General features: G+C 37.9%; 1 protein-coding gene across 2 annotated transcripts; it reads right to left on the bottom strand.

Annotated features, from left to right (window-relative positions):
- Positions 1–76,251: 76,251 nt before the first annotated feature.
- Positions 76,252–261,586, bottom strand: PARP8 (poly(ADP-ribose) polymerase family member 8). 2 transcript variants are annotated; one of them, XM_019930053.3, is made up of 27 exons: positions 261,019–261,586; positions 260,831–260,932; positions 259,825–259,879; positions 159,193–159,230; positions 152,427–152,516; positions 151,788–151,858; positions 150,221–150,298; positions 148,617–148,711; positions 139,280–139,340; positions 138,752–138,842; positions 126,426–126,492; positions 121,474–121,599; positions 120,397–120,961; positions 118,717–118,767; positions 118,516–118,611; positions 107,345–107,437; positions 100,823–100,948; positions 99,272–99,337; positions 96,407–96,474; positions 94,575–94,623; positions 93,343–93,455; positions 93,033–93,105; positions 91,350–91,419; positions 88,699–88,772; positions 87,499–87,568; positions 86,546–86,630; positions 76,252–76,628 (listed from the first exon to the last, which is right to left on the bottom strand). In XM_019930053.3, exons 1-27 carry the CDS (start codon positions 261,119–261,121, stop codon positions 76,526–76,528), a joined length of 2,679 nt encoding a protein of 892 aa, XP_019785612.1. In that variant the 5' UTR covers positions 261,122–261,586; the 3' UTR covers positions 76,252–76,525. The 2 variants fall into 2 exon arrangements, with proteins under 2 accessions (XP_019785612.1, XP_019785613.1); XM_019930054.3 differs by lacking the exon at positions 100,823–100,948.
- Positions 261,587–288,358: the final 26,772 nt, after the last annotated feature.

The following is a 288,358-nucleotide window of genomic DNA, read 5'->3' as shown; positions in this document are numbered from 1 at the left end:
TGCCCAGGATCATCTGGTCAAATTTGGAGAACTCCAGGATGAATAGAAAAAAATATGACTCTGATACCTAACATCTACCTTCTTAGAAATTTAGTGTTGGAAATGGGAAGAGAGTACAAGGTTTAACAGGAAGAGAGTAAAACAGGTATAGTATTTTAACGTACCTCCAAATTTGGGTTCTCTTATCAGTAATTAAATCTCACTTTTATATCTACATCCAATCCAACATTAAACTTTAGTCATAAGGCTGAAGCTGAAGCTGGGACCAAGGAAGATAGGATCTAGAGGGATGAAGAAGGAGCCTATACTTTCTATCTTGGGAGATAACAGAGAGAAGGAAGACATGCAGGTGCTGATATCCCTTTTCTAGGTTTAAGCCCAGAAGTAATTTGATGGGGAGCGGGAGGGATCCAGAGTGCCAGTAACATCCAACAGAAGGCTGAGTCATTGGGATGCTTCACAGGGAACTAATGAAACCGAGAGAAAGACCAGTCAATGCCTGGACCTGAGCTGAGATGCCAGCAGGGCAAGCAGCGTAGAGAAAGTCATCACCATGGAGATGAGAGAAAAGTACAAGGATATCACATAGATCTCTGGATGATTTCCTCCCTGATGCAGTGAGGACACAGTTAATTTCACACACCCTTCATATATCTGATGCCATCTTGGAGAGCTGCAGGGGAAGGGGGATGGAAATCTGGAAGACTGATTATTTTTATCTAAGAAGGCCAAGCATTACCTAAAGGGATTGTTCAAGTTGCAATGAACTAAAGTTACCAGGTTAGTTCTTGGGGTTCCTTTTTTAGTTCATGAGGAAGACCAGAACTATTTTAGAATGAAAAGAAATCTATTTTCTCTCTACATCTGAGAGGTGTGGAAAAACTTACAACATTAAACTTTATGGACTGTTAACTATGTGCCAGGCATCCATAAAAGATAGATGTAATTATCATCCTCATTTAACACACAAGGATACTAGGACCTGGGAAAATAAAGTCCCTAGCCCAGAGTTACATAATCAGTAAGTGGAAGAGGCAGGATTTTAGTACAGGCTATTTTAATGTCAGAGCTCATACTCAATAGCTATCATGCTATATTGTCTTCCTTGAAGTATACCATGGGGTACCCAGAGCTATTCTTAAGCCATGCCATGTATTATTATTGAGTGATCTGTGAAGTAGAGGCTCTTGAAGAGATAATGCCTAAGTGTCCTCTATGTTGAGTTAGGTCACTGCCTCTAAGTTGTATGGATTCTACCTTTTGAAGAATATTAATGATTAAGAATACTTGCCCTGAGTAAATTAATTCTAGGGCACAAATAAATATAATAGAAATCAAGAGAGTGACTTTGTAGCAATTGTTGAAAACTTTTTTTCTCCCTAACTCTAGGTTGATTTAAAATAACTTGGAAAGGCTTTCTTTGAGAGAATGTAACCATCAAAGCCACTTCAAGGGACTTCCCTGGTGGTGCAGTGGTTAAGAATCCACCTGCCATGCAGGGGACATGGGTTCAAACCCTGGTCCGGGAAGATCCCACATGTCGCAGAGCAACTAAGCCCGTGTGCCACCCAACTACTGAGCCTGCACTGTAGAGCCTGCGAGCCACAACTACTGAGCCCACGTGCCACAACTACTGAAGCCCACACGCCTAGAGCCCATGCTCCGCAACAAGAGAAGCCACCGCAATGAGAAGCCGGCGCGCCACAACGAAGAGTAGCCCCCACTCGCTGCAGCTAGAGAAAGCCTGCGTGCAGCAACGAAGACCCAACACAGCCAAAAATTAATTAATTAATTAATTATTTTAAAAAGCCACTTCAAGAGCTCCAGAAGGACCTTTTTGTAATCACCTTCAGATATGACTGAGAGTGATTCACAATTACCTAACTGGTTAAGGATTTAGCTAAGAATTGCCAAGAAAAGAACAAGGGATGCTGGAGACTCTGCACAGGCTGGCAGTAAAGAGTGGCTACTGGTCACAAGCCAAGAACAGTAAACATTACAGGTTTAAACAGTTCCCCCTCCTAAGAGCTGCAGAAAGACGGCAGGAGTCAGGGTCACTGAATCTCACTGCTGAGAGAAGCTGATTCTGAGAGCAGACTACTAATTTGAGAAATCACTAAAAGCAGGGCAGCCACTGCCACGGAGAGTTGTCGAGAGGCTCCTCTGGAAACAGTGGGAGGAAAAACTGCTGAGAGTACATAAGAGGAAGATACCACTTATGGGAGGAATCGAGGGAGCACCTGAGAGAGAGTGGAGACTCCCAGAAGTGGGCCTCTCCGTCCTCTCAACCAAAGCTTCTTGGAGAGAGACTAGCAATGGGACAGAGGGAGGGGCGAAAAGCAACTCCATTATTTGCTTGTTAATCATAAAGTACGTACACGATGTGATGTTAAAGTATTGCTCACTCGGAAGACAGAGTAATCATTTACTTATAAGGTTACCGAATTGAGCTGGAGATCCAGAAATTCTGGGCGTAGTTTGAACCATCCATAGAAAGAACAGCTAAAATCCAACCATCTAACACTGTGAGAGAAATGCAACCTGGAAAAGAGGATTATAGACAATTGCATTTTAAGAAAGACTGCACAGTTACAACAGTTTGTATCTGACAATCAATATACCCACAGAACTCTGTAAGGAGATCAGTGCAAGTAACACATTTTATAGGCAGGGAAATGACAGCACAGAGCACAGTGGGAGCCATATTGTGAATCAGGCCTTGAGTCGGTTACAGAGCTAAGAATAGACCCCGGTGTTGTTTAGCAGTGGAAGACCATCTCTGACAACATCCTAAAGGCTATTAGGATTTTCCCAGCTTCAGATAAATTTATCATCAGAGAAGTATCTTGCACTTCTGAGGAACTGTAATTTAGTACGGTGACTAGAATTTGATTATGTCCCATTGGTTTCCCAGATTAAGAAAAGAATGAAGATGTTTGAAATCAGTCTTGAGATTACAATTCCAACATTGTGTGAATTGCTGTGGAGAGGAAGTTCAGGAAGCAGCCCAGCTAAAGAGATTTTTATTAAAATAAAAAGAAAAGATATAAATATTTTCTTTCAAAATATTTGACCTTTCAAAAGTTATACACATTACTACACAAATTTGCACTGTATTTTTTCCAATATTTTCCTAAATTTAGAAAACATTTTTAAGGGGCCAGGTGAAGTACAATCTCATTATAAAATAATTTAGAAATGTATTTTGCCATGACAAAACTTGGAAGAATCTTACAGCTGAAAGGAACCTTAGAATTTATCTCACCCAACAACCTATCTCATATATGAATCCCCTCTGTCTCCCCCCAAGGTCATGCGTGAACTACATGTCTCTAAACCCAGCGGACATTACAGAGTCTTGACTTCTCAGATGCATGCAACATTGTTGACTTCTTGCCACTTCTTAAAATACTCTTTTCTCTTGATTTCTGGTAAATAATAGGTTTCCCCTTTGTCTCTGATGGCTTCTCTTCAGATTTCTTAGCAAGTTTATACTCTTTTGCCCAGTCACAAAATAGTGAAACTTCTCAAGACTTGGTCCTCTTCTCACTCCATAGACTGTATAATTCATTCCCACTGCTGTGATTACAATCTATATGATTTGATTCACAAACATTATCTTTGGTCTGTATTACTCCTCTCAGTTCCAGATGAGTATAAACAAATCCCTGCTTTATATCTCTTCTTTACTCCTTTAAAGGCACCTCAAAGCCAAGGTGTCTGCATCCAAACTCATGATCTTCTCTCCCCCCCACACCCTCACACTTCATCTAACAGTCCCTCTATCTGAGTTGCAAGCACCTCAGTCACCCTGAAGTTCTCCCACACTGACACCAGAGCCTCTTGGTTGGCTTCTCAAGTACTTTTCAGTTCTATCCCCTTCTGTCCATCTCCACTGCCACCAGCTTAATCCAAGTAGGCAACACCTCTCTCTTTGATTATTTTATTATTTAAAATATTGTATCCACACCCCACAGCCACTCTTGCTCCAGTCCAATAAATTCTCTACCTCATCATTCCCAGAGTGATCTTTTCAAAACCCAAATCTGATCATAGTACTCCCTTTAAAAAAAAATTTTTTTTTAAGTCTGTCCCAGTGTTCTAGGGATAAAAAACAAAAACAAACACCAGATAATGCTTAACATAGCCTGCAAGATCATACCAAGTCTCACCACTGATTGCCCGCTTCACACCGCACTCCCCCTCATTCTCCCTGCTCCTGTATTGGATTCTTTCAGTTTCTTGAATAGGCCATACTTGCTTCTACTTCTGTTGCTTTGCCTCTATTTCCTCTATACCCAATTAGCACTTTCTTAGCCTTGCATCTCAACTCAACTGTCACCTCCTTCCCTTGACATTCCAGACTTAGATGGCCCTTGTGTCATGTGCTCATCTGGTCCCACCTCTTTCTACTACTGCAAAGAGGTAATTAGAACATCTATTCAATTCGGGTCTGTCTCCTCCATTAGCTTAGATGTTCCATGAGGGCAGATATTTCATCTGGATTTATTCACCATTTTATTCCAGTGTCCACACAGCATCTGATGCACAGGTTAGAGGCAGGCGATAAATATTTGTTGAGCACATAAAGGAATTCCTTCCTGTTCTTGAATATTCCCAGTGAGAGAGAAATCACAGCCTCCTGAGTCAGTTCATCTTTTTTCTTTTATCCTTCGGGACAGTTTTGATGGAAAATTCTTTCCTATATTTAGGCTCAATCTATCAGTTCATTCTTTCCTCTGTGAACGTATAAAATTATTCTATTCCTTTCTCCATATGATAGTTTTCAAATATATGCTTTCAAAATCATGATGTTAAATCCTTCCTTTCTCACTCTTATTTTTTCCTCCACATTTGCCATCTTCTTTATGCTCTGTAACATATGATAACTTTAGTCTTCTATTAAGATAAATAAATAGGTAATTTCATTAAACACCTAATAATTGGCTTATTTTTATCAGAGGCAAAGTTATTGGCTGGATTTCTAAACACTGTCACTATCGAGAGTGTTCCCTAAAAATTTAAGGATGATTTTGAAGCTAATTGCCATATTAGTATGAATATTTTCTATTTGAATTTTATTCAAAATAACTTAGAAGCATAGATTAAAATATAGCCCTTGAAAACACCCATTCAATTGATCATGTCAAGATTTATTTAAATTAAAAATATTCCACTTTTTATTCTCTGGCAATGAAATGAGAGCATTACTGAAAGGCCAAGTGTCTTGGCAAAATTCAGTGCACATATTTTGGTTTATTTGTATTTTATATTATGAAAATGGAGGATTTTGGTTCATTGCCATAAAGACTGATTTTGGTGCTTAGTATGAGATCAGCGTATCAATCCTCAGTGAATGCTTTTTGGAGGGAGGAATGCACAATACAAAGATAGGATGGCTTTTTACTGTTGGAAGAGTTGGTGTATCTGAGGAGTTGCTCTGAGAAGCTAAGGACCATCTTCTTATTTGTGAGTTTCATTTGTAAATAATATTTAGAAAATTGTTGTGAAATAGTCATGACTTAATTCATATGCAAACTGATCCTCTGTTATCAATTCCAGAGAATTTCATTTCTCAAGTTTTAAAAAAAATGGCATTGAAGACATATTCAAATTCTGCCTTTAATTCTCCTTTGCACCAAAAATTATCCTAACCTCTATAGGTTTACTCCCTTACATTATGAATTTATGCTCAACATAGATTAGAATTTGGCCAGATCCAGAAATTATATATTTAGGATTAAAATGTTCAAATGGACTTTTATGGGATCAATACTTTTCAGTTCTAAAACAACACAAAAAAATCATATACTTAGAAAAAATTAAAGACCCCAAAATTTAGTTTTGCTGACTCCACTTCCTTCCTCAAGTGACTCTCAAATTTAAGCTCCTTCCTTATCCCTACTTTCCACATATAAAAGTTCATGCTAGAAAAGAATTATTAGAAAGAAATATTAGTAAAGAAAGAAATACTATTTTTGTGTGTTTACTGGTTTGATTTAATTTGGAGTAAGAGTGTTCGCCATTTGTGAAATGTGTGGTATTCATGAACAGAGAAGGTTGTGTGTTTGACGGTGGGTCTGCAAGAAAGATTTCCAAGGAGGTGCTGACTTGAAATAATACAACATATCCTGATTATGTGCTGAACATTGACTTCTTAACAACAACAAAAAACACTTTATTTATCTTAACTTTAAATTTATACTATTTTTGAAAATATAATTGCCATATTATCTTTTATTTTTTCCATAAACTTTAGAAAACATAACCATTAATATTCTCATGTATCTTTTTTTTCTTAAATCTTATTTAACACACTTAAATTGCTAAGAACATAAGGAGACTAGATTTAGAATGAACAAGGATTACTGCTGAGGACAGTCAAAGCTACATCTGCCATGTTCACTGATGTCTGTTTTTAAAAAAAACCCCAATCCCTTTTATACTTCAGCTTGAACTGTGGTTATCATGGTCCTAATCATAGTGCTTATAATCAAGCCTTTTTTTCTCTAATTTTCTCTTTCCTTCAGGAAAGCACCCTCACTTCAAGTCGAGTTCATTCCACAATCTCAGATTTCAGATGCCTTGGCTGGAGGACGTGTCATGTTGTGTTGGAGCTGAGAAGAGGCGGTGCTCGCCAATCAGCACTTTCTGTGAGCTAATCCTCACCCCAGTTAGCTGATTTGGTCCTCTGGATTGTGACCACTGCAATGGTCAATCACACAGCTGCTCTATTCAGCCTCATCATCTCCCTATTCTTATAGATTATTCCATCATGGCCACCAAGACAAAAAGAGAGAAAGGGCATCGAAAATCATCAAAATCATGTGTCCTGAAAGAAATACTCAACGTGACTGGAATTTTTTATCTAATTGACAGGACGTAGAAGATGCTTTCTACCAAATACTTGGCAGTCAAATGCATATGATTATAAGAAATCCGAAGTTAAATGTTGCTGTTGTGGTGGTGGTGATTTGCTGTTTGCTTTGGTTTTCATTCATAATAACTCCCAACCTCGTCTTTTTATTGTGAGGCCATTTCTCTAGCCCTCAATAAATCCAGTATTTATTTCAACCTCATGCTAAGAAAGCAATGACTTCAGGAACAATCAGTGTTGCCCTACTTATAATGTGCCCAACACATTTTTTCACTCTGAGGCTGATATTGATTTAATCATTCTGTGAAAAATTATTTATCACCTGCCAATTGATTTCTGCAGTAATAGGAATCATCTGGCATTTTGCTGTCTTAACAAATTGCAAAGAAATATAATGAGGAATCGCTTATTATAAATATCTTCATTATATTTATGAAATATTTGTGAAACACTTTAATGTTTGTGACAATGTCAGGAGTAATTACTGCAAACATCTTACTGAACTGAGCTCATGACGATCAATTTTTATTACATAATATGTGAAAGAGTATTTTCTGTGAAAGAATGGCAAAGTCTTTTGAAATAAGTTTCTATAAAGAGTTTACTTTTTATCTCCTTATCTTGATGAAAAGAAATTTCAGTGCTAGGTAGAAGTATTTGCTAAATCTTTCTCCTTAGTGATAAAATGATTCCTACAAAGATGGTTTTCAAACAAAAACAAAATTTCATTTTCTACCTCTTAACTTCTCAGCAGTGCATTTCATCATAAATGCAAATGATGATAAGATGTGGAAATCCCTCTCCTATAAAGAATATTTAAATAAAATGAGTGTCAATTAAGATTGTAATTTATTCACAACGAGTCTTATTTGGTCTTTTCTTTACATCACTTTCTCCTGGAAGTCCAACTCCATATTCCAAAGGATTTGCTATGAGCACGAGATTTATAGACATACTGAATCTGCAAATCGAATGTTTCTTTTCTTTTCTTTCTTTTCTTTCAACAGATTTAAAAGTGACATTCTCTTAAGTGCATGTTACTTGAGGGGGTGAATGGCACATAATTCCGGCTATGAAATTCTTAGGGATGTAAAGAAGGTAGAAAACTACATTTGATCACATTTCCAATGACAACCCTCTGCCTTAGTAGAAAAGAACACATCGGATCTTCCTTGAGGATAAGTTTCCAAAGTTAATAAAATGGAGCAATCCAAAGGTCAGTGAGCCCCTGTGGGGATGACATAGTTCACACTGGGAGAATATGTCTGTGGAATGAGTTAACTGTCGTTTCTAATTGTTGCGTTTTTATACAAGGTGGACCATCCTGGGTGTTTCCTAAAATGGTGAAATTTGCTGACTTCTTTTTCAGTGTTTTCTCACTACGAATGATAACTCTGCTGTGGAATAGGCAGTGCTGTGTTCATTTACAGCATTTCCTATGCCTGGGAGATACTTCCTCCTCCTCTTTGTAGTAAGGTAGACAGCGAGACTGAGTTCTGACCAACGGGATGTGCACAGTGGTGGCGCACGCCGTGTCCTTTGGCACAGATCACGGATGCCGCTTCTGAGAAGGCAAAACAAGGTGGAAGCAACCTGGATCCTTCTGCTACCACATGGACAAAAGGTGTCTCGAGAGTCACCTGATCTACCTTGGCAATCTTGTGAGTGAGAAATAAACCTTGTTGTGTAAAACCATTGAGTTTTCCAGCTATATCATTTACTCCAGTAAATGGAGTAATGGACAGTATTATTTAGACTGTCCTTTTAAAAGTCATATTTGGTTTCCATGTTTCTATAGTTGCTTTCTCCTAGTCAGTAAAGTGCTATTTTAGCAGGGAAAAATAGAAGAAGAAAGAATATCTTTTTGTCCAAACATTTTGAACAGTTATAATTCTATCAAAAGAAAAGATTATAAAGTGATTTATTCTAACAGGTACATGCACCAAATAACTTAGCTTCTTAAAATAGTTCACAATGAAATCATTTAGATAATAGGCATTGTGTGAGTTCACTATTGTACTGAGAATCCTTTTGTGCTTCTCTCTATGACACCTAGGTTCTTACAAACAAATTTCAGGCAGCAGGTTACAGTTTTTGAGTTGTTTTCTCCATAGCTCCATCCATTTCAGCTGCATCCACAAATTCCCAAGTCTGTTTATTTTGTCATTAGGGACTGTAAGAAATATTGACTCTGAAAGTGTGGCAGTTTGGAAAGAGCATGGCTTTTGGCATCAAACCTTGGCTTAAATATCATTCTGTCATTTACTAGCCGTATAAGTTTCATGGAGTAAACCTAGAGTTTCAATTTCTTTGTATGTTAATAAGGGGGAAAAATACTATCCCATAAGGATTGTTAGATTTGTTTATAGATACTACTTATAAAGCCACTAGCACACTGCCTGCTAGATAATAGAAATTCAACATACAAGAATCCATTTGAGAATTATTCTCTAAAGATACATAATTAATGTCAAAAATGCACAGATTTGGGCTTCCCTGGTGGCGCAGTGGTTGAGAGTCCGCCTGCCGACGCAGGGGACACAGGTTCGTGCCCCGGTCTGCGAAGATCCCACATGCTGCGGAGCGGCTGGGCCCGTGAGCCATGGCCGCTGAGCCTGCGCGTCCGAAGCCTGTGCTCCGCAACGGGAGAGGCCACAACAGTGAGAGGCCCGCGTACCGCAAAAAAAAAAAAAAAAAAAAAAAAAAGCACAGATTTTAAGATTGTGATAATCTATACATCCATGAAACCATCACCCAAAACAAGATTTAGAGCATTTCTATCACACCAGGATGTTCCTTCAAGCCCCTTTCCAGTCATTCACATCCTCCCCCCTCCCCCCACCGCCATTTAAGCAACCACTTTCTGACTTCTGTCATCATACACTTGCCTGATTTTGGACTTCATATAAGTTGAATCACAGAGTATATACTCTTCTGTGCCTGGAATCCTTTGCTTAATTTAATGCTTTTTGAGATTTAGTCATGCCGTTTCATGTAGTAGTTAGTGTTTTTCATTGCTGTATAGTGTTCCATTGCACAACTATACCACAGTTTTTTTTATCCCCTCATGTGTAATGGACATTTGAGTTTTCATGGACTTACGTTTTCATTTCTCTTTAGTGAATACCTAGAAGTAAAACTGCTGGGTCATAGGGTAGACGTATATTTAACTTTAAAATAAATTACCAAACAGCTCTCTAAAATGGTTGGACCATTTTATACTCCTACTCGCAATGTATGAGAGTTTCAGATACCCTACAGCTTTGCCAATATTTAGTGTTATCAATCTTTTTTTTTTTTTTTTTTTTTTAATTTGAAGTGGACCTCTCACTGTTGTGGCCTCTCCCATTGTGGAGCACAGGCTCCGGACGCGCAGGCTCAGCGGCCATGGCTCACGGGCCCAGCCGCTCCGCGGCATGTGGGATCCTCCCGGACCGGGGCACGAACCCGTGTCCGCTGCATCGGCAGGCAGACTCTCAACCACTGCGCCACCAGGGAAGCCCTATCAATCTTTTTGATTGTATCCATTCCAATGTGTATGAAATGGTATCTCATTGTAGTTTTACTTTGAATTTCCTTGATAACTGATAATAGTAAACACCTTCTTGTATGTTTATTGGCCTTTTGTATATTTTACTTTATGAAGTATTTATATTGCTTTCTTTTTCCTGGGTTGTTCATACTTTTGTTGTTGACTTTATATATTCCAGATGCAAGTCCTTTGTCATATATATACTTCAAATATTTCCCCCAATCTGTGGTTTGTATGTTTTCTTCATAAGATTTTTGATGAGAGCATTTAGGTTCGATGAAATCAAACTTATCTTTTTTTTCTTCTATAGTTATTGATTTTAGTGTTCTGTTCAAGAAATCCCTATCTACCCAAATTTTTCCTCTACGTGTTATGTATTATGGCGCTGGGATTTACATTTATGTCTGTGATCCACCTTCACTTAACTTTTGGGTATGGATTAAGAGATCAAGTTTTATTTTTTTTCCACACAAATAAGGATGATAATGATTTAATGCTGGGTTTACAAGCTTAGGTCTCTTTTTTTGTGTGTTTTGACCCTAGATACAGCAAGGAACATAACATTGTCTTCAGAGTCCCTAAGGTAATGTTAAAAAATTTCAATAGTTTTTTGAACAAAGTTTAATTGTATTAGTAAAATCTCTTCTCAGAAATGTTATAAAATAACCATATTTAAGAAAAATTGTCAAGTTAGTGATGATTTCCATGGAATTTGCATTAACTCCCTCTTCATCCCCCAATTTGGTTTTCTATCCCCAACCTTTAAAGTCTTCCTCTCAAACTCTTGCCCTGTGTGGTCATCTATGTGGATTAGGTCTCCACAGGCAGGTCCTTATTCCAGACATTTCACACAGTGTATCCACTTCTCTCCTGGCTCTTCTCTGTCGTAGATGAAAGCAAACTGATCTGGTAACTAATAGAAACAAATGTGTTGATGTTTATTACCCCATTTAGCTAATTTATCTCTAGCTAAACAAACCCTATCTTCTGGACATGATGTCAACTCAAAATGGGAATTTAATGGTAGAAATTTCAGACGCTGTGTAAGTTGATGGGAAGATAAGTTTGGGGTCAGTCAGCTCTGTGATAGTTCTGAAACCCCTCTTTTTGGGGGGTACCCATTGTTTGACTTTGCTTCAGTCTGGTCCTGGTGTTCTAATATAGAATGAACTTTACTTTCATCTGTACATTCACCACGAAAGGCACTTATTCTTGATTTGATCAGAATGATACTAGTTTGATTACATATTACATTATTTACAGTCATTTTTTGAAAGGCCACAGTCTTACAAAATGAAATTGCTGTTACTTTGGCTCAGTCTTTAAAGTTAAAAGTGAATTCAAGGACTGTTAATTATCTCCTGATTGCTTATAATGTGGTGAATGTGAATACATAAAGAGTCAATCTGGATAATTTTGTACCTGTGCCAGAAAAGAAATTTCCAAGGTTAGTGAACTTCAGAAAGTCAGTGTGATGGGAGTACTTTCTCTAAAATGTTCACATTTATTGTCTATACAATGTTGGCTCACCTCGTTATTCATGACCCTACATAAATTTGGTGCTGCTAAAAGTCACTAAAATCAGCAATTCAATCCAAATGTTAATACTTCAATACTTAATACACCCCTTGTTAAATTTCTAATTTATCTTTCATTTTAGTTCACAAGCAATTTTATAATTTGGTGACATTTTTGCAGAGAACATTTTCTTCATAAGCCTAAAGTTCTCAAATTCTTTCTTTTCATGCACATTTTCTATTGCATTTTTATTGCCCAGAAGACTAATCAGGCAGCCATTTCTTATCAACAGCTTCTTTTCCTGTTATGGAAGAGTTGAATGACTACATCCATTTGTTTCACTGTTTCTGAGGGAAGACACTCTCCCTTGAGCATTGCCCCCTGTGGCATTCTGAGGACACTTTTTATAAATCAAAAGCTGCCACTAATTCCCTGTCCAAACCTTCCTGGAGCTGTGTTTGCACCCAGGGAAAAACAGGGACAAGAACAGCAGCTTCAATATCTTCAGTAATTTGGATAAAACCCATTCTAACTTTAAAGTAGCCGCGTTCCTCTTTGACAATTCTCACATGTTTGCTTTGCCTCATATTCTGATTTTATTCTGCCTATAGATCTACTCTACCACTTTGGGAATCCAACTGCTCTTGAATATTACCACGTTCTTGCTACCAAGCAGGAAAATGACATGATAAATTGTTCCATATTATAATTAGCTTTGGGTATTATTATTCTTCAAATAAAGATGTTTACATATTTTAAACTCCCTTCCAATTTAAAGGTGATCCATTGGAGAGGAGATTTCTAAACTCAGAGTCTCATGGCAAGCTTTTAGTCACGGGGAACTCTATGGGAAAGGTATGTATCGATGAGGTGGAGTGGGATGGAGATTTTTTTTCAAGCAAGCCTAAAATCACACTCCATCTATACAAAGCTAGCCACACTTAACGTAAACCACTTGTAAGTGAACCTAGCTAGAATCTCACTTTACTACTATCACATTAATGAATAATGTCACTGATCATGTTAATACTACTGATGATAATGATGATGATGATGACGATGATAGAAGCTTATATATATTAATCACTTACTTTGTGTCAAGCACTGTTCTGAGTGCTTTCGAAATACTCTTTTGTTTTTAATCTTCACAACAGCTCTCTGAATCAGATAATATAACTATCCCCTTTTTTACAAATAAAGAAATTGAGGCACAGGGTAGTTAAGTAAGTTGTCTAAGGTCACACAGTTAATGATGAAAATATTTTGCTCTTCTTGTCCACTTTCTACAGGCACTAATGTTAGTGCTTTCCATGTCTTTTGCATCATGCCTTTTGTTCTCACAAACCTGATCAGAAAGCACTGGAGACTTAGGGAGATTAAATCGTTTGTCCAACATCACCTTGTAAGTAGAAAAGACTGAAAGCAGACACCAGCTCTGTTTGGTACCTAAATTTATCCTACTAATTACTATGCTGTTTCACAATAATGTACAAAATTATTGCAGATGATTTTGCTGATATAAGAACAGGAAATGGCAGTTTCATCTTGAGCTCACAGAGGAATATGTTATGGGGCTGGTGTATGAATCACAGTCTTTCCATTTCTCAACACAAATAAGCTTTGTGGATCCCACTGCAATATGTTCCTGAAAATGTCAGTTGCCCCACTGAGCAGTTTGCTTTGGGATAAGATAGCAATAGTACAACAAAGGAAGAGCCAGAGAGGAGGACTGGAGTCCAGGAAAATGGCGCCTCCATGGCCACAGCTCTCTCCAGCTGCCTGACCTTTGAACTTTCCCCAGCCTAACAAAAAGACAAAGATACTTTCTGACAAGACAGAATGAAATTCAGCTAAGGTTATGGTCAAGAACTTAGCCATGTGAGGCCAATATAAACAGGCTCTCTTGAAGAATTGGACAGTAGGGAAATTTATCCATCAAAGCTGGAGCCTGTTATCTGATCCAGTGTGTTATTTTTCAAAAATACTTTTCTTTCACTAAGCATTGATCCATGTAAGATGCAGAAGATAAGGCAAAATGTCAATAAGCTAAACACTAAAACATATATACAGGTATATGGGACTGGTAGATAGCCACAAATACTTTCTCTGGTTTTTCCATTTATCATTTAACACAACATTTTCTCTTATAATTATATCTATTTTTTTCTATTTTCTTCAAATCACAAGCCTCTGACTTTGTAACAAAAGTCACAATATATATTATCTTTCCTCCATGTTTTAGGGTATAATTATTCCCAGATATTCTACTTAAGCCTGTTAAAAATCATGCTTAGCTTACTCATTTTTCATTGTTCATGTATTCTAATTTTGACACATTTTGCATTTTCTTACTTGAGATGATCATTATAGCAAAGAACTCTGTCAGGTTTTTGTTTCCTTTGCTTGTTTGAGGTAGGGGCAAATTACTTTTATTCCTTTGAGCAATCTTACCAGAAATTATGGCATCTTTTTAAAAAGTTCTTATTTTGAGAGTCACATAGTTACTCTTTATGTTAGCATCTGTTCATACAAGCCATGCACCATGGAACACTTATTTGATGGTTCTATTGGTTGAATCTCTTTATCTTGAAATATATAAACCATGCAGCAAAAGTTCTTATGTGTGAAAAACTGAAGTGTTAGGAAATTACAAACACAGCAGCTACATATTTTTTTTCATCTTCATAATTTTCCCATGTGTTATTTTCTTTGTAGCTTAATGGAAGGAAGGCATATAACAGTGAGGAAGGGCTCAGATCTGACAGAATCATTATTCTAACACCTTTAAGCTGCTGACTCCCCATCTGTAGAATTCTGGCTATGATACCTATGTTGCAGAAAGGCTACTTTAGAGATTTGGGATAATGTAGGTAAAGTGTCACATAGTCAATGCTTAATAGTAGTAATACTACGGATACTTCGTTTTGCATACTCATCCATAGCTGCCCCATTGCTACATTTAAAAAAAATTTTTTTCAGAATGGAACCCAAACTCTAGGCAAGACTTTTAAAGTTATATTTTCTTACAGGTGTCCCCCACTTATCCACAGAGGATATGCTCCAGGACCCCAAGGGGATGACTGAAACCACAGATGGTATTGAATCCTATATACACTATGAATTTTCCTTTGTATACATACCTATGATAAAGTTTAATTTATAAATTAGGCACAGTAAGAGAATATCCAAATTGCCACTATCGCTACTCTTGCTTTTTGGGATCCTCAGTCTGATAACTAAGATGGCTGCTAAGTGACTAATATGACTAACAGCGGAATATGCTGGGCAAAGAGGTGGTTCTCACATCCTGGGCAGGACAGAGCAGGATGGCTCGAGATATCATCACCCTACTCAGAACAGCATGCAATTTAAAAGTTACGAATTTTTTATTTCTAGAATTTTCCATTTAATATTTTTGGACCATGGTTGACCATGGGCAACTGAACCCACAGAAAGCAAAACCATGGAGAAAGGGACAACTACTGTTTTGGGGAATAGACAGTGTATTCATTTCCTAAGGCTACCGTAACAAAACACCACAAACTGGGTGGCTTAAAACAACAGAAACTTACTGTCTCACAGTTCTAGAGGCCGGAAGTCTGAAATCAAGGTGTCAGCAGAGCCATGATTCCTCTGAAAGCTGGTGGGTGCCTGTAACACTTGGTGCCCCTTGGCTTGTAACTGCAATACTTCAGTCTTCGCCTGTGTTGTCAAATGGCTTTCTCCCCTTCGGTGTCTATGTTTCTGAGTCTCTTCTCCTCCTCTAAGGACACCATTTATAGAGGGTTAAGGGCCCAATCTACTCCATTAAGACTTCATCTTAAATAATTACCTCTGCAACAGCCTTATTTCCAAATAAGGTCACATTTTGAGATACTGGGAGTTATGATTTCACCGTATTTTGGGGGGAAATACAGTTCAACCCATAATAGATAATAATAAACCTATTATATAAAATATTTAAGTTTTATGATACCTATCTCTTACTTTAAGAATAATATACATATCCCTTCGTCCAATTCCTTCTGGAAAAACTTTCCTCCCATAAAGGGCATTTTTTCCCTAAAGTTTTAATTCCAATTTAAAGCAAAATCACATTATGACTTTGCAGTCTGTTGCCACTTCTCTTCTAATACAAAAGCCTCTTGCTAGTTGATTTTCTTATAAGTTGTGTAGAATCACTTGACCCTTTTCTGAGCACTATCAATTCATTATTACAATCAGTGCTTTTTCTTTTTTTTTTTTTTTTTTTTTTTTTTTTGCTGTACGCGGGCCTCTCACTGTCGTGGCCTCTCCTGCTGCAGAGCACAGGCTCCGGCCTCGCAGGCTCAGCGGCCATGGCTCACGGGCCCAGCCACTCCGCGGCATGTGGGATCCTCCCGGACCAGGGCACGAACCCGTGTCCCCTGCATCGGCAGGCGGATTCTCAACCACTGTGCCACCAGGGAAGCCCCAGTGCTTTTTCTTTCAGCTCATAACACACCTGGAAAAATCATGCTCACTGGCCAGGTGAGCCTCTTAGGTATGAAGTCTCTTCAGTAATTGTCTTCCCTTTTCTACAGCCCACTCAAACTGTGACCTCTTTGAGGTGCTAGTTTCTTTAAGTAACAGTTATAATATGAATTATATGAGATGCTGTAATCAAAATAATGTAATAAGAAGTTCAAAAACATACTTTTCAAATATTATTTATAGTCATTTTTCTAGTTATATTTTATATCTTTATTTCCATCTCCAGCTACCATCTTATTTCTCCTTCCCTTTAAAACAAAACTCCTTGGGGAGTTGTCTATACTCAGTGTCTGCAACTTCTCATGCCCTCCACTCTTTTGAGCCCACTCTAGGTTTATCCCCATTAAATGACCTTATCCCACCTCATGGCATTAAATATCATCTATATGCTAATGATGCTCAACTACTTCATGAGCCTGACTCTTTCACTACATAGTCTAACATCTTCACTCAAATGTCCAAAGACATCTCAAATTTAACACATACGAAACTGAATTACTAAACTCACCACCACTCCTAGGCGTGGGACTGGGGGAGGGGAATCTTTCCCTGCTTTGGTTAGATTTCCCCTACTTTAGTTCAATGAAAACTGTTACTCCAACACAATTAACCCAAAACCTTGGGGTCATTCTTGACGCCTATATTTCTTACACACTCCATATATACATGGTCACACTATCTTGTTGACTCCAACTGCAAAAAAAGCTGGGCTGTTTACCACTTCCCCAGCATCATATCTGACATATATCAGTCGCTGGGACAGCCTCTCAACTAGTCTCCCTACACTTTCCCTTGCCATACTGCAGTATATTTTAAAGACAACAAAGTGATCCTATCGAGACACAAGTCATGTCATCTTGCTGCTCAAAAAATTCCAGTGACTTTCCATGTCTTTTAGTGTAAAAGCCCAAATTCTTACAATGACCTATAAGGCCATGCAAAATCAATTGCAAAGGTAATTGATGCCTCATTGCCCCTCTGATCTCTTTTATTCACTCCATCTTTTTCTCTCCACAACAGTCATATTGATCTCCTTGCTATTCCTGGAACACTTCAGAAACAACCCTACCTCAGGGCCTTTGCATTTTCTATTGCTTTTGCTTAGGATTCTACTTGTCAAGATATCAGCTATTTCCCAGATATAGCGGTCTGCTTTCTTCAGGTGCTTACTACAATATCATGATCTCAGTTCATTTTACCCTGACACCCTATCTAAAAATTCACACACACTCCCCAACATTTCATACCCCCAATTCTGCTTTATTATACTTCCTCTTAGCAATTATTACTGTGTGGCATGCTATATATTTTATTTATCTTACATATTTCTGCTTTATCAGCTAAAATGAGGACAAGGAATGTTTTCTTTTTAGTCCATTACCGTTTCCCAGCTCCAAAAATAATGTCTTGGACACAGTAGTGTTAAAAAATTATTTTGAATGGTCTGTTTTATTCACCAACATATCCTCAGAATTTAGAATAGAGCCTGACACATAGTAGATGCCAAATAAATATTTTTGAATGAATAAATGAATATCCTAAAATACCCATTGCATTGTCTTGCACTTGGTAATAATTTGATAAATGTTTCTTGAGTTATTAAAGGTTTTCCAAAATAAAATTTTGATTTTATTTAATTAAATAATTATTTCCTTAAAAAGTTGTCTGAATATTTAAAAAAAATTATTCTAGGTGGTTTTACTCTCTATTATTTTGATTTGTCTCCAAAATTAGAATGATGGTATTTCTCTTTTCTAAGCAATCAATACCTTCAGAATTTAACTATCAAGAAAATTATTATAAAGTGAAGTAAGTCAGGCAGAGAAAGACAAATATCATATGATATCACTTATATGTGGAATCTAATTTAAAAAATGATACAAGTGAATTCATTTACACAAAAGAAACCAACTCACAGATCTCTAAATCAAACTTATGGTTACCAAAGGGGAAACGTGGGGGAAGTGATAAACTGGGAGACTGGATTAACATATACATACTACTATATACAGAATAGATGACTAATAAGGACCTACTGTATAGCACAGGGAACTATACTCAATATTCGGTAATAACCTATATGGCAAGAGACTCTGAAAAGGAATGGATATATATATATACATATGCATAACTGATTCACTTGGCTGTACACCTGAAACTAACACAAAAATGTAAGTCAGCTATACTCCAATAAAATTTTTTTTTAAAAAAAGGATTATAAAAGCTAGAAGCTGTATTAAAATCACTTAGACATAGCAATGTTGTTATGTGAAATTAAAAGAAAAAAGGCTTCTTTTGCTGAAAAAAATCGGTGGTTCTAGGGCCATCATCTAAAATAAAATAAATGAGATTTCTACCAGAAGACTGTCTTGAAATAAGTAATATCTTAAGTTCTTCAGCAATATTCACTTCACCATCTCTAGACTTTTATTCAGTACGGTGGTACTTCAGACACAAATTTATAGGAGCTGATTTAAAGACATACAATGGCAAAAACTAAGATTAAATTAATAAAATAAGTAATCATGTGTTTTCTTCCTTAACTAAAAATTCTATTTATACAGAGCAGTGAGTGCCTCAGGACATTCATATTCCATTTTATTGTATTTTTTATTATAGGAATCATGAAAAGTAAAATAAGCATTGATTGGATTTGTCATACTGTATACAAAACACGAATGCACAATTATCACACTGCTGAAATGCCTATTCTGGAAACATACTGCTCTAAACATTTCCCAAAACAAATCCACTCACTCTACTAAAATAAGTTTATTTGCAGATGATATATAGATAAGATACACATAATCTATGATAAATAGATGCTACTGAATGTCTACCTTGAGAATTTAGTGCCATGACTGATTTTTATTTAATCCCAGTGTTCTATTGATCTCATTTTACAAATCTTTTCCACAGGAAAAGAAGGGAAAAAAACAAAAGCGTTCTATAGTCTAGTCAGAGAGGTATCTCTTTTAGTGTGTTTTATATGCAAAACAGCAAACAGCCACAACCTAGAAAAGGGGAAAATGCATTCTAAAACCCAAAGTGAAGAATGTGCAAAAGAAGCCAGATGAGTTTCTCAAGGCACAGACATTTTTTCAATTACGAAGTTAATACCAGGTCATCGTTTAAAAACCAAAAAGAACAATACAGAATTATACATAGAAAAAATTAAAAATTTCCTTCTCAACCCCTGTCGCCATCCCCATGTCTGCCACTCAACTTCTTTCTCCAGAGCTAACTACTATATACAGTTTCTGTATACCCTTCTAGAACCTTTTTTATATATTATATATAAAAATATATACACCCTTCTAGAACCTTCTAGAACCTTTTCTATGTATTTATATATAACATCCTAGAATCTTCTAGAACTTTTTCTATATATATTTTTTAATAGATGATTTTATGCTATCTCACATGAAAGCTACTCCCAAACAATTCTTAAGCCAAATAAAGAAAATGTTTTGGCAGACTTCAGAAACCAAGTCAGTCAAATAATTAAGCAACTTGTATATTATATCCATCATTTTTCAAAAGAAAGCAGCAGTAACTTATGAGCAATGCTACCTGACAGGATTAAATTATCAAAAATAACTTTTTTTTTTCCTACATGAACAAAATTTATCAAAATCTACACGCTGAAGAATTACATAGAATAAGTTATGCCACAGGAATCCATTCTAAGTGCTCATTACTTCAATAATCACAGAGGACATGGCTTGGCAACGCACCTTAAAACACATCAGGAACTCCCATTGCCCTGACAGTTTGAGGACATCAAGAGTTAAAAAAGACCTACTTTTGTCACTTGCCAAGTGAAATATCCACATAGTGTTCTTAGATACATGTATGATGGAATAAACAAAAGAATTTTAAGGTAATTTGTACAGATTTTCAAAATCAGATTGGTTTTACAGATTGATAATTTGACAGTGGGTAAGAGGATATCAGTGATCATCCACAATTGTTAATTTTATCCAACAGTGATAGCCCCAGTCTTCTATCTCCTCTAATATGTTATCTGCACCATGCATGCTATTCTTTTTTAATTTAAAAAAATGGCACTTTCTGGTAGAGGTGGGGCTTCTCATTTCAAGGTCACATGCAGAACCTCCTCTCACTAATTACGTTCTAACATCGGAGACCATGTACAAATGAATTCTACTTTCCTTGGACAATACCCCGATCACCTTGTTTGGAGCCTACTTTTCAGGGTAGCCACGAGAAGGTTTTCCTTGCACAATCATTGTTCAGTGCATCCTCGAATGGTCACTGAACCACCTACAAGCTGATGTGACTCCCACTGGGCTTCCTAGCATTGGCAAAGATGGTGCTTTACGCGGTAGCTCTTAGGCAGTCTCCCAGAGCTGACTGGGGACCTTTGGATCTCTTCATATATTCTTCCTCTATGATATAAAGTTCAGACTTTTGGCACTCAAAATATCCAGGTTCATTTATTTGAAAGCTATAGGTTCTGTCGTCCTTGTCAGTAGTTTACTTTGAGACTCACAGTGAGCAATTACTCAGTAGTTTTGCAATGTCAACAATGCCCCGAGGGCAGGGCATATAACAAAGCCTTGACTGTTTCCTGAATAGTCATAGGAAGTTCAGGAGGAAAATAGAAGCTTGGGAAAGTAAAGACTGGAACAAAAATGTAGGACGGCTAAAGCTGACTTCATAATATTCGCTAATCAACGAACAATGACTGCCACAACTTTCTTATAAATGTTGTGTGGCATGGATACAGCCTTATTTTAAGGATGGCGATGATGGAATTTTGGCTCACTCTTATGTGTATCAGAAAAACAAAAAACAAAACAAACAAGCAAACATAAAACCCAACAACCTTGTAGAGACCTCTTTGAACAAGAATTTAATTTTAAGAGAAAGATTTAATAATACTATAGGAAATAGGAATTCTCCTCCAGTTTCTCCTCCTATTAGTATTCCACAAACCTTCCAGTGCTTTTATTTGTTCATCCATTAGAGCTTGAGCTCCTGGTGAGTAACAGTACTCTTTTAGAGCCTGAATAATTATCACAGATGCTTAGACAGTATTCAGAAGACAGGGGCTGCTATTAAAGGTACTGCCTCATTAATTGATTAACCCAGGTCATAGAACAACTATAACAACAAATACTGAGCTCTGAATGAGCTCCTGTGTTTGCTTACTTATTGCACAAACTTCCTCTGGACTTCTTTGTAATTAAAATTTAAGCCAGGATCCTAAAGAAAAAGAATAGCTCTAAAGTCTTGGAAGACTACCTAGGCTGTTAAATAAAAAAAATAAAATAATAAAAATAAAATAAAAATAAATAAATAAAATAAATAAATAAATAAATAAATAAAATAAAAATAAAATAAAAAAAAATAAAATAAAAAAAATAAAATCTTTCTCATTTTCCATAGGACAAATAGTCACACTAAGTAATAAAAGCACAGTAGTAATAAATGACAGTGGTTCACTCCTTCACTGGATATTTCCTGTGGTATTTAAATCTTTCCTATTTTTAAACAAACAAGCAAAACAAATTTTAAAAATCTCATTGACCTCCTTTCTCCTGAAGCTAGAGTCCTTTCTTCATCCTCTTTTTCACAAACTTTCCAAAATGCTGTCTATATTACCATATTTCTATTTCCTCACCACCCTTATTATCTCACCCAAACAGTTCTTTGTAAGACCTTCAGAACACAGCAGACATCTTCAGAGCTCATACTTTTTTGGCTTCTTAGTATTTATTTATACTGTGAACCGTTCCCTTCTTTTCAGAATACTCTTTTCTTGGCCTCCTTGCCACACTTTTTTCTTTCAGTATCTCTGGCTACTAAAAGTCTTCTTTGCAATATTATCCTGCAGAACTAAGCATTGAAGAATCTGATATCTTAGGTTGTTTCGTACATGCCCATGGCTTCAATTACCTTCTACAGGTCAATGAGTCTGTCTCTGTGTAGACCCACATTTTTAGCTTCAAATCAGTACATGCAACTCTCTACCTGATACCTCCATGTGGTTGTCTAAGGCTTTTCTTAACTCAAATTTGTTCACTTTTGGCCTCCACTGCTAATACTCAACTGTGTACTGCCCACTTCTCTCTCCAGGAATATGGCATTGCATTCCTAACTGGTTTCCACATTCACTGTTGCCCTCTCCAAGCCCAGCCTCCAAATTGCAGGTTGAATAATCTTTCCAAAAAAGCAAATCTGATCACATCTTCACCTCTTCACCCTACAACACATTAAAAACCCTTCCTGAGGTCTCAGCGCTCTTAACAAAAAGACCAAACATTTACAGGGCCTGGTTACCTCTCCAGGCTCATCTCAATTCATTCCCTTTCTGAATAGCTTACACTCTAGCCAATCATATTCTTTCAGTTCCTTGAATCCTCCCCCTTTCCTTCCACCCCCAGGCATTTGGGCAGGATGCAACCTCTGTCAGCAATCTTCTTTCCTATTACCCCCGTAGCAGACTCTGATTTCTTCATATGCTACTTCCTCACGGAAGCATTTCCTGACCTCTGCTATGTAACAAATTATGATAAACACAGAGCCTTAAAATAACCCAAACATTATCTCACTGTTCCCATGGGTCAGGAGTCTGGGTTCAGGTTAGCTGGGTCCTTTTTATAGAGTTTCTCTAGACTGAAATTAAAGTGTTGATATGTACAGCCTCACCTAAGGCTCAAGATCCTATTCCAAGATCATTCATGTTATTGGCAGAATTAATTTCCTTGTTGTTATAAGGCTGAGGTGCTCATTTTCTTGCTGGTTATCATCAGTAAGTGAATGGGTAAACATATCATGGTATATCTATACAGCTGAATGCAATTCAGCCACAAAAGCAGTGAGCTATTAGTACACACAATAATATGAGTGAAACTCAAGCTATCTATTCTGAGAGAAAAAAGCCAGACAAATAAAGAATACATACTATAGGATTTTATTTATATAAACATCTAGAAAATGTAGTCCATCATGGCAGAAAGCAGATTGGTGGTTGTTTGGGGATGGAGCTGATGGAAGTGGGAAGGAGAGTTACAGATGGGCAAGAGGAAATGTTTGGGAGTGATGATGGGTTCATGATGAAATTGTAAGCTTTAAATATGTGGTGTGTATTATGTGTCAATTATTCCTCCATAAGGTTATAAAAAAGAGTCATCATCATCATCACCACCACCATAGGATGTCTTTATGCCTTAAATCACTTTGCTTTCTCTCATTTGATCTTGGTCAGGAACCTAGGTCTTCTTTGAGTATCTTTTGAGACATGATCTTGGGGGTACTCAAGGCTACCAGATGACCAACCATTATATGAATTCCCAATTAGAACACTGGCAAGTATGGAGCCTGAGGACAATTTGAAGAAAGGAAGAACATGTTTTTAAACATGTCTGGCAAATTTTCATCCTTACCAAAGAGACCTTTTCATACCTGTAAGTCAAGAGGCACCTTGTGTAAACATAGAGAGTATGCTACAAATCTTTGCTAAAGGTAGCAGTGAAATCAAACTCAATTTCTAAAATGTATTTTATAGTGACCAATAAATCAATTCTAGCTAAGCTAAGAGCTTTCTAAGCATATACCCAATAACTTAATTTTAATTGATATAAAAGTTATGTGTTTTCTGAAACCACTGAGAAGAGCAGAACTAGAAATGTTAAAATGTTACCACAATACTGAACTTGAACTTAAGTTTATTTAGCTCAAGTGGTTCAAGTTCCTGCCCCTGACCTTGCTCCCCTTGTTACAGGTAAAACAATGCCCATGGTTTGTGGACATATCAGTGGAGTGCCAATTGGATGATATCTTGGTAGAGAAAAATTAGTATCATTCCCCAAGGTGCGTGGAATAATTCCCTAATAACTACAACTGATTAAATTCTAGTTAGAGCCATACTGGGCTTCCAATAACCACAATTAGTAGAGTGCAGTTTCACCTCCCAAATCTGAAGAAAAATACCTGTATTGAAGAAAATTCTAGTTATTGTCAACTACATAAATGAAAGTACTTGAATACCGCAGCATGTACACAATTAGCTAATAAATTTCAACTCAATAATTATCTGAAATTAGGAAAGCATAAAAGAAAGGAACGTGCTGCATACCAACTCTATGTTTTCCCCTAAAAGCATTGCTCTCCAGTGGTGACAGTCACAACATGTTTGGGAAAATGTTATTGGACCTTGTGGAGTTAACGATGTAGTGTGGCTTTCAGCTAGAAGGAGAGCTTTAGAGCAGAGTCATAAGAATATAGTGGTAATTGTGCTCAACACCAGGGAAAAGATGTAAAACAGCGAGATGTTGAGAATAATACGTTTAATGGAAAGAAACATAAAACAAACTTCACAATGGTGCCCTTTTAATGTGCTCAAGATAGCTGTTAATTTTGACAAGGTAAGTAGACTGTTTATAGCATATTCAGAAGTAGAAGGTAAATGTTAAGAAGGGCTATTTGGGGATAATAGAAAGTATGATACTAAATCTTAAAGCAGTAGCTGCTTAAAATCTTGCCATTTTCCAAATTTAGTCTATGACCTAAAAAATTTTAACAGCCCAAAGCCTGTGAGCAGCCTTAAGCGGATCGAAGAATCAGCCACGCGTTTGGAATTTATAATGAGGATAATGAATTCTGCACAAATTGAAGATATCAAAAGGTGGAAACAAAGAATTATTAAAGTATGGAATGAATGGAATCATTAACGTCATAGAAGTTTAGAGCTAGGAAGACTTTACAGGTAATATCATACAATTCCCTTTTCATACAAGTAGAGAAAACATGGCCCAAGAGATTACATGACATGCTCAAAAGCACATAGCAGAAAACCTTTACAATCATGACTTTCTACAAGTGATTTAAATGCCTGGAACTCAGGAGATCATTAGTAAATATTTGCTGACTTAATATATACATAAGTGCTTTAGCCTTGTATTAAATATCTGATTATGCATAGCCAAATAGCAAGTAATGCCAGTCTGCATATTAAGATTTCTTGAAAACATAGTACTCTTTAATTATTAATTTCATAACACGGTATTTGTAACCGTTATGGTCAAGATTAGGGTCTCTGAGTCTGAGAGCAGCCACCTACCAGCTCTGAGATCACCAAGAGTTATACGCCCTGAGGATACTGTGTTCTTTGGATTCAAACTCCACTGTAGTCTCCTTATGAAGTGTGCTGGACCATGCCCAAGTCCCGAGTATCCCTCATCCCTGTGGCCTGTCCTGTGCCCTCTATTGTCAGTCTTCATCTTGATTTCCACCAGTGAAATGCAGGAAGCCAAGAGCAGTATTCATAAAACAGGGACTACAATCGGACAATGAAAATATAAGGAGAAAAAAGTGGAAAGGCTTCAGAGTGCACAGGATTGATAACTATTTGTGAGTAAATTGATGTCTGGTTTTTCTAAAAAGGGCTAGAGCCAGAAAAACACTGATATTCTACCTTCAAGTTCTTAATGCACAGTTGTTATGGCCTAGAAAACATGGTGTGTTAATTTGCTAGGCTTGTTGTAACAAAGTACCGTAAGCTGGGTGACTTAAAAAACAGAAATTTGTCTCACGGTTCTGGAGGCTGGAAGTCTAAATTCAAGGTGTTGGTTTCTTCTGAGATTTGTGAAGGAAAGATTTGTTTCAGGCCTTTCTCTTCGGCTTTAGATGGCCATTTTCTCCTTTCATCTCTTCTCATCATTTCCCTTTGTGTCTGTGACCAAATTTCCCCTTTTTATTTAAGGACACCAGTCATTTGCATTAGGGCCCACACTAATGACCTCATTTTAATTTCATTACATCTGCAAAGACCCTGTGTCAAAATAAGGTCACATCTGAAGTACTGGGCATTTGGACTCCAACATACCATTTTGGAGGACATGATTCAATCCATAATACATGGGTTACGTAAAAAGAAAGATTTAACTTTTACTTTTTTCACTTGAAAGTGAAATTGTCAGGTGGCCATAACATCATTACTTTTGGAACTAGGTATTACATTTAGTTAACAGTTTGCCTCATGAAAATTTGCTCATCTCTAACTTGTCATTGACTTTGGCAAGAAAGTCTTGTGTTAATTTTCTGCTTGTTTCACAAGATCTTGGATTTACATAAAGCCTAAGAAGCCTCTTCTATTGTTAACATTTTCATTTATGCGTAAATGACACTTAATTTTTGTAATGGTGAGAATCTTGCTCAGCAAAAAAAAAAAAGTGATCTCCAACATTTTAAAGACTGACTAGAAATTGGAGAAAATTAAATAAATGTAGCACATTTATTTGCTAAAATATTTATGAAGAATTATAAACAAGGTACCACAGTGACTAAGAGATGCCTTTGGAGGCTGATGGATTCAGAGTAAAAAGTCTGTCATTTGCTAATTTATGACCTTGAACAATTATCCTACCTCACTGGGCTTCAGTTTATTGCTCAGTACATTTGTATTATTATGTATTATTATGATAATACTAACCTTATATGCATACTGTGAGAATTAAATTAGAAAATGTGTATAAAATGCTCATAATAAATACCTAGCTCATAATAAGCCCTCTGTCTATGATAGCTCTTGTTATTAAATAAAGGATGAGAGTTGGAAAATTAAATTACTATGTAAATATGAGCCCAATATTATGATATTAATAAAGAACTATAACATTCAAAACTTATGATGATACTCAAAAAGAAAACAACAATTTGGAACTCTCATTTCACATTTCCTTCTGAATTAGAATAATTTGTTCAAGAAACACATACATCCTTTTTACCTAGATTATCAACTTGAAGCCAGTCACTTGTATTCACTCTTGAAGTAAAATTTCTCAACCTGTATTCTCTTATTTTTATTGGTAATTTTCTATCACAAAAATAGTAATTATAAAATCATATGTTCAAAAAAAAAAAAAGCAACGAAGAGTAGCCCACACTCACTGCAACTAGAGAAAGGCTGCATGCAGCAACGAAGACCCAACGCAGACGAAAAGAATCATATGTTTCTAGAGGTTGATATTAGAGATAATTTTGTTCAGCCCTTTCAATTTGCTGATGAGAACACTGATATCCAGAAAGGTTAAGGGGCTTTCTTAATATTACATATTTAGTTCATAACGAACCAAGGCTTTTTGATTCCAGTCCAGTAGTCATTGAAGGCAGTAACCCTTCAAAATAATACTAACATGTATTATATTGAACCACATAGTGTTGAACTTCCAAATTTTTTTTACTTAGTTCTACCAAGAAAGAATATTTCATTGAATTTACCAATTGACAATTAAGTACAGCACTAGCACCTGATACCGTTTAATGTGTCCCCATATGGCAAGAGTTTATAAATCCCTACCTTTTGGGTACATAAACAGGTATAACTAATCCTAACCAATTGAAATCTAAAATAAAACCATACTAACCTTGATTTATTTAAAAAGTAAAGACACTTCTAAACTGACAGTATAACGAAATGAAATTAAATTGGTGGTGCAGCCTTTGGCTAAATTCACCTGATGGATCAACATGACAAACTCACTAAAAGGTAAGAGACACTGATTTTTAAGATAATCGGATCTGTGCACATTAACTCCTCTTGCAGACAGAAAACCCACAATGCTTTGCATTATTTGTTTGTTTCTTCACTGATCAAGAGATTAAAAGAAACTGATGTAATTTCTATTGACAAGATTTCTAATCACGCTCACATCTCTGCTCTCCCAAGGGTTTTGAGAATAACAGCTAGAAGAACTAGATGAAAATTTAAGTAGTGGTGCCAATTTGGGGAAGAATTTGTCTGTCTTCTTTGGGGAGAAGGGAGTAGGAGAGAATAGTCTGGTTCTTGTCAAAGACATGCTCCTAAGGATGGGTAAATTGTTAGCATTCCAGGTACTTTTCCCAGGGCTAGAGGAATTGCAGAGGGCACATTTTAACAGAGGGAGAGGTCAGTGGACACTAATAGTAGGAGGAGGCAGGAGAGAATCAGAGACAGGACTTCAATGGAGAGACCATGTAAGTATGTGCCAAAGGCCCACTGGGGTCATGTCACAGCACTAACTATGGGCCTACAGTTGTGGACTGGATACACAGGCAAACCTGTTAGGGGAAACAAACAAACACAGTCTCTACGTTGGACTGAGGAAACTTGTATTTGTAACATCACCAACCTACATTGTTTGTTTTTTTTTCTTGTGTTTAGAGTTTGCCATTGGCCACATTTTATTTATAGATGTGTTCACAGTGAGTGGGTAGACTCAGCCTAGTTTACAAAGCAATAGAAATAGAAGCTGGTTCTAGTTGTATGCATTTCATCTTTAAAAGTAAATATAGCCAGATGCATATTGGTCTTTAAAGTTAAGATCTTCCTAAATAACCTTCTCATTACTTTGGTCTGGTTGCCTGGAAGGCCTGCTGGAACTGCACTTCTGAGACACTATTCCATGTTTCTTAGATCTATTTTTGTCTCATTTTGGTTTATTTCCTTATTTTGTTGGAGAAACTCTTCCAATAGCTATGCGTGGGAAAGGATCTTAAAATTTATTTCTTTAAATTTATACCTGACTGATAACTTAGTTGATTTTAGAATTTTAGGTTGCAATTCATTTCCTTTCAAAATTTTGATTCCTTTGCCCCATTGTATTCTAGCTTCCAGTGTTGCTGCTGAAAAGTCTATTAACATTTTGATTCTTTATCCTTTCTATGGGGAATATTTTTATTTTCTTTCAAAGCTTTTAATATTTTTTTTATTCCCATTATCTGAAATGTCACCATAACATGAGTTGGTGTGGGTCTTTTCTCACTTACGATGCTGGGCTCATTCAAGTTGGAAACTCACGCCTTTCAAATAAGAAATAATGATATTATTATCATCATCATTATTAACTTTTCCTTATTCTCTTTTATTTTGGAACTCCTATTATTTGAGAGTTGAATATCTCATATTGATCCATCTCGTATTGATCAAATTTTCATTTATTTGGACTCTTCTATTTTCAATGTTTTTGGTTTTACTTTTTCAAAATATATCTTCAATATTATATTCCAAAATTATATTCAATTTGTTTACATGAGGAATCATTTTTATTTTTCAAAAGTTCTTTTTTACTCTTATTTGCTACTTTTTAATAGTCTTCTATCATTCCATAGATATAATACTTTCTTTTGTCTCCAAGGAAACTGATCAGAGTTCCGATGTTTCTTTATATTCCCAGCATTACCTCTGTTTCCTTCAAATTCTTTTTCCTCTCTGTGGTTGTTTTCATCTCTGTCTCTCAAGGAGGGACCTTCCTAAAATTAATAAAATACTAATTCAGAATCTCTTGTGCTTTGGCAAAACTTTGCAATTGGTAGACTTCAGCACAGAGGGACTGGGTAGAAATCTGGCCATTTCATCAGGGGATTGTTTCCAAATGCCAGTAGCATCCGATCTTTTTTTTCCTTTGAGAGTATTTGTTTTCTCCAGAGAAGAATCTTCCAGTCCTCTGGCTGGAATATGTGCCTGGTTCACAGTATTCTTCAAACTGAAGAGTGCAACGTTGCTGAAGAGTTTCATTTCAGTTTGTAGAATTTCAATTAATTCTCCTCTTTCCAGGATAGTGTCTCTTCCTTCCCTTCAGTGTCCCAGGTGTCCCCTGGTGCTGAGCCCCTCTAGTTCGATTTTTCTGCAGAATCCCAAATACCCTGCTGGGGTGGGGGAAGGATCACCTGGCTCTACAGCGTGGGACCCGCACGGAGCTCCAAGCAAACTGCCCAACAAGGTCCCTGTGTTCTGCCACCTGCCTGGCTCTACCTTCAGCCAAATGTGATGATACATCCTGAGCCTCTTCTGAGCCTGCGATGGGGATTGGCTTGCTTCTCTCTGTTAACTCCTTGCACAGTATGTTTTCCTTCACTACTTACATGGGTTTAACACACCTGATAATGTTTTATATAGGAGGTGGGCCTTTAGCAAGACAGGAGCCTAAGTTCAACACCTGAAATAATGGAATGAGGAGAAAAAGAGCATTGCCTGCAGGGAAATATCTTGACTAGAGTCACGGAGCTGAAATGAACTGGGGTTATATGTATGCGTTGGGCGTGTAGGGGGCAGATGCAATGGGAAAACCAAAATGATGAAAAAGGAAGAGTTCCTTTGAGGAACAGGGATTCAGTGGGAGCCACTGGGGGCCTTGAAGGGGGCCTTGAAGGCTGAGCTGCAAGATTTGAAATAAATACAAAAGGCAGGAGGGAGCCATTGACGACTGATTTGGAGTGAATGTTTCATGTGATTGGATAGGGAGGCTAGAGGGAAGCGCATTTTCTATAAACCATTTGAGAGCCAAAGTACAACTGGGAAATCCCAAATGAACTGGATATGAAAGGTGAAAGAATGCTATTGGGGGATGCTGTCAGGAACCCCACTTCTAATTGCTACAGCGTAGGCATCACCCTGTTATTGTAAGGTTTCTTTAAAATGAAGAGTAAGATTGAAGGATCCCAGGTTTGGCTTTATGATTCTGGAATATCTGCATGGAAAGTAAAGTGTTATTCAAATATATCTGGGAACAAGCATCTAGGGAAGATTTGAAAGATGAACAAAACATTACACACTTATGATAATAGTAGGTTTATAAATACTTAAGCCAAAGTCCACGAGAAGAGAGAATACTTCATAGCTTTAGAAGAGAAACCTTTATAACCTAAAGGTCATCTTTCCATATGCAAAAAGAGTTCCTAAATGCATCCCATGTGCCTGGCATAGAAGTGATGCTGAAATTACTTTATTAGAAAAGTAGGTTTGGATGGGCAAAGTTAATTCCTAAAATGCTACCTGGTGTAAGAGGATTGATTGCTAGTATAGTTTTAGACGTGTAGTTATTATTATAATGCTTATTTGATCATGAATAAAATGAACTTGAGAATAATTATAGACTTACACTGGTTTTACAACAACAAAACAGATTTGAGGTTAGGCATATTCAAGTACAAAAAAGGGTGAACAACTATAGAGAAGATTTTGCCTTGGGTTTTGTGCATTTGGAGACATTCAGGCAAAAGTCCTATTTCAGGTATAAACTTATGCTTCTTAAAATACATTTTTGCCCTAGCTAAAGAGAAGCTTTTCTCCTGAAATTACAATGGCCATTTTGACAGACACAGTGTAATCTCTAAGTTAGCATTTGGTAGGAATATTCAGAGCAACGTCATCCCCAGGGCAAATAACTGTCAGTTATTTATGGAGCTAAATTCAGGTGCTCAATTTTTTTCTCATCTGAAGGCAGCCACCTCAGCAATTCAGTGTCTCTTGCCACCACAGCAGGACCTTGATTAGTTCGATACTGAAAAAGAAAATGCCACCTACGGAATAATCAGTTCTATTTCTTTATCGGTGGCAAGAGGTTATCTGCTCCTCATCCGGCTTCATGTGGAGAAGAAAGCCATCTCACGGTCTGTTCCTCCTGCTGGACCCACGTCACGCTCTTCCCCCACCTCCAGAAAGAACCAGTGGACTGCAACATCTGCTGCCTCCAGCGGGTCCTCACTGACCTCAGCTGCAGAGCCACTCGGAGTTTTATAGATTGGAGGGCTGGGAGCAAGCTAAGGGGAAGGCAAGTTCTGGGCAGATGTGTTGGGTAGAGAAGTCAGGTATCAACATCCCCCCAACTTCTTCTCCCACCAAACCTTCCTTCGTTAAATTAAAGATGTATCGGGTCACTTTTTACATCAACTTCAAAACCTTTCTTCCTGGGATTAATCCTTAAAAAAAAAAAATCAATATAATCATTTCCGTTTTTAAAGCTTGTCATGAGTGTCATTTTTTTAGATTAAAATTCAAAATTATTATTTTGGACTAAAAGAGCCACACAATCCAACCACTAAACCCCCGGGGCAGCCTCATCCCCCATCACTCCCCACGTTGGTCAGTCTGCTCTGGCCAGACCCCTGAGCTCCTTCCCGCCCCGTTTCCACCTGGCTAATTCTGACTCACCTTTATATGTCAGCCTATGCCGCTTCCCAGGGAGGATGTTTTTATCGCCAAGTTCGATTCAATTCTGCTAATATGCCCTCTATACCCTCTGTATTTTTCCTCCATGGCATTTAACAAAATTGTTGTGATACAGTGAGTTGATATATAATTCTTTGTTTACTGTTTCTCTCTCCTACCTCATGTAAGCCCCGTAAGAGCAGGAACAACATCTTCTCTGTCACACTGTACCCCCAAAGCTCAGCACGGTGCTTCATATGTAATCAAAGCTCACTAAGTATTTGGTGAATGTAGAATGGCACCAAATCCTTACATAGCCTAGTAGGTCCCCCCAAATAGGATACTCTTAACATCCACACATCCTCTCCAAAGTAAGCACTGAACTCCCTAGACCTTATTTCTAATGGCTGGTATTCTCTGTCATTACAGGAGAGTGGAAAATTTAGACCGGACATTATTTAAATGGCATTCGTATTCTTCTTCCAACTTACAGAATATATATGAGAAATTAAAGCAGTGTTATTTTGTAATCGTTTCACTGAGAATTTGAGCCGATGCTTTTTGTGTTGTTTAATTGTTCTTTTGGCCAAAAAAATCCGGATGTGAGAACGTCCACATTTTTGGTAGATTTTTCTACTCAACGTATAATTATGAAGTGTGTCAGGTCAACTCAGCCAACTCTGTTTTCAAGCAGAATGACAGAAACTAATTCTAACTATATTCTGGTTGTTTATAACCATCTAACAAACCACCTAAAGCTTAGTGGCTTAAAACAACAAGTATTCATTTTGATAAAAAATTTGTTTGTGGACCACTCATCTCTGATCCTCAAAGCATAAGCTGGAGTGGCCTGACCAGGGTTGGAGTTTCCACCTCTGTGATGGCTCGTTTGCATGGAGGCAGTTGTGCTGGCTGTCATCTGGGAACTCTGCTGGGGCTCTCAGCCAGGGGTCTTCACTCCTCTCCTGTGGGCCTCTCCGTGGGACTGCTTGGGCTTCTTCAAATAGGGTGGCTCAATCTCAGATGTGAACGTAAGAGGCAGTGGAAACTGCCAGTCTCTTACAGCATCGGCCTGGAAAGTGACACAGGGTTACTTCTGCTGGATTCCATTGGTCGGTGATAAAGACTGAATGTTTGTGTCTCCCAAAACTCATGTTGAAACCTGATCCCCCGTGTGATGGTATTTGAAGGTGGGGCCCATTGGAGATGATTCGGTCATAAGGGCAGAGTCCTCATCAATGAGATTAATGTCCTTATAAAAGAGACTCCAGAGAGCTCCCTCACTCCTGCCGTGTGAGCACACAGAGAAAAAATGTCAGTCTATGAACCAGGATGTGGCCTTTACCAAACACCCAATCTGCTGTCACCTTGGTCTTGAACTCTGCAGCCTCCAGAGCTGTGAGAGATAAATCTCTGTTGTTTAAGACCTGTAAAACTTCTGTTATAGCAGCCCAAATAGACTAAGACATCAAGGCAGTTACAGCATCCCCTAGATACAAGGGGAGGGATGTGTCAAATAATTTGGTACATCCCTGGCCTTGTCCCTGAAAGGAAGCAGTTGAGTAATCCATACCCGTGTTGGTCTCCTAGGCATTGAAAGAAGAAGCAGAAGCCCAGCCATCACTTACTGCTGTCATTGCTTTTGCCTTATTTCCCACTCTCCTTGCTTAGGCTTTTGAAGAATCTTTTGAAGTAGTTGGGAAAAGAGTGTTGTCAACGATTTGGAAATAGATCGTGACTCTATTTAGTCCATCACTTCATCATCTCTAGGTCTGATTTTTTAAATTATCAATTAAGATAAAATTATTCTGTATTTTTACTCTGCCCAACCTTTTGTCCCAAGTAATACAGATTTCAGCTGGACTTTAAGAGTCCAAAACACTTCTTTAAATGGTAGGATTTACAAAGTTTGTAGCAGGACTGAAGTTCTGCCTTTAAAAGTCACCTAGGACAGTATTGCAGTGTCAGAAGCAGAGTACAAAGAATAAAAGTTATTGATGTTGAGAGAAAACAAGGTTACTGAGTCTCCATGAGGCCGTAAGGGAGGCTTCTTGGAGCAGGTGAGGTTTTGATTAAACCTTTCAAGATGGCAACATTTGAGACTTGTGGAAAGGTAAGAAGGGCAGAGGTTATTCTAAGCGGGGAAGACGTGTTGGGTTAAGGAATAAATTTAGCCTGAACAAAACGTTCCCGTGAGGAGAGGTAGGCAAACAAGCCTGGAGGAGATTGGGGTCAGACTCTTGACCTTGGATGGCAGCCTAGGACTTCGGGCATTGTGACTGCAGCCCCAACAGGAAAAAGAAGTGAGCGCCTGAGGCAGCAGAGGCAGAAACAATGGGAGTGGAGGCTGGAGAAGGGACCTGATGACTCTTGGCAGCAGAAGCTGCACCAGCGTGAGGTGGTCGGCCCTTCAGTGGAAGACAGACACAGACCGGCAATAGGAAGGGATCAGAAACCCAGGCTGATCTGTCAGGTCATTGGACAGCCTCATGGAAGTGCCTAAAGAAAGAGTGGAGAAAAAAGAGTGCAAAAGACTTTGGCGTACACAGCTGACGACCGCTGAGAGGCAGATGTTGAGTCTAAACAGTATCTATGACCTTGACCTTCAGACTACCTGTGTCAAGGAGTGGGAGCTATAGAAGGTTTTTGAGCAGGGACATGGCAAGCTAAGAATGGTCCTTTAAGATTCATCCTGTGGGTAAGCCAGTGAGTGACATATATATTCTGAACCAATGAGATCTGTCCTCACAAACTGCACTGTGACCACCACGTACCAGAGATGTTGAAAGTAGTTTTCTATCTGGGTACAGTGCAGGAGGTGTAGGGGTGTCTTCACAACAATCTGATGAAATGATTAGAATCAGTGCTATTCTTCCCTCTTGGCCAAGGGGGAAAATGTGAAATTGACAGTGTAAGTAGCTTGTCTAGAGTAATAATTCAAATTAGCGTCAGAGCAGGGAGTAAAACTCTTTAGTTCTCAATCTCTTTTCATTAAGCTGTGATTATAGTTAAGTGTAGTCTGGGGCCTGTCAGTTTAAGGGGTGTCTCACAGGCTGCTGGTGGAGCCAGATGATCCTTGGTCAGAGGGACCCACCTTTCAGTCCTTGTGTGTTGTGGATCCCACAGGTGCCCCTTTACTTGCAAAGACTGAAACTTTAAGACCAGAGATTGCACCTGCAGCCAAGTCCACACATCTGTCATGATGATAATTAAATATTTTATTTTAAAATACCTTTTGTGGAGAGTGGCCCCAGGAGCTCATAATTATAGCTGAAAAAAGATCTTATAGGCACATAATTTCTCACACATGGTAGCCCCTTCATTTTATAAAACATGAAGATCTGAGATCCGGAGAGGTCAAGTGACTCGTCTAAGAGTACACAGCCACTCACTGGTGGATCCAAGACTAGAATCTAGGTCTTCTATTTTAAGTTGTGGTTTCAATAATGAGCCTTTAAAAATTCAGATTATTCTGTGAGAAGGTTGGGAAAGTCAGAAAATGAATCCGGAATCATTCTTTATTGATATCTTAAATTTCCCTCAGTCTAATAGCATTCTATGTGGCTGCAAGTTCTAATACAAACAAAAAACATTATCATTTTCTGACTGATTGGCTCAAATCAGTCTCGTAGAAGAAGAGTTAGTTACATAGAGCAACAAATAGTAATAGATGGCCGGAAACAATCCACTGTCCCCTGACCTGACCTGACCTTCCTTGGGGTACTCTCAAAAGTCCTTGAGGTCAAATCATGGCATTTTATGTTTCTCTATGACCTTAATGCTGAGTTTATAGGAGGTACTCAATAAACACGAACTTATCCATTGAGGAGGAGAAAACCACCCTGAGTAACCCAGTGTTGGAAAACAGTTATATAGAGTAATCCAGCCCGGTCCAAAGGCTGGCTTCCCAAAGCTATGAGCTGCAAACTGACAACAGCGGCGGTAAATGCAGGAGGTTAACCATCTCTCCTGATGACCGTGTGGTTTGGTAAATAAACCTGTGAGTGGAACATGAGGATGCATTATGAGGATGCAAGACTTGGGAGTTTTCAGGAACTTCCAAATTTATTTTGAATCATTGTAAAAACCTGAGACAAAGCAGGGGTGGCGGCCCTCTAATCATTATCATGGGAGAGGGTCCAAACATAAAGTTCCTCTCCAAGTTTCCTTGAGAGACAGCATTCACGCACAGGTGAGTTTGAATGGAACCAGAAGAAGAACTTTTGTAACTTTAACATCTGTTAACAGACGTGTTTGAGGTGAGCTTTGAGTTGCTAGTGAGGCCACATCTTAGAGAAGGTGAGTTCTTAAAGACAGAACTTCAGGTAAAGAGCATTTAAATGGGACTCTGCTGATTTAATTAACTTGGGGGAGAAAGTCACTGTGTTTGTTTCTGTGTTACTGCTTACAGTGACCCTTGAGAAGGGTCACTCATGGGCCATTACCAAGGGGACAGTCCAGATAAACATCGGCCCCATGAGAACAATCAGACCTTAGAAGGGACGGTGAAGACAGGAGAGGTATAACAGTGCCATGCCAATTTCATTCTGCCTCCTTATGCTCTGGCTTCCCTGGTCAAAATCCCAGGTAAGTCAAAATGCTTTAGACTTGGAGTCATTAAGCCTGGGTTTGCTGCCACGGGCCAGCTTTGACCTTTGGGAAAAAGTCCTAACCTTTCTGTCCATCAGGGACTTCCTCGGTAAAATGGGCATAATATCCATTTCAGATGTTAGTTGTAAGGATTAAATGAGATAATGGGTAAAGAATGCCTACTCAGGGAGCAGCAGTGTAGGAAACCTTAAGCATTTATGATCAGTAATTGTCACTGTAACCCTTCGAGGGTGGGCTCACTTTGGAGAAAAGGAAACTGATGCTTAGAACAACTGGCAAATGCAGCATCTCGGATTCAAACCCACATCTCCCAGACTCCTACATCCATGTCCTTAACTGGTATATAATATTGTCTCCTTGACACTTGATACATTATTTAAAAATCTCCATTCTTCCCCAGAGGAAGGACATTTATCCCACACGATTCTCAGCATTCAACATGGTCTCCTTCATGGTAAAAATTATATCACATTTACGAATATTCCAGCAGACTGCCTGATATGCTATGGCATTCTGAATTTTCCTTCCTTCCCCTTCTCTTTCCTTCTGTCTCCCCCTCTTTCTTCTTCTACTCCTTTAATGCACCTAGCTCTTAAACTGTCATTATGTCTATGTATTTCTACAGAACACAGGGACATTGTGACTCCAGCAAAGAGAGTAATTAAAAAATACGGAGGAACTTTCATCCCACAGTAGAGGTGGTGATTTTGCAATTCATTTTCAAGTCATATCCATACATCCAGCTTGGTATTTTAACACACACAGACACACACACACAAATTGTATCTTGGAAAAGAAGTCCTCTAGTTTTTAGAACAATGGAGCTATTCCCCAACACTCTTTGTCTCCTTCAAAGTTCTCCTAAGGCTGGTCCTAAGCTATCCTACTAATTCCATGTAAGGTAACCTTTTACACTATTTCTGATTCTCTTTGTTTCTCCAGCGGAAATCTTTTGTTCTGCATTCTTGTGTCTCTGCCTTTTTTTTTTTTTTTTTTTTTTATTAATCTAGCAAGCTTGGATTTATGATCGATGTAACCTTGCACAGGCTATCAAAGATGTAGGTGTATTTATCATCCTCTCTTTCCTAGTGTTCCTACCCACCTTTCATTTCTCTGTGAGGGGACTTCCACCACTGGTAAGAACTTCAAGAAAATCTCCATTCGAGGGGCTCCTGGAACACTTCAGCAAACACAAATCAGATTTTCAACAGCTGAATTATGTCTTTCCAATGTTCAGTCACTGATATATACCAGAGGCAAGTTTATAATAGATTTTGGGTCCCATACCTCATAGAGGAAAGATTCATTTCAGCACAGTCTTTTTTTTTTTTAATCCATAGTAAAATACCTACTGTTTTGAAAACCTATCTTAAGAAAACTGCCCATTTGCATTTCAGCTTATAAGAAAGATTGTTAACGAATGTCGATTTATAATAAAAAAAACATACAAACAATAAATTCTATGAGTAGGGGAAAAACAAAATAAATGAATTAGCTACGACAATTTTTTTGTGTGTGAATGCTTTTCACGAAGGAAGAGAACAAATGTAAGATATTTCTAGTTTCACAGAAATATGTTTCAGACCCAGAAACATTGCATCTTGTCCAGATGCCTCATTTTGCAAATGCAGGTGAGGTCCTGAGAAGGTAACAGATATGACGAAAGCCACCTAGCCATTGAGTGACACTTATTCAAGTGGACAAGTCCACCTGGGATGAAAAATAAACACCGTGCTGTATCCTTTGGTTACTATTTGCAAAGTGACTGCTCTGGAAATAGAGCCCTTGCTCATATGGTTGCAAGTTTCCTTACACCTAACCAATCACGGGTACTAAAGGGGTCACTTTAATGCTATTTACCCGAAGTTCAGTGAGTCACTACTCATCTCATTGATGCCAATCTTACACTGTTGTAGTTTGAGGTCTCCAGGTATTGCTCCTAAATTCATCTGCCTGCACCATTTTCCTTTTGGTAACTACTGACCTGACCCTCAAGAGGCAATTCCCAGTGTCCTTGCACTGCCATTGCTCACTGTCCCCTCCATCAGAGCACTGCTGTCTATGCCAAGGATGGTTCCATGTTAATGTGTAAATGCCTTTCTCCTCTCTGAGCTGCGCTTTGTCACTGAGAACCACTGGAGCACAACTTGGGAACTCAAGTTTCTGGTACATCTACTTCACTCTTCAGCTCTTTTTGCTTCCCTTTCACAAGACAGATTCTATTGTTGTGATTACAATGGTTTATATGATTCAGTCCCATGGAGAGACTTCCTGGTCATCCTGGAATTTCAATTTCAGATTCTCAAGAAAGAAAATCAGACTGACCTATCTTGAGTAGAATGTCCTGTCCAGGTCCAATCAGCCATGGCTGGGATTATATAATACAAGTATATTTGCAGGGCATCAGCCCCTAGGGGATGGCAGTAAATCTGAAAGAAGGGGAAAAGACCGGTGGACTCAACAGATAGCCAATGGGTCCACCATGGAACCCCCTACCTGAGTCAGATACCGTGATGCCCATCCCAGTTCTTTTCCACTTTTTCTACACAAATATTTTTCCCCATGTGAATCAAAGACTGTGAGTGAATATATGTGTGCTGCCTATTTTACCAACTTATCAGACATTCCTCAACATTTCTGAATCCCAGGAGTGAGCTGACCTTCGGCTCAAGCTTACATAAATTAGCCTCCTAATATTTAAAATAATAGCTGAATAGTTCACCCAGAAAGTCTCATCCAATATAATAACAGGTATAGGACTTACATGCACTGTCTAGCTCTCTTGATTATCAGAGAAAATATCCAAAGCCAATACACATTGTATGTTAGCTAATGAAAATTATCCTATAGTCACAGTTTCTCCACTCTGCAAAATCTACCCCGAGATTCTTAGTCTTGAACCCTACATTTGAACCACAGCTTCTCCTCATATCCAAATACTTCAAAATTCCAAGTATAATTTTAAACACCAGAGTGTAATTATCTCCAAATGAATTCTCCTGGGTGTTTACTGGGAGAACATCTTAACTCGTTTTCATAGTGCCAGAGAAGAGGAAATTTTTTATCTCAAAATTCAGATGTCCATAATAACTGTGTATTTCACTTTTTATTTAAGGCAGACCTTTTTCAGCCTGCCCAACCCAGCGAGTGTGTGTGGGGCTGTGTAGCTCCAGAAAAACAATGTTTGTGCCGGGCGTGCTGCTTTCTGGCTTTCAATGTGGACTATGCAGGCCAAATCGACTCTCCAAGAGAAGAACAATTTGGAGAGAAATTCATCTCATTTATTGTAAAACATGAAAATGCAATTATGTAATTTGCAATTAAAATGAGGCTTTCAGTCTATAAATTTCAATTGCTGAATTACTTAGCTTGCTGCTTACACATTGCCTTACACATTTTGTATTTCCTGTGATTGTGTCTCTTCTTCCCAGTGATGGCAGAGACCCTGCATTAAACTTTTCAAATCTTCCACAGCTATTTTTGTGGTACCTGATACATAGTAACATGTATTGCCTGTTGACTGAAACACAAAGCACTTAACTTTTTTTTTTTTCGGTGGGGGGGGACTTAACATTTTAATTGCATTTTTTAGATTAAATTGAATCTTCCAGCCAAACACTGAAGGGCACAAACACAATGCTATTCACCATTCCTTATTTTGCGGGAGTCTAGTTTGAATTTTGAATGATCTTTATAAAATGCTAAACCTCCATATTTCTACAACATTTAAAATATTTTAAGTGAAACAGAAGACAAAATTATGCCATGCCTCGGGTAAAATTTGCCGTCAGCAATCTTAGGTTCTGTCGCCAGCTTCACCTGAATTTATCCCTTCCTCTGAAACAATTCTCCCTAATCAGAACAATCTTCTAAGAGGATAAGTAGCATCTCCTGCTGAGAGATACTGATCAGGATTCTTCTGGTAAATGCTATTAAGGTAAACACTTGGTAGAGACTCTGTCACTGAAACTCTCGTTATCTGCTCAGGGACATTCTCGTCTTGGGTCTTTCATCATCACAGAGCAACCTGGACCAGGTCACAGTCTAAGGCAAGAGTCAGAAGGGAGAACCAGTGTCTTCCCGCTACAACATCATTGGAACATTCTTGGAAGTTACTGAGGATGCATCTACCTACTCAACTTCTTCCTTTTTTTTTTTTTTTCTGAGCAGAAGAATGAGTGCCAGGGAAGAGCCCAGCATTCTTCTGCTAAGCAGAGGTGGGAAAGATGAGAGGGCCATTGCTACCAGGGCATATTTTGCACTGAATGTACCCCTGATACGTGAAGTGGATGTCAGCACAAGTAACTGATCATTATTTGGGTCATCAATGACTGCAGCCTACGTCACTTAACAGAGACCTCTGAAATTTTCTGCCTTTCTTCATCTATTACTAATACTTTCCCAAGACAGCTATTTCTTTGTCCAGTCCTTCCTTATAGAATACTTTTTTAAAATATGCTTATAAAGAAATCTACCCTTCAAGCTCCAGTAAGCATCCCATCTTTTCCACAGCATTTTCATTAATTAAAAGAATTGAGAGAAATATGGAAACAAAGTGTCAGTCAACAGATGAATGGATTTTTTAAAATGTGGTATTTGTGTACAATGGAATATTACTTAGCCATGGAAAAGAAGGAAATCCTCCATCTGCAACCACGTGGATGAACCTGGAAGACATTATGCCCCGTGAAATAAGCCAGACACAGAAAGACAAATTCTGCATGATCTCATACGTAGAATCTAAAAAGGATGAACTCAGAGAAGCAGAGAGTAGAATGGTGGTTTCCAGGGCCTGGCAGGGGGGTGAGGGAAATGGGAAGGTGTTGGTCAAAGGATACAAACTTTCAGACGTAATATGAGTAAGTTCTGGGGATCTAGTGTACAGCATGGTGACTCTAGTTAGTAATCCTTGAAATTAGCTAAGAGAGTAGATCTTAGGTGTTCTCATCACAAACACACACACACACACACACACACACACACACAAAGGTAACTATGTAAGGGAATGGGTGTGTTAATTAGCTTGATTGTGGTAATCACTTCACAATGCATATATATATCAGAACATCATTTTGTACACCTTAAATATATGCATTTTATTTGTCGATTAGGGTTTACTCTAGAGCTTTACCCCTAGTATTTAGGAAGTAAATATTTACATACTTATAAAATGTTTAATTAATAGAAATACATACACATATGCTTTACTAAGATTAAAAAACTAAAACTAATAAAACAGCTTCATACATAGAATGCAAATGCACGTTCTCTCAAAATCCTTTTCTTATAGTTACAGTGCAACTTTGCACAAATTTCCCATCATTTTCAGGAACCAAATAAAGTTTTTTTCCTAGGATTTTGGACCATTTTTAATACAGTGGAAAGTTACAGATAAGATTTATTTTTAGAAAACTGAAATATTGCTTTGCCACAAGCAGACATCCCAAGAAGTTTTGCTCCTATGTTGTTCATATGAACAACATTACTGGGACTTCTATAAAGAGAAAAGCCAGGGTAGAATTTTTAGCACAAAAAAAAACAGTTGCTCAAGAAATCTCTTACATATGGTAATTACTCAAATCTTTTCAGATTTGAAAAGATTTAAAATAGCCATGTTCTTAACAGGAAAAAGAAAGAGTGATTCAAGAAAAACAATCTGAAATCTTTATTTGTACTTGCAAAGTTAGGGAATTTAGAGTTATTTTAGGGGAAAGGGGGGCTCTGCTTCCTTGTTTGTGTCTGTAAATTTGTCTTCAGCTGGTACACTGTTGAATCACTTTAAATTTCATCTACAGATGATGCAGGGGCCAAGGGCAAGGAGACCAGACTAGATGGAATGGCCAGCAGAGTAGAAAAGATCAAGGAGACCAATCCCAGATCCCAACCCACACATCTGGTAGAATGGAGGGTATCCTCCCATTCATTCATGCATTCACTCATTCATTTATTCCCAATTATCACTGAGTACACAACCAGAGACACTGCTAGGTACTAGGTCTACACCGATAAGTACAAAGACCACAAGGTACCCTAGCAGAGCTTCTAGTTTAGTGAGGCCAGTCAGGCAATAAAATAATCAACAGACAACTGCAAATAAAAACCACAATCAGTTCAGGCCGTGAGAAGGTTTCTCCTTGTGAGATTATGTAGAGAGGTTTAACTTAGGGCCATGCGGTTAGAGAACATTTTGCAGAGAAAATCACAGTTTTTACTGAAAAACGAAAGGAGTCAGTCGTATCGGTGGTGATGGTTGGGAGCGTTCCGGGCAGAGAGAGGCAAGAAAGCCTTGCGTTGGAGAAAAGTTTAGTGCCTGGGAAACGGAAAGAAGTCAGTGCGCAGGGGCATGGAGTCTGAGGGCCTGACGTGGAGATGAGGTCAGAGAGGCAAAGGAGAGACAAATTATGTAGGATTTGTTTAAGTCATGTAAGGAGCTTTGATATATTTTTTTTCATAAAGTGAAATGAGACGTTACTGAAGGTTTTAAGTAAGGGGGAATTATGATTCCATTTATATTTTCTAAAGATTATAGAAGCTCTTTTGCTGAGAACAGGGGAAGAGTGGATGCAGGAAGACCTGTTGAGAGCTGTTGCCATCATCAAGGTCTATAGGGGGAAGGAGGGTGGTCTGCACAAGGGGTTGGCAGTGAGGCCAGAGAGAAATGGGTGGGCAGGAGCTATATGACGAAGGTAGAAACAACAAAACTCAGTGATAAAGCCACTGTGGAGGGTAATAGAGAGGAAAGAATAAAGGATGCTGCTTAGGTTTCTGATTGGATGGTGACACCATTTTTGCCAAGGTGGGGCAAACTAGGTAAGGAATGGGTAGGAGATATTTTTTTTTATTAATTTATTTATTTTTGGTTGCATTGGGTCTTCGTTGCTGTGTGTGGGCTTTCTCTAGTTGTGGCCAGCGAGGGCTACTCTTCATTGGGCTGTGCAGGCTTCTCATTACGATGGCTTCTCTTGTTGCAGAGCACGGGCTCTGGGTGGGCGGGATTCAGTAGTTGTGGCTCCTGGGATCAGTAGTTGTGGCTCGCGGGCTCTAGAGCACAGGCTCAGTAGTTGTGGCACGCTGGCTTAGTTGCTCTGCGGCATGTGGAGTCTTCCTGGACCAGGGCTCGAACTCATGTCCTCTGCATTGGCAGGCACATTCTTAACCACTGCGCCACCAGGGAAGTCCTGAGCAGGAGATTCTGATGTGAGATTAAACATCACAATGCTTTTTTTAAATGTTATTTTTATTTTATATTGGAGTATAGTTGATTTACAATGTTGTGTTAGGTTTAGGTGTATAGCAAAGTGATTCAGTTATACATATACATATACCCATTATTTTTCAGGTTCTCTTCCCATATAGGTTATTATAGAATATTGAGTAGAGTTCCCTATGCTATACAGTAGGTCCTTGTTGATTATCTATTTTATATATAGTCCTTTTTTATAAACAGAAAAAGCATAATATGGACAACGTTCATGTAAAGCTCCTCTCTCTCTCCTTTCCCTCTCTCCCACGCACTTTCTGTCTTTCATACACAATTACCTGTGAAAAACTACATATTTAGAATATTTTGAAACCTGTTCTTCAATTGGTAGCAGGCACCAAATGCAGCCATAATCTCTAGCATAAAGGTTTGCAAACTTTCTCAGTTCATTGTGCCCTTGGTGTGATGTTTTCATGGCAGCAGCAAGGCCAAAAGAATTACCTAATGGTTTTTGTTTGTTTGTTTGTTTTGCGGTACGCGGGCTTCTCACTGTTGTGACCTCTCTCGTTGCGGAACACAGGCTCCGGACGCACAGGCTCAGCGGCCATGGCTCACGGGCCCAGCCGCTCCGCGGCATGTGGGATCTTCCCGGACCGGGGCACGAACCCGCGTCCCCTGCATAGGCAGGCGGACTCTCAACCACTGCGCCACCAGGGAAGCCCCCTAATAGTTTTTTAAGTAGTTTAGTCCAAACAAATTAGTATTTTTGTTCCAGCAACTTAATAGACACTTAAGTACACACACACACACACACACACACACACACACACACACACAAATACACACAAACATATACACATAAACTGGAAGAAAAACTTTATTTCATCCTTAAATGACTAGAATTATGTACTAATGCATTGGATGTATGTGCCTCTTGGGTACTGCATTGCATCTCAAACCTTGCAATCAGACTGAACACTGCCACTTTTATTTCCTCTTGTATATTCATTCCTGCATGCTACTTGCTTTTAATCACAGCAACTTCAGAACACTCAGCTTCTTAGATATGACATCATTAAAAGGAATGTAGTACAATTTAATCTTGAAACTGTGAAAGTCCTTAAATTAATAATTTACTTGTGTCTGACAGATAGTAAGCATTGCTGTGTTTTCCTTGAAAATTTAAAATATCCTGCTGTGACCCTGTGAGTTACCTGAGGTGCCTTGGGGCCCTGTAGTAAATAGTGTGGGAAATGTGGCTTTCATGGGTTGCAAGAAATTTTATGTAAACCTTAACCCAGGTTCTCAGATTAGGGCAGGCATTAGCACCATCCTGATCTTTCCACAGATTATTGTAAAATAGTCATGTAAATAAATGCATTATTTAATCAGTATTCTCAGAGTTTTATGTAAATGAAGTTTTCTCAAAACTGACTTTAACCCATATGTATGCTGAAACTTAAAAAAAAAGGAAATCAATCTATTTGGAAGTTTTCTAAAATATTCCTCTGAAGTATTTCTGAAATACTTTCTAAATACTTCTCTAAAATACTCCTCTGCTCTCTTAGAGGCTACCAAATATAAATTAAACTAGTTTGACTCAATATTACCAATACAGACATCACTCCCCGCCTTTGTCTTGTCTGTCATTGTTTCTCCCTGGAACTCTCTCCCTTTAAATCACAGGAAGAAGGCCTACAAGCTACCTAGTATGTAGCCTCTCCTTTCAAGTAAGAGTCTGTTCACCAACACAATATACTACGGCCTGAGAAGGCATATACCTGGGCTTAGTGAAGAGCAAAATAACAAATTAGGACCAATGAGGCCACACACAATGGCTGAAATAATAAAGCACCAGTTATAGGTCAGGGATTTGCAATAGCTATCTCAAGTTATCAGAGAAAATATTAGCTTTTCTCATACTTTGGAGTGTATTCTGAAGATCTGATATCCCCCATATGTGAACTACAGAGAAACAAGCCCTTTCCTTACACTTACAATAAGATGTAAAATCGGCACAGGTAGGGGCCAGTAGTGAAGAATCCACTTGCACCCACATAGTGTTGTTGCTCCATTTCATTGTTTGTTTACGCTTCCAGATTTCATTTGAAGAAAGGGTTCAAGAAGCTCCCACCTCCAAAATGTGAATCACTTCCATAAAATGGCATTGGGATAGAATCATACGTGGTACATGATGGATTCAAAAAACCAAACTAATGGCAAGAGGTCATGTGGTATGGTTCTGTGCCTCCAAGAAGGCAAACTTTCACAGTACATAGCCAGTCTCTGGGTGGCCTTCTTGCATGCATTATATAGCTGGCACATGTGGAAGAGGTCATTATAACACTGACTATTCCCACATTCGCATGGCTGTCTGGCAGATCAGCTGAAAACACTACCTTCATTGGAGGACTAAGAGTGGTTAACTTACAGCGAGAACATGAGCCTTGCTCTTGGACATAGTGTCACAATGAACTGTCACCACTGTATTTTAAAATCCACCTGTGATGGTTACTTTTATATGTCAACTTAGTTAGGCTATGGTACATAGTTGTTTGGTCAAACACCAGTTTAGGTGTTGCTGTGAAGGTATTTTTGGATGTGATTAACAATTAAATCAGTAGACTTTGAGTAAAACAGATTACCGTCCATAATCTGGATGGGCCTCATCCAGTAGGCTGAAGGCCTTAAGTGCAAAGACTGAGGTCCCTGCAAGAGAAAGTAATTCTGTCTTAGACTGCCTTTGGATGCAATACTGCAACATCAACTCTTCCCTGGATCACCAGCCAGCCAGGCTGCCATGCAGATTTTGGACTTGCCAGTGCCCACAATCACATGAGCCAATTCTTTAAAATAGATAGATGATAGATAGATGGCAGATAGATAGATAGATAGATAGATAGATAGATAGATAGGTAGGTAGATAATAGATAGAGATAGAGATACATTTCCTCTTGGTTCTGTTTCTCTGGAGGGCCCTGATTACTTCTAATCTAGCTTCTCTCTCTGGTTAAGTGTGGATCTTCCTTTTCAAGTATAGAAGCTAGATGACCACAAGTGTTTAAAACTTGACCTTTAGCAGTCTTACCTCCTGGGTTAACTCCATTCCGAAATAGCATAGTATTTATTTAAAGTAAATCAAAAAAGTCAGAACAGTAACACTGCACCTACAGTGCCCTCTAGGATACATAAATATATTAATCCATCCTAAGACAAAGAGAAAAGCTCTTCCAATTTCCAAAAATAATGCTACTCATTACATCTCAGATGTAATGAGATGGCTAATGGGCATTTTCATGCTTATGTGGATAGAAAACCAGATCATGCTAGAAAAGATCTACTGTGGCTACCTGAGGAGGGTTTTACCAAAACACTGGTGTTAGGGGCTGAACCAAGTTCTCCAAAAATATATATATTGAAGCCATAACCCCCATTATTTCAGAATGTGACTGTATTTGGAGATAGGACCTTTAAAGATGTGATTAAATTAAAAGGAGGCCATTAGAAAGGGCCCCAATCTAATATGACTGATGTCCTTATAAGAAGAAGAAATTTGGACACACAGAGAAACATTAGGGGCGCATGCACCCAGAGGCGAGACCATGCATGAACTCGTGAGAAGGAGGCCGTCTGCAAGCCAAGGAGAGAGGCCTCAGAACAAACCAAACCTGCCAGCACCTTGAGCTCAGACTTCTTGTCTCCAGAACAGTAAGAAAATAAATTTCTGTTGTTTAAGCTACCTGGTCTTTGGTGTTTTGTTATGGCAGACCAAGCAAACTAATACAATGGAAAATCAAAAGTCATATTTAAAACTCTAACTTCTATAGAGCAAGAAATACTTCTCTTGCTTTTTTTTCCCCACAAAGACATACGATGTTTTTTCTGATAGAGTCCTGACAGTCTTTTCAGATGGTAGACTATTGAGTCAGATAAATCTGGTCTTTTCATTCTTTGATTACATTTCTTCAGAATAACAAGGAAGAAGAGGAATGTGGAAAGAAGGGGATGATGCCCAGTTCCAAAAAGTTTTGAAGTCACCCACAGAAATGTAGTACATGACATATAGTAGCAGATTGACCAAAGGGAGATGGGGATTATATGGATGAAGAGGAGGGGTGGAAAGAAATTAAGAAATTAAGATAAAGGTGGAACAGAAAAGCAAAAACTCATCACCATTCTAAATCCAGAAGCCTATAAGCATTTGAAAACCTTGAAGTAATTTTGTTTGGTTTTGTGTCAGACCAAGCAGTTGAGGCCATATTGTTTCTTCCCAAAATATAACCATCAGTTTTGTTATGATCTTCAAACCATGCGAGTAAATGGTTGGGTGAAATTCATTTAATCATGTAAGAGTTTATGCTGAAATTAGCTTCAGGCAGAAAAGTTAGAAGCACAAGGAATATGTCAAATTCTCCAGTGACTTATGATAAATTCTTGGAGTGTGAAACTACTCCTCTCTGTTGTTTGTAGATAAGGGCTGTTCAAAGTGGTCTGTGCATTTGAGAAATAAAGTGAATGGAATACTTCTCTAAGTAGGGCATATTTCTGATGACTAAGATTAGTACATTATGTCTACTCCAAACTAAGTCAATAATGGATTGTTCCCAGATAAGCATACAAAACTGGGTCATGTGTAACTTAGAGCTGAAATAGCAGACATAAATTTACTAATTTAGCTCCCTACAGAACTGGTCCAAAGAAACACAAAAAACTCCCCAAAGACCCCCAAAATAACTGACTAAGATAGCATGACGTTCATCACGTGATCACATTAAGGTCATTTATAATTGCAGGAAATGACTAACCCATTCATAACTTTTGTGGATCAGCGAAGAGTATAGTATCAAAATTGCAAAATGCTGTTTAACTTTCAAGGTTTTTTTTCATGATCCAAGTGAAAACTTAAGTACTCATCACATGAGAAGAAAATCAAGCTAGAGAATGTCATAAATTTATAGAGAGCTATATTGGAAGATACATCTTGAAAGTGACACAGCTATGACTAATGAGAAAAATCTCTTACGTTTATAACAGTTCTTCATTAAAGATTTTAAACTTTGTGATTTTGTTTTAAACAAAAGTGCTACTGTGTTTTAAAAGGTCTCAGAGAAGAGAAATTTGAACAGCAATTTTCAAATTCCAGAGAAATTGAATTCAAACACTATTTTATCTGGAATTGAAATGAGCATATTTTGCCTCCTTCCTAGGAGAACCTAAGACAGTAGGGTCATGCATTTCGTTATGTTTTTTTTGTTTTTTGGTTTTTTTTTGTGGTACGCGGGCATCTCACTGTTTTGGCCTCTCCCGTATGCGGAGCACAGGCTCCAGACGCGCAGGCTCCGCGGCATGTGGGATCCTCGTGGACCGGGGCACGAACCCGCGTCCCCTGCATCGGCAGGCGGACTCTCAACCACTGCGCCACCAGGGAATCCCTCGTTATGTTTTAAACTATAAACATTTGAAAATGCTAGAGCTTTTCTAAGTAGATATAATACCATAATGGAAGTTAAAAAAATCACAACCTCCCTCTCATGAAAATGATAATTTAGGTTACTTGAAACTCTTTCAATTAGAATGTATAAGATGCTTACACAGCAAAAGTTGGGGGTGGGCTAGATTCTTGGAGTGGAAGCTGGGCCAGAGATGAAAACAGAAGGGCTCTCTCCTCCCAAGAGAATTGTTCCTTCAGGAAATATCTTGTGTTGTAAAAACATATTCCTAGGGCACTTACTAGTATTGGTGTAGTCAGTAACAAAGAAGAAATCCATTCTCTGGAATGTAAAACCAAGAATTCAGGTGATGAATCAAAACCCTTGCATTGAAGCTCTGTCTCTTTTATTGTGCTCTTTGTTCGTATACTCACACAGGTTGTTTCACACATCTATGCTTCAATATTTACATTGGCAAGGTAGAAAGTCTCTTGTCCAAATATTTATTAAGCAGAGGAAAAGAAAACAGGACATATAAGATCTCAAAGTTAAAACATACTACTTTGTTGCAATATTTTATTGCTTTGATTCATCTATTAAATGTCCTCCACCTTATTTAGACCTTGCAGTTCTTCTTTTTTTTTTTTTTTTTCTTACCTCAATAGCAAGGCAAATGTTCCATAAACTCCGATGGAGTAAAGAAACTTCTCTGTCAGGTTCCTGGATTTTCTACTGAATCATGTTTTATCAGATCAAGGCAAACTTGCTTCTCTGGTGTTAGGGATCCTGTTAAAGAAAGTGTAACCAAGTGTTGGCTGGAGGGTTGTGTTCATATATCAAAGCCACAAGGACCACCAGTAGAACACAGGAAAATTCTCTTCACAACCTCTTCACTTAGGATCGGTGCACAGTTTTCATCTCAGATTCATTTGAGACAACGTCTTCAGCTCATAAAGTTTAGAACAAAAACCAAAATTATATTGTCTTAGTCGAAGTAGACATATTTTCCTGTCAGGATCCCTTTCTCTTCTGTCAAGTTAGGGCTGGAAAGGCCTTTAAATCATCTAGTCCAGTGGTTTCCAAACTTTTTCATGCAAAAGGGCTCTTTTATCAAATGAAGTCTTATCCCAAACTCTGATCTATAAGATGATCTAGAAGTGGCTCTGTCTTGGTTGAGACAGGGAAGGAGGAAGTCTACCCACCCTGTCTCTCATTCCACCTGGAACCACTGTCACATCTTCAGAACCATAAAAGTCTGTGGAATGTATTTTGAAAACAACTGATCTCCTCTTTCATTTTTCAGACAAGGAACGTTAATTTGCTCCCATGGTGAGAGGATCAGAGCCCACATCTCTTGAACACATCTATTAAACACCTGTGCTCTTTTTTATTACACTATCCCTTTTGATGTTTTCCGTTTTCCTCTAGTTTCTTATTTCCCACAGCATAATTGAGTTGGTTACCTCTGTGGGTCTGTTCCACACACTTGGGGAACCTGGGCGTAGGGGGAGAGTCAAGGTTTGTGGACAAAGTAGAACAGAAAAATGTAAAGTGTAGCTCGTATATAAGAGTTAGCCACCCAAAGGTAAATTAAAGAAAGAGGAGACTAAATTAGGGTAGAAGAAACTCAGAACAACCGTTCTCAAACTTCTGATTTCACTTCAAGATGTTCAGTCATTAAGGACTCCAAAAACTTGTAGTTCATGTAGTTAAACATCTCTTTGATGTTTACTGCTATAACAAGTAAAACTGAGAAGCGATAAATATCATTTCAAATAAATAAGCAAAAACCAGGCAAAGAGGTAGAACTTACTGCCAACACTCTACTTGCAAAATACAAAAGAAGGTCGTTATGACATGAAAGAAAAACCAGCAGAAAGATTTCACAGCCTTTGCACATCTTAGTTCCCTAGAACAGGCAAAGTTTCTATGATTCCTACATGGAATTGCTGTGAACAAATACAGTATTGTAAGAAATCTATTTTACTTAGAGAGAAACTAAGCTCTTTAAAAGTTCTTGTAATTTGTTACAATCTGTGATTATTTGGGGTTCTAGGTACCTTCACCATAAGCATCTTTGCGGTAGATATCTTCGCTGGGATCATTTTCACTGCATAACGAATTGCCATAAGGCAATTTTACTGTAAAAGATAAAATAACTGACAGTTTGGTTTCCTTTCTCCATTGACCCAGTGCTCCCATTTTTGTATTACATGGACCTGAGACCTCATAATGGTCTCTACGGTGATGAGTAAACATGGTGGTCTTAAAATAGTAGATAACAACCATGTATGTCAACTTGATAGGAAACACGGTGATAAAACGGAAGTGCGAAATAAGAGTGTAAAGCCAGACTGCATACCTTACAAAAAAATGATAACATACCAGTTCGCAAATCCTTCAGTTGACTTGAAGGCACAGAGTTGAACCCACATTTCCCATAGGACTTTGGAACATCCATCAACGGACAGGTGACAACACGCCAAGAACAAACAATAGGTACAGGCTCTCACAACGCAACACAAAGCTCAGTTACAAATGTGCATCCTGCTGTTTGGAAACTGCTACCTCTCTTAACAAAGAAATTTTAACAACAAAGAAAAAGTGTGATGCTGAACAAGGAGATGAATCAACAGCAAAAAGAAAATGAACAAAAATACTTGGAAGACAAGTGCTTAGGTTCAACCCACAAAATAAAATCAGTTATTTGCACAGTATTGCCATGAGTCTACACACATTTTAAGTGTATTCAAATATTTTGTATTTTGCAGTAAAGTCTTTTTAACTTTGTTATTCACTTTTCATATTCCAGTATGTCTTTTTTAATGTCCCTCTTTTATTTTTCATTATTTTATCTTTTACAGCAAAAAATGTTTACAGCAAAGATGCTATGACAAAAATACCAGACTGGATTATTCTTATGTGCTCCATGCCAGGCATGTTAAATTCCATAATCAACTTTAGAGTGACTTAGGAATCTTCCCACCGTAGTCTCTGAACGTCAAACCTTCTACCATTCTCTTTCCTTTCGAAAATGAATTGCATGCTGAGCTGATCCACCTGCCACCATTCTCCTAATGTTTCCTTTGTGTGCTCTCCACAGCAAACTCTCAAAGCTGTACAAAGACAGGTGTCCACAAAACAACCCAGGTCTCTGTAGGGCACAAGGATGAATAGCTCAGCCCAGGAATGCTGGACCAATACACACACACACACACACACACACACACACACACACACCCCAGACTTAGCCTCAGGATGTTTTTGTTTTGTGAAAAGGATGCTTTCCAAAATTTCACTCTGTTCAGGAGAATAACCGTAATGCATTTTAAAATCTGAAATGTAGCCATATTTTTTTCTGCACCAATGGCTAAGAAAATGATAAATATAAGGAATGACACTGTATTAGAAATTCAACTCATACAACCCTAGGTAAGAAAAAATCAATCATGTGAAACCATACACATTTTTCAAATTTTCCTTTTCAAGGCACTGCAAATAATACATCTTCAGTATATTACAAATAATACCTTGTTAGGGCAAATAAAAAGAAGAGAAGAAAAATAAAAGTAGGAGTAGGAGAAACTGCATAGATAAAAACTTTAAAAAAATACAATCATTTCTCTTGCTTCTACCCTCTCTTTGTAAAACCCAATCAGCCAATAAAGAAAAATGATCTTAAAGTTGAAAGAAAGTTATGAGAATTATCTCTCTGATTACTTTTGAAGTTTCCAGCCTCCAGTACTTATTTCTATGATTTGAATGTTACTGTGACAGATACAACATTAACATTTGCAGAATCTGATAGAGATACCAAGAGTGAAATAACACAACTGTGCACAAATAAAATGTCCCCACAAGAGGAAAGTGTCAGGTGAATAGTGACATATACCAGAATATTGATGGTATTTCAGGACTAGTGTAATATGGAAAAAATAGTGAGGCATGCAGGAAAAAAATAGGTTAGGTGAATGTGTCCTAGAGAAATGCTAGTCTGGAAAATTTACATTCCCCTTTTCATTTTTCTAAACTAAAAATACACGGTGTGGTTTGACTGGAAAAATGTGTGTGTTTATTTTTAATAGGAGGCACTGGTGTGCCATGTAAATGACCCATCAGGCAACACAGAAAAAAGGATCAGCTATAGAGTTAAAATGACCTCATGGAGGCTACACAAGACAGAGGTGAGGATTTGCTGTGTTCTGTTATTGGTGCCCACTGGGCAGTAGCAGAACCCTCTCCCCTTCCTGGTTAGTGCCTACAGCAATGGCCCCTGAATGGTCTTTCTGGGGGCTATTTAAGCAACTGAGAAAATGTGAGTATAAATACATTAAACCTGACAGGAGGGCAGGGAGGCAACGAACTCATGTACTAATCTCAAACTGAGTAGTTCTAGCCATGTGGCCTTGGGCAAGTCTGTGAACCTCCTTATTTTATTTATGATAATAATATACCCAGGAGCATCGAGATAAAGCACAGGATGTAAAGTCTTTCTTTCTGAGATGCCAGTCTCCTAACTTCCCTTTCTTCTCTAAGGGCTATCTGGTCTTCTCTGGGCATCGGTTCAGTGACATGTTTGTTTGCACACCAAGTTTCACAGGTTTTTATAGAATTTTATTAGAATCCTTAACCAAGACATAACAAATAAAAGGATCTGCTTCATAAATATAAAGCTAATAGAGAGCCCTCATATTTCAGATTCACTCTAGTACATTTTCATGGGCTACTAGAAAAGTCTGAGTGTTTAGCTGTTTTTCAGAGAGAATTGATCAATGTTCTCTCCGGAGTCATGGGGACATGACTGGGACCTAAGGACCTAATTTCTCTTGACTTCCCATTCTGTTTCCCATTCTGTTTTCTTTTTAGAGAGTTTTTCCCTCTTCTGGCTCCAGAGGGCTTTCCTCTTCTCTTTGACAAATACTTTTAACAGCACTCAGCCCTTGAGGGTGTGTGTGTGTGTGTGTGTGTGTGTGTGTGTGTGTGTGTGTGTGTGTATGTTTGGGCCAGCAACTGTGTTCTCTTTTATTTTTTCTGTATAGCTGATGAAGTTTCCATTTTTTATCTTGTAACCATTTATGTGAGTTTCTGTTCTCAGCTTGCAAATAACTCTTGAGCTTGGCTCACCATTTCTATTGTGAAGCATGAAACTCACTTGCCCTGGAGTGACACACACAGTCATAGATCTGCCCCAATCTGCACCAAAACCTGCCCTCTGGAGAACGGAATGCTTCTGGGGTTTTCTTCCCAAGTAATTCCTGGCAGAGCTGAAGGCTCTAGTTGTCCCTAAAGAAGTTCTGTTGTCTGGGCTTCCTGGCAAAAGGCCTCTGTGTAAAGCACACCCTCCAGGAGACAAACCTGCTCTGCTGGAACTTTCTGGTTTCATTGGTTTCAAACATTCCTCTCACAGCTCAGAGACAGAAGCAATAGGGCTACTTCAGGACGCTGCTCTTTTTGTCTCATACTCTCTTCTATCTGGGCATTGTTTATAAAATAACGCTGAAATTTATAAAATGCTGTAATATTTGAGTTATTTTTAATCTATCATTGCTTGTGTAGCAATAAAAATACAGGCAGTGATGAGGCAACATTCAATAAAACAGCATTTTATTGCTATAAAGCTAGCCAATGGGAGCCTTCCTCTGAAGTCTGTAACTCTAGGGAACCAACAACAAAGTACACCAAGGAAACTCCCATATTTACATAATTCCTCTTCCTTAATTAATTAAAATGTGATTTTTAGGCTGTCTCATAAATAGGCAACATTACGTAAGACTGAGGGGGAAAAAAACACCTGGAAGCTACTACTATCATAATTTGTATTATTCCTAATATGGTGAGCATACTATTTCTCGTCTTGCTTTTTTTTCCACTTAATTTACCCCCAAAATATTTTCCACATTTCTATGAAGTCTTTATGATTGTCATGTTTAATAGTAACACAACTGTTTTTCTCACTTCGGGAACAGGATTCCCTTTTGTGACTCCATTTTTGAGTTACCCTAGTTAATATACAATTGTGAGTTCTCTCTCTGATGTATTAAGCAAAGAAGAATTGTTATTTTATTCAGTCTATGGCTTTGATGAAGACTTAGAAGCACAGACCAAAAACAAACAAACAACAATGGAGCAATGGCAGAGAGCTCTAAAGGATTTATGCCCACTACCACAGAATCCTTTCCTGGTGTTTCAAGACGGCAATACCACACTGACACATTTGTATTCTCAGAGATGATTACAGAGTTCCTGGCCTCCTAAAAAGTAGCAAAAAATGACCTTGGTACAGCCCTAGAGTGCCTAACAAAGACTAACACTTGTGAGGCAAACTGAAGGAGCCATAGTGCACGCTTGTTTGTCTTTCAAAACTTACCTAAATTCGAGTCAAGACGCTTGAAGTATTAACTTCATTGATATTTCAGCAGAGTTAATTTCTGTTGCTAAGCTTCCAATGGTGTGTTACATGATAGGAGACCTGGTAAGATGGTTCAACCAGTATCCTCTGACAGCCCAGTGAAGGAATCCATCATCACCCACATAGGTTTTTCAGCACGGCCATTTTCCTGGGTGTAACAGTGCAGGCAAAGTTCCCTTCCCATCATCCTCAACATGAACTGAGGTGAATGCAGACACATTGTTAGGAAGGCTGGTACTGCTCATCCATGGAGTAAAGAGATGATACAGTCTGACATTTTTGCAGCAAGATTTTGTACTGGCTTAGAGAATATTTGGAAACATTTTCAAGTCTTCAACACAGTCAACAATTCTTCCCCTAAAAACATAGTTCCAAGAATTTCTCCTCTAAGTCTATAGAAAAATATTAAATCTAAATATTAATATCTAAAATATAACACAAATGAACTTATCTACAAAACAGAAACAGACTCACAGACATGGAGAACAGATGTATGGTTGCCAAGGGGGAGGAGGGAAGGGAGAGGGATGGACTGGGACGCTGGTGTTAGCAGATGCAAACTAGTATATACAGAATGGATAGACGACAAGGTCCTACTGTATAGCACAGGGAACAAGATTCAATATCCTGTGATAAACCATAATGGAAAAGAATATTAAAAAGAATATATGTATATATATAACTGAATCACTTTGCTGTACAGCAAAAATTAACACAACATTGTAAATCAAGTATACATTAATAAAAAAAGACAAATATTAATTTGAGGTGGCTAAAAGAGTTCAAAGTAAAATAAAATGATAAAGTCATTTAAAAACTCTAAAAGGAATTATGTACAAATATTTACCGATATTTGGATAGAGAAAGACTGTTTATGTTTTATGTAAGGGGAAAAATATGGAAAATTACCAATGGATTTAACTCCATAAATATTAAAACTTTTATATTTCAACATTATGGACAAAATTAAAAGTCCATCGAAAAGCTGGTTAAAGTATTTGCAACCAAATGACATTGTTAATAACCTTAACTATAGATAGGTAATGAAATAAAAATAGCAATGATAATTCAATAATTGAATACATAAAGATAATAAACAGAAAATTTATGAAAGAATAGGACCAAAAATCTCACCAAAAAAAATGAGGATCAAATCAACTTCTATTTCCCAGGAGGTGGAGTAGATATATTTTCCCTATTCCTCGACTAAGTACAAATGAAAACATTAAACATTTTATATGAGACAAATATAAGAAGTCTATGGAAGGTGAACAGAAGAAAGACTCACTAGAGACCTGAGGATCCAAGGGACAAAAGAGTGGTGAGTTCTCTGGGGTTTTTTGTCTTTTTCCCTCATATATCACAGAGCTGAAGAAGCTAGCAACCCAGAAGTGTCAACAGATGCAGACAAACGAAGCCCCAAAAAAAGCCCTCTCTCTCTAGCCAAAGGACCAAGAAAGGGGCAGCCTAACAAAAAAGAGAAGTTTTAGATAATAATCGCTCCATCCTAAGCATCACAGAAAACACACACACACACACACACACACACACACACACACACACACACACACAAAAGCAAAAAAAAAAAAAACCGTCTGGTTCCACCCTGCCCACACCAGCAAAGGCCTAGTGGAGAGTCTGGACTTCCATTCCCACCTGGCAGTCATGAAGTATCCCTTCCACTCCCCAAGTGGGGTGTTGTCTGAGGATACCCAGTTGTCAGAGCTTTCATCATTGCCCAGGGAGTGTGGACAGCCTCCCTCTGTGGGTTTGGTGGTGGTCTTATAAGGAGCAGTTACAAGGCACTCCTACATCTGCCAGCCAGGGAGGCGTTAGTGGAGGCCCAGTGTGGAGTCAGAACTCCCACTCTATCCAACAGCAAGGAGAAGTCCAATTGCTCAGGTGCCTAGGAGGCTGAGTGGGGAACCTGGACTTCCACTCGCACCTGGTAGTAATGAGATGACAGTCCAACATTTTCATCACATTCTCTAGGGCCCCAGGACCCAAAGATGTTTAAACCATAGCAGTATCTTCAATGATAAAATCACTCATATTAACCCCTTAAGCTGGGTTAACTTCTTCAAGGAGTTTCTTCCTTTGGTGGATAAACTAGAATAAAGAGGCAATCATTTAAGAAGACGAACACTTTATCATTTAAATTCTTTGTTAAGTATCCTGGTGAGAGAGCTGATATATAGTGTCCAGGTAGCTGGTGAAGAGCCAGTGAGAAAATTCCAATGACAAAGTGGCTGAAAGGATGAAAGAACTTGCTGATGTTGACATGGAAATCATTTGCATCGCAATGAAGCACCTGCCCCAATGCAAGTGTGGAAAATGAGGAAATGACTGAGTTCCATGTCTGAACGTAAGCATGTATGACACAGAAACAGTACATTGTCAGAATCTAGGAGGTGAAGGTGACCTGCTCACATGAACAGTCCACAGAAATCTTGAGTCAGGCTTCGGATTTCCATAAGGTTTTGACCTAGGCATTTAAGCCAATCGTATTTAAAGTTCAAGGAGGGCTTCTCTGGTGGCGCAGTGGTTAAGAATCCGCCTGCCGATGCAGGGGACACGGGTTCGAGCCCTGGTCTGGGAAGATCCCACATGCCGCAGAGCAACTAAGCCTGTGCACCACAACTACTGAGCCTGCGCTCTAGGCCCGCGAGCCACAACTACTGAGCCTGGGTGCCACAACTACTGAAGCCCGCACGCCTAGAGCCCGTGCTCCGCAACAAGAGAAGCCACCATGATGAGAAGCCTGCGCACTGCAATGAAAAGTAGCCCCTGCTCGCTGCAACTAGAGAAAGCCCGCATGCAGCAACGAAGACCCAACGCAGCCAATAAATAAATTAATTAATTAAATTAATTTTTTAAAAAAGTTCAAGGAGTATGGAGGAAATAAGATATTTGTAAAAATCCTTTCAAAGCACGTGGGACCACAGAATCTTTGTGCTTCACAGACCCAAGTCATCATGATTTGCTTTTACTCTTCCAGATGCACAAGTGAAATGGCTCAGATGCTGCTTCCAGCAATTGGGGCTATAAGTATTAGTATTCTTAGCAAAGGTTCCAGATTAACATGCTTGTAAAACCACGGCTTCCTGATACCCTGCAGTTTCTTTTGCCATTTCTGCATAATTCTAGTCTGTACATAACATTTTTTTTGTGGAGTTTTAGGCAATTGGCACATTGCGGCCATCTGGCAGGCAGTGGAGAAGCACACTTTTGACATTATAAGATGATGCATCAGTGATTAAAAACAAACCGAAAGGTGGTTGATGTTTATTGTAATGGAGCAGCACAAACCCTGAGGGGATTAACTAATCAGTATTCACAAAGGCATCTTCAGACTGAAGCACCCACTGTTACTGAAAATCATTTTTAACTAGATGAAATATTTCAGCAACGGTTGCTTTTTGAAACAAAAATAAACAACAGACAAACAAAGAAGGTAGAAATTAAGTAATCATAAAATGCTCGCTTTGGTTTTGGAATAGGTATATCATGGGCAGCAAATTCGTGTGTGTGTGTGTATGTAATTTCCTTGCTTGTAATTTTTCAGTAATTCTGCAGGATAAATCCAATTCCTTAGTTTGGATATGAGGCCCTTTGTAGTCTAAATCTCACCATCTTTTAATTCAATTTCCACAATTCTCAGGCAGTAATCTTATGTCCAACCCATGGAGAAATACTATGTAGGTCCCTGAGCACTCATATCTGTCTCTTATCTTCTTGTCTTTACTCACGTGGTTTCCGATTCTTGGAAAGCACGTTACCTACCGTTGACCTGAAAATTTCTCCTTCAAAATTCAATTTCCCTAACTCTCAAATACACCGAGAACTTCTTTGTCTTTTGTATTCCTGTGGTATATATCCATTTTATCATCCCTAATGAGTATGTTATAATCATGCATATGTTTGTTTGTCTCCCTTTATTAATTTATTTGTTCACTTAACGAATATTGAGCAATAAATATGTGTGAGGCTCGTTCTATGCATAGGGAATACACATCTGTAGTCAGGGTCTGGAATAGGAAGCACTTTGAGTATTTATAACAGAGGGGATTCAATGCAGGATATTGGTTACTCGGGTGATGGAGGAGATTAGAATCCAAACAGGGCCTGAGGAAACGGCCCAGAGGTTCCTAATATCAGTTAGCGTGCACTGCAGGAGCTAGCTGGAGGCACGAAGGAGAAACAGCTTCTGCTGGAGAGGCCACCAGAGGAACAAATGGAGGGAGGAATACCCCATCTTCTCCCTTCTCCGGTTTGCCAGTCTCCTGTTTTGCTTCGCACTGTCCAAGTCCACCTGGAAGGCGGCTGACGCAGGAGCATGAGAAACGAAGTAGGCTCAGCTCCCCGTGCAACGCAGAGCAGTGGAAGAGTGCAGAATGGATCTGAAGACCAAGATGCCCAGGATCGGCACAGAGGTAAACAAATAAAAAGACATTTCCCTCTCTTCATGAACATATGAGCATTTCATTGTATTTCATCCCTGTATTCCCAGCTCCTCACATAGTAATTGCGTGTGATTGGTGGCCAATTTACATCTTGAATGCCTTAATTGATGAATGAAAAAATAATTCAGAACAAATCATCTTGATGATCCTATGGTTCCCTCCACAACTGACCAACAACTTCATGAGAAAATACTTTGGGTGGCAGCTTTATCTCTTGATCCCAGATTTACTTCCTGCACGGGTATCTGTGATTCTTATTACAGACTGTATTTTCTGTGGTGTTTTGCTCTGGACCTCATATATCTGATCCCATCCCAAGGCTTTAGAGTCCTGAGGATTCTCAAGGTCACTGTATTCCAGGAGATGTGAACTGCTGTGACAATGTTTGGGTTTTGTTCTGTTGTGTTTTGCAGGACGTAGCCTGTAACAACAGCTTTTCTGGCAGATAACGCACTCAACATTCTGTGAGCGGAGCAAACAGATTTACCTGCAGCAGCCTGGGGAGGGGATAGGGCATTGGAACCGACCTCAGGCGCTTCTGGAGCAGACATATCCAGGATTCTACTCAACTTGCTGGCAAAACTCTGTAAGTGTTGTGCAAAACATTTATATTAGCAGCTGTTCTTCTTACTCTATAAAGATCCTCTCAGTGGTGAAGGTCTTTTTCTGGGCCATTATAAATGCCAAAATTAGTTCAAAGGGCACAGATTTCATAAACACTGTGTAGAAAGAGATTTAGTTCAGCAAACACTTTGGCATGTTGAGCCTGTGCTTGGAATTGTGCTTGCTGATCAGTGGGTGAGAGCGCCAAAATCACTGAGCAGTTAAGCATCTGAGCTCGAGTTGGATGGCCTTGGTTCCACCATTCACCGAAATGGGACCTTGGCCAAATTCCTGTGCCTTTCTGCTTCAGTGTTCCCATATGTAAAATGTGGATAATAATAGTATCAAGCTCAGAGGTTACTGTGAGTATTAAGTGAAGTGAGAACAATGCCTTGTATGTAGTGTTAGTAAACATCATCATCATCATCACTCTTACTAATAAGCACTCTTATTAACACATTCTTGCAGGACTGAGGCATCTTCCCCTTTGTATCCACCTAGTGCCCAGTGGAGAACCTGCAGCACAGTAGCTACTTAGCTTTTTTAGAGATATTAAAATGCAGTGAAATGCCTCAAGTTGCTTCCTCTATCCTATTAGAAAAAGCCCTAATTTCAACCCAGATTCATTCAATTGGGGAAAATCTGTACAATATACAGCATCTCAGCCTCTAGGGTGTCTCCTAGTTCTCACTCTCTGTCCACCCTCAGTTTGCATTTCAGGATAACAGGAGATCAAAAGAAAGAGTGGAGAAGATAAGGGAGAAAACAGAGATAAGAAAGGGATATTCAAAGTGGAGGGAGTGTGGCCACAGAGCAAGGCCCCCAAGGGGAATAAAACTAACAGAAAACTAAACTCTTCTCATGCTTGTGCGCTGTGCACTCTGTTTCCACTGTCATGGGGCCCTCACGTAGGTCCCCTTGCTTAGTAGAGGGCCTGCCTGCTCCTTCCTCCAGGCACTCAAATCTAACTACCTCTGTTGGTCCAAGGATGTGCTCCTCCTGGGGCCCATAGGAGAATTTTCAACACAGAACATAATTTCCTGAGAAGCTTGAGTAGGTATTGCTTAGAGGCCCAAACGTGATCTTGCTGTTTTCACTCATTAATTCATCCTGCACTGGGTAACTTGCTCATTTATAGCATATTGAGCGTCTTACCCTGTAGCAGCCACTGGATTCAGGTGCACAAGACAGAGGTGTAAGTCTAGGGCTTTAGCGTCAGAAGACACAGTGAGACATCAGTGTAAATGAATAATTATGTTAGTAAGAGAACTTTAAACAAAAGTATATATAGGTGCCTTCCTCACACCCTAACTTTCTCATTCTGTTCTCTTCATTCTCAGTTAACTGGTCAATACAGTTCGTCTATTCAAGAATTTTTTATTGAGTACTTGCTATATTCTGAACGTTTCAGAAATTTGAAGTATAAATAGTATTTTCTTTCTCCCCGGGTCTTTACAAAATATTAGGGAGACAAAAAAACCTTAAGAAGACCCTCTTTTTTTTTTTTTGCAGTACGCGGGCCTCTCACTGTTGTGGCCTCTCCCGTTGCGGAGCACAGGCTCCGGACGTGCAGGCTCAGCGGCCATGGCTCACGGGCCCAGCCGCTCCGCGGCATGTGGGATCTTCGCGGACCGGGATACGAACCCGTGTCCCCTGCATCGGCAGGCAGACTCTCAACCACTGCGCCACCAGGGAAGCCCAAGAAGCCCCTCTTAACATACATTACAGTCTGGAAAGAGTTCATGGAGGAGGTGGAGCTTAGCTTGAGCCTACAGGTAGTGGATTGGAGATTGGTTGGTACCTGGAGGTCAGAAGAAGAGAAACTTCTAAGCAAAGGGAGAAAATTGGGGCCCTCAGGAGAGTGGACAGGCTCACGGTGTGTTGAAGGGACACAGGAAAAAACTAATGGCTGAATTTAGGGTGTTGGGAGGGGGAGGTAGTGGGAGATAAGGTTGGATTGATGGGAGAGGTCAAATCAGGCAGGACCTAGAAATCCCAGGAGAAAAAGTTTAGTTAATTAGCGTATGTAGTACATACTCTGCCCAGGACCCCATTCTCCACTTTCTGGGAAAACAAAGGGCTAATGAATGAATTACAGGTTTTCTTTGGCAAACTGAACACACTAGATAGTTCTGTTTGAAAAGAAGTTGATATCTTGTAGCCTGGACTTCATATTTAACTTCTTGCCATGGCCATCTTTATGAAATGTCAGTCCCCACTGCTGCCTTTAAACCTGCTCGCTTTGATACCTCTGTTGTTGTGAGATCTCTTTGTGGTGGCGTAGAACATCGTGGTTACCTGGATTCCTAAACTGTGCTCACCTTGCTCCCTTTTGTCTGCAAGTCTTAAGACGATGACAGCTTGTCAACAATGTCACAACCCTATATGGGCCAACCTTTCACCTTCTCACCTTCCACAATGAGGCTTTTGAAAATATGTCAACACATATGAATTGGAGTGTGATTGTGGAGATAGAGTGTGGGTAAAAGTGCAGTTTCAGTCATGCTGAGGGAAATGCTTATTTACGTGGATAAATATGAAAAATAGCAGATGAATAGAAACATTCATTTTTTTTGACTTGAGTAGCTAGACAACCTGAAAGAAATAATAGCACCAGAGCTGCAGAGAAAAACCCAGTGAGTTACTAAGCATTTAAACAAAAGTTGCATTTTGTTTATAAAAAGTAGCATGAGAAATGTGTGGGATAGAGTCAGGATTGATATGATTTCTCTAGCTAGAGGGCTGAGAAACAAACTTCTCTTGGAATTCTTCTTGGTTTCAGAAGGCTCCCACTTTATTGCCAGAGACCTCCTTGCCTTCCCACTTTCCCTGTCTTTTTTCACCTGGGCTCCTTTCCTTTGTTGGCTGCTTAAGGAATGAAAGGCCTCACGCCCACCTCTTCACCCCACATTAATTAACAAAACAAAACACATGGCTAATTTTTCCAGGTTTTCTGAGGGCTTTCCCAATTGTGTAAAAGGACTTTAGCTTATTAAAACCCCTCTTTTCAACACTCTTTATTTTTGTTTGTTTGGCCTACAGAAAAAAAAGCAGTCCCATAAATACTCAAAGGAATGAAGCAACCTCATCTAATATGTCAAAGGAGATTTTTTGTGTCCTGTGAGTTTCCTGGGAATTTGATACCCTGGGTGAAACAGGAGGTTTATGGCTAAGTCGGAGGGGGAGGCACCAGTGGAAACTGGAGGCTACACGGCTCTAAGGAAGAGAATCTTCAGGATTTACTCCACTTTTCGTTTCCTTTCTGTAGCCAACAACTACACTCATCCTGACCAGGCCTGGCCAGGCTTTGACATGAGCCCAGGAAATGCCTTTGGTGCACTTAGTACCTCCCCTGCTGGCGCCTTTCCCCAGCCCTTCCTCTTTCCCCAGCCCCTCCTCTTTCCCCAGCCACCCCACTGCCTGCTGGTCCTCCACACTCTGTGGTCTCTCATCAGCCCCCTCCTGTCATCGGGACGGTGCTGCTGAAACCCTCACTCTACTATTTGATGTGAGAAACAGGTTGTGAGAAAAACGTATCAAGGTAGCTATTTCCAGGCTTCCCTGGTGGCGCAGTGGTTGAGAGTCCGCCTGCCGATGCAGGGGACACGGGTTCGTGCTCCGATCCGCGAAGATACCACATGCCGCGGAGCGGCTGGGCCCGTGAGCCATGGCCACTGAGCCTGCACGTCCGGAGCCTGTGCTCCGCAATGGGAGAGGCCACAACAGTGAGAGGCCCGCGTACCAAAACAAAAAACAAAAAACAAAAACAAGGTAGCTATATTTTCAAGGCAAATTAGGCAATATAGAGAACAACCAGGATCCCAAGTTGAGGTTCAACTATTTTCTCTTTTCCCAGAGGGGTTTTCTAATTGCTATTTGCGAACAGTCACCATTTTGTTATAGTGAATTTGCAAAACAAGATTTAGATATATTATTTTCCCTCAGTTTATAATTTGGTACCATTGGGGTAGAAGGGCAGAAATCACTGAAGGGAGTGTCTATAGCATACAGTAACACTGCTTTGCCTGCAACATTCTCACATTATAATTCTTAATTTATTCATCCAAAAATATTTGCTGCTCACTTACTCGGGGTGGTGGAGGATACCAAAAAACAAATATAAACAGGTTTTTATTTGGAGGCGGTTCCATTCTAGTGGAAGAAAGGAGGCAAGTCTGGTGCTGTTACCTACAGCAGAATGTGATGGAAGCCACGAGAAATGTTCAAGTTAATGGCTATCAAATTGTATGGAAGAAAGAGATTGTATCTGGTGATGGACTTCGGGGAGGAGATAGGATTTCTTCTGAGATTTTTAAGAAAAGAGGATTAAGGCCAACTGATCTGACAGTGGGAATGGGTAGAATGATTTGGATCAAAGAGAAACAGTGTGAGGAAGAACATAGAATTAACAATGGCCAAGGTTTAGTGGATTCAGGGATTAATGGGGAAACTGGTTTGACAGAAAATAAATCATGTGTAGTGATTTTGTGATAAATAAAGACGGAAACTGTTTGGTTTCTTCATAGAGGGCTTGAATGCTGTGCTAGGATGTGTGGTTTATACAGTAATGAGAAACCACAGGATCGTTGAGCAGGATAGTACCCTGACAAAGAGGTCTTCAAGGCTCGGTGAGAGGTTTCCTTCCATGTACCCACCTATCACGTCACGCAGCATCCTGGATTGTAACTACCTCTGTAGGTACTCTCTTAAAGACTGTAGACACTTTCAAGGCAGGAACTACTTCTTGAAAGTGAAAGATGGGCATCTGGAGAACACCTGTCACAGAGTCTGGTACATACCATGGGCTAAAAAGAAAAAGAAGTGTTTTGAAGAGATAAATGAAAATATTAGAGCTGACAAATACTGTAGTAGTCCAGGGAAAGCAGAGATTTTTTGGATGGAGACTTGACAGTTCTTGGAGACCGAGTGGATGCAATGGGGAAGAGAGATGGTTTTCAACCCGGTGAGTTTGAGAATGTAGGTAGTCTTGAACAGAAATAAGGTTGTCAGTGAGCCCTCAGCACTGCTATTTCAATGGGAAATGTGCTGGTGCACACTTCCAAACCCTCATCCTTAGAATTATGCAAGCTGAAATAGCATTCCCGATCCCTGAAAACAGGTGTCAGTCAGACATTACAAAAGAAAATCAGTATGTTTATGAAAGTTCATGTTTGCTCACACGTATTTTTTAGAACTGTTGTATACTAAACAATGAATCATGCATTTGTTGATGCTTTTTGAATGTCTATGTGCAGCTTAATATTTTGCCTTAGGTCCAATGTATGAACAGTCTCTTTGACTCTGAACAAATTAAGGAAACTTAAAGAGGATGGAAGGTGGTGGATCTCTTATTCATTGAATTTTTATGTTACGTATGGCAATAATTGTTATACTATTTATGGTAATAAATGATGACTCTGTCCTGTTACTTCCCCCAAATCATCCTGGTTGGGTAGCAGAAGTGGAGAAGGTATGAAAGAGGTGGAGATGGACTGTGGTCACCTTCAGCGCAAAGTGGTTGGACTTACTCTTCGTCACATGTTTCAGCAATACTAATAAAAATTTAAATATTATTTAATTGCATGGTTTTAAAAAATTAAACACTTAAATGTTTAACAGGTTAAATTTATGAAATTAAGCACAACATTAGCAAAGAAAGATTATTGGTGGTGGTAGGCAGGGTGTAATTTTGAGGAATGCAATTTTTTATACAAAAAAACCCAGAAGTAGTGGTAACTATAAGTCAGTTCCCCCAAACCACAAAGTATTGCAGGAATTTGGAGCAGGGAGACATCATTTATGGCTGAGTGATCCAGAAAGTATTCATGTACTTGAGGGTATGAGAATTACGGCCTTGAGTTATAGATAGATTTACAATAGGCAGGAATGCAAGGAAAAAGATTCCAAATAATAAATTGCAGAAAGCTATGCTGTTCCACGGCTGTTGCAGATTAGAACTAGAAAACTGGTTATGCTCTAAGCCTACAACTATTAAGAAATATGTATCCCTCATGTATATGCATGGCTGAGTCGCTTTGCTGTACACCTGAAACTATCACAACATTATTAATCGGCTATACGCCAATATAAAATAAAAAGTTAAAAAAAAGAAAGACATATGTATCCCAGAAGTTAACCAGGAAACACACAAAGAACATAATGTTCCCAATTACACAGCTGCAAAAATTAAGTTAGATGTCACAAAGTATTAAGTATATATAATAAAATTCAGGTTCCTTGCAATTTATACCAAGTTAGAAGAATGTAGTTCCTTTGGAAAGAACCTTATTTCCTCACTGACATAATTATAAGATGTATTTAATTCCATCACTGATTTGTTTTTATTGGTAATGAATATTAGTACTTTAGCCTAAAATATCTCTCTTCCTTGTATGTCAAGTAGTTAATGACCTGTAAATTAACTCTTAAATATGCTAAGGACGCTCATTATTTAAAGTAATTATTTCGCAAAGCAATGATCCTTTGGTTATGCAAATTACTGACATTCAGTTATAAAGTTGTAGGTATCCAGTTTTATGGTTCATTCTGGGCTCTCAAAATGACCTAACAATCCAGGTATTGCTTATTCCAAAGTTAAATAATGGGAAAATGAAAATACATAATTCAAGGGTGACAGAGAAAATGTTACCCACATCTAGGGATTCCTCCAGTTTCTGCAGGCGATAGAGCTGGAGCCCAGGGTGATGACGATGACGTTAGCTTTGGCTTGTTATACTCCCCCTGCTGGGTAGTTGTTTAGATTTATGAATATATTATGTGCCAATTACAAGACATATTTTTGGCTTTAATGTCACTTTATTTGAAGATCATTTTCATCAGATGGACATTTAAAACGTACTTTTTTTGTGTGCCTACTTAGTGTCAAACACTTACCAAGTACTGGAAATAATCTGTGCCTCGTGGCATGGAGGAGGGTGACCAGGACAAAGCAGCAGGCAAATCAATACACCTTTTCACTGTGTGCTAAGTGAGACAGATAAGTGCCAGTCAGATGCTCTGAGAAGACTTAGAAGAAACATCTGGTCCAGACTGGGAGGACAAGAGGAGGTTCTGAAAGAAGTGAAAACAGGTTGAGGGCCAAGAGGAGTAACACCTGGAGACTGGGAGTGGGGCTGTCTTAGGCAGAGAGAAAAAGCCTGTGAAAGGAGATGAGTAGCGACTGGCTGTCCTCTGGACTGTAAATCATTCAGGGTGGTTCCAAAGCTGAGTGTAAGGATCGTTGTGGTGGTGGTGAACAATGAGGCTGGAGACGGAAGAGGGAAACAGGGGCCTGAAGTTCTTATTTTATTGAGTAATAAATTGGAAGACATTGAAGGATTTTAAGTAAGGGGTTTATAAAATGAGATTTGCATTTTAGGAAGATCACATTAGCTTCAGTATTATGTAAGGGGGTCAAGACAGTTGTGATATTAATGGGTGAACAACAAGGTCCTACTGTACAGCACAGGGAACTATATTCAATATCCTGTTATAAACCATAATGGAAAAGATTATGAAAAAGAATATATATTATTAACTGAATCACTTGATGTACAGCAGAAATTAACACATTGTAAATCAAATATACTTCAATAAAATTTTTTTAAAAATCTAGTAGCTTATTTAGTGGGGACCAAAATGTAGGAGGGTCTCCTGTGTGCTGAGTTAACCCTTTAGTTGCTGCATCTGGGCATGTGGGACTGAGGCAGTGTCTCTTCACTAACATACAGAACTAACATTCAGAATCTTAACAGTCATAGGCTGTACTCATATGTTCTAGCTGAATGTCTGCTCTGGGGAGAGGGTCCCGGATTCAGTCAAGGAGAATCACGGGAAGATATTTATATAACCCACAAAGAAGTTAACAAAAGAAGTCACAGGAGAGATCAAGAAAATTGAATGCATTCAAGACACTCATACAGAGGAATTAAAATGACCTGGCTACTGATTGGTGGGGATTGAATGACAGGGAGGCACTAGGGGATGACTTGCCTCCTGGCTTGAGTAAACAGGTGGTTGGTGTTCATTGGCTTTTTGAGAGGAGAGTCAAATGGTGGGGGGTTGGGGGCACTGGTTGGAGTTTATTTGAGGTATCCTAGGAGCACCGAGGAAGAGATGTTTGTGTGGCAGTATTTGATCATATGAATTTGAAGCTCAGGGGAGAGATAGGAATAAGAGTGCAGGTTTAGGAGTCATCAGACTACAGGTGGGATCTGGAGCCATGGTGGACAGCATCTTCCAAGCAGAAGAGTAAGATGCCACCATCCTGGGTGATGAGTCTTCAGTGTCGCCCAGGATACAGTACATCAAACACACACACACACACACACACACACACACACACAAACTTGACAATATGATGGATCTGGGAAATGATAAGTCACATCACAACAGACATGAAACTTACTAAACTACTACAACCATTCTCTTGCAGATCTCAGTACTGAGCAAGCCTGATTTACAGGAGGAGGGTGAAGTGTGTTCGCAAACATGTCCCCTTAGTGTCCAGAACATCCCTCCTCTACCTTTCCCCTTCACTTGGCTAAATGTGTGCTTTTAGGCTTCTTGGTGTAGATAGCATTGTTAGGCCATCGTCTTCAGGTCATCCTCTCTTTCCTGAATACTAAAAGGAATAGGAGAATTTTAATTGATCTCCAGTACAAAGTCCAGGGGGATATTCTCAATTTATATCGTTATCTCTAACACACAAATTGGATCTCTTGTTTCCTAATTTACTGCTTTTTCCTAAATCCTCTCCATCTCTTCTATCCACTCTTTTTCTCAGTTCCTCCTTCTCCAGGCCTTTGTACCCGTCAGAATTACTAAAACCAATTTCTAACGTTTCTTGCTTTCTGCCTCCTCTGAAATCCTTCTGAATACAGTTGTCAGCAAGCTTCCAAAACTCCACTTTCATGATGTCACTCACCCAAGGGCTGACAACGATATTTCCACTGCAGTCAAGTGTAGACTTCTTTCCTTCCAGATTCTCCAGAATAAAACCACACCCAGCGTGTGCAATGGTATTTAATGACCCCTTGATAGAACTCTTCAAGGCAACCAGACCTAACTCTTCACTGACCCTTCCCATCCGTCTGCTGTAATTCTTACACTTGTTATCCATTTTGCCAAGCTAGGATCTCAACAGGGATAAACACGGTTTATTAGAAAGAGCACAAAGATTACATTCAGAAACACTGACCCTAGGTTTGGAGCCTAGTGATCCCTTTGGCAAGGTGTTTAATTTCTCCTCTACAAGAGATAAAGATATCTGCTAACACATTCCACGGTTATGTGGATGGGAAAATGAGACAATCTGTGTGAATGTGCTGTCTAAATTATCGAGAGCTCATAAAACAAATCCTATCTAATTAAAAAATTCTCTTATCTGAAACTCAAGAATACCTGGTTTTTCACCTATTGATAGGTATACATATTTGGTATCTTTGAAAATTTCAGTCTTCTTAGATACAAGTTACAAATCACTACTATTTGAAATAATTTTAAAAAGGGACCCGGAAGTTAGGAGCAGAAACAGAGGCCAAATACTCAGCAAATTCTCAACATCGGCTTTCCAAAAAAGCAGCCTGTGTAACTTTTAAGTTAACCTGGAATGTAGAACTATACTCTTGCCAGTTATATTCCTATGAGGAGAAATATCATTCCCCATGACAGGGAATGACAGCTCCACAAGTCTGTAAGATTGAGCCATGAAGTCAAAAAGATAATTATCAAAAATTTGGTGGAGGAATCAAAAACTAAAAACTCAAAAAAGTTAAGTGCTTTCTAATATACGTATTATCTACAACAAAGCAAAAGCAGATATACAAGCAAATACAAGCAAATCATTGTAATTTTGCTGCAAAAAGATTATGAAAAGTGCTGAATAAGTAAATGGAAATACTAGTAAGACACTACTCATTAACACTAATTTAAGGATTAAATGTCTTTTTAATAAAGGATTAAAGGATCAAAGTTGTCATTTGGATTGCAGTTTCTGTTTCAACAAATATAAAAGTATGAGTTTTTGTAGGTTCACTCAAGATTCTTTCATCTGTAAGCCTACTTTCCATCCTATCTTTGTTTTACTTGTCCTCAGACTGGGGACAGTCTATTAAGTGTTCTGCTTATGCCCAAGGATCTCACATGGTATTTCCCCCATTGCTATGATGTAGATGATCTGTTCCTTCCCTAAGTGTTGCCTGTATTGTTGGTCTTTCCCATTCAGCATCACTGGCCTTGTGCTATTCATGAATGATTTGCAAACGTGTGTGTTTTCCTTTCCCAAATAGACTGAAGGCTCCTTAAGGTCAACACAAAATCTAATACTCTCTATTCCTTATACTGAATGTCAAGATGCATATTAGACTCTAACAAGTATTTCTAGAGTAACTGAAATCAAGTCTAAAAACCCGAAGTGTGTTATCTATGGTTTTGCAGCTATAAATGTAACATGAGTAAAATATTTTATTTATTACAAGAATGTAAATTTAGCTCCTCATAAATATTTACTATTAAAGTGTTTAGAGAACCATATTTATTTATGGACTAATATCTTATTCAGTTAATGAAATGTATTTTATAAAGTGGTGCTTTAACAATTATTTTCCAATTACTAACCAAGTCAGAAATGCTTAGAAAATTCAAGACAGTTCATTTGAAATGCTCCAGTTGGTATTATGACAAAGTGTTTATAAATAGAGCATATATGTAAAATGTACAAAAATCTTCTGTTTCAATCCTGTATTTCTTGACGGAACTTGAAATTAAAATGGTACTCACATGACCAATTAAATCTACCGCAACTACTTGGGGAATACTGGCAAGAAGAGTTTTTTCTTTTATTCCCTCTTATTTTACAAGTATTTTTAAGTGAAAAGGGCAGCATCCTTTTTAGAGTTTATTGAGAACTTCAAATATCTAGTCCCCAGAAGCAAGATTCATCATGAGGAGTATCTAAGGCCTAACCGAGTTTTCAAAATAGTGCCCACATATACCGTACTTGTTGAACAAATTCAGATTTATTGAAAGTAAACATTTACATTGGCTACAATGTTAGAACTATTACAAAGCTGGATAAAAGAGGCTTAAGTAGCAATAGAAAGCAAGTGCAGTAAAAAGTGAATAGAGAAAATATTTGGCCTTAGTGATCTTTTGGCAGTATTTACATTATGTACATATTGTTAAATATTTATAATAACTCTAAGGCACCAGAGGCTAAAGAGCAGGTTGCAATACTATTTTGTGCACAAAAGTCAAGAAATTTATTGTAAAGAAGGCTGTAGAATTAAAGAAACATAGGCATATCTTAATGTTTACATAAAGGAGTGGCTGCGTTTTTAAAATCTCAAATGACACATTAAATATCGGGCAGATTGAAGAAATTATTTTTAGAACATTAAATTATGTTGACTAAGTAAATAAGCACTATTTTTTACTGACTTGCTGGTAAATGTGTAATGTAATCTATTCTTCAACACAGCTTTTTCACACTCATGGATATGATACGTTTTGTCTAAAAACTACTTGAAATTCCTTTGAACTACAAAAACTTATCCTAATATATCAGAGTGTATACAAAATTCCCAAGAAAAATTTACTGGATAATAATATACATCAAATTTATATATAATCTGACAAAAATTTAGCAGGCATTCAAGAATATTTGAATATTCAGTCTGCCATTCTGGCACAGCAGTTGGGTATTTTAATCCTTTAACTGTTTAGGGTGGGCAATTCTTTGTGGCTTCAGGTGAAAGGACATAAAATGGGCCCACGTAGAAAACCAATCCTAAAGGGAACTAATTATTTTCAAATTTTGCAACTTGAAACCCCTTCACTTACTCTTTGGGTGATGACTATGTTATTCATCACTGGTGATTGAAATATCCATATTACTGTATTGTCAAGAGGTAATTGACAACATAGATCTAGCATGGTCTTGACTGTCGTATTATTTGATGACTTCTATTTGTAAAATTTTATTTGATCCTTATACTGAAAACCCAAACTTATCTTGACAAACAGTCTATCATTTGTCTTGAGGTAGTGTAATAATGAATTCAGCAGGACAATAGAATAACATCATATTTTTTAAGTGTGCTCCAAGTGCCACCGTGAAATCCATACATTTAGATGGTAGACAGTCCAAGGTTGAAGGGACCTTCATGACGTATTAAATCACTATCTGATGAAGTCATCCAGACTTTAACAAGGATAATGAGGTCTTCCTTAGAACTTTCTGAAACCCCGTGCCCTAAGGCAAGTTACGGTACAAGTTATGGTACAAAGTACTGATAAAATTCTTTCAGTGATAATAAAGATTCATAGACTTACATATTAAAAGTTTCCTTTCTTTTAGCTAAGGGGAGAATAATTGAGGGATTTCTTCTCTAAACTCTTAAATTTTTCAATGAGAAATATTCAGAGCACTAACAATAGCTTGAGTAGGTTTCTTATATCATACAGTATTTGAGAGTGAATTTAAGGATGTGGCACTCTTATATTTAAATTTTAAATTTAGAAACCACCTTCAAATCCAACATTTGACTGAGATTTGCTGAGCAACAAAATAAAAATTTTAACATAATGCAATCTAAGGCACCAAAGTACCTTACCATAATGTATTCTACAGCACTAGGTTATATGTATATTATTACTTTTTCTCTTCTCGAACGTTCAATCATTTTCTTCTCTTTTTAAATACAGTGGACAATGAAAGAGGACAAATTATTCATAGTGAAATGTTTACAAAATCAGTAATGCAGGAAAAAAAGTAGAACTAATAAATTAAGGCTCTTCTTCTCCCACTTGAAGAATGAAAAGAAATGATTGCCTTTGCTCAGTGGGTTAATATGAAGTAGTAATGACTACATAATTAGTATAACTATTACAAAGAATCAGTGAACAGACTTCAAGTGATTATAGAAGTACAATACAATATCACATGTTTGGAATTATCAAATAAGTCAAAAGATAATATCTTAACGAGGTAACTCAATCAAGGCATGATGATAATGTTTAAAGTTCTAAATTTTAAGGACCTGCTTGGATTCTGAAAGCATGATATTCATCTACTAATGGGTATTGAAATTAGATTCTGTAGAAATAAACATCAGTTTACTATAGTATTCCCAATATCAAAAGTCCAATGAGAAGACTGGCTTTATTTTTAGATACAGGCTTAAAAAGTTTTGACAATTTTTCAAAACAAACTAAAATCTGTCATTCTGCATTGCAAAAGCATTCAATTATCATGAGAAGACATCTTACTATCATAAAAGATGTCTATTATCTGTAATATTTAGTGGACATTAAAACTATCAATTACTTTCCTTGCTCTGATAGATGAATCTACTTTTATTCTTAAGTTGACAGTAGAAGTTTGTATTATAATGTTTTATCTCCCCTAAATAGTCTCCCTTGAGTCCTCCAAGCTACCCTTCCAGTTCAGATTCTAATACTCTACCCCTTACAGGTCACTCAACTGTTGAGTAAATCCTTAGTGGATTAGTGGTTTTTAAATTATGCTTGGAGGCACTTCAAAGAGTTTTTGGAGGTGCCTCAGTGGTCCTAGTGGCCAAACACATGGGGTTTCAAGATTTCAATTTCCAAATCCTACTATTACATCCTCATATGTATGTCATATATACATGAATGTCCCACAAAATTAATTTGAAAATGTAATTTTGTTGCTTTAAACTATTTTTAAAACACAGTAAAGGGATTTGGGAGACTTGGGAGTCTTGGCAGAAAGAAGCAAGGAGTCCTCTTGTCCCACGTAAAGTCTTCAAATATTTGGTCACAGAACTGAAGATACTGTATCTTGGACCTACCACACCAATATCATCCCTCAGTCTGGCCTTGAGTTCAGAGGCACAAGTCAAAACAGATCAATGTTTTAGGTGGATCCTATCACAATGATTAATATCCCTTCAAGTCTATTTTTGCAGAAATAAGTGGCATATCAATTATTTACAATATAAGAAAACAAACAATTAGTAAATGCTTCCTAGATAGCAATCCTGAACAATGTGTATGACCTTTGTTCTCACCTTTTATACCAAAGGAACAAGCACAGAATTTATATTACACTTGCAAATGAGGATACATTTTTATTTTTTCTTTCTAAATAAATTAGAGTCAGATATGAGCCTTGATTCAGGGTTTGAATAGAGTGGCAGACTTGCTAATTAAACTGCTCTCATGAATGGCCTTATTCCAAAAACATCATGTAGGAAAAGAAACACTGTCAATTAAAAATTGTAATGAATAAGAACTTAGGTCCCAAAGAAATAGTAACGATTTTGATGCACACATGACTCTTGAAAAGAGAATGCTGAGAGCTGGTGTTATTGTTCTCTATATAAACTTATTCATGTTCTTTTAATATAAAAGAAACTTCAAAGTTTGTCTTCTTTCTCAATATGAAAAAAAATAAGCAGAGGTATTAGATGAAAAATATAAAAATGCTGGTGTGGTACAAATAAATGTAAAAAACGTTCCACAGTAGGAAATAAAAATATATATACTGTTGTTTTAAATTCTGAGGCCTTTCTTTTAAACATATTATCATTTGAATAAAGATGTTCCCCAAATTATAATATTATAAAGAGTTAAATTTTAACTGAGGGGAAAATTCTTTAAACAAATAGAAAACTTGTTTGCAAATATTTTCAGTGAATGAGCAGTGGTGAATTTGGCTCATATCTTGGTTTATGTCCAGAGAGAATATTATTTTCTTACTGAACATTATTTTCTTTCCATTGAATGAGAACAGAATTGTGGAGCTGTGCCATCTGTTGTTAAAATACACGTATGTGTACATACACACATATATGCACGATCATACATTTTGATGCATGAATCTATAGATATGTATATTACATACTTTTGGGCAAAGCACTGTATCTAAGACCTAATTGCTTTTGTATATGGAAAAGTAACAGATTAGGAAACATCCCTCCCCCAAACATTCGAATGTTCATACCGCTAATTATATAGCACATCAGAATGTGCAAACATTACACTTATTGCAAAGTATCTTATAGATTTAGACGCCATTATAAAATGCTTTCAGTTCTATTTTTGTACCCTAAGATGTCGGTATATAATACCAAATTTCCAATTAAAGAGTTTAATATAAAAATATCAGCACAAAACTGTTTTTTCAATCTGTTTATTGTGTGAGGAACCCAAACTTCAGTTTAAGTGCTGTTGTAATTTTATTACTAGATTCCATAACCCTACAATTGATAAATTTTATACCATTTTAGGTATTTAATGAGAAACTTAGAAATACTAAGAAAAAAATCAGTATTCAAAGGGTTAATTTTGTTTATAATAACAATAAATTATTTTATCATCTTCTTCAGTTCAAAATCCAGCTTTGAACCCGAGGAAGGCTTTCAAATCATGTTAATTAAATGGTGGTCCTTTAACCAGTAGCAGTTTGATTACCAATTACTCGAAGGATCTCTTTGTGAATGCCTCCTTCTTGTGTGTTAATATTTGTGTCTCCCACTTGGCCATCTTCGTAGCTAAAACACAAGACACAGAAACATAAAACATTCGAAAAGAAGAAACATTCAAAAACATCCCCAAAGCATTTAAGACAGCTTAGAAATGCTGTCTGGTACCTAAAGTACAGCCCAAGGGAATCAAGAGCCAGAGACAGGTGCTTCTCAGTTGGGTTTAATAATGTGCTCACATTACTGAACACGTGATTATTCTACGTCATGCCCTGATTTGACCCTTCCTTTTTAATTTTAACTTTTTAACCTCACATAAAGCATTGCCTGAGATGCGGGAAGCGCCCCAGTGTCTTTGGCTCTGCAAACCTTTTCCACAGCAGTTGTTATAAGAAGCCTGCTGAGAAAGAAGATACTGACTTCAGTTTTATGTTCCTTGGGTTCTGGATTTCTTAACTCCACTCCTACTTCAATCATTTATTTTCTGATCAGTGACACTCTCAGAAAAATCACTTCAATTTCCACCATTGCTCCTTTGCCATTCCTGCCTTCTAATTATTATTCTGTTGTAATCAGTGCTGCGTTTTTTTTTATCACTGGTTGCTCTATTTAGTCCGACTACAACAATATTCTTATTTATGCTGGTACTACATACAAGAATGCCAGTCTGCTAAGTTTAGCTAAGCAATAGAAGTGAAAATATAACTTTAAAGGACAGCAATTACTAAGTCCTTTAGAAAGAAGTAATTACATTTTAGATGATAATTCATTTCCTCAAATAAACTTACTTGGGCAATAAGAATTTCCCAAGAATGAATTTTTAAACTTCCATGATAATATTCAGAGTAGAATAGATGATGAATTAATTTTACTTCATAAAAATGACTTCAAGACAGAAGCTTTAGAGAAGTGGTAATTACTTCAAAATAGATAACCAGGGGTGTAAGCATAGTGTCTCAAAGATTAATGTGTGCCACTGTCTTTTCCTCACCATGCTTAAATTCTCCTGAAATAGCACAGCAGAAAAATGAAATAGATGACACATAACAATGAGCACTTAGGTCCTTACATAATCAACTACTTAAAAACCTAGTGATGGTTGCATCTATATCGAGTTTAAACTCCTAAGAAGTGGCCCAAGTTTGCCTACTTGGTTAATTTTTACCGTGCAAATATACACACACATACGTATACATAAGGCACCCAATGGTGAGACATTATTGTAAAAAAAAGAATGGGATATGTGGTACAAAGCCCAGTTGTAATTATTTTCTCAGGAGTTCAAACAATAAGTGCTCTGTTACAAACTAGAGAATGTGTAAAGTGAAACGCTTTAGACCTAGATCTAATCGGGTGTTTTGTAGCAAACTGTGTAAAGATATATTTTATTGGGCAAGTAAAATATGTTAGCCTGGTTTTTGTATAAATCCAGGCTACTCACTGGACCAAGGGTAAGCTAAGCCATCCGTAATTCTGAGCCAAGGCTGGGGAAGCAACCTGGCTTGCAGGCTTGGCCCACATGAGATAATGGTGTTTTATCAAACCAACTGGCCTAGCTCCTCTAGGATACAGATTATGGAAAACAAAAGAGACTGACGACAAGAGAATGAACCAGACACAAAGGAAACCATAGTGCTTTGAGAGAAGCGCGAAGAGTGGCAGGTCTCAGAACTGCTTTGGTTCTTGATGGCTTCCCAACTTCTGACACCAGTCTACCATGTATCTCCGTCCTAAGTTTCCTAATAGGTGTTTATATAAGATATTTTCAGCTTAATAGATACCAGCCTACATATTACCATCTCTGTTCTTTTCAACTTAAAGTTGACCTTGATCAAGGTTTGCCTGTAATACATTAAAACTTCTCATTTTTTCCTCAACCCACTGCAATCATTCTTCAGATCCTACTACTCTACTGAAAAGTACTGACAATGGTTGCCCATGGCCTCCTAGCTGATAAATTCAGGAGACTGTATCTGTTATGTCTGCAGCATGTGATACAGCTGACTGCTCTTTTTCTTAAAGCTATATCATCTCTTCCCTCCCTAGTTGGCCCTTTGATTATTAATTCTCAGTCTCTTTCATTGCATTCTCTCCCCTGGCCTCCCATTTCAATGCTGGTTTTATCCACAATTCCCTCCTCAGTGTTCCCTCTTTTTATGATATGCAAACTCACTTTACTTTAGTCTGTCCCATTGTTGTAACTATCACCCACATGCTGATTCCTAAAACTGTATCTCCAGTCCTTACATCTTTCTCTAACTATAAATTTCCTACAGAAATCACAGAGGTGGTATATTCAAAGTTGAACTTAACTTCTTAATACAAAACTGACTGTTCTTTTCTACTCTGTCAATATCTCAGTTTGAACTACCATCATCTACCCACCCCACCAACAAGAAAACTTCAGTCATTCTTGGTTATTCCATGTGCCCAAATCCAATACATCATCAAGTTATGTTGCTTCCATTTCCCTAGTTATTCCCACTTGCATCTTCTCTCCATCTAATACCATCACCTTCGTTTAGGCATTCATTATCATTCATCTAAACGGGTGATTTTCAAGTGGCAGGTTGTGTACAGTTAGCAGGCTTTGAAATTAGGTTGTCCGGGCTAGCATTTTCCAATGAAATTAGAATAAAGTAGGACAGAGAGTACTGACTGCACCACACAAAGTAAGATTGTTCTTTCCCAAGTCACAATGTCAAATTCATTTTTTTCTGTAGTGAGAAACGCTGACCTAGACTATTGTAATGACATTATAACTGATCTTTCTATCTCTACACTTATCCCCCCATCCCTCCTACAAGACAATTCTCTGCCCTGCTAGAGTGATGCAAATGGCCTTCGCTTCACTTGCAGAACAAGATCCAATGTCACTGGCATGGCACACCTGGGTCCTTCATAATCCAAACCTAAACTTCTTCTCTAGTCATGACCCATCACTCCTCCCTCACTCTATTTCCCAGTCAAACGGAAGGGTTTGCTATATCCAAGTATTACACATTCATTGACACATAAAAAGCATTTGAAGTTAATGGAGAGGAGATGAGACTCACATTCTTTAAATAAACTATAATAATTTATAGAAAGAACACAGGAGGAGGAGAGAATAGAGAGCAAGAGTGAGAGAATGAGATTGAAAGTATTAAGAAAAATGCTGATTTTTCCATTGTCTATGAAGCCCATAAGGAAACACAACAGCTGCGGGCTGAAGGATAAAATCAGTCAAAGGCATTCAGGTGTCTTAAATTATGAAGCATATATAATAATAAAGGTAAAACCAACTACCATTTGAATTGGTCAACCAGCAGGGCTTAGATAAATGAATTACTAGTGGCATTAAGATATTTATTACAATATAGCATACAGATTATTTTGCAGCTATTTATTAGTATTGCAGACAAACACTAAGTTGTTAATATAACACTGAAGTTCACTTACGTCCAGGCAGCAACAAAATTAAAAAAAAGAAATACAGCAAGAATGATATCAATAGGGAAATGATACACTTGACTGGGGTTTTCTACAGAAGGAAAAATGAAACCATCTAAAAGAAGACAAAAATTACTTATGTTCCTAGGAGTATAAAAAGATAACTGAAATTTTAATAAATAATAAACCAATTTGCTTTAAAAGCTATGAGACAATAGATGGAATCTGGCTATCTGGAACTCTCTTGGGTATGTCAGGAAATTTCATGGACAAAAACTTAAATGTATTGACAACCTTTATTTTCAAACTGATTATAGCAGCTCTGTGACAGTCTTAAGATTGGTTCACATACATTTGTTTTCTTTTCTTTTTTTTTTTTTCTGCGGTACGCGGGCCTCTCACTGTTGTGGCCTCTCCCATTGTGGAGCACAGGCTCCGGACGCGCAGGCTCAGCGGCCATGGCTCACGCGCCTAGCTGCTCCGCGGCATGCGGGATCTTCCCGGACCGGGGCACGAACCCGTGTCCCCTGCATTGGCAGGAGGACTCTCAACCACAGCGCCACCAGGGAAGCCCTACACTTGTTTTCTGACTCCCTAAATCTGGAAGCCAGAAATGATAGCACTGTTTTTCATTAGTCACAGAGAGGAGAAATTCAATGTGAACTCAATGATATCCAGCACTTCTCCAAAGTTCTTGTAAGAAATCCGATGCTGTAGTGTACTGTCTGCTTCAGAGCCCGTGTATAAATCTGTCTATTAAGTTAGAACATTCAGTCTTTTGTCATTGCTTTCATTCAATATGTATTACGTGTTTCTGCACGAGATGTAAGATTCCCAAACACGGACAGAATTTGCATTTTACGAGGGGAGATAACAGAGTTATGCAAGTAACTGGAGGACAAGGCAGCCCTGGGTGATACAAAGAAAGGGCAAGCAGAACTGACAGTAAAGACAGATCCTGTCTGAGTGGGACACCGGGAGAGGCCCCACGGAAAAGACCATGCAGTTAAGTCTAGAAAGATTGGCTAAAGGCTGAGCTGGTTAGAAAGCCAACCATTCCTACTGACCGAGCAAAGGCACATTAGCGGGGAAAAGAATTCCAAGTTTTTTTCAAGAAACAGCTTGGATGATAATTTTATTCAATCAGTGGTTTGTATGGGTAACTGAAGTCAAGTCAGATGGGCACTATATTGCAGAATGCCATGTTTTTATTTGTTAATAACTATCAGCCTGTATGAGCAAGGAATAATCAAACTCTCCTTCTGGAAAAATAATGTGGTATAAATTGTATGATCTTATTAACCACAGCTAACTCTAAGTGGGAATATGATGGGTGACTGTCTCTCTTTTTGCTTACCTTTGATTTCAGTTTCTGTACATTGAACAGGCATCACTGGTGTAAGGATGGCAATGTTTAAAAAATCTGGCATTTTAAAAAACAGATTAGGAGCAATGAAGAAAGCAGAAGCATGGAAAATAACTAGTAACCTTTTGGTGTACTCTAGGGGAGAGAACGATACACACCGAAACAAAGGTGTTTATAGAAGAAAACTGTGAAAAGATGTAATTGGGAACTGATGACTAGTGAGCATGGAAAAAGGAATTGAAAACTACAGCAATAACGGGTTCCACTTTGTACATAATGATTTTAAGGTATCAGTGGACTTTGGGGGACAAAATATCCAGCAAGCAGTTCTAAAATGGGCATTTCATTCATTCCTACGTATCTGCCAAGTGCTGTGCTAGGTACGCAAACACAAATGAGCTGTATAGTCCCTGACCTCAAGAGGTATACAGAGTTAATGGAGAAGACGATACATAAAAAAGAACAATCCAGTAATAAACACAAGCCCAGGGTATTACACAGTAACAAAAGGGGGCAGCACAAAGGCATCAAGGTAAGTTTCTGGGAGGAGGGAAGACATACATTAAGATTTAAAAGAGGAGTGGGAATTAGATAAACAATATGAGGGAAGAAAATGGAAGAGAGAATCCAAGATTAATGGAGAAAGGAAAGAGCAAAAGCATGGAGTGTGGAAATCCCAGCATACAGTTCAGGTTGTGCAGCATAACATCCTGGGGTGAGAAACAGCAGGCAATGAAAAATGGTGGGCCATGCAGCTGGAGATTGGATCTCCTCCACCTTCAACGCAGTGGTATTGAAGGAAGAACAAAGCACCAAGGAATCAGTTGGTTCCCTTTGTAAAGGAGACTGGACTTCATCTTATAAGTAGTAAGCAGCTATCAAAGACTTTTAAGCAGGGGAGTGATGTGGCAGTTTCAATCTTGGAAAGAGATCTGGGTTAGAGACAGAGAAATTGGATTCATTGTAGACTTGGGATAAAGCAAAGCTCCCAGATCGTATCAGCTTGATGTCACACAATTTATGTCACTGAGCCATGACTGAATGTCCTATCTTTTAACTTCATAAATAAGCTGTCTCCTTGCTATGTTCCCATTCAAACACTGTGTACCTTTTGCAAAATCATGATGCAAAGTATCTCTTATTTCATGTAACAGCCATGATACAATTATTTTATAAATTTTTCCTGTAGCTACCTTTTTAGATATATTTCAAACTTTGACCTAAAATTAAAACAATACATATTCCAAAATATTTTCCTTTTGGCCTTCTTCTGTTCATTCATTAAAAAATTTGCTGACAAGCAGCTGTACATCAGGTACCGTGCAAGGTGATGCAGGGCACGCAGGACAGTAAAAACACAAGAGTAGGAGTCTGCCTTTTAGGAGTTCACAGTCTTGTGGAAGAGTCAGATACAATGAATAAACTGAATTTTAAATTGAAGTTCTGCACTGAGTTGTAGGAATACCAGGAAGAGAGATTAATTTTGATTAGGAGCTTCATAGAAGAGGTGTTATTTGAGCTAGACCTTAAAAGATAGAATAGACTTTAGATAGGAATTCCTGAAATTTATTTAGCACTGACATCTGCTTGACGCAAGAACTGAAAATACCCTGCATCACTTTTCTGCAGATAGTCTTGTTTTACTTGGTCCTTCTTGCTCCTAAATTTCTGAACTTCTTGAAATATTTTGAGAAATAGATACCTTAAATCGACGTAATAGAGAAACTATGGAAACGATTCATTTGCAGATCTGCCTGCTCTAAATCAGGGAACCACTAAAGCATCAAACATGTAGGTTGTAACACCAGATAATAAGCAAGATACAAAAACCTGGCGGTTCTTAACCTTTCCTTGGTCCCAGACAGTTGAGGGAGAAGACACACTCCTATCTCTACGAGTTTACACTATGGCAGTGGTGGGGGCAGTGTAACATGGGGTGCCCATGGCACTAGATACACCTAATCTGTTAACCTGCCAAATCATCAATTACCTTCTCTTGGATTTTATTATTTATTCCTATTTCTGGAAAACACCAATAATAAGTTTTCCTCTCTAGCTTTAAAATCCCCATTTCATAACATTTTTGTTGTATATGACTGGAGCACCATACGTCTCTGTGGTTTTCACACCCCCTGTGAAACTTCTGGCCCTTTTTAAAATAGCTGCCTTATTTCTACATATTGACCTTAATGTCTTTATACACGTGTCTCAAGGTCAGTAACAAAATCAAGCTCTAGCAACAATTTCTAGACCCTCAGAACCGTCTGGAATCTGTTCTTAACATCTGAATTATTACCTTTTGCCTGAAGCACTTATCTTTGATTAAGTTTATTCATTTTTGGAGTCTTCCAACAAATTTTTTTCAAACTTCTTACTCTCTTATTTTTTCCTAACAGATATCTTCCTTTAAATTTTACTTTTAATTTTTTCTGATACCCTGTTCTAAAGTATCCCCCATTTTTCTCTCATTCTCTGTTATTGTTTACTTATTGGGAAGAATGTGATTAGGATAGTAGATGACTGTTTTATTTATTTATTTAATTTTATACATTTTATTATCTCCACTCTGGAAGTCAGATTAGCATAGAATTTATATAATTTTTAATATTTTCAGTTAGTAACAGATAAAAAGGAGGCCTCACCAATTTATATCCTAGTCATCAGGCAAAGCATCTAACTTTAGAGACCACATAATGTGTTAAAAAAAAGAAAGGATGAAATTAAGAATAGAAATTGAGTTTCTGTCTGATTATGGTATATTTGATAACTCACTTCTTTCTCCTCAATTTATTCTTTTCCTAGATAGTGCCATTCACCAGGCAGGCACATCACTAGCAGAACTCTGTGATTATATCTTTTATAAAGAAGGAAAACTGATGGTTGTAATTAGAATGTACATTAGTGAATGGATTCTCCTTTTCATGTGTTTTGAATCTCATCAATTTTCCTTAATTAGTTCCTTCTCTCCTGAGGGAGCAGGAAAAAAGAATGAAGTCTCATTTGTGTTTATAAAAGAATGAAAATCATTACCTTAACAGAATTTTTTCCTTTGCATTATTTGGAAAGTATCTGAGTGTACTGAAGGCTTTTTCTTCTCTTTTCTTCAGATGGTCTTTCCTCGCTTTTTTCTTATGAAATATAGAAATCCTTCTCTCCAGTTAACATACACACACCCACACATATACCTCCACTGATTTAGTTTACATATAATTTATGTAAAACTGCCAAGAGGTAACACGAGAAATGTTTACTGCCTACTTCCATGTCTAATGTTATTTAGCTCAACAACTATGAATTTTAGCAAGATGCTAAAAGGAGCAGATTAACTGATTAACGACAAGCTAAGGAAAGGCCTCTGGAGTTACTTTTCCATGAAAATCTCCAGCTCACACAATGAAATAACTTTGTGATTGGAGGTGTCTTTTGGAAGGCCGACCTTCTAACAATGGATAAGAGTCAAGATGAGCAAGAAAGAAGAAGGGAAAAAATATTCAATGAGTGCCTTTCAGTGGAGACCTGCACTGTGCTATACCTTAATCTGAATCATAACCTTAAAAAGCAGACAGCTATCCTGGGAGCCTCCAGAGCCATGGCTGTACACTTCTCTACCTTGCCTTCTGCCCCAGGAGGGTGACTTCTATGGACTTGGTCAATATGCTCCCTTGCCCTCTAGTTTCTGGTAGAGTTTGGCCAATGCGGAGGGCGAGGTCAAGGTTTTGCTTGGTTCCAGCCCCACAAGGTCACCTTGGGCTGCCTAGTCCCTGAACTGAAGGCCATGACTCCTGTCAAAGCTGATGAACTAGAAATGGCTCTCCTACCAGGTTCTGATAACTGCTTCCTATTCTTATCTTTTTGGACCTGAGGATGTATAATAGCTCTGGTGCTACTAGCTCCAGGTTACTGTCCTAGACCTATGATTTCCCTATAATCACACTTTTGTAAGTGATCTAACTGTGAATGATAGAAATTATCTCGTTCCTTAAGGGCCAGTGGTTTCCTGTTGGGATTCTAACTGATACCGGTATATTGTTCTACTGTAATCTATTGATGATGTTATATTGCGTCTACTGAGGAAGCTTAGAGAGGTTATGCAGCTTGGCCAATGTCACCTCACTAATAACTGGTGAGCCTAGACACAAACTGTCTGATCAAAAGCAGCAGGGTTCTTTTTACTATACTCATTGCTGTCTTGCCACTAAGAATGAAATCTATAGGTATGTATATGTCTCATACTATGTAATCTATATATTAATATGTAACATAAACACAAAAGATAGATAAATACATAATATATAAATCTGGATCATAAGAAAATCATACTTTTCAGACCAACCAAAAGAAAACCAGGCAGTTCATCAAATTTTCATTGTGAACCGTCAGTCAATAAGCTAACAGATCAAATGCTGCAGATGTAGCCTGCTCCAGCTATGCTATGTATTGAAGTAATCATGATACAGTCATTTTGACACGGCTTATAAAACAAGTCAGTGCATTTTTCCAGCTTCTTTTTAGAAAGTTACATAAACGTACAAAATAGATATACTCAACTCTTCCTTGAGGTCCTTTCTGTGACAGGACCGTGGATGAGGAAGGCTCAAGCATGGGAAAAAGTTGAGAGTTAAGCAAGGTGGGTAAAAATCAGACAGATCTACTACACTCATTTACTTAGGGAAGAAAAATACCACTCTTGTATTTTGATGCAGCTCTTATGCTATAGCTGTGTCAAAAAACCCACATTAACATGCCCGGCATTGCCAGCCTATATCATATGGAATGCAGATCAACTTTTTATAGGAAGAAGACTTTCTCATTGTTTTCCTCATTCCCAGGTCTAATATTTTTTTAAATCTATAGATAATGTATGTGTATATTTATGTGTGTGTATATATCTATCTAGATACATATAAGATCTGTACGTATGTATATATACACTTATATACACAGGTATACATACATACACACAGATAGTGGTTAAAGAGACCATGTTTTTCTTCAATTCTTCTAAGTTAATAGCATTTAAACACCCCCGTTTTTCACAGCTTAGTAAAATAAAACAAAAACATTGAGTTGATGAGAAAATACGTGTCTGCTATATTTTGGCAGCTAAAGTGACCTAAGAATAATGTAGTCACTACTACCTCACTTATGGAGAAGACAGTAACATAGGATTTTAAGTTTTTACACTTACACAAAAAAGAACCGTGTGCAGACATGATCAGTATTTGGGACGACCCATATCTCTCCATGTTTGTGCAGGTCAGGTGAGGTGATCACTGTAAATGGAAGAGAAAATTAAAGAACTATTTATTCTAAGTTACTGTATCCCTTCTCTTAGAAATCTAAAAGCAAAAATGCATGCACAAATTAACATATGGAAAATGTTTCTTTCACCTTATGAAGCTATCAAGAAATGTAAATAAAAACAGTGACATGCCAAGTAACAATTTTATGTCTGGAACACGATTAGCATAACAATAGGAAGGAAATCACTTTTGTGTTATGGTGGTAAATAGGTCCTGACTTGGGAACTATGTAGAAAGCAACTTAGCGTCCTCTATAACCATCAAACGTTGAAAAACTTGAAAGACAGTAAACAGTGGCTACCGAAACTCCCAACACAAGAAGAAAAAAAAATGAACTTTTAGCCAAAGTCAGATTTTAAAGCAAGAACAAAGGAAAGTATATGATCTTGCAAATCGCCTGTCAATTTTCTGTCCTAAGTTCAGAATCGAAGAATAATTTCAGTGTAGGAATGAGAAAGGCCTACTGGGTTATCTACTCAGCACTTGGTTCATCTTTCAGATTTTTTATGGTATTATACATTCAGAAACCAACATAAAGAGGAAGGGGGTATATTAACGAAAGAGAAAAGCAATACTTGATCAGAAAGAGATAATTACCATTCTGAAATATCTGCCAAGAATAAAATATAGCACTAGTTGAATTCTTGCCAATTCTGCTTTTTGGTTTTAACCTTTATGATCTCTGTTGTAAGTATTTTCCATTTGTGCCCTTAGAGATGGTCATAAGGAATAAAGCTTTCACTAGTCCATTGTGAGCATTCTGTAAACACACTTAAACTTTTAAATACAGATAAGAGAGAGAATTAACGCTATGAGAATTGTAAAACTTTCAACTTACCTTCACATAAGGCTATGCATTTTAAGTTACGGCTTTGCAGGAACTGGGATTGCTGTCCTTTTTTCTGTGACTAAAGTCCAAAAGAATTTAAAAATTAGAGTAAAAATGGGACAGTCATTCAAGTGAAAAAAAAGAATCATCATTAAAAAGTAATAGTCACTAAGATAGTTCCAGAGGTTTAAAAAAGGTCTATCTCGACCAGCAGCACAATCCTTGAATTCTCTCTTAATGTCAATCTATATTTGTTATATCACTTAATTTCTGTACATAATCATAATTAAATTACTCTCAAAAATAAGCAAATTAAAAAATACTAAATTAAAGTTCAATAGCCTCACAACATAGAATTAGAACTCAAATTTATTTTTACCAGAAGCCTAGCATCTCTATTTAGAGGGAAACAAAATTAAAGTTGCATAATCTTTTCAAACATTAAAATGAATTATTCTAGATCATCTAACTACCCAAAACAAACCCATATTTATAGCATCATTAAGCCACAGAGGTTTCAGAAACATTTCATGTAGAAAATCTGGGGGTTTGTTTTTGTTTTCAGACACTAGACTAGCTATATACTCTTTTAAAAATAATCTAAAGTCACATTATTCATCAGATGGATTTTAATTTGTCCAGAATGCTTGTTTTCTCTGAAACAACAAGGGATCTGTGTTTGCCCTTCTCTGTGCCTGGAGTGTTCTTTCTCCCAGAGAGCCATATGGCTCGTGCACCCACCACCTATAGGTCTTTACTCAAATAGAACCTTCTCAGAGCATGCTTTCCTGATCACCCCATTTAAAATTCATTCGAGTTCCATCTTGCATCCCACAGCATTCAACATCCCTTTCCCCTGATTTTTCTCTGTAAGATTTACCACCATCTAGCATTCTTTCTGTCTAAATATATATTTAGTTTATTTATATCCACTCAGTAGAACACAGGCACCAAGAGGATTTGTCTATCGCTGATGATCACTGTAGCCCAGTATCTTGGAGATGTCCAGCACTCTTGTAGAAGCTCAATACATACTTATTGAATATTTATCGAATAAAGGCATTTTAGGGTGAGTTTCATTCCTGCAGGAGTAACGACCACTTAAAATAATTCTGCAGATTTAAAAAGCCTGAGTATTTATCGAAGTCCTGCCAGCTAAGGGAGCTAGAGTTCACTCGTCAGAGGCAGTCACCCGATTAGCTACAACACCTGTGATGCGTTGCTGTTTTTACTGCTTGAAGCTGGCTCATCCTTGGCTGACACCTTCTGCTTCTTGTTCATCCCTAAAAACATCAGCAAGATAATAATTTAGGGACAAAGCCGTATGATGCAGCTCAAAATACAATCCATCTACACTGCAAAGTTCCACTTTAGGCAAAAGGTTTGACAGCATCAGGCCACAGACCATCACAAAGGGCTCCTGAAGGAGCAGCTGCTGTGCCCTGAGCAAGCAGGGTGGAAAGTTGGTGGGTTCTGGAAATCCTGGTCAAGTTACAAAGTAGAAAATACACTTTGTTTTTCTTTGCATTGAAAAGAAGGCTAGGACCTTCCCTTGCATAAAATTGATATAATCAGAAAATTCTTAAAACTTGATTTTAAAAGGCATTTAGGACCTAAATTTTATTCTTACCATCTGGTGACTAGAAGAAGATAAGGGGTGGAAAATATAAACGATTTCAGAAAAATATATTTATACTGCAACTTAACTTCATGCTCAATTCCTGTAGAATTTACTATTCCTCCTAATAAAGGAAAACTATTTAAGTCCTTGTGTCTATGATACTCACAAGTCTTACCTTAACCTGCTAATGCCATGGTTTTTTACTGTGAAATATTTCAGACAAAACAGAATTAAAATTCCTGTCTGTTTTAGAATAGGTAGATTTGTAGCTATAGTGTATTTAAAAATGCTCATCTACTATCCTGAAGTTGAGAAGCCTATTTGTTTGCTGCTGTTTCAATAAAAGGCTTAATGAAAATGACGCAAAGCCTATGGACCAAACTGCAAATGGTGTGGATGCAGGCACTTCCCAAGGCAGACATTCCCGCAAAGGGGCAGAAGTGGGTGTGGTCAAGCTGAGGAACAGGCGAAGCTATTAGTGCAGAAAGACGGTTCTGCTCTCTAACTCCTAGACCTGAAGCCCTCCAAACCAAGTATGAAGCTACTTCAATGTACTGTAGAGGTTCTTCCTTTTATTTTTCAGATCAAGGACACTGAAAGAATTGGATGGAAGCTATCTACCCTCTTTCCAGACAAACAGTCACACAGACCAATTTCACATTCATCTGAATCCCTCAAAAACCTTTCCATGAACCCATCTAAGGAGTCAGTACACCCGTATAAGAAGCAGAAAATCACAGGACTCGATGATGTGTTGTGTTGTCCTTATCTATGCTGAGATTGTATTTATTTATTAAAAATGGTTTGATATTACTTTTTTACTGTGTTCTGTTTTAAAAAGATTTAGAGTCTGATTTAAGCTGATTCTGATCATCTTTCCCACTGAACTACATGATTTTATTTCCTATACTATCTTACTCTTCTGATATTTATTTTCCTAGTTTTATTTTGGCATATTGTATTTTCAAAGATCACTGCAACAATAGCTCTCAACAGTATGTCTTTCTACAATGCGGCTGTGCCACTCTTTCATCAGGAGATGGAGTCTAATTCCCTAGCCCCTGGATATGGGGGGGCTTGTGACTGCTTTGTCCAATACTGTACATGGGAAGTGGCGCCACGTGAGTTTTGAGGCTGGGTCAGAAGAGGCATACAGAGCCCACCTGGTCCTCTTAGGACATGTGCTCTGGGAAAGGTCGAGGTGGAACACTGAGAAACCACTTGCTGTGGCTGGAAGAGTGTGAACTTGGGCAAAAGAATCAGACAGGTAAGCCTGCTCAACGTTCTCCTAGTTATTAGATCTCTCTAAGTCTCCTTTTCTATAATATATGGATCTTAAGACTTACCATCCAGGCACCATGTGAACAACATCTCCTGAAGTTGTTTAATGGAATCATGTAACCCCACACAACACAAGCACATAAGCAAAACCAACTATCTATGCAGGTATACGAATATAAAAGCCTTTAAGTCTAATGGGGAACTCACCAAACCCTGAGGTTGTTAGGAGGAAAATGTTTCATTTGTTATTTTATACAATTCTGTGTAGTTTCGATTTCTTTACAATGGGCATAATTAGTTTATATTTAAACAGAATAAGTTTCTGTTCTGAGAAAAAAAAAAATCACACAGATCATTGTGAAATATTCCAAAAATTTTTAAAGTACAAAGAAAAAATCACTCTGAATTTTACTACCTCAGGATTACGAACGCTAACAATTTGGTAATCGTTCTTTCCATATTTTGAATTTATGAGGCTCCTCCTCGGCACATGGTTTCAGTTTATTCCAATATATTTTTCTCAAACAATCTCACTAAAATATTAACAAGAAGTTGTCCATAAGTAGGATGGTTCTGAGGGTGTTTTTCTAATCCTAAGTTTTCCATACTGCTTAAAACTTCTTCAATATAATGTGTAAACATTTTTCAGTGCTCTACATAATATTTTGTACGTGCTATATTTTCAATGTTTACTGTAGACGGAATAAATGTAGAAACTATTGAGACAAAATTAAAATTAATTTTGAAACTGACAAAACATATGCTCCATCTTATATGCTAGGGGAAGTATTATAAATTCATCTTGACACGTGAGCTTTGTTTTCATTTCTGACATTTATCAAATGAATTTAATACAAATACATCAAATAAGCTTCATTCACTCGATAAAAAAGTGTGCCTAGAATATACAACAACAAAAACTTAATATATTTGAGGTTGAAATGAAATACAAGCTTACCTGAGTAACCAAATGATATGCTTGACATTGGACTAAGATAGATTCCACTTCCATACATTGCACCGTGGAGCTAGAATGAGAGGAGGTGGGAAAGGAAACAGTCAGTTTATGGTTTCAAATGTTAATATTTCACAAAAGAAGACCATTGGTCTTATGCTGGAACATTAGCTCTTAATAAAATGATAAAGCTCTGATTTCAAGGTCTAATTTGAAAAGAGTACTAATATTCTTGTTCTTAAAATTCAGAGTGCATTGATATATGGAAAATGACAGCCAGAAAAAATCCTTAGTAAAGAGTTTCCACCCAGCTGATGACAAAGAGTCACTTAGTATCAAGTACTGGAGTAGGCTTTTTTTTTTTTTAATTAATTTATTTATTTTTGGCTGCATTGGGTCTTCGTTGCTGTGCGCGGCTTTCTCTAGTTGTGGCGAGCAGGGGCTACTCCTCGTTGCAGTGCGCGGGCTTCTCATTGCGGTGGCTTCTCTTGTTGTGGAGCACGGGCTCTAGGCATGCGGGCTCAGTAGTTGTGGCGCATGGGCTCTAGAGTGCGGGCTCAGTAGTTGTGGCTCACAGGCTTGGTTGCTCTGCAGTATGTGGGATCTTTCCTGGACCAGTGATGGAACCTGTCTCCTGCATTGGCAGGCGTTTTCTTAACCACTGTGCCACCAGGGAAGCCCTGGAGTAGGCTTTTATGTTAATGACTCTAAAATACTGAAAGTAAACGTGGCTGAAACACATGTGACAGAAGGTTGATCAGGACTCATCTGCTACTATATCAACAAAATATCTTAGATTTTCATTATACGGCACTGTCATCCCATTCCTTACTTCCTCTAAATTTTTCAAGTTACGGAGAGTTTCATTAACTGAAACTCTTCGACCAGTCTACTACTCAGAACAATTAAAACTGTCTCTTATTATCTCCATGCCCTAGGGCCCTCATACCGTATTTAGTATGCACCAAATATTAATTCAATAAATACGTATTTATGGACATTTATATTTATGAACATTTATATTTATATTAAATGTGTATTTATGAACATTTATATTTAGTTGTGTCATCCCAATTGTCATCAGAATATGAGATCTCACACAGGTGACCGGGTTGAGGATTTCATCTCCTGACCTCCTTACATCATCAGATGAAAATCAGCTGAATGAGAGTGAGGTGGGATGCTGGAGATGAAGGGCGTAAATAAAGATGAAGACCACACCCACAGTATCCTGCCCATGTGGTGCCCTGCAGGCTGAAAAGCGGGTAGCCGATGGCTCTTTGGTGTCCAATCTCCATTTTGCTTATTCTTAGCCCTACCTTTTCTTCTGTTAAAGTATTCACACTGAGGTTGTGCTCAAAATACTTGAGTTGGAGTAGCAGAGAGAATTTGTGTAAGGTTTTACCTCTTTTGTGATAATTTTTTTCTATTAAGTTTAAAGTGGTTTCACTATTTTCTCATAGGGGAACTCAGTTTTCTTTTTCTTTTCATCCCTATGTTGTGTATCGATCAATTCTGCTTGACTTATTTTGTGAAAATTACGTATGCCTATTAGAAAAATCCACGTAATTTTTTAAAGCATACACGCATCCCCTTTTGCAAGTGAAAACACCACCAGGACAGACTGCTTACTGAACTCCAATACTGAAGAATAATGAGTCTTGTTAAAGCATGCAGAAAATTTACCTGCAGTCGTGTATTAGAAGCAACAACCAGACCATTTCTCAGGATGGAGTGCCAGTTTTCAATGTGCGAGCCACTAAAACACAGGGGAGGGGAAGGAAAAAGCAAAATCAAAAATCAACGACCTTTTTATGGGGGTCTCAATATAACAAGTCATGGTGCCTTCTCAGAGTTCTGGGTTTCCTAATCAAGTATCGTGTAGTGAACTGTCCAGTGCTAACAGCCAACTACTAAAAGAAGATGACTTCCTCCCTACACATTTCTGGAAGACTAAGTGGGTGACACACACCCCTAAACATTAAGCCATACTCACTGAAATGCAAAGGTGCTTCCGAAGAGTTTTTTAGCAGCTCTAAAATTGGATTCTTTGGCTGGTGGACTGCTGAGAAGAAGGAATTGATGGGGAGTGTGCATGAACTTCAGTTGCTGCCATTTAAAATAAGGATGCAGGAAAACATGTCAAATTTAACATACAATCAGGCTGATGACAATTTCAAACTTTACTGGTTTAAGAATTATCTAGTTTCAAACCATAATAATTTAGATTAATAGGGCATTCATTTGACAAAAACCCTGCATAAATGATAAATCGCATGGAATTGCTGATTTGAAGGATAATTCTTTAGGCTAATGGAAAAGGAACAGGAGACAGACAATCCAAAGTCATTTATATTTAGCTTTGGAATATGCTATGTAATCACATTCAAGCAGATCTGCCTTCCTAATTACATTTCTTTTTGAGACTTTTATTATTGAATTCCCTAAGTATCCACCAGCTATTCAACTGGGGAAATATCTGAATTTGCTAAGCAGAAAAGTTAGTTCAAGATTTTAAAACTGCAAAAATTATCATCATCATGCTTTATTTACATATATTTGTAAAATTAGAAATTGCCTACATTCAAATTATAGTTTCCCACTTTGCTCATGGAAAAAATTGAAACAAAGTCTTTTGTTAAGTCTTTTGTCGCTTAACAAAATTTTCTAACTGCTGCCCTTTCACCTAAGAATATATGTACTTATACAGGAATCCAATATATAGGAATCTCATAGTTTAGAGATTCATAGATGGGTGAGCTGAGATTTTAGATACTGCTCCTAGGTGACGATCAGAACTGAAATCAGAGTCCATTAGCTTTTTCTTTATTTTGTAAGCATATTAGGCCGATAAGTAAGCTATCTGGAGGCAATATCTTCTCCAATATAGAAAAGTAAAGCTGTACCAACATTAAACTGACAATGATAAAAAAGCACATCACCTTTTTCTGGTCAATCTCTAGATAATGTCCTCTCTATCACATGTGGAATAACTAAATGATTTCACATTGACTCATTTACTTAAAAGTTCAGGGCAGCAGCCTGAAATTGATATCTTGGAGAAACTTAGAGCTGGGGCGCATGTGGTCATTTCTAACTGAAGAATTAGGCTTGGCCTGAGTTAACTTCCATTTCCTGGAGAGGCTGCCTAAAAATCACAGGGGTCAGTTCTCCCGACTAGTAAGTGTCCCTCACATTTCTGTATGTATATGTGAAAAAACAACTTACCCTGTTAACTGGCAGTTTCACAATATGTGACCTATTACTTGAAATAACCCTGAAATTAATTAAAATAAGTCATCAGTCACAAATATATGCCACATATATTTAAAGTGTTTTTCCCCTGTTGGCAAGTGATTAAAACTTATTTTTGCTGTGACATAAACTAAATTGAGTAACAATTTTACTTAATTACATCATTTTGCTTTGCTTCCTGAAACAATTTAAAGAGCTGATATAATAAACAAGATACTTAAACCTGCAAACACAGACGTAGCTCTTTAAAACTTAAGAGATATAATTTTTAATAACCACAACCTCAGATGTCAGCAAAGTGAACATGAATATGCTTTCAAATAATGGTAATCTAAATACAAAATTTAGAAGTTGATTCATACATCTGCTTCTCCCTACACTGTCTAACTAAGAATGAGTTTTTATGAAGATATTTTTCCTTTCTTTAAATATTTGAGGATATTTGTGCTGATACAATGGTTTATATACAAACTGTTGTTCACCCTATGTAGACAATGAAGTTGAAAAAAAATCAAAACCTCAGGTATCTGAAAGGACTAATTGTTTTATGCTTTGCAGTATAGAAAATAATAACTAAAAAAATTGTAAAACATGTTGGTAAATTTTCTCCTCCTTGAAGGAAGAGTGACTTAACAAGCTGAAGGAAATGATCACAAATAATTAAAAGTGAACAATCAGGCTAACTTCAGGGAAAAAAAGAAAGAGATTAGATATTTGAAATTTTTACCTTCATTTTGAATATGACTTAATAGGAGAATTTTAAAAGTTAAAATAAAAACTATGTGTTATTTTACTCAATTCGTCAGAATTTTAAAGATAGATTATAAAACATACAAAGAAGAAAGACTTCTAAAACCTAACTCTTGTCATGGTTTTACTAGACTATATTAAATGTGTTTTGTAAGGTTCTGCCTAAGTGAAAGTTAAGTATTTAAGAGTCGTGAGGTGGCCTCTTCCTCCTTTGCCCATCTTTACATATTTTTAAAAAAACTTCCTGGCTGTAGCATGGAACAAGTACTCATTCAGACCAATTTCTTATAATCTTTACATTTGTATTACTGCCTGATAATCATGGTAAATTCCAGTCTTTGAGTTGTCAGTGATTTCAAAGAGACGCACCTAAAACCCCCATAGGTACAGTGAGTAGGTGAGTAGATACTACTGTTTTCTTTTTGCAGATGAGAAACCAGAGGGCAAATTATTTGAAGTAAGTGTTGTAGAGCAAGGGGAGCTCTCAACCCACCCCTCAACTATAGCCTAACCCTTCTTTTCTAGGGTTAGCCTGGACTAATGCTGTGTGCCTTACCCGACTTTCTCTGAAACAGTGCCTCATCTGCAGTCATCAAACACAGAGTTTATCAAATTTACACTATCTTTGTTAAGGGAGTAAATTATGCAAAACACACATTATAGAGAGATTTTCAGTAAGTGTTTGAAACAGTTTTATCGCACAGAAAATTAGATGAAAATTAGTTTTATCACACTAGAAAATTAAATGAGCCAAAATGGCTTCACCATGTAATCTAACCAATCAAAATTTTTAAAATGATAGATAACAAACTGCTGTCGACTGCATCGTATATCCCTGCAGTGCATATGACAGCACTTTCTTCCCCTTGTGATGTCCAAATTTTAATTAAAGTGAGAGTCCTTAAGGACTCTTGGACTGTAAAATCCCCAGGCCTCACAGGCTTGTAGAACTGTAGCATTGCAGGTCTTGCAACATAGGCTTTTTTTTTTTTTTCCTTAAAGCAGGCAGTAGGAAGTGATGCTGTTTTCATTAAGAGGAAAACTAAATTTTATACCATTGCAGTAAGGGATGAGCAAGGGGGTCTTGTTTATCCATCTGCTTCTTGATTTCCAGATACGGTGCCTGAAAAAAAAGTCATTATACGTTTTGATTTTTCTTAAAAATTCTTTTCTCTTTTTCTTTTTTTGCAAAAGGAAAATCAGATTGAACAGGTATGCCTTATCCAGTTAAACGTGAAGACCTGTGGTTGTGACATGATAATGGCAACCATTACCCTAGTTGCTTCTCCCCAAGATGATATGAACTCTGACCTTCCATGCAGGACAAAGGACTTGCCGGAACGTTTTGATAAGAGGCTCAATGGAATTTTAGCCTGGCTTCCATGCACTAGGCTGGAAGTCCCTGGACCACTGCTGAGTCTTTGCTCAAGAAAACCTAATGTTGCTAAAACACAAAAGGTACCAACCCATACAGTTAACCTTTCAGTAATTCTCTTATCCCCCCTGAAATTTCCATTTCCCCAGAGCCCCCCCTATTTTCACTTCTCTGTAGCCCCTTTTTGTTCCCTCTCTGTTTTCACTTTAAAAATCTCGGTCACCTTGCCTTACTCGGAGGTGATCTCAGCTCACACGGCAAGTTTCTCTCCCCTACTGCAGTACTTGAATAAATCTGTCTTGTCACCTTTATCAAGTGTCTGGTTTCTCTTTGACATTTTTAACATTTAACTAACATTAAAGCGAAACTTGTAATAGCTACTACTCAGGCTCATATCTGAGGGTACTGACTTCGGGTAGATCTTTACATGAGAAAATTGGACAAAATTTACATAAGACGATGACCCCTTCTTTTAAAAGTATTCACCCAGACAATTAACATTTTCCTAGAAAGAAAGGTAATCTGTCTGTGACAACTTAGGCCAGTATAATGTTATATTTATTTGGAGAAGTTTAAAGAATTTGACAGGATAAAACCTGACAGCATCCCTATGAAGTGTACACTGAGGGAGAAGCCAACATTACTATTTACCATCTTGGCAATGAAGTAACTGAGGCATCAAGCAATTAAGCAACTTGCTCAAGGTTGCAGGCCACATCACTGATGAGCAAATTATACCACATGGGCCTCCAACTTCCCAAGCTGACACGCAATCATCTCCATTGCCTCCTATTAAAATAGCTTACACATGACCCAGAATAAAGGAAGCAATTCTTGGCACAGAGCTGATCCCAGAGTCAGGGTTTGTAGCTATTTTTAGATGCAAGAATGCTCTGGATCTACGGTATAGTATAAATATCCTATACCAAAGTCTTTGGTGACCAAAAATGTTTAATTGTATGTAAGGTACTGCAATAGGTTCTTTTTTCCCCCTAAGTGGAAATGCATTTATTGTTTTCTTTTCCTTATACAAATAATAAATGTTTGCTTGAAAAGGAATTCTGATAATGTAGAAAGGGCACAGAAAAACAGGTGGAAAGAATGATGGCTTTTAAGCAAATAATATAACTTGTGAATTAAAGGATCTCTTGTTTACCACTGTCTGACACATACCATTTGTTGAATGGATGAATGAGTATTTGACTTTATAAATAAATAACTATCAAAAGAACCAAGAATCAAATTTGGGAATGTGAAAATGTACTTTGGGCTTCCCTGGTGGTGCCGTGGTTAAGAATCTGCCTGCCAATGCAGGAAACATGGGTTCGAGCCCTGGTCCGGGAAGACCCCACATGCCGTGGAACAACTAAGCCCGTGTGCCACAACTACTGAGCCTGCGCTCTACAGCCTGTGAGCCACAACTACTGAGCCTGCGAGTCACAACTACTGAAGCCCATGCACCTAGAGCCCGTGCTCCACAACAAGAGAAGCCACCACAATGAGAAGCTTGTGCACCACAACCAAGAGTAGCCGCTGCTCGCCACAACTAGAGAAAAGCCCGCACACAGCGATGAAGACCCAATGCAGCCAAAAAATAAATAAATAAAATAAATAAATTTTAAGAAAGAATAAATCTTTTTAAAAAATGTACTTTGGATGCACATCTGCAAATGGAGTAGATGGGGTAGTGGGGGCGGGGGAGTGGCACAGAAGCTTTGTGGGCCCCAAGACTGGAGAAATCACTGTTCCCTCCCTCCCCAGAGAAAGGCAATGACTCAGAGTAATACTTACCATAAACTTGCAAAGGCCTCTAGAGGCAGTGCAAGCCTTGAAACCACCATATGCAAACTCAACCCATAATGTGTGGTATTGTCAATTAGATTGTTAATTTCTACTTGTAATGATGAGCTTCAAACCTTTCTCCAAGTGTTTGGCAGTAGAAAGGCCTCAATAATTCAATAAGATGTGCTTTTCCAAGTGCTGGACTCCTGCCCAGGGATATATTGGACTTTCATAATAAACCCTGATCCTTACTCATCAAACTCTTCCACCAAAACCTCCCTAATGGTCAAAAATATAAACTCATGCTCTCAAGGAGTCTGGTGTCTTTTGAGATTCTGTGTTACATCTAAACTATTTACGTGTAATTTACATTTGACAGAATATTAGTTTTGATTTTAACATTAAAATGTTTTGAAAGTACTACCATTAATTAAAATTGGCAGTCGAGGAAGATGGTACCAGATTTAACTTTTACCTTAAGATATTCCAACAAATTCTTGTCTGAGTTTGAGAGCCGAGCATTCAGATTATGATTATGCAATTACCCTCCAAAGTCACAGTGGTAGCATGCCAAAACACTGATGTAATTTAATTAAGACATCCTAGTACAAAACAATTTTCATTTTTTTATGATTTTAATTATACTCTCATATAATAGAAAAGTCTACATTTCACCACATGGCCAGTACTCTCAGATATTTTAAAAATATAATTTCACTCAAACAAAACTGAACTGTACAAGACCACAAGATGATAAACTTACTTGTGTCATTTCTCTAATAGAAGTTATGCTGTCCAATGCTTTCATTACTCGATCATAGTTCTTCTTCTGTTTGAATGGGGGAAAAAATAGTATTCACCGTAAGCCTTTGCAAGTCTGCACGTTACTTGAGAGACATATTATTTCTGTACCTGAATTTTCCATCAGGGTCAATTTGAAAGCAATGACTGTGTTGTGTACACAAAAGGGAAGACTTTGGGCTTCCCTGGTGGCGCAGTGGTTGAGAGTCTGCCTGCCGATGCAGGGGACACGGGTTCGTGCCCCGGTCCGGGAAGATCCCACATGCCGCGGAGCGGCTGGGGCCGTGAGCCATGGTCGCTGAGCCTGCACGTCCGGAGCCTGTGCTCCACAATGGGAGAGGCCGCAGCAGTGAGAGGCCCACAAACCACAAAAAAAAAAAAAAAAAAAAAAAAAAAAGGGAAGACTTTAATAAGATGGCTCAAGGACATAGGATTTATAACTGAGTCAGAGGGAAGAAAAAAGAAAATAATGCCAATTTTAGTGTAAATACATGAAATGATGTTCAGCTTACAGGGGAAAAGCTATAAATACACAAAAGATATCAGGCTCCTGCTTCTTGTTGTCACCACTAAAAAATTAAGCCAGGATGAATAAAGTAAGCACAGAATCCTTCTAAAACACAAAAATCCACTTTAAATCTTACAGTTTCATTTTGTTTTTAGTTCCTTTTGATTGAAAGATTGTTACCAAACAAGTATGATTAATAAGTGTGTAAATGACACCATACACTCAACTGATAATTCATTTTAAAGCACACTGAAAATATGTGCACTGTTGCCACTTATGAAGGAGGGAAAGTGTTTCCAGGAGAATTTTATATAGTCCTTGTTTCCATAAAATGATTTCAAGATGAATAGTAATAGAAACTAAGGCAATTTGGACTCTCATGTAATTTGAAAATCGAAGAATTCTGCCAAACTTCCCTGAATATTTATAAAACTGTTTTCTCAAGAAATATCAGTTGATCAACAATATGAAATAAACTTTCACTAACCTTCAGATAACTGGGGAGGGAGAGAGGGGAGGGCAAGAGAGGATGAACTAAAAGTACAAAAGAAAAGGGAAAATTTGTCCCTTAACCCATGATCCTTAAAATTAAAATGAGATTACATAAGTTAGAATCTCAAAAAATATACGATGAAATGAAAATAATCATATTGACCATTATAAACCAATTTATTATAGTTATTTACCTACCTTCCATGCAGATGGGATGTGTAAAGATCAGAATTTGAGGGGATTAAATGGGTCTAGTTTCATGAAGGCAAAGTTAGGAAAATGATTTTAAAGGAGAAAAGGAGAGGAGAAGTAATAGGATACATGAAAGACAAGGTGGAAGTAAATCAAATTTGTGGAAAAAGAATCATATTTGCTAAATGGATACAGAGTTCGTGACAGATCATGGATACGATGAGACAGTAATTTAGCTAAGAAAGAAGAAAGCTAATGAGACCCAAATCTCAGTTATCGTTAAAGGAAACTTGTGATTGACGTGCCAGGACGACTACTTACCCTCGGGTTGAAGGCCAGCATCTGAGGATTGTTAGGATCTACCACAGAAGGATATGGCTCGAAAATGACAACTTTTCTAGGAGATTCCAATGCGGACCTACACATGGATACTAGTAGATCTACCACCTTGAAATACATACATAAGATAGTTACTACCCTTCAGGTTTCATCAAATGCTTTGCCATTGTTTCTCCCTCTCATGGTAGTTAATTAGGAAAGATTCAGGATGGCTAGCGATCTCTGAAATCTGTAATTTGGGACTTTAGATCAAATTTGACCAAACCTGACTATTAATTTAAAGTAACTAATATTTAAAGTTACTTTAATATGTGTTATTTAAAGTGACACATATTAAAGTGACTAATACGTGTTGCTTCCAACTACTCACGTCTTCATATCTGTCTTTAACATGTCTTTGTCATTAACACATACTACATGCTAACATTGTTGTAGGTTCTGTGGAAGGACAATGAACAAGGCAGGTCCTTGAAAAGGTCTCGTGAAATTTTCCTTTCAATGGAGAAGATGTGCTGAAAAATCAGTTAAATATATGCTTAAAGACATACAGTGTCTGGCAGTGTAAATGCTATAAAAATAAAGCTGGCATTAGAGACTTAAGCCGTAGGGGGGACGATTTTAGCGTGGTCAGGAAATGTGGTGACATTTCAACAGAGACCTGAGCGAAGTGGGAGACGGAGACGTGACTAACTGGGGAGAAACCATTCCGGGGGAAGGAAACTGCAGAAAATGAATCTGACATGCCCCAAGGACAGTAAATCTCCTGACACCATCTTACTTCTTCCTACTCTCCTCTGACAAAGGCTATTAATGTCCTCTGATTTGTTAAATAAGATGGCTTTATGCCTATGCGCGTCTATGACTCCTTCGCACAATTCACTAAGAGGCAAGGCGACACAGCAGTCAAGAGCGTGGCTCGCCTCCCTAGTTCCCAAAAACAACACGCTCTAGCAACTGAATCAAGAAAGCCGATACGGTCTAAACGGACAGAGCTCATCAGAATGGACGTACCTATAGGGTAAAGACAAGAGACTTCATAAGGAAGCAGCTGACTTAATCTTTATAGGGAAAGATATTTCCAGAAAGTTTTGAAACAGGCATTTAAAAAATGCACAGTAAGAGTAGGACAATTTTTGATTCTTATGGTTAATGAGGGGGTATTTTGACCTAATGACAGTAGGGCTCACTATGTTGTGTGTATACTCACAAAACACATCCACCCAATCACAGCATCCAGAATTTCCAGTGACCTAAAATAATTAGCAACACTCAAGCCATCGGGTATAGGATCTATAAGTAACACATTCCAAAGTACACAGACATAGATACCCACAGGACTTACTCAGAAAACAGTAGAACTGAAACAGCTAGTATGTTTCTACCACACTATTCCATTTATGTGTGTGTGTGTGTTTGCAGTAAATTGGATTCCAAGCAACAGATAATAATAATAAAGACAAATTAAAACCCTCCTTTTTGTTTTCCTCTCCCATACTCATACTCATCCAGGAAGATGCACCGTAACCCAGATACAAATTGTCTTCAGCATTATCTGGTCTCCTAATATAGTAAAACCCAAGCAAGAATCCTGAGAAAGAGCCTTTTCTGAAACTTTTGGGGCCATGAATTGGTACAATCTTATAAATACCTTAAAAAATTGTATGTCATAGGATGCATTTGAAGCTTTGTAAAAATACATACCCTTCATGTATGTATGATCAAATGATCTTTGACAAGGGTGCTAAGACCACTCAATGGGGAAAAGACAGTCTTTTCTACAAATGAGGGTGGGAAAACTGGATATACGCATGCAGCAGAATGAAGCTGGACCCTTATCTTACACCACACACAAAAATTAAATCAAAATAGAATAAAAATGTAAACATAAAACCTTAAACTGTAAAATTCCTACAAGAAAACAGGGGGAAGCTTTACGACATTGGATCTAGCAGTGATTTTTTAGATATAACATCAAAGCCATGGGCAACAAAAGCAAAAATTGACAATAGGACTCTATCAAACTTTTATGCATCAAAGGACAAAATCAAGAGGGTGAAAAAACAACATGGAATGGGAGAAAATATTTGCAAATAATTTATCTGATAAGAGGTTAATATCCAGAATACATAAAGAACTCCTATAACTCAACAATAAAAAATCATATAAACTTAATTTTAAAATGGGCAAAAGAACTGAATAGACATTTCTTTTAAGAAGCCGTACATACAAATGGCCAAAAAGCATATGAAAAGATACTCAACATCACTAGTCATCAGAGAAATGCAAATAAAAACCACAGTGAGATATCACCTTACAATCATTAGGATGGCTACTATCAAAAAAACAGAAAATAAAAAGTGTTGGTGAGCAGCTGGAGAAATTTGTGCCCTTGTGCACTGTTGATGGGACTGTAAAATGGTGTAACCACTATGGAAAACAGTATGGAGGTTCCTCTAAAAACCTAAAAGTAGAAATTCCATATGATCCTGCTGTAAGTGGCAATCCCACTTCTGGGTATATGTCCCAAAGAATTGAAAGAAGGATCTTGAAGAGATGTTTGCACACCCATGTTCACAGCAGCATTATCCACAACAGCCAAGAGGTGAAAGCAACCAAAATATCCATTGACGGGTGAATGGATAAACAAAATGGGGTATACACATATAATGAAACACTATTCACCCTAAAGAAGGAAAAGCCTGTCACCTGGTACAAAATGGATGAACCATGAGGACATTTTATGCTAAGTGATATAAGCCGGTCACAAAAAGTCAAATACTATATGCCTACACTTGTGAAAGATCTAAAGTAATGGAATTCACAGAAACAGAAAGTAGAACAGTGGTTGTCAGGGATGGGGGTAGGGAGAAAATGGGAGTTTTTCAACAGGTATAGAGTTTCAGTTCTGCAAATGAAAAAGTTATGGAAGTCTGCTTCACAACAATGTGACTATACTCAACACTACTGAACTGTGCACTTAAAAATGATGAATATAGTAAATTTTACATTATGTGTTTTTCACTACAACAAGAAAGGCACAAATGGATACAAAATAACCTGAATAATGTTCCCCTTCCAATCAAATACTTTAATTAAAAACCTTGTGCCCAAAGCTTCAAAACAATCAAAACTACCAAAAAAAGCAAATGCATTGTTTTGCCAATAATTTCACTAGTGGACTTAAGTAAATTATAATGAAAATAATGGATGTAGGGGTAAAGAAGTTAATTAACAGAATATTTTTGTTAATATATGTGTTAACCGAACTGAAAAGAAACAGTGTAACTACCCTGGCAAAATTCCTTGCTGTCCACCGAAGTTACATACCCCTTGCTTTCAAGGTATAGGGCTACTACTGCCTGGGAGCAACTGCACTGCAAGCGACATTTCTACCCCTTTTGTTTAAGTCAGGCCATAAGACTAGTTTTAACCAATGGACAGAAAGTGGAAAGGGGCTGAGCTGATGAAGAAACAGGCGCTCTTTCTCCCCTTTTCTCCCTTCCCCTCTGCTGTATGCCAGTATTGAAGACAGCAGACTCATGTGGTGGACGGAATCCGGTTCCCTCAGAGATCACACAGCTGCCCAACAAACATTCTAACCGAACAGTTGTGTGAGTTAGAAATAAAAGCCTACCATGTTAAGTCACTTTAATTTTATGGTTTATCTGTTATAGGAGTTAGCATTCAGAATCTTTGAACAAAGAAAGGTTTACGTTACACTGTTTGGATTTGTACTCTATTTACATATGCTAATTCTTCCACAGAGTAAAATGATGTACAATGTATTCTGGAAAAGAAGTGAATTTAAAATTGTAGACTAATGGCCTTCAAACATTTCAAGAGTAATTCCTTTTATCTTTTCTTTTTTAAAAAGAAAATTGTATATGAGAGCCCCCAAACATAAAAGAATAAAATGGAGCTGCTGTTCTGGTTAAAGCAGTACTCGGAGGCCTGGAATCCCAGCTGCTGAGACACTCTCATCACAGCGCAGCCTCCTGCAGATCCCTCTGAAGAATGTTCTTGCAACCTCCAGAGCTCCTCAGAGCACCATTAGAAATCCAGGAGTCAACTGATGCAACAAGGCTACAGAGATACAGTTTTTATTTAGAAAAGGAATCCATTTCCATGTAATCTCCAGGATTATAACCAGAATATTGGGGTATCTCCTTTAAAGTGGTGAAAGGAATATTCCGCATTGACTTTGGAGCAGAATCACTAAATTCTCTGAGATTTTTGGATACTGATCTTTAGAGTTGAATCACTGAATTGATCTGATCGAGTATTTGTGCCTTGTTACTATCATTATATAATCCAAAAGTAATTTCACTTTAAGAACCATTATTTTTAGAGATGTATCTATAGTAAGAGGGGAAAAAGCACCTATTATTCTTTCAACCTAGCCTACTGTTAATATGTTAGTTTTCCTTCTAATCAATTATTCCTTATTTCTAGGCTTTACTTCCTTCCCTTTTCAAATTGTATGCGGGATACTTTACTTCCAGTAAAATGCATAAATATTAACTATACTACTTGAAAAATTATACATATATATACACACATATATCCATGTAAATATACATGTATGTGCATATGTACACTCATACACACACCTGTGTAAAGTTTATTTTTACATAGCTATAAATAGCATATATTAAAGTACCTTTTTTCGAGCAATATTAGTTTCAAGGGATGAGACAAATGTTACCATTTTTAAAAAGAGATAAAGACTCACCATGGATAGATACATTTGAGAAACCCTCTAAGTATAGGCTAGTCATTTTCTTCAGTTTTAGGGATTCTCAGAGCTTTTAGTATGCAAATTTGTGCACATTGGGTATAGGGGCAATATTAAGCTGCATTTTTGAAATTTATTTTAATCATGGAATCATTTTTCACATCGCATATGATCAATGTTCTGTTTGCATTATTTTCATTTATAACCCATTACATCACAAATATGGTCCTTAAAATTTCATCAAGTGGATGCATCTCAGTCTAGGTAATCAGTGAAATAACGAGGTTCAGGGAGTCTAAATCCATGAGGCATGGGCTGTCTGTGTTAACTGTTGTATCTTAGTCTAGTGTACTGCCTGTTACATAGCAGGCATTTGATACTTACTATAAGAATGACCAGATGTCTGTTGCGTGATCATTCTTTCCACCCATCTTTGTGAATTTTATAAAAGTCTTTTACATTTAGCTTCCTTTGATTTTTAGTGAGACTAAGTATTTTCTCATGTTTCTTTACTAACTATAGGTCCATATTTGTGAATTGTGCATTCATTTCCTCTATTAATTTGTGATGATCTTCATGTTTTTTGTCTCAATTTTTATGAGCTTCTATGTAATTAAGTTTGTAGCAAAACACACTTTTTCATAAGTGTGTTAGCTCTTAGCGTTCACTATTTTTTCAAGTAAAAAGTGTGAAGTATGTATGGACTCAGATCTGTTGATATTTTTCTTCATGATTTTTTGTATCTGCATAAATGCATGAACCTGAGGCCCTACCTAGGCTGTGCACGCTTAATTCAACCCTCCTCTAGTGTGGGTATAATACTTTTAAACAAAACTATTCTTTAAGCCATTTGGAATTTGTTTTTGCACACAGCATAAAGAGATAACCTGTTTCCCCCCCCCATGTTGTAGGTCATTTGTTCCCACCTTCACTAAACCATTTTTATTTTACAATATAATGTGATACCTCCTTTAATATGTATTAAATGTATTTATAACTTGACCTATTTTGGGGATAATCTGACTTTCTACTCTTTGCCAGTACTATATTTTTTCAAAATATCATAGGATTACATAATATGGTTTTGTATTTGGTTGGTCTAGCCTCACTTAATTAACACTCATTATTTTTTGTTTTCTGTAATTTTTTTCTCATCTATTTATTAGTATTTCAGTCAGGTTCCATAAATGAACAAAAACTAGTTGAAATTTTAATGACATTGCATGAAGTAATAAATTTTGGCATCTTTACAACAGATTTTTTTCCTTTCCAGAAACATGGGATGCTTCTCTACTTTCAAGTTGTTCCTTTGTTTTTATATTTTCCTTCCTATGTCATAAACACTGCTATTGTAAAATTGAATGCTCTCTTTTTATTACATGTTCTGTCCATTATCTTTTCACCTAAGTTTTAAAAATAAATTGGCTTCCATTTTATGGCACTATAACTTTACAAATAAACATTACATAATGCAAGTGCAAGGGTTTCAGTATCTCAATTTCACCATATAAGAAATAAACGTAATTATTTTTCAAACAATTAAAGTTGGTTTAACTTCTCCTCTTGGCAATTGCAAAAGGACAAAAAACACACATTAGATAAAGCTGGCAAAATTTAGTTTCTATCTAGAAATATCAAATGCTGGTTTGCTTTCTTAATCTATCAAGAAACTATCAAAAATTCATCCCAAAGAAAGGTAAAGTTAGCTAGTGGATCAGAATAAATTTTTCAAATAAAAATATAGAATAGTTAGTATCACATGTTACTACCTGAGCTCCAGTTGCTATTTCATCAGCAGCTTCATTCATTACTCCCAGGGTTTGAAAAGCAAATACACACAGCTCTCGTTCACACACAGTAGGCTACAAAAGAAAAGGGAATCAATTCAACAGTTTTTCCCCATCCTCCAATTCCTAAATTAAATGTATGACATTCTTCATAATAAATAGAAAATGCAAAGTTTTAGAATATTAAAAAGAAATATTATTTACAATAGCCTAGATGTGGAAGCTACCTAAGTGCCCAATGACAGATGAATGGATAAAGATGTGGTATATGTATAAATACAATGGAATATTACTCAGCCACAAAAAAGAACGAAATATTGCCATTTGTGAGAACACGGATGGACCTCGAGGGCATTAGGCTAACTGAAATAAATCAAACAGAGAAAAGACAAATGCTGTATGATTTCACTTACATGCATCTAAAAAAAGAAACAAATGAACAAACATAACAAAATATAAACAGTCATAGATACAGAGAACAAACAGGTGGTTGCCAGAAGGGAGGTAGGTGGTAGGATGAGAGAAATAGGTGAGAGAGATTAGGAGGTACAAACTTCCAGTTACCAAATAAATGAGTCACAGGGATGAAATGTAGAGTGTGGGGAAGGTAGTCAGTAATAATGCAGTATCTTTGTACGGTGACAGATGGTAACTAGACTTACCATGGTGATCATTTTGTAATGTATAGAAATTTCAAATCACTATGTTGTGCACAAGGAACTAACGAAGTGTTGTATGTAAGTCAATTATACTTCAAAAACAAACAAATTCGTAGTAAAAGAAATCAGATTTGCCGTTACCAGAGGTGGAGGGGTGGGGGGAAGGGGAATTGGAGGAAGGTGGTCAAAAGGTAGAAACTTCCAATTATAAGATAAATAACTACTAGGAATATAATGTACAACATAATTAATATAATTAACACTGGTGTATATGAAAGTTAAGAGAGTAAGTCGTAAGAGTTCTCATCACAAGGAAAATATACTTTTGTTATTTTATTTTCCATTAATATGAGATGATGCATATTCACTAACTTATTGTAGTAATCATTTCATGATGCATGTAAGACAAATCATTGTGCTGTACACCTTAAACTTATACAGTGCTGTACGTCACTTATATCTCAATAAAACTGGACGGGGGAAAAGGGAAGAAATATCACTTTAAAGAATTAAATTTCTAAATTTAGGTAACAATTAGTAAATAATCATTTATTGATACAGAGTCACAAATATGATTAAAAAATTCATTTTCGTTAGTTTTAGGCACTTGCACTTGGAATGATTTAGCAATAGATGAAAATATCCTTTAATTGGAAAATCCACCTCGCCTGTTTAATACACATTTGCACATGAGATGCACTTAAAAAAAAAGCAGATACCTAAGCTGGTGATATACTTATTAACCACAAAGCTGTGTAAAACAAATATAAAAAGGAGAATTCCATTTCTTCCTAGGTAATTTTCTCTGGAAGAAATAGCATGACTCTGCTTACTTGCTACCCAGCTCTTGAAAGATTGGTTTTGTTGGAAAGACTTTTGACTTCAATAACCTCCTGGAGTCAACAGCACTGAAATATACACTCTGCAATTGCTTTGGAAGAGCTCTCATCTTTCAAATCTGATACAGTGTCATCTGCCTGATTTATCTTATCTCCCAAGTTACATTGCATTAGGCAGCTGATGAGGCCTAACACGATGCAGCCTGTGGTGCCCGGCACAGCAGACAGCCACATTTGTTAGTGCCATTGCTCCTATGTTCACTCATTTCAGAGGATAGTTTCATCTACTGCTTAACTAGTGGGGAAGGATGGCCCCATTCTGAGCATCCTCTATGTTCAGAATAGGCCCACATGGTAGCTTTGCAGACAAAAAGCAGGACCAATCACACAAAGATTTCTGATTGACATTCCCCAAAGAGAATCTTCAAAACAAATAAATTGATATATTTCCTTTGTCAGCCTTAAAAGGACAGTTTGATTCTATTTCAGAAACATCAGGAAAAACTACCTATGGTAGGAAACTAATTGGAAAAATCTCTTCATCCAGCCTCAAGCGATATATACTGCTGCATATATTTGGATATACTTAGAGCAGACCGTTCAATTTCTACTACTTTTTCTTTTACTTTACCATTTAACCTATTCTTAATCTATTTTTTCATGTGTACGTGCATGTATGTTTCCTCCTCAACTTCCCCCGCTGACATTGGGTTGCTTCTTTTGTTTACTTTAGGGGAGCATGGTATGGTCTGAAATAATAACATCAACCATTTTATTGCATATTTACTATAGTGTCAAACACTGTACTGGTGTCTGAGGATAGTGAAACTATACACAAACAAGAACTCGGGGAACATAAACCTTGGAAATCATAAAGGGCCATAGGAATTAATACGTGTACTCTACCAGACACCCAAAGTTCACTGAGGAAGTAAACAGAGACACAGAAGGTACTTCGTTTTTGATAATACTACTGCGAAATAAATTTTTTATGACTAAAATCCATCAATCCCAAAGCTGAACATCAGGATAAGGCTCATTTAGTATATATGAGTAATGATTGGTTTTTATTTTTTTATTTGAACCCTGGATAATTAATTGTACTTATTTTGTGATCATCCTAAAATCTATGGATGTATGTACGTGTGTTCACACACATATTCAGGGAATATAAGTAGAAACTACCATTTTGGTACCAAATTGTTGCCTTATGCAATATAAATGAAAATGAAATAAAATATTCTGCTAAACTAGATTGGAAGATAATTTTTTGGGAAGATAATTATTTGAAATTCGAATATTCTATCACCACACTTTGTAGCCAATCCTAGGTATTCATGTGCCACCCTGACTTTGTCTCAAATGATTTTTTACCAATTTCACCCAGACCTCCTGGTCTTTATCTTGGCTAACAGGTGAGCAACAACAGTTCGATGTTTTCTCCTGAATTACTATTTCATCCCGCTGCCACATCTGTTTATACTCAAACCTCTAAATCTCCAAATTACATGGACTTACCAGCTGACCCATTATTTTAAAAAATAAACCTACGTTCTTAATGTAAAGCTATGGATTAATTACTTTATAGACGCTCCTTTTCTTTCCCGCATTTTTTTTTACTGAAAAGTGGACTTTCTTCCCATACTCAAATTTGTAAGGCTGATTTCTAGGAATATCCTGTTACTGCAACTGTTTGAAGAAGGAAATCAGGTACGATAGAAAACTTGCTTTTGGTGGGGAGAAGAGAAAGTTTGCTATCATACTGAAAAATCTGAAGTAGAACTACACATTACACTCTTATAAGAATAATTTTATCTTCCTTTTTTTTATTTGGTAAGGAAAGTGCTATATTATGAATTTCTTTGATTATTCGTGGAATAACCTTTTTAGACATGTTCATTAGCATTTGGAATTTCCTCTTATAACGGTTCTTTTCTTTTAACATCTTTATTGGAGTATAACTGCTTTACAATGGTGTGTTAGTTTCTGCTTTATAACAAAGTGAATCACCTATACATACACATATATGCCCATATCTCCTCCCTCTTGCATCTCCCTCCCACCCTTCCTATCCCACCCCTCTAGGTGGACACAAAGCACGGAGCTGATCTCCCTGTGCTATGCAGCTGCTTCCCACTAGCTATCTATTTTACATTTGGTAGTGTATATATGTCCATGCCACTCTCTCACTTCGTCCCAGCTTACCCTTCCCCCTCCCCGTGTCCTCAAATCCATTCTCTATGTCTGTGTCTTTATTCCTGTCCTGCCCCTAGGTTCTTTAGAACCTTTTTTTTTTTTTTTAGATTCCATATATATGTGTTAGCATACAGTATTTGTTTTTCTCTTTCTGACTTACTTCACTCTGTATGACAGACTCTAGGTCCATCCACCTCCCTACAAATAACTCAATTTCGTTTCTTTTAATGGCTGAGTAATATTCCATATGTGCCACGTCTTCTTCATTCATTCGTCTGTCAATAGACACTTAGGTTGCTTCCATGTCCTGGCTATTGTAAAGAGAGCTGCAATGAACATTGTGGTACATGACTCTTTCTGAATTATGGTTTTCTCAGGGTATATGCCCAGTAATGGGACTGCTGGGTTGTATGGTAGTTCTATTTTTAGGTTGTTAAGGAACCTCCATACTGTTCTCCATAGTGACTGTATCAATTTACATTCCCACCAACAGTGCAAGAGGGTTCCCTCTTCTCCACACCCTCTCCAGCATATAGTTTGTAGATTTTTTTTTTTTTTTTTTTTTTTTTTTTGCGGTACGCAGGCCTCCCACTGTTGTGGCTTCTCCCGCTGCGGAGCACAGGCTCCGGACGCGCAGGCTCAGCGGCCATGGCTCACGGGCCCAACTGCTCTACGGCATGTGGGATCTTCCTGGACCGGGTCACGAACCCGTGTCCCCTGCATTGGCAGGCGGACTCTCAACCACTGCACCACCAGGGAAGCCCTGTAGATTTTTTTGATGATGGCCATTCTGACTGGTGTGAGGTGATATTTCATTGTAGTTTTGATTTGCATTTCTCTAATGATTAATGATGTTGAGCATTCTTTCGTGTGTTTGTTGGCAGTCCATATATCTTCTTTGGAGAAATGTTTATTTAGGTCTTCTGCCCATTTTTGGATTGGATTGTTTGTTTTTTTGTTATTGAGCTGCATGAGCTGCTTATAAATTTTGGAGATTAATCCTTTGTCAGTTGCTTCATTTGCAAATATTTTCTCCCATTCTGAGGGTTGTCTTTTGGTCTTGTTTATGGTTTCGTTTGCTGTGTAAAAGCTTTTAAGTTTCATTAGGTCCCATTTGTTTATTTTTGTTTTTATTTCCATTTCTCTAGGAGGTGGGTCAAAAAGGATCTTGCTGTGATTTATGTCATAGAGTGTTCTGCCTATGTTTCTTCCTTTCTTTTTAAAATAGCAACTATAGAGGTAGCAATATTGTGAATAATTTATGTACTATTTAACACCATACTAAGTAAATGCCAGTGAATTTTTAAAGCAACAATGTTATATCAATCATTTTTTACTTGAACATTCTATAGAGTATTCAAGATATAAATGAGTTTAATTTTGATACAACAATTTGCCAAGTAGTTTTTGTAGATCACTGACCCTCTCCCATGTTTATCCACATTTTATTTGAGAGGAGTTCAAAATGTCAACACAAGATGGCGTACTAAAAGAAAGTTCTCAAATTGTAAGTAATCAAGATTAGATGTCTCACAGAAAGCACATCCTATTCAAGGAAAGAAACTGATTCATTTTTCCTTAATAAAATATGCAGTTATACTGTAATTAGCATTCTCCCACCTTGAGCCAACTTCCAGCCAATACCGTGCTCCCAACAAATTCTGCTATAACTATATCATTTGCACAGAAAACTCCAGCATCGATTCAAAGTAAAATGTAGTCATTGAATAGCTATCGCTAGATAAGTGAAATTGTGTGTTTTATTAAACATACTTTAATGCAAAGTATGTATGCCTAAATGTCACCCAAAATGTACATTATTTACTAATTCGAGTTTACAATAAATCTATTAGCTTCAATTTATAAAATATTATCTATTCTTAAGGTTATACTATTATATTGCCTTCAAAAAATTAGTCCCTATAATGTAAACTGCAAAACCATGGCAATTCCCTCCTGCCATTACACATAACATACATAATATATCCGCAATATAATATTCATTATGCACCATTTAAAAACATGGGGAACTTTATATGTCCCTAAGTTAAGATTCATTTTAGAAATTTTTAAGCTAAGATGAATACATTTTTAATTTTATTTGAATCAAAGCAATTTAAATGTGAGCAGTAAAAACATGTTTCAAAAAAATGGCTTTAAGCCCTAAAGAATATTTTAGAACCTAACTGCACTTTAGAAACTTTGTGTTTTCAATGAATTTAAATTACTTCCTACTGAAAATAGAAATGACACAACTCAAGAGAATCTAGCTATGTATTTATATATAACACAGTGTAGGTGAGTGGTTTTCAAACCTTTTTTTGCCATGGTCTTTTTTTTCAAACAAAATATTTCATGTAAGCCCAATATATAAAACAGATAAAAGTGGATACTGTTCCAGTTGGAGCATATGTGCACAGTTCAGTTCTCCTAGCTATAAAACAGGGATAAAATCAGATCTAGTTCACCAGGTTGATAAAAGGACTAAGTGAGAAAGAGAACCAAGTGAGATATGGTTTATAAAATCTCCCTGAGGTATACAGAGCCGTTTAAATATTAACAGTATTAGGTAACCTGGATAAGCTGTCTCTTCTACTTGTTTTAACCCAATGTATATACAAAAATTAGTGTTTAATAAGAATTTTCATTGAAGCATATCATGAAGTGGTATTTTTATTTTCATACCCGCAGTTTATCAAAATTCTTAATTTGTTGCTACACTATGTCTTGCTAAAAAAGAAATGAACAATGTAAATACAACTTCATAATTTAAAAACAAGTGTTGAAAACATATGAGAATAATTAAGAATATCTACTGGAAACACAAAACCTATATGCCTTTAATTCTCTGTGTTTCCAGTTTTATAGTCAGTACTTTGGCTGCTTTTCATGGTTCGGAAGACAGACACATTTGGGGTAGGGAAAGATTTACTGTCCATTAAGAAAGACAGGAATCCCACAGAGATCAAGACAGATCCACAATAAAATAGGATCAGGCCTGGTTAGTCCCCACTATACATGGTGATCCCTATTGCCCGATAAAACTAAAGTTGTTTGAACATTAAAACCAATTTCTGTTCAATTTGGATGTAAAAATAATTATATTTTTGAACTGAAAGTTTTTTGGCATAACTATTTAGTTTAGCCTTTATTTCAGAACTTGAAATGTTAACTTCTACAAAATGCGTTGAGGGGGAGCAGGGAGAAAATAGCCTATGCTTTTTCATCCATTCTTTAACATCAGACCTAAATACAAGAAGACCTACCTGTTTTCCTCAAGGTAAAATGGGACATACCCAGGTTGACCCACATACTCAGTTTCCAAAAAAATGGTCATGGGAGTGCCTTATGCTATGACCAAATTATAGCTGGGTATTGTCAATTTTCACTTTGAAAATAAGAACCTTAGTTACAAACATTTGTCTATGGTCCACGGCCAAGACTGGACCACAAAATTATTAGACTCGCAGGTTTCTCTGACCTTGCTTTAGTAGGAAAGAGCATTATTCTCAAGAGGTGACAGTAGCATCTCAGGCCTGATAATCCAGAGCAAGTAATGTGGGACATTTTCACACAGCAGGAGAAGAAAAGGAAATCATAATTCCCACATCACATACTGATGTGAGAAACAGGAAAGTCTGTTAACCAGGGACACAGAGAATGAGCCTCCAATATCACTGACAAAGTTCCAACTTTGTAGGGATAGTAAGCCACACAACCACGAGTGGTTTTTTCCAACAGGATTCAGCAGCTCACGTACAGGGTTCAGAGAAGACAAACACCTGCATTGATCCAAGAACTGGGTGTTTAATGTGACACTAACAAAAAGACAAGGGCACTAGGAACTTAGAGGCTGATAAAAGCAGTGGTGATTTTGGCAGTAACTCCTTGTTTGCTTGTTTTGCGAACACACTTGAAGACCAAAATCAACATTTTAAAGCATCTCCAAGACAGTCCAGCGCATTAACACTAGCTGATTCCAAAACGTAGAGAACCAGGGGTTTGGTTTTCTGATCACAATGCAGACTGTACTGCCGAACTGCAATTCTGGGACTCTGAACAACCCTCCTGATATTGTGAGTTTTATGCAGATCCACAGCACTACATGTCAGGACTCACACCTGAGAGTGATATTTATAACCTTTATAAACAAAAGAGAAAATCAGAGCATTGTGGTATTTCTAAATAAGTAGTTCTTCATGTTGCAAAAGTGTGACATGCTTACCTAGACCTCTGAGTAAAGTGGCAGAATAGGAAAGGAGTAAAATTTTAGGACTTTTGGGAAATAGGGGTAAAAGGGGACTTAGGTTATTTAAAAAACAATCAGCCTTGAAGAAAAGAGACAAAATATAAGAAACAATTTGAATTTTGACAGAGAAAGATCTAACAAACGTAATAAACATTAGGCAGAAAAATCTACGGAAATCGAGTTTTATCTAACCTATTCAATCACCCTATGGGGCTATGACTTATCCTCTTTATAGCTCGAGGATTTACTGCAGTTTTTAATGTGTTATATGGGCTGAATATTATATTTGTAATAATTGTTATACCTTATTGAAATTATACACTATGTACATTATTGAAATTATAGTAAAACATGTCGCGATGTAAACGTAAGAAAGAGAGAGAAAAAATGAATATATACCTGATTTAGGTGAAGGAGGTAGTTTTGTTTACTTTTCTTCCTTTGACTATGAGATGTTTCTCTATTTTCATTTCCTGATCTGATTTCATATGTCACTTATCTTACTATTTAAGAAACCAAAGTAAGTTTTCTGATTTCCTTAGATAACAGTCTGAATTGAAGCAACATAAAACCACCTGATAACTAGCTACATTTATTTAGAAAACGTTTTCTCTCTTGTTTACAAAAACATTTCCATTTCTAGAAAGAGACAGCAAACTTCATTGGTGCAGAAAGATAAAGTAAAACAGAACTTGAAGCAAGGCAAAGAGAATACTAACATCAACTATGATATTTCTATCACCTATTATAGGAATGAACCAACAGCAATTAAACCGTAAAGAGCAAACTCCCAACAATATGTGTGGTAAATTTCCAGGACATAAATGTAGTTAATTCAAGCACATGAGTCAAGAGTAGCATCATGATTAAGACCCGTGGCCTTGGTGCCATTCTGCCAGGGTTTGAATCCTGTCCCTATTACTTACAAGCAGTGTGACATTAAAAAAAATTACGGTTTTCCTCATCTATAGAGCAGGGACAGTATTAATACCTGCCTAATAGGGTTATTTTGAGGATTAAATAAGATAATCCATATAAGGCACTTCAAAAACATGATTACATAAAAAGCATTCAAAAAGCTTATGCCATTAATAACATTACTATTATCTACGGCAAGGAAAATGTCATTGCCATGGATCAAGAAATAAATCAAGAGCCACAGATGCACAACCACAAAGTAAAAACAGGCCTCCTTACTGGGATAAACTGACATGGTTAAAGGGTCCTCTCTCCTCTCATCGTAACTATACATTTCCGTGTATTGACTCAAAATAACAATCTTGCACAAATATTTAATAAATTCTGATTTAGTTACGTTGGGTTTTGGAATAACACTATATCTCTTTGAGAGGAATAACTGACTGTCAAAAAATAGCATATGGAAAAAAATAGCATATGGGTGGCAAGAAAAAACTCTTTTATATGTTTCCCATAAACAAATAAAATGAAACAAATATATCATAAAGCCTGAGTCGTTATGGTCATAAATGGATATTATATATGTTTTAAAGTATAAATCCTGAAATACAAAAAATTTCTAATAAAAGTACCTATTTCTAGGCTTTGCAATTCATCTCTTCAAACATATATTCCTAAGGACAGGACAAATCTCTCTTAAAAAGTGCAACAGAATCTAGTGTGGTGCGTTATACTCATAAAGCCTTCAATAAATGTTTGTGATGCATTTTTGAAGTCAGACAAAATCAGGTTCAAAGTTCAGCTTCCACTCATATAGCTGGGTGATGCTAAATAAATCGGCTAATCTCTTTGAATCTTAACCGCCTTATTTGCGCCATGGGCACAAAAATACCTACCTAAACCACAGAGTTTTGTGAAAATCAAATAAAGAAGCAGTATGCAAAATGTCTATACAGGGTGCCTGGCACACAGTGCTCAAGTCATCTGCAAACAGATTGCTTTAGTTTTTCCTGTCCAATATGGATACATTCTATTATTCTTCTCTTCTTAATTGCCTGGCTAGAACCTCCAGTACAATGTTGATTAGAAGTGGCAACAGCATCAAAAAGAATAAACTACTTAAAGATAAATTTATCGAAGGATGTGCAAGACTTGAACACTGAAACTAAAAAACAGTGTAAAGAGAAATTTTAAAAGATCTAGATAAATGGAAGGATACCCTGCATTCGTGGATTGGAAGGATTAATATTAAGATGGCAATACTTCCCAAATTGACTGACAGACCCAAAGCAAACCCTATCAAAATTCCATCTGCCTTTTTGGCAGATGAGCTGACCCTAGAATTCATATGGAAATGCAAGGGATCCAAACAGTGAAAGCAATATTATAAAAAAAAAAGTTGGAGGACTCACACTTCTTCATTTCAAACTCACTACAAAGCTACAGTTAGTCAAGACGGTATAGTACAGGTATAAGGACTGACATACGAATCAGTGGAGTAAAATTAAGAGTTGACCAGTAAATCAAAAATATCTATGGTCAAATCATTTTCAACAAGAGAGACAAGATCATTTAATTGGGGAAGAAGAGTCTTTTCAACAAATGGTGCTTAGACAACTAGATATCTACATGCAAGAGAATGAATCTGGACAACAACCTCACATCATAAGCAAAAATTAACTCAAAAAGGATCAATGTCTTAAATGTAAGATATAAACTATAAACTCTTTGAAGGAAATAATTGGATAATAATTCCAATTATCCAATTGAGATATAGGATATTGGATAATTCTCCCCCAAAATACCACTTATACTTTGATTCTTATTTCCATACTCAATAATGCCACACATGTGTTAGTGAGTTGGCATTTTTTCGAAATCTTTACTCTAATTCTCCAGATTCTACTACATACCTCTTCTAACTGGAACAATGACTACCGTCTACTCTCTGTATTAACTATCTTTAAATTGTGCTTTTTTGAAAAAACAGTGTTTACAAGTTTACATATATATACATATCGATATGGATGGATATAGAGATAGATGAATAGACAATGAAGTGATAGATAAGCACATGTGAGAAACGAAACATTTTGCTAATACGAAACAGCTTGATCTTTCACAGACTCCTTCAGAAATAGTGACTCATTTGTCAAAATTATGACTTCGTGTATTACGTAACTGGCTCAATAGAGAGTATTTACTGTAAATGCAGTTATTTACTTATTTATTCTTATATCTTAACCCTCTTCATTTATATTCTAAACTGCCATTCCACCAATGAGAACTTACCCTAAGCATGGGGCCATTTTGAAACACATGTGGCTCATCACAAACCACACAGTATTCATTCAACACAGGGATCCGCTGTTCAGCAAACTCAATCGTCTGAATAAGACAATAAAGAGAAAGAATGAAGTCAAGTTCATGAAGGATTTGAAAACCCACTAAAGGCTAAACTATTCCTACAACGGATGGAGGCTTGGCTCATACCTGCACTAGGAAGCCACGGTCTCGTATTGGAATACATTTGGCACCATTTGGCTATAAAAAGCAAAGGAGAAGAAAATAATTTTTTAATTAGGAAAATATATAAATTATAGCCTTTTACTTTTGCAACAGTGAATACAGATGTGATCTAAGATCACCTGTAATGTGAATTAAATCACTGATTATGACATCGAGATTTTAGAATTTAGTATAATGCCCTTTCCTCCATTACTATTGCAATCTTTGTTTAAACTAAATGAGCAGCATTCTTAATTTCTGATCTTCTAATAAAAATGAGTGGCATCTTTAAATGATCACAAAAACTCGTTGCCCCTATTACTCATCACTGATTGCTCCCACTTCCTCATTTAGATTATTTCAATCTCATTTTACAATCAGATAGAATTATTTCTCCAAGGACGTACTAGACAGCTGCTGTAAGGGGTACAATACTAAACTACTGTATTAGGCTTAACCATACAGGAGGACATTAAGACATATTCTTTTACAGAATATCCGAAATTATCTTTCTTAGGTGAAACTAACCATGGGAAACTTTCTACTATGTAACTCTGACATAATTACTTTTCTATATGTCTTTAATACTTAGTTTTGAGAAGAAATGGGCTTTGGGGATATCCACCTAAAATTACCAACATACTCATATACATTTTCTTAACACAAATAAAATTTCATGGTATAATTTACAATGTAATTTTAGAAATGAATCTATACAAGAGCACCACAACTTTCTGAAAATGTATCTTATTTTTTTTCATTTTCATCTATTGCTTGGTATATCTGTATTAATAGTTAAAGAGTTAAATACGTTCCTCCCTAACACACACAAACACAAATTTACTAAAAGAAAAACAAAACTTTTTGTCAATTCTTTTATGTAATTAATATACATAAGATAGGTCTGTTTCTTTATCTGAAACTGGCTATAATGCTGATTACTCTAGAGGTAAACTTTGTGTAAGACTGACTCCCAATAAATACCACCCAAAGTACTTAAGCTTTAATACAGTCACCTCCCAGGCCCATCTCCCCATGCAAAACAGCTTCAGGACAAAGTGACTTCAGTTTCATAAAGTAGACACTGAGAGCAGCTTTAAGTGAGTCTCAGGGATACAGCTGTAACTGTTACTTCTCTCCACAAGTTCATGGGCAAAGTTGTCCTCTTATATACAATAGGAAGGACACCACTCTTAATTATTGGAAATAAATAAATTAAATAAAACATCAACAATTTTTATCCTAAAAAAAAAAATTATCAGACAAACTCTGAGCTCCACTACTTTTGTGAGAAAACCAGAGATTAGATAAACCTACTCAATAAAACATTAAAAATGCTATGCTTGCTTAAAAGGACAGGCTCTGTGAATCCAACGGACTTCCTTCCATTTTTAGTAGCATTCATTCCCGTGACAGGACTCTGGACTAGACATCAAATTGACAGCCACATTTATTTTTTCAGAATCAAAACCAACATTCCAGTACCGGTTGCAAATGTCTGGTATGCAAAATAACATCCAAAAGAAAAAAATTGTAAATTTTAAAAAACAAAAACAAAACTGTGCTTCTTTCCTTTCCCAGATCTTACAAAACAAACAAACTAACAAAACCCTCTACTGCCCCTTAGCTGACATTTAAGAACTCAAGATGAAAATATGTACGCACAGCAGGCTGGGAAGATGAAGATGATGATGGTGTTAAGATACCAATGAGCCCTGAGGTAAGAGAGAGCCTCCGGCCCTCTGCGCTGGGTTCCTTGAAAAGCTCCGTTTTGGATGACTTGGGGGCACTGGAGTAAGACTTGCTGAGCAACTTGTGATTCTTGAGTCCATATAATTCTTCCATTCTGAGGTTACTGGAATAAGACCTGCTTAGCAGTTTGTGAGGCTTCAGGCTGGCGTTGTGCTCACAGCGCGGGTCTCCAGAACAAGAGCGAGTCAAGAGTTTGTGCGACTTGAGAGCGAGGCAGTCCTCCTGCTTGACGGCTGCAGGGCAGGGACGGTTCAAGAGCTTGTGTGACTTAATGGTCGTCACGGCCTGCTCAGCCCGGGGGTCGCTGGACAGCGAGCGACCGAAGGTCCTGTGTGGCTTCGGGGCGCACACGTCCTCCGTCTTGACTGTGCTGGAACAAGTCCTCCGCAGCAGCTTATGCGTCTTGGAGATCCCGTCTTGCTCCGATTTCAGTTTGGATTTGCTTTTTCCACAACCAGGGGGAGGATAGCTTGGCGACCTTCAAAATGCAACAATTAACAGGGCAAATCGTGAGTGCAACAGACCATGGAGAACACTTGTCAGGCTCAATCAACTCAACTCTGTTACAAATACCATGTCTTTTTAATCCAGCTTATCCAGCCAAAATGGAAACCAAATATGTATGGAAAGATCACAGGGACTGAATTCTATGTTTCCTGGAAAGCAAAAAAGCTTTGTCCAGTTTGTTTTTCCCTCCTACCTATCCCAGAGCCCTATGAAGGACTAATTTTGGTAGGGAAAACTATGTGATTAGAAACCAAACAATGTAACTTTAGTAAATTTAACCCATGTAAAGGAAACACAAACTCAAAACATAGAAATGAGTATCCGTGTTTTTTGATGGAATGGATGTAACTTGGTCTGTTCTTTAAAGTCATAAAGAAAATAAACAGATGCCAACACTGTAGCAAGAATGCTTTGAATTAAATAAGCATGGAATATCACAGGTGCAGCGTTTAGTAAGACGATGGAAAGACGTCTGTTACCCACCTGCGCAAGGTAGAAAATAGATGCAGGGGAGACTTCACTTTCTTCTCTGACAGCTTCTTGTTGTGCAGGCAACTAGATTTTTCTTTGCTCTGTTTCCACTGCTGTGTAACAAATGTCTGCATGATTCTGTCAAACCAAAGGTCAGTTTGTTATCACAGTTCCAAGGTCATTTAATATCAGATTTCTGTATGGATTATGTAGAGAATGCATTTATCAAAGGAAAATAAATGCATGGTAATTAGGCGGAGTTTAATTTTGAACCATACAAGATGTCTTCTTGTGTAGGAAAGCATCCTATAGAAAATTTCTATGATTTTACTGTGTTACGATTAATAATTAATTAATTACTGTGACATAATTAAAAATACAAACGATTAAGAAGTTGATAAAAGAATAAGGATATAAGGAGATTTATAAGGACGGCCTTTAGGATCAACACCTTTAGCTGAGGTGGCAAGAGAAAAGTCTGAATTATTTTGTTGGTGCTAGCAACACAGGTTTTAAAAAATGTTTTGTTAGTAATTATGATCTATTAAGATAAAGTAAAGTTCTTTTCCTTCTCCTTGATTTGCTTATGTATTTTTCTTCGTGAGAAGGAAAACAAAATGAAAGTACAAAATCGTAAACAAAAATAAGCCATGCAAAATTGACTCTATGGAGAATTAGGAGGTCAGCAAGTTTTACGTTCAGCACAGCCGCCATTCACTTTAAAATGTGCTGGTTTTTTAAAAGATGGTGCGCCTCTAAGAATTTTTAGTTCCTATCCTAAGGCAGGAATTTGGTAACTTCTGATCTCAATATTTTCTAAGTCAAGACCATGGCATCACTGTTTTGTGATAAAGAATTCTAGAACGTCAAAGGTGGATTTAAGAAAGACACAGCCTTGTTTTCTGAGAAGGGTCTCAGGCTGTGACAGCTTCTCTGGATCCCATCCCTCCAGTGACAATGGAGGAGAGTCCCTTAAGGCTGATACTTAAGTAGAGGCAAAATTTTACAATTAAACATTGTGCGCAGTAAATTAAACACTTAGATTTTCTTTCCCAAGTCAATTCAGCAGGTCCTGCTTTCCTGCTCTTTCCAGTTGTTTCTAACACAGATTGCTTTTGTACCAGGAAGATGGTACCAATATCTACTATTTACAATACAGCAGGGTGTGAAAGAGGAACTTTATATACAGATTTTTTTTCTCCTTCCACACATTTCACAAGTAAGGTGAGGAAATGAAATCTGTCCAAGTTAGCCTGGATTGTAAGCAGAGCTGTAACACCTATGTTATCCAACACGGAGAGACCTATGTTAACGTATGTTATTCAAAAGGGGCAGCTGTGACTCTTAGCACTAGGCCAATTTTTATTTTCTTGAGATCCTTCAGGTCTCACCACATTAACTCAGATCGCCAGAAACTACATCACTCAGACTAACTACCCCAAACTTTAGTGAGCTAGCTTAGTTGAATTCAGAGGAAATGTGCAATTATTTGCGGTCTTTTTAGCTGTAGAGGTAGTGAGGAAGAAGGGGGTAAAGCTGCAGTCAGTGATGCATGATTCCAAATTTGCAGTAAATTCTCCCTAGAGCTCAGGACGAGGGAAAGTTCTTATTTTCCACTTAATCTTTGAAGGTTTTTTTCTTCCAAGATTTCATCAAGATTTAAATGTAACAGTAATATTAAGGTCATCATTTTCCCTTGTACTTAACCTGAAACCTCCAGTGACACCACCCTTTGTACCAAGCAGATTCAGATTCTTTTCCTCCTATGAAAAATTGCCATTCCTGTGTACCACTCCCTAAGAAACCAAGCAAGTGCTTCTCTGATTCTTGGCAGACTAACTGGAACAAAAAATAACAAGTAAAAGAGCTAAAATTGTTCCCACTTTCATATTACATTAGCGTTCTAAAGTGTGACTTCAACATCTAAAACTAGTAATTCTTAAACTTGCACACCCAAATCCCTACATGTTCTTGGATTCGAAAGGGAGGAGTTAACTACCTCCTATAAGAAATTCAATATAGTGTTTCATTTCAACTGTGATCTGAAATATACATATGAGCACGTTTGGTATAATGACCACCCCCTTATAATAGAGAGGCACCGAGAGATTTCAGTGCTCACACTGGTGTTTGAGTTTGTGCTGTCACTAAGAAGAACTACTATAATTGCCATTGGCTGATGATAAAAGAAGGGAAAAAGACTTCACGGTAAATTATACATTCACATCAACTGAAGACCGGATGAGGTCACAGCCAGCTATGTGAACAAAGCTTCCAGGGTAGTTCAGAAGAGAAAGGGAATACACGTGGGTCACATGATGATCCTCTACATGCTGAAATGGGCACTATAGTAGTCAGTACTGTGTTCAAACTGTGGTGGTGAAATAGCTTCAGCGAAATGACACCACCCATCAAATTAAATTAGTATATTAATTTGAAATTTGAATGTTTCATTTTGATTTGCACATCAGTTATAAATTGAATTTTGTGTTATAAATGTGAACTCAACATATGAAGAATTTACACCATTCTTTATGTTTGTATATACTTCAGGCAATGTTGGAGATTTGCAATGTATTTTTTTCCTTTTAAAAACAACTTAAGGGGCTTCCCCGGTGGCGCAGTGGTTGAGAGTCCGCCTGCCGATGCAGGGGACACGGGTTCGTGCCCCGGTCCGGGAAGATCCCACATGCCGCGGAGCAGCTGGGCCCATGAGCCATGGCCGCTAAGCCTGCGCGTCCGGAGCCTGTGCTCCGCAACGGGAGAGGCCACAACAGTGAGAGGCCCGCGTATCGCAAAAAAACCAAAACCAAAAACAGAAAAAAGCAACTTAAGTTTGATCAACATCAATTCAACATAAAGTCACACACAGTTTAAGATTATTTCCATAGTCTGTGATATGCTTCGCCTTTGATTGACAGATACCCTATTCAAGGCTGATCACTTTATTACATCTGTTTGGGGTCAGTATTTTCTCTTTCAGGCTCTTTTAATGATGTCACATTTCCCCAATATCCATTCAATGATGAAAATATATTCCAAGCCTTATTAAGACAAAGGACTATCTAGGATTATATGAAAGGCAGATTAGTGGATGGATCAAAAGTATTGATATGGAGTCAAATTCTGGCTGTACCACTTTCTCAGTGTGTGAGCTTAACCAAGTTGCTTAAGCTCCCAGGGCCTGGGCTTCATCATCTAGGAAACATGGAGAGTAACAGTACCTGCTTGATAGGGTTGTTGTGAAGATCAAGGGAGCTAATGTATGTCACTATTCTAAGTGCCTGACATGTAAGCAGCACTGCATAAGCATTTGCTGTTGCTGTTGTTTAGACTCTTACTGCCAGGAACACACAAGATAAGGAATCACAGAAAAAGTTTAATGAGTGTTTCTTATTTCCTGAGCAAAAACAAAGGGCCTAGATTCTAAATCTGCCTTCCTAACTTGCTGTATGTTTCTGGAAAATAACCTCTTTATATTTCAATTTCCTCTTATGACATTGTGAGGATGAGATCAGATTTTGAAATTTTATTATATATAATTTTAGACTAGAAGATCACAGACAAACCCAGTTATTTATAATTAAGGTAAGAAACTAAATTAGTCTAAAATTAATCAAGGGTCATTAAATAAAGTTCTAGTTCATATACCAAACTTTTCATATAATTAAAATCTGCCCATAAAAGTAAATAACTTTTTAAAAATGTTAAACATTTGGGTGGAACTATTAATAAAATGTTATATATTCTACAAGGTGATTCAACAGTGAGTACAGAGTATAGCTTTCCTTAATTTCTCAGGGTTGGGATTACACACATAATTTCTTTTTCTGAGCTCAATGTCATTAAGGGTAGGAAGCTATCTATTCCTAGACTTCTGTGCTTTTATAATTGTTGTCTCATTTGGACCAATGGCATTTCACCCCTCCCCCCAAAAAAAGTTCTTAAGTGGCTTACAAAAGTACATAAAGTAGAACTCCGGACTTTGAGTGATAATCATAGTCAATACAGATTCTTCAGTTGTAACCAATGCACCACTCCAGCAGGAGATGTTGACAATAGGGAAGCTATGGGCAGGGGCATATGCAAAATCTCAGTACCTTCCTCTCAATTTTGCTGTGCACCTAAAACCGCTCTTAAAATAATGAGGGAGAAAATTGGATGAGGGAAAAAAATCATAGGGGGGGAAAAAAACATGTGCTAAGATGAGGTGGTGGCCAACCTGAATGGCTTAACATAGAAGGCAGGCTCCATGCTTAGTTCCAAGACCTGTAAGATACTGGCTTGAAAAACAAAATCCAATTGAAAAAACAAAGCCAGTTGCACTGGAAAAGGATACCTAATCCGGTACAGGAAACTGAGAAAATTTCCCCTGTGATTTTTTTTCCCTCATCCAATTTTCTCCCTCATTTTAAAAATTATTTTTAATTTAATGACTTTATTTTTTTAGAGCGGTTTTAGGTGCACAGCAAAATTGAGAGGAAGGTACTGAGATTTCGCATATGCCCCTGCCCATAGCTTCCCTATTATCAACATCTCCCGCGGGAGTGGTGCATTTGTTACAACTGATGAATCTATATTGAGTCCTTAAAAAGAAAACACTGCATAATATAATGTGCTAAATATATGTTGCAAATTGAATTTAGTTTCAAAGATGTGGAATTCTAAACATTAAGGGTTTATCTTCTAATTTTTATATGCCCACCTCCTCAGGTGGAAGGCAGGATGTTAGAGGGAGGAGAGTGAATCCAGGGGGGGGCAGATGGAAGGAATCTGGCTCAGTTCTAAGGTGAGCTCTGCCAACTAAATTATTGATGCAGCTCTTAGCATCAGGACGACTTCCGCTCCTGAGGCATTTACTTCAAAAAGCTTTGTTGAATAAAAATGGGGCGGGGAGTGGTGAGCAAAATGAGAACTCAGTTCTCTTTAATAGAAATTTGTTTTTTAGTCATTGGAAAACTTACTTTTTCAGCTGATGTCCCAGTCCAAATCTCTCTTTTGTGGAAATCTGAAAGACATCAACAGTGGGCACTGCAAAGGAAAAAAAATCAGCCTAAATGTTGAGTTGAAACTCAACCATCAGCCAGGAAAAAGTCTGAAAAGTAATATATATATATATATATTACTATGTATATGTAATATATATGTATATACATACATACACATTTTAAAATAGTCCACACACAATCCTACACATGGCTATTTATGCTTTATAGAGAGATTTTGGAGATCATTCTAGGTTAGTATATATTATATATACTAATGTGTAATATACGCATATGTAAATGCACAATATATATAATAATGAAGAATGATCTCCAAAAATATATATTAAGTGTAAATAGCCATGTGTAGGATAGTTTGCACACTATTCCTTAGGTGGAAGAGAGACATGTTGGTATACACACAGACCTTTTTTAAAGAATAAAACAATGGAGGATGACAGTAGGCATAGGATACTCACTTTTCACTGCACACCCTCTTGTGTGCTTCATATTTTTATCAGATATATAGATTTCTATAAGTTAATAACTATGCTGCTTATGAAACTGATAACCTCCAAAAGAGTCACTCACCATTCACTATTCACCGGTTTAAAGGGTAGTTATTGTTTTCTCACTGTGCCAGCCACTATAGATAGAGTAGCAAAAAACACACACCAATATCCCTGCTCTCATGAGCCTTAGTAAAGAGAAGGAGACAGACAAAAAATATATAAGAAAATAGATTAAATGTCACGTGGTGATAAAGGCTCTGGATAAAAATAAAGACAGAAAAGGGTGGGGGGGCTGAAGGTTATGTGGGCATAAACAGACTTCCACATCAGATAATATGGCAGGAAGAAAAGGATCCCAGCCAGAGGAAACACAGGGCAGTACCCCTGAGGAAGAAATGTGCTTCAGTATTCTAGGACCAGCAGGGAGAGCTGGAGAGGAGTGAACAAGGTATCTCATTAGGAGACGAGATGAGAAAAGGACCACAAACAGTGTAGGTTCCCTGTAAAGAGCAAGGATAGAAATAGGAAAATCAGTCTGGAACTCATTACAGTAATTAAGGGAAGAGTAGAGTGGCTTGGATTAGCAGAGATGGTGAACATTTTGGATTCACACTCTCTGGGAGAGCTGACAGATTTTGCTGATGGACTGAATTTAAAGTGTCAGAAAAAGAAAGGAGTCAGGGATGAATCAAAGGATTTTTGGCCTGAGCAACCAGAAGGATGAAACGTACCAATTCCTGGTACGTGAAAGACTGCAAGAGAATCAGGTTTGGAGCAGCGGGGAAGACTGCCAACTTGACTCCGGCTATTGTAAATTTGAGAAGCTTATTTGTCACTCAAGTGGAAAAGTTAAGTAGGCAACTGGATAAAGAAATCCAGTGTTTACGCATTTCGGATGAGAGGAATGTGCTAAAGACATCAATGTGGGGGGAATTCCCTGGCGGTCCAGTGGTTAGGACTCCGAGCTCTCACTGCCGAGGGTCCGGGTTCAACCCCTGGTAGGGGAACTAAGATCCCACCAGTCCTACAGCACAGACAAAAAAAAAAAAAAAAGACTTACATGTGGAAGAGCAAAAATACATATGTACTTAAAGGCACGAGGCTGGATGAGAAACGAGTGAGTGTAGATGGCGGACAGAAGTCTAAGGATTCAGCCTGAGCCATTCAGTATGTAGAGGCTCAGCAAACAAGGCTGAAGAGGAATGGCTGGGAGGGTGGAAGATTCCAGAATTAATATGTTAATCTGGACATATATTCAAAAAAAATTTCCAAGGAGGGGGTAAACAACTGTTATCAAATGCTGCTAAGTTAATTAAGATGAGGATTCAAAATTGGTCATGGGGTCACTAAGCAATATTCTAGTCACTGGTGACATTGACAAGAGCAGTGTTTGTGAAATGATGCATCCAAAGCACATCTACAGCGTATTCAAGGAGAAAAAATGAGGAAAGAAAATGAAGGAAGCTAGAGGGCAGACAGCAGAAGCAAGAAGAACTACAATCCTGCAGCCTGTGGAATGAAAATGACATTCACAGAAAGACAGACCAAATGAAAAGGCAGAGGACTATGTACCAGATGAAGGAAGAAGATAAAACCCCAGAAAAACAACTAATATATATGCTGTCTACAAGAGACCCACTTCAGACCTAGGAACACATACAGACTGAAAGTGAGGGGATGGAAAAAGATATACCATGCAAATGGAAATCAAAAGAAAGCTGGAGTAGCAATACTCATATCAGATAAAAGAGACTTCAAAATAAAGAATGTTACAGGAGACAAGGAAGGACACTACATAATAATCAAGGGATCAATCCAAGAAGAAGATACAGCAATTATAAATATATATGCACCCAATACAGGAGCACCTCAATACATAAGGCAAATGCAAAAAGCTATAAAAGAGGAAATCGACAGTAATACAATAATAGTGGGGGACTTTAACACCTCACTTACACCAATGGACAGATCATCCAGAAAGAAAATTAAGAAGAAAACACAAGCTTTCAATGACACAATAGAACAGATAGATTTAATTGATATTTATAGGACATTCCATCCAAAACCAGCAGATTACACTTTCTTCTCAAGTGCACAAGGAACATTCTCCAGGACAGATCACATCTTGGGTCACAAATCAAGCCTTGGTAAACTTCAGAAAACTGAACTCAGGGCTTCCCTGGTGGTGCAGTGGTTGAGAGTCCGCCTGCCGATGCAGGGGACGCAGGTTCGTGCCCTGGTCCGGGAAGATCCCACATGCAGCAGAGCGGCTGGGCCCGTGAGCCATGGCCGCTGAGCCTGCGCGTCCAGAGCCTGTGCTCCGCAACGGGAGAGGCCACAACAGTGAGAGGCCCACATACAGCAAAAAAAAAAAAAAAAAGAAAACTGAAATCATATCAAGCATCTTTTCCGACCACAACGCTATGAGATTAGAAATAAATTACAGGGAAAAAAACAAAAAAACCACAAACACATGAAGGCTAAACAATACGTTACTAACTAACCAAAACATCACTGAAGAAATCAAAGAGGAAATCAAAAACAACCTAGAGAAAAATGACAACAAAACACGACAATCCAAAATCTATGGGATGCAGCAAAGCAGTTGTAAGAGGGAAGTTTAGAACAATATAAGCCTACCTCAAGAAACAACAAAAATCTCAAATAAACAATCTAACCTTACATCTCACCTAAAGGAACCAGAGAAAGAAGAAGAAACAAAACCCAAAGTTAGTAGAAGGAAAGAAATCATAAAGATCAGAGCAGAAATAAATGAAATAGAAACAAAGAAAATAATAGCGAAGATCAATAAAACTAAAAGCTGGTTCTTTGAGAAGGTAAACAAAATTGATAAACCTTTAGCCAGATTCATCGAGAAAAAGAGGGAGAGGACTCAAATCAATAAAATTTGAAATGAAAAAGGAGAAGTTACAACGGACACCGGAGAAATACAAAGCTCATAAAAGACTACTAAAAGAAACTCTATGCCAATAAAACGTACAATCTGGAAGAAACAGACAAATTCATCGGAAGGTATAACCTTCCAAGACTGAAGCAGGAAGAAATAGAAAATATGAACAGACCAGTCACAAGTAATGAAATTGAAACTGTGATTAAAAATCTTCCAGCAAACAAAAGTCCAGGACCAGATGGCTTCACAGGTGAATTCTATCAAACATTTAGAGAAGAGCTAACACCCATCCTTCTCAAACTCTTCCAAAAATTGCAGAGGAAGGAACACTCCCAAACTCATTCTATGAGGCTACCATCACCCTGATACCAAAACCAGACAAAGATACTACAAAAAAAGGAAATTACAGACCAGTATCACTGATGAATATAGATGCAAAAATCCTCAACAAAATACTAGCAAACAGAATCCAACACACATTAAAAGGACCATACACCATGATAAAGTGGTATTTATCCCAGGGATGCAAGGATTCTTCAATATACACAAATCAATCAGTGTGATACACTATACTAACAAATTGAAGAATAAAAACCATATGATCATCTCAATAGATGCAGTAAAAGCTTTTGACAAAATTCAACACCATTTATGATAAAACTCTCCAGAAAGTGGGCACAGAGGGAACCTACCTCAACATAATAAAGGCCATATACGACAAACCCACAGCAAACATCATTCTCAATGGTGAAAACCTGAAAGCATTTCCTCTAAGATCAGGAACAAGACAAGGTTGCCCACTCTTGCCACTATTATTCAACATAGTTTTGGAAGTCTTAGCCACGGCAATCAGAGAAGAATAATAAACAAAATGAATACAAATTGGAAAAGAAGAAGTAAAATTGTCCCTGTTTGCAGATGACATGACAGTATATACAGATAATCCTAAAGATGCTACCAGAAAACTGCTAGAGCTAATCAATGAATTTGGTAAAGTTGCAGGATACAAAATTAATGCACAGAAATCTCTTGCATTCCTATACACTAACAATGAAAGATCAGAAAGAGAAATTAAGGAAACACTCCCATTCACCACTGCAACAAAAAGAGTAAAATACCTAGGAATAAACCTATCTAAGGAGGTAAAAGACCTCTACTCAGAAAACTATAAGACACTGATGAAAGAAATCAAAGATGACACAACCAGATGAAGAGGTATACCATGTTTTTGGGTTGGAAGAATCAATATTGTGAAAATGACTAAACTACCCAAAGCAATCTACAGATTCAGTGCAATCCCTATTAAATTACCAACGGCATTTTTTACAGAACTAGAAGAAAAATCTTAAAATTTGTATGGAGACACAAAGACCCCAAATAGCCAAAGCAATCCTGAGAGGAAAAAAAGGAGCTGGAGGAATCAGACTCCCTGACTTCAGTCTATACTACAAAGCTACAGTAATCAAGACAATATGGTACTGGCACAAAAACATAAATATAGATCAATGGAACAGGACAGAAAGCCTAGAGTTAAACCCATGCACCTATGGTCAACTAATCTATGACAAAGGAGGCAAGGATATGCAATGGAGAAAAGACAATCTCTTCAATAAGTGGTGCTGGGAAAACTGGACAGCTACATGTAAAAGAGTGAAATTAGTACACTCCCTAACACCATACACAAAAATAAACTCAAAATGGATTAAAGACCTAAATGTAAAACCAGACACTATAAAACTCATAGAGGAAAACATAGGAAGAGCACTCTTTGACAAAAATCACAGCAAGATCTTTTTTGACCCACCTCCTAGAGTAATGGCAATAAAAACAAAAATAAACAAATGGGACCTAATGAAACTTAAAAGCTTTTGCACAGCAAAGGAAACTATAAACAAGACATAAAGACAACCCTCAGAATGGGAGAAAATATTTGCAAATGAATCAAAAGACAAAGGATTAATCTCCAAAATATATAAACAGCTCATGCAGATCAATATTAAAAAAACAAACAACCCAATTGAAAAATGGTCAGGGGCTTCCCTGGTGGGGCAGTGGTTGAGAGTCCGCCTGCCGATGCAGGGTACGCGGGTTTGGCCCCGGTCCGGGAAGATCCCACATACCACGGAGCGGCTGGGCGCATGAGCCATGGCCGCTGAGCCTGCGCGTCCGGAGCCTGTGCTCCGCAACGGGAGAGGCCACAACAGTCAGAGGCCCGCGTACCGCAAGAAAAAAAAAAAAAAGAAGAAGAAAAATGGTCAGAAGACCTAAACAGACATTTCTCCAAGGAAGACATACAGATGGCCAAGAGGCACATGAAAAGCTGCTCAACATCACTAATGATTAGAGAAATGCAAATCAAAACTACGATGAGGTATCACCTCACACTGGTTAGAATGGGCATCATCAGAAAATCTACAAACAACAAATGCTGGAGAGGGTGTGGAGAAAAGGGAACCCTCTTGCAATGTTGGTGGGAATGTAAATTGATATAGCCACTACAGAGAACAGTATGGAGGTTCCTTAAAAAACTAAAAATAGAATTACCATATGACCCAGCAATCCCTCTACTGGGCATATACCCAGAGAAAACCATAATTCAAAAAGACACATGCACCCCAATGTTCACTGCAGCACTATTTACAGTAGCCAGGTCATGGAAGCAACCTAAATGCCCATCAACAGACAAATGGATAAAGAAGACATGGTACATATATACAATGGAATATTACTCAGCCATAAGAAGGAACAAATTTGTAGAGATGTGGATCGACCTAGAGACTGTCATACAGAGTGAAGTAAGTCAGAAAGAGAAAAACAATATCATATTTAATGCATATATGTGGAATCTAGAAAAATGGTACAGATGAACCGGTTTGCAAGGCAGAAATAGAGACACAGATGTAGGGAACAAATGTATGGACACTAAACAGGGGAAAGCAATGGGGAGGTGGTGGTAGTCAGATGCATTGGGAGATTGGGATTGACATATACACACTAATATGTATAAAATAGATAACTAATAGGAACCTGCTGTAGAAAAAAAAATAGAATTTAAAAAAAACTGAAGTAAGCTAATAGAGACAACTTTAATGAAGATATTTAACAGGCATGGGAAGCAGAGTGTTAGGGACTAAGTTAAGAGTGATTTGAGGTCTAAAGGTGTTTGTTTTAAAGATGAGAGGATTTTTTTTTTTCTTTTTCTGAAGGAAATCTTTTAGAAGAAAGAGACATGAACAGTACAAGAAGGAGAGAGACAACTACTGGAAGGGTATCTTAATTAGGTGAAAGGAGATGGAAGCTAGCATGCAAATGCAAGGATGATATTGCACAGGGGCATGGGTAGCACCATTCATACTAACAGTTGGGATAACTGTTAGTTATTAATAAGACAGAGCAAAGACTGTCTTATTAATAGGACAGTCTCAGACCACACATGCTCCACATAGTAAACCAGGCTGGTATCCCCAACTGCCTCACCATCTTGGCCATTAGTCTGAGATACAAACACTCCACTGATCAAAGAAAATGGGTGTTATATCAGCCACCAGTTTCTTTCCTGAAAACATTCTAATCCTTAACATAGAGAGTACATCACTGCAATCCCATGTGTCCCAAACCCAAGGCTATAGAAAAGTGAATAAAAAATCCTAACTTGAAAACTCAGGGGAATTATTTTTTAAAGAAAAAGATGACAAAACTAGAACACAGTGTGCTCTAAGATTTAAGAAGACACAGTTTCTTCTCAGGCAGATGGGAAAAGTAACTGGGAAGATGGAGGCAAAGAAGCAAAAAGGACCTGGTTTAAAAAAATGCAGAAAAATCCAAAACACACTAGAACTGAAATCTTCACTGAAGAAAATTGTATAAGACACATATAGAGAGAAAGAAGAGATATAACAGACACAACTGTTTATCCAGAATATACTAATTATCCTATAAATTAATAATACAAAGGCCAAAACTTATTCATACTATGAAGAGCTAGAAAATAAATGTCACCAACATTGACTCAATTAGTAGTATAAAATCTGAATGACCCCAAATTTTGGAATACACTGAAAGAGCTAACAAGATGTTACTTCTAAAAATATTCCAAAATTCAAGTGACAAAATTCTTATTACTATTAAAATTAATGCAATTAATTATTGTAATTTATTGTATTTAATGTATTCATATAAGATGTTAGTAATCAGTGAAATTGGATGTAGAGTGTATGAGGACCCTGTACTACCTCTGTAGTTTTTCTGTAAACCTAAAAATGTTTTAGATTAATTTTTTTTAATGTTTGTAAAGGTAATAGATTTTTTTTAAAGTACAGCAATTTATTAAACAAATACCTTTTATTCTTCTGATTTTTGTCCTGGAACAGGAAGAAATACCAAAAACATTTCAATGCTGAGGACTAAAACTCCAAATTGCAATGTACAAGATGGTTGGTGAGAAGTAAACAAAAGTAATTGTATGCCATCATACGAAAAGCAAGTCACATACAGAATAAAATTTGTTCCTGTACTATATCTACTAAGTTAAATCATGATGCTAATAATTATCAAATTACTACTAAGTATTTTCTTAGAATATATTATATGTATAGGAGTATATTCTAGTTCCTAACTGGGTTCACAAGAAATATAAAACCTAGGTCTACTATATATTCTTTTCTTCCTTTGAAGTGAGAGAGTGGCATGGACATATATATATACACTACCAAATGCAAAATAGAGAGCTAGTGGGAAGCAACCGCATAGCATAGGGAGATCAGCTCGGTGCTTAGTGACCACCTAGAGGGGTGGGATAGGGAGGGTGGGAGGGAGACACAAGAGGCAGGGGATATGGGGATATATGTATATGTATAGCTGATGCACCTTGTTATACAGCAGAAACTAACACAACACTGTAAAGCCATTATACTCCAATAAAGAGGCTAAAAAAAAAAAGAACACATGGTGTTATGGGGATGGATGGTGGTGATGGCTGCCCAACAATGTGGAAGTATTTAATGCCACTGAACTGTGCACTTAAAAACGGTACATTTTATATTATGTTTACCACAATTTAAAAAAGGAAGGTGATAGATTTTTGATAGCCAAAACAATCAATTAGAAAATAAACTGGGATATTAAAGTGCCATTAAGCAAACAAGTAGTACACAAATATTCAGGAATAAATTGAGCTAAAATCAGTCATTTAAGGCAAAACGAAAACCAAAAAACACAGAACTGTACAACATTTAAAAGTAGAATCTACAGATAAATGCTTCTTTATAGGAAAAGTAATAAATATTATAGAAATGTCTATTCTTCCAAAATTAAAAGTTTACCTCAACCAAACTCCCCACAGCATTCAGTTTGGGGGGCAATAGAATGAGAAAGATATACTAGTAAAATATTTTCTGTTTTACAAAAGGTAGAAGTTGTTCAATTTTTCCTTGTCTCATAATTTAGGTTGGGAAGGCAATAAGTGAGGGTCGCTCAAGATATGTGGAAATTAGTCCCACACTGTGATCGTGTAAATGTACAGGTATCAATAATGAGAGGATCTGCACAGGCAAACATTTTTAATAACATCAGCTATTTATCACTTTAAACTAAAAGCAGCCCTGTCCTTGAGATCATAAACTAGACTTATATACCAGCAATTCTGGAAAAAATACATAGTACCATAAGAATCATAACAACCTTGTCTTTTTAAAGTATATTTCCCCGTGTACAATAAAAATAATCTTTATTTTTAACTTCAAATTGGATAAGGAGGTGTATTTCTTCAATTCTTATCAGAACTAACTCTAGAGTACAGTAAATGAGTAAATGTGGAATTCTCTTTTTGTTTTAAAGAAGTTTTAATATTTTATTTATTTTTATTTTTTGGCCGCGTACCATGTGGGATCTTTTAGTTCCCCGACCAGGGATCGAACCCGCACTCCCTGCACTGGAAGTGTGGAGTCTTAACCACTGGACCGCCAGGGAAGTCCCTGGAATTCTCTTTCTTTACTATCCCTTTTTTTTCCCCACACTGTCTCTGTATTTCCTGTTTTCATTATAAAGAGTTTTTACTCTTCTTATCGGAAGAAATTATACACAAATCACACTAATTTCTGAAAGAAGTGCATTTCGACACTGCTTGAATTCTGAGGAAAACAAAACTCACATCTATAGGAACAAAATTATAATTCTTGAACAATTATTGATTTTGTGAACAAAATTCAAAATGATGCATAAATAAAATGAAAGCAATTGATAATAAAGAGGGGAAAATATGGTATCAGCAGAGATTGTAGTAAAATTAAAAATAGGGGAACATTATATCAAAGACTAAATTATGAAAAAAATTCACTCAATGGAGTAGAAGACAAATGAAAAAAACTTAGAAAATTAGAGGTGACGGATGAAAGACTAAGAGAAATGATAAACAGCATGGAGGATACAGGAATTAGATCCAATCTACATATACTGGGGTGAGCAGATAAAGAAGGTAAGCATACCAATCAAAAATAAATATATAAAGAGTAGTATCAAGGAGAAAGAGAAAAAAATACCTCGATAAGTACACATAACAAAACATAAACAAAACCAAGATAGATTTCTTACAAATGAACAAAGTTAAACAGTTCAGACACAGACTAGCAGAAGTTTTTAAAGCACTTTTGCCTTTTTGGGTAGAACTGTTATGAGCCCATAAATTTATAGTTGGTCAAGTTTGTCTCGTTCACAAAACAAAGAGTCATTCTTAGGTATGAAAAATGAAGCATAACCCTCACGTTTCTTTAGTTTACAAACTAGTAAACATGTAAATCAACTAACAAAGATGAAAAAATAAGAAATTACAGATGAATTGTGATACTAAATAAATAGTATTGAGCAATAAAATGATCTAAACGTGAATTAAAATATAATTGTTGAAATATAAAACCATGCAAATGTGACAAATCTTTAAAGAGATACTGTGAATGGAAAATCTCTGCCTAAAATTCAAGATTACATAAACACATGAGTAACAGTGGTAAGATTACATAAAAGCATGCCACATCGTCATCTTGCACAGATGGAATTGGGGTTAGTAGAGATTAAATGACCCAATTTTCTTCCTAACCCCATTAATTAAAAAAAAAGTTCAGACATGAGGGATTCTTTTGCTTTTAACCACCATCAGAATAAAATAGAATAAGTACATTTCAAATCACTAAAGAAAGAAAAATATTAGCGACACAGCAGAATACGTGCGAAAACAGCAAAAACGCATACACCTACAGGCTGGAATATTGTGCAGATACTACAAATCATTCCATTTTAGAATATTTAACGACTGGAGGACAGGCTCATGACATAACATTAAGGCACACAGATATCTATACAATTTGATATGAACTTTATGAAAATAAACCACATGTGCACAGAAAACAAACAACACCAACCGATTTACAGGTTTCTCAGTATAGAGGGATTATGAGGAATTATTTTTCTTCTTTATTACATTTCTATATATTTGAAGTAATCAGAATAAAGATATGTAACATCTATTTGTCTTTGCCTAGCAATAAATCACATCAGTTACTATGTGTTACGGTATGTTGATTATTTAAGTAGAATACATTATCCAAAAATTAAAAAATGGTGACAACAGAGACATTTTCAAAATGAGAGACTTTCCTATATATTTCATGAACTTGAAAGGGCAAATATTTTTCTTATGTGAAAACTAACAGTAGATATAAGTTCCCTGATATGCCTAAAGAGAAATGTGCAGAGACCACGGTAATGTGTGCACAGCTGATCAAACATGGCCACAATTTCGAGAGGTGCCGTCTATGTCCCTATGCCTTTATTCTGGGTGGGTCCATTGACAATTTTGATCAACAGAATACAGTGAAAGAGCCGTTGAGCCTTTTAGCACACCCTGTCTCTTGGAACACTTGCTTTCGGATCCCTGTCACCATACTACAAGAAGCCCAAACCACACGAAGAAGCCTTGTGTAAGGAGACACTCTAGTTAATAGCCCCAGCTGAGCCCTGCGTGGTCCCGAACTGACACCTGTATCAATTGCTAGCCATCTGAAATCCAACCATCTTGAGCATCAAACTAGTGGAGCCATTAATGACATAAACCCCGCCCACCACCTGACTGCAAAGGCACGGGAGACCCCAGGCAGGAGCTGCCCAGTTGAGCCCCAAAGAACGGTGAGAGAGAAGTTGTTTTAAGCCACTTCGTTTTAAAGTGGTTTATTCTGCAGCAGTAGATAACTGCAATAATATGAATAGATGCAGTTGTGTGTGTGTGTTTGTGTGTGTGTGTGTGTGTGTGTGTGTATGAGAGAGAGAGAGAAAGAGAGAGAGTATTAGTAGGCAGAGAAAACATTTAAATCCAGTAAGTCTTGGCAAGATTTATAATAGGGTCCTGTGTTATAAACAACTATTCCTTGAGATAAAGCAAAATCATCCCTTCAGGTATTGGAAAACAAAAATATTATTATGATCTCCATTTTCAAAAACAGAAATACGTTACACTTAGGCTAAATTCATCAGTAATCAAAGGTGAGATAAGTAAACATTAAAATTAAATCTCAGGTTCAGAGACAGAAATAATTAAACTTAAGAGCAACCCTAAGTATACTTACTGAGAATCTATTATATGCAAAATTCTCTTTTAGGTTTTATTGTGTTTGTTTCACAGCAACTTGTCAACTTCTGAAAACTATAAAACTAAATGTTATATGTTTCTGCTTCCAATAGTTATATTGGTCATAAAGCACCTCTGTTAGGATGCAAGTATATTTAAGTATCATTATGAAGATAGCTGCATTTATGTTCAGAATTACCAAATGAACAGTCATTTTACATAATGCACAACTAATGAACATTCAAAATAATAGAGAAATAAAACTAACCTGGGCCATTTAAATACTGTGTAAGCGAACAGTGTAGTCGGACAATTATAGGTTCTGTTCGAATCACTTCCCATGCCACAGCAATCTCCTCCTGTGCAAATATTTGAAAGATGAATTAGTCATCTTTTAGAGTTCTTGATGTTTTTTCCAGATAAAATTTTTTAAACTTATTTTAAATCATTAAGGCCTATAAATTATTTCAAAACCTATTCGCTTGTGAAAAGAAAGCCAAAGTACTCTTAATTTTTGCCTTCTAAATCTGAAAATTAAAGTGAAAACTTAAGAAATAATGATATACTACAAGCCCATAAGTTTCAGAATATATTACAAGAACTGATGGAAAAAATATATATGTATATAAAATCTCTGCTTTTTTGACAAGTCATAGCATTTCTTCATAAGTCACTTTGACAAAGTCATTATGTTACTTATAGTATTATGTACAAGAGAAACTAAAATTAAATTTCTTCCAAGAATAAAAGTGTGTTTTTTAAATGTACCAATCATATTGCTTCAATTGATACTTACATCAAGAAAGCTAACATCAATATGCAGATCAATATCTACATCATCAATGGCTCCATATTCCCTGGAAGCAAAGATTAACATTATTTTTTTCATTTTGCTTAAAAGATAGCGTCCTAGCTTATTTTAAATTAAAATTTGATCATGAATTTTCATCTCTGATTTCCACAGATAGCTCAGAAATGACTGTGGACATGAATTAACTAACTCAATTTAGTTGGATTGTGGTCTTATGTGACCTCTTTATACCATACAGATATCTTTCCATCTTCATGTTCAGGCAAATGCATACATAAATTCAGGACTTATTTGGTTCATAGTTTCAAACATTCCCAGTTCCCTGTGACAAATTAAACAATCTTCTTATGTGACCACTCGCTTTTCACTGTACTCTGAAGATGAAGAGCTGCCTCTAAGGACAAGAAAGGAGTTTCTGACACAAGGAAGGGGTAGAGGGATAAGTGACTGCCACAATAAAGTGCCCATAAATTTTCCTGTCACATTAGACGGTGGTTCTGAAACTGGTCCAGGTGTTCTGCCACTTAAATGTCACTATGTTTTGACAGCCAGCTCTAAAGGTCTGATGTATCAAAATTAAAACAAGTATATTCCACATAAAGACATGATGGAGACCAACTTTTCTCCAGCCAGCACAGTGCCACAAACTAGCATATAGTTAACAAAGATCATAAAAACAGCAATTTTTATATTCTCCATACACACATCCCTATTTTTGATATTGTAATAAATTTCTTAAGTTACAAATACAAATCATAGTGAGGGAGAAAACTACAGAGATAACAGAAATTATAAAAGTTAATGGACAATATTTATTGAGCACTTTCATGCCAGAAATCGTTCTAAGGATTTTGCATACCTGCGATCATAGTGCCCTACAGGTACTACTACTATTTCCAATTTATATGTCCATTAACTGAGGCTCAGAGTAATAAAGTAACTCACCTGTCATCACTCTGTAGCAGAGCTGGGATGTGAATACACGTATCCTATTTACTTATGCAAGTGCTTAGCCGATTCGATATTCAATAAACTATCACTTATCACTTTGTGTTGGAAACCAGGTCAAACATTAATGGATGATCTCATTAGGTCCTCATTATAGCCTTCTGACAGGGATGCTATAATTATCCTCATTCGCAAATGAGGAAACTGAGGTTTAGGAAAGCGAAACAAGTTGTCAAAGGGCAGATAAGAAGTCAGTGGGAAGCCAGGCATTGAACTCACGTTCAACTTCAAAATTGTACAGTACAGTATCTGGCACATAGTAGGTACTCAATGAAGATTTCTGTGCATGATATATGCAAATAATGCTAACAGAGTACAAAACTATGGCACTTTTATAGGGTTTAGAGAAGGCATTTTTAATGATTAAATGGCTTTATGTAATTTGATGAATAAAGGAATCTAGAGGGTCCTTTTGCTTTTTGATATCAATGACCAAAAACATGCAGCATGTTAGAAAATAATAACTCAGCCTCTATGCTTTCTCCTTCCTCTCCTTAGAAATATATCAAAACACTGAGCACATTTTCACTATTTATGAAATTACTTTTTGTTTTTTCATGGTCATATTTTTAAAGGTTACATAAAGAAGAAAAGGGATAAAATTATTCACATAGGAATTCTTTAATTGCCTGCGTCAAAACATCTGTGCTATTCATAAAGGATAAAAACCTTTATAACCCTTTACAAATATAGACATATATGCAAATTTAGATACAAAAGTATGCCAACTTAGTTATGAAATTATACAGAAACTAAGACAAGAAGAAGGACCAAGCACAAGAACCATTTCTTTTATGCCTCTACTTCAGGGTTCAGAAAACTTTTCCTATAAAGGTCAAAAGAGTAAATATTTTAGGTTTTTCAGGCCACATAGAGTCTCTCTTAAGAAGTCAAATAACCTACAGCCAGGCATGTTAAAAGAGAGCCATTAAATACAATGATGAGGAGAGATCACTAATAATGTGCAAAAGACATTTTGGTGAGACAAAGAGGCCTTGACAACAACCATTCCCAAGAAAATTATAACAAACACGTGCAAACTTTTACCTAGAAGGATGTATGTAAGAGTAGAAATTAGGAAAAAAAAAGAATATTGAATAATAAGGATATAAATGATGGCACGTTAATATAATCTTTTAAAATTACCCATTATTAAAAATATTGATATAAAAACATTTAGTATCCTGAGGGAAATGTTCCAAATATACTGTTCACTGAGCAAGCAGATTACCAAAACACTATGGAAACTAAAACACTTTATTTAGATAAAATAGAAGTAGGAAAACCAAAAAAGTATAAAGAGTACTTATATATTAACTCTAGGTTGTGGATAAAATTTACTTTATTAAAAAATCTTATGTATTTTCTAAAAATATCTACTTTTTCTGATTACAATGGTAATATAGACTCATTATATAAAATGTGAGAAAGAGAAAAACAGACAATAGATAACTTGTAACACGGTCACTCAGAGACAATTCTTTTTGCTTATATCTCACTCCAGTCTCTTTCATATATTAATATATCATGTAATACACATGATTATTATTAAGGATAATAAGGTATGTAAAGATTTTTGTCCTGCTCTTTCACTTTTTCTATGAGTATTTTTTATATTGTGGAATATTCTTCAAAACCATAAATTTAAATGTCTGTATTTATATAAAATTATGTAATACAACATTAGGTTGCTTTCAACTTTTTTACACTATAAATATTGATAAATAGCTCTCTGGGTAAAAATCGATGTGCAGCTGTCTTCCCAGAGAATAATTTCTAGAATTACTGAGTAAAATAAATAGTATAACTATATTTGGGAGTCTTAATATATACTGTTTAGTTACTATTTTAAAAGGTTAAAACAACTTATAATCGCACCAGCGAGGATCCCCCAGTGACCATTTTCCACATGCTCATCATCGCCAGGCATTTTTTTCTCCCATCTTTGCCAATTTCAGAGGCGAGAATAATTTTGGATTTATTTATGATGGCAAGACTTGGGTATGTTTAGAGGCAGAGAAAAAGGAATCAGAGATAACAAAAGTCAGCACAAACCTTACCCACAGCTGTTTTCTTCAAAAATAGATTTCCAGATCATTTCAACGGAATTTATCATAACGTTATGATCAGAATGTGATATACGTTCCTTATAAAACCTTTAATATGTGAATTCTGAAGTATTCCTTATATGATTTCTTCAGCACTTTTCTGGTTAAAAGTTAGTATTTTCCCAGTTACCAATACTATCAATTTCTTTCCAAAAAAAAGTAACTAAAGGGTTACAAGTGTTCTTCTTCACCACAGCAGAGCATAAATACAGAATTTTAAGGAGGCAGAGGCATTAAAGGTTTGCAATTAACTGGATTCTGCAGGTGTAGATCTGTAAATAGTTACACTTTTGTTTTTATGCCACACTTCAAAGAACTCACAACAACACTGTGTATATGCAAACCAATTTCCCTTGTGATGCCCTTTTTATATATTGCCAGTAATTTCACGTTTCCCACTGCGAGATTACAAAGCGTGATTACAGTCTGTCCAGATGCAGTGGCCCAGTCATCAGGATTGCTTCTGTATCTGAGTATCTTTCAGTAGCCCTAGATCTCATGAATAGCAAACGCAGAATCAAGGCGAATGCTTGAAATACGAATGCAACTTGAACTGTGAATCTTGATATCTGATTGTGTACTGAATGCTGTATCGGGTTTATAATAATTCAAAACAATTCCGTGCACTGCCTATATTTATTCACTATGAAAAGATCACATCAAATTGAACTTGAATACTTTTTTAAGAGAAGGGAGACTACACAGAAATGATCTGATGCAGTTGTTTCACTCTGGGACTGAGGGCTTAAGAAGAATTGCTCCACAAATTTCTTTCCAGCATCTGAGTTATTAGTCTTTGAATTGACATATCTTGAAATCCAGCCATCTGATTTGGACTACTTGCATGTGACCTAGTTCATTTAAGAACATATGTATGAAATATATTTTTCTATGAACATGCATTGTTGAGGGCACTATGCGTTAGAATTCTTAGCAATTCATTCTCCTGTTTTTTAGTGGAACTAATCAAGACAACATCCTCATTAATGATACCACATACATACTTACAATATATTAAATGTTAGACCATCTATGTTGGTCCTCCTTTCTCTATAAAACCACAGCTTATTTATTATACTGTTGTGATGTTTTATAATACTATCTGACCAAAATTAGCAGGACTGTGCTGGTTATAAAAATATATTTTAGACAGATAGCCTTCCCTCATCAACTGTCAAGGAAATTATATGCATACACACACATACATGAAACTCTATCACAAGTTCTTGGGAAATAAACCTCTATTGCTATTTAGTTATTTCTGCTTTCAACAATTAGTCAGTTATATTTGGAGAAGAAATATATTTTGTGAAGAAACATACACCTTCCTATGACATCTGAAACTCAACAGCTTGTGTGTCTATCTCTGCATGCCTACTCAGTGTGTGTTTCATGCTCAGTGTGGGAGAGATGTTTGTGAATGGGCCAAGAAATATGCAAACTCAGTAGTTGGGAAGAACTCTTGGCAGATTAAAGCATTTGCAAGACTGTATTCATGGTAGCTATAAATTTCTCTAAAGGACAACAGGGCTAAGAAGAATTTAAAAATTAGATCCAGATAAGAAAGGAACCCCATATAAAATAACAGTGTATAAGAGGTACAGTGTAAACACTTGCTACAACTCTGCCCTCCGTTTAAAAGTCCTTGGTTTTGCTTGAGGAAAAGCACAGGCATTGGAAGAAGAGGTGACTGTCTGGGATCTCACATTGTGAAGCCTGCATCTAGATTTTATGCCAGTGGTTTTGAAAAATAGTCTCCTGTTTGTTTCTTTCTTCTGTGTGCCTCCTGCCATCACTTTCCCCTGGTTTTCAGTTCAGACTGCTTTTCCATGGGTTCCAGAGGCAGAAGCGGGAGAATCAGTATGCTGCAAAGGACATTACAAACATCCAACCCAAGATCTTTTGACGAATGACATACTTCGGTGTAGGTTAAGTTATGCTGTAGTAACAAACATCCTCAAAATCTCACTGGTTTAACACACAAAAAAAGGATTTATATCTCACTCACACTACCTGCTTACTATGGAATCAGAGGACTAGAAAGAATGCTATTCATTGTAGTCGCCAAGGGGCCCAGAGTGGTGGAGTATTGAAGATGTGGGAACTCACACACTAGCACTTTGGCTCACATTTTACTGGCCAACACTAGTTGTGTGTCCACTGCTGATATTATAAGAGGGAGGGACGGGACTTCCCTGGTGGTGGTGCAGTGGTTAAGAATCCTCCTGCCAATGCAGGGGACATGGGTTTGAGCCCTGGTCCAGGAAGATCCCACATGCTACGGAGCAACTAAGCCCGTGCAAAGCCACAGCTGCTGAGCTTGCGCTCTAGAGCCCGTGCGCCACAACTACTGAGCCTGCGTGCCACAACCACCAAAGTCCGCGCACCTAGAGCCCGTGCTCTGCAACAAAAGAAGCCACAGCAAGGAGAAGCCCGCACACCGCAATGAAGAGTAGTCCCTGCTCACCGCAAAAGCCCATGCACATCAATGAAGACCCAACGCAGTGAAAAAATAAATTAATTAAAAAAAAAAGAGAGAGAGGGAAATACAATCCTGCCATCTGCCAGAAGAGGAGAACCAGAGATTTGTTAAGTAGTCCTACTGGCCCACTACTAATGGAAGTCCAGAGAAATTAAAGCGGTCCACCCTGATTTATGTGGCTTTTTCTTTCCTTTTCTTTCTCTCTCTCTCTCTCTCTCTCTCTCTCTCTCTCTCGCTCTCTCTCTCGCTCTCTCTCTCGCTCTCGCTCTCTCGCTCTCTCTCTCGCTCTCTCTCTCGTTCTCTCTCTCTCTCTCTTTTCCATGAGATATATGTTTGGGTGGTGAGCCTGAATACAGTGGTATAGCTTCCTCAAACCTTAAAAAAATCCTCTGCATGCCCTGTCCTCCAAAACATCAACTCCAAAATTAAAATCATCCAACCACAAAAAGTGATCAAAATGAATAGTCAAAATCTTGCAATCTTCCAACCTACTTTAACATTAGCCACAATACAAAGATTAGAATATTACTCAGCTGCCTTCAGTTCTTTAAATGGATGATGGATGATCATAAAGCAAAGGATATTTTATTTGGGGTAAAAGTTTGAAACATCATCAGCAAATTATCAGAATCATTTCATTCCCAACCGAATGAGAATTTTGTGATTTGTAATTCCCTGCTTTCTAAAAATATTAATCTCAAATTGTTTTCAATAGCACTGATCATTTTTTAAATGAATACATGACTATAGGAGTAAATTTATAATAAAAACGTAAAATAACCTCATTTTGTTGCATGATTCAAGATGAGACACATGCAGACTGATCAGGGGGTTAACCATGCTCCCCCAGAGACCTAACTCACTTCCTGCACAAGAGTCTGTGAATCAGAATTGTCATCAATGTTTCCAAGTACGGTTCAACCCAGCCAGAAGGCTGCTTTTGAATGATTTGGCCAGGTAAAGCTAAAATTACCTACTTAAGTAATAAATTTATCATCGGTCACTTTTTCTATAGCCTCCCTCAACCTACTAAAAGAGAGTTTTGCCTCAATTGAGGCAATCTCTGTTATTTTCTTCTCTTAAAGAGAACTTAGATGTGGTTAGCTGCCTTTCTCATTAGATGTCACATTAAAAAAAATGACAGCAAATAGCATATTATGCATATTGAGGTACTTTTGCTCTTCAAACTCCATTAAGTTCTTATGAAACTCAATTAAGTAAAAGAACAGCTAATTAGAACAGTCTGTTTTCAATAGACTTAAAACTTTGCAAAGAAGGTGACTCCAAGATCTTAGGCCTAACTACTCCTTTCTCCCATATGTCCAAGCCACAGTATTTGAGACCAGACAGTAAATTCATTCTTATTTATTTTAAGTAAATCACACTAGTCCTGCTGTGATTTCCCTTTATATCATGAGGCCTCTGGGAGGTTATTTATTCTGGAAACATCCTCTGTAGTTAGAGGAAATCTAGAGCAGGCGAGAACATGGCTTGCATTCATTGAGAGTTAAATTGGACCAAAACTTGTAAGTGAAAGAGGCAAGGGGAAAATAATCAAACCGTTTATGACTTTAGATACTTCACTTGAATGAAATTCCAGATATTTATCTAATTTCAACAGCCCATAAATTATCAATATTTTATTAATAATGGAAGATACTAATAGAAATTATAAGTATTTACCTTATGATAGTAATATAAGAAATTATCAAATGCTTGCTGAAGAAACAAAAATATTCATGTATATATACATATATATATGATATGATTGAGGCCTAGATAGCATGGAAATATATGTAAAAAAACTTTATAAAAGCAATCAATGTGTGGTAAAGTGATTCTCTAAACAAAAATACATATTTCAAATGAAAAGCAGCTAAATTCTATGTTGTATTGAATTAATCATATACAGACGCTTTTCTTTCATGGGGGAGAGGGTTAAACTATTGCGATTAAAGTTTTAAGATTTCAACCAAAGTTTGACTAAAGTTAAAAAAAATTAGTCATTGTTTTGGATAGTTTATTTATTTATTTATTTATTTAGGTCGAGCCACACAGCTTGTGGGATCTTAGTTCCCCTACCAGGGATCGAACCCAGGTTCTCGGCAGTGAGAGCACGGAGTCTTAACCACTGGACCGCCAGGGAATCCCTGGACAATTTATTGATAGTCCCTGTTGCCTTCTTCATTTATTCATTCTATAATACTTATGGAATCTCCATATTCCTTATCCTGGAGCCAGAGCATGGATCAATTGTGAAATGATCACAGCTAATTCGCCAAAACTTTGGAAATTGTAAAGATTTGCTTTTCCAAGTATAATCCCAATCACCCTCACTCAGTTGTAGCCTAATATCCCTCCATAAGCAGGAGGGAGAGGGTCCGGGTGTACGATCCCGGTTTATTTAGGCCACAGGTGGTTGTGAGTTTCTGCAGGTAAAATGAAACAGTTAGCAATTATAAATTACAGCTGTGTTATACTCCCTTAAGTATTCGTTTGCGCTCTCAAAATCTGCGTATGTTCAGAGAAAAGAATATAACCAGATAATATGAACATTTTTCACAGACGTTCCACTGAAAACAGTCAAGAAGCCCCCAGCTTATATTTCATATGTGCCCTGTGCTAGGCTAAGTACTGGAGTACAAGCAGGATTGAAAACCAAACCAACACAAAATAAAGGCAAATAACAAAAAAGTGTGCTGCCCCAGCACTCACAGAATTCAGAGTCTAGAGGGGGAGAAGTAAACCCATAACAACAAGACATGAAGAGACTAATAAATGAGATTAAGAGCCAAATGTGATGGGAGTGCATATGGCAGAATAACCAGTCTGCATCAGAGATTCAAGGAAGGCTCAAAGAAAAGCTGACCTTTAGACTGGGGCTTGAAAAAAGAGAGCAACCGGGTTTGAGAGGGAAGCACTGCTTGGGCAAATGGACAAAGTCAAGGGGAAATATAGCACGTTTCGAGAACAGAAACAATCCTGGTTTGGGTGGATGAGGCTGGAACTGAGGTCAGGCTGTGAGAGGAGTCTGGAGACTTGGAGACCACCCTTTAGGAAGATAACAAAAATCTGAAACATCAGATCTGACTCATGGAAGGAAACAAGTATGATGGCAGAAAAGGGTTTTTCTTAAATTAAGGAGAGAAAAGAAAGTCTAAATAGGGATGGTGGGGGTCTTCTGAATGATTAAAGTAATAGAAAATGGCCTGGAAATTTATCACCAAATAATATATTAAGTAACTGCAACAAAAAAAAATAATTATCATTCAAACGCACATTGCACAAACTTATGTCTTTTTTTCCTTTCTTTTCTTAGGGGTCAGATTACATATCACAATGTGATTTGGATACCAGCGGTTATGCATTATTGACTTTTATTGTTCACACAAATATGTCCTTAATTTATGATAACGACATGGGCTCAGCTGGCCAAATCTGTTACAGGAATTGATTGTGATGCCACTCAAGACTGATATTTTATCAGACTAACTCTCCAAAAATAACTAATTTCTTTAATGAAATCAATGTAATCTTAAACCATGTGTACACACAAAAAAATCATAGCCATAAATATGCCATTTTGTGTAAGTAGAAACATAATAGACTCTCATATACTTTCAAATATAATTAAGCCCAAGGAAATTTCCACTTAACTCCGACAGAAAATTCCAGTGACTTTCCAAATAATTTTAAGTTGTATTCACCGAAGGTATTTATTTACCTGAGAGAAACTGCATGTGGCCCATATATCTCTCTCACTGCCGACAAATCAGCTTCGAGTTGGGGGTGCTTGTGCAGCTCCCCGTCATAGTTCACCTGATGAAAAGGGATAATTTAGAAATGACTTAGGGTAAAGAGAATCAAAAAAAATCAAAATACAAACAATCTCTTGGACAGGTGACCCTGTAGTTCTGCCATGGGCATTTTCTCTGTCGCCTTCATGAAAAAAGTATAGACAGTTCAGGGCTTCCCTGGGGGCGCAGTGGTTGGGATTCCGCCTGCCGATGCAGGGGACGCGGTCCGGGAGGATCCCGCGTGCGCGGAGCGGCTGCGCCCGTGGGCCGCGGAGCGGCTGCGCCCGTGCGCCATGGCCGCTGAGCCTGTGCGTCCGGAGCCTGTTACCCCGCAGTGGGAGGGGCCGCAGCGGTGAGAGGCCCGCGTACCGCAAAAAAAAAAAAAAGTATAGACAGTTGAGCAATATATTCACTAAAGTTCTTAGGTTCACATACATCTAGTATAATTTATTATGCTTAAAAAGTAATATTTGACTACTTTGATACGAAGACAATGCCAATGTTAAAAGGAGTGAAGTGGCAGATAATCTGAAAAACTTCTAGACTGAAAAAAACATTTACTTCCCCCGTAAGAATTAGCAGTGTAAACAAAAATCGAAACTGGAAGAATTATTTTGCAGAATGTTAGAGTGTTATATTGGTTAAAGAATCATTAGGAAAAGTACCCCATTCCTAGTAAGGCATTCTGGAGAGAGGAAATCTAGTTTTATTTATGTCCGTCCATACCTCTACTGCCTTGCATACACTTGATTGACAGATTACTAATTTCTGATTCTGAATGAATAAATTGACTTGCATTCTTTACATAATAATAACTGGCTTTAAAGCATCTCTTTAACATATTACCTTTCCCTTAAACTATCCAAGTTACAAAGCATATTGGATCAAGAAGTTTACAGAAACAGAACAAGACAACTTATATAGCCATATCCTAAAATCAAGTGCTCAGTTTAAAATTTTAACATTATTCTGGAAAAATATAATGAATTCTTTCATATATATGCATATGTGGCTATGCTATTTTCATATATATAAATCATGATGTTTCTTCATAACAATTTTTAAACAAACACTTTAGTATAGAAGGAAAAGGAAGATAATGAATACAAATAATGAGGATGCTCGATAATTAGGGCCCATCAGTTTTTATAAAGGTTAATCACCTTCTATTTAAAACTAACAATTCATGCTTTTATTAGTGTCACCATTTCAAAATATTGACTGAGCACAATATGCTTAATAAATGTAAAAGTTAAAAGCATAATAAGATGCTGTCTGCAAAACATCTGTAATGAAGTTAAGACAACTTCAATGTAAATAAATGATTACAGTCAAATAATTGCAAAAGTAACCTTAATTTCTGAAAATATATAGAAAATGAGCGACAGACAAATTATAGGAATTTCCTTGTTAGTTACAGAACCCTGAACAACACACAGGTCTTTCAGATGACAAGCACAGATTTCCACTAGAACGTGTATGGCTACTGCTACCTTTGAGAGTGGCTATTCGGAGGAGCTGATGTGCTTACCTGTCCTCCATAATAAAATTCTTCAGAATCATTATCTCCTTCAGAATCTTCTTCCACCGTACTATTTTGTCTTGACTCCTTAAAATAATAGTAAGAAGGCAATTTTAATGGTCAAACTAGTTTTCCTCCTTCTGAAACTAAAGTAACAAGTGGCCATAATAGGTAGGTCTTATGCATACCATATGGATTTTAAATAAAAGAATTGTTGGTGCAGTACAAACCAAAAACAAAAAGGTAGTCAGAGACAATTTTGTGGGTGCATTAAGCTCTATGTACGTTTCACTGGTCTTGAGTTGTACAATTTAATATTTGATGTATATAAAAAGCTACATCAATCAATTACAATTTTGGGTTTGTTCTGATAAAACATCTGAGCAGCTCACACTGATTCAATTTTTTATTAAAAAGTTCCTCAGCGTTATTTATCCCAGACTGTTCTCACTTCCACTGCCAACACCACATAATGGTATGAAAGAAAAGGCACTTTGAATCTAATAATATAAAACTCAAATTATGAAAATAAATACAAATCACATTATGAAGAGAACTTTGTAGAAATAATTTTAGATTTCAGATTTCAAAAGGATATTTAATTAAATATGCTTGAACTTGAAGTTTGAGTTTCTAATTAACTGAACCGTATCTGTTATGTGTCTAAAGTACAAACGACAAAAATTCATCTAAAGTAACTATTCCTATCCCTGACCCTTTTAAAATAATTAAGAGAAAGGTAGCTGCTTTTAGACACAGGAATCTATTAATTCAATGTTTTGTAATTATCCTTAAATTTCTAGATCAAATTTCAAATTACTAAGGCAAACAAAAAACCTAGAAAAGGGAATTTGGGTTTTATAAAATACAAACAGTTTTTGGTTTTAGCAGCAATAATGCTAAATCAGTGATTCTCAGTTTGGCTACTGAAGAGCACTATGAATGGTACAACACTGAGGGGAAGGCAGGGTTGCATTCAGTGCATAGTTTTAAAACAAAAGAATTGTCGGGTCCCACACATTCATTTTGCTTGTTTAATGTCCCCGTATTTACTTACAGATTGAAGTAAATTTCTTGAAGGTGAGGAAAGGGGATAAGTTTGTTGTTGTTGTTTTAACACTGGCCAAAAATAAGACTATACCCAAGCTCTGTGCCCCTTTAGCTAGAAAGATCATCTTTTACAGATGAAATTTTAAGGGTCTGATCAAAACTATGTATACCACATACAGTTAATCTAAACATACAGTTTAGAATAACATACGGTTATTCTAAATATGTTACATAAGCGCTCTTCAATCAACTACATTATTTGACGAAAACACAGAGAACAAGTTAGGTTTTGTATGCACTTTATTTAGATTTAAACCAGATGTTCTTTCTATTACTTGAAAGGTAGCTAATTTTAGGCCACCATCTTTCCCATACATAAGTCCCTAAGCCAGGAGCGTGTACTTCATTCACTATATGCAATTTTAACCTAAATAATGATGATATTAACTACAAATACACAGTAAATTTCAAATATATCTATACTGTTTGAAGAAATATAATAAAACATAAAATGTAATTTACATACCTCCCCATTTTCCTTCTGTAATTTGGATTTTATGGATAAGCAACAGTTAATGTCATTTGTCTTTCTTAATTCTGAAAGTTATAATTAAAGAATCATTTTAGTTTTCAGTATACTATTTACCAAATATTTATAAGTTTCAGTATAAAAACACCCCATAGATGATTCTTTCTTTTGCAAGAGAAATTAAGGGATATTTTGAAATTATATTATGTTGGAGAATTATATTACATACAAACTATTCTGATTTTTCATTGCCCATAAAAATGTGCTCAAACTGAAGTGGCCACAGTACAAATTCCTTCAGTTCTCACTATATATTTCATGGGATCTACATTGCCTTCAGTATGTTTTTTAAATATTCAGTTTGTCTGGCAGTATCATTATGAATGAAAATATTTTCACAAAAGCAAATATCTGCATAAGGCATTTAAATGGGACTTTTTAAAAGTACTAATTTATGCATTTTTAAAATTGTTGAAAAACAAATTAATGACTTTAAATAGAAAATCTGTATGGAAAACCAGATTTATAGATGCCAAAGATAAATACTATATGGGTTAAAAGAAACCGAAAAACAAAGCTACCTATAATCAAGAAAATATTAACCTGGAATTTAAGAAAATAGTGTATTCCTATTACCTGTTGCTATTCGATGAAAAATGACTGGAATTGGCTCTGTAGTAACTAATACATCTTCATCATTTTCTGAACTTGACACATATGTATTATCTGCAAAAGAAATATAGACAACTAAAGGCATAGTAACTTGAAAAAGTACAACCTTCATTAAAAAAAATTAAGGTATAGCCACATCGCTTCCAACACTCATAAGGCACACACTACTGTTCTGATTAATCTCAGAAAAAAAATGAAGTGAATTGCAGGTTTATGTGCGAATTAATTGTAAATAGCTTCTTTAAAGATGTTTGCATCTCCTAGACAAATATGGACTTTGGATAGAGACTATCCAAACACATCTCTAACATCCCATGCAGTAATGGATCATTTGGACGCAACTGGTTGCCTCAACTCATTGAAGAGCATCCTTCCCAATATCGGTATCAAGTATATGGTAATATGACACACGACTGTTATTTTTTTTGCTCATTGATGGTTACAGGGCATCTGTGACACAGCTATTCAACAAATATTTAACCAATTTTTAAATAATGGTCCTATAATACACTCATCAATGATGTATAAAAAATGTAAATATATATATATAAAAAATAAAAGTCTAAAATAGACCTAACCAACAACAGAAGCCTGTATCAATTTCTGCTAGGAGAAATGAGTGTTCAGATGACTTACCGAACACATGATAAAAGATCTTGAGCCCAGTTTTCATAATATTGTGTCAGTACAATGAGAACATGATTTTTAACTGATAGATAGCTAAGTCATTACTTTATTTCCAAAGAAACATCTGTACTGTTTTTAGACCTTGAGTAGTGACAGTGATATGTATTCACAACGTAGTCACAAAAGACTCTCAAAGTCAAAGGCTTTAAGTTATTCAGGAATCTGAGAGGAGATGCGGGTGGATTAGACTTGAAACAAAACAGGTTTGCCCCATTATTTTGATTTGTCCTAATTACAAATTTTGCCTTATTTCCTTTTCAAGTAGCATCTAGGAGGGTGTGAGGATTTTTGTGTTTATCAGGTGAGACCCCGGATTAAGAAACAGATTTAATATAACTTTTTAATTACTGTCTCATCATATTAGGTGAGCCTTTGACTGCTTATCTGGGGTCAGTAAACTCATACCTTCAGGTGAGGATCAACAGCTGCTCTGTTAAAACAGAGTTTTTAAATTTCTTAGCCCTCATTCAGAGGGTTCAGTCCATTTTTAAACCTCTTAAACCCTCATTCAGAGCCTTACTGATTCATTGTGCATAGTTTGGTTTTCCCTATGTACAATGGATTCCTTGACGCAAATTTGAGAAGAAAAAGCAATGGAAGCAATGCTGACCACCAACTCGAAGGAAAGATCCAGAAAAATCTGGACAGTGGACTCCATATCATGGAATATCTCAGTGTCATGGAATGAGGAGGATTGTACTAAAGCATCAAGAGGCAAATAAATGAGAACTTTCTGTTTAAGAAAACAGGGAAATGAGTAACTCAATTTAAAGGACCAAATGGCTCACACAAAGTGTTGACACTGGAAGGCAGTGAGGTGTGATTCAAGACAATATAACTCAGTAAATAATTGTTGCATAACACCGAAAGACAGGATTAGGCATTCGACATATCATTTTCTAAGAGATTTTCTACCAGTCTGTAGTTTGATTAGTATTTAAGCATTAGAACACTTTTAATTTCTGCTTTTGGCTTAATTTACCCAAACCAAAATGTTTTCAGTTTGCATGACAGTATCCATTAAATAACCATTATGATACAATAGGCCAGATCACAGAGGTGTATTCAAGTCAAGAACAGAAATGTAAGAGCAGACAAAGCACTTCAAATCTAGACTCTGCTACCAATTAGCTGTTGATCCCTTTAACTCTAAGCCACTGTCTGCTTGGTTATAAAATGAAGAGGTTTGCTGATGATCTTTGAGGAGCGTCCCAGCTGTCTGAATTGATTCTATGTTTTCTTTTGTTGTTGTTTAACTAATTATTTCTAAATCTTCCTCAACCTATTCTGATATCTGTAATAATACGTTGTCTTTGTTTAGACATAGGAAAGTAGGACACAAAAGGATAAAGAATGCATTTAAGGTAACAGAATGAGCCAGTGACAGAACAGAATGCTTTCAAACTCAAATTCCTTCACGGGAAGAGTCTCCCACTTGAGTCTAAGGCTGGCAATTTCTTTTTCTGAAAGCTTCCGGGGACAGTTAGGTTCTTTAATGTGTATGTTTTGTAGAGAACCTGTAGATTCTTGTTAAAGGCTGTTAACAGTATGAATATTTTCTCTTCCCTTCCCTACCAGACTATGCAAGCATTACTGGAACTTCTGTGGACAAGGGAGAGGTGAGTAGAGAGCTACGGAAACGCATCTCTTAAATTACTGCTTTTATTCTATTTCTAATTTAAGCCAGCATTCCATTATTCATTACTATGTAACTTAATAGAAATAATTATAAATAATAACTATACTGGTTTTATAATACAATCTGCATATTTCCCCTACATATGATATTCCTGTCAACCACCAAGCCAATCAATTATTATCCCTATTTTAAAGGTGAGGAAACCAAGGCTCAGAAAAATTAATTCACCCAAATTATTTAAGTAACTAAAGTAATTACACATAGCGTAGTAAGTGGTAAAACTGTCTGAATCCAAACATCAATGCTTTGCTATGTTTTTTTATATCAGGATATTGTCACTCAACAATTGCAGTATCTTGTAAAACATGTAAGAGAAATGAGAGAATTCATACCCTCCAGTAGGTAAGCCTCCCAACTAAAGGTGGTAACTGATGAGAAAGAATTCTGCTGGTCACAACAGAGTCAATTATCTGTGATTTGTAATATACTTACCTTTAAAAAACAGAAAATTGTCTACAGTAGAAACTCCACAGGTAAACTAGAAGGCTGCTTTATTTCTTCATTTTATTTGAATAGCCAATATATCTTTAGTATTTCATTTATATACGTTATTATATGTACCTAAAACTGAAGACCCTCTCAATTTTAATTTTCACAAAAACAAACTATGAAATGAGTTCCAATAGATGGCACAGGTAACTTAATAGATTAAAACTATAAAATGGCAAATCTGCTAAGGAATAAATAGGATGGCATAATCCTGAATTTGGAGGATTATGCTAATACATGTTCATAGGGCAAAAAAAATTCCATACTGTATTTTCAAACTTAGATGATGAGATAAGCACTGAACCGTATTATCTAGAAAAAGTAGGAAAAAAATCCTAAGGAACATTAGCATCAGAAGGAATTAATAAAAGTACTATCAAGATTACTGCATTTAGAAATTAAAAGCAACATAAAAGAGAGCATTTGTTTGAAATAATTTTTAAAATAGACAAACTTTTTGGAAGAAAAAGCAAGGGGAGAAAAAGACAAGAATAAATATAAAATAACAGAAATGAGAAAGGAGAAATAACCACAGAGATGCAGAAGATTTTTAGACTTACAGACTGAATACTATTAAAAAAACTTTTTGCTGAAAAATTTGGACATTCCTCCAACATAGTGGGCTTTCAAGAAGAACACATGTTAAAAAATGACTAAGAAATAGAAACAAAGAACAGATTCATCAATCATGGCAGAAATATATGACAACTGCTCTAGAACCATCCCTAAAAAGATACCAGGCTCAGGGCTTCCCTGGTGGCGCAGTGGTGGAGCGTCCGCCTGCCGATGCAGGAGACACGGGTTCGTGCCCCGGTCCGGGAAGATCCCACATGCCGCAGAGCAGCTAGGCCCGTGAGCCATGGCCGCTGAGCCTGCGCGTCCGGAGCCTGTGCTCCGCAACGGGAGAGGCCACAACAGTGAGAGGCCCGCGTACGGCAAAAAAAAAAAAAAAAAGAAAAAAGATACAGGCTCAGATAGATTTGCTAGCAAGTTCTATCAAATGCCAAAGAACAGTTTAATTCCGTCATCAATTTGAAGTATTTAGTAACAGAGTACATGACAAAGTACACGTAGTTCTTATAGAGCAGCCTTAAGATATCTGCTAATATATCTTGTCACCTTCTATTCAAAGGAGAAAACATACACGATACCTCATTAGATGCCAAACAAGAATTCGATAAAGACTTAATACTCATTCTCAAAAAAAAAAAAAGCTTAGTAAATGAGAAAAGCAATGATACTTGCTCTTCTGAAAGCTACTAGAAGCAAGCTCACTAATTTTGAGAAAAGGAACAAAGCTGCCAATTTTCCTATCTATTATTAAAAGTCATTCTGGAAGTTCTAGCCAGTGCAAGAGGAGAAAAAAATACAGGTATGAATACTGGAAAGGAAGAGCAAACATATCATTTTTATATAATATTATCTATATAAGAAATCAAGCATATTAACTGAACTCCTAGTACAAATAACTATGGATTAAAATTTAATAATGGGGAAAATATTATCATAGCAGTATTCACTTTGAAGAACGCTCCATAAAAATACTACTACTACTTCTTCCGCAGAAGTGAGAGGAATCAGAACTGAATTATAGACTTGGTTACCACCAAACTACACATCCTTGGGGAATAGTTAACTTCCCTCAGCACACTTCTTCAAGTATAGAATGTCATGATAGCACTTGTTCTTTCTATACACAAACTGGTATTTAGAATCCATTCAATCATGCATAAGAAAATACTTGGCATCAACCAATTCAAAATTCTATCCCCAAATGCACTAATCTCTCTCTCCATCTCTGTGTTTTATTTACACTTCTTTTTTATAAATTAAATTATATTGCCAGTTCACTATGAACTTGCTTCGTGATGTAAACTCAATTTTTAAAAGCACCAATGATAACCAATACTTTATGTTTTAATTTCAATTTTTGTATACTGTAGTTCCAGTGGGGCTCCCGTGTGGCGAGAGAAACCAGAGTAATACTTCTTGACCACAAGAGGGAGCTAAACATTTGGTTCACTTGGTTTATTAAAGGCATCTACCATATTTCTTGCGCTACAGAATAATTCACTTACTGTCTTCAGGGGGCTTTCATTTGTGGCATTATTTCTATCACCCTGACTTAAATGTCCTGCATCTCTCTTGGCTGACATCTCTAGGAGCTGCCTCAGATGAGAAGCATAATAATCATAATATTTACAATAAATAGTGGGGCTTTTATTTTCCTAATATATTTAAGCAAAATTCAGCATCAAAAACATACTATATCATAATAAGGGAGAGGGCTGATTGCAAAACCAGCTAAGAAATTTTTTTTCTTTACACATCTCATGTCTTGGTTCTTCCAATAATATCTGCCTAGAATACTTTTTATACTATTAAAAATAGGCATATTTTTAATAATGAATAACTCTCCTTGTAAAATTGCACCATAGTTTTATAGAATGTTATGCTTAAAACATATGGAGATCATAGCAAAACAACTGTAAGGGAACTTATGATATGTGAAAATTATTTTAAAATGTAACATTTGATCTTACAAAAAGGTTAAATGCATAATGCAAATTGCCACTGGAAATACTTTGCTTAAAGGCTAAAAAAATATATTACAATATCCTCATACCACATTATTAACTAATTATTTTTTAAAAAATACTCAAAGTATACGTAATCAAAGTTACTTATAGCAATCTACTCATTTTATACAGAAAATTATGATCCCAGTCATGCACAGTAAGTGAATAAAATGGCTAGATTTGGATAGGAATTGGAATTGTGATTTCAATTTATGACCCTGAGAGATCAGAACAGTTAGTGTGGTAACCATCAGATTTTATTAAGTAAGAATGCTGGAGTAAAAAATATATATATGAAACATAGGCAGTTAAAATTTGCTAATCTTTGCCACAGAATATGATAAAAAAATAGATTCTTGCATTATACTTTTTTCTTTGGGGTAAACTAATCAAGTCATATTTGATCTACACTAAGTCTACAGTGCTCGTGCTCTTACTCAAGATAAAATTACAGACATCATTAGTGAGAAAAACACTAAAGATAAAGTCCAAATTATCATGACTTAAATATTGGCATACACATCCTGGGCTCTGGTGAGATTACAGTGAGTCTAGAAAGTAAGACTGAACATGGCCTAGAAGAAAGATACTGGTTTGATCAATAGAAAAATAGATCTGTAGTGACCTTATATTCAGTTTTCTATGGACAAATGTGTGTGGATCTAGTAATCTATTTCAGGACACACGGTGAGGACAGCTGTGCATATGCAAGAAGCCTAGTACAGTCTAGCAGGATGGTCCACGGGCTCTGGACTATTGGGTTCAAATTGCAGTTCTTCCTCTTACTAGTACTGTCATCATTCATCTGTAAAATGAGGATATTATAGTAACAACCTCAGAGAGTTGTTGTGAGATGTGTTCAACTGTATATAAATTTAGAGAAATTAAGAAAGGCCTATTATTTTCAAATATTACTATTATTTTTAGCTACTATTTTAGCTGTTACTCCTACCCATTATTTTTAGAGTATGAAAGCCAACAACTAAACCAGTTTAGAGAATCTTCATTTTAATTGTAATGAGGTAAATATACAGGATGAAGCTATCATATTGACTCAAGGAAAGTAGTTTCACGGGAGAACTATTTTGATTCTGTACTGTGTCTCAGGGTGAGACATGTAACTCACAGGCAATCAACAGAATTCTTTTATATTGTCTTTCCCTGCCAACCCTTCACCCCTAGATATATTTATATACATTTTACATCTCCAGAAGAAAAAACTATTCAAAGAATCATGGCATGAATATTTGTAATAAAAAGAAAAAGAAAAACATACCTGGGTAATCTTCAGATACATGTACTGAATAGGATACACTGTTAAAACAGGAAAAAAAAAAAGAGAGAGAGAGAAAAGAAAGGCTCAAGTTACTGCTAAGGCAAACATGCTTTTACACAATGACAACCAACCCCGTGTTACCCATTACTTTATATAGATAAAAGTATAGATACCAAAATGGATTAGAAAACGTCTTTGATATTTGACACAGGAAACTTACAGATTTTTAAGATATATGACATAGTAATATATATCTTTTGTGATACTTTTTTTAGTATAGCTAGGTCTTTTATCTCAGCAATGTCTAACATTCAGTAATTTATGATCATGTGCATTGTCTGCTCAGGTTTTATCAAATCATCTTTTCTTACCAGAAGAGAAGTATTTCTCCTGTTTAGTATGGCACTCAAGAATTTAAACATTTATAAATTTAAACATTTATTTTTAATATTGCTTCCTCACAATATGCTGTGCTTTTGAAACACTTCCTTTTCTTCAAAGAACTAACAAAATTATGACAGTGTAACTAATAGCTATTCATCAGCCGATCTTTCATCATTACTATATATAATAAATAAACTACCTCCTGTTCTCAGAAGGATTGAGTTGTTTCAAAAATCATTTTTAACAACTCCTTTTTCAGTTAACTCCACTGTCTCTATGTACCTATCTCATAGGACATATGGGGATTTGTCATACTTTGTTTACTCTCCTCTCTGTGTCAAGTAGATTGCAAGTCTCCTGAGGTTACGGTCCATGTCTATTTGTATTTTCAGCACAATTACCTATGGTAAACACATGAGCATGACGCACAGCACATATTCAATATTAGCTTTTTGGATGGGTCAGTGGAGCTGCCACCTGTCACAGAGAAGTCAAACTTGAGTTCGAGTTCAGCCAAAGTAACTGCCCGTTAAGACCAAAAAAATATCAATTCTCTTTGAAGAAACGTACAGAATACAGAGCCTATGTAACGTATCATTCACAAAGTGAAAACAGTCCAAATTACTTGACATGAACAAACAGGAACCTTGAACCAACATTCGAGAGAAAATTTAACCCAAGTGTTGGGATTAGCCCTCAATGATGTTAAAACAGTTAATAAGTATGGTTAAGGATGTAAAGGAAAATCCAATCTCAAGAAGAAACAAACAAAGACATCATCAGGGTCTTGTGGGACACTAGCAAAACAGCAAATATTTTATATAATTAGAGTTTTAGAAGGTGAAAAGAGAGAGAATAATGCAGGGGAAAACAAGCTGAAAATCTCCTAATTTGGGTGAACGACATAGATGTATAGATTGAAGAAGCTCAGAAAATCCCAAACGGGATAGTGCAAAGAAAATTAATTCTAGGTACACATAGTCAAACTGCTGAAAACCAAATATAAAGAAAAAAAAATTTAAAGAAGAGAAAAAAATGGCACATTACATATAGGGAAACAAGAATCAGTGTTAAGTTTTCGTAAGAAACTATGGAGGACACAGGACAGTTGAACAGTAAAGAGCTGGGGCGGGAGGGGACCAGGGGGGTAAACAAACAACTATGAAACCAGAATTCTTTATCCAAGCTATATATCTGTCAAGAATGAAGGCAAATAAAGAAGCTTTCAGATACGAGGAAATTGTGGAAACATGTCCCAGCAGACCTAAAGTACAAGAAATCCCAAATGAAGTTCTTCAAGCTGAATGATATCAGAAATTCAAATACCCAGAAGGAATGAAGAGCACCAAAAATTGTAAACATAAAAGACTATTTTTCTCTTAATGTTTTTAAAATATACATAGCTGTTTAAAGTAAAAATTCTAACACTTCATAGTGTGATTTATAACATATGTAAATGTAGTACACATGACAGTTACAGCATAATGTCGGGGAGGGGTTAAACGGTCACATACAGTTTCAAGGTCCTTAATCTTATGGGAAATGGTATAATATTAACCCTAAATAATAACTCTAAGAAAACTTCGAATATATACTGTAATTCCTAAAGCAAGCACAAAATAAGATTAAAAACAATAATAAATTAAATGGAATTCTAAAAGCATTTTGGAACCTTTAATCCAAAAGAAAGCAGGAACAGAGGAACAAAAAACAAGGGACAAATAGAAAACAAAATAATAAATGGTGCCTGAATCCTACCATAGCAAGAATTGCCTTAAATGCTAATGGACTAATAAACACATTGAATAAAAGGCAAAGGTGGACAGATGGATTAAAAAAAGCTAGATCCAACTCTATGCTGTCTTTAAGAGATCCACATTAAATAAAAAGACACAGGTAGTTTGAAAATTTTTAAATGGAAAAGATATACCATGCAAAGGTAAGCATAAGAAGACTGAAGTGTTTAACAAAGACCTCAAGACAAAGATACAAAGAGATCATTCATAATATAAACGGGTCAATTCATCAGGATGAAGGCACAATAATCATGAATGTGCATATGTACCTAACAACACAGCTTCAAAAACCATGAGACAAAACCTGACAGAATTAAAGAGAATAACAGACAACTCCACAGTCATAGTATGAGAAACTGACAGAACCAACCCCCCCCCCCCCAAAAACTCATTAAAGACACAGATGATCTAAACTAGATTTTCACTGAAAACTACAACCACAAAAGATATTCAAAAGAATATCTTTTTCTTTTCAGGTACACATGGATGCAATACTCACCAAGATAAATCATACACTGGTCTGTAAAACTAGTCTTAATAAATTTGAATGGATGGATGATCAGGATTCAGTAGTTTATATCCTGGGTTTCCTGGCTCATCTTGTCCTATGACACTAAGTCATAAGTCCTCAAGAAGCCACTGCCTTCTAGAATTTGTGACTGGGCTTTGTGACTGTGGCCACAGGCGATGCAACCCTCCCAGGCAAGCCCAAGTCTCCAGACTCCACCCGCCAAATCCCTGGCATGTTGCTTAGTCCTTGGAAAGAGATTAGGCAGAGACAAGAAAGACTAAATAAAGAAAAGAGTAGGAAAGAAAGATGGTTAGTAATGAGACCAAGTGCTGATATACTGTTCTTTCATAAAGCATATTTAATTGCTCAATTAATTCAAGAAGCATTTCTTGGTAACCTGGTAGAAGCCAAACACTGTGTTAATGCCAAATAAGATTTAGGTAGGAAAAAAATCAGGAGATAACTGAACGATTAATTCAGAGGGAAGCAAAGAATATGAAACACAATGAATATGCTAGACAAAGGAACTTGAATATTTTAAAGCACAACAGTCCTTTCTTTCTTAATAATTATAGATTCACACGAAGTTACACGGACAGTGCAGCGAGGTCTCACGGATCTTCACCAAGTTTCCCCCACTGATTATATCTTCTCTTCCTACAGCACAACATCAAAAGCAGGAAATCAACATTAGTGTAAAATCTGGGTGCAGTTCTATCTATGTCATTTGTTCACATTTGCTTCGTGTGCCTATCACTCGGAGAGTGATACAGAAATCCAGATACAGAACTATCTGATCCAGATACAGAACTATCTGATCACTCGGAGAGTGTTCCCTCATGCTGCCGTCTTCAGGGTCAAGGCTGTCTCCCTTCACCCCAGCATTCCTAAACCCAGACAGCCACTAATTAATTCTCCACCTCTGTAATTCTGTCATTTCAAGAGTATTATATAAGTGAAATCAGACTGTGAAGCATAATAGAAGTTTAAGACAAAATAAGTGTCTTGAAAAAATTACTGTGATTGGAAACATTTAGGATAGACTGAAGAGGAGAGACATTGAATTTAGTAATAAAATAATGAGCAAATATCAGTGAGGAGGTGCCTATTGGAAAGGAGAAGGAAGAACAAATGGCAGATGTTGAACCCCAGCCAAGAGCCCAGCTTTGGGCCCTGAATCAAATGCCAAAACTTAGAAGATAAAATAACCAGGCCAGTGGAGCCTCAGACAAGCTGGGGGAAATATACACCATGATCCCGTGTGAATTTCTTTCCCCACAATTCATTCCCTTCTACAATGGAACTGTACTTGCAGAAATGAAATCACTGATGATCAAGGCAACCCTTTATCTGGCAGTACTATGTGACAGAACCTGGGACCTTGCCAGAGATTATACTCAGTACTAAATTGGGTTAATTCTCAATAGCTTACCATCTCAACCAACAGCACTTGGTTTCATTTTTCATCCGAATCAATGTTTAAATCCAAAGTGAAGGCTTAATACATTCCCATGTCTAACTCCAATTAGGAAGACTGCTGTGATTAGGGCCAAACAAACAGGATCAAATTCCAGCTTTGAGCTGGGTGGCATAAGAAAAGTCATTTTCTATACACTCAGCTTCCATCCCTTTTCAGTAAAATGGGGGAATCCAGACCTACCTTACAAGCCTGCTGTGATGATTTAATGGCTTAACAGCTGTAAAGTCCCCAGGACAACGCCAGACACACAGCGGCAGGTGCCAAGTAATTTTAGTCAGCTTCCAGTACAAGCAACGAAAATTTACAGAAGTGAAATTTTACATGACTGAATGTTCTCTGGGGAACTCGATTTGCTCAAAATCACAATATATTACATTTTTCAGAGACCAAAGCTAACATGGATGATTTTATTTTATGATTGTATTATCCTCATGATATTAAGAGACATTCCCATGTTCATGATCACACCTAATTTTTCAAATACAAAATAGAAAACAAAAGCCCTACAAAGTAATGCATCAGCCCCTGTGATATATAGCATCTCCTTGGTGTACACCAGAAGGAATATCACCAGAGCTGTAAAATCCAATTCAGTTTCACTAACAGAGTCCTTAGGGAAACAATCTAGTATCAACAGAAGCAGACATGCATGATTAAACTAAAGGACCTAAAAGGTAGGACCAAAAAGAGAGCAAAGGACCAAGCTTAAATAGATAGGAGAGTAAGGGTAGCATATGCTGTACATAATAAATACTAAAGCAGGCAAAAATACTGAGAAGTCAAAGTGAAAGAGGGTGAACATGAGAAGGACGAAAAACCTGGAGCAAACTCTAAAATTCTGATTAAAAAACAAAAATGCCTTCAGATATTTGGAATTCGCTGAATTACAATTACATTGAGGTGCTTTGCCAGAGAAATTAAGGTCCGTCTATGTGTGTTTGGCGTATACTGTATACACCGCACAGTACTAGGTTCTTAATATCACAAGTTTAAAACTAGAATCTGTAAGTTATTTCATAACCTCAATAACTTTTTAGATAAAATGGTTGCTTCCACCTCTTATTCCTCTGAAAGCATCTATCCCAGTTAAAGATACCTCCCGATAGCCAAGAGCCTCTGGAGAAGTTCCTGGGAGAGCCCTTAGATGTTCAGTATCTGCCTAATCTTGTGTTTGTTTATATATTTTTTTAAAATCACGCATAAGGTCATTAAAATCATTCATAAGGTCATTCTTGTATCAATTCACCATCTGCTCCATTACCATCCTCTTCCTTTTGAAATGTCTGCAGAGAGCTGAAAGTAGATAGAGTTGAGATCTAGTTCTCAAGCTCGCAGATCTAAGGAAATTCTTTAAGAACAGGAAGGAGCTAAAGGAAGATGGCAGTTTTAACACAACAGAGAAGGGAACTCAGACTTGAAAGAGTTTTAGACCAAGAACACCTGTCAGTGGTACTGAATTCAATAAATGTATTCTACAAGTGGGCCCCCAAATGCTGTGACTTTCTGCCATCTCTAACTCAAAACTCCCAGATCCTGAACTCATACTTCACCCAGGGGCTTTGACAGAGCAAGAAAAAAACAGTATTTTATTGAGTAATACCTTTTACCTTATCCTCTAAAATCTAAAGCAATTTCTTCGATAAACCAAATCTTTTCCTACCTTTTCTCTCCCAGTTAGATCACTTTTAGAATTTACATGAGAGAAAGCAAAATGCAGAAACTAACACAAAATTGCAGGTAATGGCAAGCAGTCCTCCACCCTCCTTGCATCCAGAAAGAAGGAAATGTCTGTCTTTTTATCTAAGACTAATATCATCTCGATTTATAGATCCCATAAACCCACACTCCATTCGGTACCTTTTTCTATTAATTTAATCTAACAATGCCACCATTTGAAATTAATCAAAAATGTGCTATTATGCAAATGAGAGAAGATTTGTCCACAAAGATATTAATGGTAGCACTATTTAAAATGAAAAAGTGCCCCCCAAAACCAAGAGTGCCAATAATAGGATTATACAAACTATTATATACACACAATGTGATGCTAGGCAACTGTGAAAAAGTAATGGTGTAAAGTAATATGTAATGAAAGAGATAACTGGGCTTCTCTGCTGGCACAGTGGTTAAGAATCCTCCTGCCAATTCAGGGGACACGGGTTCGAGCTCTGGTCCGGGAAGATCCCACATGCCTCGGAGCAACTAAGTCCGTGTGCCACAAATACTGAGCCTGCACTCTAGAGCCCGCGAGCCACAACTCCTGAGCCCACGTGCCACAACTACTGAAGCCCGCGCACCTAGCGCTTGTGCTCCGCAACAAGGGAATCCACCGCAAGGAGAAGCCTGTGCACCACAACGAAGAGTAGCCCCCGCTCGCCGCAACTAGAGAAAGCCCACGGGCAGCAACAAAGACCCAACACAGCCAAAAATAAATAAATAAATAAAATAAATTTATAAAAAAAAAAAGAAAGAGGTAAGTGTTTCTACTACAATAAGGTACATACAAAAATGTAGACTGCTGTAACATTTTCATTTAAAATGTGTAAATGCATATCTACTACAAACATATACAGATAGAAACATGGCTTGAAAAATAATGACAAACTTCAACAGTTGCTATCTTTTGGTTATTGGATGAAAGGGAACTCTATTCTTTGTTTATATCTGTATTGTTTCAATCCTTATAATAAATGTGAACTGTGTAAAAAGTAAAAAAGCTAGTAATGTTTAAGCTCTCCCTTTACCTTGTAGCCTTTTTTATCACCATACTTTTCTTCTGAAAGTTAAGTTTTTACAAAGAATAATCTCACCTGTTCTCACTAGCCACGCACTTTACATGCACATTACAATCCGGCTTCCACGCCTGGTACTACTACTCCCGCAAAATTCTGCTTCTTCAGGTCACCACTGACCTTTTTTATTTTTCTAGTTCCTTTCTTACACAAGTTCTCAGATGCATTTAATAACAACGAAGATGTCATGAAACCCTCCTTCCTTGGTTCCTGAACTCCCCCTCTCCCAGGGTCCCGCTTGCTTTTGATGTCTTCTTAATCTCTTTCAATATTTCACGTTTCATGTTGTTTTCATATTTCAATGCTTTCCAGCCATGCTGACTGCTCTATTTTTTCACATGAGTAATCTCAACTATATCCATAAGTGTCTCCAACCGGCTATAAGCAGAAGACTCAAAAATTCCCTATCTCTAAATCAAGCAGGCAGCTTCTTCTTTTTCCTCACATTTCCCATAGCATATTCTGAAAGCATATTAAACCCAACACATACAAAACAAAACTCATAGCCTTCTTTACGTTAATTTTCAACTCAGCAAATTAAATACCAAGAAACTTGGTAAAAATAAGAGCAGCGGCTGCTCTTAGGAGCTAGGGATCAACTTACCACTTGACCACTCAGGGCACAAGCCCCTTGGCCACTTTCTGGAGCAGGGAAATTCTGATATGGTAGATCTAAAGTGGAACCTGGGAGTGTGCATCTCTAAAAAGCACCCCAAGCGATACCGATGAAGGTAAGCTCTGGATCTTGTTTTCAAAAACATATAAATACTGATCCTGTGGAATAAAATTCTAACTCTTTAGCATGTCTCCCAAGGCTCTTCACGATCTGACCTTTAAGCACCTGACCAGCCAAAACCCTGATAAATACCCACAGACCTTAACTTCCAACCATTTCAGGTTCTACCATTCCCGAAACAGGTCAGCGTTTTCACACAAAGGAACGTGGTGGCGTCAAACTGTTGGGCTTGGAAGCTGGCTCTGCCATTATTAACTGTGCGACCGAGGGCTAGATAACTAACTGCTCTCTGCCTCAGTTTCCTCATCTGTAGTACCTATCTTTTGGGGCTGTTGTTAGGAGTAAACAAGTGAATACAGGTAAAGCACTGAGAAGAAAAAAACTGACACCAAAGTAGTCAATAAACATTAGCTGCTTCATTAATAATATTATTAATTGACTATTACTTCTGCACGTAGACTTACTTTCCTAGAACACACGCCCCTCCACCCTCAAGATTCAGTGTGAAGAACAACTTCCCATGAAACTTCAATAACCCAGGTAGACTTGGGTTTTCTTTCCTTCATGTCCCACTTCACCTTGACCTTAACTGTCCTTAGACTGAAGGTACAGACCAAACATTTTCATCTTCAAATTCCCAGGGCTCTGACAGAGTAACTTATCAATAAAATAATTTCTGAATAAATGAACAGATCATATCTTTTTCCTAAATTACCTGAAGATATACCATGACAGTCCTGGGCAGAATACCTACCAAGTACTAGGCAAGTGCTCAAATATTTGATAAAAATCAGCAAATGCAGGTACCCAGCAGTTCTCCCTGTGGGTACACACCACTGTTCATGTGAGTGTCAGGCCCTTTCATCACATTCTCTTCACAGGCTTTTTGTGATATACAGAAGTAGAAGTGGTTCTGAACACCCAGGTCATGTGTGTTCTCTGTCTTTTTCATTTTCAAATCAACATAATGAGGATGATACTTGAATTACTACCAGACCTGATAGCATGAGCTGAAATTCACCGACACGATATAGAGGAAGATCTCTGAGATGCTCTAAAAAATGGAAGCACCAGTTATTTTCACAAAAAATAGACATGTTAGCATTTCAAACTGATCAGTAGTTTAATTAATTTACTTGTAGGAGAGCAGTACACATGGAAGTCTTTATTTAATCTACTCCTATCCTGAAAGTATAGAAGAAAGAATGTCAGTTCTCCTGGACAGAAGAGGCAGTGGTATGCAAAATGTTTGAGCAGGAATTTGTTGCAACATCATATATTCCATGCAAGGAATAAGCATGATTTACTCAAGGCCTCCAGTGAAAAGCCTGCGAATATATCTGCCTCCCTTCCTCTGTTCCTCTCAACATGAAGACAAGAGCAGGAAGCTCTCACTCCAGAACAGAAGGCTCATCTTTCCCACCAAGGAAATAAATTGTTTTTTTGTTTTTTTCTTGCGGTATGCAGGTCTCTCACTGTTGTGGCCTCTCCCGTTGCGGAGCACAGGCTCCGGACGCGCAGGCTTAGCGGCCATGGCTCACGGGCCCAGCCGCTCCGCGGCATGTGGGATCCTCCCAGACCGGGGCACGAACCCGTGTTCCCTGCATCGGCAGGCAGACTCTCAACCACTGCGCCACCAGGGAAGCCCGGAAATAAATTGTTGATACAATGCAATTTATACCACCCCTGACAAAGGTAAAGGATGAAGACGCTTGCCCAATAAATACTGTTTCTCAATAATATACGTGTTCCCATTTTCAAAGTTTATTTTGATAATTTTTAAAGTTATACTTGCCGCGCGTGAAGTAATAGAATCAAAAGCCATGGTGTTCTTTTGTTTGATTTTAGGGAAGTGGCTGAGTCAGCAACTTTCTATGCTTAAATGTTACACTATAGCTCGAATGTTTAGACTTCTAAGTAAACCATCTTCTCAACAAGGATGAACTCTAAAAACCTCAGCCCAACTTTAATTAGTAACCTAGATGCATGCTTTATTTATGGTATTAATATACCATATGGTATGAGCAAAATCATTCTTTTATACTGACTTAGTCGAATGCAAAAGCCAACAGTATATTTAAACAAAGTTCTGCTTCTCTCTCTTTCTTTAATCATAACCAGAAATAAGAGGAGGTCACAAGCGCAACTCCAACAGGACATGAATAGTGGACAACATGCCAGGTCACCTCCATTAAGTTAATTATATATAAATATTACCTGAAACCTACATTAAATTTATAGATATATAAATATGTATAATATATATGTAATTTCCATATTTCTTCCCTCTAAGTTTAATGTCTGGAGTTTTCTGCACAGTTTGCAACTATAACTAATTCAGTACTCTTTTGGTAAATATTCACTAAAATGTAGAGGCCTTTGCCTTCACCATTTTACATCTAAGTTCAAGTTATAAGTGGTTATAAAAAGTCTAAAGCTACTACAAATGATTTGCACAGCACGTCAAGGCTGAAATGCCGGATATGATGGAACAATTCTGTAACTGAAGTAAGGGCTTTGTAGAGGCAAGAAAACATGTATTAAGAAAACATTATAGTTTCCGGGAAGATGGCGGAAGAGTAAAACGCGGAGATCACCTTCCTCCCCACAGATACACCAGAAATACATCTACGCGTGGAACAACTCCTACGGAGCACCTACTGAACGCTGGCAGAAGACCTCAGACCTCCCAAAAGGCAAGGAACCCCCCACGTACCTGGTTAGGGCAAAAGAAAAAACTAAACAGAGACAAAAGGATAGGGACGGGTCCTGCACCAGCGGGAGAGAGCTGTGAAGGAGGAAAAGTGTCCACACACTAGGAAGCCCCTTCGCGGGTGGAGACGTCGGGAGGCGGAGTGGGGGAGCTTGGGAGCCGCGGAGGAGAGCACAGCAGCAGGGGTGCGGAGGGCAAAGCGGACAGACTCCAGCGCAGAGGATCGCGCCGACCGGAACTCGCCAGCCGAGAGGCTTGTCTGCTCGCCCGCCAGAGAGGCTTGTCTGCTCGCCCGCCGGGGCGGGCGGGACTGGGAGCTGAGGCTCCGGCTTTTGTCGGCGCGCCGGGAGAGGACTGGGGTTGGCGACGTGAACACAGCCTGCAGGGCGTTAGTGCACCGCGAGAGAGTCCGGGGGAAAGTCTGGACCTGCCGAAGAGGCAAGAGACTTTTACGTCCCTCTTTGTTTCCTGGTGCACGAGGAGAGGGGATTAAGAACGCTGCTTGAGAGAGCTCCAGGGACGGGCGCTAGCCGCGGCTAGAAGTGCGGAGCCCAGAGACAGACATGAGACGTTAGGGCCGCTGCTGCCGCCACCAGGAGGCCTGTGTGCGAACACAGGTCACTAGCCACACGCCCTTCCGGGGAGCCTGTGCAGCCCGCCACTGCCGGGGTCCCGGGATCTAGGGACAACTCCCCCGGGAGAACGCACGGCGCGCCTCAGGCTGCAACGTCACGCCGGCCTCTGCCGCCGCAGGCCCGCCCCACACTCCGTGACCCTCCCTACCCCCCGGCCTGAGTGAGCCAGAGCCTCCGAATCAGCAGCTCCTTTAACCCCATCCTGTCTGAGCAAAGAACAGACGCCCTCCGGCGACCTACACGCACAGGCGGGGCCAAATCCAAAGCTGAGCCCCTGGGAACTGTGAGAACAAAGAAGAGAAAGGGAAATCTCTCCCAGCAGCCTCAGGAGCAGCGGATTAAAGCTCCACAATCAACTTGATATACCCTGCATCTGCGGAATACCTGAATAGACAAGGAATCATCCCAAATTAAGAAGCCCTGTGGATGAAAGGCTCTTGGGGCTGCAGCCAGGAGTCAGTGCTGTGCCTCTGAGGTGGGAGAACCAACTTCAGGACACTGGTCCACAAGAGGCCTCCCAGCTGCACATAATATCAAACAGCAAAAATCTCCGAGAGATCTCCATCTCAACGCCAGCACCCAGCTTCACTCAACGACCAGCAAGCCACAGGGCTGGACATCCTATGCCAAACAACTAGCAAGACAGGAACACAACCCCACCCATTAGCAGAGAGGCTGCCCAAAATCATAAGAAGTCTACAGACACCCCAAAACACATCACCAGACGTGGACCTGCCCACCAGAAAGACAAGATCCAGCCTCATCCACCAGAACACAGGCCCTAGTCCCCTCCACCAGGAAGCCTACACAACCCACTGAACCAACCTTAGCCACTGGGGACAGACACAAAAAACAACAGGAACTACGAACCTTCAGCCTGCAAAAAAGGAGACCCCAAACACAGTAAGATAAGCAAAATGAAAAGACAGAAAAACACACAGCAGATGAAGGAGCAAGATAAAAACCCACCAGACCTAACAAATGAAGAGGAAATAGGCAGTCTACCTGAAAAAGAATTCAGAATAATGATAGTAAGGTTGATCCGAAATCTTGGAGATAGAATGGACAATAGAATGGACAAAATGCAAGAATCAGTTAACAAGGACCTAGAAGAACTAAAGATGAAACAAGCAATTATGAACAACACAATAAATGAACTTAAAAGTACTCTAGATGGAATCAATAGCAGAATAACTGAGGCAGAAGAACGGATAAGTGACCTGGAAGATAAAATAGTGGAAATAACCAATGCAGAGCAGAATAAAGAAAAAAGAATGAAAAGAACTGAGGACAGTCTCAGAGACCTCTGGGACAACATTAAACGCACCAACATTCGAATTATAGGGGTTCCAGAAGAAGAAGAGAAAAAGAAAGGGACTGAGAAAATATTTGAAGAGATTATAGTTGAAAACTTCCCTAATATGGGAAAGGAAATAGTTAATCAAGTCCAGGAAGCACAGAGAGTCCCATACAGGATAAATCCAAGGAGAAATACGCCAAGACATATATTAATCAAACTGTCAAAAATTAAATACAAAGAAAGCATATTAAAAGCAGCAAGGGAAAAACAACAAATAACACATAAGGGAATCCCCATAAGGTTAACAGCTGATCTCTCAGCAGAAACCCTACAAGCCAGAAGGGAGTGGCAGGACATACTGAAAGTGATGAAGGAAAAAAACCTGCAGCCAAGACTACTCTACCCAGCAAGGATCTCATTCAGATTTGATGGAGAAATTAAAACCTTTACAGACAAGCAAAAGCTGAGAGAGTTCAGCACCACCAAACCAGCTTTACAACAAATGCTAAAGGATCTTCTCTAGGCAAGAAACACAAGAGAAGGAAAAGACCTATAATAACGAACCCAAAACAATTTAGAAAATGGGAATAGGAACATACATATCGATAATTACCTTAAATGTAAATGGACTAAATGCTCCCACCAAAAGACACAGATTAGCTGAATGGATACAAAAACAAGACCCTTATATATGCTGTCTACAAGAGACCCACTTCAGACCTAGAGACACATACAGACTGAAAGTAAGGGGATGGAAAAAGATATTCCATGCAAATGGAAACCAAAAGAAACCTGGAGTAGCAATTCTCATATCAGACAAAATAGACTTTAAAATAAGGACTATTAAAAGAGATAAAGAAGGACACTACATAATGATCACGGGATCGATCCAAGAAGAAGATTTAACAATTGTAAATATTTATGCACCCAACATAGGAGCACCTCAATACATAAGGCAAATACTAACAGCCATAAAAGGGGAAATCGACAGTAACACATTCATAGTAGGGGACTTAAACACCCCACTTTCACCCATGGACAGATCATCCAAAATGAAAATAAATAAGGAAACACAAGCTTTAAATGATACATTAAACAAGATGGACTTAATTGATATTTATAGGACACTCCATCCAAAAACAACAGAATACACATTTTTCTCAAGTGCCCATGGAACATTCTCCAGGATAGATCATATCTTAGGTCACAAATCAAGCCTTGGTAAATTTAAGAAAATTGAAATTGTATCAAGTATCTTTTCTGACCACAACGCCATGAGACTAGATATCAATTACAGGAAAAGATCTGTAAAAAATACAAACACATGGAGGCTAAACAATACACTACTTAATAATGAAGTGATCACTGAAGAAATCAAAGAGGAAATCAAAAAATACCTAGAAACAAATGACAATGGTGACACAACGACCCAAAACCTGTGGGATGCAGCAAAAGCAGTTCTAAGGGGGAAGTTTATAGCAATACAAGCCCACCTTAAGAAGCAGGAAACATCTCGAATAAACAACCTAACCTTGCACCTCAAGCAATTAGAGAAAGAAGAACAAAAAAACCCCAAAGTTAGCAGGAGGAAAGAAATCATAAAAATCAGATCAGAAATAAATGAAAAAGAAATGAAGGAAACGATAGCAAAGATCAATAAAACTAAAAGCTGGTTCTTTGAAAGGATAAACAAAATTGATAAACCATTAGCTAGACTCATCAAGAAAAAAAGGGAGAAGACTCAAATCAATAGAATTAGAAATGAAAAAGGAGAAGTAACAACTGACACTGCAGAAATACAAAAGATCATGAGAGATTACTACAAGCAACTCTATGCCAATAAAACGGACAACCTGGAAGAAATGGACAAATTCTTAGAAAGGCACAACCTGCCAAGACTGAATCAGGAAGAAATAGAAAATATGAACAGACCAATCACAAGCACTGAAATTGAAACTGTGATTAAAAATCTTCCAACAAGCAAAAGCCCAGGACCAGATGGCTTCACAGGCGAATTCTATCAAACATTTAGAGAAGAGCTATCACCTATCCTTCTCAGACTCTTCCAAAATATAGCAGAGGGAGGAACACTCCCCAACTCATTCTACGAGGCCACCATCACCCTGATACCAAAACCAGACAAGGATGTCACAAAGAAAGAAAACTACAGGCCAATATCACTGATGAACATAGATGCAAAGATCCTCAACAAAATACTAGCAAACAGAATCCAACAGCACATTAAACGGATCATACACCATGATCAAGTGGGGTTTATTCCAGGAATGCAAGGATTCTTCAATATACGCAAATCAATCAACGTGATAAACCATATTAACAAATTGAAGGAGAAAAACCATATGATCATCTCAATAGATGCAGAGAAAGCTTTTGACAAAATTCAACACCCATTTATGATAAAAACCCTGCAGAAAGTAGGCATAGAGGGAACTTTCCTCAACATAATAAAGGCCATATATGACAAGCCCACAGCAAACATCATCCTCAATGGTGAAAAACTGAAAGCATTTCCACTAAGATCAGGAACAAGACAAGGTTGCCCACTCTCACCACTCTTATTCAACATAGTTTTGGAAGTTTTAGCCACAGCAATCAGAGAAGAAAAGGAAATAAAAGGAATCCAAATCAGAAAAGAAGAAGTAAAGCTGTCACTGTTTGCAGATGACATGATCCTATACATAGAGAACCCTGAAGATGCTACCAGAAAACTACTAGAGCTAATCAATGAATTTGGTAAAGTTGCAGGATACAAAATTAATGCACAGAAATCTCTGGCATTCCTATATACTAATGATGAAAAATCTGAAAGTGAAATCAAGAAAACACTCCCATTTACTATTGCAACAAAAAGAATAAAATACCTAGGAATAAACCTACCTAAGGAGACAAAAGACCTGTATGCAGAAAATTATAAGACACTGATGAAAGAAATTAAAGATGATACAAATAGATGGAGAGATATACCATGTTCTTGGATTGGAAGAATCAACATTGTGAAAATGACTCTACTACCCAAAGCAATCTACAGATTCAATGCAATCCCTATGAAACTACCACTGGCATTTTTCACAGAACTAGAACAAAAAATTTCACAATTTGTATGGAAACACAAAAGACCCCGAATAGCCAAAGCAATCTTGAGAACGAAAAATGGAGCTGGAGGAATCAGGCTTCCTGACTTCAGACTATACTACAAAGCTACAGTAATCAAGACAGTATGGTACTGGCACAAAAACAGAAATATAGATCAATGGAACAGGATAGAAAGCCCAGAGATAAACCCACGCACATATGGTCACCTTATCTTTGACAAAGGAGGCAGAAATGTACAGTGGAGAAAGGACAGCCTATTCAATAAGTGGTGCTGGGAAAACTGGACAGCTACATGTAAAAGTATGAGATTAGATCACTCCCTAACACCATACACAAAAATAAGCTCAAAATGGATTAAAGACCTAAATGTAAGGCCAGAAACTATCAAACTCTTAGAGGAAAACATAGCCAGAACACTCTATGACATAAATCACAGCAAGGTCCTTTTTGACCCACCTCCTAGAGAAATGGAAATAAAAACAAAAGTAAACAAATGGGACCTAATGAAACTTAAAAGCTTTTGCACAGCAAAGGAAACCATAAAGAAGACAAAAAGACAACCCTCAGAATGGGAGAAAATATTTGCAAATGAAGCAACTGACAAAGGATTAATCTCCAAAATTTACAAGCAGCTCATGCAGCTTAATAACAAAAAAACAAACAACCCAATCCAAAAATGGGCAGAAGACCTAAATAGACATTTCTCCAAAGAAGATATACAGAGTGCCAACAAACACATGAAAGAATGCTCAACATCACTAATCATTAGAGAAATGCAAATCAAAACGACAATGAGATATCATCTCACACCAGTCAGAATGGCCATCATCAAAAAATCTAGAAACAACAAATGCTGGAGAGGGTGTGGAGAAAAGGGAACCCTCTTACACTGTTGGTGGGAATGTAAATTGATACAGCCACTGTGGAGAACAGTATGGAGGTTCCTTAAAAAGCTACAAATAGAACTACCATATGACCCAGCAATCCCACTACTGGGCATATACCCTGAGAAAACCATAATTCAAAAAGAGTCATGTACCAAAATGTTCATTGCAGCTCTATTTACAATAGCCCAGAGATGGAAACAACCTAAGTGTCCATCATCGGATGAATGGATAAAGAAGATGTGGCACATATATACAATGGAATATTACTCAGCCATAAAAAGAGATGAAATTGAGCTATTTGTAATGAGGTGGATAGACCTAGAGTCTGTCATACAGAGTGAAGTAAGTCAGAAAGAGAGAGACAAATACCGTATGCTAACACATATATATGGAATTTAAGAAAAAAAAAATGTCATGAAAAACCTAGGGGTGAAACAGGAATAAAGACACAGACTTACTAGAGAATGGACTTGAGGCTATGGGGAGGGGGAAGGGTAAACGGTGACAAAGCGATAAAGAGGCATGGACATATATACACTACTAAACGTAAGGTAGATAGCTAGTGGGAAGCAGCCACATAGCACAGGGAGATCAGCTCGGTGCTTTGTGACCGCCTGGAGGGGTGGGATAGGGAGGGTGGGAGGGAGGGAGACGCAAGTGGGAAGAGATATGGGAACATATGTGTATATATAACTGATTCATTTTGTTGTGAAGCTGAAACTAACATACCATTGTAAAGCAATTATACTCCAATAAAGATGTTTAAAAAAAAAAAAAAGAAAAGAAAACATTATAAATATTCAGAGACATAACTGCAACAAATACTAAGATATTATCTCACCGACTTTCTCCAAGAGTTAAGGAACAATTTCTTGTGGAATACGAAGCACAATTCTTAATACTACCCGAAGACCCTGCAGGATCCAGCCTATCTCCTCGTCTCACCCTCTTGCTTCACTCTCTATGCTCAGACAAAAAGCACGTTTTCAGTTCTTCGCCATGCCTTGTTCCCGCTGCCTGGAATTCTCTCCCCCTCCTCCTCTTTTTTTTTTTTAATGATATATTGTATTTATTTATTTTTTTAAAATTAATTAATTAATTTTTTGGGCTGTGTTGGGTCTTCGTTTCTGTGAGAGGGCTTTCTCTAGTTGTGGCAAGCGGGGGCCACTCTTCATCGCAGTGCGTGGAGCTCTCACTGTCGCAGCCTCTCTTGTTGTGGAGCACAGGCTCCAGACGCGCAGGCTCAGTAGTTGTGGCTCACGGGCCCAGTTGCTCTGCGGCATGTGGGATCCTCCCAGACCAGGGCTCGAACCCATGTCCCCTGCATTGGCAGGCAGACTCTCAACCATTGAGCCACCAGGGAAGCCCGCTCCTTTTTGTCTTGTGAATTCATTCTCATCCTTCAGATCTCAACTCAAATGTCACCTCCCAGGAAAAAGGTTTCTGATCAACCTTCCCAGACTTGGACAGATCTTATGACAGAGCGGTCACACAGTTTGTAATTTTAAACTTAACTGCGTGACATTAACATTTGCTTCTCCCACGAAATCTGTGAGGTTAGAAGGCACCTATATTCTTCACCACAGTATGCCAGCACCTACCATGTACTCAGCACATCGTAGGAACATTGTCATTATTTGCAGAATGAATGTTTATTTAAAATGTATACATCCTTTGACCTTCCAACTTGGAATAACCTTCCTCAGAAAATTACTTAGCAAATATGATTTAGTCTACAACCTGAAGAGTGCAGAAGAAAGAGCACGGACTTTAAAATATGCCTTTATGAACCACGTGAACCTGAGAACATTAAATTGGCTAACTTTCTCCTGCTTATTTGTTGGGTGAGATAACATCTACTTCCTCATCTTGTAGAGAGTATTACATGGAGATTGTCATGTGGAAGAAAGCAGCTTGTGGAATGGAAGACAGTGATCAATGAAAATGATTTCTCAACTTTCTCCCCTCCCCAAATATTCAAGCATGAGAAGACGTAAAATAATTCTGTAACAGACATCCACAAGGCCTCTTCACTCTCCATTCCCCTCCTTCTCCTCCCTGCTGCAGGAAGAAGCCCTTGAATTTGGGGGAGGAGAATCCCTTCTCTCAGGTGGAGACATAAGCCAATCAGAATTGCCAAACCCTCTCCTAAAGTAGGAAAGAGAAGTCACCTAGCCTATACCTTGGCATCAGTAGTTGGTTCAGAGTAATTCGTTCAGAGTCAAGCTTGGAACTTCTATTTAATGGTTTTGGGAAATGACACTTGCTTCTCCTGTATGCGGATGAGGAAGTATACAGCCACAGTTTCTGCTGGTAGCCTTCTAACACCCATGGTGAGCAGAGAAAGGTGGAACTTAGAAAATTTCAGACACAGAGAGACAGAGGCAGAGCCCTGACCAAAATAAACCTACATCTCTTTATCAATGAAGTTTTCGTGGCAGGAACAAATCACTTTGCTTTTACAGTTTAAGTCAGCATAAAATATTTTTGTTTCTTAGAACCAAAATCATCCTAATTTGGACACGGACCTATTAAACTGCTTGAGTTATTTTAACGTAAACATCTACAAGCTATTTAAATTAAAAAGGGCTTCCCTGGTGGCGCAGTGCTTGAGAGTCCACCTGCCGATGCAGGGGACACGGGTTCATGCCCCGGTCCAGGAGGATCCCACATGCCGCGGAGCGGCTGGGTCCATGAGCCATGGCCGCTGAGCCTGCGCGTCCGGAGCCTGTGCTCCGAAATAGGAGAGGCCACAGCAGTGAGAGGCCCACGTATCGCAAAAAAAAAAAAAACAAAACAAAACTAATAGACAACAAACAATAAATGCTGGAGAGGGTGTGGAGAAAAGGGAACCCTCTTGCACTGTTGGTGAGAATGTAATTGATACAGCCACTATGGAGAACAGTATAGAAGTTCCTTAAAAAACTAAAAATAGAACTACCATATGACCTAGCAATTCCACTACTGGGCGTATACCCTGAGAAAACCATAATTCAAAAAGAGTCATGTACCACAATGTTCATTGCAGCTCTATTTACAATAGCCCAGAGATGGAAACAACCTAAGTGTCCATCATCGGATGAATGGATAAAGAAGATGTGGCACATATATACAATGGAATATTACTCAGCCATAAAAAGAGACGAAATTGAGCTATTTGTAATGAGGTGGATAGACCTAGAGTCTGTCATACAGAGTGAAGTAAGTCAGAAAGAGAGAGACAAATACCGTATGCTAACACATATATATGGAATTTAAGGGAAAAAAAATGTCATGAAAAACGTAGGGGTGAAACAGGAATAAAGACACAGACTTACTAGAGAATGGACTTGAGGCTACGGGGAGGGGGAAGGGTAAACGGTGACAAAGCGATAAAGAGGCATGGACATATATACACTACCAAACGTAAGGTAGATAGCTAGTGGGAAGCAGCCGCATAGCACAGGGAGATCAGCTCGGTGCTTTGTGACCGCCTGGAGGGGTGGGATAGGGAGGGTGGGAGGGAGGGAGACGCAAGCGGGAAGAGATACGGGAACATATGTATATATATAACTGATTCATTTTGTTGTGAAGCTGAAACTAACATACCATTGTAAAGCAATTATACTCCAATAAAGATGTTTAAAAAAAATAAATAAAAAAAAAACAAAAAATTAATAGACATTTACCCATGGTTTAATTTCATAATTTTTGCCTAATTATTTGAAAGTAGAGAATACACTAGTGATTTGGGGTTTTAAGTACTGTTCATAACTTTTACAGAACTTATGACCTGAAAGCAATTGTGATACATTAGATATTATAAAATAAAAGTTGCAAGTTATTTATTATTTTTCTATTTGTCAAAGATGAGGTCATTTTCTTTAGGGTATAACATTTTCTTCCTTGTGGTGAAATGATTTTTGTTAGTCCTTCATGGGCATTCGATTTACCATTTTATTTCAATACTGTATGTATGTAAAATTGGATTTGGAAAGCTGTAGTCCTATCTGCTGATTTTCTTGATTCTTTCTTTCTGGACTACAGCCTTTTGGGAGATCAGCAATGAAACAGGAGACTTTCAGACTGTAGAATAGTATTTCCTAGTGCTTACTAAAATCAATTAGCCTTTCACTCTTCATTAAGCTTTTGAAAACTGATTTGTTCTCACAAGATTAATGTGGAAAGTATAATTATTTGAAAACAAGGGTAATGTACTTAAATCTGACATATTTTGACCACAAAGTTAATTGATTACTAGATATTCAATTAGCAAATGCAATTCATTCTTAAGCCAGTGAATATGTAACTAAAAGACAGCCTCAAAGTAACAAATATTTAACACAGAGAGAGCCATGTGGATGGTTTAACCAAGGGAAGGTGGCAGTTTAATGGTATGCTAACACATATATATGGAATCTAAAAAAAAAAAAAAAAAGTGGTTCTGAAGAACCTAGGGGCAGGACAGGAATAAAGACGGAGACGTAGAGAATGTACTTGAGGACATGGGGAGGGGGAAGGGTAAGCTGGGACGAAGTGAGAGAGTGGCATGGACATATATACACTACCAAATGTAAAACAGATAGCTAGTGGGAAGCAGCTGCATAGCACAGGGATATCAGCTCGGTGCTTTCTGACCAGCTAGAGGGGTGGGATAGGGAGGGTGGGAGGGAGACACAAAAGGGAGGAGATATGGGGATATATGTATATGTATAGGTGATTCACTTTGTTATAAAGCAGAAACTAACACACCATTGTAAAGCAATTATACTCCAAAAAAGATGTTAAAAAAAAAAGAATTACATATAATTGAGTTAACTGATCAGCTATTTGTTGAGATATTGTTCCTGTTTTAATATTCTATTTTCTAACAGACAGATGAGGAAGACTTTCATCTTTTTCTTTATTTTTGAGCTGTAACTAACTTCAATTTTGTAGACACTGCTTTTATAAACTAAAATGAAACGTTTAGAAAGAGCATCTAATTCTCACTGATCGCTCCAGAATTCAGAAACTCCTAATGAGACTCCTTATGTTTTATGGCCCTATAGTTATTTTCACAGGTTCAGTAAGAATCTGCCCTCTCTTTTTTACCAGTATATTATTGGACAAAGCAATTGTGTAACCAAAACTATCCCTAGAATATATTTCAAAATGATTTTCATTTAATCAGAAATGACAAGCAACTACTGGGAAACAAGAATTGACTTTTATGTGCAACTAATGCCTACAAATCTCTGCCAGGAAAACTGTCGGGCTGGTAGGTTCCCAGAGTTACAGCAGGTGAGAAAGGTTGCTTTCTGGCAGGACTCAACCAAACAGCTATTCATCCAGTTACATAGGTATTCAAGGTGAAATCTGTTGTAGAGGGTGTCTTGGTTTTGTTTTCCTAGCCTCAGAGAAGCAAATAATAGAGGCTTTTAAAACTCCAATCTAAGATTCCTAATGAAAAATTCTGGAGAGAAGTTAAATTCTATCCCCTCAATAGGTCATGATTCTAGATCTGCAAACTCAAGGAGGCCTCTATAGCCGATTAACACTCTTGCTGAAGATTTTTGTGATGAAGAATTGCCTTTGGAAATTACTTATGATCACAGGAGGAAGACTACAAGGAAAAACTGTCAAAAACATGAAAATGGGCAAAAAGGATTCTGAGGGTTTTCCATTGGAACAATGGGCCACTGCAAATGAGTATCCGATTCTAAAGGGATTTCTGATCACCTCAGCTATTTTTATACTATATAAGGATAAAAGCTCAGTTGTAAAAACACTGATCATAATGCAAATGATTTCTGTTCATGGCATTACAAATGAGTTTTTTCTGATAAAGAATGTGTATCTCAGGAAGTTAAATATCTGTATTCCAATTCTCATTTGAATCATGCAAACATAAATAAAGAAGCTTTGGAATTTATAAATGAATGCTTCCTTATTTCAGATTAATTTAGGTGCTAAAATGATAAAGTCAACTTCATAAATACTGTACACTTTGCCTAAAATACTTTTGGGTTGTTGAAAAGTTAGAAGTAACTAAAAAGTTCACAAATAGGGAATGGTTAAATAAATAATGGTGCATCTATGACAAGGATGGTGCAGACAATAAAAGGATGTAAAACTGTAATCTAATGATGCTGTGACTCCATTTTTGTTAAAAATTCCAATTTTTATATATACTTATTAAAAGATCAATTTATAGTTGTATAGGGCATTTTGGTGGGGAAGAAGGATCTAAGGTGTCCTTTTTGGTTGAAGGTTTCCTGAATCATTGTTGTTATTGCTGATGATGTCTGCTTTTCTCTTCTTCCTAACTTTTCTGGAATAAACTTTATAATAGTAATCAAGTATATTTATAGGGAAAAACTACGAGAATTAATTTAAAAATTATATTTCACAAATCAAATACTTGTGAGATATATTCATTAATAAAATGGGGCAAACTCCTCTATATCTCCTGCTTAGATCCTACGCATCCTTTAGGAGTTAGTTTACATTTTTACTTTCTCAGGTCCTCCCTCTCGGGTTCCACCCCGCTCTGTCCAACCTGACCCAGACCGGATTGTCCCTTTAATAAACACTTTCATAGGGCCCTATCCTAACGCCTCCTAAAACTTTCACAGCTATAATTTGGGTGAAAATCAGATCAATGCTTCTTTCTGACACTAGATCTCATGTATCTTATTTTACTAGATGTCTATGTAGCTCATTCACTGTTGTGTCCCAGAAGCTCAGTATTATGCATATTGTATCCTAAGAGGCACTCAAAATATACGTATAGCTCTCTTCCCATGTACACTGAATGACTCTTAAAATATGGTAGAATAAGTATTTTATGTCTTATCAAAGATAAACAACCTAAATCCAATTAAACTAAGTCTGTTAATAAGTCTAATTTTAGGAGAGATGAACAACGCCGTCTTTCACTCATGCAACAGATTGTTTATTTACATATGAAATATTTTAAGGGATATAATTTGGCCTATAATGTGTCTGCATGAAACAAATCATTGTGATGGAATTTTATTGTACTGTATAATGTCCTGAATGAGACAAGACAGGAGTCACATTGCCTGTGTTTATATATTACGTGCAGAGGGTTCAAGTACATGCATCTATAATTCAACATGCTCAAAATCATGAAAACATTACGCCTGATATTTGCAATATTGATTATAAAATCTGAACAAACAGCAAAAGGCACTTGAAGGTCTTGAAATTTCAGTATCTGCAAGCCATGCAAATATGTTTAAATAAATTACAGAAACTATTCTGTTCGGCCAGCTCCCCAGGAGCCATACAAATGTACACTGGAATCCTAGTATAGCACTACCAAATGAGAGAAGCAACCATCAATCTCACTTATAAAAATGTTCTTCCAATCACTACAAACCCTTCTGCTCATGGTGGATCTCTATTATAGTAATAGTAATGATATTGAGACTCTAGAATATAGTTTGTCTGATACGTGGTTCTGCATACCTAACCTTCTTAGGGTTTGAATTTAGGGTGGGCAAAAAGACCCCAATCTCTTAACTTCCCTTTCTAGGCAATGCATCATTACAGAATAAATCCGTGTCTTGGCGTCCTTGATTTTGGCACTGTGAATTCACTGAAGAACATGGGAAAACTCCAGCACCCATGGAAAGTCACTTCTCTATTTATAAAAACTGATAAACCTCTTAACCCCAGATAAGTCAATGAAGAAATTTCTCAGGGCAAAGAATGCAGAGAAAAGCAAAGCAGAGAGGGAGAGAGAATAAGAGAAAGCGCATTAACTGTCTTTGTTCAGTCAATTTGAGATAGAAAATGTGCACTAGCCATCCTGGGGACATTTGCGATTTGGTTGGGAAATATATAGCCCTAAGGACATGAAATAGGAAAGGAGAATCAATGTTATATAACAGTAAATACATTAGTGACAAATTGACTTGTTTGAAATGATTGTGATCATTTCTGCAAACAGTTCACCTATATGCCTCCCTCTGTTATCACGTAGAACTGACTATGTATAATTATGATTATTATGATTCCTTTACTCATCCAGTGACAGCCCAAAGCAAATGAAGAACTGGATACTCTACTTCTGCACCATCACAAAGGTCTTTTCTTCTCTTTCTTTCCTTTCCTTTTCTTAAGAGGGCCAGAGAAAAGGAAAATGATGAAATTTCCTCTACGAGATTTCCCAAGCCCCAACTCTACCCTCAAGAGATCCTTCATAAATTATTACAAAGTTCACATATAATAATAGAAAAAAAGACAAATGTCCATATGGGATCTGAAGTAAAACCTCCATAAAAGAGAAAGATAAAGTTCAATGTTAAAAATTTCTGTACCACTCTTATCCACATTTTTGCATTTAACATCATTAGATCATAGGCTTCCACAAGATTTTCCAACATTATTTTTCATAACAAAGTGTGTCACTTAAGTTCCCCTTCCTCATTAGAAAAGTTACTAGTTACTGTACGGAGTGTGAGCAAAGTAAGGAAATGCTCTATATGGCACAAGGCCACTTATGGAAGGCTTTTGGAGGTAACTATAATACCTGAGAATACACCGGAAATTGATGAGTCCTACAGATTTAAGGAAAAGATGAACAAGTGTGAGAACCAGATATGTAGGGCATTGTAGAGAATCTGACTTAGTAGGAAAACAAGTAATCATACTGAATATTAAAATGAAGCCTCACGTGATAAGAGATTGAAAAAGATAATAAAGGCATTAGATTCTACTGTATTGACAAAAAGCCCCTTTTTATGTATAACAAATTGTGAGGTAGTGAGTCAATAATTGATAAGCTATTTCCTAAATAATTTTACAACTACCTTTTCTGACCCTGAGTATAGTTTAATTGAAATCTAAACATATATATATGTAGCTATTACAGCTTAATATAATTTTTCAAAAAAGTCATAAAATAAGAATATTCAATTAAAGTCAATCAATCAGGGAAACATTTTAAAGCTTTTAAAAAACTATTTCATAAAGAATTTTAAAATATAAAGCTTTTTAAGCAAAATAAAATTTTCAGAAAGTATTGGTACCACAACAAACTGGTGAACATAACGAAAAAGAAGCAGACTCACAGATGTAGAGAAAAAACTAGTGGTTACCAGGAGGGAAAGCGAGGTGGGAGGGGCAACAAAGAGGTTGGGGGTTAAAAGGTATAAACTATTAGGTATAAAATAAGCTACAAGGATGTATTGTACAATATGGGAAATATAGCCAATATTTTATAATAACTATAAATGGAGTATAACCCTTAAAAATTGTGAATCACTATACTATACACCTGTAAGTTATATAATATTATACATCAACTATATTCAATTAAAAAAAATGTTGGTACTAGCAATTGAATTTTCAATTTTTTTTTTAAAGTCAAGTTGCCTATCAGACAGCCCAATAGACACCATCTGTTATGTCAGGAGCAAGTTTTTCATCAATTTTGAATGTTGTCTATGAGCACAGATCAGAAATTTAAAAGCATCCTTATGTGAAAATTATTCACAGTTTCATTCCTATAGTTACTGAAAAAAATACAATCTGCTGAGTCAAAACTACTGTATGTCATTTGCATTTGTCATTTAAGAAAACAATTTTTACTATTTTGTTTTCAAAGCCAAATTACTCAACAAAATATTGAATGTTTCCAAAGCAGTCCGTTAATTAGCTTTTATGCAAATATCAGTCTGCATATCAACTATTTCTATTTAGAATTTCTTTTAACCATTTAGCAAATCTGTACAAAACACTATTTACATTTATAGCAAACAACACTGGTTTTAAAAATCACAATTTTGATACATAAGTACTATCATATGTTCTGTGTTCTTTAAGATTCTCCCACATATTGTATGTATTTTATTTTTCCAGATTCTAATTCCAACCTTTCTTAGGCGCAAGCACTAAATTATTGCATTGTATTTCCACTACCAGCAATAATGTGTAAGAAACCAATATTCTTACGCTCACATGGGAAAATTAATAATGATAAAGATATCAGTCTCTTATCTGAATCCCCAGTGGCCAGATGTGTTTTGAAATTCAGAGTTTTTCGTATTTTAGAAAGGTAACAGAGTGCATATTTTACACCTTACCATCAAAAACAATAATATATATGGAGAGAGATGCATGAATGTTGCTACTATAAATAACCTCATGTCAGTTCAGGTCAGTTTGCCACTTAACATGGGCCAAATTTACAAAATAATTCTGCTTCAATTCTCAGAGCATTTTAGATTTAGAAATTCTGGATAATGAATTTGGATAATTGAAATATTTCAACTTTTAATATTTAAAAGGATGATTCATAGGCCACATTCTATAATTAAGCAAATACATAACTGATTATAATAAGAAATCTAAACACCTAAGCAATAAGTCCTATACCTTATGCTTTCCCAATAACTGTATCAAAAAAAAAAAGAAAAATATCTGAAAGAGATAATGAACATTTCCCTTCACAGTAAGATCAGGATGAGTATATCTTCACAACGGAAAGGACAAAAAGCTTTCTAGCAGTCCTTTATTCAAAGTTCAATAAGTACATCTTCCTTCTTTAGCATATAGATAAATTTAAGATGTCTACCAGACTTACCAGATTTACATGAGCCAGACCTGTACAAGCAAATGCACAATGCTATGAATTTCCTATTTTACATTTTCATTTGACTCAAGTCCAAACATGCTCATTCTTTTGGACAGAAGAGCGAAAGAGAAATCAATTGAACAAAGAAATTCAAAATGGAGAGAGGTTGTTTTGATTTCACTCTCTGAAGGCCAACCAAAGGATAAAAAAGGTTTTGGAAATGGAAGAGAAAAATGTTCACAATATGATCTGGATTTCACAGTGTGTTCAACTACAACAGAAGTCAGTAATCACCTCATGCACACCCTCATTTTACAGATGAAGAAACATAAATTTAAAGGGATTCATTCAATTCCATGTGGAACCAGAAGCAGAGCTAGGTTTTCTGATATTTTCCTCTAAGTCTTTTGGCCTCTTATGAATTTTGCACACTGAGCTTTGTTACGGCAAGAAACTTCTGATTATTTTGTGACAAGATCTAATCTTCTTCTTCCTCAAAGTATTTCTGAACATAGAGACAAAAGAATAAAGTTCCTGTCCCAAAGTAAGCCCAACCCCACCAGGTACCCTTTCCCTCACAGGTTACACCTTGGCTTCTAATCAACATGCCTAAGTGTATGCAGTTATTTCTTCATCTGTTATATTTCACCTTTGATCATCGTAACAAAAGAACTTATTCATATTCTAGAATTATAAATTATTTCCAAAGGAAATCATTTAAAATATAACAAAAAAATCTCAATGATTTTTGGCAATGAATAAATATTTAAACAGCTCATGTACTGGTTAATAATCCACACATAACTCAGTTCTGTCATATCAGCTTTTTCAAGACATAAAAGTAGGTTTGACATTTATAAAATGACAGAGACTAACAAAGAAAAAATTGATAAGACTAAACAAAATCCAGTTAAAATCCATCTACAATCTATGCTGATGACTCTTATGTTTTTTAAAAACCTATTCCAGGGCTTCCCTGGTGGCGCAGTGGTTGGAAGTCCACCTGCTGATGCAGGGGAGACGGGTTCGTGCCCAGGTCCGGGAAGATCCCACATGCTGCGGAGCGGCTGGGCCTGTGAGCCATGGCCGCTGAGCCTGCACGTCCGGAGCCTGTGCTCCGCAACGGGAGAGGCCACAACAGTGAGAGGCCACAACAGTGAGAGGCCCGCATACTGCAAAAAAAAAAAACCAAAACCTATTGCAATCTTAAAAGAGTAAATACAGCCAGGTGCTTGCCCTAATTAGGAGGAGACAAGCTAAAACACTTCTTCATACCTTAGTTAATACATTTCCATATGTGTTCGCTTTACGAAAGTATTTGAAACGTTTATTTTACTATAAGTGCATTCTCAAATGCATCTATCTCCTTTCTTCTCCCATTTTACATTCTAAAATAAATTCTGCTCAGGTAATGAAGATTTTTTTAAAAGGTAGGAAATTTTCAGGGCCAGCCTTCATAGTCCTAATGCATACTTATAAAATGAGGATTTTTATGTTTAAAGTCTGTCAGGTGACAAGAAGGATACTGAAGTTGTCATCAGTGTCAAGACAGAGTCCAAATTTATTGGTAAGAAAAGGAAGGAAAAATGTTTGAGACAGCTAATCTGGAAGAGATGGATGGAAGATGCCTGCAGGAGATATTCATATCTAACTGAAAAGAAATAATTCAAAGAGTAAACTTTCTGAACTGCAAAGAGAAATAAAATTTACTCTCATAACACTCACAGAATTATAGCCATAAAAACGGACCATCTCTCTGGGCCTCTCATTTTACAGGTCAGGGAATTAAGGCCCAGAGAGGTCTATCAATGTGCCCTTGGTTACACAACACTTGATCCAAAACTTAGGTCTTCTTTGATACTGATGCCTTTCATTAAATTGTATCATCTTTCACAATTATTTAATTTAATCTGTATAGCATATTTATTAACATTTATATGTACCAGACACCAGCTCTTGCTCCAAGTCAGAAGTCATTCAGTTTAAATCAATCATAAAATGTATTTAACAGCCAAATGTGAAGAGAAAGTTACCGTTCCTCTGTATATGGTTTCCTTAGCAAAGCAATCTTTGTGAATGAAGATATGTGCAATGCTATTTGGCATCAACTTTGCAAATCTTTGTATAGTAGTTATCAAAGGAAAGTTCCTATGATGATGAGGTGACTGCTGAAAACTTTTTCTTAGTTCATAGTTGCCAAAGCAATGAGAGCAAAAGTTTGTCTATTTTTTTAAATGAATGAGATTTTCACTTTAGAAGAGGGGTAATTTTCAACAACTGCACACTTATATGTGTACCACAAGATTAAACCATAAAATTACCACACAGCTAAGTACACTTAAGAGAAAAAAAAAGTTTAAGTCTTCAGTCAGTGTGAATAGAAAGTGAGCTATTGGTTACTTTTTTCTACATCAGTGAAGAACTTTGATTTGTCTCATCACACTAAATATTTTTCAAAGTTAACATAGGTGTCTCTGATATGAAAGGATATGGAAAAACTCTAAACTACTTCATACAAAATTTCATTTTGAGTGTTATCAAAATTGTATCTCATAAATTTACACAACATTTTAAACTTTGCTGGAAAAGCTATCAATTCAAAAATATTTCAATTCCTAGAGATTAAATTATTAAAAATATTAAAATATTAGTTTTACTTCTTTTTTAGAGCTATTTCTATATCAGGCATTCTTGGGAAAGAAAAGGCAACCAATAATGGAAAGGGTGTAACCAAAAGTCCCATATGGGTGCCAAGAAAAAAAAAAGAAACAAAAATAAAATAAAATCAATCTGTGTAGTTCTTTACAAACTGAGGAAACCGTAGGACCTTAACTCTGAAAGTGTGATTCCTAAGAAACAAGGGCCTAACATAAAAACAGATAGTTTGACAAATAGCAAAAGCGAAGCTGAGATAACCACCAATTAAATTTCACTCAGAATAACAGAGAGGAAAAAGAATACAAGAATAAGGTCAATTTAAAAAGATTGTATAAAAAAATATCGAAATGACAAAAGTTGATCAGAACTCAAAATGTTAAGATCAATAGAATCACTTTTACCATTTTAAAGGAGTTGGTTCCTAGATAATTCAACATTCTCATCACTCTTTTATGTCAGCCTAATTCAATAGCATCCACGCATCACCTACACCCACTCTGTTTTCTAAAATTGCAAGTATCAATGAAGTGTCTTCACTGGATGTTGTCATTTAACAAAGGAAACAAAATAATGGCTTAGAAATACTCATTAGAATTTAAAGGAAAATACTTAAGCCTTAACTTCCTTCCACCTAGAAAAATGGCACAGAACTAATGAATGCAGGCGATGATCATGTCTACCCAGCTCCAGTCCCAAAACTTTCCTTCTCTCATATGCACCCACTTAAATATAATGCACTCAAATATCTTAACACACTCGACCAATCGCAAACATGACTCTGAGGAAGCAATTCAAACTGATTATTCCATTATGACTAAAACTACTACAAAACAAAAGAAAACTTTTAAAAGCACACATGAGAGTCTTTACCAAAACACTACAAATATTAGGCCCCTGAGAGAAATGACATTCACATTCAGAGTGAAAAGAATGTAAAAAGAAACTGCATTCAACAATCAGTTCTCACCAGTCCTTAATAGTCAGAACTCAGTATTCATTCAACCAAGTATGGAGTAAATGATTGTTGAAGACCTACACTGTGCCAACAGAGTTGAATTAAAATAGATAGGACCCCTGAACTCAGGAACTTTCTAGTCCGTCGAAGGAAAACACAATGAAAATATCACCCAAATAAATGAAAATTACAGTTATGACAAATGCTCTGAAGGAAAGACTACACCATACACTGGAGCATAAAACAAGGGCATGTGACTTTCCCACCGTGCGGGGGAAGGAAAGTTTCCCAGACAAAGTGATAATTGGGCAGAAATTTGCAGATGAGCAAAGGAAAAAGACTGGAGGAGTTTAAATGCACCATCTTCATTCTTCAAATTTTTCATTTTCTAGCCTTTATCTTCCAAACTAAGTGCAGAACCCAGACCTCTTCATGGGCAGAAACTGCATTTTATTCCTCTGTGTACCTGTAGTACCGATAGCCCGCAGCACAGCAGAAGGTGCAAATCATAATCAACCTTAAAACATTTTGTTGAAAAGAACTGCACGCAAGCCTACGAGTAATGTAGATTACCTGATATATTTTACTTTTAAAAAATACTGTCCACATCTACCATTGCAACACATTTGATCAAAGCACTTGACACAGTATCTACACAAAGAAAAACAACCCCAAAAGAGAGACACAGCTTGAGTGGGTCAGTGTTCACCTTTTCCAGAGGAAGCCAAGCCCGGGGAGAAGCAGAAGCAGTAGGCGCGGGGACTGGGCAAACTTCAGCAGAAGGGGGTATTTGGCACGTGAGAGCCAGGGCTGACTCACATCGTGTCCAAATGGGCCTACAGCTCTTTGTGCAAGGAAGTAGCTCAAATGTTCATTACAAAAGGGGGAAGTGGTCGTAGAACTACTAGAGCCCTGCTGATAGAGAGCTAAGGATAAAACGATTACCAAAACCATTAACAGGGCAATGCTCCGTCACTCACAAAACACTACCACAAAGGAAGTGCCTGTGTTTCTCTTACACACATCAAAGGCCCTGAGAAATCTGAGATGGTTTTGATTTATGACTATAAACGACACCATAGCATGGGATTACCCTGTCCTTTTTTTTTTTTCCACATGAACATATATCAACATTCTTTTTCAGATTCTTTTCCAATATAGGTTATTAGAGAATACTGAGTAGAGCTCCCTGTGCTGTAGAGTAGGTCCTTGTTGATTATCTATTTTACATGAGTACTGCGTATACGTTAATCCCAAATTCCGAATTTATCCCCCCCCAACTTTTCCCCTTTGGGATTACCTTGTCCTTAAACTACCCACAGGAGTGTAGTTTCCAACGGCACACTCTTCTGTTTGCTTCCACAAGAAGAAATAATAAAGGAAACAGGGATGCATTTATTCTAAGATGTGAATTCTCTCCCCAGTGCACCTCCACCCTTTCCCTCTAAATAAAGGAGTCTTGCCCTTTGGGCAAGTAGAGTGGCTTGGCTTCTGCCCTTTGGGACAGGTCTACAGCGTGGGGACAGAGATGATCCAAGCACCGATCAGTGCCTCTTGCATTTGCCTGTGACCAGCCTGAACTGCCCTTCTCGGAGAACATTCAGATGCCAGCAAGTCTCCAAGAGACCAGCAGGCAAACAGCTCCCTTGTGGGTTTTCCTGCACTGGGCAAGGGGAACTTTCTCAACCATCGCTATGCCCAAGCCAACTTTATTAAGTGGAGCTTTATTCCCGGGGATTTTTTAATTGGGACATCATTGGCAATATAAAATGTGCTCTATAGTGGTCAGTGATGCTAATTAATGTGCTTAAATGAGAAAAAGCAGCCTGCCCTCTCAGACTTTGAAAGCAAATCTGAGGTACTCATATCAGGAAAAACATATTTATAAAATGGGAAAAGAAAGAAAGCTTGGGGAGAGATCTACAAGATGGCAGAGAAGTAAGACGTGGAGATCACCTTCCTCCCCACAAATACATCAGAAATACATCTACATGTGGAACAACTCCTACAGAACACCTACTGAACGCTGGCAGAAGACCTCAGACCTCCCAAAAGGCAAGAAACTCTGCATGTACCTGGGTAGGGCAAAAGAAAAAAGAAAAAACAGAGACAAAAGGATAGGGATGGGACCTGCACCAGTGGGAGGGAGCTGTAAAGGAGGAAAGGAAGCCCCTTCATGGGCGGACACTGCGGGGGGGGGCAGAGGGCGTAAGCTTCAGAGCCACGGAGGAGAGCACAGCAACAAGGGTGCGGAGGGCAAAGCGGAGAGATTCCCGCACAGAGGATCGGTGCCGACCAGCACTCACCAGCCTGAAAGGCTTGTATGCTCACCCGCCGGGGCGGGCGGGGGCTGGGAGCTGAGGCTCAGGCTTCGGGTCAGATCGCAGGGAGAGGACTGGGGTTGGCTGCGTGAACACAGCCTGAAGGGGGCTAGTGTGCCACGGCTAGCCGGGAGGGAATCCGAAAAAAGGTCTGGAGCTGCCAAAGAGGCAAGAGACCATTGTTTCGGGGTGCACGAGAAGAGGGGATTCAGAGCACCACCTGAACGAGCTCCAGAGACGGGCGTGAGCTGCGGCTATCAGCGCGGACCCCAGAGATGGGCATGAGACGCTAAGGCTGCTGCTGCCGCCACCAAGAAGCCTGTGTGCAAGCACAGGTCACTCTCCACACCTCCCCTCCCAGGAGCCTGTGCAGCCCGCCACTGCCAGCGTCCCGTGACCCAGGGACAACTTCCCCGGGAGAACACACGGCGCGCCTAAGGCTGGTGCAACATCACGCCGGCCTCTGCCGCCGCGGGTACCCCTCCCTCCCACAAGCCTGAGTAAGCCAGAGCCCCCGAAGCAGCTGCTCCTTTAACCCTGTCCTGTCTGAGCGAAGAACAGACGCTCTCAGGTGACCTACATGCAGAGGGAGGGCCAATCCAAAGCTGAACAAAGAAGAGAAAGGGAAATCTCTCCCAGCAGCCTCAGGGGCAGCGGATTAAATCTCCACAATCAACTTGATGTACCCTGCATCTGTGGAATACCTGAATAGACAACAAATCATCCCAAATTGAGGCGGTGGACTTTGGGAGCAACTGTAGACTTGGGGTTACCTTTCTGCATCTAATTTGTTTCTGGTTTTATATTTATCTTAGTTCAGCATTTATTATCAATGGTAGATTTGTTTATTGATTTGGTTGCTCTCTTCCTTTTTTTTTTTTAATCGCAGTACGCCGGCCTCTCACCTGTGCAGCCCCTCCCGGCTGTGGAGCACAGGCTCTGGACGCGCAGGCTCAGCGGCCATGGCTCATGGGCCTAGCCACTCCGTGGCATGTGGGATCTTCCCGGACCGGGGCACGAACCCGCATCCCCTGCATCGGCAGGCGGACTCTCAACCACTGCACCACCAGGGAAGCCCCTTTTTTTTTAAATATAGAAATACATATATTTTTTCCATTTTCTCTTTCTGTGAGTGTGTATGTGTATGCTTCTTTGTGTGATTTTGTCTGTATAGCTTTGCTTTGACCATTTGTCCTAGGGTTCTGTCCGTTATTTTTTTTTTTAATGTGTGTTATCATTGGTGGATTTGCTTTGGTTGCTCTCTTCTTTCTTTGTTTTACTATTTTTAATTTTTTTATTTTTAATAATTAAAAAATAATTTTAATAACTTTATTTTATTTTATTTTTCTTTCTTTCTTTTTTTTTCCCCCCTTTTCTTCTGAGCCATGTGGCTGACAGGGTCTTGGGGCTCTGGGCAGGTGTCAGGCCTGTGCCTCTGAGGTGGGAGAGCCAACTTCTGGACATTGGTCCACCAGAGACCTCCCAGTTCCACATAATGTCAAACAGCAAAAACTCTCCCAGACAACACCATCTCAACGCTAAGACCCAGCTGCACTCAACGAGTGGCAAGCTACAGTGCTGGACACCCTATGCCAAACAACTAGCAAGACAGGAACAGAAACCCACCCATTAGCAGAGAGGCTGCCTAAAATCATAATAAGGGCATAGACACCCAAAAACACACCACAGGACACAATCCTGCCCACTAGAAAGACAAGATCCAGCCTCATCCACAGAACACAGGTACTAGTCCCCTCCACCAGGAAGCCTACACAACCCACTGAACCAACCTTACCCACTGGGGGCAGACTGAGAAAATATTTGAAGAGATTATAGTTGAAAATTTCCCTAATAGGGGAAAGGAAATAGTCATCAAGTCCAGGAAGCGCAAAGACTCCCATACAGGATAAATCCAAGGAGAAACACGCCAAGACACATATTAATCAAACTATCAAAAATTAAATACAAAGAAAAAATATAAAAAGCAGCAAGTGAAAAACAACAAATAACATACAAAGGAATCCCCATTAGGTTAACAGCTGATCTTTCAGCAGAAACTCTGAAAGCCAGAAGGGAGTGGCAAGACATATTTAAAGTGATGAAAGGGAAAAACCTACAACCAAGATTACTCTACCCAGCAAAGATCTCATTCAGATTCGACGAGGAAATTAAAACTTTTACAGACAAGAAAAAGCTAAGAGAATTCAGCACCACCAAAGCTTTACAACAAATGCTAAAGGAACTTCTCTAGGCAGGAAACACAAGAGAAGGAAAAGACGTACAATAACAAACCCAAAACAATTAAGAAAATGGTAATAGAACATACATATCGATAATTACCTTAAATGTAAATGGATTAAATGCTCCAACCAAAAGAAATAGACTGGCTGAATGGATACAAAAACAAGACCCGGGGCTTCTCTGGTGGTGCAGTGGTTGGGAGTCCGCCTGCCAATGCAGGGGACACGGGTTCGTGCCCCGGTCCGGGAAGATCCCACATGCCACGGAGCGGCTGGGCACATGAGCCATGGCCGCTGAGCCTGCGCGTCCGGAGCCTGTGCTCCGCAACGAGAGAGGCCACAACAGTGAGAGGCCCGCGCACTGCAAAAAAACAAAAAAACAAAAAAAAACAAGACCCGTATATATGCAGTCTGCAAGAGACACACTTCAGCCCTTGATACCCACTTCAGACTGAAAGCGACGGGATGGAAAAAGATATTCCATGCAAACGGAAATTAAAAGACAGATGGAGTAGCAATTCTCATATCAGACAAAACAGACTTTAGAATAGAGTATTGCAAAAGACAAAGAAGGACACTATATAATGATCAAGGGATCAATCCAAGAAGAAGATATAACAATTGTAAATATTTATGCACCCAACATAGGAGCACCTCAATACATAAGGCAAACGCTAACAGCCATAAAAGGGGAAATTGACAGTAATACAATCATAGTAGGGGAATTTAACACACCACTTTCACCAATGGACAGATCATCCAAAATGAAAATAAATAAGGAAACACAAGCTTTAAATGACACATTAAACAAGATGGACTTAATTGATATTTATTCGACATTCCATCCAAAAACAACAGAATACACCTTCTTCTCAAGTGTTCATGGAACATTATCCAGGATAGATCATATCTTGGGTCACAAATCAAGCCTCGGTAAATTTAACAAAATTGAAATCATATCAAGTATCTTTTCCAGCCACAACGCTATGAGACTAGAAATCAATTACAGGAAAGAAATCTGTAAAAAATACAAACATTGAGGCTAAACAATATGCTACTAAATAACCAAGAGGTCACTGAAGAAATCAAAGAGGAAATTAAAAAATTCCTAGAAACAAATAACAATGAAAGCATGACGACCCAAAACCTATGGGATGCAGCAAAAGCAGTTCTAAGAGGGAAGTGTGTAGCAGTACAATCCTACCTCAAGAAACAAGAAACATCTCAAATAAACAACCTAACCTTACATTTAAAGCAATTACAGAAAGAACAACAAAAAAACCCCAAAGATAGCAGAAGGAAAGGAATCATAAAGATAAGATCAGAAATAAATGAAAAAGAAGTGAAGGAAACAATAGCAAAGAGCAATAAAACTAAAAGCTGGTTCTTTGAGAAGATAAACAAAATTGATAAACCATTAGCCAGACTCATCAAGAAAAAAAGGGAGAGGACTCCAGTCAACAGAATTAGAAATGAAGAGAAGTAACAACTGACACTGCAGAAATACAAAGGATCAAGAGAGATTACCAGAAGCAACTATATGCCAATAAAATGGACAACCGGGAAGAAATGGAAAAATTCCTAGAAAAGCACAACCTTCTGAGACTGAAGCAGGAAGAAATGAAAATATAAACAGACTGATCACAAGCACTGAAATTGAGACTGTGATTAAAGATCTTCCAACAAACAAAAGCCCAGGACCAGATGGCTTCACAGGCAAATTCTATCAAACATTTAGAGAAGAGCTAACACCTATCCTTCTCAAACTCTTCCAAAATATAGCAGAGAGAGGAATACTCCGAAACTCATTCTACGAGGCCACCATCACCCTGATACCAAAACCAGACAAAGATGTCACAAAGAAAGAAAACTATAGGCCAGTATCACTGATGAACATAGATGCAAAAATCCTCAACAAAATACTAGCAAACAGAATCCAACAGCACATTCAAAGGATCATACACCATGATCCAGTGGGGTTTATCCCAGGAATGCAAGGATTCTTCAATATACGCAAATCAATCGATGTGATACACCATATTAACAAACTGAAGGAGAAGAACCATATGATCACCTCAATAGATGCAGAAAAAGCTTTTGACAAAGTTCAACACACATTTATGATAAATACCCACCAGAAAGTAGGCATAGAGGGAACTTACCTCAACATAATAAAGGCCATATATGACAAACCCACAGTCAACGTCATTCTCAATGGTGAAAATCTGAAACCATGTCCACTAAGACAAGGTTGCCCACTCTCACCACTATTATTCAACATAGTATTGGAAGTTTTAGCCATAGCAATCAGAGAAGAAAAAGAAATAAAAGGAATACAAATCAGAAAGGAACAAGTACAGCTGTCACTGTTTGCAGATGACATGATAATGTACACAGAGAATCCTAAAGATGCTACCAGAAAACTACTAGAGCTAATCATCAAATTTGGTAAGGTAGCAGGATGCAAAATTAATGCACAGAAATCTCTAGCATTCCTATATACTAATGATGAAAAATCTGAGAGACAAATTACGGAAACACTACTTAATGGAAACATTTACGATTGCAAAAAAAAAATAAAATATCCAGGAATAAACCTGCCTAAGGAGACAAAACACCTGTATGCAGAAAACTATAAGACACTGATGAAAGAAATTAAAGATGATACAAACAGATGGAGAGATATACTATGTTCTTGGATTGAAAGAATCAACATTGTGAAAATGACTTTACTACCCAAAGTAATCTACAGATTCAATGCAATCCCTATCAAACTACCAATGCCATTTTTCACAGAACTAGAATGAAAAATTTCACAATTTGTATGGAAACACAGAAGATCCCGTATAGGGCTTCCCTGGTGGCACAGTGGTTGAGAGTCCACCTGCCGATGCAGGGGACACGGGTTCATGCCCCGGTCCGGGAAGATCCCACATTCCGTGGAGCGGCTGGGCCCGTGAGCCATGGCCACTGAGCCTGCGCGTCCAAGAGCCTGTGTTCCGCAACAGGAGAGGCCACAGCAGTGAGAGGCCCACATACCGCCAAAAAAAAAAAAAAAAAAAAGGAAAAGATCCCGTATAGCCAAAGCAATCTTGAGAAAGAAAAACAGAGCTGGAGGAATCAGGCTCCTAGACTTCAGACTATAATATAAAGCTAAAGTAATCAAGACAGTATGGTCCTGGCACAAAAACAGAAATATAGTTCAATGGAACAGGATAGAAAGCCCAGAGATAAACCCATGCACATATGGTCACCTTATTTTTTATAAAGGAGGCAGGAATATACAATGGAGAAAAGACAGCCTCTTCAATAAGTGGTGCTGGGAAAACTGGACAGCTACATGGAAAGGAAAGAAATTAGAACACTCCCTTACACCATACACAAAAATAAGCTCAAAATGGATTAAAGACCTAAATGTAAGGCCAGAAACTATAAAACTCTTAGAGGAAAACATAGGCAGAGCACTCTATGACAGCAATCACAGCAAGATCCTGTTTGACCCACCTCCTAGAGAAATGGAAATAAAAACAAAAATAAACAAATGGGACCTAATGAAACTTAAAAGCTTTTGCACAGCAAAGGAAACCATAAACAAGATGAAAAGACAACCCTCAGAATGGGAGAAAATACTTGCAAATGAAGCAACTGACAAAGGATTAATCTCCAAAATTTACAAGCAGCCCATGCAGCTCAGTATCAAAAAACCAAACACACAATCCAAAAATGGGCAGAAGACCTAAATAGACATTTCTCAAAAGGAGATACACAGACTGCCAACAAACACATGAAAGGATGCTCAACATCACTAATCATTAGAGAAATGCAAATCAAAACGACAATGAGATATCATCTCACACCAGTCAGAATGGCCATCATCAAAAAATCTACAAACAATAAATGCTGGAGAGGATGTGGAGAAAAGGGAACCCTCTTGTACTGTTGGTGGGAATGTAAATTGATACAGCCACTATGGAGAACAGCATGGAGGTTCCTTAAAAAACTAAAATCAAAACTACCATACGACCCAGCAATCCCACTACTAGGCATATACCCTGAGAAAACCATAATTCAAAAAGAGTCATGTACCACAATGTTCATTGCAGCTCTATTTACAATAGCCAGGACATGGAAGCAACCTAAGTGTCCATCGACAGATGAATGCATAAAGAAGATGTGGCACATATATACAATGGAATATTACTAAGCCATAAAAAGAAACGAAATTGAGGTTTTTTGTAGTGAGGTGGAGGGACCTAGAGTCTGTGATACAGAGTGAAATAAGTCAGAAAGAGAAAAACAAATACCGTTGCCAACACATATATATGGAATTTAAGAAAAAAAATAGTTTCTGAAGAACACAGGGGCAGTACAGGAATAAAGATGCAGACATAGAGAATGGATTGAGGACATGGGGAGGGGCAATGGTAAGCTGGGACGAAGTGAGAGAGTGACATGGAAATATATACAGTACCAAGTGTAAAATAGATAGCTAGTGGGAAACAGCCACATAGCACAGGGAGATCAGCTTGGTGGTTTGTGACCACCTAGAAGGGTGGGATAGGGAGGGTCGGAGGGAGATGCAAGAAGGTGGAGTTATGGGGATATATGTGTATGTATAGCTGATTCCCTTTGTTATAAAGCAGAAACTAACACACCATTGTAAAGCAATTATACTCCAATAAAGATGTTAGAAAAAAAAAAAGAAAGAAAGAAAGCTTGGAAGACAGCTAATGAAACAGTTTACACATACTTCTTTCATTCAGTGTATTTTCACTGAATATGTTTTATATGCCAAGCACTTAAATATGTCATTTAATGAAACACCCTAAATTCAGTATTATTGTACAGTTTAGACTCCTAGTTTAAAAACATTCCCAAGGGGGCTTCCCTGGTGGCACAGTGGTTAAGAATCCGGCTGCCAATGCAGGGGACACAGGTTCATGCCCTGGTCCGTAAAGATCCCACATGCCGCGGAGCAACTAAGCCCGCTCGCCACAGCTACTGAGCCTGCGCTCTAGAGCCCGCTCGCCACAACTACTGAGCTTGCGTGCTGCAACTACTGAAGCCCGCGTGCCTAGGGCCTGTGCTCCACAACGAGAGAAGCCACCACAATGAGAAACCTGCACACCGCAACAAAGAGTAACCCCCGCTCGCCACAACTAATGACCGCGTGCAGCAACGAAGACCCAACACAGCCAAAAATAAATAAAATTTAAAAAAAAACAAACCATAAAAACATTCCCAGGGACTTCCCTGGTGGTCCAGTGGTTAAGACTCCGCGTTCCCAATGCAGGGGCCTGGGTTCGATCCCTGGTCAGGGAACTAGATCCTGCATGCCACAACTAAGAGTCCGCATGCAGCAACTGAAAGAGCCCGCATGCTGCAACGCAAATCCTGCGTGCCACAACTAAGACCCGGTGCAACCAAATAAATAAATATATGTGTGTGTGTATGTGTGTGTGTGTGTGTGTGTATACACACACACAAACTTCCAAAGTCACATCCTACCAAGGGAAAAAGTGAAGCTTCAAACCCAGATCTGTCCAACACACAGCTAAGTAACAGAATTTTTTTTTTAAGTTGGGAAGAGGACAACTTGAATCAACATGGTATAACTGTGGAATAACCACATATAAAGCAAACAAATTGTCAGCTTTCTTAAAAGAGGCATGGAAATACCAGAGGAGTAGGTTCCATAGCCGTAAACAGCTCAGGCTCTAAGGGAGGCTTCTACAGTCATGACGTGAAGGAAATCTCACTTACATGAACAGAATTAGAAAAACTAAGCAGAATTGCTTACAAACTGATAAGGCCAACATTAGCACTGCCATACTGAAATACAAACACCAATAGAAAAGAACATACTGATTATATTTTAGAAAGACTGGCTTAGGGCCTAACAGATCTTCTACTGCTATGGCAACGTAACTAAACTGTAAATACTTCTTTTAGCACCAGTGTGGTGTACTGCATAAACAATTGAAAATGTCTGCCACGGAAAAGAGAACTAGTAAATTGATGCATTACCCTTTAATTTATGTTATTTAGCCCACTCATTTTGCTTTAGTTAACAGCCATTACTAGCAGTAAACTCAGGAAATTATGTTTGAATTTCACAGACACGCCCTGATTGAATATGTACTTATGTGAGGAAGCAATAGTTAGTCAGTACTTTCTCAGATTAACTGTAATGATTAACAGTGAAATCAAATATAAGTTGTGGGTTTTTTTGGCTGTGTTGGGTCTTCATTGCTGTGCATGGGCTTTCTCTAGTTGTGGCGAGCAGGGGCTACTCTTCGTTGTGGTGCGTGGGCTTCTCATTGCGGTGGCTTCTCTTGTTGCGGAGCATGGGCTCTAGGCACGCGGGCTTCAGTAGTTGTGGCACATGGGCTTCAGTAGTTGTGGCACGTGGGCTCTAGGGCACGCAGGCTCAGTAGTTGTGGCTCGCGTGTCTAGAGCGCGGGCTCAGTAGTTGTGGCACACAGTCTTAGTTGTTTCGCAGCATGTGGGATCTTCCCGGACCAGGGATCGATCCCATGTTCCCTGCATTGGCGGGAGGATTCTTAACCACTGTGCCACCAGAGAAGTCCCCAAATACAAGATTTTTATTTGAACCTATGTATAAATATTTTATTAAAAGTATAAATAGGTAAATAATTTACTAATTTTTTTCTTACTTTAGACGTTAGTCAACATTCACTTCTAGGTAATACACATGTACACAGGCATTAAGTAAAACGCTTCATGGAAAACAACTAAATACATTTAACTGGTATTAGACTACTACTCCAATCAAAAAAGTTCAGACATTTTAACTCCAATTATACAAATAAAACTATAAAGTAAAAGAGTATCCTATACAGCCAAAATTGTATTATGTATTGCTTTCACAAAAAATTTTTAAAACAAATAACATAATTACATTATTTTCCACTAATAAACTACACACAGATGGGTAGAACAGGGAAGAATTATCTAACATTTCACCATATATTCATAAGCAATCATTTGTTTTTGAAAAACTGTGATTCCTACTCATCTACACAGCAATTCATAAATATCAATTCATGTAGCTGCAAATTCATTTCTGAACCAATCAACTTCTGTCTCCAGTAAAGGATAACCAAACTGATTTCTTTCCTTTGCTGTGCTGGCACATACACTGCGTCATTTAGAAGGAAACAAAGCGACACATTTGATTAGCTATGATCTATTTTAAATGCATCTACTGAAACGTCAGCAATTTGCATGCTTAATAAGGTAGGTAAGAGTAAAGAATCAATTTCCACACATAATATAATTTCACCGAGCTATATATTTGTCTGTCCATTCCAAAAGCAGAAAGGAAAGGCATGTAATCTGAATAGACAATCATATTTTTAAGAATTTCTACAGCTGATCCTGAAGAATGCTTATATGAATGTCAGTGCACAGATGTACGTGGACCCAAACAGAAGAATTTCTCCTGGAGGATTTCAAATTCTCTACTTAGACCGTAAAACAAAACTAAACTTCTCATAAATGAATGTTAGAAAAGTTTCGATGTTTCTAGGACATAACACTTTGAGACGAACTTTTTAAAAATGTCCCTCCGCATTTCCTGAAAGATTTTTTTTTTCAATCCAATAAGGAATAGAAATGAACCTCTTTGGCGAAATCTGAAAATATTCCTCACTGATGTACATATATTTTTTATTTTTCTCATTCAGTTTTCTCTTTTGTTATTATCCTTCTTCAAGAACTTATTCTTACCTCTAGGACTACAATCACCAAGGATACTGGTACTACCTGCCACGTGTAAATCATAAATTCAATGGATCACACGATCACAGAGCTTTAAAGGGCTTCCTAACTTTTCCTGTTACAGGTACGAACGAATGAATGAATGAGAAAGCATTGATATTGTACAGCAAGAAAGTTATAGAATTAGGCCCAGAATCTGGTATTCAAGCAGACCCAAACCACTTAAAAGAAATTAAATGTAAACCAGCCAAAACCAAAAAACCAATTCTTTCAGAAAAGATAGGCCACTGGCCTTTGATATCCAAACACCTAATCATATTATCATCATCTTCACCAAAGTCATAAGAAGGCAACTGTTTCATCTAGGAACTGAGAAAGAATGATCTATTCCGGTAGAAAATGTACTAGTTAAACACTTGGGCAAGAGTATAAGAAGGAGAAATTTAATGTCCTTCCATCACTTCCTGAGACGGCAAAGACAGAACTTCACTCCAGGGGAAGTGAGTGAGTTTTTAAAACAAATCTAACTCTAAAACAAACATCTGTGAACCAAAGGATAACATTTTTGAAAAAGTATCATCCATTAAAAGCATCTGAAAGTTGATTCTCAAGGGAAAGGAATTTTTAGTTTATAACAATTATTTGCTTGTCAAGGAAAAGCTATTACTGTATTTAAGAGGCAAAAATCTGCTTTCGCATTCATCGAGTAAAAAAGCTGGGCACGAATTAAGAACTTATCTCTAATCAGTAAATTATTTCAAATGGCTTCTGATAGCTGTTGACAGTTGCCAAGTTGCATTACAGATCATTCCAATAAGCTGGCTCTGAAGAGGTGCAATTACCAATGTTAATTATTTGCTGCAGAAATATTCATGATTTAGACTGAACTGAAATGCCTTCTTGATGCTAGACTATCCCAAACATTCCTAGTGAGTATACAACTCGTATCACTTTGCAAGGTTAGGGAACATCTGAGATAATATAAGATGCATAGAATCTTTAAGCACATAAAACATCCATGCCTGAAAATTTTGGCAAGTTATCTTTGGCAGAGACAATGTCTTGTCTTCACTAAATCCTATTTCCTCCAGAGTACACAGCTCGATTCCATGCTCCAAGAGGGGTGAGAAGCATATACTTGTTGGTATCAAATTTTACATGTGTTTTCAGCAGTTTAACACTGCAGACGTTGACTTCTCATCCATATCACAGTATGTGGATAAGAGGGGGTAATTCTGCCCCACACAGTCATTGAGGGCTCCAGGCTTATTGTCTGTCGTGTCCAACCATCTGCTAAGGCTTCATCCACCTCCAGCATTAAATCACATGCTCAGGAAACAAAACACGGAAGCCATGGAGAAGAGTTTCACGGGCAAAGCCTTGAAATGATATACATCATTTCCATCATTTCCATCCATACTCCATTCCCTGGAACTCAAATGCATGATCATGATGAACTGCCAGGGAGGCTGGAAAATGTAGTCTGGCTGTGTGCTCAGGAAGAAACGGAGCTGGTGAATACACAGAAGTTTGTACCACAGCATCTTTTAACGTTATTAATACATTTGGCTTACTGGAAAATTTAATAACTTTTAAACTCTTTCATTAACTAAAGAACTTCAGTTTTGCAGTGCCCTTAGTTAGAAATTAACAGCAGGGAAAAACAAATATAGGTAATTTTAAAGCAGATTTTAGTAGTCCCCCAAAACTTTCACAAAAAAAACAACTGTTTCAGTCCAGCTGTCCCTCATCTTTCAAATATTACACTGAAACATTCACTATGAAAACTGTAACATATTTTAATTGGACACATTGAAAAAGGAAACAGCTTGGGCATGAAAAATAAAATCTGATTCATCTACTCAGTCACATTCTTAATACTAGTACAAAGCTGCAACATTTTTAGAGCATGATATAGATACACAGAAAACAAAATACATAAAAAAGAAAAGACTATATTATAAAAACTACCTGAAAAAAATCAGAATACCTTTCTAGTAGTTTTTTTAACTCATTTCATGCTGCATACAAAGGCATGATTTCTTACCAACCAAGAAGAACTTTTTCTTTTTCACTAAGGAGAAAACATTTCTATGAACTCACTCATACTTTCGTGCTAAATAAGACACTCTTGTGTTCAAAAACCATCTAAAGGTTACAGGAGAAGATAGTTTCAGCCACACAATATTATTAAACTCATTCCCAAATTAGTACTGACTATTTCAGCTATAATCCACCCATGGGAACTAATCAACCACGGTCAGTGGTAAGCACGGAACAATACAACTGGTTATTTAAGTCGCAAGTACTTGGAATTCAGAGAAGATGGGAGGAGAGATCCAGTGAATTGAATATTCTGTCTCAAGAATGTCAGCTCTGTATTCTGAGATAAATTACTGAATTGGTGGACTAAAACACAAGCAAAATTAGCTTCATGTTTCTTAAACAACTGGCCAATTTTCGTCTTCCAATAAATCATCTACATGGGTATGACTGCATTACAAAAGCTAATGCTACCTCTAGAAAACAAACAACTTAGAGTTTCCTGTATGCACTGGCGTTTAAATTGCATGCTTTCTGAAACACAGGGGGAAGCCACCGCTGCAACCTCTTAACTCCTATACTAAGTGAGACAGACTTCTCTTTAGAACAGGGAGACTGCTATTGGAAAGTTTTGCACACAGGGATATTAAAGGGCTGAAAGGGTTTTATCCCAACTCAAAAATATTTCATAATAACCCCTGTTGGAAGGTAAAAAAAAATATTTTTACCCCCTGTGAATCACTTTAATTAGATAATTAGATTGCTCTTCTCCCCCAAAGTAGGAGAGGACACAGGAGAAAAAGATCTTAGAGCAGGGAAACAGCACTGCCGTGTACAGCTGTGCAAAGTGCGAACCACACAAGGGCTCCAGGCTGAGAGCTCCCGAGAGAACGCTATGCAGCCTTCACTCTGCTCAGTAAGACTTGAACCCTAGGGCAGCATGGCTGGGAGGAAGGGATGCCATTTTCTCATCGTCAAAGGCCCATGGAAGGGAAGAAGAAAGATGATCAAGAGCACGTATATTTCAAGGAAACGCAGACCTCTGTGATGTCAGGGGTTGGATGCAGTGGCACAGCTCCTTGACCCCAATATGTATTCACGCCTTTTGCTATGGAAACCGGATGTTTACCCTGGAACATTGCTGCCCCGAATCAAGACTGTATTCCCCCGCCTCCACTGCGCCCAGGAATTAGGATAGGATCACATCCTGGCCAATATGGTTCACACAGAACTAACCTACGGCAGCTTCTGGGAGCCTCCTCTAAGAGGCAGCTGGTAAATGTCCCTTTGTCTTCTTCCTCCTCCGTTCTTCCTTCTTGCTAGGACACACATACCATCCTGGCCCACAAGGAAGGGGCGAGCTGGAAGGGCCTGGGTCCCTGAGCACTGAGACCAGACCCGCCCCGAAAGACCAACATGAAAAGGAAGAAAACTTCTCATTTAAGTCAAAGTTATTATGGTTTTTTGTTAACTGCAGCCAAAGTGCTATGGGAAGATGCTGGAGCTGAGAACACACAAGAGGGGAGAAGAAGGGTCCGAAACACACACCTTCCCTTGACATATAGTCTAGATCCCTACTAAATGCAATCTGCTGCCTGAGCCAGACCTTGACAGTGAAGGAGTCAACGTCTCTTACAACGTAAGCAATACAAAGTACACTTTTGGAGCAATAATAGGAAGATTTCTAAAACACTATTTTTGAAAGGTTCTCCATTAATGATAATGTATGACTGCTGATGGGATCCATAACAAGGACAGAAATAGGTCAAATATTTTCAAATAATTTGCCTGAGGACTGTATGGCTTATAACAGCTATACCTCACAAGACACTACAGGTTCTGTTAAGCCTCTTAGGTTTCAGTTATCGGCATGAAACTGATCTAGAGTAGACTTTGACTTTCCGTGATGAAAATGATTTCTGAAAATGTACTGCATGTTTTGTTTCCAAGGGGTGTTCTTTCTCTGGGGACTCTGAAAATATTTTTTATAATTTCCCTCTTTATCTTTTAAACCACTTAACTTCTGAGAGGGGAGAAAGACACAAATTTTAATATGGTTCTTCTTAAAACCTACAATAAAGGACCAAAATACTGATAATATTCTCTGGCCAAATTCCTGTTGGCACACCTTCAGAGATAAGATATACATATGCTTTCTCCATGGTTTTAAAAGCGCTTCCTATTTATTCAATAGTATGTTTACAATTTTTATCAAGAAGACATACAAGATTCCTTCTTCGAGAGAAAGGAGCTATTAAGATCAATTTACCTGTGTATCACTTTCAAAATTTGGTATACAAAGATTCATTAAGTTTTACCAAACTTCTTACCAATGGTCAAATTCCCAGATTTTAATGTGAATTTCAATTGGTCACAACTGTATAATTCCTTGATGCTTATACTCTCAACTTCTCAACAACCTCATGCATAAAATTAGGCTGTTTGTCATCATCAGATTCTCCTTACCTCTTTCCATCAGCATACAAACATACTCTAGTATAACCTAGGATAATTTTTCCGGGCTACCACCCTATTTCTCTGTTCCACTTCATACGAACATTTCTTGAAAGAGTTGCCAATACGCACTATTTCTGCTATTTTCCTAGCTCTTGTTTTTCCTTAACCCAATCAAATTTTGGGCTTGTCTTGTTAATATAATCAACAACCTCTGTTCCCCAATCCGATGGTCAGTTCTCTCTTCCTACGAGAGCTGAACTCTCATTAGCACTGGACAATTAAACATGTTCTCTTTCTTGCAACACTTCCTTTTCTTAGCTTCCATGACACCATCCTCTCTCTTAGTTTCTTGTCTATGGTCCCTCCTTAGTTTCAACTGCTGAACCCATCTTCTTGCTTGACCACTAAATTATGGAATGTTCCAGGACTCAGTCTTACAACTCCTTCTCTCTCCTCTCCTCTAGCTGCTCTTCCCCAGACTTCTCTATCTTGACTATCTAAATACCTGCTCAGGCCCAAAACTATGGCATCATGATTAACTCCTTTCCTTCCCTCACCCACCCCTTCACATCTGTCTATTGCATCATAAGTCTTACTGACACCAGCTTCTGAAGCTATCCACTGCTCTGCATCTCCTCTTCTTTAACCCCAAGGCAAGCCACCGTCATCCTTCCCCTGAACTACTTTAATTTTTTTTTTTTTTTTTTTTTTTTGCGGTACGCGGGCCTGTCACTGCTGTGGCCTCTCCCGTTGTGGAGCACAGGCTCCGGACGCGCGGGCTCAGCGGCCATGGCTCACGGGCGCAGCCGCTCCACGGCATGTGGGATCTTCTCGGACCGGGGCACGAACCCGTGTCCCCTGCATCGGCAGGCGGACTCTCAACCACTGCGCCACCAGGGAAACCCCCCTGAAATACTGTAATGCATGCACCCAGTCTTCCAACTCCCTCTTTGTTCCTCCAAATAATCCACTTTGTGCAGAGAAGCCACAGTGATCTATCGGGTTGGCCAAAAAGTTCGTTCGGGCTTTTCCGTAACATGATACACAGAAATCAGAAATAACTTTTTGGTTAACCCAATATTTATAAATTATACAACTTACATATTTGAAAATTATGTACCTTTCCCACAAAATCATCCAATGCCCCCCCCCCGTAGTTAAAATAAAAATCAAATTTCTTAAAATGCCCTACATGATCTTCCTCTGCCTACTGCGCTTTGTTCACTGTTAACACGGCTCTAAGAACAGCTGCTGATACATAGTAGGTGTGCATTTGCTATTTGTTGAATGAATGAATGAATGGAATAAATATTAAAAGCATAGTAAACTTACAGTACGTTTGTTCAAACACAATTTACATTCACTAGTAGCAAGAAAATTTTACCAAATTCCTTTAATCTGAGAATCTCAATGCTATCCAGGCATTAGGCTCATTTAAGCATCAAACCCTTTGATGAGCAAGTAAAAAAAAAATGATATTCACTATATTGATACAACTATTAAATCAGAACTATCCTGTATCATATAATTATTGCCTCACTTATAAAGCTCTGTGCCACATCATCAAGTCATCTTCCTTTGTAATTTAACAGAATTCTAGTGTAAGGAATAACAGCATCTTCCTTTCTTTACAGGAGGCTCCAAATTAGCAATTCTCGGCCTCCATGTGAGAGCACAAGAGTCTCAGATGACCATTTTGAAGCACAGCAAAATTTTGGAAAGAATTACTCATTTCAACAAGGCATAATAAATTTGAGATTCTTGTTACAATGTCAGTTTCATCCATTCGGATGTCAGAGTGGAAGAGAAATGGAATTACAATTAGAAAGTTGGGAACTGAAAACTGAAAATAAAGCTCTAAAACAATGTTCATCTTTAAAGAACAAATGAAAAACTTTGAATTATTCTTGTACACTACACAAGAATGAAATAGCAGCTCTACATATCTGTTCTGTAAAGACCTAAGAGTTACAACTTCCAATTATATAGAGACATGAAAATTTGCTAATCTAAGTTATAGGGTAAACATACCATGTATTACAATATAAACACTAGGGTTTTTTAAAAAATATTCTTTTAATTAATATTTACTTACTCCCCTCGTTACTACTGCCCATGATATGGTGGTCTGAATAACTGTTTAAAAATGAACATTTTAAAATTCTGATTAATCATATTGTCTTTTCCTTATTAAATGACCAATTTTGGTCGTCTCTTTGGCAGTACTTCATTTTTATTAAAGGTCTTTATGAATACCAGGACACGCTGACCCACACACATCTAAAAAGTATGCATTGCAAGTCTCTTTCCTCCCCCAATATGGGGAAGGAGTTCATGAAAGTATGAGTAAACGCCCAGAATATCTGTAAAAAATATAAGTGAATTCATATAAATCTGTCCCCAAATATGAAATGTATCCATTGTGTGTATTTTGGCAGGCTGTGAAAAAGACTGCCTACCACCTACTGGTCTACCACTAAGATTGTATGGAAAGATTACTAAAGAGTGCAAAAACCTCGGGTGCTTTCATGATGACCACGTGAGACTTTTTTTACTGTGGTCATCTGGCTGAATATATGCTACTGTTTGCAATCTTTTGAGGGTACTGAAGTGACAGGAGGCACTGCTACAGGTCAGAAATTAATATGCTGCTTGGAGCGAGCGTGGCTGGCTGACCTCGGATTTCTGTTTCCTGATGAACTCTTACTAAAATGAGACTAAAAGCAGGGAAAAGGGGCGGGAGGGGCATAAATTCACAAGGACAGGAAGGATGAGAGAGCCAACCATGGAAAAGAGATGTCTAACACTTTTGGGAAAAGAGAAGGGGCTAGAAAAGTGGTAAGTGATTTAACAGAGTGGAAAAGCCAGTGGGGGGCTACCTGCAAGAATGTATCTCAGGGAGAAGAGAGGCAATTTGCTACCTTAAGAGCTGGAGAGGCTCAGGACCTACAGGAAGGCTTAACTGCAGGCCTTGCACAGGGTTGTAGGCCCCGGGTCCACCCGGTGACTATCCCCTCACACGGCCTACAAGCCCTGCTCACATCTCAGAGCTTCCAGTAACCTTACCAGTGATTTAACTTCCCAGAGCTCATTTCCTCATTTGAGAAAGGGGAATAATGCCTATCTGTATTTGCTTTCTATTGCTGCTCTAACCAACTGCCACAAACTCAGTGGCTTAAATGTACACAAATTGATTATCTTACAGTTCTGGAGGTCACAATTCCAAAATAGACTTGACCAGGCCAAAATCAAGTTGTCAGCAGGGCCATGTCCCGTTCTCCCCACCAACCCCTACCCCAAAGCCTGAGGGGAAAATCTCTTTTAGGCATTTCCAGCTTCTAGAGTCTGGCTATGACATTCCCTGGCTCCTGGTGCTTTCTTCTCTCCATCTTCATAGCCAACAGCACAGCATCTGCAAATCTCTGACTACAACCCTCTGCTGCCTTCATTACGTCTCCCACTCTGACTCTCCTTCCTCTAAGAATCCCTGTCATTACACTGGGCTCACCATGATAATCCAGGATCATCCCCCCCATCGTGAAATGTTAACTTAACCCCATCTGCAAATTCCTCTGTGTCGTTCAAGGGAACATATTCACAGGCTCTGGGATTAGAATGTGGACACTGCGGTGCCATTATGCTGTCTCCCACCTTATCTTGTCAGACTATTAAAAAGATGATGCGATATTATCAAAAGAATAACAATAACAGCTGAAGCTTATTGATCACTCTATATACGCCAAGCACTCTTCTAAATCCCTTGGAGATTTAACTCACTGAAACCTCACAGTAGCCCTGTGACATACAGACCGCTATCATCCCCATTTTACAGATGAGGAAAATATAGCTCAATAACTATGCCTCAAGTCACACAGCAAGTATTTGACAGAAGGGGGATTAAAAATCTCCTCTCCACTCCTTAACCACCGGGGTAAACACAGTACATTTTAGTTATTATTATTATATTTAGTTGTTATATTATATTTAGTTATTATTATACCTCTGCATTGAGTTTATTATATAAATCTAATGCCACAAACATAAAAACATGATAAAGATCAAGTCCAATGTTAGCATTTAGATCTTTTTAAAATTAAAAACATTTTAAGTGCCTCCCACTTCCCTATATTAAATACTCCTTACACCAAAACACCTCTCTTCTCCTCCCTACAGATCTGTATTTGGTTCCCATCCTATTATGCTCCCATAGCTCACTGCCCTTGTCTGTACTGTCACTGACAATATTAGAATGTACTGTAATGTCTGACTTTTTATCTGTCCCCTGACCTGTGAGCGTCATGAGGACAGGGACTTTCTATACTTAGGATGGCCTGTAGAGGCTGGTCCTCTGTGCTTACTGAATGAACGAGTGCAGAAGTAATAACCCGCAGTAATTTAAAAACCTGGTAGGTTGTTTTGCCAAGAATCTTTACCAATTGCTACCATTTTGTACCTTCCTTAGAATAAAACATCTCCTTACATTAACATAAAATTAATACGAAACTGAATAGATTCTAAAATGTTCCTGTTTCTTTTGTTTCTGCAATCAACAATACAGTGATTCAAACATAAAAAATATGAACATTCTGTAGCTTTTATAGGTGCTTCACAAAACAGTATATATTCACTGTGGAGAAACAGAAAACCTTTTCCAGAAGTTTCTTTTTTAAAAAAATAAAATGCTAAATACCTATTTCTAAACATATAGCCCTGGGATAAATATAAAAAATGGTAATCAATAACCAAAGGTCAGCATACACTGTTTGTTATTATTTTGGACATAATAGGTGTCATTCCACTTTGTAATCTATTTCAAACCATCTTGAATAAAGTGAAGATTAATAAAACTTTAAATTGATAAAGAAGAAAATCACATTGTACCATAAATATTTCTCAGAGATGGAAGAAGTAATAAGATCCTTTGGGAAACAGGTAAGTCAGCTTTGCAGAAAAATCCTTTAGATTTTTTTTTTCTCTGAAGGCTTATCATTATTGCAATAATACCAGACAAATAACCTGGCCTGTCATTTACTCCACTGGCTTCAAAACAAAAAGAGGGTTAACAGGTGTATTAATAATCACCATGGAAAACGGAAGTAAAAGGTAAAGCAGTGATATGTTTCACTCTTGACGTTTTTGGCTCAAGCTGACTTGACTTTCAAAAAGACGTCAATTATCTCATATAAGAAAAAGCAAAGAAATGTATGCTGGAGTATGTGTGTGGGAGGGGCAGGGGGTACTCCATGGTTGTTTAATTGTTTAACTCAGCAGTTCAACAATGCCATCAAGGACTCAAGTTTCTTGCAGCTTTTCTTTCTGTCTCAGTTTATCGTTTCACCTTTGGGTTAACTTCCTATGTGGCCAAAAAGATGGTTGCTACAATCCCAACATCACACCCAGACATGAGCATGTCCAAAGCAGAAGAGGCTTCCTGTGTGTATTCCCTTCTTAAGAGCAACTCTAACAGGAGTCAGGTCCAGAAGCTTCACAGTAGGGAACTCCTCATATCTGAGAGGCCAGATGTGAGTCCTACAGCCACAGCCTCGAATCAATCAGGGTGGGAAGGTGGGCAAGAGAGGCCAGGCACACGACTGGATTAAACTACCTCCCTTTTACCCCTGACTGGAGAGAAGGTCACTCATTTTCACCATGGGTGATTTCCTGAATGAAGCAGGTTTTCCCTTTGCAGAGAAAAAGGTAGGAACTGATGTCTGATAGATGATAATGTTTGAAACTTGGGAGATGAATGGTGTCGTAAGAGTTAGCTCTATAACAGGCCAAACTGCCAAGTTCCGAGGATGCAGGATGAGGGAGGTAGGTTCCGTTTACCAGAGGAGGAATCAAGATGCCATTTTACAGATGGCCAGTAACAAGAAACCATTCACTTTCTAAAAAGTGCTAAGTGCTAAGGCTAGGAAAGCATTCAAATATATATATATTTGAGTGCATATACATACACATGTATGTAGGTACACATACCCACCTTCCATACCTTCTCAATCTATCAATTAAAATGAGGATCATATCAAGATATTTGAGACATGCCCATCTGTGTGTATGAATATATAATATATAGATAGAGAGAGAGAGACAGAGATAGATACACGGAGGCTAGGTTAAGTCATTCAAACCAGAACCTCTTCGATGTAATAATTTTTCATCATATATGTAGGTTGCAGACATGGAAACAAAATTATGTTCTTTTTCAAAAGTCAGTAGTAGAGTTACACTGCTAATCTGTCACACTTACATATTGACATTTTAAAAAAGGAGAATGAAATTCAAGAAAATCCGCACTATGAAGGAGGACACACACACACACACACACACACACACACACACTGTTCTTTATCTTTCTCTAAAAGGTTCCTACCAGAACAAAGGAATGGTACAGAAATGAGAATTAGCAGGATTCAGTGAGATTGGGTACCACTGGTGTTCAAGCCATTCTAGTCTCTGATTCTTCTAAATAGAAAGATTTCCTTTTGAAAAGGATATAGAAAGAAGCATGTGAGTACTTCTCTATTACTATTGCTGATAAAGTTCTAAGGCAACAGCAATCACTGCCTCATAAATCATCCCAAAATAAAAATCATTAGAAGACAGCACCTAAGCAAAGACCCATGAAATTATTAAAAAACTCAATTTATACTTCAGGTTGAATCGGACATGCAAATAGATCTGAATAAATAATAAGCTGATGGAAGGTGCTCACTTTATCACGTTTAGATAACTGAGAAAGGACTATTTCAGGAGTAATCATGTAATAAAATAAAAACGTAATGATTAACCCCAGAAAATTATTAATGTGAATTTTCTTTGTCATTTTTTTTTTTTTGCCAAAATTAACACAAAGCTTCTCTCTATTGAAGGGTCATTAAGTTCACTTCACAAACATCTCTGAATATATATTCTCACTATCATTTATTCTCTCTTCTTCCTCCCTTCTCCCTTCCTCCTGAATTCACCCTTATCAATCCATCTACCCATCTTTGACTCTTAGTCGTCTACAACTCTTTCTGTCTCTCTGTCTCTGTCTTTCTCTCTCTGGGGCTCTGGGTCTTTCCATTGTTCTCATTTTTCTCTTTCTTTTATGCTTTGCAACAGTAGCAGGTTTTAATGACACTGGGTACTTTTTGTGGGAGGAGTAAATTTCTGGATGAATCCTGAAATGAAACAGTCCACTAAACCACATGGCTACTGCACTCTAGAGTTTCACTGATTACTGCCTCCTACTATAATGCTTGCACATATTATTACTATATTTTACCCACTGCCTTACTCTTGAACATAAACAGGCAGTGAACAATCACTAGACATTTGAGAAAAGCCTCCAACATGAATGTGAGAGACCAAAACAAAAAGAAAAGGAAACTTGGAGAAAACAGAAATAATGAAGGAAGTAGAAGGAACTTAAGTTGATACAGAGAGACACAGATAGCCAGAAGATATTACGTACATAAAATAAAACAAAATGTTTTAAGAAAGTATTTTCAAAAGGAAAAAAATTAGGAAAAAATATAAAAGAATGAAGAAAGAGCCCTGGAAATAAAGAATATATATATATATATATATATATATATATATATATATATATATATATATATACTGACAATTAAAAATTCAACAGAAAGGATTGGAAGATAAAATTGAAGAAATCTTGAAAAAGCAGAATAAAGATAAAGACACAGAAAATATGAAAATAAACATAAGAAACATAGAGGATCGTTTTGGGAAGTTCAACAATAGAATCAAAATTTTAAAAAGGAGTTGAAGGAGGAGAAGAAATATTATCAAAGATATAGTACAAGAAAATTTCTTAGAAGGACAGAAGCCTCTATATCAGAAGGCCTTCCTGTGAATGTCAAGTCTAATAGACTTTTTAAAAAAATCTACTCTAAACCTAAAAATCTAAAAATCTACTCTAAATCTACTTTGACATTTCATTGTGAAATGTCAAAACTTCAAGGATAAAGAAAGCTCTAAAATCAAGCTTCCAGAGAGATACAAAGACAGGTTAAGTATATAGGAATCAGAATCAGCAAGGTACTGTATACTCTATAGCACCGGATAGTAAAAGACTGTCAAGCAATGTCTTCAAAATTATGAGGGACAATGAGTGCTAACCCAGATTTTCATACCTTCTCAATTTGTCAATTAAAATGAGGGTTAAGTCAAAATATTTTAGACATACCCAGACTCAAAAAAATGACTTCCAACACAACTTTTCTTTCGCAGCTAAAAGAGTACACTTTTCAACAAAAAAGAGAAAGCGTGGCATCCAGTAAACAGAGGTTACAACACAAGCTATAATGGAGGATAACACATGTGTATCAGACGTACACAGAAAATGGGTCAGACTCAAGGGGAAAAAAAGAACTCAGGGAAGGTCACCAGGATGGGTAAGGAGTGGAGAGAGATGGGTCACTGATAATTTATTCTGATGTGTTTGACCATTTGGGAAAATTATTGAGAGCCATGGCAAATGTTCTGAAATAATTGAAAAAAAATAGATATATAGTCAAATAAAAGCTAATGGAAAAAATTCATAGACAATCTTTAATCCTAGGAAAAGTTATATAAGAAAAAATATATAGTTACAATACAATGATATAGTCAATGTAAATGTAATGCTGATTTACTGATGCAACCAAAAATGCATCAATGTATTGAAATGTCTATATGGAGATATTATGGGGTAAGGAGATGCAAGAGGGGATAAATACCACTATAACAGGCATTCAGTAGAAGCTGTCTAAAACTGACAAATCAATAAAGAGCAGTTAAAGCATATTATTCTAAATTACGGTAAATACAGTTGATATAAGCCCATGCTGTCGGATTTTGCACTTATATATATGTTTAGGTCATGAATATATAATTCTTTTTAACTCTCCATTGATAACAAGAGGAGATCACACCAAGTAGAAGCAGGGAAATACCAGCAGGCATTCAAATCCAAAAGAAGCAGTCAGTATCATCAACTTTTGAAAGACGATGTTGGCAAGTAGTATGGTCTCTACACCTGGCTATTGTTCCCTGAAAAGTAGCAGAACATGTCCCCTAATGAATGAATGAGTGAATCTCTCTCAGATACTCTCTGGAGTATCTCTTTAGATTTTTGATTTTGCCTCAAAATCAAACATTATATTCAAATATTAAGAGGTTAGTTTTAATGGCCTAAGGATTTTAATCAAACCTTTAGAATTTGCCATATTGTTTTTGAGAAAAAGATTATTCATTCTGTACCTGTCAAGTCTATTTAATTTTTATTGTGAAATGAGTTTTTAAAAAAGTCTAAATTTAAAATATCTGTAAAACACAAAAGCACCCTAGTAGAATCATCAAACGAGAAACAATTATAACTTCTGTGTATCTAAGGAAGTTCCCTTCCTGCAGGATTTGGGCCATGGGAGGTAAATACTGACTGATCATATATTTATGTTAATTGAATGATGAATTATGTACTCTTTCTAAAGAACTATGCTCACACTATATACAAACAACAATTTACATTGATGCATGGTTGACAAGTGTCTGATTTATTAAGTCAATACATGCTCTTATAACTGTATAAAAAGATTTTACGTCAGTTTACAAAGAACATATTGATTTAATGAACTACATAATTATATGCAAATCTGACACTTACTTAGACAAGACTACCCAATAAAAAAATAGCTATATCGATTTTTGTGTAAATTATGAAGCCCTTGAGTGGTGATTTCATAAGCAAGATATATGTGTCTCAGTATATGAAAATTGCAGAAATCAATCACTCGATGCTACCAGCATCACAATGGACCATTAAAATGTGAATTAGGAAATGCTCAGACAACCAAGTTTTATTTAAGTAAAAGCACTCTGAAAGCATAAGCTATTTGGTGAAATGGAAATTGTCAGTGCTATTCTCTTCCTTATTAATAACAATAGTATTATTCCTTCTATTTATTGTGGGTATAGTTTTGAGCTCTGAGTTAAACATTTGCGTTTGTGTGTGTTTATTATAGCAAGTTACTATTCCTATGTAGAAATTAGAGAGATGAAGTAACTACCCAAGATCATGAAGAGCCTGGATTCAAACTGAAGCTTCTGGATTCAAAACCCCGATCTTAACTACTAAATTATTGTTAAGTAGGCTTGTTTCTGACATTAACCGTCACAGGAAGTTTACAATCAAAAGGTTCCAGATACAGTCAAATGGGACAGGAAGAGGATTACATGATTTTTCAGATAAAAGAAAATTGATAACACATTAAAAGTTTTGCCTCCCATAAACCAACTATTCAGAATATATAAAGAATGTCTAAAAGTAACTAAGAAAAGTATTTAAGACCCAACAAAATATATGCAAAAGAATATAAAACCTCACAGAAATAAAGTTCCAAACTTTCAAGAAACTCAAAAAATACTCCAACTTGCTAATAATCAGTAGATGCAAATTAAAATAATGATGGGATATGATTTAACACCCTAATATTGATACAAATTTTAAAATGTAACATCAATTACAGCCAAGAATGGGGGGAAATGGTGATTTTCATGCATTTCTGCCTGCAGTATAAATTGATACAACCAATTCAGGAAGTAATTTCTGAGCATGTGCCTATCTTAATCCAACAATTCCACTTTTAAAATATATCCAAGAGAGAATCTAGTTCAAGTAAATAAAGAGACATACAAAGATGCTCAATAAAATTAGTACCTACACTACCTTGAAACAACCACATAGTGGAGTATGATAATTCCACTACAATGAAATTGATATAAGGTAATCCCCTCACGCTTTCTGTTGAATCTGAGCAAGGAAGTAAGCAAAGTGCTGATTATTAATGGCAGCCATCTTGGAAACAGGAGGAAAACCAGCCATAGGATGAAGCCTAAATAACCAGTTCCTTAATGACATAACTTAGTCCCTGATGTATGCCCTGACTTCATCTTACTATAGCTCTGGTCTTTCAGTCATTTGAGATAATAAATTTCCTTCATATTTAAGCCAATTTGAGTCCAGGCATTTTGTTATTTGCTGTCAAAATACCATAACCAAAGTAGAAGTAGTGTTTATGGTGTTTATAACATAGGTACTTGGCTGAGACAAGGATACCATCCCTGATGTAATCGCAGCAGAACAACACTGCCCCCCACTAAAAAGCACACTTTGTTTAGGGTTAATCCCCTATGTGCTGTCCACAATGTTGCAATTATAAAATGCCAACAAAGGACTTGCTTCCCCCTGCCCCCCAAGAATTGGGAAATAAGATCACTGACATCTTACTATACTGATACAGAAATGGCTGGTCCCCAACCACCACTATCAAAAAGCACTTTGTAAATCCCAATATTATGCTGTTCAGGGCTGGCTAGAATTGTATATTATATCAATACCAATGAATTTATAGTGCACATTTGTTTTAGTTACTGCTGAGATACTTCACGACATGAAAATTTTCACCAAATATACTCTGACATCTCAAAGAGATTCTCACACTTTAATGTGCTCAAGATTCCACTGGGGGTATATATATACAATGAAATATTACTCAGCCATAAAGAATAAAATGCCACTATTTGCAGCAACCTGGATTGAACTAGAAAATATTATGCTTGGTGAAATAAGTCAGACAGGAAAAGACAAATACTGTACGATATCACTTATATGTGGAGTCTAAAAAATAATACAAATGAATGTATATGCAAAACAAAAACAGACCAACAGATATAGAAAACAAAGTTATCTTTACCAAATGAGAGTAGAAAGGGAGGAGGGACAAACTAGGGGTATGGGATTAACAGATTCAAACTACTATGTGTAAAAAATAGATAAGCAACAAGGATATACTGTATAGCACAGGGAATTATACCCATTAACTTGTAATAACCTACAATGGAGAATAATCTGCAAAAATACTGAATCACTATGCTGTATACCTGAAACTAACATAATTTTGTAAACCAATTAAACTTCAATTTAAAATATTCCACTGAGGGCTTCCCTGGTGGCGCAATGGTTGAGAGTTCGCCTGCCGATGCAGGGAACACAGGTTCGTGCCCCGGTCCGGGAAGATCCCACATGCCGCGGAGCGGCTGGGCCCGTGAGCCATGGCCGCTGAGCCTGCGCGCTCCGCAACGGGAGAGGCCACAACAGTGAGAGGCCCGCGTACCGAAAAAAAAAAAAAAAAAAAAAAGGATTCCACTGAGATTCCACTTAAAACACAGATTTCCAGGCATCACACCCAGAAAAACTGATACAATTATTCTGGGACTTAGGAATCTGCATTTTACATGCACTCCAATAATTCTGATGCAGAATTCTGAACCACATTTTAAGAAATACTGCCCGAGACCAAATTAAAAATACATATTAAAGAAATGCAGACAAATGGCAACAAATTAAATGGTACATGCAGCTAGCTTATGATGAAAATCAAGTCCTAGCCCCATCCCACCAATTCCTTTTAAACATCTGAATTTTTAATTCCTAGACTGGTTATCTCCATGTTACTTATATCTTATTTTACCTCCTTTACAATGTTTACATTGTATCTATAAGAACTCTGCTATTATTTTTAGTTTTTCAGTTGGACCTTGGTGCTTTGAAATAATATACCTTATTATGCCATAATAAGCCTTATTATTCCATTCTCTACTCTTCATAGTTAAGCAGATGTTATAGAAAATAGTTCCCACATATGTGACCAAAAGGCATCACCAATGTCCTTTTCATCTTTTACTTCTGAAATCACACATTCTCCTGAGCCATGATGCCTGAGATAGAGCAACTGTCTGAATCAGTGAACTATTTTTGAAAGTAATAAAAGTAACTGGCTTTAAAAACTTCGTTTTCAATAATTTATCTCATACAAGGAATTACATTTCCAATCTTTATATCCTATATTGCAGCCTTCTGATTTTAAAAAGAAAATGAGCCCAGTTAACTAAAAATAAGTCAGACATCTTTATCAAATTAGTATTTTTCTTTCCTCACCTGTGTGACACATTAGGAAGTGGCAATTTAAAAAGAAGCAAGCTAATTAGCTACTGTGGTTGTTCTCCTATAATCAAGTGACGCACATAAAACTCACATGAAGAAAACCCCTTGATTTACTTTGGTGTCTGGAAACTCAACAAAGCATAACACAAACCCAAAGCCAATGTCTGACTAGTACTGCCTACAGTACTACTCAGGTCAATAATCTCAATTTTAAAATAATACACTTTAAAAATCTGAAACAACAATTTCCACCAGAACATTTTTCCTTGTATACATGAGTCTCGATCTACATTGAGAAGAGAATCAAGATGGCAACGAAGACACTGCTGTGGCAGTTTGTAGTTTGTCCGTTTGTAAATGTCGCATCCATCCCATATGCAACATTAAAGCTCTCACTTGCTTTACAAGGAAGCAAATTATTGACCATGAAGTGATTCTAAATTTAAAAATTACACTGCTTTGGGGCTTCCCTGGTGGCGCAGTGGTTGAGAGTCCGCCTGCTGATGCAGGGGACATGGGTTCGTGCCCCGGTCTGGAAAGATCCCATATGCCGTGGAGCGGCTAGGCCCGTGAGCCGTGGCTGCTGAACCTGCCCGTCTGGAGCCTGTGCTCCGCAACGGGAGAGGCCACAACAGTGAGAGGCCCGCATACCGCAAAAAAAAAAAAAAAAAAAAAGAATTACACTGCTCTAGACTGATTTTGCATCTCTGCAAATAGATTAACGAATACAGCTTTCCAAAACCATTTTGAAACATTCTTCATGCATTCCTATTTTAAAGCAGCACTGTCCAAATGAAATATACTGCAAGCCACAGATGTAATTTTAAATTGTTACACTGAAAAGGTAAAAAGAAATAGATGAAATCATTTTTAAAATATATTTTATTTAACCCAATATATCCAAAATAGTATCATTCCAATATGTGACCAATGTAAAAATTATTGAGATATTTTACATGCTTTTTATTATACTAAATCTTTGAAATCCAGTGTGTAGCTTACAGCACATCTCAATCCAGCTACATCTCTAGTACTCAAAAGCCACTTTCAGCTAGTGGCTGCTATCCAGGGGAGGAGAGATTTAAAGGAATAACTACTGCAAGACTTTAGAGGTGAGCATTTAGGGAATAAAGACTCATATTAAATAAATGACCATGTACTTACCCAGGTAATTACACATTGGTCAGGGTAGTTTTTCAAAGATGGTAGAAAAATAAGCAACATTTTCTGATTATGATTTGAAAAGAAGACAGACAAATGGCCTTTTGATGGTCAGTTGGTGATCAGGATCTACATACGCCAAGGAGAATTATCAGGATATCCAGAATGATAAGGACTTTGAGGCACCGCGAGTCTCAAAGGCTAAAAGTAGGAAAAGTAGGCCAGACTCTCCAGCCTGAGGCAGATTTGGCACCAGATTCCCTATAGAACGCACAGAGAAGACAACTTCTAACTGCAGGAAAAGATTTAATATGAGGGCAAGCTAAACAAATGTTAAATACAGCTCAAAAAGAACAGCAACAACAGCAAAGTCAATCATTTCAATATGTTATCAATTAAATCTTAAATTTTGCTTTATACAGCAGGTACTTTCCCCTATAATTCATATCTAAACATGGAAAATTAATGTTCAAAGAATGAATGTTCAGACTGTTATAAAACTGAGGGGCCTGGAGGACCCTTAAGTATCTAATACAGAACCTTTCATATAAGAAAAGCGTAAGTTGTGAGATACTGAGGCATTATCCCATGGACATCAACAGGTGGACTGCAAAGCTGTTATTTGTTGCAAATTCATTGCAAATGTACTGCAGGTTTACTCCTATCGTGACTGGATTCTTGTTTCTCACAGAGCTACATCCTTGGCACTGAGGCAGGGGCTGAAAAGCTTGAGTGCTGTCACCAGGCCCACCTTCAGGTATACATCATCATAGCAAGCACTATAATGTACATGGCAACACCCACCCAACCAAATAGGCTGAGTACTTAAATTTAACATACCCACTGCTGGAAAGCATTGAAAATGTGACCCTTTTTATCTGTGGATATGATACCTTCTTTCCTCTTCTTCAGTACTCTCATTCTACTCAAAAACTAAACTAATTCAAATGGCTTGACCTAGATTTTTCTCAAATGTTAGTATTTTAATAGGTCCGAGTAAAATATGGAAAGAAAAAATAAGAATCATAATAAAACTACTCACTTTTTAAAAAAAACTGGGGAGTATGTGTGCAGGCAGAATCAAGACAATGACATGGACAAGGTCAGACTCTCTAAATAGACAAATGGTGCTGAAAAACACAGAATTCCAAAGACAATGTCAAAGGCAACAGTGTGTGCGACTGGGAGAGCCATGGAAGAGAAGGTATAAATATAAGGTTAGGGCAGTTCATAGGCTTTGAACTTCAAGATGAAATCTGGGGAAGCTGAAACCAAGTACAATATTAACTGGGAAGAAATTTTCTGAGCTGAAATAAAAAAACAAATACGAGCTCTTCCTTATTTTACTTGTCAAGTGGTCCCTTAAACAAAGCCTAAGCCCTCTGCGCAATCTTGCCACAGTGTGAGTTCTACCTTCACCAAGTTCACCAATATGAGAAAGCAGACTACAATTTTAGTTGACTCCCACCTTTTAATGGTCTCCAAGATGAAAGATTAATTATGGAACCTAAGTTCATGTATTCAGAGTTGTATTCATGTATTCAGAGTTGTTTTCTTACAATAAGCAAACAGTTTGGTTTCTAAAACTTAGAAGAGGGGAGAGGAGGGCTCGATTTTTAGATTTGTTTTCTCCAAGAAAAGTCACATGTTGTGCAAAAAGTCCTGAAGTAAAAAAGTATGGCTTTGCAGGCCATGCTGGGATGGCTGTGTGACCTGGGAGTAGTCATCCTCTCGCTCAATCTCGGGTTCCTCACCGTCTAACACAGAGGACTGTTCCAGGTCAAATGCTGAATCTAGGAGATTTCTGCCTTCTCCTTAAGAATAAAAACTGAAATGAAAAAGGCAATAAATGCCTCACTTCCTTAGCATTGCAAACTTTCAAGGAGAAATGAAAAGTCAAAGCAGCACTTGGAAGAATTAATAATTTAGCGGTTATCTAACATGAAAAGTCAACGATCTTAAAATATCTACCAGGGGGACTTCCCTGGTGGCGCAGTGGTGAAGAATCCGCCTGCCAATGCAGGCGACATGGGTTCGAGCCCTGGTCCGGGAAGATCCCACATGCCTCGGAGCAACTAAGCTCGTGCACCACAACTACTGAGCCTGTGCTCTAGAGCCTGCGAGCCCCAACTTCTAAAGCCTGTGCGCCTAGAGCCCGTGCTCCGCAACAGAAGCCACTGCAATGAGAAGCCCGCGCACCGCAAGAAGAGGAGCCCCCGCTCGTCGCATCTAGAGAATGCCCGCGCATGGCAACGAAGACCCAACGCAGCCAAAAAAAGAAGAAAAATCTACCAAAAGCTTTTTTAAAAGTTCATTCTTCTAAATTCATTTTCTCTTTACTAACCGCTATTAAGTTGGAATGTCCTTGTATTACACTAATTATACAAAAATTTCCTCCATCAAGGCTTCGTCATATTTATGTCATATATTTTCCTCTCTCATTTTCATTACATTTCTGATATAACTGAGGTGATAAAATAAAGGAAGAAAATATTCCCTACAAAGTTTTCAGTACTTAAACAATAAAATTTGTTTAAAGAAGTTAAACCCCCAAAACTGAAAATGTCAACTCAAAGTATATGAGAGATTGTGTGTTCGTGTGTGTGTGTATGTGTGTAAAACTGTATGGACCATGTGAGTGCCCAATAAATGTAAACCAATTTTAATGTCACTGTTAGCTTTCTTGATACTCTTTTGAATTATACTTATCTTTAAGAACCCAGTGCCTCACTCAAGGCAATGCAGTTTCTCCTTCCTTTGAACTACAACCATATACAGGTGTGTAGGCAGTATCATATGATATTCACCTTACTTTAATAAAATTTCTTCACCAAATTAAATTTTATGAACTCTGCCCCATTACAGTTTTCTTGAAAACAGGGATCTTGCTAAATGATTATCACATCACATTTTGTACAACAGTACTGAAAATATTTCAATGAGTATTTTTGCCTGATTGCATAATGAAATCAAGCACATTCACTGTGCTCGTCATCATATTCCCAGCAGCCAGCAAAGTGCCTGCCACATAGTGGATCCTAATAAAAACTCATAGCATCCATACATTTTGTAGTCCATTATTCTTTTCTAGTAAGCTCCCCCAAATGACATTTTTCTTACCTAAAAAGTAAATTTAAAACAAACCTCCATCCCTACATTTTAAGAATATTTTGGAAGTTCAAGCTCTCAAGACTAAAAATAAATAAAAGCACTTTTTAAAGCATGAAGAAGTCTCAAGGCAAATATAAATTAATTAGGCAAATGTAAAAACAGCAACTTATTAATGGCCTTCCATATTTGACATAAAATCTTCAAAAGAAAATTCCATAAGGTCTCCAGATGAGTCTCTCTTTAATGAAGAGGGACTTGTTGAAGAAGGCTCTATTGTTCAAACCCTAGTGTCCGGCACATAGATAAAGGCCCTCAGAAGTCTGGAACACATACACATACACTACTAGATCAGTGGTGTGAACACACAGGAAGTCAGTCATTAATATTCACCAGCATCTCACCTGTGAAGAGCGGTATGTGAGGTGCTACGACAACAACTACCACTAAAAGGAAAGAGATAAGACAAGCATGACTAATTCCAAAATCTAACCCTCTGACTACATCTGTTTCACTTTCCCAAGCCTAATGGAGGGTACAAATGGAAAAGCAAGTTCCCTGGTGGCCAAAGCTTCCCCTTGAAGCTTTCTTCGGAGAGGAAAGAGACTTCCAGTTGTTCCCAAGGTGGGTTATATCAAAGCAGAGAACAAATGGCAAGCTCACTGAGATCAGGGAATTTGACAGTTTTGTTCCCAAAGGCCAGACCTGGGCCTGAAATACAATAGGCACTCAATCAATATTGGTGGCTTGACGCATAAGCAGTGTCAGTGATAACATCATGACTCCTTCAATGGCCAAATCAAACCCCCAGGTAAACCTCTGGAGAAATGAACTGACTTAGTTGGACAGTTCGAGTATCATACCTTGTCTCTACATAGAGGAAATAATTTAAAAAAGAATTTTTTTCCTTAATCAGAAATAGCATTTCCCAGGGATTATCACATCATCCTGTTAATTTGCTTTTGAACAACCTCCTATCATCTGTAAGTATCTGGTTTATTTATATGTACATTTGTCTGTCTGCCCAGGAGGTCAGGGTCCCGGTCAGTAGGTCAGGACTGTCACTACTATATCCGCTGTGCCTGGCACAGAGAGAGGAAGCGCTCATGGAACAATGACGTGGAGGAAAGGCATATATTGTCCTTATTGTTTCCTCTCCCGTGTAATTGATGGATTCACCTAATCCTTGTTTTTGCACTTAACATTACTGGGTGCCTCAATTACTTCTACAGGAGGATTAAAGACATACATTAATAAAAGAAACAATTCCCACTACTGTTGTTGAATACAGTGGAGAGGGAAACTGGGTGGAGAAAAAGAACAGTGCTGTAGCAATGGGATTTGGAATTTTATGCATTTTTAAAATAGAGGTAAGAGTGAGAAGTCAAAAGCAAGGGTGTCATCTACTAGATTCTTAGTTTGGAATGAACTAGGGTTTTTTGACTTAGAATGAATTTTAAATACTTCATAGACAATAAAAATGTGTTAGAAAATCATATAGCAAAGTGACAAGACTTGAAAACTGTCATTTCAGAATACTTTCACTTCGATAGGAAGGTGTGAATTTTAAAGTTGGTATTGTTCTAGAGGCAACCAATAAAGTAGGAATTTATTTATCTACTTAAAGATAATTTTACTTTCATGCTTTATCAGTGACCAAGATCAAGGTATTTATGATCACACAGGACTAGGTCTAATTATGGCAACTGTATGATTAAGGGTAGTATAATATCTACCTTTAAAAAAACCTTAATATTCTTGCTTAGGGAAATTAAATAAGATCTAATTAGAAGTTAAGGGAAGATGCTCCTTTTGTTTCTAAAAGAACCAAATTTAAGAACATAAATTGTACATAAATTGTACAACTAAAGATGAATACATTTTCATCAGGTTTCAAATTATATGTTCTGCAAATTAGTCCACAAAAGCAGGAAAACTGAATGCTGTTTTATTTAAAAGGTCAGCTGTAAAAACAAGAAAAAAGTATTCGTTTATGTTTACAAGCTAAAACAGTCACAACTCCACAATTACACCCATTATTTTCATGAGTCAGAGCTGGAAGAATGAGGTCAAATTCTTGAATTTTTTAAAAATAAAATTATGATATAAAAGGTTCCAAGTGTCTAAATAATAAAGGAAGAAGTTCTAAATGCTGTGTATCACTGTGCTGCTGAACAAAAACAAAAAAAATTCTCAAAATGTACCCTCTCTGTAGCCCCTTGGGCAAGGCAAGGTCTTCCTTGGATGTGTGTGGTTATTATCTAAGCAGAAGAGTAACGATTTATTTTGGAATCATTAATCAACACATGCTTTAAATGGTCTTTTCAAGCAAACTTTATCTCTTTAACCACTTACACAGATTTCCAGATTTCAAAAGAGCCGATCTTGTTAACCAAAGTCACTTCAAACATGACTATTCAAAATGGAAAGGTAATTACTTAATTTGAGTGTCATATATATTATATGCTACTTTTGAAAATTATGCGGAGAGCAAACTGATATTTATAAAAAGGATTCAGGTAAAAAGCATATTCTTTTCATTAGAAGAATTAAATAAAGGCTTTATCCTCAGGTAAACAAATTCACTATGCTTTGAAATTTGAACTTCGTTTTAATGGATTCCCCCAATTCACACCTCACATATGCAATCAACATACCCCAGCCTACACAACCAATCAACACCAAATTCTGCCATTTAATATCAATTCATCCACTTATCCCCATCCTTATAGCCATACTATAAGTCTCCTCTTATTAAAGATAATTATATACACTTTCCTTTTATCGCTCTACTAAGAAAAAATGAGTGAGAAGGGGGAGAATGACTTAGGTTGTCAAATCTTTAATTTGTGTTAGGTTCACTGAACTCCAGAAATTAAAATCTGTATTCATTTAATTCGTGGATTTAATTGATTGAATTCATGTCAGTCATTTAAAAAAATCACGTTTAAAATTAGAATTTGAGTATTCAAACAATGTGAGACTTAAATATAAATTCTAATATAAAAATTTCTCCATAGCATAACCTGGGCAATTTCTATTGTCTCAGAGATACAGAAATTCAGAAACTTCCGATACCAACAATAAATATTTTAATGAGTATGCAGATAGATCAGGAGTACTACTTGGAAGATTATTTAGTAACTACATCAAGTGTGAGAGTGAAGATTACTAAGTATAATGATTATCTTGAGAGAAAGCTTTTGCCAGATTAAAAAAAAGACATGGAAGTTTATGGAAGAGTAGCTGAATTAGCATTACCACATTACCACAATAATTTAACATTGCATCCATAGGGGGAAAATATAATTTTGAGAAATGATGCCTGACACAAACATTCAGTTATTAAGTATAAGCAATAGTCAAGAGACTAAAATAAAATAGTTAAGAGAAAACCAAACATATATTCCAAGAATTTAAATACTTGCCTTAAAGCATTGTTTAGTAAATTTAGGTCATATTATGTTTATTTCCTTGTAGCTGATCAAATTAAGTCTCCATTTCAGTTCATTACAGAAAAGCAAAACAAAATTTATGATGGAAACCACAGGCTACTTAAGAAGTTTTTATGTGCAAACTTATTATTTTTTCTCCAAACTGTGAATGAAGTTATCTACTGAATAATCAATAGTTAGTTGGAACTTAGTTTTCTCTGCAGAGCTTTATCCACTCAGAGAATTTTAAAGAGGAAAATCATATAAAGATAAGTTCTTTTTTCAGCAAAGTGGCAACAGGTTAAAAATACCAGCTCCTTTCACCCCTAAACCAGTGCAGTTCTTTTTTCTAGAAGCTGATTCTGGCACATCTGGCCCTTGGTATAGGAGGAGAAGGACAAATGTTGATAATATAAGACTTAAGTCCAATATTTTCTTGACCTTAAACCAGTAACACCACCTGAAAGCCTCATTTTTCTCACCAGAATGCCTCCAGTTGGCCTTTTAAAAATGGATATGTATTTAGTCTGGCTTAATTCACTCATTTTCAATGAAGACAGGTTCCATGAGTCATGCTGTCTGTCCTTTTGCGTGTTAATGGGACTTTTATCTAACCAATGGGTGATGTTATCCTATCAACAATGTATCAGCCAGAGAAAAACAACGGGAGACCTTAGCTGTACCCAAAGACCTCTAATGTCCTAGCAACTTGCTACTACTCAGAATATGGTCCACTGTCCAGCAGCATCAGCTTACCTAGGAGCTTATTAGAAATAGTACAACTTGGCCCATCTCAGACCCACTGAATCTGAATCTTACTGAAGATGGCTGAGTAAACGTACATTTCCTTTGATCCAACTACCTCTACACAATGATGTGCTCTCAAGATGACTGAGAAACTGAGGCAGCTCTGGAAATGAGATTACATGGAAATGTATGTACAAAACACTTTGTAACCGGTAAGGTCTTAAATAACTGTTGGTCCTGTGATTTTTTTCTGAAGATCCCAATTCTGCCAGAGATCCATGTTCTTTAGATCATGGACTTGACAAGGGAAGAATTTAAAGGGTCAACAAACCCAGCAATCCTTTCCATGTTCCAGGGTGGGAGGCCCTTCACAGTCTTTCATTCACTTGGTCAGTCATTTAACACTCACTCACACAACATTACCTGTGCCCTGCCATGTTAAGGATAAGAATTACTGTCAGTGGAGAGTAAAACAGACACAACTCTGTCTGTATGGGAATGACATTATCATGGTTCTAGGTATCACCCTCTTCCAACCAGACACACAAGATCCAATGACACCACAGTGCCCTCATTTCCTGAACACAGGAATGTGGAAAAGTATCTTCCCACTATAGTTCCAAGGAGGCAAAGTTGAACTTTTTCCAAAGAATTTTTTTTTCCCTATGAAACTAAGCAAAATCCTTTTCTAAGTCTTCCCAGTGGGGGAACGACATGTCTTGAATAGATTTACTTGGTACATTTTTAACTTACCGGTTAGAAGCTACAGATCATCTTGGCCAGCACATCTTATATAACACCTAATCTTCTAATCCTTTCCCTTCCCTGAACCCTTTTCAAGGAACCCCTGGCACCAGAGCCTCTTTTCAGATTTTTTTTGGTTTCCCATTTATTTCCTTCAACGGTTTTTCCTTCTATTCAGAGACGGGGTAAAGCAAAAATCTGATCAGGATAAGAGATTGATTATTCTTTGACTGAGAATGGTCTCCAGTCTTTTTCCTGCTCTTCAATGTGCTGGGGGCAGGGGTAGGGGCGGGGTTCTCATTTCCATTGAGATTCTGCTGCCTATCAAACTCAGGTATAATTTCTGGCTTCATATAAGGCATTTGACAAAGTGATAAGAAGTGAAAAGATGCTAAGGAATAAGAGGGGGATATGAAGAACCTGCTAGAAGGTATCATTTGAGAGTATTTCAATTACAACACTCATAGATGTTCTAGGATTCTCAGGAAGTCCTGAGAATAGGGGAAGTTTGGGAATACTATGGACACCTGCAGTGCGAGGGGTCACATCGAATTCATCTTTGTTTCTCCGATGCCTAAATCTGCTGGAATGATAGGTGAGTAAACCAATTAGTAAATATTTTACGAATTTTGTTCTCAGAGGTTGTCTTATCTATACCTTTAATTTAGTCATGAAGCACCAGCTCATTCATTTACTTACTTATGCACTCAACTGAGAAATAGTCATTGAGCACCTATTGTGTACCAGGCATTGTGCTAGGCCCTGGACAACATAACACCAAAAGCCCTCGTGGAGTTCATAGTCCAGAGAGAAATTAAACTTTGATCAAGTAATCATATATGAATGTGTAAAATTTCAGTTGCAATGCTAGGAGAGATGTCTAATGGGAGGATTTAACCTAATGAAAGAGAGGCTTTCCTGTGACACTTCAGCGGTGAAAGCTACAAAGGAGGTACAAAAGGGAAGTAGTGTTACTGATCCAACCCAGTGATTATTGTCATTATTAGTGAAATTAGTTATAGTAAACAAATAGTTTATAAGCCACATGCTAAATTACATTATGGATGACAAATGAGAATATTATTTACTTAAAAAATACAGCTTCGCCAACATCTATCCGTTACCACCAACACATTTATCAAGAAAATGATACAAATAATTGTTTTTTTATTTTTTATAGAATCAATGTCTTTTAAATGTACGTCTTGATTTAAGTATCAATTTTCTTCTTTCAAACACTGTTGGCCAGGTTTTCAAATAAAAGAGACAGGATTTCCAGATAGGATTCTGGCAGCCTGTTCAATAACTTTCCGAAAGCCTAGAGTTTTTGACTCAGAAGGGTATGAGCATGTTTTCAGACCCATTCTTTTAATGTCCTGAGTGACAGATGCGGCTGCAAGCCTGGGTCTCACTATCCTCAGTGAGAATAAGAACACCCAAGGCAAGTGCAATAAGTCCAAGGGCACAGAGAGAGCTAAGACAGGTGAGTCCTCAGGGTCTGATAGCCAGAGCTAAGTATGCAAAAGCATAAGAAATTCCAAAAGCTACAGAGTCAATTAAGAAAGGGGCAAGGAGATTAAGGGGCAAGCAGGCAGATAAAAAAGTAGAAATGTGGAAATGTCAAAGCCTGAGAAGCGATGAGGGAAAGGAAAAGAGAAACAAAACAAACAAACAGGAGTGATGTTAGTAAAGTCAAAGGGAAAAAGACTTCACAGAAAGAAGACACCAAGTAGAAGGTGATCAATCAGAACAGCGAGGGCAGAGGGCACATAGCGGGTAATCAGTAAATGGAAAATAAAGAGCACAGAACATTTTTGAACGGAGAAAGAGAAAGGGAAGTAGCTGATGAGTAAAACAGGACTGCTACTTTGTTTTTAGATAATATCATCCTGGCTGCCCTACAGTTTTCATCCTTTCATATTGAAGATTATGGGCTAATTATTCAAGAAATTTAATGGATGTTTTCCACATACATGAAAATATGGTACCTTGGATGACCAAATTTAATTTAAAATTTGGGACAATTTTTCAGTTACCCAAGTTTAAGCTAATCTTAAAACTTTTAGCTTTCACCCAGAAAGTTTAAAAAAATTCTACTTTTTAAAAAAATCGGGACTTCCCTGGTGGCGCAGTGGTTAAGAATCCTCCTGCCAATGCAGGGGACATGGGTTCGAGCCCTGGTCCAGGAAGAAGATCCCACATGCCACAGAGGAATTAGGCCCGTGCACCACAACTACTGAGTCTGTGCTCTAGAGCCCGGGAGCCACAACTACTGAGCCCACGTGCCACAACTACTGAAGCCCGTGTGCCTAGAGCCCATGCTCTGCAACAAGAGAAGCCACTGCAATGAGAAGCCCACACACTGCAACAAAGAGCAGCCCCTGTTCGCCACAACTAGAGAAAGCCTGCACACAGCAACAAAGACCCAACGCAGCCAAAAATAATAAATATATAAATAAATATATAAATAACATTTTAAAAAAATTATTTCTGTAAGGCAGCCCAAACACTCTAAAAAGTGACTATAGATCAACCCACAGAAGCAGCTAAGTTATAGTTTGATTCTCCTCAATCTTTTGCTACATTGTCTATTTGAAATTAACTTGAAGTCATTGTTTTTCTTTTCCTCATTTAAAACAAAATCTTTTCTCTCTCCTGTATAAGCATTAAATTATGTCCTCTAAGCGCTGATGTACAGGTTTAATTTATAAGATTTACATAATCCGTGATAATGAAGAACAAGTATTTCTTTCAACTAAATCATGCCCTTGTTCAAAAATAAAGAGTAAATTCAACTGAAATATATCAAGATGCCATAGTGGAGAATGATTTTGAATTCACCCAAGTGAAAATTTTTGAAATTTATAAATCCCACAGCAACTCTAAACCACAAAAACATTGCTCAAGTACACTAAAACTTATATTTTGCATATTCAAAAGTAAATCAACTTGTAGTGCTTCTGGAAGTAATAATTCCTTATCTACTGAGTTATTTTTAAATCAAAATAATGTATTATTGGGGGAAAAGTTTAAAAATAATCCGTTACTGTATTATACAATGAAGCAAAGATATAGATATTAAAAAGAAGAAAACTGAACACTAACCAAAAGAAAAAAATGATTCATATTTATTTTTAAAAAGAGCCATAGGGCTCCCCTGGTGGCGCAGTGGTTGAGAGTCCGCCTGCCGATGCAGGGGACACGGCTTCGTGCCCCGGTCTGGGAAGATCCCACATGCCGCGGAGCGGCTGGGCCCGTGAGCCATGGCCGCTGAGCCTGCGCATCCGGAGCCTGTGCTCCGCAACGGGAGAGGCCACAACAGTGAGAGGCCCGCGTACCGCAAAAAAAAAAAAAAAAAAGCCATAAAAGAAAGACATAAAAATATTTTGCTCTTTTATTGACAATAATAATAATTAATTGGTACACATTATTAGTGCAGATTACAGAAACTACCCATCTGCTTTTATGAAGTATGTCTAATAAATATTCAATTAGCTAAACTGCTCAGACATTAACAACCTAGTTCACCGCTTTAGGAAGTCTGGGTGACTAAGCAGGAACCTGGATTAGGCTGTTCATTTTTTCATTTTCTAAGCATCCTGGGTGCTGCATCAGGTCATGGTTCCACCTAAAGCTCAGTGCTACCTGAGCACTGACAATTCAGCATGATTGTCAAGGCACTCCACTTCTATACTTGGGAGCAGATTATTCCATAGAGAATATAAAGCCAGGTACACATGGCCCCAGTTTCTAGAAGCTGTACTGTCAGGCTCATAGTTAAAATCAAGGTTCCCGAAGCCACCGTAAAAAAATGCCTCAAGGACATTCAGAGAGGAAACCCGCTCTGCAGGAAATGTGGTACCAAAACCCTCCAAGGGGATTTTGACTAAATCTAGGAGAATAAACTAAACATGAAAGCATATTCAAACTGACTACCAATTAAATAAATGCAAATTAAAACTATAATGAGATTCAACTTTGTGTGCATGGAACTGGCAAAAATTTAAAAGAATTCTAACATCCTGCATGAGCTAAGTCATGAGAGTGCTGGCAGGAGTGTAAGTAAATCGGTGTCACTTTCATAAGGGCAATTTCACAACATGTGTCAAAAGACTCAGAATTTTCACTCCAGGAATATATTATGAGTTAATAGACAAGTGCAATAAAATATAAGTACAAGGATCCTTGTTCACTGCAGGATATTGAAAGCAACAAAAATATTCACAAATAGCTGCTTCAAGCATAAAGTATGGTACTGTAGACAATTATTTATTGCTATTGTTATGTGAAAAAAAGGCTACTTACAAAACACCATTTAGGAATTTAGGATTATCTTAGTTTATACATAATAAAAAAAAATATGAAAGAGCAAGAGAGAGAGTACAAATGTGTGTGTGTATAGAAAAATACACCGAAGATATCAAACGGTTAATCCATTAGCTTTGGGTGCTGAAATTATAAGCAGCTTTCTTTCTTCTTCATACCCTTCTGCATTGTCAGGATTATAAGAACAAGTATGCGTAACTCTAAAGTCATGGGCATTGTAGATGTGAATATAACAAACTAAAAAAGCTTAGAATTCTATAATGCTACCCTAGACGCTGAACATGTTCTTCTATAAAGTAGTTATGTTCTATCCTGAGGTAGGTTATGACCTCCTAGGAAAATCAACACAATCAGCAACACCTGGACAGGCTTAATTTCCTAATGGCTGCAGAACATGGCTCAGATTCAAAATGCTGGCTAAATGTAATCCATCCTATGCCCGGGGATGCTTTCAACTGTAGTGTTAAATGAATGAAGAAAGGGTAAGAAAACACCAGGCCAAGATAGCTACTTCCCATGCTTATTCAAATTTTATTTGAGACAGGCCATTTAAAAATCAGTGGGGGAAAATCTACGGTCAGTTGTAATAAATACTGAAAAGTAAGGGAAAACAGCATTTAAAATATCCCTTTCATTTCCTGTCAACTGATAATTTCGCTTGAAATCTGAGTTTGAGTTTGGTAATCATCTGGAGCACTCCTATGTTTAACATATATAAAGAATTCCTAAGGGCAGTCCCCAACATCTTTATAATAAAAATTTTAAGAGCTCCTCTTTTCCTGGGTCAGTCATCTAGAGACACAGATAAGAATATACATTCTTGCTTTGAAGAATTTGAAGTCAAGAAGTAAACACAAGCAGGAAAGCCAATAATTATAAATCATTGCTTTCAGTGCTATGACAAGCAAGCATGAGGTGTCATGGGGGTGCAAATTAAGTGCCTCTAAGACAAGGTAATGACTGACCAAGTGTGACTGCTTAAGCTGGATCTTAGATGTTGATAGTAAGATCTACTCAAATGGATTAGAGAGGTAAAGGGTATTAATTTTTACCATCCTATGGATGTAAGAAAACGCAATCCTGGGGACGAAGAGAACGTCTCATCAATAGGCCTGTCTAATTAGGTCCCAATAGCATTCACTCCTTCATTCAAAAGTTCTGATTATCTGCCTTCACACAGGCACCATGCTAAGTGAAAAAGAAACTTCTTTTGCTTTTAAGGAGTGTAAAAGACAGAGTCATAAATAGGGAATTTACATAAATGAGGTTACTATACATGTAGGTAAGTATTAGGGGCCACAGTAGCACCTGAGAGAGACATATACTCTAACCTTGAGGGTTTCAGGGAAAACTTAGAGGAAATGACATCTAAACTGAAATCAAAACAAACAGTAATAAAATAAAACGCAAAATAAAAATAAAATATCAAAAGTAAATAAAGTGGTGAGGATTAATGATTAGCTAGGAAGATCAAGAGGCAGCTTCTGAATAACACGATGAAGATTTCTAGATTCACTCTGTAGTCAGTGGGTAAACCAGAATGGGCTTTAAGAGGAGGAAGTACTATGATCAGATTTATACTTAAGATTATTTTGCTATGGTGGAATGGAACGAAATGAAGCAAGACGGGAAGAAGAAAGACCAATTTGGAAAATTAGAATAATCAAAGAAAGAAATGGTGGTGGTGGTCAGAACTAAGGTAGAGGGAGTTGGGATGGAAAGTGGCCACCATTCAATATCAGTCATTTGACTGATATTAAGGAGTTAAACAATCAAGAAGAATGTGGTGGTTAATTATAAATAGGGAGTGTGGGAGACAAAGGCATCTTGGATGCCACCCAAGTTTTTCACATGGGTAGGAGATATGGGTAAGCAGTGGAGTCATTCAATGGCATAAGAACTTGGGAGGGCACAAAAGCTGAGTTTCATTTTTGACGTATTTAGTTCGAAGATTCTTTAAATGTCCAAGTCGGGGTGCCTAGTAGATAGGCAGATATACAGAACATCGATCGGGGCTGAAGAAAACAAGGGGGTCAGGAAGTGGGGAGATCTGGGACATGACAGTAATGAAATTAACTCAACACAAGGGAGTTGACGGAGATTTCCCGGATGTTTGGAGTAGGTAAAAATGAGGGAACAGAAGAGAATGTTAAGTTACACTGACATTTCCGAGACTGGAATAGGGAGTGGAGTCCATAAAAAGGATGTAGCAGTCAGAGGTGTGGGGCAGAACCAGGAGTCCATCACAGAGGCCAAGGGAGAAGAGCATTTCCAAAAGGAAGCCTGATTAATCCTGTCAAAGGCTACATTCAGGCAAGTCAAGCAAAGTAAGAGCTGTGTCAATGGAGCACAGGGGCCAACTACTGGACAGGATTGCTGGTCAGCTGAAGGGAAAAGCTGAGGATGTAAAGAAAAGAACACAAACACTTCTGTCAGAGAACTTGGCTTTGGAGGGGAGTAAAGCAGGAACAAAAGAATGAGGAAACAAGGGAGTTTTTATTTGTAAGCTGGTTTGTTTTTTTTTTTTTTTTTTAAGACAAAGGGACTAGTGAGAAGAAGGTGTGTGAAAGGGGAATAAATCATGGAATAGATGTGTTCCAGAGCACAAAGCGGGATGTTAACACATTAGCCACGGGCTCCTCTCCAACGAGATTGAATGACGGAAGAAAGGATCATCAAAAGCAGGGTTGTGGGTACCTGGCAAAAAGTGAAGAGTTGCTACCTTTTGGTTACTGATTTTAATGAGGATTTTGATGGAATGTCATCTGGAAGAAGGTGGAGGAATAAGAGGTTTGAGGAGGGTGGAGAAGGGAGGTAGAGAAAGAGCAACTACTGTGGAAAACAGGAGACAGAGCTGAACAGGGAAGCAGACTGTACTGGTGTCTCACTCTTCAGTATTCTTTCAACAGCTGATGTAATACCTGGTATGTGAGGGCCCAGTTGAGGCTGGAGATCATACACTTAGGAACATTGTCACGTCTGAGTTTTTACCTGCAGAAATGTGAATCAGCCTAGGAGCGGAGTAGGTAGGTAGACAAATCTTAAATGTAGTTGAGCTAAATGGGTCCAACAGAAAGCTAAAAGGACAAGTTTAGAGGATACTACCAAATGGGTCTCTGAGACGATAGAACAGGCTAAAAGGGGAAGGAGTAAAATCAGGAAGAAGTTAACAAAGAAAGTAAATGGGCCATGAGATCAAAGGTCTCAAAGAAGTGGTAATAATAATGTGAGAACTGGAAAGAGCACATTGACAATGTCAGAGTGAGGTTATATGGGCTTAATATGCCACAGTTTAAGCAGGCTATTCCAACTTTCTTAATCTCTCTATTCGTCTACCTTCCTTAAGAAAGAAATGAAAGCCATCAAATGGGAATCCTTTTATCTACTTGCCATCTTACCTAAGAGCAGCTTTCTTAAGAGAGTTGCAGGAAGATGACCTCAGGGAAGGCCCAGTCTCCACCTAAGGCTAGAAACGGACAAGCCTCAGTGTGAGAGCGGCTAGAAGGATAAATAATGTTTCCAAAGTAATCTTCCAGTAGAAAGTGCCTGCAGTAATCCAGGTACAAGGTGAGACATATGCCTCATTTAGGAACTGTCTAGATCCATGAATTCCAAGAGACCATTCTCCAAGTAAGGTAGGCGAGGGAATGAGTTGGTCCCCTGCGACCTCCCCAAGTGTTCAGAAATTGCAACCTTTTCCAGTACAGAGAAGTATAGCAGGTGTAACACTGTTCACTGACATTCCTTTTGCCCCCTTTCACTGTAACCCTCATAGTTGGGCAGGACTACATCAGCGGTCCCCAACCTTTTTGGCACCAGGGACTGGTTTCGTGGAAGACAATTTTTCCATGGACTGGTGGTTGGGGGGACAGTTCAGGCAGTAATGCCAGCGACGGGGGAGCGGCGGACGAAGCTTTGCGCACTCGCCGCTCACCTTCTGCTGTGCAGCCCGGTTCCTAACAGGCCGTGGCCTGGTACCGGTCCGCGGCCTGGGGTTGGGGACCCCTGGTCTACATGACTGATGTGAGCCTGTGATACAGGAGAGCAAGTGCTGTGTGTCACGTCTGGACTGAGGTAATGAAAGGCCCATGTAGAATTCTCTAGCTTCTTTCTTTCCCTGAAATAGAGACACAGCAGGGTGTGTTTCCAGATAATGAGCACACAAGATAGAGGCCCTTCAGTCCTACTCCTTGAGTGATTATACGGAGCCCCCCACCAGCCAAAGACGGATGCAGACAGTAAGAGAGAACTAAGCCTTAGTAGCAATAGAATGAAGTGGCTTGGATTTCAGAGTTACTTAGTTACTGCAGCATAACTAGGCTATACTCACTAAACATAGAAAACGTCCATATTGGCCAAGAAAATCAAAAGCTGTGATTGCTGACAAGAGTGGATGGTGTGGAAAAATATTACAGAGAAGTCGGTTTAAAGGTTCAGGCAGCCCAGCCTCCTGGAAAATCACATCTCCGATCATTGGTGGACTAAAGTGTCTCTTCCTCGGAAGGCCAGAGGGTCAAGCGGCAGTTTAAGAGCCCCCAGGAACGATGTAGCATTCCCTGGAGAACTCAGCAAGAAAAATCATTCATATTTAAACACCTTCCCCCACCCTACCCCATTCCTTTGGCACAAACAAGGAAGTCATTGTGAATGACGATATTTGCCCAAGATCACCAAAGCGATCATTTTCCTGTTTGAGTGCCTTGAGCCACAGCTCAACCCATAATATACCAAGATGTTCTTAATTTTCTGAATTGACAAAGCTATATAATAAAAGGAGTAAAATAACATAATGACTCATCTCATACTTTCTTTCAGTAAAGAATTTAAATACTACTTGAAGAACACTTGAAGAGTCAAGCTAGAATTAATTTCTAGGCACTATATAAATATTAACTTAGAACTTTCATAATTAGATTTTATACAGAAATGAGAATTATGATTTTTATTTCCCATCGTTATTAAAGTATTAATACATAATTTATGTCACACATGTGAGTTTGAAACTACATCAATAATATAAATCCAAATGAACTGTAGAATATTATCCAAAACAATAAAATATTTACCAATCATTATCTCCACCATCTGCACTGGAAGGGCGTGGTTCATGATGACATATTCTGATCTATTTCCCAATGAATCTGTATTTCCTGTGAAGTCTCTTCTTCTGCAATGCCTACTCACCAGGGAACTCTGAGGTTCGTGGCAAAAATTATGATAGTGGGGGCTTCCCTGGTGGCACAGTGGTTGAGAGTCCACCTGCCAATGCAGGGGACACGGGTTCGTGCCTCGGTCCGGGAGGATCCCACATGCCGCAGAGCGGCTGGGCCCGTGAGCCATGGCCGCTGAGCCTGTGCGTCCGAAGCCTGTGCTCCGCAACGGGAGAGGCAGCAACGGTGAGAGGCCCGCGTACAGCAAGAAAAAAAAAAAAAAAAAAATTATGATAGTGGTTATAGAAGTCTGCCCCGAGCACACTCAAACCAAGGAGTGTATTTTGTTTGTCAGAGCTGTGTGTCAGAGTGAACTACTCTCACATGGCACAGTACAATTATTTGCTTAAGATAAATCCAATTGTTCTGTAGCTTTTCCAAGGCCAAACAGAAAAATACACTATGTAATGGAAATGGAAAAACTCTCTCTCTGGTGGACTTTGTGGTTGTCACGCCAACAACATCTATTCCTTTTTTCTTAGAAATGTTCCTACTGTCCATGACTATATCATATCTTCCGCAGGGTAGCTAATTTGAGGACATCTAATTTTACCCCCGACTCTAGCAATGGGACATGGAATGTAGGCCTAAAATAATCAGCTTCTGAAAGCATCTCCCCTGTTTGGATATGGGAAAGGAAAAACCACTGGAGTTGTCTGTAGCTATCCTGCAGTCCCTGGAGAAAGTGCTACATACTAGCTGACGTGGAAGGCAAGAGCCTACTTTTGGAAAGAAACCAAGTAGTTGGAGACATTGTTAAACTCTGAACTCATCAACCCAGAAAGTCAATTTATCACCAAATCCAGAATTAGACAACTAAGAAAATCCTCTTTTATTCCAGCCAATTGAGTTGGGTATTCCGTCATTCTCAAATGAAGGCATCCTGACATACACAAATGTCAAGACACACAGCTTGTGTGTGTTCCATGCTCTGAGAATGAGCTGCACATTCCAGAAATCCTGCTTCCTTCTCCGCATTCTCTAATCAACTACAAATAACACTTTAAACTAAATGCAAAAAAAATTAGAAATGCCGTAAAATCTGCACTTCTGTAAAAGGAGCTTACAGTCGAGAGCAATTGTTATAAGTGGGACAGCTGAAGCCACAGAGATGTTGAATGATTTGATCTTCATGGGAATGGAGCTACAGTAGAACCACAGGTCCCCTGATTGCCCTGCAAGCACACCACCTACATAGAGACTTCACCCGTATCCCGCTTCTGGGAAAGGAACAGGACTCCTGCAGGAATAGAAAAATATGCCATTTGTGACACTTACTAAACTCCCTGCTTTCAAAGTAGCCAAACTGAAAAGATCGTTTTTAAAAATCCATCTTAGAAATATGGAAGTCAAGTGAGCCCTGGAAATCACTCCTGACACTGGTTCCAAATAACATTAGGTTAGCCCCAAAATATCATCATAAGGTTTCTGATAGGTTCACGTAATTTAAGCAGAAGTTGGACGCTGGTTCTCTATCAAGACTACATTTAGGCATTTTATCATTTTTATAACATTACATAAGATGAAGAGAAATAGAGTGTATGAATATATATAAAACTTTAGCTTATCACTTATCATTATTCTTAATCCAGTATTTTTTCAGCCCAGTCCAGGACAGCGTTATTTGGCAGTGACAAAGGCTACTGATTCCAGCACTATTTTCCTTCTCCAAAAACACAAACCTAAACTGAGAAATAATCAAGGAGAGAAATTCTCCTCTTTTCTATACTAATTTAGGAAGGAGAGTCTTTATTTCTTCTCAAATGCAAAGGAGAGAACCAGGCACACGTTACAAATTTATCTACTTTCACTTGCTAAGACTGAAATGAACGATTAACATTTTCAGGCTGGTAGTCAAAATTGTTCACCCATTATTCAATGAACTTCAAGAACCAACGAGCTATAAAAGTCATCTAAGCTAGGAAACCTTCGCCAGCCTCTTTGGAAAATAGTGTGCATTTTTCTACTACAATAGATTACAAATGCTTATTGGAAATGTCTAAGTTTATGTCTTCGATAATTAACATATATTTTAATGCAAACTGTGGATTAATTTATGCTTCTTTAATGCTAATTAAAGAATATGAATATTAGAGACCCTCTTTTAAAATTCTACTTAATATTTTCACAAATAAGAACGCAAGATTAAAATCATCCTCAGTGTGGCATCTAAACTGATACCTATGTATTTTAATGGAAGAAGTAATGTGTAAGGGGTTTATTTTGGTTTCCTATTATAATTTGTGTTTATTTTTTTAGTAAGAAAAAATAGTTCATATAGCGCTGATTATAATATAAAACAAAATGAAGTTATGTTTTGCCTCTCTTACAGTAGAAGGTAGAGCAGTTCTAAATTTAGAAGAGAAAAATGAATTTATAAAGTAAAAATATGTGTCAGTGATGTTAGTCAAAGATCAGCTACTGCTCACACTGGCAACGTTATATCCCTGCACCATTACTCATATTATAATGGAAATTTTTAAAATAAAATATAAACACAATACATAATGAGGGCAGAAGTCACCCTAATTATTCATCTTTTTATTCCCAGTTACAGCACCTGGTATAGTGTCTTCATTGCAATTGATATTCAACAAATATTTGTAAAATGAATGAATAAGGAATGAATGATGAGAAAATAATAAATAGCTCCTCTGTCTCCTGGGAGTTCAATGCACTACTTTCTTTTAAATTTAATTAATCCTCAACGTCCTTGTAAAACAGCCAAAGGGAAAATGTATTTGCCTTACATCTGAAATTGATGGAATCCGTAAGAAGGGTCAAAACATCTTCCTCAAAGTAAATAAAGTGTTCACACTCTGGATAGGATCAGGGTATTTAAATCATTTCCTAGGTGGAAGGCTTTCAATTTGTTCCCCTGCTACATTAATCACAGGAACTCTCCTCAGTCTCTTCAGGATAAATCCTTGGGATCCCCGAGAATGCTGCGAATCCGTTCTCTTTACCGTTCATTCTGTTGCTTTGAAAGTTCCTTTTCACTACCTCCCCCTCCTAATCCACAAATTTCCAGGTCAGCCCTAATTTGAAGCATTCTCTCTTGCCTTCCCCAAATGTACGCACACTTACCAGACCATATGTTCCAGTGTTCAGGAACGAAAAACAAAGTCATCACACTTGTATATAAGAGATCAAGAAAAACAGTTTACCAACATTTCAAAGTACCATTAGTGTTCTCTATTCACCTCTGCTGATCCACAGCTAAGCAAGTAGTAGGATATAAATATATCCTATCTTCACTATTCATGAGGATATTACTTATGAATTAGAAGTCTGACACAACATTTACGTGACCTAATTTTGAAAATTTTAAATCGTATAAGGCCTCTAGGCTTAATTTTATAACGGCAAGATTAAAGGGACATAAGCAAGCATAGATTATGCTGTGGGACACTGGCAAGTTTTGTTTAACTTAAAACATCTGATATTAAAAATGCCAAATTTCTACATGTCTGCAGTAACGAGGTGTTCACATTGAATACCATTTCTGTACTTTCTCTCCAGCAAGTAGAATTTATATGAACACATGAACCGAAAATGTTAAGTGACTATAAATAAGCCCAAATGATTTCATTAAAATTAAGCTCAGCAAACTGTTACTTTCATATGCTTGGTAGAAAACCTTTCCATTCATATTCAAATGCAATGAACAATATATAAGCAAAGGGAAGTGGCATCGAATGTTATTCCCTGCTCTCGCTTGGTATGTATTCAATTATGCTTAGTTCAGATCTGGGTTTCTCTACTCAGAGAAGTAGAGAATGTACTGATACTTGGGAAAACAAGTTTTTAATGGCATAGCCTTGCCCAAACAGCAAAATTCCAACCATCTATCTATCCACTGCCATCTGCCAATATTACAAATGGTAATATGTGCAACATTTACACTGCTTTGTAGCCAAAGCTCTAAGTCAGAGGATATGAAACAATAATAGCCATGAGATTAAGCACAGAAGAAAACAAAACACACAAAATGGTTTTAAACCATCAAAAAATATGTCACAAGGCCGTGTCCTTATGTTCCCTCTGGTCCCTGCACAAAGTCTGTGCCATTTTTGACACAATTCTAACAAGCATGGTTATTTGGTTTCCGATCACACTGTATTACAAGTAAATTGAAAAAGAAGAATGGGGTGTGGGGAGACAGACGACAGAAAGTGGGAGATTCAAGACTGGAATGTTCCTCAACTGGGTAACTACAGGAATAGTTCCCCCTTAATGATCACACTACATAGTTTGCTTTTTTACTCATTAGTCCTTGAACTCACAGACTTGCAACTTCAGGTTGAAAGAAACTCTGTTCTGATTCTTGCGTCTCCTCCATAACTTCAAAACAAGGACTTTAATTTTACTTTAAATAAACTGCTTCACAAGTAGCTGAAATTGGAATTAAATTTTATATGAAGCTCTCAATCTGAATAATGAATCTGTAAACTTGCTGCTCTAGGTATCAAAGAGGAATATTCATCCTCCTTTTCAGGTGCCCAATGCTAATCCCTCTCATTTTAAGTAAACAGGATCTAAAAAATGCTTAGAAGTGACTATCCACATCCAGGATGATTAAATGACTTTTGCCTCATAGGTCAGTGATCCAACAGCCCTTAAAGAATAAATGAACTGGATTCAAAGCCAAACTCACTTACTTTTTAGCCAAAAAATATCATAGGTACTGGGAAAACAAATCTCAATTGCTCAACTGCATTTTACTGAAACCATTTTTTAAAATGAAACAAGAGTTATGTATGTCATTAAATTCCTGTCATTTAAAATTTCAAGAAAAAGTAATATTTTCTAATGGGATCGGATACATTTGATTCTTCTGTTCTTATATCTCTGGTAATATATATTCTTTTAAGTTGGAACTAAAACTCACTCATGCCCTATTAGTAGGGAAATTATCTATGCTATTAATTACTATCTATAATTACATAGATATTATCTATGTGAATTATTTTTTCAGAAAACTAGGGTCTATCTTTTTGATTCATGAAAAAAGATAAAACTCAGCATTTTATAAAATTTCAACCATTTGCAAAATTTCTAATACACTTAAGTTATTCATGTGCTTTTCGGTAGGGTATCAAAAATAATTTTTGCTTGTTTATTTGAACGGCAATGCACGGCTTTTATGAAAATCAGGCATGCCCTCAGGTCGTAACAAAGGACATAGGACTGATGGATTTGTGCCAAATACAGCAAGATTTTACTTTTTTATTTAAATATGATTTTGTAATTCTGTCCTCTTACCACATACATGGCTTCCAACATCACTTAGAAACTAACCCTTAGAAAGGGGAAGTCTGAGTTACTGGAATATGGAAGGCATATGAAAGTGAAACATACTTTATGAGACAGTGATGTTTTTCTTTACTGAGTGTGTTTCATCAATACACTTAAGCAAGTTTCAGGGGGAAAAAAATCAATTGATTTTTTTTGCCTATTGGTATTTCCTTTAGAAAAATCAATTTCCCCCGGTTTTAACTGTGACAATAGTTGCTCTTTAAAAACTGTAGATGTGTGCATGAAAAATACATATTGTAATAGACATGCACACAGAGGCAGAGAAGACAGTGACTGGAGGAGCAGTAAGAACACAGATGGTTTGCAAATGACCTCTATGTTCATTCACCCCTCCCGTTTCCCACCTTGCCTGGTGTAGCAGCTCCAATAGCCTTGAGAGTCACTGTCAAAAAAGAAAACGCATAGGCTATGTGAAGCAGGAGGGAGGGTGCTGTGAAAAATAAGAACGAGGGGCACTGATCCACGGTAATGGAAGAGGCAGAAGTAGTAAGCCTAGCCGTAAATATCTGGTCCCAAAATAGCCTCTCTCACAAAATCTGAAGAGCTTTCCCTTCATTATATTGTTTCAAATTAATTTAACTTATCAGATACTTTAATTAAACATGTAAATGTTGAGGCAATCCAGGCTATCAGAATGTATAAAGTTATTCCAGTCACCTGTTCCAACAGCTTCTCTAGCATGTAAAGGACATGGAATAAATGAGAAATCTGCTTGGGACCAAAATGTGAGGGGTAATTTAGAAGCCGAAATTAGGAATTATTTGCCTATCTCATATACTTGCTCAGTAAGCCTTTGCTTGGTTATTGAATTTTCTTGATTATAAAACTCATGTTTTTAACTTGTCATCTCTAAAATATATATCAAAAGAAACTTCTTAAAAGTTGTGACATTTACCTACCAGTGTTAGCAAAAGTGATAGCTTAACCTCAACAGAGTATTTCACCTCATTTGATCGTCAGCTGCGTTGGAATCACCACTTGTCTGTTGCATAAAGCTATGATACAACCCTGAAATAAAAGATTTTTTTTTTTCCTACGGAGAGGGTCGTTACATGTCAGACAACGCAAGAAACGTCAGGAGGAACTGCCAAATGTACCAGAATAATATGAAGACTTTCTAAGGATGGGGGAGGCTGGTACAATAGGAGGGACCTGCCAAGAGAAGGGCTCTTATGGTGGCCTTAAAACACATTTTAGCTGATTTTCCAGAGAAACTACTTTTCACTAATACATAATTCAGTGAAAGAAAGGGAAAAACTACAAGGTTAAGCAAATAAGAAATGTAGACAAAGACCTATAATTGTTCAAAAATGTTTTTAAAAAAAGGAGGCCTAACTATTTTAAAGTTATAGGTGAAGATCAGGAACCCAGAACTTGGGGAAGGAAAATTAGTATCACTGGAATGCTGCGGTGACCTGATAGCAGCCACAAGTGAGTCTGAAGGATCTTTAGACTCTAAAAATGATGAAGGCTTAGACTTGGACCTCGTGACACTGAGGAAAAAAAAAAAAGAATAGCATGCAATTATACAAATGAACATATGCTATTGCTATCTTTTTAACATTTGTGTACACTTACTATAGTTTTTATTAGAAGTTGTTATTCAATGACAGTGCATCTTGCAAATTAATGCCTTTTTAAATCGAGAACATTTTGCATTTCCAAATCAATCAGAGCAATTGTCCTACCCAAAAAAGGTCATTTTCCGCCCTTATTCTGCTTGCTCCTGGGGCCCAGACTCCAGGAATTAGTCAGGCTAGTGCTATGAATAATTATATCAAGTATTGCCTTCTCTATTGTCCAGCACAAGTATTGTCCTGTGCAGGACACTGCAGAAAAGGATTAACTCAGGCCTTGGATGTTCAAACCCTGCACATTCCCAAGAAAGGTCTGTCTTTAAGACAGGTCCTTGGCCAGTTCCTAGGAAATGAGCTCTGAGCCCTTGGAATATTCTGCCTGATAAGGGTGTTTTTCTAGGCCTATGGTCTTGGATTTGCTCAGATAGTTGTGCTAACAACTGTGATTTATGGTAAACACCTGTTTTTTTTGTTCTGTGGCTGGAGTCTGAGTAGCTGAGGTCAGTCATAAAAGTGCAGTACGGCTGTGACTGACCCCTAATGAAAGCCCTGGACACCAAGGCTCGGGGAGCTTCCCTGGTTGGCAACACTCTGCATGTGTTATCACCAGTCACTGCAGGGAAGATGAAGTACGTCCATGTGACTCTACTGACCAGACACTTGGAAATTTGTGCCAGTGTCTCCTGGACTTTGCCCAATACGCCTTTGCCGTTTGCTGATTTTAATCTGTATTTTTTTGTTATGATAAAATATAACAGTGAGTTTAACAGCTTTCTGAGTCCTGTGATTCCTTCAGTCTTCAAGACCCCTTCCAAACATGTTCTCTAGTTCAATCCTGAAAACCCTGCAATATAACTACTGCCATTTCACAGACGACAGAATCCAGACTCAGAGAGGTTAAGCCACTTGACTGGTTGGTTAAAAGAATCTGAATCAATTCTGCTATACCGTGCTGTAATGTTACAGGCTATAAAGAACTGTTAAAATAATCTTATAAGTTAACCTACATTTGCAATATTTTCTTTGGAAAATATAAAATACAATTTCATTATCCTTGAAAATTATTTAGACTATAATGAATTTGTAAACACTGTCCAACTTACATTCATTAAGAATTTTATGTATGTCTGTGGTGGTTCTGAAAGCAGTAATATGGTACCGGCACTTTTAAAAATTACATGATGTTCCTTGCCTACTTATCCCTCCACCCTAAAAAAATTTTTTCAGGGTAATTCTCAGTGCTTCCCATCTTTGAAAACCATATGGGGATGTGTGTGTGTGAGGGAAAGAAATAGATACATTATTTTCTTAACATGTACAAGTGTACTTCAGAACGTTATCTTTGTATGTTGAGGGGAGAAGCTTAAAATGCACTGTCATTTCAATGTTTTGCAGGTTTGTGCGTATGCGTGTGTGTACAAGAGAGAAATATTTCAAATATATTTTATGCTTAAGTTCAGTATTCAGCCACAGAAATATCTGATAGCACGAAGTCCTACTTGGTTTTATTTGAGAAGTGCACTGGCATTACTAAATATTGTGTTTCCGTGGTGACTAAAATTCTGGAGGCATAGAATTTTTGTATAGTTACTGATATTTCTTGGAATATGAAACACTTATTGTTTAGTACAGTTTTATGATCTGTATTTGAATAATACTTATAAATTTCTAATTTAAAATTGTGATTTTTCTTTTACATAATTAGCTAAATGCTAAAACCATAATACAGATTACCCATTTTAGTTTTGTGCCAAGACACTCTTATTTAATAAAACAAAATAGCTAATGTTATACTTTCCTGATTTAAATTTATATGCCTGTGTAATGTGAAAAGAAATCCTGAAACTTTTTTTTTTTACATCTTTATTGGAGTATAATTGCTTTACAATGGTGTGTTAGTTTCTGCTTTATAACAAAGTGAATCAGTTATACATATACATATGTTCCCATATCTCCTCCCTCCTGCATCTCCCTCCCTCCCACCCTCCCTATCCCACCCCTCCAGGTGGTCACAAAGCACTGAGCTGATCTCCCTGTGCCATGCGGCTGCTTCCCACTAGCTATCTACCTTACGTTTGGTAGTGTATATATGTCCATGCCACTCTCTCGCCTTGTCACAGCTTACCCTTCCCCCTCCCCAAATCCTCAAGTCCATTCTCTAGTAGGTCTGTCTCTTTATTCCTGTCTTACCCCTAGGTTCTTCATGACATTTTTTTTTCTTAAATTCCATATATATGTGTTAGCATACGGTACCTGTCTCTCTCTGACTTACTTCACTCTGTATGACAGACTCCAGGTCCATCCACCTCATTACAAATAGCTCAATTTTGTTTCTTTCTATGCCTGAGTAATATTCCATTGTATATATGTGCCACATCTTCTTTATCCATTCATCCAATGATGGACACTTAGGTTGTTTCCATCTCCGGGCTATTGTAAATAGAGCTGCAATGAACATTTTGGTACATGACTCTTTTTGAATTATGGTTTTCTCAGGGTATATGCCCAGTAGTGGGACTGCTGGGTCATGTGGTAGTTCTATTTGTAGTTTTTTAAGGAACCTCCATACTGTTCTCCATAGTGGCTGTACCAATTCACATTCCCACCAGCAGTGCAAGAGGGTTCCCTTTTCTCCACACCCTCTCCAGCATTTATTGTTTCTAGATTTTTTGATGATGGCCATTCTGACTGGTGTGAGATGATATCTCATTGTAGTTTTGATTTGCATTTCTCTAATGATTAATGATGTTGAGCATTCTTTCATGTGTTTGTTGGCAGTCCATATATCTTCTTTGGAGAAATGTTTATTTAGGTCTTCTGCCCATTTTTGGATTGGGTTGTTTGTTTTTTTGTTATTGAGCTGCATGAGCTGCTTATAAATTTTGGAGATTAATCCTTTGTCAGTTGCTTCATTTGCAAATATTTTCTCCCATTCTGAGGGTTGTCTTTTGGTCTTATTTATGGTTTCCTTTGCTGTGTAAAAGCTTTTAAGTTTCATTAGGTCCCATTTGTTTATTTTTGTTTTTATTTCCATTTCTCTAGGAGGTGGGTCAAAAAGGATCTTGCTGTGATTTATGTCATAGAGTGTTCTGCCTATGTTTTCCTCTAAGACTTTGATAGTTTCTGGCCTTACATTTAGGTCTTTAATCCATTTTGAGCTTATTTTTGTGTATGGTGTTAGGGAGTGATCTAATCTCATACTTTTACATGTAGCTGTCCAATTTTCCCAGCATCACTTATTGAAGAAGCTGTCCTTTCTCCACTGTACATTCCTGCCTCCTTTATCAAAGATAAGGTGACCATATGTGCGTGGGTTTATCTCTGGGCTTTCTATCCTGTTCCATTGATCTATATTTCTGTTTTTGTGCCAGTACCATACTGTCTTGATTACTGTAGCTTTGTAGTATAGTCTGAAGTCAAGGAGCCTGATTCCTCCAGCTCTGTTTTTCGTTCTCAAGATTGCTTTGGCTATTCGGGGTCTTTTGTGTTTCCATACAAATTGTGAAATTTTTTGTTCTAGTTCTGTGAAAAATGCCAGTGGTAGTTTGATAGGGATTGCATTGAATCTGTGGATTGCTATCTATAGCTATGAATCTTAAGTTGGAAAAGCCTTGGCAAGCACCTGCCTCTTTTTTCTGGCTAATTTTTTAAATGGACTTTATCTTTTAGAGTGGTTTTAGGTTCACAGCAAAATTGAGCAGAATATAGAGATTTCCCGTTTGCTCCCTCTATCCTCCCCACAAGCATAGGCTCCCCTATCACCAACTTTCCCCACCAGGGGGATACATTTATTAATAATGATGAACCTACAGCGACACATCATTATCACCCAGAGTCTGTAGTTTACTTTAAGGTTCACTCTTGGTGTTGTACATTTTATGGATTTACACAAATGTGAAATGACATGTATCTACCATTATAGTATCACACAGAACAGTTTCAATACCCTAAAAATTCTCTGTTCTGCCTATTTAGCCCTTCTTCCCCTGTTAACCCCTGGCAACCACTGATCTTTTCACGGTCTCTGTAGTTGTGCCACTTCCAGAACTCACATAGTTGGAACCGCAGAATGTGTAGCCCTTCAGATCGGCTTCTTTTACTTAGCAACATGCATTTAAGGTTCCTCCATGTCTTTTCATGGCCTGATAGCTAGTTCCTTTTTAGTGCTGAAAAATATTCCACTATTGTCTGGATGTACCACAGTTGACTTATCCATCCACCAACATGAAGGACATGTTGGTGGCATCCAGGTTTGGGCAATTTTGAGTAAAACCGCTATAAACATCATGTGCAGGTTTCTGTGTGGACATTCAGTTTTCAACTCTTTTGTGTAACTACCAAGGAGTGTGATTGCTGGATCACAGGTAAGAGTAGGTTTAGTTTTATTGGAAAGTGCCCAAACTGTCTTCCAAAGTGACCGGACCTACACCTTGCCTCCCCGCCAGGAACTCCTGTTGCTCCACATCCCTGCCAGCATCTGGTGCTTCCAGTGTTCCGGAATTTGGCCATTCTAATAGCTGTGTAGTGTTAAGCACCTGAATTCTGATTTCAAAGTACCTTTGAAATGTAACATCTCCCAGAATATAACTCAAAGGCTGAAAATGTCAACATTTCTCTGTTTTGAAAAAATACCCCTTTAGGAAACTATTGCCCTAAGTAGATTTTTCCCCACCAATTACTTTTGGTTAGGAAGAATTTTGTACATATTGGACATCAAGGATTGAGAATACTGGACTTCCCTGATGGCGCAGTGGTTAAGAATCCGCCAGCCAATGCAGGGGACACGGGCTCGAGCCCTGGTTTGGGAAGATCCCACATGCCACGGAGCAACTAAGCCCTTGTGCCACAACTACTGAGCCTGAGCTCTAGAGCCCGCGAGCCACAGCTGCTGAGCCTGCCTGCCACAACTACTGAAGCCCACACGCCTAGAGCCCCATGCTCTGCAACGAGAAGCCACTGCAGTGAGAAGCCCGGGCACCGCAAGGAAGAGTAGCCCCCTCTCGCCGCAACTTGAGAAAGCCCGCGCGCAGCAACGAAGACCCAATGCGGCCAAAAATAAATAGATAAATTTTTTATTTAAAAAAAAAAGAATTGAGAATACTGGAAATTTTAAATTAATGACATAGGAAGTCAACACAGAAAGCTCATATGAAATCAAACTAGTATAATTTCAAAAAATTAAGTCTAAAATCTTTCTTGACCAAAGTTTCATCAATGGGGGGTCAAATTCAGCCAAGAATATGTAACTCTGATTGAAATCGCTTAATCGAAATTTACTGAAATTACCATTCTAGGCTGGTTTTCTCATAAGGATGGACTGATCCAAAAAGAATCAAGAAAGAATGTGGCTTGCAGTGAATTATTCAAACTTCTTTCTTAGTTAGCTAAAAATGAATATGACCAATCACTAGAGAAATCATATCAAATTCTGTAGTAGTAATAAAGCAATGACTGCTTTTCAGCTGGAGGGCCTTTTTTTTTTTTGCTGCTGCATATCTAGCTGTGGTGCATTTTAATGAGAAAGGATGACTGCATCAGCTTTTATCCATGAAGCAGATTTTAGCCTTCTGCTTAGGTCTCCCGCATGCCAATATCGAAGACTTTGTTCTGAAGAAGATCAATGACACAAATACATGTAGATGGACACAATCACAAATTCACTGTTAAGATTTTGCACACTGACTTCCAAATAAGAAACCTAGAACTAAGCAGATCTCGGTACGTGTGAGGTTCCACTGGTTCTCCTGAATCACAAAAATGTTTGTATAGACAAAACATCAACTGTTAACATGCATCCTTTTAAATACAGACCTGACCCTGTGTCCCCAGGAGTGCACTGTAAAGCAGATGGTTCATCCTCTATTCATGTGTTACCAAAAGAAACGTGTGGCTGCCTGAAGTTTAACGACTGACACTGTCTAAAGAGGGAGTTTGCTTCCTGACTAATGTTGAAAACATTCTGAGAAATGCTGTAAAACTCCTTCAAGTAATTTTCTTATGTGGTCACTGGGAGGAAAATGAGTTTACAAAATAGATAACCACATTGATTTTTTAAATGTAATTTGTCAAAGAAATGAAACATTTAGATAAATTCTAGATTTGTCTCGCCACCAACTTCTCCCACAGTATATACTCCAACAAAGATGGCCCACTAAGAAGCTCTACTGCAGTTACAGTGGCAGAATTTAAGAGGACATAATGAATCCTTCTGCTACACAGAATCATTATCTCTAATACTTCTTTATGAAGCTGACTTCTAATCATGTGCCAAACAGGGTCCTGCTAACTTGGGTGCTTTGATAACGAAGAATAGTTGAGAACCCTCATCATAAGTGACTTCAATACAACTGAGGAGGGAGTGAGAGACCCAGAAAGATAAATCCTCATGTGGAAATGTTGGTGGCATGAAATGCCAAGTGCCTTTAACTGTCATGAAGCAAGGTCTGCAAAACTTACTTAAAATAAATTCTTCGGGGCTCAATGTGAATCGGCAATTTCCATTTATATTATACTGTTGTTTGCTCAAAAACTATTTTTAATGAATAAGACAGCGTTTACCAAAGTGTCTTCCACAAAATGACTCTCTCGAGATGTTCCAGATCTGTAATCAAATAAGTCTGAAAAACCCTGAATGCTTCATTCACCTCTTGGGTATGCATAACGCACACTAACATATAAAAGTCTCTAAAAAGACAACCATTAAAATTGTTCAATATTATTTAACTAATCATTTCCCAGGCATTATCTGGCCACATACCTAACATCTAATTAAACAGTTTGGGAAATACTATCACATAGCACTTAAGAAAAATATTACTATCATTTAAGAAATATTGGGAAATACTATATTCTGGGCACTCTGCTAAAATAGTTCTAGTCTTTAAACAGAGTACTGATTTCTTGTGTGTGACATTTTATTTGACTTATTGTTTCTTTTACACAGCTCTATCCTTAATAGTATTTTTGGTTTGTTGTTTTACAATTTGGCCTGAACTTTTTTCTGCACAGATGTGAAAGCCTAACGAATGTAAAGTAGTTCTATTAGTCTCTGGCTCAATTCTATACTTCAAATACAGTAAATAATCTACAAACGATTCTTGGATAATAACAACCTGTATTTGCTTTATAAACAAAGCGATGATGAAAATCCAAATAACTACAGCACTTCAGAGTTGGTTGACAAATCCTAAGAACATTTTCAGGACATTGGGAAGGTCTTTCCAACCTACATTTCAAAATGTTCAGAAAGAAACCATCTTGTTTGCTAATTTCGGTATAAGGAAAATTGATCTGACTGCACAAAGACTTAAGTGGATGTCTCCCTTTTAAATTTAACACTGGAAAATCTGCATCCTCCATTTAATACTGAGAAGGTGTCAGCCACAAACAGGATGTCACCGATATGCAAATAAGCTACACTTGAGACCTGCTGTTGTTGTTATTGTGTAATGGATTGGGACTAATCTATTTATAGCCTAATCCCACCCTCCTCAGATTTCATTTTGTCTTCTCAGTCTCACCTTGTTCCACTCAGGGCCTCACTCTATCCTCTTCTTGTATGTGAATACATTATACATTTTCATGGAGTTGCTACTTGGGGTCAAAGAAAGATTAAATGAACCAGTCTTCGTGATAATAAAAAACATGATCTTGATAGCCAAACCAAGAATATTAAGCAACACGTTACAATCGATAAACCTTGAACAGCTGCTATATATGCTTAATGCACTAAGTTAATACAAACTGCTGTTGAGTGGAGAGATGAGGTCAATAAACAAATAGTAGTGAGTCAGTGTTTAGAAGGCTGAGAAATATATGAATGGATGGGGAAGCTGGCTCTTGAAAGCCAAGAAGGGGGATTAAATTTGATACGGAATAAACTTTGGTTGCATTTGAAAGCTTCTGAGCATGTAAATGCTATGATTAAATTCATGCTTAAAGAATTCAAGTATAAATGAACTGGATTGGTGAGTAGCTGTTAATCAAGTATTTTAAAGCACTTGGTTAAAGTGATTGACCTAAGTCAAGGTGATCAGGGCCCAGACCAAGTGTAAACATGGGGAGGGATGAAGGTGCCAACCAAGATTGCAAAGGAAGAGCTGGTGGAGCTTAGGAGGCAAAGAGGATGGTGGGATACATGAAACCTGAGACCGTGGTTCCCCATGCCAGGCTCAATTGATGTGATACCGCCCAAGGAAGGGCTGGGAAGAGAAGCTTCTTTTAAGGAGGAAATGATGATTTGTTTCATGTGTTGGGTTGAAGTACCCAGCATTTAAGTGAGATGACTGAACAGAAAACCTAAAGTATGACACAGTAAAATAGGAATGACGAGGCTTATTAATAAAAACATATTCCTGATTAGTCTTTCCTGGGGGTACATGGAAGATAGGATTTCAGAAATTTAGAGAATGAAAAAAAGGAAGATTATATATCAATAACTTGATTAAAATTCCACACAAAGTCAGTGGCAGCTGTTTTAAAGCAATACTTATCTACTATAGCACAATATCCATCCAAAAGCCAACGTGTGCAGAGAATTACAAAATATCTTTAAGGCTGATGAAATTTCACTTTTATTCATTTTTTTCACCCAATGCTGCAGAAAGAAATGATGGGGAATTTAAATGGGTCGGCTGGATATCTGCATAAGGATTCCACAGCGAATGTACCTAAGTTTCCTACTATTAATGCTTAGCACTGGGCTTGGGCACTTCCCCTGCCAAGCAGTAGATTTTCATGGAATGCTATGGAAAGAGATGTCTGCCCCTGGCAGACATTCCACTAGCAATAGCAATCCCTTCCTAGGCTCAAACATTCCCTACTATTCTAGTCTTGCCAGTTCAATCAATGCCCCTTAAAACCTCACAAAAACACTGACTTACTCTGCAATATATCCCTATTCTGCTTCTTACTAACTCTGTTATTTAAACTACCCAAGCCTCAGTTTCTTTAGCTATAAAATGTAAAACAGCTGACAAAATTCCTACTGGTCTTCTCTGTTGCAAATACAGGATGTAAGGTAGGCAAAAAGCATAGCAGAGGTTATGCCCATAAATATGATTAGTAGTATTATTTTAATCCATGAAATAAATGGAGTTTAAATATGTTTTTACTATATAAGCTTCAATAACGTTACACTTGTATTAAATTGGTGGTTATTTTAGGTCAATGATTTTAAAACTCATTTACCAATGAAACGTTTTTCAAAGAAAATGTTATACGGAACAGAAAAGAGCTAGAGCAGCTGTGATTTACAAAGGGATGTGAAAGCCTGGCTCTCACACATTCAGCTTCCTTCACACTCCCTTCCACCGGTCACCCCAAACTTCTAAGGTAGGTTCCCAGGGCTCCAGGGCACACACTTTTTTAAAAAAAATCATCATTTTGAATAATAATTGGTATAACCAAAAATTATGGAAAACAAGTCCCCATTTCTAACAGGAGCATCCTAATTACTTAAAAAAAAAAAAGATCCTTCTTTTCATTCTGACACCTTCAGGGGCACTTGATGGTTTCAAAATAATTACATATTTCAAGATTTTAGAATGAGCATGTACTTCTTTCATAATGAAAACTGACGAATCTTTTCGAGATGATGGAATTACTTCTCCACCCTCGCAGTTCCCCAACTCCTGCACGCAGGTACATGCCTCCTCTCTAAGAAAATCAAAAGAAAACAAATGCACTTTGGCAATCAGATTTTCTCTTTCCATAGCATTCCATGAGTAAGGAATTATACACTGGGAGTCCAGGTGGGTTAGGGTCCCCAGAAGATGTGCTTGATCACCAGAGTGGTGTTGATTTTTTTAACTGAATTAAATACTTTTAGAAACCAAACTCTCCAGTGTACCAAAGTCCTTGTAACTCTCAATTATCCTAAGCAATTGCATTATCTGTCTCCTGAAAGCATTTGAACAGGGCAGAGAACGGGGCTTATAACTTGGGTAAGCAACTTCTGGATTCATAAGAAATTCCAGTCCAAGTGACGTCACCAGATTGGGGGCTTTTTGAACTATCTGAGTATCTCTACACCTGGTCATTTGGGTTAGGAAATTGTTTTTCACCTGCCAGAAGCCCTTTTAGCATTCATTTAGTGATTCATTCAACATCTACTTACTGAGAAAATATATAGTACTAGGCAGTGCACGAAGGGCTGGGCAAATTGCAATGAATAAGACAGACCCTGCCTCAGAGAGGCTTATGGCCAGACAGATGATCAAGTAAACAGTAGCTAACAATACAATGTGACATGATTTTAGAAACACCTAACAAAATCAAACAGGGTAGAGGATGCCAGGAAAGGCTTCTCAGAGGGGAATTTGGGTTAGCAAAGATCTCGACAAGGAAAGCTGACTAGGGTTGAGAGGTGGGAGGGTAGGATGTGGATGGGTGTGCAAAGGCCCAGGAGAAAGAGGAGGTAGCACGTCATTTGAGAGATTGTGGAGTACTACTGTTAGTGTCACACAAACAGTTATGTGGACAGAAACTCCTAAATGAGAAGAGTGCACTTCAAAGATGTCAATCTACCCATGACCACATGAAAAAGTGTCTATTCATACAGTACAGTTTGTACATTTACAGGCAACTCTGAACATTCCACTAAATACTAAATTTCTAATTTATTAATAAGTTCTAATATAAATTTTAGATTTCTTATCATGCACACTCCTTGACTGGAAAAATCCTAATTCAATAAACATTTCTTTATTTTCATATTCTTTCTAAAGGAAAGACATTCATGTCATATTCTTAGGTGAAAAACTCTTGAGGTCTCAAGAGTATAATACCGTCTTTGGATACATACATTTTATATGCATATAGACATAAAAATTCTGAAAGAATAAATTCTAATATGTTAATAGAAGATGGAGAAATCATGTTTTTTAAAATTTTCTTCTTTTTGGCTTATCTTTTTTCCTTTTTTTTTTTTTTTTTAACAATCTACACTTAAAACTTCAATTATATCTTCACAATACTTTTCTTGCTAAAAGCTCACAATCAGGGAATCCCACAGGGGTCCACGGCCAGGCTCATGTGGGGCTCTCTCCCTGCTCTCTTTGTTAACTCCTGGCCCCAGACACTCAGCCTGCTTCCCCAGCCTCTCAGTAGCTGTCACCACCCACTTTATCCCTTCTGTTTCTTCTACCACTAACTGCACAACTGACTGCAAGTGGGATGAAGGACCATAACCCCAAACCTTAGTGGTCTGAAAGGAGTTTACTGCCAACCAAAAAAGGAGAAAGAAGGAGGCAGGAGATCACAGCATGACAAAGTACAAGGAAGGAATGACTTTTGCATAAACTTACAAATTGTATACAGTTGAGGCTTCCGGTTTTATAGTTCTTAGCACACCCCTGAAATGGGGGGCAGCATTCGGTAGGAGCCTACAGCAGGCCCTGGAACACTGATGACTTTGGAGTTCTTCCAAAGAAGCCCAGGAGTCAGAAGCATTATAAGGACCATTGCTACAATGAGTCAATCTTGCCCTATGTATAACACAAGTTTTCAAGCATACGTAGATGGTATTACCAATTCTTTTTTTTTTTTTTTTTTTTTGCGGTACGCGGGCCTCTCACTGTTGTGGCCTCTCCCGTTGCGGAACACAGGCTCCGGACGCGCAGGCTCAGCGGCCATGGCTCACGGGCCCAGCCGCTCCGCGGCACGTGGGATCTTCCCAGACAGGGGCACGCATCAGCAGGCAGACTCTCAACCACTGCGCCACCAGGGAAGCCCATCAATTCTTAACATTTAACACTTTTCTCATTATTTCTCAATCAAATGACACTAACACTACAGCTCTCAAGTAAACATCTGCATAATATTTCTGATGTTCGAGTGTCTCAAAGAGGTCTCAAAGAGGTTGGGAACACTAGTGTAGAGGAAGGAGCACAGGTCTCAGAAGTGTGACATAACAGGGTTCATATGGCAGCTTCATCAGTAACTGAGTAAATCTGAGCATGTTTTCTAAACTCTCTGAGCCTCAGTTTGCAAATCCAGTCCAAAACTGAGGATAATAATAATTCCATGAACCTTCCCATGAGGGAGAACTAAGTGAACCCAGTCTTGCAGCTGACCGTCTGCTCCCCCTCAATCCTCACCTGAAGTCCACCCAGGTAGGAGAGCAAATGGCGAAAGGAACTCTGCCCCTCTCACAACCTCTGAATGACAGGCCAATTTACTAGGACAGCAGCCAGTCCTGTCACAGTGGCCTCTTGGCATTTCCTCTTATCCACAGAAACACAAATAAATTTACATTTAAAAAAAATTCTCAATATTATTTCTTTTTTTGAAGGGTAACATGTAAGATCAACTTTTGTCCTAGAACAAAGTGTAATTGTTCTTGGAGAGTGTCAGACACAAAAGAGCAGATTGTTTTATCTACAACTTGAATTGAAAATTATTCTTGAAATCATTTCTCAAAAATAAATGTTTTCAATGGTTTAGATGAAATGATAGTACAATATAATTCAAGATAAACATGTACTATCTCTCCATAAGACCCCCAACTTCCTTTAATCCGGAAATAAGTCTAGTTTTCCCGACATGACACTATTAATTGAATATTACAAGTTGATAAGCATATTAAATCAAAACAGAGGAGGATTATTTGATTTTTAAATGCCCGACTGACACACAGCAATGAGAAATACATAATAAATATCAGATTCTAATGTAGATAATGTAGTTCATGAAAACAATATTTTTTCTTTCGGAAAATTTATTTTCTGCCATTAGCTACAAACCCATAAAGGGATAATCATTAAGGGTACTATTATTACTGTACCAAAACAATCTTTTATATATTGGTTTATAGAACAAGCTTTTGGGAAGACAAAGCAATCACATCAACAATTCACAACACATCTTTGAAAAGCAGACTGTTCCACGTTAGATATGCAAGTTCCCCATTATTTAAATCAGGAACCAAAGGAAAAAACTATCTCTTAGTAGGATAACATAGAAAAGGAAACTTGTTCCTACAGTGAAAACTGACGTTATCTCAATTAGTTAATTATTCATCCCAACCTCCAGGCCTTGCTCCTGGAGGCATTCATACCTTCACCTCTTGCTGTGTGGACACTAGTTCAGTAATTTGCTGATAAACAATCTTAGTGCAGTATCTAACAGATCTTAGAGATTAAGTGTAAGGTTCACCCCCTCCTTGTGCAGATAAGTAAACTGTGGCCAAAACAACTCTACTATCTTATTGGAAATAGTAAAGCTAGTTAGTTAAAAAGCCTACCCAGGGCTTTCCCTTGTACAGACAAGTAAACTGAGGCCAAAACAACTCTACTATCTTATTGGAAATAGTAAAGCTAGTTAGTTAAAAAGCCTACCCAGGGCTTTCCCAGTCCGCACCTCTCATGAGATGAACCACAATTGTGAAACAGACAACTCAAGCAGGTATCAACCTGACTGCATGGGGAATGTTTTCAGTGGGCCACACAGCGTATTTTAACTCTTAAAACAACTCTAGAGATTATTAGTCATACACCAACATTCTCTGGATAGCAAGTGTAGGAGCAGCGTTAATTTAGTTGAATCTCTTCTAATTGATTCTTTTTATTCAAAAATGATGGTACTATAGGAAATTGAGAAATACTGTAATTTTATTCTCCCCCAATAAGTCCATATGTTATATTTTCAACCAGTAAATCAAATCAATATACCAATCCTGACACTTAGGTGTACTGTGCATATGGGAAACCTGAATAACTATTTCAATGAAAGCTTTTTTGAGATGTACATTGCAACACAGATCCTAAGCATTTTTAAGATTCGTAACAATTTCAAGCTTGTAAAAAATGTATTTACAGAAGAAAGCTTCTTTTGCAATTTATATGTTCATAAATGTTTCCATTAGCTAAGACATATTTTGGAATATGATCAAATGGTAGTGAATGTCAAGTCCGAACAGCAAGGTTAAAACTCTGACAGTTCTCATATGTGGCCACTGCTCTTTTAAACCACTGTGTCCCCAAAGGGCTAACAGGGAGAAAATTCTACCTCAACAAGTGAAGACAGCAAAGCATATTTTAACGATTACTTTTCATTTCATCTCTAATTCTTTAAACACAAAATTGGATTTGGGCTTCTTTCATACTGTTAACAACTTAGTATTAATATATGCACCTCTCATTCTTCCTCTTCAAGAAAGAAGTTATACACTCCAGCTACATATAACTCCCAAATTCTTTCCAACTATGAACACCAAAATAGGACTCCTTAAAAAAAAAAAAAAGCATGGAGAATTGGCACACTGCATGTTTATGTCAACCTTCAGAAAACATGGAAACGTGCAGCCCCAGCTCACCAGAAGAATCACCACATGTGATCAAACTATTCTGTGACATGTTATGTCTTATGCCCAGTATTCAGGTTTTGCACTCGCCTATGTCAACCCCTAAAGCCTCAAGAGCTAGCTACTACTGTAGAACAGCTTTAACACGAAGAGTGTGAGAGCTCTGTTCATAGCCCGTGGCGTGATCTTAGAAACACTTGAATCAAACATATTTCTTTCCCCTCTGCTATTTAAAATCGAGGGACCTCAGGCTTGGGACGTGGCTAAAAGACAACAAGAGAATAAGAATAAGAAGAAAAAATACCGGAACACGGAACACGCTAAGAACAAAGGAAACACAAGCCTGTGAACAGGAAATGAAGCAACTCTACACATAAGTACCTTTTGGGGCCGCCAACGTAGGTGAAAGTAAAGGTGGAGTCTGAGTATCTGAAATCTGAAACGAAAAGTCTTGTTAAAAGCTACCCCTGGAGTGGATTTTTAACCCCGGTCATGGCTCGGGCCCCCTATTTGATGGAGCCGAAGGGAAACCTGGCGGGGCGGGGCAGGGCGGGAGGCCAGAGCTGGAGAGCCCCTAGGTCCGCTCTCCGAGTGGTGCGGGAGGGGATGCCGCGCACCCCGTGCCGGGTGCCGCGGGAGGCCGCCCCCCGCAACAAGTGCCGGGTGCCATGGCAACGGCGGGAATTTCCCGGTCCGGACAGCCGGAAGCGGCCCCAGCCGAGGTCGCGGCTGCGAAAGCAAAATCCAGTCCCTCTCCCGGGGTAGCAAAATGGACGAAAGGCGACCCCCAGGCAGGGGCGGCGCGCGCCTCGGAACCTCGGGAATCCCTTTTCTTTCCGGGGCATCGCACTGCCAGTCGGAGGTACTAGAGGGAGCAGAAGGGGCGGGAGATCGGCCCAGCGCTGCCCCACGGGGGGCCTCGGTGCCGGGCGCAGCCGGCCACCGCCGCGCAGCGCAGCGGGCTCCATTCCCGGCAGCCGCCGCCGCTGCTCTGCCCATTGCGCAAACCCGGCGAGTCCAACCCGCTGCCTGGGTCGCTGCTGCTGAAACCCCGGAGGCGGGCTCGGACGCTCCGGGCGTTCACCGGGGACTAAAAATACAATGCAAGGCTCCCCCGCCTAGACCCCCGCTCGGGCCATCAGGGTTCTGCCCCCAAAGCTAGTGGCCGCCCCAGAGGGGGGAGGGGAGAAGGGGAGAGGCTGGCACCCCCTCCCCCTTTTGGCTCCCGCTCCCGCAGCTGTTGCCAAATGACCCCGGGAATGAGAACGTGCAACCCACCCCCTATCCCCAGCCACACACGTCGCGGCCAGAAAACTGGGAAAGGGGGTGACGGGCAGGCAGAGGAAGCTGGCGCTGGGTCCGAGGCTCTGGAAAGGCGAGAACTCACCTGCAAACAGGCAGTCCTTCTCAGCTCTGGACTTCTGGATCACGACGTCGATATCCTTCTGAATTCGCTCTTGCCTTGAACACATCCCCATTAAATAAATCCCTGGAAAAGAAGCAGCCGCTATTTCCACCCCACCCCACCCCCTCGCACGCTTCCAGCTTTCGTAAATATTCAGTTAAAAATGAAACCTCTGGCCGAGGCAGGGGCTGAAGGCGAAGTGGTTTCGGAAGTGATCCTGGGTGAGAGAGGAGGAGGTGGTGGAGGAGGAGGGGGGGGAGGTCGGCTTTGCATTCCCAGATGTGACCGCCCAGCTGCTGCTCGCCGCTGCTGGATTCCAATTTCTTCCCCTCCTCACAATGGATGATGATGACACAGAGTCTCACTTTCTCCCTCCCCCGCCCGGACCAAAGGCCGTGGGGGTCCGGGGGTCCCGGAGACGGCGAGAGAGCGATCGCCCGCGGGGCGGCGGGCGCCGGCGAGGGGCGAGCCCCGCTCCGCCTCACGCGCGCACACCCCTCGCGGCCCGCACGCCGGCCTTCCACACCCGCGCACACTCCCGCCCGGGGGCGCGGCGACCGTGCCGAGGCTGCTGCAGCGTCGCCCGCCGCAGACCCTCCCGCGCCCGCCGCGAAGTCACCCGGTCCCGGCCGCCGGGGCTCTGATAGTATCCGCCATCCGAGCGCAGGCTGGATTCCCCAGCCCGGCCGCCGCTCGCGCCGGGGGCTGGGAATGTCGGTAGTGAAGACTCCCTGGGGCTCCCAGCCCCTCCCCCCACCCCGCGCACCACCACTTTTATGAATTCGACTCCACTTTCGGAAGGAATTATGAGTCATATGGAAAACCCAAACCCGAGTGGCTGGGAGGGGGGAAGAAGGGAAAAGCAAAAGCGTTCAAAATGGAAAATAAATAAATAAAACGAACAAATCTTTCCTTGTTGCCACATCAGGCAAGATGGAAAAAGCCTTGAATTGCCTCCAGACGTACACCCTCCCGTGCCCTGACTGCCAGAGTCTTTTTCTCCCGGATGGAAGTAGTTCAGTCCCTTTGGAGCGCCGTTTAGGAAACACAGACCCTTTTGAGGGACTTCTACTTGCAGAGACTCACCAGTTCTTCCCTGCTCTGTGTTTCCGTCCATGAAAAATTGGCAGAATCATCTGGCACGTGCCAGGGTCTCCCTAAAGGATGGATATCTGTTTGGCTTGTTTTAAAAAGCCACTTTTTCGCCAATCAAGGGAAAGCTTCTACAATCCTGTTGTCTTGTTTAGAAATGAGATACTGCTCTGAGCCTCACTTTCTGTTCTGCCTAAGAACACCTTGGGCTGATGTAGCTGCCCTGCCTCTATACTGCCATATGCCCTAGGACAGGCCTCTAACAGCGCTTTGCTTGTTGATCTTTTCTCCACTGAGACTGCTTCCCTGAGCAGACCACGCCTCACTTGGTTCTGCATCCCCAGTGCCTAATACAGTGCCTGGAATATAGGAGCCAGGCTGAAATGTTGGCTGAATGCATGAATGGTCGTCCCTTCAACCTCTTTATGGATACTCCAGCTTCAGTCTGCTTCCTTATCAGTATAAGTACCCAAGAGTTGTCAAACTGGCTCAGACCCTTAATCTGTACAGTTCTAATACTGACAGTGACAATGTCTTTAGGAGAATTAGGAATGACCGTGATCCCTGATGGATTCTTAAGATTCTAGAGAGACAAAAGCAATGAGAAATTATATGCTCCAACTCCTCTATCTTGCAGAAAGAAAACACGAAATGATTTGTGGTACGCTCTGGAATACATCACATTCGTTGTGCATTATAGGAGGAAACATTCCTCTGCATTACCTGGACCACTGCAGTCTTTGATGTAGTAGAGGCACAGTCACGGTACATCTGCTCACATCCTTCCTGAAATGCTTCCTGACTAGGGCAGGACGGGTTCAAGTCCTTCCTGAATATGCTGCTTTGTGTAGGCCCCCTGGCTACCAAAAGCACTTTCTTCTCTTCCACATAACACTGGGTATCATGCGTACTTCCTCCTTCCATTCTGTACCCTAACGTCTCTAAAAACTTAAAATCTGTTAACTCACAAGAATTTATTTTATAGTTGTCTATCCATCAAGCTTGCATTCCCAAAGTAAATTTGAAATAGTTTTAAAGGTACCAAATGTTTTTGGTCTGGCTCACCTCCTGGCTTACCACTCACTCCATAAAATAGGCCTTGTGATTTGTCCTACATTTGATTTTTTCTTCAAGCTTCACAGGCTGCCCTGTTTTGGTTAAACAAAGCTAACCTCACTCTGTTCATGCCCTTAAGGTGTGATACGTTTAAATATTTTTAAATTTTAAGGGATAATAAAAAATTTAAAAACTAACTTTTCTATCTAGTATGCATTTCTACAAGATAAGTTTCTCTCATAAAAACTGCCAAGGCATCAATGTTCCTATGCTAGATCTTTATGGCATGATGCTTTCAAACTCTGCTCATAGCCAGCATCCCGTTTACCCTGACTCATCTCAGACTCCTATTTAAACATTTAGATTATCCGTGGTCTTATTAAAAACTTTATGTACCTTTGAGATGAGGAAGAGGTTATATCCCTGCCTTAAACACTTCTGTGCAAACACACACACTCGCATGCATTCAGGAACATAGTGCATACAGGCCCTTAATCACTTTGTTAAAAAAAAAAATCATTATTCTTGATGAGAGAGAACATCTGTGGTATGCCGTAGTAATTGGAAATAATACTCTATGTGTTGGATGATAGAGTCTAGCCAAAAAAAGTCCCACTGGTTTAGAAAAATGATCCCAAGACAACAGAGAGGATTTACTAGGAAAAAAAAAGTAAATTCCTCACCTATGCTAAAAGCCTCAACTGCAGAAGTGTAAGGTAATGGAAATGTGGCATTAAGTTCAATGGTGTGATGTGGGTATTAATAACTCACACTCATCCAGAACTTAGTAGTGCAGCCTGACACTGCTCTAAATGCTTTACATATATTAACTCATTTAATTCACAATAACCCTATATGGAAGCTGTCCTATTATTCTGCACATTTTACAAAAGAGGAGACTGAGGCACAAAAGGGTTAATTAGCTTGTCTAAGGTGGGACTAGATGGCAATGAACCTTTTCCTCTCTCCAAACCTTTCAGCAGTTGAACTGAACTTTAAGGAAGATAAATGTTCAGAAGTCTCACTGCTGAGTAAACTGGCCCCACTAATGGCAGCAGGCCAGGACTCAAGCCAACAAGAAGCCCCATAATGGATTCTGAGGGATGCCTGGAGGCTGTGGACTCTCAAAATAGCCTCTTCTAGTAGCAGTTATATTTCTCTTTCCTGCATCGAACTTCCTTTCCCAAATGAATCCCAGCCCTCAGTAAAGTCTTAGTAAAAGCCTGACCTCTGCTATTCCATGGAGATTAAGAAAAGAGGGTGGGAGACAGGATTAGCAAAGAGAGCAGCCCTCTTTCCCAAATAGGTGATGGTGTTATCAGTAGCAAATGCTGTGGGAATGCCCAGCAGGCTTGGTCGACCTTGGAAACAGCGCTGTGATCATTTGTGGTAGAATCAGAGTGAAAAAGGGAGAGGTTGTGTCGGAGGGGTCGCTATGGGAAGGGGTCACCAAGGGCCTTTAAGCCAGAGTGGGGAAGTGAAATTTAGTTTGAGAGAAATGGGAAGCCACTGGAAGGAAGGCAATCTCAAAGCTCTTGTCAATCATTAGATTTCTATAACTTCTTGCAATTGTTCTATAATGGAAAGGAATCCACCCAATTCAAAATCTCTGCTAGCCCCAGCTGGCCTCTTCTAAAACAAGTGGATTTGGGCAGTTTGTCACAAAGCAGCTAGTAGTTTTGCTTTGAGAGATACTAATCCTGCTATCTTGACCTCATCTGATTGGCCTAGCAATCAAAGTAGGGGCAAACCAAAGTCAACCTTGAAAATGGAGAATTTTAGGTGGCTTGATATGAAATTCATCTGAATTTAATCCTTACCCCACCCCTAACCTAAGGTCAGATGGGGCAGCACAGTGGTCGTGTGGAGGTTTTAGGGCACTTTCTAGCAATCTTAATGAACTTAACTAATATCAAAGCTATAGTGTGAAACCTGAACGGCTCTTTCTAGTTCCAAGTTTCTCTTTAATTTAGTCCCATTTGTCTCTCATTAAACTTTAATTCTCGTTTCTACTGTAGATGCATCCTCGGCCCTAGTTAGATGAGATGCGTCACCATCCCATGCAAACAAACTCATTAAATTTCTCAGCTTGCACTCAATCATATTAATTCTACTTTCTTTTAAATACCTCTCCTTTGTTTATTTTTTAAAGTGCATAAATACTGCATGAATATATTCTCAGTGCAAACCATTTAAGACATGTATTTGTACAGAGAGTAAAATGTGAAAATTCCCATCTATCATAACCCCTAATTCCACTCCTCCTTCCAAAGGTAACTGGTATTAATAGTTATAAGAGAATCCTCCCGTTCTTGGTTCTTGCATTCATCTATCCACACACAAATGTACATATATTCATAGGTTTATACATATACATTCTAATTTAAAAGGAACCACGTAATACACATTGTTTTGCAATTTGATTTTTCCACTGTCTTGGAGAACTTTCTCAGTCAGTACAAAGAGATCTCGCTCATTTCTTTTAGCTCCTGCAGAGAATTTTATTGAATGAAATAAAATATATTTTATTGAATATGTTTTAACCATGCCTCTGCAGTCATGATGGGCTTTTCAAAATGTTTTGTGATTAACACAATTTGCAACAAATGCACACTTTCTGCAAAGTTTCAGCTGTTTCTTTGGGTAGATTGTTAGAAGTGGATCGTCTGAATTACAGGGAACTGGCAATTTAAAAATTTGATAGGTACAAGCAAATTGCTCTGAAAATTATTTTATACTCTGCCAACTGTTTTTTGCGAATACCTAATTCTCTGCAACATTTCCAACAACAGGCACTATCAATCTTTAAATCTTTTTCTAATTGGTTGGATGAAAAATATTTGCCTTGTTGTTATTTGTACTTCCCTGATTGTTAGTGAGGTTGGGCATTTTTTCAAGTGTTTATTGGCAATTTGTAGTCTTTTGAGTATACAAGTATAACTGAGTATGGCTGGCTGTCATAGGCTTTCTCTGTTTTCCTATTGGTTCTTCTGGATTTTTATTATTTTTTTCCTAGGAGGTTTTATATCTTCTGGATGGCAATACCTTTTCTTTCATAGGTACTCTAGTCAGATAGAAGTTTTAAGTCTTTATTAAAAACAATAATAAAAAAAATTAAACTAACTCCTTTAAGACCACATACTCTTTTCTTCAAAAAAATCTGTCCTGATTTTTCCAGCTCATTAATATCTCCTCTTTTCCAAACTCACCATTTCTAGACTGTAAGTCCCTTGAAGGCGGGAACTAGTTTTACTCATTTCAGTAACCACCACAGAGCTTACAGAAGAGCCTGTTTTAATATAATGCACAGTAGTTTAATGGATAATTGTTGGATTGACTTGAAGCCTAATTATTGTCTTTTATTGCTTTGTTTTAAATTCCTTGAAATTTAGATTTCCCCTGTTACTTACTCTGTTTCCACTGACCATAAATAGCTCCTGGCACATTGCTGAGTGTATTGGAGGTACTCAGTACATATGTATTGATTAATTGATTTCACTTTGTTATGACCTTCGACATTTCATGCTTTCTTCTGAAAAAGAGAAGCATTTCCCCAAGAGCGTCCCATGGGATATTAATTTTATAGTATATAATGAGATTTCCCCCCAAAGTGGTTCCAGATTCAAATAAGTTTGAGGGAAAGTGGATTAAGTAAAGTTAAATAGGCTTCTCTCTAATTAATGTTGAGCCTGTAATACACCTAAGAGGGATATGTGGCATATTTAAACAGCTTTAGATGACTGAGCACTTGGGGTTTGCGTTTGTTTGTTGGCAATGAATTGTGTTCCGTGTAATTTCAATATTTTCTTAATTCAGGTAAAAACTTCCATTATATGTTCTTTTTCTTCTTTACGATATTAACTGTGGAACAACTTTAACCCTCATCCCACTGGGCTTTGGAGTAAAAGAGTCAGGATCAAATTCTGACTCTCCAACTTACTAGAATTGGAAACTTGGGCAAGGTATCCAATATCAATTTGTCATTACATAAAATCTCAGTTTTCTTATCTGAAAAATGGGAAGAACAATGGCCCTTAGCCATTAACAGTTGAAGAGGTTTAAATGAGATAAGCCCCTGTAAAGAGAAATATAGGAGTTGCTTAGTAAGAATTAATTGTTATTAAGGAACCGCTTTTATTTTATTTATTTATTTTTTTTGCAGTACGTGGGCCTCTCACTGTTGTGGCCTCGCCCGTTGTGGAGCACAGGCTCCGGACACGCAGGCTCAGTGGCCATAGCTCACGGGCCCAGCCGCTCCGTGGCATGTGGGATCTTCCTGGACCGGGGCACAAACCCGTGTCCCCTGCATCGGCAGGCGGACTCTCAACCACTGCACCACCAGGAAAGCCCCAGGAACTGCTTTTAAAAAATTCTCTCCCTCCCCCCTATCTACAATTGACTAATTCCTTCTTGGCTTCCCCAGTTTGGTAGGTTTCTGTCATATTGTCTGGATGCATTTGTCATAAGTAAGTGGTAAGTCCCTGCACAGGGACTTCCTCTTATTCATATTTGTAGGCCCTGCCCACGTACTTGGTGCCCTCTGGGAGCCCATACGGATTCTAGGTAGAGGAAGGAGCTCGAGGGACGTGGAACAAGTGCCTCCCTGGAGGTGCAGTTTTTATAACCCAGTCTTGCCCCCTTGAGGTCACATCCAGGGTCACTATATTTGTCAGGAAATGTTTTGTTGTATCACAGAACTCTAACTCAAACCAGCAAAAGCAACACTTGATTTGTTGGCTCTGACAACTGGGAAGGATGTTTGGGTGGCGTAGCAGACCAGAGCAAGAGCTGGTAGACCTAGCAGCTCAGGGAATTGAACTGAGGACTCAACTCAACCCATTGTCTCTCTCTTCCCATTTCCATTTCTGCGTGGCATTTTCATACTTTCAAATACCAGAGAAAATGGCCCTCTGGTAATCCCCTATAACATTCCAGCTTATTAAGCCCGGGCAGGGGGGAAAAGATAGCTTCTTTTCCCCAGGAACTCTATATGAATCCCAGGATAAAAGTAATGAGATTAGCCACCCACCTCCGGTCAAGGGTCTATCTTTGGACAATCACTGTGGTCAAGTGCATGAAGTATTCTGATTTGTTAGGCCCAAGTCCGTTACTCATTTCACGTTTAGGGGCAGCACGTGAGAAAGAATGAAGGCAATATCTCTTACTGATCTCTTACTGGTCTGATAAAAAATCATTTACTACATCACCAGTTTACTACATTTCTCTAGACTGGGTCTGGAGTGTTCACTAATATTTGGGGGGTTGAAATATCTCAAAAAAATGTATTATTTTATTCCTCCCAGTTTGGATTTCTTCTCATTTTATTCTTACAGTGAAGTAGTGAGAATACTTGCATGCTATGCTCCATATTGGTGCCCCTCCTCTGCGCTTACCCCAGTAACAGCACGTACCACACATACTGTTTGTCCTCCTCTCTTACAAGGCTGAGCAAATGTGCCCAGAGCCTGAGTAATTTGCTCTGTTCAACAGTATTTCTCTAATACTTAAGCTAACGTGTGAAATGCAGAAAACAATAAGTGCTTGTTTAAAGAAGGAAGGAGAGTGTGAAACGCACATTGGGCACATAACTCAGATGAGCTGGGGGGGAAGTGGGTATCAGTGATGCTGAGTATCGGAGGCAGAGTAGGAGTAAAGAAAGTGAAGAACATTCTCGGCTGTGGGAAGGTCTGGAGTCAGTGGTGTGCCCAAGCTGGCTCCCATAAGGTTGCAAGACCAATGGTACACAGCTCTTCCCCACTCTCCCTTCACTGATCTCACACTGGTAGCTTGAGATCAGCTAAAATGGGAATATTCACCACAGAAGTCAGAATCACTGCAAAGCAGGGCCTCAACTTTCTTCTCCAGAGAGCTGACAGTTAAAACATTTACCATGCCACTGCATGAAGCATGAGGACAGAATATTACTACAGATGAAGCTAGAAAGCTACTCAAATATCAAATCATGAAGGAACTTATGTGTGAAGCACAGACATCTGAATTTCTTAGCCACTGAAAGATTCTGAAAGGGAAAACACATGGCACGACTTGCTCAGTATCTGCTGGCTAGAGTTCTTCAACAATAGTGTTGTATGGCAAACTGGGCAGGTGACATAAACAGTCGCCCTATATAAATGCTTGCAGTTCTAGGGAAGTTATTGCCTGTCCTAGCAAATCAATCTTAGCCAACAGTTTAGCCTAGAGCTACACCAGGCCCAACCTAAGCCTGATTCCATCAAGACCAAGCCATGATAGCAGTACTACTTTGTCAGTGCCAGTAGCTCATATCTCCCATATAATACAAGTCTATTTCCTCCTGCCACCTGGCACACCAGCCTCCTGAAATGCTGACATTAGCAAACTTCCAACTAAAAGGTTGCCAACTCTCACCAAGTTTTTCTTTTCTGTCCAGATTATTTTAGGTGTGGTCCAGTCTAATAGCAGAGGTATACACTAAATGGGTTTTCACGTTGCTTTCAACTTTATGAATATGTATAGAAAAAAGTTTATTTAAGAGAGAAAGAGACTGAGAGCGAGAGGGAGGGTGGGGAGAGAGAGAGGAAGGAAGGAAGGAAGGAAGGAAGGAAGGAAGGCAGGAAGGCAAGGAGGGAGGGAGGAGGAAAAAGGAATAGAGTCATGTTCTTTCCAGGGCTGTTGAGATGGAAACTTATAGTGAAAGCAGCAGCTGCAGGTGGGATTTGGCTGAAATGAGGAGCTACCTCAGAGCACTCTTTTCAGAGTCACTTTGTTGGTTTTCATTTAGGGTTTTGCTTTTATGAAAGCGTGAGATGTCATCAGTGGACAGGCTCTCACGGCAGTCAAAGAGCCTTCTTCCCTTTCCCCTAGTTTCTGATCCCTAAAACCAGTTTATAGGGTCTTAGTTCCTAAATCTGACCCTCTCTTCTCTTGGGGTCTTTAGCCTTTCTACTGCCCTGTGTAGGGAATACTTTGTGTTTAAAATGATTGTTCTACCTGTTTAAACTTCTAGTTTAACAAGGGAAATTTAAAATAGAATCAGGAATTAGAATTAATATTGCTATTACTGGTTACTGTCATGGAAAAGTGGTTACAAAACAACCTAGTAATGATAAAGTCAATAAAAATGTATGTTTCTTCTCCTATCTTATGAAAGTGAGTCATTCATGGAAAGTTGTCATAAGGGAAATGTTTGTAAATCAAAATGTAAGTACCATTGACCTTAACAGTATACAATCACTTCAAGAATTGACAAAGCAAACTTATGATACTCAATGTTTGTATTGAAATTTAATGGAATAGATTCCATTATTACTCAATAATTTTCCTGCCCTCTAATCCGCATGAGCAAAGTCTACTAGTTGTTGCTGGACATGTGACTCTCTTTGGTCTCCTGCCAGGTATAGTGTACATTGCTGCCCTTGCCTTTGGGCTGGTCCATCGACTTGTTCTGGCCCATAGGTTGTTCACAGATGTGAAACAAGTAGAAGCTTGAAATGTGTGAGTGTGGTTAGACTTGCTCTCTTGCACCTGTCCATCACCATGAGAAGAGCATAACCTAGGTAATCTGTTGGTTCCCAGAAGGATGACAGAAATGTAGGGCAGATCTGGATTCAGTTTGCAACTTGGAACCAAGCCCAGTCTACTCCAGCTTGGATCAGGCACAGACACATTAATAAGAATAAATTGCTGCTTTAAGCCACAGAGTTTGGAGTGGATTTGTTACTCAGCATTGTTGTGGTAATTGTTGACCGACACAAACAGTAAAGAAAAAATAAATCAATAAAGACAATGCAAACAGTCCACCAGACCATTGCTGGTATACACTAGAAAACTGTGAGTTTCTTGAAAAGAAAACTTACTACAAAAGTCACGAACTTTATACCTACAAAGATGCCTTCATGCCCTCATGGTGGCTCCCATTTTGTCACACTCAACATATGCCTTGTAAGATGAAAAAACAGTGTGAAATCAAACTCTTACAAAGTAAGATTCTTTACATCTGAATGGTTACGTCTCATAGTGTCTTGGAAATTATACCAAAATGTTAAAAGTATTTATCTCTGAATGTTGGTATTATGAATGTCTTAATTTTTTTCTCCTTATTTTTACATTTTCAATAATTATGAGGATTATTGGCATTTTAAAACATTTTAGTTTATTTTAAACAAATTTAGCCTGATGTTCAAATTACAGATTTTGAAGTGATCATTTGTTTTCCCGTGGAAAGTTCAGAACTAACAACAACAAAAAGATGGAAAGCAAACATTGTTACACTTCCATAAATGAGGTGTTTATTTTACTTTTACTCTACTTTTCTCAACTCTAAAAGAAAAGATTTCTTTTTAAAATGAATTTCTTCAGTAAACCCTACTTCTAGGGGCCATTTAGATACTGCTTATCTGACATTGGTGGAAGGCTCTGTAGTCGGGGTATATCTTACTAAAACTGAGCAGGACCCTTTGGGGCCATCCCAGGGACAGCCCACGCCCCCACACAAAGTCCCCCACCTCTTATTATTATTATTATTTTTTGTGGTACGTGGGCCTCTCACTGTTGTGGCCTCTCCCGTTGCGGAGCACAGGCTCCAGATGTGCAGGCTCAGCAGCCATGGCTCATGGGCCTATCTGCTCCGCAGCATGTGGGATCTTCCTGGACCAGGGCATGAACCCGTGTACCCTGCATCAGCAGGCAGACTCTCAACCACTGAGCCACCAGGGAAGCCCCCCACACCTCTTATTTATAGAAAAGTTTTAGCCTCCTAGGCCTTTCCCGAGTTCCAAAGAGCAAATTTAATTTAAAAAGTGAGAAAATGCAGAAACAAAGGAAAGCAGTCAAGCAACATAAAATAATAATAGTTTATCCATAAAACAAAGTCAAAAGACATTTAGTTCCTCGTCAAGGGTTATAGATAATATCCTGAGCCATATCTTTCAGTTGTTTTGCAGATATGAAAGCCCCCATCAGGTGGAAGAAGTTAACTGCTGACCACCAGCATGTAGACCCCAGACTGGTTGGAACCAGAAAGTTGACGATGTTGACTCCCGATTACCTCACCACCAACCAATCAGAAGAGTGTTCACAAGCTGATCAGGCACCCTGCCACCCTCTCCCTCATCTTACCTTTAAAAACCCTTCCCTGAAATCCATCAGGGAGTTCAGATCTTTTGAGCATGAGCTGCCCATTCTCCTTGCTTGGCCCTACAATAAACACTGTACTTTCCTTCACCACAACCTGGTGTCAATAAACTGTCTCTGCTGTGAGTCAGGTGAAGGGACATAAGTTTGATTCAGTAACATTACCAGGGTTCAGGAACAAGGACTTCCTCATCCATATAAAACTCCCCACCCCCTTTCATCCAATGGCATTTTAGGGCTGTTGTTATCTACACCTGTGGGCACTGACAGGGGTCACTTGTGATCCTTAGGCACAATGCTGTGGAGAATGAATCTACACAAGGCTACAGAGGGGAAGTTCAGTTAGCATTACCCCTGTGATGAGGCAGCACATTCTGCTTATACAAGCGCAAGCTTGTCAGCTCACTCAGGTCCAGCTCCTTGGACCCCCAATTACATATGTGGCTGCAGGTCTTTGCTGTTGCAACTTTCCTCCTTCCTTTCAGCGTGACTCTAAGGGTGGCTCTCTCTCCAGGTCTTACTTCTTCCCAAGTTCATCATCCTCTCTTCTCTCTCTTCTAATCTGAACCCAAAGTATTTTGGATTTTGTCTCATTTTGGTTTTGGTTCTGGTTTAATGAGAAGGTGGGGGAAAATTCTGCTCTGCCTCGAAATACCTTGGTAAGTCTAGAATCCTCTCTAGTTTCCTAAGGCTTAGAACCTTAGAAACCAAAGCCTGAAAAACATTTTCCTCTGCTTTATCTTTTCACATCCCTCCCCAGAGACAATGCACACTCAGTGGTCTGAAAAGTACTTGAAAATGTTGGGTGGGAAAGAGAGAGGAAAAAAAGTAAAATAAATTAATGGTGCTATAGATAGAGAAGCAGATAGAGCTATCTCTTTACATTTAATAAATTAATGGGCATATTATCCCCTCATAATTATTATTTTTCTGGACTAGTTTTTAAAAGACAGTGTTTTTCTTTCTTCTTCTAGAAAGGTCTAAACTTCATCCACTAGGCTGCTATTTCCTCAGCCAGGAAGGGTCAAGGGACTGCTGGAATTAACTATTTTAGAAAACATGCAGCCAACACATTCTATCAAGCCACACACCCTTACCTTTTACTGCAACCTTAACTGATCAAAGTATCCACCTTCTCGTGTACTATCATTTCTTCATGACTCACAGGTTTTCTTTCCAGATCCCTCCTCTCACAGCTCTCCTCCCTCTGAAACAGTGGCCTCCCTCTCCCCTTTCTATGATAAAGAAATCCCCTTTTACTTTAATTTCTCCACTGAAGGAGACATTCAGTGGAAAAGAACTTATCTCTTCACTGAGGTTATCTTATCTTATTTTAACCCAATTCCAGCTTTCCTGGAAAGACACCACAGCCTTTCTGCAGCACCTAAAAATCTCCTCACACTCCAAGCCCAAATCCTTTTGCTTTTCCTGTTGCTTTTAGATCCACATTGATTAACACTCATCTAGAAAGCCCAGTTTCTTTGACCTGTTCTGTCTCTTCATATAATGTGACTTTTACTTTTATTTAATAAATTATTGCAACTGTGTCAGACACTCTGTGGAAAAGAAAACCTTATGATGTCCTACCCATTACCCAGTCAGGAATTCTTTTTTTTTTTTTTTTTTTTTTACAAATTTATTTATTTATTTTTGGCTGCGTTGGGTCTTCGTTGCTGCAGGCAGGCTTTTTCTCTGGTTGCGGTGAGCGGGGGCTACTCTTTGTTGCAGTATGCGGGCTTCTCACTGTGGTGGCTTCTCTTGTTGTGGAGCATGGGCTCTAGGCACGCGGGCTTCAGTAGTTGTGGAGCGCAGACTCAGTAGTTGTGGCACACAGGCTTAGTTGCTCTGCGGCATGTGGGATCTTCCCCGACCAGGGATCGAACCCGTTTCCCCGGCATTGGCAGGCAGACTCTTAATCACTGCACCACCAAGGAAGTCCTGGTAATATTTTTAAGCCCTGTCCATTGAATGATGGTTTATTAGGCTGTAGAATTCTAGTTTGAGGGTTGTCAACTTGGAAGATGTTATTTCTCTATTGCCTGTTCTCACGGCAGATGAAGAAAAGTCTGCAATAATCTAGTTGCCTTTCATTGCAGGTTATGTGCTTTTCCTCTCTGGTGGATTCCAAGATATTCTTTGTGTCTTTAGTATCTTGCAATTTCACTGTGGTGTATGTAGGTATGCGTTTATTCTTATGGAGTTTGCTCAGCACTTGGAGTACTTCCTGTATCTGAAAAGCCTAGGTGTGAAAATGTTACCCAAAAATATCTTTCTGTTTTTTAACTTAAAGATTTTTTATTTGGAAACAATTCAAACTTAAGTTTGAAATTGAGCACATGAAAAAAACAGTAGCACCCATAATACCCACACACCCTTTATCCTGATTGTTAATATTGTTATTATTTTATGAAATTTGCATTATCCTTTTTTCTTTCTCTCAATATATATCCTAACTTTCAGTCCTTAGACCTAGGTCTTATAGCAACCTGCAGTGTGATGCTTGGCTCTGTGCTTGGTGGGGGCAGGGAATTACTTTCTATTATTCTAATTCAGCTGTGTATTTTAAAAGAATCCTCTATCATATTTTATCTATTATTTCTGTATGTTTGGAAGAGTAGTGAGTTCTTCCACGTTAATAAAACTTTAAACATCAACTTCTCAATGTAAATTAAAAAAATGCAGTAATTTTAGAAAAGATTGCACAGGGGTCAAAAATAGTATTATTTTCCTTTCTGTTTACTTTGTTAGCATTATTACTTTTTGTATTTACGAGGAGAGTCTGCAATCCAAAAAGAGCAGAAAGGAAGAGAGATGTGAGATTCTTTTCCCTCTTGTTCTCTACATACCAGAAAAGAATGTTTATACATATATAAATATAAAAATCTATCTATCTATCTGTACCCTGTATTAGTTCTTTAAGTTTACTAAAACAAATACCACAGACTGGGCAGCTTAAACAACAGAATTTATTTTCTCACAGTTCTGGAGGCTACAAGTCCGAGTTCAAGGCATCAGCAGGATTGATTTCATTCTGAGGCCTCTCTCCTTGACTTGTAGATGACCATCTTCTCCCTTTGTCCTCATGGGGTCTTTTCTCTGTGTGCATGCATAGCTGTGTCCAACTTTCCTCTTCAAATAGGAACATCGGTCCTATTAGTTCAGGTACCACCCATAGGAGTTCATTTTCCTTAATTACATCTTTAATTGCATCTTTAAAGTCCCTGTCTCCAAATACAGTCACATTCTGAGGTTCTGGGGGTTAGCATTTCAACACATGAATTGGGGAGGAGGGGCAAAATTCAGCCTGTAACATACCCTATATATCCTACAACCTATCCATATTATTTATCTGATATATATAAATATACATAATCCCTTGATTAACTTTCTCACTCTAGTGATAATTGAAGGAAAAGCTTCAGGTGACTATCCCTTTTGTATGAGTAAGAATTCTGTCTGCTCTCAACATAAGAATGAAATAGAGAGAAATCCATTTAGCGAGCAATATGAAAAAATTGTAAGTCAAGATTTCGGTGTGATACCATCCTTTTTTCCAGGGGTCAAATGCTAGCATATGTGGCATGCCATAACGAGACAGAATTTTTCAAAGATGTATTTCAAAGCCATTTATACTGGCTTACGTTCTCACACCTCCAGCACTCACCTAGCACTCAGTTGGAGAACTGAGCTAAAAATCAGGCTTTTCTGTTTCAGCATTGTTGCATAGAATCTGACCTTAATCCTGAATTTCTACTCTGTAATACTTTGTTTCCAAACTGAGCCACACACTCATTTTTTTTCTTTTTAGAAGGTTAACTCGATACTTCTTAAAAATAATAATATAAGAGTAGAGATCTTGGGGGAAAAAAATAACTGGCAAGGCAAAGCAAAACCATTCATTCATTCATTTATTCAGTTGTTTATGAACAAACTTGTTTGCTTCATTATTAATACAGCCTCTTGGGGATTAAGTAGATATTCCTTTGTAAATATCCTTCAGTCTTTCACAAGTATATATAGTTTAACTTTCCGGTAGTAAACTATAAATTCTCCAAGAAAAGATCTGTAATTTCTTTCTTTTGACTCCCTTATAGCAATTGGTAAGCATGCACAACTAATTGAATGTTTATAACAACTATCACAGATTAATAATTCTTTCAGTAAATATTTTCCATCATTTTCTGATTTCCAGGTCCTGTGGTATGCTCTGGGGAATGCAGAGATTAATGCATTCCCTACCCTACAAAGGATTTCTTGGAGACGTAAAAAATAAGTGTTGTAAATGTTGCAGGCACTGTAATAGAAATCTCAAAAGGAAATAGTTAATGTAGAGGCAAAGTGCTCAAGCTCAGATTCACATTGCCTAGATTTGAATTCTGGTCTCACCATTTACTTCTTTTATGAGTTTAAGCAAAGTTCTTAAATTATTTAAACCAGTTTCCTTGTCCTTAAGATGGGGATAATAAATAATATTTATCTCATAGGATTATTATGAGGGTTAAAAGCAATTATGCACAGATTAAATTTCTTCAGTGCCTCACATTGCCAATGTTATTCTTTCTCAACAATCAAATGGGAAAAAGGCAATTTATCTCTGAGGAAAATTTCCTGTAGTTGGTTTACAGGGAGGTCTGGAAGATTTCAAACCCAGCGATATTAATGGCAAAGAATAAAATTAGTTTATATAAAATATTTTAAACAACCTTTCTAAATAGCAAGAAATTCCATAATCATTGATAAAAGATAAACAATTGAGAAAAATTATTAGACTAAAATGCAGCCGATAAATAGGTCATTTTTTAAACTTACAAATGATTAAGAAAACAGTGAAGAGCCCAATATGCAGAAGGGTAGATGGTATGAATAAGTACACATATCCCCCACTTTTCTAAAGTTCACTTTTTGCCACTTCTCTTTTACAAAAGATTTACAGGACTACCTGCCTTTTCACTAACTGGAAGAAATCTAAAGAGGTTTTTCACTTTTGTAAAAAAAAGGCAAAAAGAAGAAATAGGCTTCAGCGTTTGTTTTGCTGAGAGCCGTTATAGAGGCATAGCGCAGCCCAGCAGCGAGAGTGGTATCACTAAGCTCCTTCCACACTCAACATCTCAGCATCAAGCCGCCAATACCTTCAAACTTTGTCAGTGAGCATCTGTGCTTTACCTCGATTTATTTTGTGTGTCCATTAGCAAGATCTGTCTTAAGGTAATTGCATTGCTTTATGCCATTTTGGCTTAGGAAAGGTTTCATTTTATTTTTGGAAAGCTTGGGAAACCTGTATAACATAGAAAAAGAGAGACAACAGAGAAAGAGAAGCAAATTACCAATGAATGTGTGAAAAGATGCTCAGCCTCAATGATAACTCAAGGTATTCAAATCCAAATAGTATTGGACTGCCAGTTATCAACTAATAAATTGGCAAAGTTTATATTTGGTAATATCTACGTTGTCAAATACCTGGTTGGGAACCAGGGCTATTCTCACACATAATCTTAGAGAGTGTGTGTACTGATTAAATCTTTTTGGTGTACAATTTGGTGGCATCTACCAAAATTAGCAATGTATATTCTCTTTGGTAGAACAAACCCTGTGATACACGTACAATAATATATGTGTAAGGATTGTTCTTTGCAGTGTTGTTTGCAAGGGCAAACTGGAAACAATCTAAATAATCACTGATAAGAGATTGGGTAAATAAATAATTGTACATCGGAATGATGCACTATGCAATAACTAAAATCATGGGTATGGGCTTCCCTGGTGGCGCAGTAGTTGACAGTCTGCCTGCCGATGCAGGGGACACAGGTTCGTGCCCCGGTCCAGGAAGATCCCACATGCCGTGGAGCGGCTGGGCCCGTGAGCCATGGCCGCTGAGCCTGCGCGTCCGGAGCCTGTGCTCCGCAACGGGAGAGGCCACAGAAGTGACAGGCCCGCGTACCAAAAAAAAAATAAAAATCATGGGTAGAGATATATGCTGTTATGAAAAGGGATCTAAGACATATTAAATGATAAAATCAAAGTTCATGAATAGACCGTACGTATACTAGTATAGTACACTACTTTTTTTTAACATCTTTATTGGAGTATAATTGCTTTACAACGGTGTGTTAGTTTCTCCTTTATAACAAAGTGAATCAGCTATACATATACATGTATCCCCATATCTCCTCCTTCTTGTGTCTCCCTCCCACCCTCCCTACCCCACCCCTCTAGGTGGTCACAAAGCACCGAGCTGATCTCCCTGTGCTATGCGGCTGCTTCCCACTAGCTATCTATTTTACATTTGGTAGTGTATATATGTCCATGCCACTCTCTCACTTCGTCCCAGCTTACCCTTCCTCCTCCCCGTGTCCTCAAGTACATTCTCTACGTCTGCGTCTTTATTCCTGTCCCGTCCCTAGGTTCCTCAGAACCATTTTTTTTTTTTTTTAAGATTCCATATATATGTGTTAGCATACGGTATTTGCTTTTCTCTTCCGACTTACTTCACTCTGTATGACAGACTCTAGGTCCATCCACCTCACTACAAAAAACTCAGTTTCGTTTTTTTTATGGCTGAGAAATACTACATTGTATATATGTGCCACATCTTCTTTATTCATTCATCTGTCAATGGACAGGTTAGGTTGCTTGCATGTTCTGGCTATTGTAAATAGAGCTGCAATGAACACTGTGGTACATGACTCTTTTTGAATTATGGTTTTCTCAGGGTATATGCCCAGTAGTGGGATTTCTAGGTCGTATGGTAGTGCTATTTTTAGTTTTATAAGGAACCTCCATACTATTCTCCATAGTGGCTGTATCAATTTACATTCCCACCAGCAGTGCAAGAGGGTTCCCTTTTCTCCACACCCTCTCCAGCATTTGCTGTTTGTAGATTTTCTGATGATGCCCATTCTAACTGGTGTGAGGTGATACCTCATTGTAGTTTTGATTTGCATTTCTCTAAAGATTAGTGATGTTGAGCATCCTTTCATGTGTTTGTTGGCACTCTGTATATCTTCTTTGGAGAAATGTCTACTTAGGTCTTCTGCCCATTTTTAGATTGGGTTGTTTGTTTTTTTGATATTGAGCTACATGAGCTGCTTGTAAATTTTGGAGGTTAATCCTTTGTCAGTTGCTTCATTTGCAAATATTTTCTCCCATTCTGAGGGTTGTCTTTTGGTCTTGTTTATGGTTTCCTTTGCTGTGCAAAAGCTCTTAACTTTCATTAGGTCCGATTTGTTTATTTTTGTTTTTATTCCCACTTCCCTAGGAGGTGGGTCAAAAAGGATCTTGCTGTGATTTATGTCATAGAATGTTCTGCCTATGTTTTTGTCTAAGAGTTTTATAATGTCTGGCCTTACCTTTAGGTCTTTAATCAATTTTGAGTTTATTTTTGTGTATGGTGTTAGGGAGTGTTCTAATTTCATTCTTTTATATGTAGCTGTCCAGCTTTCCCAGCACCACTTATTGAAGAGCCTGTCTTTTCTCCACTGTATATTCTTGCCTCCTTTATCAAAGATAAGGTGACCATATGTGCGTGGGTTTATCTCTGGGCTTTCTATCCTGTTCCATTGATCTATCTTTCTGTTTTTGTGCCAGTACCATACTGCCTTCATTACTATAGCTTTGTAGTATAGTCTGCAGTCTGGGAGCCTGAGTCCTCCAGCTCAAGACTGCTTTGGCTATTTGGGGTCTTTTGTGTTTCCATACACACTGTGAAATTTTTCATTGTAGTTCTGTGAAAAATGCCATTGGTAGTTTGATAGGGATTGCACTGATTCTGTAGATTGCTTTGGATAGTATAGTCATTTTCACAATGTTGATTCTTCCAATCCAAGGACATGGTATATCTCTCCATCTGTTTGTATCATCTTTAATTTATTTCTTCAGTGTCTTATAGTTTTCTGCATACAGGTCTTTTGTCTCCTTAGGTAGGTTTACTCCTAGGTATTTTATTCTTTTTGTTGCAATGGTAAATGGGAGTGTTTCCTTAATTTTTCTCTCAGATTTTTCATCATTAGTGCATAGGAATGCGAGAGATTTCTGTGCATTAATTTTGTATCCTGCTACTTTACCAAATTCATTGATTAGCTCTAGTAGTTTTCTGGTAGCATCTTTAGGATTCTCTATCTATAGTATCATGTCATCTGCAAACAGTGACAGCTTTACTTCTTCTTTTCCAATTTGGATACCTTTTATTTCTCTTATTTCTCTGATTGCTGTGGCTAAAACTTCCAAAACTATGTTGAATAATAGTGATGAGAGTGGACAACCTTGTTTCATTCCTGATCTTAGAGGAAATGTTTTCAGTTTTTCACCATTGAGAATGATGTTGGCTGTGCGTTTGTCATATATGGCCTTTATTATGTTAGGCAAGTTCCCTCTATGCCTACTTTCTGGAGGGTTTTTATCATGAATGGGTGTTGAATTTTGTCAAAAGCTTTTTCTGCATCTATTAAGATTATCATTTGGTTTTTCTCCTTCAGTTTGTTGATATGGTGTATCACATTGATTGATACACATATATTGAATAATCCTTGCATTCCTGGGAAAAATCCCACTTGATCATGGTGTATGATCCTTTCAATACGCTGTTAGATTCTGTTTGCTAGTATTTTGTTGAGGATTTTTGCATCTATGTTCATCAGTGATACTGGCCTGTAGTTTTCTTTCTTTGTGACATCTCGTCTGGTTTTGGTATCAGGGTGATGGTGGCCTCGTAGAATGAGTTTTGGAGTATTCCTCTCTCTGCTATATTTTGGAAGAGTTTGAGAAGGATAGGTGTTAGCTCTTCTCTAAATGTTTGATAGAATTTGCCTGTGAAGCCATCTGGTCCTGGGCTTTTGTTTGTTGGAAGATTTTTAATCACAGTCTCAACTTCAGTGCTTGTGATCAGTCTGTTTATATTTTCTGTTTCTCCCTGGTTCAGTCTCAGAAGGTTGTGCTTTTCAAAGAATTTGTCCATTTCTTCCAGGTTGTCCATTTTATTGGCATATTGTTGCCTGTGGTAATCTCTCATGATCCTTTGTATTTCTGCAGTGTCAGTTTTAACTTCTCCTTTTTCACTTCTAATTCTACAGATTTGAGTCTTCTCCCTTTTTTTCTTGATGAGTCTGGCTAATGGTTTATCAATTTTGTTTATCATCTCAAAGAACCAGCTTTTAGTTTTATTGATCTTTGCTATTGTTTCCTTCATTTCTTTTTCATTTATTTCTGATCTGATCTTTATGATTTCTTTCCTTCTGCTAACTTTGGGGTTTTTTTGTTGTTCTTTCTCTACTTGCTTTAGGTGTAAGGTTAGGTTGTTTACTTGAGATGTTTCCTGTTTCTTGAGGTAGGACTGTATTGCTATAAACTTCCCTCTTAGAACTGCTTTTGCTGCATCCCATAGGTTTTGGGTTGTCGTGTTTTCATTGTCATTTGTTTCTAGGTATTTTTTTGATTTCCTCTTTGATTTCTTCAGTGATCTCTTGGTTATTTAGTAGCATATTGTTTAATCTCCGTGTGTTTTGTATTTTTTACAGATTTCTTCCTGTAATTGATATCTAGTCTCACAGCGTTGTGGTTGGAAAAGATACTTGATACCATTTCAATTTTCTTAAATTTACCGAGGCTTGATTTGTGACCCAAGATATGATCTATCCTGGAGAATATTCCATGAACACTTGAGAAGAAGGTGTATTCTGTTGTTTTTGGATGGAATGTCCTATAAATATCTCTTAAGTCCATTTGTTTAATGTATCATTTAAAACTTGTGTTTCCTTATTTATTTTCATTTTGGATGATCTGTCCATTGGTGAAAGTGGGGTGATAAAGTTCCCTACTGTGACTGTGTTACTGTCGATTTCCCCTTTATGATTGTTAGCATTTACCTTATGTATTGAGGTGTTCCTATGTTGGGTGCATAAATATTTACAATTGTTATATCTTTCTCTTGGATCAATCCCTTGATCATTATATAGTGTCCTTCTTTGTCTCTTTAATAGTCTTTATTTTAAAGAAGTCTGTTTTGTCTGATATGAGAATTGCTACTGCAGCTTTCTTTTGATTTCCATTTGCATGGAATATCTTTTTCCATCCCCTCACTTTCAGTCTGTATGTTTCCCTAGGTCTGAAGTGGATCTCTTGTAGACAGCATATATACAGGTCTTGTTTTTGTATCCATTCAGCCAGTCTATATCTTTTGGTTGGAGCACTTAATCCATTTACATTTAAGGTAGTTATCTATATGTGTGTTCCCATTACCATTTTCTTAATTGTTTTGGGTTTGTTATTGTAGGTCTTTTTCTTGTCTTGTGTTTTCTGTCTAGAGAAGTTTCTTTAGCATTTGTTGTAAAGCTGGTTTGGTGGTGCTGAATTCTGTTAGCTCTTGCTTGTCTGTAAAGGTTTTAGTTTCTCTGTCGAATCTGAATGAGATCCTTGCTGGGTAATCTTGGTTGTAGGTTTCTCCCTTTCATCACTTTAAATATGTCTTCCCACTCCCTTCTGGCTTGCAGAGTTTCTGCTGAAAGATCAGCTGTTAACCTTATGGGGATTCCCTTGTATGTTATTTGTTGTTTTTCCCTTGCTGCTTTTAATAATTTTTCTTTGTATTTAATTTTGATAGTTTGATTAATATGTGTCCTGGCATGTTTCCCCTTGGATTTATCCTGTCTGGGACTCTGCACTTCCTGGACTTGACTATATCCTTTCTCCTATTAGGGAAGTTTTCAACTATAATCTCTTCAAATACTTTGTCAATCCCTTTCTTTTTCTCTTCTTCTTCTGGGACCTCTATAATTTGAATGTTGGTGTGTTTAATGTTGTTCCAGCGGTCTCTGAGACTGTCCTAAATTCTTTTCATTCTTTTTTCTTTATTGTGCTCTGCAGTAGTTATTTCTACTATTTTATCTTCCAGGTCACTTCTCTGTTCTTCTGCCTCAGTTATTCTGCTACTGATTTTTTCTAGAGAATTTTTAATTTCATTTATTGTGCTGTTCATCATTGTTTGCGCTCTAGTTCTTCTAGGTCCTTGTTAAACGTTTCTTGTATTTTCCCCATTCTATTTCCAAGATTTTGGATCATCTTTACTATTATTACTCTGAATTCTTTTTCAGGAACACTGCCTATTTCCTCTTTACTTGTTTGGTCTGGTAGGTTTTTACCTTGATCCTTCATCTGCTGTGTGTTTCTCTGTTTTCTCATTTTGCTTAACTTACTGTATTTGGCGTCTCCTTTTCACAGGCTGCAGGTTCGTAGTTTCTGTTGATTTTGGTGTCTGCCCCCAGTGGCTAAGGTTGGTTCAGTGGGTTGTGTACCTTCCTGGGAGGGTACTATTGCCTGTGTTCTGGTGGATGAGGCTGGATCTTGTCTTTCTGGGGGGCAGGACCACGCCCAGTGGTATGTTTTGCGGTGTTATGATTTTATTATGATTATGATTATGATGATTTTAGGCAGCCTCTCTGCTAATGTGTGGGGTTGTGTTCCTGTCTTGCTAGTTGTTTGGCATTTGGTGTCCAGCAGTGTAGCTTGCTCGTCATTGAGTGGAGCTGGGTCTTAGTATTGAGATGGAGATATCTGGGAGAACTTTTGCCATTTGATATTATGTGGAGCTTGGAGGTCTCTGGTGGACCAGTGTCCTGAACTCAGCTCTCCCAACTCAGAGGCACAGGCCTGGCACCTGGTCTGAGCACCAATACCCTGTCACACACATGGCCCAGAAGAAAATGGAGAAAAAAAGAAAGAAAGAAAAAAAGTAAGAAAGAAAGAAAGAAAGAAAGAAAGGAAGAAAATAAAAAGAAATGAAGTTATTCAAATAAAAATAATTATTAAAAATTCAAAAATTAAATAGTATCGGGCTTCCCTGGCGGCATAGTGGTTGAGATTCTGCCTGCCGATGCAGGGGATATGGGTTCGTGCCCCAGTATGGGAAAATCCCACATGCCGCGGAACGGCTGGGCCCACGAACCATGGCCGCTGAGCCTGTGTGTCCAAAGCCTGTGCTCCACAACGGGAGAGGCCACAACAGTGAGAGGACCATGTACCGCCAAAAAAAAAAAAAAAAAAAAAGTATTTAAAAAAAAGAAAAAAGAAAGAGAGAAGAGAGCTACCAAAGCAAAAAACAAATCCATGAATGCTAACGAGCTCTAAAAACTATACTTAAAAAACAAAACAAAACAAAGCAAAAAAAACAGAGTGAACTGTAGGATAAATGGTAAAAGCAAAGCTATACAGACAAAATCACACAAAGAAGCTTACACATACACACTGAAAGAAGAGAAAAAGAAAAAAACAATATTTATATACATAAAAAAAAGGAAGAGAGCAACCAAATCAATAAACAAATCTACCAATGATAATAAACTGTAAATACTAAACTAAGATAAACATAAAATCAGAAACCAGTCAGTCGCATAGAGCAAACCCTAAGTCTAAAGTTGCTCCCAACATCCACTGCCTCAATTTTGGGATGATTCGTTTTCTATTCAGGTATTCCACTGATGCAGCAGCAGCCTTAGTGTCTCATGCCCATCTCTGGGGTCCCCGCTGATATCCGCAGCTCACGCCCATCTCTGGAGCTCGTTTAGGTGGTGTTCTGAATCCCCTCTCCTGGTGCACCCCGTAACAATGGTCTGTTGCCTCTTAGACAGCTCCAGACTTTTTCCTGGACTCCCTCCTGGCTAGCTGTGGTGCACTAGCCCCCTTCAGGCTGTGTTCGTGCCACCAACCCCAGTCCTCTCCCTGCGCTCCGACTGAAGCCTGAGCCTCAGTTCCCAGCCCCTGTCTGCCCCGGCGGGTGAGCAGACAAGCTTCTCGGGCTGGTGAGTGCTGGTCGGCACCAATCCTCTGTGCGGGAATCTCTCCGCTTTGCTCTCTGCACCCCTGTTGCTGTGCTCTCCTCCGTGGCTCCGAAGCTTCCCCCTCTGCCCTCCGCAGTCTCCGCCCGCAAAGGGGCTTCCTAGTGTGTGGAAACCTTTCCTCCTTCACGGCTCCCTTGCAGAGGTGCAGGTCCCGTCCCTATTCTTTTGTCTCTGTTTTTTCTTTTTCCTTTTATGCTACCCAGGTACGTGGGGGAGTTTCTTGCCTTTTGGGAGGTCTGAGGTCTTCTGCCAGCATTCAGTGGGTGTTCTGTAGGAGTTGTTACACATATAGATGTATTTCTGATGTATTTGTGGGGAGGAAGGTGATCTCCACGTCTCACTCCTCCTCCATCTTGAAGGTCTCCCCGTACACTACATTTTTGGAAAAGGAAATGTAACATACAAGGACAAAGAAATTAACAGCACCTTTCTCTGTGCAATAGTGTAGGTAGGGGAGAGGGGCACATTTATTTCTCATTTTAAATCCAATGAGTTATTTAAATCTAATGCCATTGCATTTGTTATGTTTATGATAAAATGAATAAACAATGAAACACAATTTTTATGAATAAATTAAACATATAATACAATTCTAAAAAGTTAGAAATCATTGAGTTGAGATTAGACTATAAGAAAGTCTTATGTCACAACTTTTAACTACACTATATCCTTTAGCAACCCAATTCTTTCTGAGAAAATTTAAAGCTTCCTCTTCTAGACTTCAAGTAATTCTTTGGTATTTGGCTGTTTTCCTGTCCAAACTGCTAACTCTTTCCTCTGGCAGGTTAAACCTTTTTTCTTAAAAAAATAAATGATTTTTTTCTAGGCGCACTTCATAGGGTTTTTTATTATATCTGCTTCTTTTTTTATCTGATTTGTCTTTATCCTTTTGGAAAGATTAGTCCTGATTGACCTCTTTCTTCAAAATTTTTCTCAGTTCTTTTGCTTTTTGACTTATAATCAAAAATCAATTTCTGATTTGTTTTGTCCTGGAGAAGCTTACTGGAAGTTACAGCAAGCTAAATGGGATGTTAATTAAGAGTATAAGCCTTGCGAAACCCTAATACAGAGGCTCTAACCCAAAGACACTTTCAATAGTTGATGTGGCCATTCATTTGTTAAAACCAGCTATTTTTCTTTTGAATTGCATTACCTTTAATTCTGAAAATTGAATGTTATAGAGCACCAGGCAAACTGCTCTGAGTAATTATATTACTCATTGCTGAGTGATGTGACTTCTTCCTCAAAGCTAGGCTTTTTAGGGAAATTGCATGATTAGGTCCCTAGGTGTTTTGGCTTGTTCGGGAATTCATGCTGGTCCTCCAGGGAGCTAATGCATCTTTAATTATTTACAGGTTCACACGAGACCCTTTACAAATATAAGTACATTAGCTCAGTAACTAAATAACAATAACATGAAACATGGCAGACACAGTGGAAAGAACTAGTAGAAGCTAATGCAAACCCTGGAGCTTCCACCTCTATGTCGCATCCTGTAGCTTTCTGTCAGTATTTGGTTGACAGTTGTAGACCTTAGTGCATGAGTGTAATTACAAATGTTAGACCCTTCTGAAATGTAGGGGCCTTCTAAATTTCTATAGAGGAGACTGAGAAGCAAAGTGCCTCTACCATATACTTTGATATCTTTTAGGTGAGAGCCAAATTTGTTTAAGGGAACTCATCTGCTGGTTTTAAAGTAGTGTTTAAAATTATGGGAGATCACCAAGTGAAGACAAGGACAGAGGGAGAAGATGTCTATGTGATGATGGAGCCAGAGATTGGAACGGTGCATCTATAAGTCAAGAAATTTAAAGGATCACTAGCAAACACCAGAAGCTAGAAGAAGCATGAAGGAGTCTTCCCTACAGGTGTCAGAGGAAGCGTGGCCCTGCTGACACCTTGATTTCAGGCTCCTATCCTCCAGAACTGTGAGAAAATACATGTCTGTCATTTTAAGTCAAAATAAATAAATAATAAATAAAACTGTAAAAATATTAATACATCCACAATGTAAAATATTTAGATGCATATTCTACAAATGTAAATAAAGTAAAAGTTTTCTTTTCGACTCCGGCACCCATCTTTTTTCTTCACTCTTTAGGGAAAACAGTTTAATGTATGTAGGAGTGTGTATGCGCATATATTGTAAATATTTATACATATGTACATATGTATAATACGCAATGCACTCATGCATAAACAAACAAATGGAATATCCTAAACATATGGGTCTGAAAATTGTTTACAATAAATTTGGACTAGGACATATGGGCATAGGTGAGCTTTAAAACTATCCAGTTGAAAACAACCTCATTTTGTCAGATCAACAAAGTTGGGGGCCCCAGACTCTGCTCTTCTGATTGTTGTTGTAGCAGTATCTTAATGGCAAAGTCTACTGAAATGGAAATACATGCAGTGGCCTCCTAAGCATTCAGTATTCCCTGCCCACACATACTGCTGACCAGACAGTAAATTTCCCAGCCATGACAACATCTGAGTGGAATGACCCCCATGTCAAGCACTCTTGGTCATGATCATTGGTGTGGGAAGGAGCATATGCTTCCAGCTAATCAAATCAGAAGGGAGCACAGCTTTTTAATTCAATGATTGAGGGGAAAATAGCCTCTCTCTGATGGCAGCAGAGGAAGCATGAGGGAGTTACCTTGTGATGACACAGAATTTCAAGCCATAGAATAAAACGGACACTTAATAATGTAGAAGGGAGATACAGAGAGGCAAGAAGTGTTTATTTTGTGGCATTGCTAAACCTTTGCATTAAACTATCCTTAATTCTTTGTTATCCTAATTCTCTTTATTATAAAAGCCAGTTTGAATTATGCTTTTTGTTACTTGCAGCCAAAACCATTCAAATAGATTCGTGCTAAAATGTTGGCTCACAATTGATCTATACCAGATTTGCCAGAGTGTTTAGGGGAGTATTTGCTTGCTAACTTAATAAGTAAAATAGTCCATGTTCAAATACATTTAGAAAATATCAAGCTGTATTTTTCACACTTTTAGAGATTCACAAAGCACAAGACATATTAAACATTTCAAGAAGTAAAAATTAAAAATTCTAATTATGATTACACCTACAGTTTTCATATTAATTAACCCAATATTTCCTTTTCCATGTAATACCCATGGAAAATCTACAAAAAAGTTGTTTCCTAGCACTTAAAAATACTGATTTCAGATTATCAGTATATTTTCACATTCCACTTTTCCCACAAGGTTAGAATCAACATTTTTAGCCAGAACATTTGGACCCAAACACTCCAGGCCTTTTAAAATGTTAGTTTATAAATATATTTAAGTATATGTATACATATATATACATAAATAAATAAATAAATAAATATATATATATATATACACACATATGTAACCTTTTTTCTACTTAGTCAAAAACCTCAGGCCTATCCAG

This window comes from Tursiops truncatus, chromosome 3 (genome assembly GCF_011762595.2).
Source record: "Tursiops truncatus isolate mTurTru1 chromosome 3, mTurTru1.mat.Y, whole genome shotgun sequence".
Classification (NCBI taxonomy): domain Eukaryota; kingdom Metazoa; phylum Chordata; class Mammalia; order Artiodactyla; family Delphinidae; genus Tursiops; species Tursiops truncatus.
This window is presented reverse-complemented; position numbering and strand designations above follow the sequence as displayed.

What these genes read in the sequence shown, in the direction of transcription:
- PARP8 (XM_019930053.3), bottom strand. Translation starts at nt 261,121, where the DNA reads ATGCAAAGCCGACCTCCCCCCCCTCCTCCTCCACCACCTCCTCCTCTC. An exon ending in GAAGGACTGCCTGTTTGCAG is followed by an intron (nt 259,880 to 260,830) that starts GTGAGTTCTCGC and finishes TTTTCGTTTCAG; the next exon opens with ATTTCAGATACTCAGACTCC. An exon ending in TACGTTGGCGGCCCCAAAAG is followed by an intron (nt 159,231 to 259,824) that starts GTACTTATGTGT and finishes CTGTTTTAACAG; the next exon opens with TGTATCCTATTCAGTACATG.